At 43.4% G+C, this 261,811-nt stretch overlaps 1 protein-coding gene and 1 non-coding gene across 5 annotated transcripts; both read right to left on the bottom strand.

The window, feature by feature from the left end:
- Positions 1 to 34,064: 34,064 nt before the first annotated feature.
- On the bottom strand, positions 34,065 to 256,961 carry TTC21B (tetratricopeptide repeat domain 21B). 4 transcript variants are annotated; one of them, XR_004539464.1, is made up of 30 exons: positions 256,851 to 256,961; positions 253,450 to 253,579; positions 253,248 to 253,358; positions 249,014 to 249,183; positions 244,728 to 244,850; positions 232,565 to 232,722; positions 228,007 to 228,091; positions 207,899 to 207,997; positions 200,345 to 200,537; positions 189,654 to 189,751; positions 181,424 to 181,624; positions 180,751 to 180,880; positions 178,326 to 178,483; positions 163,792 to 164,016; positions 162,648 to 162,886; positions 162,161 to 162,233; positions 148,866 to 148,976; positions 147,201 to 147,339; positions 131,631 to 131,737; positions 119,319 to 119,507; positions 114,342 to 114,452; positions 109,967 to 110,048; positions 108,491 to 108,641; positions 95,520 to 95,681; positions 89,682 to 89,877; positions 86,234 to 86,458; positions 83,065 to 83,185; positions 80,825 to 80,892; positions 45,179 to 45,339; positions 34,065 to 34,320 (listed from the first exon to the last, which is right to left on the bottom strand). XR_004539464.1 is itself a non-coding variant. In XM_033944656.1 (29 exons), the coding sequence occupies exons 1-29, from the start codon at positions 256,875 to 256,877 to the stop codon at positions 45,262 to 45,264; spliced, it is 3,960 nt and encodes a 1,319-aa protein (XP_033800547.1). In that variant the 5' UTR covers positions 256,878 to 256,961; the 3' UTR covers positions 44,819 to 45,261. The 4 variants fall into 4 exon arrangements, 1 of the variants encoding a protein (XP_033800547.1); XR_004539465.1 differs by having other exon boundaries at positions 34,065 to 34,315; XR_004539466.1 differs by lacking the exon at positions 207,899 to 207,997.
- Positions 187,547 to 187,652, bottom strand: LOC117361686. The gene has a single exon (XR_004539721.1). It is a non-coding gene; the product is annotated as a U6 spliceosomal RNA (small nuclear RNA).
- Positions 256,962 to 261,811: the final 4,850 nt, after the last annotated feature.

Raw genomic sequence — 261,811 nt, 5'->3', positions numbered from 1 at the left:
ACAGAGCTTTGTAGGGGACGGGAATATTAGTTCCCATGGGGATAGGGAAAAATTTGTCCCCATGTCATTCTCTACTTTAGAACTCCTAGAGCAAATATTAACAGAGGATGTTGCTTTATCAGTAACTATAAAATTTTGCCAGAGTAAAAAATTAAACAAAAACCAACCAACCGGAATGGCCTGCCATAAGCAGCAAGGAACCTGAAGTAAACAACCTGGGGGGAAAACCTTACCTTACCATACCAACAAGGACAAGCATGGACCTGAGGTCTGAGATGAGCATATCCTTACATTGACCTTCTTTGAAGTTGCTTCTAATTCAGGTACTCCCCCATCAGGGGGGGACCATCAAACCGATGGCACCCCCACAATCACCATCAAACAAAGCTGCAGGCTCTAACGCACAATCCAAAGCTTCCTGAAAACCATTGAGCAACAAGTCCAGGCTGGCATCTGACAAATGGACACCATCCTGCCCATAATGTCCCTGGCAAGTGATGTCCACCCAAGTTTGCTGAATTTGGGCACCACACCCCGGACATCAACCATTTGGCAATTTGTAGATTGACCTTACTAATAGTCCTAGTCCAACGCCAGTCAGCCACACAAAAAGAGCAGGGGATAAAGTTAGACCACAGAAGTACAGAGGATGGGAATCACTCCAACACAATGGCCATATCATCCTTGATGACACTGATAAACTGCTTGCTGGAGAAGGAGTTCACATCATAACCCCTACAGTGAATTATAAAGACAAGTCGCTTGTGCTGTCACTTGAAATTCTAAAGTAAGGGGACCAGGTCTTGCTAATGCATTCCTAAGTCGCTCCACCATGACACTTGCACTTCACAAGAAGACAGTCCAAGGTACAAACCACAAGGATGATTTGCTACCGAACAACTCACTCAGTGAATAAAAGAATGCCCAATGATCCAGGCCCCAACAGAAGATGTAGTGCCTGCAAGGAAAGAAAGAAAGAGGAAGCCAACTATCCACACACCAAACTAACAACCAATAACAGCATAAAAAAAGATTTTAAAATGTACTTTTTAAATGCCCCTGACTTCCATCTACCCAGGCGCCAGTGGCGTACCTAGCATATGTCACACCCAGGGCGCATCATTTTTTGGCACCCCCCCTCACATCTGTACAAAAAGCATGATTTTTAGTAACAAGCCACATGTCACACATGAGTACCTAGGAAAAGGCAGTATCTTACATATTGCAGTGAGCAGTACATCCACACACCCATTGTAAAACTAAACAAGCCAGACCATTACAGATCAATCCTACACCGTTAATCCTAACAGAAAACCATGTCTTTCAAACACACAGAACACACCTTCGCCAAGTATGGAATATGTCATCACAAACTAACCCCACCCCCTTTTACAAAACTGTAGTGTGGATTTTAGCCACTGTGGTAACAGCTCTGACGCTCATAGAATTCTGAGCATCAGAGCTGCTACCACCACGGCTGGCGCTAAAAAACGCTCCACAGTTTTGTAAAAGGGGGGATAAAATAGAAATACACAGACAAAGATTAAATTGAACCAGCAAGAAGCTGGACTCTGCATACAATGCAACACCACAGAAACAGTGACACGTCTCCTAAAGCAATAAATAAATAGAAAATTTTTGTTCTACCTTTGTCTTCTCTGGTTTCTGCTTTCCTCATCTTCTTGTTACTGTCTTCCTTCCATCCACTGTCTGCCATCTCTCTGCCCCTCCCTATATGGCATCTTGTTTCCTTCTATGCCCCTTCCAGAAACTGTATGCCTCCCCCTTCCATCTCTCCTTTCAACCCCATTAGTCTGGCATCTCTCTCCTCTCCTTCCTTCTCTTCTGCAATCCCTTTCTTCCCTCATTTTCCTTTTCAATTTATTTTCTGCATCCATCTAGATTACGTTCTTACTATCCTCTCATCAATTTCCTTTTTTACTGTCTACCTACAGCTCACCACCTCTTTTCCTCACCCCCTCCAGTATTTCCCTAACTCAATCCCTTTCCCCCATCATCTGCCCTCTTCTCTCTCCCCAATTCCATCATCTGCCCCTTCTCCCTACTTCCATCACCTGCCCTCTTCTCTCTCCCCTTTCTCCCCCCTTCTCTCAATCTCTCCATCCACCACAGGCCCATCTTTCTCCCTTCCTCACCTTTATGATTTTGGCAACAAGATCTGCAACCCCCCCCCCCCTCCGCGCGATGACACTTAAGATCGGCAACGGGCCTCCTTCTACCCCTGGCATCAACAGAACTTCAGATCAGCAATGCGGTGCTCAGTCAAAAGCGGAAACAGGAAGCTGAGTCAGAGAGAAGCTTTTGACATGAGCACTAGAGAATGACACGGGGAAAAAATCTGTCCCTGTCACTGCATCATACAAGCCTCAGTACTGCAATATTTAGCTTATTCCTTCCTTATAAATCAAGGTTCTGGCTGCTGAGATGTTTAGCTGGCAGGGCTTTGTTTATAAATTTTTATCAACACAACTAATATACTGTACTACTTTATCCTGAAGCAAAAAAAAAAAAAAAAAAAAAGAAATAAAATATTTTTTCTACTTTTGTTGCCTGGTTTCTGCTTTCCTCATGTTCTCATTCAATTCCTTCCATCCACTGTCTCTCTTCTCTCTGCGTCTTCCATTTGCTCTGTTACTGTGCCTCTCCCTTTCTCCCCACTTCCAAATTGGTCTGGCACCCATCTTCTTCCCTCCGCTCCCCCCATAGTCTGGCATCTCTGTCTTCTTCCCTGCCAGTGTCTTCTCCACACTCTCTCTTCCCCATTTCCTTTCAGCGTCCTTCTCCACCCCTCTGTCTTCCCCATGTGCTTTCAGCATCCTTCTCCCCCCTCTGTCTTCCCTATGTGCTTACAGCGTCCTTCTCCCCCCTCTGTTTTGCCCATTTCCCTTAAGCGTCTTTTCCTCTCCACTCCACCTTTCCTTCCTTTCTCCCTCCCTGCCCCTTACCTTCGTGGCATTTCCCCCTCCCCCCGACAACAGGCCTGGTCTGACAAACCTCCCTGCCCTGTGGCCGCAAGTCTAAATTACCTTCTTACAGCAGCCGGAGCGTTGTAGTTGCATATGGCTGCCATAAAGGTCGTCTCTGATGCAACTTCCGGTTGCGTCAGAGATGACCTTTACAGCAGCCACACACAGCTTCAATGCTCCAGCTGCTGTAAGAAGGTAAGGGGGCAGGAAGGGAGAAAGGGACCTGTTTCAACACCATTCATCACTGAATTTTCCAGACCTGGCCGGCTGTGCACCCCCCTAAGGCTGCACCTGGGGCGGACCTACACCCCCCCCCCCTTGGTACACCACTGGCAGGCGCAATATGGCCTCATGACTTAGGCCTCAGCACTGGTAGCCATCAACTCAGGTTCAAGTCCTAGTTACTTGATAAGTTAACGATCCAAAAAGAAATCAGTCAAATAAATGCTAGTCCGACGAGGTCCTCCAGCATCATCCCCATAGTAGTTGTCAACATATCCAGCTACCTAGTTGCAGTTTGCCCTCTTCACCTAGTTCCTTTGATCTTCCCAAACTTGATGTCCTCCTCCAGTGATCTCTCTTCTAACAGTGTGACCAAAATAAGATAGTCATAACTTCATTATGTGGGTTTTGGTTGACATATCCAGTCTGATCTCTTCCAAAATCGATTTGTTAGTTCTCCCAGTGGTCTTCGGCATGCATAGAATCCTTCTCCAGTACCAGAGTTCAAATGGGTCAATCCTCTTGTCTGTCTTGCTTATGTAATGTCCAGCTTTCACATCTGTAATTGACCGAGAAAATGAGTGCATAGACCAGTCTGATCTTCGTTTTAACTGCTATATCCTTGCCTTTAAATACCTTATCAAGAACCTTCATGAGGCGGTTCACGTGATGACGCTGAGCTAAGCGGCGTCTCCTTGCTACAGCTCCGCTCCCCTCAGGCCTAAATTTTGCTTTATTCGCTTTTATATTGCCTACCCCCACTCCCTTCTTACACCTGGATGGAGCGTAACACTTCGGGAGTGCATCGAGACCACCGGCGCTCTGATCCGTGCGGATTTGGGTGAGTTATGCCCATAAAGACCCCGCGACCTGCCAGGGCTCAGAAAACACAAGGGGCACCCAAGATGGCATCTGCACCTTCCTCCCCGCTGAAAGTTTTCCTGCAGGAAGATGCGGTTCAGGAGCTAACAAAGAACATTTCAGCAGCTATTGACGAGTGCTTTACCAAGCTCCAGGCCACGGTCGATGACATCTGCGATAGTCTGGAGCAACAGGGTCAGCGCTTACAGATGGCCAAGACCCGAATCACCACGCAGGAGGACCATTTCAATGTCATGGAGACCCAGCTCTGAGCAGTGGAGGCACGCTGCTCCACCTTGCATGCCCGCCTCAAGGATCAGGAAAACCGAGGCCGCCGTAATAACATCAGGCTGGTGGGGCTTGCAGAGACCCTCCGCGAGGAGGAGTTGTGGGGCCTGGTGGAGCAGTGGCTCCCGGAGGCCGTGGGTTTCTCGCCTCCGGGAACGAAGATTTTGGTGGAGCATGTACACCGTCTGGGACCATGCAGAGGCAGAGATGGCCAACCTCGCCCTGTCATCGCCCGGCTCCTCAACTTCGCCGACAAGGCTCAGCTGATCGTGCTTTATCGAAAGAAGGGTCAACTGGAGCATGAGGGACATAAACTCCTTTTGTTCAATGATTATTCAGCGGAGGTCGCTGCGAAACAGCGTGCCTTGGCGCCCTACTGCTCCGAGCTGCGCAATCAGGGCCTCCTGTTTGTGGTCGTTCCCGGCTAGGGTGCGCATTATGGAGACTGGTGGCCCGAAGATGTGTGACACTCCAGATGACCTGAAGGCCTATGTCTGCACCCTGGCTCGCGGGTGCCGGCCCCCTAGTAGCTCTCTGGCTCGCCGGGCTCTGGGGCCCTTGGGCTTCGCTGTCCTGGACTATATCTGTGACTGAGCTGGAGGATTGGGGGCTCACCATGCTGGCTGCTGTTTCCGCTGGCGCACCGAGTCGTCCTCCCCAGACCTCTGTGAATGGGCAGTTTGGACCTGTGCTTGCTTTCCCTGCTGCCCGAAGGTTCGCTGCCCTCCATGGGGGGTGCCCTGTTTACTTGGCTGCTTCAAACGTACCTCTGGCCTTTTTGACTGTCTCTCAGTTTTGCTTTCTTGTTTTATTTTTGTTTCTCACTTACTGCAGTTTTTATTGCCTGGCTGGGGCTCCTCTCTCATGTTGAATTGGGAGACCCTGGGATTCTTGGTTGTTTGGATATTGAATTTCTATGCCTGTTCTCACAGACTTTGTTCTTACCATACGATGGCTCTGTCTGCATGGCGAGGAGATTGCCGAGAGGGTGGGGGTGGGAATAGGTCACTCTCTTTGCAGGTGGGGGGTTGGGAGCTGGGGCTCTTTAGTTTCTTTTTAGGTGGTGGTGGTGGGGGGACTGTGGGGGTTGGTTCTGGGGTTAGGGGGTGGCTGGGGTGGCAGGAGGTGGGGGTTACTGACTGTACTTCTGGTATGTATGAGGGGATGTATGGTTGCTGAGTGGTGTGTTGGGGGTCTCCTTCTGAGTGATTGGGGTGCTTGGGCATGTCCTTGGGGGTCCAGCTGGGAGCCCCTTGGGGACGCTGTGACAGTATGGGGGTCTTTGGATTCTAGTTGTACATTCCTCCAATAGTTATGGCTGATCTTACTTGTCTTACTCTGAATGTGGCTGATATCAACTCTCCTGTGAAACAGATTAAGGTCCTATCCTTCCTGAAAAAAGAGAAGGTTTAGGTAGCCTTCCTACAGGAGACTCATCTCACTGCCAGCGAGCATCAGAAACTGGCACGGGACTGGGTGGGTGAGGTAGCTGCTTCCTCCTATAATTCCAGGCAGAGGGGGGTAGCCATTCTTATTCATAAGGAGGTAGCTACGGTCATGCACAAAGTAGTACGAGATCCGAAGGGCCGCTTTGCTATCTGGGCGGGCACACTCTTTGACAAACCTGTGGTGCTGTGTAACCTTTATGCACCCAATGCTTATTCTCATTCCTTTTTCTCTACCCTCTTAGCTCACTTGATAGCGTTACCGAACTATGAGCTCTTTGTGTGGGGCGATTTCAATATCATCAGTGATCCTTCGATTGCTTGTAAGCCCCCCAGGATAATTCAGAGGGACAACAAATGCAGGGGAGTTAATTTTTTGCTGGGAGAACTGGATCTCCAGGATATGTGTGGGGTTTACCACCCTGGCGAGCTGGATTTCACCTTCTTTTCTGGGGTGCACCACAGTCATTCTCGTCTGGACTATCTCTTGGTCCCCTCTCGCTCCATTGGGCGGGTGGTGCACACCCACATCCTGGATGTTCCTTTTAGTGATCACGCTGCTGTCTGGTGCTTCAACCCCTCCTTGTATCTGGACGAAGCTTTTCATACTTACCTCATTGAGGAATGGACCTTGTATAAGCAGACCAACTAGGGGGATGAAGTATCCGATACGGTGTTTTGGGAGGCGGCAAAGGCTTACCTTCGGGGAAGTATCATAGCCTATACAGTCCGCAAACGCAAACAGCACAATGCCGAGCTTACATCGCTAGCAAAACGGTTGAGGGAAAGTAAATCTTATCATTTACAGCATAGTTCGGAGGAGGCCCGCCAGTCCTATCTTAGCCTGCGCAAGCGAATCAATTCTCTCCTCACTGAGAGAGCTCTCACTCACATTGATGTCTACAAGTTTAAGATGTACAAATGGGGAAACCGGGCAGGGAAACTCTTAGCGAACTTAGTCCGACCTTCTCGGCGAGCCGCGTGGGTGTCCCATATTCGGGAGAGCCCCACTATGTTGCACACAGAGGATAAAGCTATTCAGACCCATTTGTGAGTTTTTACAGTGAGCTGTATGGCCCGGGCACCTATGATACCGTGGCTCGGGATCACTTTTTTCGGGATCTGGATCTTCCTTAACTTACTGAGTCTCACAGGGACTTGCTGAATGCCCCCATCTCCTGCATGGAGGTTTCCACTGCTATCGGTAATTTGAAACTCACTAAAGCCGTGGGACCTGACGGTATGGGGCCTGAGTTTTACAAGATCCTCCGAACTCCACGTTGGGCCTGTGTTGAGTGCTATGTACGCAGATATGCAGGCCGCCAACCAGTTGCTCCCTGAGCAGAACCATGCCCATGTAGTAGTGCTCCCTAAACCGGGTAAGGACCCTGAGCTGGTGGGCTCTTATCAGCCTATTTCATTACTTAATCAGGACATGAAGTTTCTCACGGCTATTTTAGCTCAAAGGCTGGCGCAGGTGGTACCGTCTCTTATCCACCCCAATCAGGTGGGGTTTGTCCCTGGCCGCTTTTCCTCTGCTAATATTCTTAAGGCGCTGGTGAAATTGAGTGAGGGTGGAGGGCGAGCAGGTGATGATCTGTTGGCCAGTCTGGATGCCAAGAAGGCTTTTGACAGGGTTGTGTGGCCTTATCTTTTTTGGATCTTACAGCAGTTCGGCATTATCGGTTCGTTTCATGATTGGGTAGTTTGACTGTATACTGCCCTGACTGCTCAGCTGCTTATTAATCAGCGTCGTACAGACTCTTTCCCGTTGCGGAGGGGGACGTGACAGGGCTGCCCTCTATCCCCCCCTGTTGTTTATTCTTTCGCTCGAGCCCTTGGCAGCTAAGATTCGGGCCTCCCCCAATATTACAGGTATTCGTATTGGGGGGAGGAAAGCAAGATTACTATGTTTGCGGATGACATGTTGTTGTTTATAGGAAATGCCCGGGTGTCTCTCCCTTCTATTACCCATCTTATAGCCCTGTACGGGTCCTTTTCGGGCCTATGCATTAATTTTAGTAAATCTGAGGCGATGCCTGTGTCCTCGCCTTGTGCTTCCCGCTCTTCGCCTAATTTTCCCTTTCGCTGGGCTGCGGAGGAAATTAAATATTTAGGGATCTTTCTCAGTGCAGATTGGACCCGGGTGTTTCAGCGAAATATCGTGACTAAGCTTGCACAACTCTGCGACACCTTTATTCGCTGGGGGGACCTTCCTTTGTCCCTCTCGGGGTGGGTTGCTCTGGTCAAAATGGTCCTGCTCCCCAAGATCCTGTACCCCTTGCAGATAATCCCGATCTGGCTCAAGGGGGTGGATGAACGGGCCTTTTATCGGCTCCATTTGGCACCAACACCGGGCACGAATCGGGTACTGGCGCCTCACTCAGAGCCGATCTCGGGGAGGTTTGGCGCTGCCGGACCTCAGGTTATACAACGTGGCCGCCTTGATGCGTTGGTTCATGAGCTCTCCACCTCTGGTTCTCGGTTTGCCCCACCAGGTCTTTTTGACTCGTGGGTGGCCCCTTATCGTGCCTTGGCGTGTTTAGATCTCCCTTGGTGGAGGAGACCCAGAGTGGGCTGTAATTCGGTGTGGCTGGACCCGTTGCGGAGGGCCCTTCTCTGGTGGAGGCAGCAGATTGGGGGAGGGCTGAATAACTGGGCCCTCCAGTACATCTGTGGTAACCCTGCGTTCCCCCTGGGGGTTGGGGGAGCTCGCAGCATGGAGGTGCGCTTTGGTACTGGTCTCTGTCTAGGTCATGTTCCCACATCCTCCTCCGGAGCCGAAGCTTTCCCCTTGTATGCAGACCTCTGACGTCTCTGGTCCCTACCTACTAAGCCTTTCTTTGCTTATCTCCAGTTCCGCCATTATTTTGAGGTATACTGTAGAAGAAATCCCTCGGGCTCCAGCTTTTTACGGGTGGATCAACTCTTTCTTTCCCTCCCTGCTTCCCTGAACTCATTGTCTACATCAGTGATTCCCAACCCTGTCCTGGAGAACCACCAGGCCAATTGGGTTTTCAGACTAGCCCTAATGAATATGTATGAGAGAAATTTGCATATAATGGAAATGACAGGCATGCAAATCTGCTTCATGCATGCTCCTGGCCTTGGGATGTGAGGGGGAGGTGCTGGATCAGGGTTTGGGGCCGGAACATTGGCGCTTCCTCTACATCGCCCTGTTGGTGGCTAAATGGGGAGTGCTCTGGATGTGGATGGATGAGCTTGCTCCTGAGGTGCTGGGGTGGAAGTGGTCCCTTGCGGAAGTAGCTCGCTGGGAACTTTGTAGAGCTCGGGGTGGGGGAGGGGTGTCTCCCTCTCAATGATTATACAGGTCTCTCTGGGAGGCGGCACTGTTGAAGTTTAGCTCTTTATAATACTCTTCTTTTTCACTCTCGTTCACTTGGTTGGGGGGAGGTGGAGTGGGTTTCTGGGGGGTGGTGGTTTGAGTGGGGGAGTGTGTGTGTGGCTAGTTGTATGGCTGGGTCACTTGGAGAGCTATTCCTCTCCTATGCTAAAAAGTGGAACTTATTGAACGGTCTGTTTCATCTTTGCCCAATTATCTTGGTCTGATGTTAGTTTGCTCTGGGGACTTGTATATGAGGGGGACGTTGTGGGCTTTGGCCCCCCTCCTTAGCATGCAAGGGTTTTTCCTTTGTTCTTGTGTCTCCAATTGTTACCAGTGTATTGATTGATTGCCTGTACTGTCTGTTCAATAAAAATATTTTAAAAGAAAAAAAAAGAACCTTCATGAAATAGTGACCAAATGCTATTCTGCAGAGCATTTCTTTACTGCTAGTTGCTTCCTTGTTTACCAAAGAGCCCCAAAGATTAAAATGCTTTACAACTTCTTTCTATTGACTAAAAGTTCAAAATCTTCATCATTTTCCATATTCATAATCTTTCTTTTGTTTATATTCATTCAGTGCCTGGGGAAGAGACGCACTTCCGCGCCCCCTTCTTCCCAAACCCCCAGACTCTGCAAATACATCGCTAGGAACTCATTAGTATTTAAATTTGCTCTCCTAGCGATGCACAAAAGGGAATCCCCCTTATTTCCAGTCACTAATTACTGGAAGGAATGCAAGGAGGACCACTTAGCAGCACTACAAATCTCATCCAGAGACTCAACCCAGGAGGAGACAACCCCTCTGGTTAAATGAGCCCACACCCCGAGGGGGGGCTTCTTTCCTGCCTCTACCTAAGCCGCAGAAATGGGCACATAAATCCATCTCAAAGTGGTAGCCTTAGAGGCAGGCCTGCCTTTGTGTGCAGGGCCCTCCAGGACAAACAGACAAAACTTGTTGGCAACCTTCAAATACCGCAGCAAAAGCCTGCACACATCCAGGGACTGCAACACCTGGTCCTAGGCCTTTGAACCGTAAGGAACAAACTCCAGAAGCCGGACTTCCTGACTCACATTCAAGACCGAAACCACATTCGGAAGAAAGGAAGGAACCGTACGCAATAGCGTCCAGTTCCTTCCTTTCTGCAATAGCACTATGGCATCTGTATGCAATATCGTCACGTATTACTAGATGTAGATTTAAGTCTCATAGAACTATCAGGTGACAAAAGATTGTGGCGTAGTGAGAGATCACTACACCACAATCTGCAATAGCACCATGGCAAATCCTTCCTTTCTGCAATAGCACCGGGGCATTTGTAATATGCAGGAAAGGATCCCGACAAGAACAAGCCTAGAGCTCTGAAACTCTCCGAGCTGAAGGGACAGCCACAAGGAATACCGTTTTGATATGAGATCCATCAAGGATGCCTGCTCCAGGGGCTCTTAAGGTAGGCAAGCCAGGGATCAGAGAACCAAATTCAGAGTCCACATCAGACAAGGAAGGCACAAAGGAGGCCTCAGACTAACTGCACCCTAAAGAAAACGAACCATGTCCAGATGAACCATCAAGGAGCCCCTCAAGGCGAGAGGGCCCAGGCAGGACAGACCTGCTATCTGAACTTGTAGCGAAGCCACTGCAAGGCCCCTTTTCAGGCCATCCTGCAGAAACTCCAGCACCCAAGGAACCAAGAGGGAAGGATCCTCCCATCGGCTGGTGCACCATGTTTGGTAATATCAAAAGAAGAGAAAAAACCTCCCTCACAAACATGTAATGTCACCCAAACAAACAGAGAAAGTCAATATATTAATAGTGTAATCACAATGAATAAAAGAACCTTGGTTTTGAGAACCTAATTCATTATTTATTTTTACATTATTTAAATCTTTTTTTTAAGTTAACAATTTAATTCATTATGCGCAAAAATATCAAGAGAAAACATCACTAAAATTTTAAAACATACATCCACATATTCATAGTGCTCCAAAAGGCACTTAACTTTATATTGGAATAGGGCAAATACCCCCCCCCCCCCACAAGAAGTCCTTGTAAGGATCAGCTGTGTAGTCCTTCAATCAGTCTGTTAATCCGATCCTTATGGGCCAATTCAGTACTTTGATTGATTGCAGTACTTAGATTGATTGATTGGTCCATCTCATTTAATCCAATCTTTAAAGTCTAATCCTTAGTTCTATCTTCTATAGTGTCTTTCTGGTCCAATCTTTAAAGTCAAGTCCTTAATCAAATCTTTAAAGTACAGTCCGACGGTAGCTCATCCATTTCACAATAACTGCTTCATCAGGGACATGCTGTAAAAATCATGATATATGTAGAAATATCATTTATTTCTTGGAAAACATGGCATTACCATGTAGGTCAGGCTCCTACATGCTGGATTGTTTCCAAAAGGCACCACCAAGCTTTTGCTTAAGCTGCTACCATGGACTTTCGATTGCTGGAAAGCTATGTAGCAATCACTGCAGAAGAATAGCAATCCAGGTCCTGCAGAGCAATCAGACCTTGTGGGAGGAGATGAGGGTGACAAGGCAAACTCAGCCCTTGACCCTGTCAAAGCCAAACCAGGTTGGCATACCAATGTTGCCTCGGCCAATCGGGGGCCACCTGGATCACCAGTCCCCCGTGCTCTGCTGACCCAGATGCCCTATCATAGGCCAGAGAGGGAAGGCATAAAGAAGACCTTTTTGGGGCCAGGGCTGCACTAGAGCATCTAGGCCGTCGCTCCCAGCCTCCCGACTGTAAAATTGATCGGCCTTCTAGTTCACTACAGTTGCCAGCCCAGACGCTGCAGCAAGTGCACCACCTGATGTACCGCATGGATCTCCTCAGCCAAAGAGGGAGCCCTGATCAGCCAGTGGTCCAGATACGGATGGACCAGGACACCCAGAGAGCAGAGATGCGCTGCCACCATTACCATCACCTTGGTGAAAGTCCTGGGTGCCATTGCCAATCTGAAGGGAAAAGCCACAAACTGAAAGAGCTGCTACAGGATGTGAAACCGTAGAAACTTCCTGTGCACTGTAAAGATGGGGATATGGAAATACACCTCCATGAGTTCCAGGGAGGCCAGAAACTCCCCTGGCACCACTGAAGCATTGACAGAATGCACCATCTCCAAGTGGAAGCGGGGCACCTTCAGAGCCACATTGACCGCTTTGAGATCCAGGAACGATCTCCAATCTCTCGAACTTTTCTTTGGAATTATGAAGAATATAAGTTTCAAGTTTATTAAATTTTTACTATACCGACCATCAACGAGTATCTAGCCGGTTTACAAGTTAAAAATAGTACAATAAATAATATAATTGAAAAGGAAAAAAAGAAAAGGGGATTGTGGACATTTAAACTTTAACTAGACATACTGGAAAGTGAAGGCAGGGAATAATAAGATAGAAGGGGAAAAAAATACATTATTCAAAAAAAAAAAAAAAAATTGGAAAAGGGAAGGATGAAACATAAGGAATGGGATCGCTTCTTAAAAGCGGTTGAGGTATTGAAGAATAAGTTATATTTGGGAACAGGAGAACGCGTCTTGGAATAAGAAAGTTTTTAATTTAGCCTTAAATAGAGTATCTCCTTGGGCCCAAGTCATCCTTTGGCATGGGCTCAATCACTGCAAGATCTAAAAGTCTGCGGACCGTGGCCTGCACCCAAAGCACATTCTCAGGGCAGCCTGCGGAATCCAGAAAAATACTTGGAGAGAGAAGAGAGAAACTCTAATTTGAGCCCATGGCAGAGTATCTCAAACCCTTCTTCAGGTATGTGAAAGGGAAACAACCAGCCAGAGAGGAAGTGGGACCGCTGGACGACGGAGTGATAAAGGAGGAAAAAGATAAAGGAGTGATAAAGGAGTGATAAAGGAGGAAAAAGAGATAGCTGACAGGTTAAACAAATTCTTCTCGTCAGTCTTCACCAAAGAGGACACATCCAACATCCCAGAGCCCGAGGAGATTATAACCGGAGCCCATGATGAAAGGCTGGTACAGCTAGAGGTAAGCAAAGAGGATGTCCTCAGGCAGATAGACAGAGTGACAAATCACCGGGCCCAGACGGTATCCACCCAAGGATACTAAAAGAACTGAGAAACGAAATAGCAGAAATACTTTGCCAAATATGTAACCTCTCCGTAAAAACTGGGGAGATCCCTGAGGACTGGAAAATAGCAAATGTCACGCCCATCTTTAAGAAGGGATCAAGGGGTGACCCGGGAAACTACAGACCTGTGAGCTTGACCTCAGTTCCGGGAAAGATGATGGAAGCACTGGTTAAAGACACAATCTGCGAACACATAGAAAACAATGGACAGCTGAAGGCGAGCCAGCATGGCTTCTGCAGGGGAAGGTCGTGCCTCACGAACTTGCTGTACTTCTTTGAGGGAATAAACAGCCAGATGGATAAGGGGGAATCCATAGACATCATTTACCTTGATTTCCAAAAAGCCTTTGACAAGGTACCTCACGAATGGCTACTTAAAAATCTGTGGAACCACGGGGTGCAAGGGGATATCTACAGATGGATCAAACACTGGTTGGCAGGCAGGAAACAGAGGGTTGGAGTAAAGGGCCAATACTCAGCATGGCAACAGGTCACGAGCGGAGTTCCACAGGGGTCGGTGCTGGGACCTCTCCTGTTCAGGATATTTATTAACGACCTGGAGACGGGGACGAAATGTGAGGTTATCAAATTTGCTGATGACACCAAACTCTGCAGCAGGGTTAGAAGCACGGAAGACTGTGAAGACCTGCAAAGGGACCTAACGAGACTGGAAGAATGGGCAAAAAAGTGGCAAATGAGTTTTAACGTAGAGAAATGCAAGGTCATGCATATAGGGAAAAAGAACCCGAGGATCAGCTACAAAATGGGGGGAATAATGCTAGGGGTGAGCAACCTTGAAAGAGACCTGGGGATGATGGTGGACACAACATTGAAACCTTCGGCGCAGTGTGCGACAGCCTCAAAGAAAGCAAATAGAATGCTAGGCATCATCAAAAAGGGTATCACCACCAGGACGAAGGAAGTCATCATGCCGCTGTATCGCGCAATGGTGCGTCCGCACCTGGAGTACTGTGTCCAGTACTGGTCGCCGTACCTCAAGAAGGACATGGCGGTACTTGAGGGGGTCCAGAGAAGAGCGACTAAACTGATAAGGGGTATGGAAAATTTTGCATACGCTGACAGGTTGAAAATGCTGGGGCTGTTCTCCCTGGAGAAGAGGAGACTTAGAGGGGACATGATAGAAACCTTCAAAATCCTAAAGGGCATTGAGAAGGTGAATAAGGACAGATTTTTCAAACTGTGGGGGCCCACAACCACTAGGGGTCACTCGGAGAAATTGAAAGGGGACAGGTTTAGAACAAATGCTAGGAAGTTCTTTTTTACCCAGAGGGTGGTGGACACATGGAACGCGCTTCCAGAGGATGTGATAGGCCAGAGCACTTTACAGGGGTTTAAGGAAGGTTTGGATAGGTTCCTAGAGGATAAGGGGATTGAGGGGTACAGATAGAACTAGAGGTAGGTCATAGAAGAGGTCAGAAACCACTTCACAGGTCATAGACCTGATGGGCCACCGCGGGAGTGGACCGCTGGGCGAGATGGACCTCTGGTCTGACCCAGTGGAGGCAACTTCTTATGTTCTTATGTTCTTAAGACCCAGCGGACAGATGTGATGGCCTCCCATTCTGCCTGGAGGGCTGACAGCCGCCACCCCCCCTCCTCCCCGGAAGCATGGGAGAGGGGCCGGAGGCCTGGCGTCAGAATTGTGTCTTAGGGGAAGCTGCTGGACGTCCATTTTAGGACTGCTGATGGCCAGACACCTTGAATCATGGCCTGGAAGATGAAGGGTACCTCAGTCCTGAGGAGGGAAGACCGGAGTACTGGTGAAGACATCGAAACGGATGAAAATTAGAATGTCCCAAACTCCTGGAAGGGTGAGACCTGTTCCTGGGCAAAGCCTTGGGTTTGCGAGCTTGCACACTTGCCGTAAGGTCATCCAGATCCTGGCTGAACAGAAGCTGCCCCTTAAAGGACAACTTGCTCAAGGCAGCCTTAGAGGAAGAGTCACCTGACCTTTGCCTGATCCACAGCATCCTCCGGTCGGACACAGAAGTGCCCAGTTGGTGAAAATATGTCATATAATGCATCAGCTAATATATAACTTCCACAAGTGATAAAGAACCAGTGTAATAGTGAGCTTAACTATGCATACGTCAATGCTCAGGTATCCAGGGATTTTCAGACAGCCACCCGAGTAGCATAACTTATGGTGGTAAAATCCTCATTAATTCCAACCTAGCATTTATGACATTTTAACAAATTTTTCTTTTCTTTTTACTTATTTCATCTATGTAATGTACTCTATGTATGTATATGAAGCCAACTTAGCTTTTTTATATATGATTTCTGTCCCCTTAGCCGACGCGATTCGCTATCACTTCTTCAGGACGGGGAAATCTTGATTCATAATGCTTACATGCTTCAACATAGTCTCTGAATATAATGTATCAGCCATATAATCCACCCCAGAGATGAAATAATCCAAATCATGCAGCACCACAGTGTCAGGGTCACGGTGTAGGTTGGAGTGGCACGCCTGAGCAATGAAGGACGAGGCTGTCGCCACCTTGACACTGGCTGCAGCCAAATCAAACAGGTGTTTAAGGATGAAATCCACACGCCTGACCTGAATATCTTTCAGAACCACCCCTCCATCAGTAGGGAAGGAAGTATGCTTGGTGACCTGAACCACAGCTGAATCCACCTTTGGAGAAGCAAAGTGCCTGATAAAACTGACCACTATGTGGAAAGCCTCGCCATGGCCCAAGCGCATTTCAAAGGACCTTCTGGGTTATTCCAAATCTCCAACAGGATACTAACCACCTCTGGGCTATCAGGAAGGAGGCATTTTGTGGCCTCTGATCACTCATGAGAGAACATTCCATCCGGACTGGCTGATCTGATTGCAGCTTTAATTCCTACAGGGATTCCGTAATGGAGTCCTCAAGACGAGAGGGTTTGAAAAACCTGCACACTGTGGGATCATCAGCAAGGTCCCAGGACCCACACAAATGATCACAGAGCTCCGCCAGATTCGCCACATCTGCAGATGCTGCAGAAACTCCCTGCGAAAGCAGAGAGATCGAGAGTGTGTCTGAATCAAACACAGGCATCACCCTTATACGTTCTGGGGTCCCCACTGGGGAACAAACCGAAAGACCTGGGTTCAGCAGAGGCATAGTCCCCACGGACGGCCCAGATGCCAGTGGAGTGACAACAGGCATGGACTTCTTAACCAAGAATGCCTGATAGAGCTTATTTACAAAATCCAGGAGAAAAGGGTCTCCCGCGTTGACAGCCACCCTGTGCAACTCAGACTTGGAGTGCTTGGAAGACTTATGAAGCTTTTTGCCAAAACCATGGTTGCGTTTCGTGGATAAGCTGCCAGTGCTCTCCCCAGGGCCCCCGGACATTAGCTTCATGGGAATTAGGGCATAAGGCACAAACAGAGCCCCCTTGGAGGGGAAAGACACTGCATCCATGCAAATTTTGCCCCCCTTGCGGACCGCAGTGTGCATGGATCATGACTGCGCATCCAACAGCCATCCACCACAAACGAGGCATGAATCCATTCCATCCTGACCTGGGGAGGCCATCTGTGAAGTTTGGAGCAAAAACAAAACTCCTCACTATGAAAAATATAGGTTAATTCAAATCATGGAAAAATCCAAGATGGCCACCGCGGGTGCTGATTTTGCATTAAAATAGCCCGGGAAAGGAACAGGAATCCGTAAAAAAAAAACAGCAATTTTGGATTTTAGAGGTGGAGAGGGGGAGGAAATGCAGGGAAACCACCCCAAAAAACCCTTTTTAAGACCCCTCCAAAATTGCCAAAACAGGCTGTCACTCTGTTACTCATTGTTCTATGTGCTATATGAGAGAAGCTGCAGGCAGTGCTGGAAACAGCATATAGAGAGATCTAAAGCCTCAAGAAACTGGAAAGCAGGATTTCAAGTCTTCTGACTGTCCCACCGGCCCGACCATCACTGCTGGTGACTTCCGCCACCCTTAGATACGTTGTTCAGATGCCTGGCGGAGGCATGCAATCTGACTATGATCCCAGTCACACCTCCACGGAACCACTCAGCCTGCACTACATCCACTAGCAAATGAACTTGGGGTTAACTAGCTCAAAATCCTGGAGCCCCAATCTGTCTTGCAGGCTGATCAGGGGGCTTACTGCAGAGCAGGGAATCTGCCTCCCCCATAACAGACATTCTCCAACAGTCTGCGATCTCCAGCTGCAACGATGTCCGCACAGGGAACCTCCACAGCATGAGGGCAAAACCACGAAAGAAAATACTGAAAACTACCAAAAGAAACATGAGCAGAAAGAAATCCACTCCTACAGGCTGGCTTGTAGGAAGATAAGACTGGTGTCCAAGGGGCATGCTCCAGGGTATGCTATCAGAGGGAGGAGTTAAGACTTCAATCATCTGAAGCTTCCTACAGTGCCTGGTGGCAAGTGATTCATAACCCACTGGTCCTAGAATAAAGGGGGATTGTACAAGAATTGGTTTTAATTTAGATTTATGCATGTAATTTTAGGCACAGGTGAAACTGGCAAAGGATAGCAGGATCTATGACAGCTTCAGCTTTTATGGATATTTTTAAAGAGCAGCATACAGGTCTGAATAATCGCCTAAGGGTTAGTGCAGGGAACTGGGAACCAACTTCCACTTCAGGTCTTATTTGTTTATGTATTTATTTTTGAAAATTGTGAGCACTCTAGGGACAGAAAAATACCTACTCTACCTGAATATATAAAATATCTGCAAGCCTGAAGGTATTTAAGTGGTGTACATTCATGTACAATAGGTATTTTTTTTTTGTTCCTAGAGGGCTCACAATTTTAATCACAAACAGATGAAGTAGGATTTGAGCCCAGGTCCCCTGATTCTCAGTCCACTGTACTACCAATTAGACTACTCCTCTGTTCTGTATGGATATCTGTATGTTCATTTTATAAGAAGGATGGGTGGCAGCATAGGAGCATCCATGTCTCTTGTTTTCCTTGTTAATAATTTGAATGTTCCAGTTTGTAAAATGAAAGTTCACGTAGGATGTTTTCAGTGGGTCTATGACAGTGGTCTCAAACTCGCGGTCCGGGGTCCACATGCGGCCTGCCAGGTACTATTTTGAGGCCCTTGGTATGTTTATCATAATCATAAAAGTTTCTTGATCATATGTCTCTTTAGCTATAAATTACAATATTATTATTAAGACTTAGCCAAAAGGAAAGATTTATAAACTATAAAGAGTTTTACCTCATGCAAAATTGTCATTTCTTTAATAAGTCATAAGAACATAAGAAATGGCTTCGCCGGATCAGACCCTAGGTCCATCCAGTCCGGCGACCCGCACCCGTGGAGGCCAAGCCAGGTGTTCCCTGTTGAGAAACCTTGTTTACTTGTATCCCTCAATGTGATTTGCGAGAAGGTGTGCATCCAACTTGCCCTTGAATCCCGGAATGGTGGTCTCCATCACGACCTCCTCCGGGAGCGCGTTCCAAGCGTCCACCACTCGTTGTGCGAAGCAGAATTTCCTGATATTTGTCCTGGGCCTGGTGCCCCTCAGCTTCAATCCATGACCTCTTGTCCGAGTCACATTGGACAATGTGAATAACAATGTTTCTTGCTCTATTTTGTCGAATCCTTCTCTTCAGTCTTCTCTTCTCGAGGGTGAACAATCCCAGTTTTCCGAGGCGTTCTTTGTAGCTCAAGTTCTTGATACCTGTAACTAGCTTCGTGGCTCGTCTTTGCACCCTCTCCAGCAGGGTTATATCCATCTTTAGGTAGGGAGACCAGTGTTGGACACAGTATTCCAAGTGTGGTCTGACCATTGCTCTGTAAAGCGGCATTATGATGTCCTCCGATCTACTCGTGATCCCCTTCTTTATCATGCCCAACATCCTGTTTGCTTTCTTTGCTGCCGCTGCACATTGTGCTGATGGCTTCAGGGTCCTGTCTCTCAGTACCCCCAGGTCCCTTTCTTGTTCGCTCTTGCCCAATGTTACACCTAACATTTTATATTCATGTTCCTTTTTTTTCTTACCCAGGTGCATCACTTTGCATTTGTCTATGTTGAACTTCATCTGCCATTTTTCTGCCCATTTTTCTAGCTGGTTCAAATCTCTCTGGAGTTCTTCTCTGTCCTTTTGTGACCCAACTACCCTACAAAGTTTTGTGTCGTCTGCAAACTTGATTAAATTATTTGTTGTTTCTTCTTCCAGGTCGTTTATGAAGATATTGAACAAGATGGGCCCAAGGACCGAACCCTGGGGTACACCACTCGTCACCTTTTCCCAGTCCGAGAACTTCCCATTTATGCCCACCCTCTGCAATCTGTTTTCCAGCCATTTGTCTATCCATCTTAGTATATCTCCTTCTATTCCATGGCTTTGTAGTTTCTTCAGAAGCCTTGCGTGTGGAACCTTGTCGAACGCTTTCTGGAAGTCCAAGTATATTATATCCACTGGTTCACCGTTATCGATTTGTTTGTTCACCTCCTCAAAAAATTGAAGTAAGTTTGTCAAACATGGTCCAGGGGATTTGTCACTTCTTAGTTTGTCGATCTGATAGTATATCATGTCCAAATCCACATTCACTGTGGTTAGGCTATCCTCTATTTCTCCTTTGAATGCTCTCCCTGTTTCTGGCATTGATGCAGTGTCCTCCTTAGTAAAGACAGACACAAAGAATGAGTTTAGCCTATCCGCAATCTGTTTGTTATCCTTGATGCACCCTTTTCTTCCTTGGTCGTCGAGAGGGCCCACCGCCTCCTTAGCTGGTTTTTTCCCTTTTATGTATCTAAAAAAGGGCTTGAAGTTTCTGGCTTCTTGCGCTATCTTTTCCTCATATGCTTTTTTAGCGTCTCTTACCGCCTTGTGACACTTCTTCTGGTCGACCTTGTGACTGTTCCAGGCCTCCGTTGTGTGTTCGCGTTTCCATTTTTTAAACGAGTTCCTCTTATCCCTTACTGCATCCTTCACCTCTTTAGTTAGCCAAGCTGGTTCTCCTTTATTTTTATTTTTCCTTCCTTTGGATATTAACTATTTTTTTCTGAGGCCCTCCAAGTACCTATAAATCCAAAATGTGGCCCTGCAAAGGGTTTGAGTTTGAGACCACTGGTCCATGACAATTGGTAGGATCTTCCTACCAAATGTCATCCTATCAATTGTTGTACCCAATTGTCCTTGTTACCAATTGCATAGGCCCCAACACCTCCATCACCCCTCTGCCATCCCCATACCCCCCCCCCCCGTACCTTTTGCTGAAACATCAGCAGGAGGGATACCCACTCCCTCCTACTGATAGGGCTGCCTCTTCACAATGGTAGTGAGTGACATCAGAGGGAAGGCTAAGCCAATAAGGGCCTTAGGTCTCTCCCAGTGCATCCTATTGTGAAGAGGCGGCCCTATCATTAGCAGGGAGTGGGCATCCTCCCTGACAATGTATCAGCGAAAAGTATTGGGGGGGGGGGTGTAGGGATGGCAGAGTGGTTTCAGAGGGTATGTGGGGTGTTGGGAAGAGGGTGTGGGGATGTCATTGGGGTGTGCAGATGTCAGAGAGGTGTCAGGGGTATGTGGGGTATCTGGAGTTGTGTGTGGATGTCAGAGGAGTGTGTGTATGTGGAGGGGGGGAAAGGGGGAATGTCAGGGCCTAAGCAATTGGTGGTGAGAATTTGGTAGGAAGATCCTACCAAATGTCGTATTCTACCAATTGTCGTATACTTCCAATTTCTTCTTACCAATTGTCGGGATCCCTTTTCCAGTACATGAATGTCTATCTCACATGTATTTTAGAACAGTCTGTATCCTATTCTAAAATACATGGATGCCTATTTGTGATGTTCTGAGTTGGGTGTCCTTTCATAAATGCTGCTCTAAATGTTCACTAATACAGCACACCAACAGCCCAGTATAAAATAATTGTTTTACTATTTTTTTTATATATGCTATTTCATTCGTCAGCACTTATGAAGCCTTTTATGTAGAATCTTCAGCAGGTTCTTCTTCCTTATAAACGTATTTCATGTCAGGATAGTATGAGCCATTTTCTTCACCGGATCTTTTTTTACATTAATTGTGCAACTACATCACCTATAATTGTATGTGAATTTAGATTATATAAACAAGACTTATCTTATAGAAAAATCCCGGGAGCGCCACCACCAACATGCCATGTTTCAACTTTTCTTCAAGGGCAAGGCTTCCTGCATGAGATGAACGGAGAGTTCTCATGTTGCGCTCCAGCAATTATCATTTAGAACTGGTCGGTTGAATATTAGCCAATATTGACCAGTGCACATTGCTCTAAATGTTCAGGGAGCTGCCGTACTGGTGTTGCTGATTATTTGGAATTTTGCAGTTAGACATAACAGAGGTAGATGCTGGGTGTAATTAGGTAGAGACCTAAACTTTACTATCTGGAATTATAGAAATAAAAGGAGGAAAACATACCTGTTTAGCGAAAAAAAAATCTAGTAGTCAGTTACACTCTGGGAGATATCCTTAATAATGTGTACAGAACACCTGTGGCAGATGGGATGGACCAGATTACCATTTTCAGTTGTTTTCTACTATGGTACTACATACATATTAAATATTTGTCCTTCTTTGATTTATGGAGAATCTTCTCTACGGGTTTGTGATGAACTAAAAAAATATACTGCTAGGTCAGTAAGAAGATTTCCTAATAGGTTGACTGGAAGATTGACTATTTTTATAATAAAAACAAGCAGTTCTACAGTAGAATGCTTCCTTAATAAAGTTATGATTGACATAATGTGAAAAAAAAAGATAAATGAATGAGAAGTAGCAACATCTTCAGCTTAACATAGAATAGCAACAAAGAAAAGGATTGCAGAAAAAAGACTAACTCATCTATCCTAACATTTCATTTTCCCATCCATTTTGTCAAGGATATATCCCAGCTGTCTATAGGCTATTATTCATTTTTAAAGGCTCGTCTCCTTCTTTCATTGTACCTCTGTACCTCACTCTTTGGGGTAACTGAACATATAAGACTTCCTAGGGCCCCTTTCCCATTTATAAACAGAAGGTCCCACAATAATATAAATCACCAACACCAGCATGGTTGAACTTCTAATCTCTTTGGTTGTCTTGCAGAATGTGTCTAGGTCAATATTAATGTCATTTAAACTTCTCTAAGAATAAGTGGACTACATGTTTTTCCTTCAACAAAAATGCTGCTTACTCTATGGAAAAGATCCCAGGCCTACTCAAGGGAGAATATATATACGCCTGACTTGTGCTGCTACAGCAACTAATTAGTATATCTCTCATTCAAGTTTCAGTATAATTATGAAGCCACTTAGCTTTACTCCTGAAACTCCACCACATCTGAAAATTGGTAAATGGTTTGCTAAACAACAATATAGAAACATAGAAATAGACGGCAGATAAGGGCCACGGCCCATCCAGCCTGCCCACCTCAAAGACCCTCCCCTACCTTTCTTTGTGAATAGATCCCACGTGTCTGTCCCATTTGGCCTTAAAATCAGGCATGCTGCTGGCCTCAATAACCTGAAGTGGAAGACTATTCCAGCGATCAACCACCCTTTCAGTGAAAAACAATTTCCTCGTGTCCCCATGCAGTTTTCCGCCCCTAATTTTCCATGGATGCCCCCTTGTTGCCGCTGGACCCTTGAAGCAGAAGATATCTTCTTCCATCTCGATGCGGCCCGTGAGATGTTTGAATGTCTCTATCATGTCACCCCTCTCTCTGCGCTCCTCGAGTGAGTATAGCTGTAATTTATCCACCCTTTCTTCGTACGGGAGATCCTTGAGTCCCGAGACCATCCGGGTGGCCATTCTCTGGACCGATTCCAGTCTCAGCACATCCTTACGATAATGCGGCCTCCAGAATTGCACACAGTATTCCATGTGGGGCCTCACCATTGACCTATACAATGGCATAATGACTTCCGGCTTACGGCTGACGAAACCCCTCCGTATGCAACCTATGATTTGTCTTGCCTTGGATGAAGCTTGCTCCACTTGATTGGCAGCTTTCATGTCCTCACTGACGATCACCCCTAAGTCTCGTTCAGCTACCGTTTTTGTTAGGATCTCTCCATTAAGGGTGTATATCTTACATGGGTTATGGCCGCCCAGGTGCATAACTTTGCATTTTTTGGCATTGAAGCTGAGTTGCCACTCCCTAGACCAGCGCTCCAGGAGGAGCAGGTCGTGAATCATGTTGTCTGGCATTGAATCTTCGTCCGTTGGGTTGATGCCCACAACATTGCCTAGTTTGGCGTCATCGGCAAATAATGTCATTTTACCTCGCAGTCCTTCTGCTAAGTCACTTATAAAGATGTTGAATAGGATCGGGCCCAGGACCGAGCCCTGTGGCACCCCACTGATCACCTCCGTCATTTCTGAGGGAGTGCCGTTCACCACCACCCTCTGAAGTCTACCTCCAAGCCAGTTCCCAACCCATTTCGTCAATGTATCGCCCAATCCCATAGAACTCATCTTGCTTAGTAACCTGCGGTGTGGTACGCTATCGAATGCTTTGCTGAAGTCCAGGTACACTATGTCCAGGGACTCCCCTACATCCAGCTTCCCCGTCACCCAGTCAAAGAAGCTGATTAGGTTGGATTGGCATGATCTCCCCTTAGTAAATCCGTGTTGACGGGGGTCCCGTAGATTCTCCTCATCTAGGATTGTATCCAATTGATGTTTGATAAGAGTTTCCATTAGTTTGCTCACTATTGATGTGAGACTCACCGGTCTGTAGTTTGCCGTCTCTATCTTGGAGCCTTTCTTGTGGAGTGGAATAACGTTAGCCGTCTTCCAGTCCAACGGGACGCTGCCTGTACTGAGGGAGAGGTTGAAGAGTGCGGACAGTGGCTCCGCCAAGACCTCACTCAACTCCTTAAGCACCCTGGGGTGTAGGTTGTCAGGTCCCATCGCCTTGTTAACCTTGAGTTTTGTCAGCTCACCGTAGACACCGCTGGGATTAAACTTGAAGTTACTAAACGGATCAATTGAGGCAACCCTTGTCTGTAGCTGAGGGCCAAGCCCCGGTGCTTCTCTGGTAAATACTGAGCAGAAGTAGTCATTAAGCAGTTGTGCTTTTTCTGAATCTTTTTCCACGTAGCCTCCGGCTGGTTTCTTAAGACGTACAATCCCTCCTGAGTTTTTACTTCTGTCACTTATATATCTGAAGAATGATTTATCTCCCTTCTTGATGTTCTTAGTTAGAGATTTTTCCATGTGGAATTTAGCCTCTCTGACAGCTGTTTTGACGGCCTTTGACTTTGTCAGGTAGTCTGCTCTAAAGTCCTGTGTTCCCGATCGTTTGTAAGATATGAATGCTTTTTTCTTCTCCTTGATGAGGTCAGAGATCTCCGCAGTGAACCACTGTGGCTTATTGTTCCTCCGCCGTTTACTTATTAATTTAACATAGCGGTTTGTCGCTTCTTGTATTGTGGCTTTCAAAGTTGTCCACATCTCTTCCACGCTATCGGTTTCTGCCTGGCTATGTAGCGCCTGGTGGACAAAGGAACCCATGTCTTGGAAATTCGTGTCCCTGAAATTGAGGACCTTGGTCAGTGTGGTAGTTTTAGTGAAACCTTTCTTAAGATTGAACCATATCATGTTGTGGTCACTGGAGGCCAAAGTGTCGCCCACCGAGACCTCTGTGACACTTTCTCCATTGGTAAGTAAGAGGTCCAGAAATGCTTGATCCCTTGTTGGGTCCAACACCAGTTGCCTGAGCCCAGCTCCCTTCATAGAGTTTAATAACCTCCTGCTGCTGCCGGAAACAGCGGTGAGTGTATCCCAATCCACATCAGGTATGTTGAAGTCACCTAATAATACTGTGTCCCCATATACAGAAAACTGGAGGCCTTTGAAATTAACACAGTTCATCATTCACACGTTTACTGAAAGGGAGTACAGTTTATATGATTATTCACAAAATAGCAAGACAGAATTTTAGAAAGATATAATTCCTTGATTGAAAATATTAACAGAGATTAATCATACCATTAACACTATCAATTGTACAGCTGGTATTTCATATTTCTAAAGTATAGATCCATATAATACATAGGAAGCATAAAACACTTGCTATAAAACTGTATGCATTAACTGAAAGTGAAAATCTAATACAATTTATAAATAACATTATCCTTTTATAAAAGTTACTTGCCTTGATTGTTCTCTAACTCAGCAATACCAAAGTTAGTATTTTGTGACAGCATGCAGTAGACCCTCTGTTAACCGGAACTCAATTAACCAGAACTCTCAAGAAACCAGCAAAAAACATTGAAGAAATACTTTAAATGAAAATAAAATAAATTTCTGGCGGAAATTTAAGTGTAAACGTGGCACTCCACACCTGAGTAGTTCCGACGCTTTGCCTACCATATGTCTGGTAGTTTGTCAGGAACAGTTTATGGTATGGCACAGTGTGGGGTATAGTATTAGTTAGGCCTATTTTTAATAGCAACTCTCAAGCAACCAGAAGCTACATTTATCCAGCATCTATCCCCATGGGTACTGGTTAACTGAGAGTCTACTGCATTTATATCCTCCCCCAGCAGACTCTGTTAAATAAGATTTGGATTTAGCTCACCCTTTTCAGTAGTAGTTCAAAATGAGTTACATTCAGATACAGTAGTTATTTTGCTATCCTTGAGACTTAAAATCTAAGTTTTTATCTGATACAATGGAGAGCTAAATGACTTGCCCAGGATCACAAGGAATATCAGTGAGATTTGAACCCTGAATTCCCCAGTTCTCAATCCATTGCTCTCCACTTCCTATATGGGAAGGAGTGGTGGTTTCTAAGCTCAAAGTGAATTGCAATCAGATGCATATGCTATTTCCCTCTCCAAGTGGATTTATAATCTAGATTGCACCTGAAGCAATTAAAGGGTAAAGTGATGTGCCCAAGGTCACAAGGAGCATCAATGTGAGAGTAGGATTTGAAACCTAGTTTCTCTGGTTCATACCCTGCTGCTCTAACCATTAGGCTACACTTCCTCATAAAGATCACAATAGGTAAAAACAAAAGTTAAAAATTGTATAGAAGACTTGCAGTACAATTTCAGAGATAGATTCTAGTATCTGAACAGAGATAGCAAAACATGATACCAACAGAACCAGTCACAAGTACAGTATCTTGGTAGGGGCACATGCCTGGTGCACTGGAAGTCAGAAAAATGACTCTACTTAGAAAACACTCAGAAACATGATGGCAGATAAAGGCCAAATGGGCCATCCAGTCTGCCAATCCACAGTAGCCATTATTTCTTCCTCTCTCTAAGAGATCCCACGTGCCTGTCCCAGGCTTTCTTGCATTCAGACATAGTCTCTGTCTCCACCACCTCTTCTGGGAGACTGTTCCATGCATCTACCACTCTTTCTGTAAAAAAGTATTTCCTTAGATTACTCCTGAGTCTATCACCTCTTAACTTCAACCTATGCTCTCTCATTCCAGAGGTTTCTTTCAAATGAGACTCAACTAATACGCATTTACATCACGTAGGTATTTAAACATCTTTATCATATCTCCCCTCTCCCGCCTTTCTTCCAAAGTATATAGATTGAGATCTTTAAGTCTATCCCCATATGCCTTATGACAAAGACCATGCACTATTTTAGTAACCTTCCTAGGTAGGGAAGATATATAGGTGCATACAATGTGCCTATTTTATAAAGGCAATGCATCAAGGCACATATAAACTTCAGGAAGGTGTGTACAATAATGATCTTGATACCATAAAATAAAAATGTTCCATCCCTTTTTCTTTTTTTTTAAATAATGGACATCAGTGGTGTCACTTAAAGGTACAACACACCTTGACTTGCTGACCAAGGTATAAGAACATAACAATAGCCTTAAGGTCAGACCAATGGTCCATCAAGCCAAGTAGCCTGTTCTCACGGTGGGCAATCCAGGTCACTAGTACCTGGCCAAAACCCAAAGAGAAGCAACATTACATACTACTGATCCAGGGCAAGCAGTGGCTTCCCCTATGTCTTTCTCAATAACAGACTATGAACTTTTTTCCTCCAGGAAATTGTTCAACCCTTCTTAAAACCAGCGACGCTTTCAGCTCTTACCACAACCTCTGGCAACACATTCCAGAGCTTAACTATTCTCTAAGTGAAAAATATTTCCTCCTATTGGTTTTAAATGTATTTCCCTGCAACATCATTGAGTGTCCCCTAGCCTTTATAATTTTTGACGGAGTGAAAAATTGATCCACTTGTACCCATTCTACTCCACTCAGGATTTTGTAGACTTCAATCATATCTCCCCTCAACCGTTTCTTTTCTAAGATGAAGAACTAAACTAAACCTTAAGTTTGTATACCGCATCATCTCCACAGAAGTAGAGCTCGGCACGGTTTACAAGAATTGATATAGAAAGGAACTACAATGAAAAGTAGATGGACTTAGTAAAGAGAAGTTTAGAGAGTATATCAAAGAGGGAGGGGTCATTACATTTTAGAGAAAAGCCAAGTTTTCAAATGTTTTTGGAAAAGTTGGAGGGAGGACAGGCTCCGAAGCGGGGCAGTAAAGCTGTTTCAGAGTTCGGTGATCCTGAAGAAGAGGGAAGTCCCTAATTTTCCTGCATGGGATATGCCTTTTATAGAGGGGAAGGATAGTTTGAATTTTTGAGTGGATCTGGTGGTGTTGGGATTAGAGGAGTTCCAAGATAGTGGAAAAAGGGGAGGCAGGATGCCTTGTAGAGACTTGAAGGTTAGGCAGGCGCATTTGTAGTGAACCCTAAGGATTACTGGGAGCCAGTGAAGCTTAGACAGAAGCGGGGAGACGTGGTCAAATTTGCTTTTTGCGAAGATTAGTTTAGCCGCGGTGTTCTGAATCCGCTGGAGTCTATGAAGGCTTTTCTTTGCTAGGCTTAAGTAGATGGAGTTACAGTAATCCAGTCTGGAAAGAATGATGGATTGTACAAGGACAACAAAGTGTTGATGATGGAAGCAGGATCTCACTTCCATCCCCTTTATCATCTTGGTCGCTCTTCTTTGAACCTTTTCTAGTGCCACTATATCTTTCTTGAGATAAGGAGACCAGAACTGAACACAATATTCCAGGTGAGATTGCACCATGGAGTGATACAGATACATTATAACATTCTTATTGTTGTTAACCATCACTTTTCTAATAATTCCTAGCATCCTGTTTGCTTTTTTAGCCATTGCCGTACATTGGGTGGAAGGTTTCCTCATATTGTCTACAATGATACTCAGATCCTTTTCTTGGGCGCTAACCCCCAAGTTGGACCCTAGCATCCGGTAACTGTGATTTGGGTTATTCTTCCCAATGTGCATCATTTTGCATTTGTCTACATTAAATTTCAACTGCCACTTGGACGCCCAGTCTTCCAATTTCCTTAGGTCTACCTGCAATTCTTCACAATCTGCATGCGTTTAAAAACATCTGGATATTTAATTGCCTCACTCATCGTTCCAATTTCCAGATCATTTACAAATAAGTTAAATAGCACTCCACTGTGTACTCTCATGTAACAGAGAAAAATTACCATTTACCCCTACCCTCTATTTTCTGATAACTAATTCCTAATCCACAACTGAACTTTGCAACCTATCCCATGACTCTTTAATTTTCTCAGGAACCTCTCATGAGGAACTTTGTAAAAAGCTTTCTGAAAATCTAGATACAATACATCAACCAGCTTACCTTTATCCACATGTTTATTCACACCTTCATAGAAATCAAGCAAATTGGCGAGACAAGATCTCTCTCAGCTGACCCATGCTGGCTCTGTCTCATTAAATCATGTTTGTCTACGTGTTCCACAATTTTATTTTTTATAATTGTTTCCACCATTTTGCCCGGCACTGAAGTCAGGCTTACCAATCTGTAATTTCCTGGATCTCCCCTGGAACCCTTCTTAAAAATCGGTTTAACATTGGCTACCCTCCAATCTTCAGGTATAGACAATTTTAACGACAGGTTACAGATCACTAACAGCAGGACAGCAATTTCTTGTTTGAGTTTTTTTTGTACCCCCACTCTCTGTTTCCTATCCGCCAGCCAGTTTTTAATCCACATGAGTATATCACCCTCGATTCCATGGTTCGCAATTTTTCGAAGTAGACATTCATGCTGGACCTTGTCGAACGCCTTCTGAAAATCTAGATATATGATGTCGACTGGGTCACCCTTGTCTATCAGCCTATTTATTCCTTCGAAGTAAGTTTGTCAAGCAAGATCTTTCTTTGCTAAAGCCGTGCTGGCTGGTCCTCATCAGTTTGTGTCCGTCAAGATGATCAATGATGTGGTCCTTTATCAGTGCCTCTACCATCTTTCCTGGTACCGAAGTCAGACTCACTGGTCTGTAGTTTCCCAGATCTCCCTTCGAACCTTTCTTGAAGATCGGTGTAACATTCGCCACTTTCCAGTCTTCTGGAATCTTTCCTGATTTGATCGACAGATTGGCTTTTAGTTGAAGCAGTTCAACTATAACCCCTTTCAGTTCCTTGATTACCCTTGGATGGATGCCATCTGGTCCCGGGGATTTATCGTTTTTAAGCCTATCAATCTGTCTGCTTACCTCTTCTAGACTGTCAATTTCCCCTCTTCATTTCCTGTGTTTAGCCTGTTGGCTTCTGGTATATTGGATATATCCTCTTTGGTATATACAGATGCAAAAAATATGTTCAGTTTGTTGGCAATGGCTTTGTCCTCTAGTACTCCATTTATTCCATTGACATCTAGCAGCCCCACTGAACATAAGAACATAAGAAGTTGCCTCCACTGAGTCAGACCAGAGGTCCATCCTGCCCAGCGGTCCGCTCCCGCGGCGGCCCATCAGGTCCGCGACCTGTGAAGTGGTTACTGACCACTTCTATAACCTACCTCAAGTTCTATCTGTACCCCTCTATCCTCTTATCCTCCAGGAACCTATCCAAACCTTCCTTGAACCCCTGTACAGAGTTCTGGCTTATCACCTCCTCCGGAAGCTTGTTCCATGTGTCCACCACCCTCTGGGTAAAAAAGAACTTCCTAGCATTTGTTCTAAACCTGTCCCCTTTAAATTTCTCCGAGTGACCCTTAGTGCTTGTGGCTCCCCACAGTTTGAAGAATCTGTTCTTATTCACTTTCTCTATGCCCTTTTCACTGCTTCCTTAGTGGGTTGTTTCCCCTTAATATATCGAAAGAATGGCTTAAAGGTTTTTGCCTCTTTGGCTATTTTTTCTTCGTAGTCTCTTTTGTCCCCTCATTACTGCCTTATGGCACTTGCTTTGATGTTGTTTGTGCTTTTTCCAGTTTTCATCCATTTTTGTCCTTTTCCATTCCTTAAACGAAGTGTTCTTTTCTCTGATCGCTTCCTTCACTGCTACAGTGAGCCATGCTGGCTCCTTGTTCTTCTTCCTCTTGGAACCCTTGTTCTAGCGTATTTACAGTGCTTATCCCCTTCCTAACCTTCTTCCTCACCATGACTCTCATCCCATCGTAGTTCCCTTTTTGGAAGTTCAGTGCCGTGGCCGTCGTTCTGGATCGATTTTTTGTTCCAGTGTCTAGGTTGAAGTAGATCATGTTGTGATCACTGTTTCCCAGCGTCCCTTTTACTTCTATACCTTGTGACGGTTCTCGTAGCAAATTGCACCAAAACACCAAAAGGGTAGCTAGAAATAGTACCTCAGTATTTAATCTCTCTAGGAAATCTGTTAAGTCCAAACTATCTGCAGATAAAATCTGCTGGTTAGGACTCCGTTTCCTTTTCTTCTCATGCAAATAGTACATTTTTGAGAGAGGTGGATAAGAGATCTCTGGAACCTTCAAAATCTTTGATACATATATTCTAAACATATCCTGAGCATTAACTGAAAATGCTTTAAGGAAATTTATAATCCTGCGATTACACCTTCTGACAGCATTCTCCAACATCTCCTGTTTTAAATGTAAACACCCATTGTCTTTCACCCATGTCAAAGCTTGAGCCTCCAATGAATTCAACCTGGTCTCATAATCCGAAGATCTACGGTACTTTCCAAAGTTGAAAGTCTATTTTTAATACCTAAGTTTTCTGAGAGAACCAGTGTATAGTGAGAGGAGAGTGTTTGTATCTGATTACTCAAGTTGCATAATAGAAATAGCATCCCAGATAGACTCAAAATTAAAGACCTTTGGTCTTCGCAGTGGGGTAAACTTCCATTCTGGCACCCTCTGTGGAGATTTGAGTACCTGAACCTCTAGTTGATGGAAAATCTTTCACAGGTTCCATTCCATGTTGTTGCTTCAATTCCTCAGCCAACAATTCTGCGGACTCACTCTTCTAACACAGATGCAGACTCCTCTCTGGCCCCCCAGTGCTGGTACATGGGTGGAACACATCGCTTCAGTATGACTTCCAAAATAGGCCCTGTCGATCGTGGTTGTGTCATTGGACTCCATTCCTTCGGGGATAAGATGACACCTTCAAGGAAGGATGTGCATACCTCTAACATGCTTCCCCCCCTGCCAAAGCTCCCTCCGGTTTCTGCGCACCAGAACTGTGCTCAAGGAAGGTGTCCATCGGACCCGTGCACGAGGAAACATTTATAGAATTGTCTGGGAAAGCCCAAATCTTTGATTTCATCTTCACCATCGTAACAAGAAAAGGAAATCTTGATGGCATCTCTCTGAGCTCTTCAGGTAGCCATCTTAGGTAAGCTCCTCTTCCAGACAGAAAGAATATTAATAAAATTAAGGTACTAAAAAAAACCCTTTTTCTTTTTAAGATGTTACCAAAACAGAAGGAATAAAGGTAATACCTTTTGTATTGGACTAACTTACGCTAGCTTTTACAAAGCTGTGGTAGAGTTTTCTACTGTGAGCCAGTGAGGTAAATGATCCAATGGTTATAGAATTCCTTTGAGTGTTGGAGCATTTAGCTTGCCAGCCTGAGGTAGAAACCTTTAGCATGGCTATGTAAAAGCAGCCCTTAGTGCATTGTTCAATTAGCTTAAGATGTTACCAAAATACTTTCTTGAAGTCTCTTGAAAATGCTACAGAAATTGTGATTTGTTCCAGATTTCAAGCATTAGTGTGAGATATATTAAAATTTGATATTTTTTCTCCTTAAAAAGAATGAATATATGAATAGATCAACTATTTGTTGTTCAAAATTTGCAAGTCCTCAATTTATGGGCTGTCTTGTAAATTATTTTATGGGATTTTGAGTTTTCATCTTGTAGGATGAATTTAAAAGAAGATTTTGATAATGATGCCATTAGTTAATGTCTTCTTGTGTTTGTCTTGTAGAAACATGTTTAGCATTTCTTAAATATGCATGCATGTTCCGGGGAAGATGGCCGAATCACTGATCAGGGAAGATATCAATGAGCATATAGGAAAACATAATCTGATGAGATCAAGCCAGCATGGTTTCTGTAAAGGCCGATCATGCCAGATGAATCTACTGCATTTCTTTGAGGGGATAAGTAAACAATTGGACCAAGGTGACCCCGTAGACATCGTATATCTAGATTTCCAAAAAGCCTTTGACAAGGTGCCTCATGAACGCCTACTGAAGAAACTGTGGAGTCACGGGGTGGAAGGGGACGTGCACAGATAGATCAAAAATTGGCTGGCGGGCAGGAAGCAGAGGGTAGGAGTAAAGGGGCACTACTCTGACTGGATAGGGGTCACAAGTGGTGTTCCGCAAGGGTCAGTGCTGGGACTACTGCTGTTCAATATATTTATTAATGATCTAGAAACGGGGACGAAGTGCGAAGTTATCAAATTCGCGGATGACACAAAACTCTCCAGCAGGGTCAGAACTGTTGAGGAATGCATAGAACTGCAGAGCGACCTGAACAAACTGAGTGAGTGGGCAAAAAAATGGCAGATGAGCTTCAATGTGGATAAATGTAAGGTCTTGCACATAGGGAAGGGGAACTCCATGTACAGCTATACGATGGGAGGGAGGGTACTCGGGGAAGGCAGCCAAGAAAAAGATCTGGGGGTATTGGTGGATAACACAATGAAGCCGGCGGCGCAATGTGCAGCGGCCTCAAAAAAAGCGAGCAGAATGTTGGGCATTATCAAAAAAGGTATCACTACCAGAACGAAGGAAGTTATCCTGTCACTGTATTGAGCAATGGTGCGCCCACATCTGGAATACTGCGTCCAATACTGGTCGCCATACCTCAAGAAGGACATGGCAATACTCGAGAGGGTCCAGAGGAGAGCAACGAGGATGATAAAGGGTGAGGAGAACCTTTCATATGCCGAACGGTTAGACAGGCTGGGGCTCTTTACCCTGGAAAAGCGTAGACTGAGAGGGGACATGATAGAGACTTATAAAATCATGAAAGGCATAGAGAAGGTGGAGAGGGACAGATTCTTTAGACTAGCAGGGACAACTAAAACAAGAGGTCATTCAGAAAAACTGAGAGGAGACAGATTCATAACGAATGCAAGGAAGTTCTTCTTCACTCAACGGGTGGTAGACATCTGGAACGCGCTTCCCGGAGAGGTGATAAGACAGAGTACAATTCTGGGGTTCAAAAAGGGACTGGATGACTTCCTGGAAGCGAAGGGGATAACAGGGTATAGATAGAGGTTTACCTTACAGGACATTGAGCGAATAGGGTATGGACATTTTAGGTTAGGTAGGGAAAACTTTCAGGTCATAGACCTGGAGGGCTGCCGCGGGAGCGGACTGCCGGGCACGATGGACCCCTGGGACCCGGCAGAGGCAATGCTTATGTTCTTATGTAATTTTGTAAACCGCATAGTTATTATGTGGTATATAAAAATAAATTTTAAATAATTTTTTAAATAAATAATAAAATACCAAGTACTAAATTTGATTTTTCAAATATTTTATTCTTCAATGGCTAATATAGCATAAATATAAAATTATATCAACATATGTAAGTGTACATTTGTAGTCCTACCTGATCTAATTATTTATAAGGTTTCCATACATATATACAATAAAAAAATCTACATTTTCAGGACAGTTCTTTCAATAAAATGATTCTTAACATTCCAAATTCTAATGTCATAGTGTTGCAAAAAATATTAAATATTTCATGATTTCCATTATAGATTCCAAATGAGAACTGGAAACAGCATCTGCACTGGAAAAATCGACATTATAAATATCATATTAAAATACCTCATTACAAGAAAAATATCTCCTATAAAAAAGATGCAACTCAGATAGCAGAAATGAAATGGAACCTGTTTATTTTTAAAATACATCAGGTTAACTGTGTATTAGCCAAAATTAACATGTTGGAAGTGCAACGGCTGTGTAGTAACTGTTGGAACGGTGCTTAGCATGTCCCCTGCAGTTACTGCACAGAAAAGATTTTGTCTTATCATGCATTAAGTTCATTTGCAATTAGTGCAGATAAACTTAATGCTTCCTCTTGAGGTGCTAAGGGGGATAATTCTTTAAAGAGGGTACCAACATTTACCCTCTTCTTTACAAAGCTGCACTAGCATTTTTAGTACCGGGCACCATGATAAAATAGAATTCCTATGAGCGTCTGAGCTGTTATTGCTGTGGCCGGCAATAAATATGCTAGTGCGGCTTTGTAAAGGAGGGAGTAGTCATCAAGAACATGTGTAAATGACCACAATACTGGATTATATGTGCATATTGTCACAGGATGGACCCTATAACTGAGAAGGGTAATAGGAAAACACCTGTGCCAAGGGCTAGGCAAAGGCAAATGCAGACCCAAAATGAAAATACACTACCGACACCTCAGCCTAGAATCAGGACCAGTCAGGGAAGGTTTAATACGGAACAGCATAATACCCATTTGTTCTCACCTAGGTTATGGAATGGGGAACAAGGGGCAGGTGAAACCAACAGTGTGGGAATATTGTTCCTATTGTTTCCAGGCTGTGGCAAGAGTGCTGCACAGCCCCAGCAGTGAGCTTTTGAATATTGGTTATTTTTTTTCTTTTGCTGGATTATGGGTCCTATTGGGGAGGGACCACAACCAATGGTCGCTGTGGGAAGGGGTCCCTTTCTGCCCTGAGCTCCGCTGTCAGAAGAGTTCAGAGGCAAATCCAGCCTGACACTGCCAGTGAGAATTTTTGATTTTGAAAATGTTTGAAATGTTTTGAACCCAAAAACGGTAGTTCTAAGCTGCAAGAGTATCCTGGTGTAAGCAGCATTTACTGTTGTCCAGGGGAGCAGAACTACAGAGAAGACCGGGTAGGCACAGGGAGGCCATTTTGGAAGGTATTTTGGAAGCTGTGTGAGTTGAACACTGAGAAGCTATAAAAGCCTGTTTGTGAAGTGAACTTTTGGGCAAAAGTACTGTATTTTTGTTTGATGTCTGAAAAAGAAGAATTCCAGCAATACTCATTTTGAACTGTTGAAATATTGAGTCCCTAAAAAAATAAAAGTTGTTTAAGTTTTTTAACTATTCAGGTGTTTTCATCATTTGATCCACCACTCGTCAGCACCGTGTGCTCTGGGTTCTTTCGGCTACCTCCACTTTGGGCGTGGCCCGAACTAGTGATGCACGGTGACAATATGTGTGTACATAATGCATATACATTTCAATATTCTAGCTAAATGCAATTCTATAAAATGGTACCTAAATGCAATGGTGCATAGTTTGAAGGTGGGCGTAAAAGTGTAGATTCTATTTGCAGTATAGGTGCAGGCAGAGTTATATGTGTAAATGATAAAAAAACTGTAATTTACATGTTCTTTAAAAGCAATTTAAACAGCATTTATGAGTGGTCGCTGAAAAGTTCTCAGCCCAACCAACAAAGTTGGGGCAGTCTCCATCGAGTGCTATACACTTAGTCCAGTGATTTTTGACTTTTTTCATTCCATCGGAAAAATACGGAACGAAAAAAGTAGAAAATCACTGGACTAAGTATACAACCCTTGATGGAGACTCCCCCAACATAGTTCTTCAGTGGCCCCTTGAATATCAGCTCTATGACTGGTCCAAGCTGTCATGCCTAAATTATGGGCGCATATTTGTGCTGCTATGCTAGCATTCTGTAAAGGAAAGTGGGTGCCAAATTAACTTTGTAAAATAAGTTCCAGATAGGCATCTTCTTGGTACCTAAATAGGTGCTCCTTCATAGAACTGCCCTTTAATTGCATAAATGACAGTGTGCGCTAATTACAGTGTACTAACTGCAATGTGCAGTCCATGCCTAATCTCTGCTATACTCCATCCTGTTCCTTCCCATCCAGTAATGGATACTTTTAATAGACAATAGCTATTCGTACTGACGGGAAATAATAGTATGCATTAAATACTGTGCTAACTGCTTAGCGCAATTAAGCGAACATGTCCCTTAATCCTTATTCTGAGTCTGGTGATATACTCTACCCTTCTTTTATCAAGCTGTGCTAGAGGTTTTTAGCATGGGCTGGCGAGGTAAGTGCTCCAATGCTCATAGGAATTCTATGAGCATCAGAGCATTTACTACACATGCTTGTGCTCAGTGGCATACCAAGGGGGGGCGGTCCGCCCTGGGTGCACGCTTCAAGGGGGTGCACAGCAGGCCGGGTCTGGAAGCTCCCGCGCTGCTCAAAACGGCACTTCAGTGCGGCTGCCGTACATATTTCAAAGCAGAGTCGGCAGCCGCACTGAAGTGCAGCAAGGTCCCGCGATGACTACTGCTGCCTCTGCTCCAGAAGAGATAAGTGACGTCGGAAGGGGGGTGGACCGGCAGCCGCAGTCATCGTGAGACCTTGCCGCAACTCCCTGCATCTGACGGCCCAGCCCCCCTCCAACGTCACTTACCTCTTCCGGAGCAGAGGCAGCAGAAGTAGTCGTCGCGGGACCTTGCTGATTTGGATGGAAAGGAGCATAGCAGGGTGGTGGAAGGAGAAAAAGGGGGTCAGGGTAGCAAGGAAGGGTGGTGAAGGGAGAGAAAGAGGGTCAGAGTGGTAAGGAAGGGTGAGAAAGGGGGGCAGGGTGGTATGGAAACGTGGTGGAGGGAAAAAAAAGACAGATGCTGATGGAATTGCAGGGAAAGGGGAAAGAGACATAAGGGGGAAGGATACTTCATGGAATTGGGTTGCTGGGAGAGAAAGGGGGCAGATGCTGATGGAAGTGGGGGGAAGGGAGAGGAGAGAGTGAAATGCCAGATCATGGGGGTGTGGGAAATGGAAGGGGAGGAGAGGAGAGAGATGCCAGACCATTGGAGGAGGGAAGGGAAGAAGATGGATGCCAGAGCAATGGAGGTGAAGGGAGAGATAGAAGGAGGAGGCATAAAGTTTCTGGAAAGGGAATAGAAGGAGAAGATGCCATATAGAAGGGGCAGAGAGAGGATAGACAGTGGATGAAAGGAAGAGAGTGACAAGAAGATGAGGAAAGCAGAAACCAGAGAAGACAAGGTAGAAAAAAAATTATATATATATATATATATATATATATATATTTTTTTTTTTTTTGCTTTAGGGGAGATGCATCGCTGTTTCTGTGGTGTTGCATTATATGCAGAATCCAGCTTCTTGGTGCTTCAGTTTAACCTACCTTTGTCTATGTATTTTTATTCTATCTCCCCATTTATAAAACTATAGAGCATTTTTTAGTGTTGGCATCTGAGCTGTTACCACCATGGCTAAAAACTACACTACAGTTTTGTAAAAGGGGGAGGGGTTAGTTTGTGATTACATACTAGGCGAATGTGTTTTTCTGTGTGTTCGAAAAGACATGGTTTTCTGTTAGGATTGACTGTGTAGGATTGATCTGTACTAGTCTGGCTTGTTTAATTTTACAATGGGTATATTAAAGTGCAGCTCACTGCAATATGTAAGATGCTGCCTTTTCCTAGGTACACTCTTGTGTGACATGTGGATTGTTACTAAAAATCATGTTTTTCATACCGGGGGGTGGGGGGGTTATCGAAAAAAATGATGGGCCCCGGGTGTTACATATGCACGGTCACATATGCTAGGTACGCCACTGCTTGCGCTAAAAACCTCTAGTGCAGCTTGATAAAACGGGCCCATAGATAGCATCTCACTGTTCGTATTAGATTGTATGTTTTAAAGTTATTCATTTAAGCACACTAGAATATTTTAGATGCTTGATGTGCATACAAGACCAAAGTAATTGCTACCAAAACCAAGTGCAAGAATATTCTATATCACTCATTAAAAATCTTTAGCGGAAGAATTTTCATGTGGGAAAAATAGCAAAACCCCTCTTTCACAAAATTGTAGTGTGGTTTTTAGCACCAGTTACAGCTCCGATGCTCATCTAATTCTTATGAGTGTTGGAGCTGTTACTGCTACGGCCGGTGCTAAAAAGGGGGATGGGGTGAGTAAATTTGCCATTTTCATTTGAAAAAAGGCATTTATATAAATGGAAAAATGGATGAGACTGAATTTTTATTTCTTTAATGAAAAATTTCCCGTATATTTTATGGTAAAAAAATCTCCACCCTTGTAGACAATTTCAACAAATTTTCCCATGACCTGCCCTCTGATCCCCTTATCAGTGTATGGAGCTTACCCTCCCTTACCCCTAATTTTCTAAAGTGTCTGGCTAGGAGATGGCTGGGCTTAATATATTAGTCATTCCTTTTTTTCGTTTAAGACAAGATATATAGGGACCCTTTTACTAAGGTGCAACAAAAAGTGGCCTTAGTGCACCCGTATGCAGGTTTTTATCACACACTAAGGCCATTTTTGCCAAAGCAATAAAATGGCCAATTTTCTATTAGTTTGTATTAATGGCCATGCACTGATTTTGCATTTTGTATGTGGTAAGGGCTCACTCATTAATTCTGCACTAACCAATTAGAATGCAGCTGTGCTGACTGGAACCCCCATGTCCCATCTCATAAAAACTGAAAATTGTTTTAGCGCATGGATTAGTGCATGCAAAAATGGCACTTACCACAGGATATCTGAGCATGTCCTGCAGTTTACCATTTTAAGCTGTATTAGGCGTGCATTAGCACCTATGCAGCTTAGTAAAAGTACCCCATAAAAATTAATCTTATCTAACGAGGTCATATAGCCTCAGACATACTACCTATAATTTTTTTTCCAATGAACCCCCCTCTTTATTTATGAGCTTTTTCTAGCTGATCAGTTGCTCTCAGCATGCTGATTGTTCTTTAATCCTCTAGTGCTTTTTACTAGCTCCCCATTTAATCAGGTACTCCAGTACTACCAAATTATATTAAGCTCAACTTACTGCACTTCTTTGAGGGGATAAACAGCCAGATGGACAAAGGGGAATCCATAGACTTCCAAAAAGCCTTCGACAAGGTACCCCACAAGCGGCTGCTTAGGAAGCTGTGGAACCAAGGGGTGGAAGGGGATGTATACGGATGGCAGGAAGAAAGCAAAGGGTTGGAGTAAAAGGCCAATACTCGGCATAGAGAAGGTAGACAGGGACAGATTCTTCAGACTATGGGGAACTACAAGTACAAGGGGGCACTCGGAGAAACTGAAAGAGGACAAGTTTAGAACCAATGCCAGGAAGTTCTTCTATACTCAGAGGGTGGTGGACACATGGAACGCGCTCCTGGAGGTTGTGATAGGGCAGAGTATGCTACGGGGATTCAAAGAAGGATTGGATAAATTCCTGAAGGATAGGGGGATTGAGGGGTACAGATAAAAGTAGAGATAGGTTAGGAAGAGTATAGATAGAAGAAAAAGGGGGATTATAGGGCTAAGTCAAGGAACACCTGACAGGTCATAGACCTGATGGGCCGCCGCGGGTGCGGGCTGCTGGGCGCAATGGACCTCTGGTCTGACCCAGCGGAGGCAACTTCTTATGTTCAACCTTGGAGGGATCAGAGGGGGCTAAGACTAGTGCTCCTGCCTCCCTCCCCCTCACGTGCCCCACAGCATATGGTGCAAGGGCGCTGCTCCACCGACCATCCATCCTAAATTTGGCATGATATAGGGGCAAACCAGTCTGAGGAGTCCATTTCTATCAATTTTGAGTCAAATTGAGTTGTCTTTGAGGCAGATGGAAGTGGATTGAAAAATCCAAGATGGCTACCGCAATCATGATTTTGCAGCAAAAATGGCCGAGAGAAAAACAAAAGACAAAAAATGCAGAAAAGAATGTTTTGGAGGTGGGAAACTTAAATCCTGGCCCAGAAACCCCCCAAATGTTGATTTTCAGACCCCTTCCCCAATGTCTACCATTTCGTATTGTATTTTCCTTTTATGTATTCTTTCTATAAAAAATTGTAATACTGCCCCCTTATCCTATTGTTTTTATGGCCTGAGTTTGACTGTTTAGTCCATGTTTGTCCAATAATTTAGAACATGTATGTCTACAATGCTGACATGTTTGTCTTCCTGTAATTTTTAAATACTTTGTACAACGCTTTGTACTTTTGGATATGGGGCTCATAATCGAAAGAGAAAAACATCCAAAAACCGGCCTAAGTCGGCACTTGGACGAACATTTCCCAAAAATGTCCAAGCGCCGAAAATAAAAACGGGTTTTGGATGTATTTCTAAACGACCTAGGCCTTCATAGTGCAGCTCAATGTCCATCGCTTTACGGGGCATTTCGAGAGGCGTGTCGAGGGTGGGAGTTTGGCGGGACGTGGGCTGGCTTAGACTTAGTTGTACAGCATGTATAACCAAAAGTTATACAGCCCATGATCGACGGAACTTGGACGTTGTTACTTAGACCATGTAAGACATGGACCATGTAAACTCACCAGATAAGCACTGCAAACACAACACAGACCCCCACACACTACCCCAGTGATCACCAACCCCCCCACCCCCATAAAAATTTTATTCACAGCTTTAAATTTCAGCCTCCAGACCATCATCACCTGGCAGCCGGGCATAGGAAAGCCTAGTCGTCCAGCACAGAGGCAGCTTAAGTCGTCTTGGGGGTGGGTTAGGAACCCATAGAGAGGAGGACCCATGCCCATAAGCCCCTGTAAACACTGCATTGATACTTAAACATGTGCACTGCCCTATACACCCCCAAAACCCATTTTTACTGGCATATAAGTGGCTCCTGCAGCCATAAGGGCTATTAGGGTGGTAGATAAGTGGGTCTAGGGGATTCTGGAGGTGGTTTGGGGGGCTCACCATCACCTATAAGGGCGCTGTAGTGAGGAGAAGCCATGGCACTCTTTTTGTGAAGTTCACAGCAGTGCCCTGTAAGATACCCCACTATTTAGGTGGCATGTCTGGGTGTGCAGTCCATCACTTTGCAGACCCCTCCCACGTCCAACAGGGCTTGTTCTAGGTGTTTTGGACTTGGACGGAAAGTTGGACGGAAATGTGGTATAAAGATGGACGATTTAGTGGCTTAGACGATTGGCAGGACATATAATTAGACGATTTTCAAAAGTAAAAAAAAGTTGGACGTATCTTTCGAAAATGTGTCTTAGGCTCTTTTTAACTTTGGACGACTTGCGAGATGGACTTAAACGAACTTAGACGTCCCTTTCGATTATGTCCCTCCAAGCGTTTAATCAAATATTTTGAATAAACAATAAACAATTAGGTGCCTTGCCTGCATCAGCTTCATACAGCAGCTGGATTTGAGAAGATATTCTGCCTCAGACAAGCATTCAGATCTTCCAGAAACTTGTCTCTTCAGAGCCTGAAACCCTCGACCCCACTAACTATAGATGGCATCTTCAGGAGGGGGGCTGCAGCCAGCACCTGCAAATCGCTCAGGACCAATATGGGGGTGCTCTATGAGTTCCCCCCCAGCTATAGATCTATGATTACAGAATCTGTATCTTCTCTCATGCAGAGATGCTCCTCAGGAATACTGGGGGCTTCTTGGGCACCAGAAAATCTCCCAAAATCAGATTTAAAAAATCAGAAAATAAAAAACCAGAACAGAAAAAAGATACCTTCACAACCCACTTGCAGGAGGAAGAACTGATGGAAAAGGGCATTACCTAGTGACAGAAGGAGGTGGAGCTGAAGAATCTGTTTTATGCCTTTTGCAAGTTTCCCGCGATTAGGGGGATAAAACCTATAGTCCAGACTGCTGTACCCTTTGCACTGGAAATGGGCTTAGCTCATTCCAATGTGGGACTTTCACGTGCACTAACCAGATTTCTAGTGTGGCTGTAAATTTGACCTTTTTAAATTAATTCTTTTTCTGGCCATGCATGAATATCAGCAATAGTGCATGGCCACTGAAAAATTTTAATGTGGGAGCCCTTACTGTGTGTTATTCAGTTAGTTCATAGTAATGTTGGTGTACTAGCTGAATGACACACACCCTCCCAAAACATTTAAAAAATAAATACTGCCTGGTTGGTGCGCACAAATGACAAAATTAATGCAAATTGCTTTAATGTGTCCTGCATTAAGCGCACATTAATTCTAATGTGGCTTTGTATCAGGGCCCCTTAACCTCCAGAATTTCTCTTCTGTCTGCCCCGTGCTCCCTGTGGTGCCATCCAAACCAAGGCATGGTCTGTAATGTGTGAGCCCCTATCTCTATGGTCTCCTTTGTAAAATAGGTTTACAAAGAAATAAAATGTGTTAGGAAAGCAGGAGAAACAAAACTGAGAAGCTTGTGCATTTGGGAAGGGGCACACATTCTCAGAACTTTACACTAAGTTATGAGCTGTAGGACAACTTAGTGTACAGGCCCAGCACCATCAGATGGCATTACACATTTGTTTGCCCAACACAATCCTGCTTCTTGACAGAAAACTAATGCTGCATGAAAGATATCCTCCCTATGTTTTTCTGAATGTGAAAGTCATTTAAATTTTGCTTTGAGTGAAAATGCTCTATACTTCATTCCATTCTCTTGTGATACAGGAATTTCCAGTGCTTATCTCATGCCTTTTTGAATACCATCACCATCTTCATGCAACAACCCTAATATTACATGATTGGAGAACACAAGACTGAGGAGATTTGCTGATGAAGTCACCCACTTGTGTGATTGACTATCCCACTGTTTAACAGAAAAATAGGTTATGATTTTTGACTGACTACAGACATCTTTAGTATTAACTACATGCTTATCCATAATAATAAAACCCTTAGCGTGCTTCCGTGCTTCCATGCCTCCACATGCACAGTACAATACAACTCTCCCCTGCTCCTTCCTCACTCCATGTGCCAACTGATACACCGAGGCTCGCAGAGCTGCCTCAGTTGTTAGAACAGCTATACGAGGAGGGAGAGCAAGGGCTGCAGCACAGAAGCACAAGCCAGTGCGCGAGACTGCAGGGAGCCCATGGAGACAAATTTAGAGCCACCTCAGATGTTAGAACTGCTGCATGAGGAGGGAGAGCAAGGGCTGCATGCGCAGAAGCACAAGCCGGTGTGCGAGACTGCAGGGAGCCCGCAGAGACAAATTTAGAGACGCCTTAGCTGTTAGAACCACTGCATGAGGAGGGAGAGCAAGGGCTGCATGCACAAAAGCACAAGCTGGTGCGCGAGACTGCAGGGAGAAAGAAAGACAGACAGGGGGAGAGAGACAGAAAGAAAGATAGACAGACAGGGGGGCAGGGAGAGAGACAGAAAGACAGACAGGCAGGGGGCAGGGAGAGAGACAGAAAGAAAGACAGACAGACAGGAGGAGAGAGACAGAAAGAAAGAAAGACAGACAGACAGGGGAGCAGGGAGAGACACAGAAAGAAAGACAGACAGACGGGGGGCAGGGAGAGAGGCAGACAGGGGAGAGAAACAGAAAGAAAGAAAGACAGACCGGGGACAGACAGATAGGGAGGCAGGGAGAGAGCAGAAAGACAGACAGACAGACAGGGGGCCAGGGAGAGAGACAGAAAGAAAGAAAGAAAGACAGACAGGGGGCAGGGAGAGAGACAGAAAAAAGAAAGACAGACAGGGGGGCAGGGAGAGAGACAGACAGGGGAGAGAAACAGAAAGAAAGAAAAACAGACGGGGAGAGAGACAAAAAGAAAGACAGACCGGGGACAGACAGGGGGGCAGGGAGAGAGCAGAAAGACAGACAGACAGGGGGCCAGGGAGAGAGACAGACAGGGGAGAGAAACAGAAAGAAAGACAGACAGGGAGAGAGAGACAGAAAGAAAGAAAGACAGACAGGGGACAGACAGACAGGGGGCAGGGAGAGAGCAGAAAGAAAGAAAGACAGACAGGCAGGGGGCAGGGAGAGAGCAGAAAGAAAGAAAGACAGACAGGCAGGGGGCAGGGAGAGAGCAGAAAGAAAGAAAGACAGACAGGCAGGGGGCAGGGAGAGAGACAGAAAAAAGAAAGAGACAGGGGGCAGGGAGAGAGACAGACAGGGGAGAGAAACAGAATGAAAGAAAATCAGACAGGGGGAGAGAGACAGAAAGACAGACAGGGGGCAGGGAGAGAGACAGAAAGACAGACAGACAGGGGCAGGGAGAGAGACAGAAAGAAAGACAGACAGACAGGGGGCAGGGAGAGAGACAGAAAGACAGATGGGGCAGGGAGAGAGACAGAAAGAAAGACAGACAGATAGGGGGCAGGGAGAGAGACAGAAAGAAAGAATGGGGCAGGGAGAGAGAGAGAAAGAAACCCAGAAACAAAGAAAGGGGGCAGGGAGAGAGAAATAAAGACAGACAGAATGAAAGGGACCAGGGAGAGAGAACGACAGGCAGAAAGGGAGGCAGGGAGAGAGAAAGACAGACAGAAAGAAAGGGGGACAGGGAGAGAAAAAGAAAGACAGACAGAAAGAAAGAAATGCCTCAGAGCCCCCATTGTGCTAAAAGTCTACACATCTATTCTAGCAACCGTTAATGTAACAGGCTAAAAATCTAGTTTTTAAATAAACATGTATAAAAGTTCAGCATGTCTTTTATGTAAAATTTTCAGTTTCTATATTTGGTTAAAAAAGTGAGATACTGTCCTATAAAACCACTGATCTACACCAGGTCTATATCATACAACCTCAAGTAAGCATGAGAAAAAACATATAAAAGCCCGTTCTTTCTCCATACCCTCCCCAAATAATCAGCAGTAAGGATCAATTATGTGCCCCTATATAATAAAAAATCCAAATGCCACATATATCTTACTTGGAATATTTCCAAGATGAATTTGAAAAAAAATTATAGATATCAACAATGTGTTTGTTTTCAATGAAACATGGAAACGGGGCTCAAGTTCTTAAAGCTGCTCGGGATTTATCCAGGATATCTTTTCTTATCTTAGGATAATTTGGGTGTGCTTCCAAGACCTATTAGAAGAGAAAAGAAAAACCCAGTTAACAAGTATGAAAACAGTAAAAACACAACTAGAGCAATTCTATAACATGGCTCCTTGATAAAGGTTATAAACCAAAATATTCCCACTTCACCTAACAAGTTAATGAAAGTTCAATTCTATTAGCAGGAATTGGCCTCAGTAATGGAGCCTACGCGTAGTCGAAATCAATGACTGGGGTATTCAGCGTAGTTATACTTGCTCCTTAGTCTCCAATCATTGGCCTCAATCCTGTTAAGTTATTTTATTCAAAAAGATTAAATCTACTATAAATTTCTTATTTTAATGTTTTCGTTTTTTCTTTTTTCAATTTTATAACTTCTTAGCATTAAAATATTCTATTAAATTCAGTCTACCCCTTTCATTCTAATCCTTTCACTACACTCTCATTCTATTCCTTTCACTACATTGTTCTATATTTCTCATGAAACTGCCTGCTTTCCATTATATCTAATGATACTTATTTTAAACTTAGGCAACATTCATTATTCCAATTATTCTCAATTGAGACCGCTTTCAAATAAACATTGAACAGCAACAACTTGTTTCCCGAATTATCTGGTCCTGATGCAGTGGGTTTGAGTTTGTGCCCACGAAACGCTGGCCACGTTGGCTGTTTTGAAAAACAAGTGCTGTCTTAAGATAAGTAGGCTTTTGGAATAATGAATGTTGCCTAAGTTTAAAATAAGTATCATTAGATATAATGGAAAGCAGGCAGTTTCATGAGAAATATAGAACAATGTAGTGAAAGGAATAGAATGAGAGTGTAGTGAAAGGATTAGAATGAAAGGGGTAGACTGAATTTAATAGAATATTTTAATGCTAAGAAGTTATAAAATTGAAAAAAGAAAAAACGAAAACATTAAAATAAGAAATTTATAGTAGATTTAATCTTTTTGAATAAAATAACTTAACAGGATTGAGGCCAATGATTGGAGACTAAGGAGCAAGTATAACTACGCTGAATACCCCAGTCATTGATTTCGACTACGCGTAGGCTCCATTACTGAGGCCAATTCCTGCTAATAGAATTGAACTTTCATTAACTTGTTAGGTGAAGTGGGAATATTTTGGTTTATAATATTTGGTTAAGTTTTTCCACTGGGGAATAGTTGTATTTAGTGTGTTTCCTTGATAAAGGTGCCACAAATGGAGCATGTTTAGTATCAATTCTATAAGCTGAGCTGTTACATATTATTAGTATGAAGGCTAACTGGCATGCGAGTTACAGTTCTTTTTTCTTTCTCGCAGGTCAACCGACGATTATAATCCAAATGGTCCTGTAACATCTACATTAAGTCAATTTAAACTATTCCTTTCCTTGACAAGAGACCTTGTTTTGCCAATTGTAATCCAAATGGTCCTGTAACATATATATTAAATCAATTTAAACTATTCCGTTCCTTGACTAGAAAGAATGCCAAAGCAATACACTGTTATTAAGCTAAGTGCCGGTTTTCTTTTTCTCTTTTTTTTGAGAACTTTAGCTTTTAGATTAATATACTCACAATTTGTACTCAGTGGGTTATATGAACTTTTTTTCACTTGAATTGCTGTTTTTTTGGTCTGAGAACTTTTTCTCCTATTGAAGTTTTTTCTTCTTGGGTCTTTTTCTGGCTAAGGGCCAATGAGAATAGCTTTAACTCAGAAAAGGGAGATTTCTCCCCCAGCTTGAGTTAAGATCCTTTTGGATTTTGAGGCCCCTTTATTAAATTTATATGAACCATTTATAAGTTTAGTATAGCCACTGTCTACAAATTTAAATTGGACATATATTTTTCTTTTAGTATTCTATAACCCACATATATATAATAATAATAATAATAATAATTTTATTTTTATATACCGCAGTACCACAAACAGTTCAGAGCGGTTTACAGAGTAAGAGACTGTATATTTACAGCGAAGATACAATGCGAACTGTACATTTTTAGTAAAGGTATTTATACAGCAAAGAAACAGTGTAGATTTACCATGCAGGAGACTGTATATGTGGCATCTAACTTCAGGGACTAGCTTATAGAATTATCTATAATATTTAAGAGGTGTGGTCAAGTAGTTTGAACTGTGATTATGGAGAACATCTAAAATGGCAATTAAGATAATTTACATACATTAATGGTTACACAAAAACAACACAAGTTTAATATAAACAAACTGTTAACGTGAATGTGTTAGTATTAATACAGAATTAACTGTTAATATTAATACAGAATTAACGTGTGTTCATATATTAAAATTGAGTTGCATTGCATATAAATACATGCAAAACAGTGTATCGTATTACAATAGGATTTCCACATAACATATTAGGACAGGATATTTGCGTTAAACCTCCAGTAATTCAAAATCTTTACTATACCAATCACCTGTAAGGAATAGCTAAGCTTGATCTCCAGAAGAACTTCTTTAAGGGGGTTGGAAGGTAACCAGAACTTGAAAGCACTCTCTTTTTTTGCTGTATAAGAGAAGAGTTCCAGAGGGGACAGAGTATGTGTGTGTGTGTGTGTGGGGGGGGGGGGGGGAGAAGGGGTCAGTTTGAATGTAAGATTGAAAAAACAGAGATTAGGACTTCCTTTTCCAGGGTGCTTACTGTGTGATAAATCATAAAATATATATTGAGTCCCTTGGTATGTAATATAACACAAGAGAAATGGAGAAAAAATAGCTACTAATTCAATATGGGCAAAGACATGTTAAGCTGAAAGACCAACAAGCAAACCACATCTTGTGAAATGAATGATATGGGAACAATTATCTAATCAATCATTATGTCATTCTTTAGTGAAGAATAAAAACCTCACTAATGTAGCTCCCAGATTATATTTCAATCTTATGGAGCTATTATCATCACTGGTCAGAAAAAAATCCATTCTCAAAATCCCCAGTACATTTTTCTGCTGTATATAAATATTAATATTTTCCAAAAATGAGCAATTGTCCATAGTTAATCACTTCAAAATTATCTCAAACAAAATGCATCAAAAATTCACATGAAAACTGCAATGCAAAAGTCCAAAATTTATGATATTATATAAGCAAATACTTAGCTTGGCTGCAGAGAGTCTCATTCTTCACCATGTTGATGCTACAACTGCAAATCCAGACGCTATTCCAGCTCTCATTAAATCTTATTTCCTTTCTGAATCTCATCATTTCATAATCCCGACAGAAGTACCACTGTTTTGCTTGAAAATTCAAGCATCAGGGGAATGGAGTGATTCATTACAATGCTTCACGCGTCTCTTAAAAAATCATGGCTTTTTTTAGAGACATATGATACATGGTGAATGAAGTCAAGTCCATTCCCCTGATGCATAAGAACATAATAGCCTTACTGGGTCAGACCAATGGTCCATCAAGTCGAGTAGCCTGTTCTCACGGTGGCCAATCCAGGTCACTAGTACCTGGCCAAAATCCAAGGCGTAGCAATATTCCATGCTACTGATCCAGGGCAAGCAGTGGCTTCCCTCATGTCTTTCTCAATAAGACTATGGACTTTTCCTCCAGGAACTTTTCCAAACCTTTCTTAATACCAGCTACGCTATCCGCTCTTACCACATCCTCTGGCAATGCGTTCCAGAGCTTAATTATTCTCTTGGTGAAAAAAAAAATTCCTCCTATTGGTTTTAAAAATATTTCCCTGTAAGTGTTCCCTAGTCTTTGTAATTTTTGATGAAGTGAAAAATCAATCCACTTGTAACCTATTCTACTCCACTCAGGATTTTATAGACATCAATCATATCTCCCCTCAGCTGTCTCTTTTCCAAGCTGAAGAGCCCTAACCGTTTCAGTCTTTCCTCATACAAGAGGAGTTCCATCCCCTTTATCATCTTGGTCGCTCTTCTTTGAACTGTTTCTAATGCCACTATATCTTTCTTGAGATAAGGAGACCAGAATTGAACGCAATCCTCCAGATGAGGTCGCACTATGGAGCAATACAGGGGTATTATAACATTCTTAGTCTTGTTAACCATCCCTTTTTTAATAATTCCTAGCATCCTGTTTGCTTTTTTGGCCACCGCCGCACATTAGGCGGAAGGTTTCATCATATTGTCTATGATGATACCCAGATCCTTTTCTTGGGCACTAATCCCCAAGGTGGACCCTAGCATCCGCTAACTGTGATTCAGGTTAATCTTCCCAATGTTCATCACTTTGCATTTGTCCATATTAAATTTCATCTGCCATTTGAATGCCCAGTCTTCCAATTTCCTAAGGTCCGCTTGCAATTTTTCACAATCCGTATACATTTTAACAACTTTGAACAGTTTAGTGTCATCTACAGATTTAATCACCTCGTTCGTCGTTCCAATTTCCAGATCATTTATAAATAATTTAATTACACCGGTCCTAGCACAGACCCCTGCAGCACTCCACTGTTTACTCTCCTCCATTGAGAAAAATGACCATTTACCCCTACCCTCTGTTTTCTATCCGATAACCAATTCCTAATCCACAACTGAACTTTACCACCTATCCCATGACACTTTATTTTAGGAGCTTTATCTTAGGACACTTTATCATGAGGAACTTTATGAAAAGCTTTCTAAAAATCTAGATATACAATATCCACATGTTTATTCACACCTTCAAAGATATCAAGCAAATTTGTGAGGCAAGATCTCCCTTAGCTGAACCCATGCTGACTCCGTCTCATTAAATCATGTTTGTCTACAAGTTCCACAATTTTATTTTTTATAATTGTTTCTACCATTTTGCCCGGCACTGAAGTGAAACTTACCATTCTGTAATTTCCCGGATCTCCCCTGGAAGCCTTTTTAAAAATCAGCGTAACATTGGCCACCCTCCAATCTTCAGGTACTACAGACAATTTTAGCAACAGGTTACAGATCACTAACAGCAGGTCAGCAATTTCATGTTTGAGTTCTTTTAGTACCCTGGGATATATACCATTCGGTCCTGGTGATTTATCACTTTTTAACCTGTTGATTTGGCTTAGTACATCTTCCAGATTCACCGAGATTTCTTTCAGTTCTTCCGCATCATCACCCTTGAAAACCATTTCCGGTTCAGGTAGATCTCTTACATTAGGGGTGCCCAATACGTCGATCGCTCAGGCAACCCCACTCGATCGCGGAGCCATGCGGTTTCCCTTCCCTTTTTTTCCCCTCCTGACCGGCGTCCAATTAATCTGCCTCTTGAAGAACGCTGGCCAGAGTGCAGGCAGGGCGGGGTTAGAAGGTCGGCAGAGGATGGAGCTTAGCGCACTACAGAAGACAGAAGCGCCTCTTGTGGTAAGAGCCGAGGACTTCGTGCTGCCCGATTTGAATTGGCCTCCCAATTCAGTGATTGACCCTTGCCCCTAAAGCAGGATCGGCAGTGCTGCCTCTTGCTGGCTGGTCAGTCAGGAAGTGCTGTGGTGTCCGGCTTTCTCCTGCGCATCCCTTTACCTAATTTTAACATGGAGCAGCCTGCAGAGAGGATTGTCTTCCCTCTGCCTTGATCCTGCCTCTGACTCAGAGGAGGGGTGGGACCGCGGCAGAAGGAAGACAACTCCTGAGGCCTATGGCAACCTGCAAAGATCGCTAAAGTACTGGCGATCCTCTCTGCAGGCTACTCCCTGCTGGAATTAGGTAAATGGATGTGAGGGAGGTCAGGGAGGAACACGCAGGCCTTCCGGGAGGGGGGATGGGGGGTAGTCCTTTGGGGCAGGGACAGGCCTTCAGGGGTGGTGGTACAGGCCTTTGGGGGGGACAGGCTGACCTTCAGGGGTGGGGTGCAGCACTTCAGAGGGGACAGGCAGGCTTTCAGGGGTGGGGTGAAGGCCTTCAAGGGGGACAGGCAGGCCTACAGGGATGGGGTGCAGGCCTTTAGGGGGACAGTGCAGACCTTCAAGGGGGGACAGGCCTTCCAGGGAGGAGGGCTCTGGTGTAGAAGGGAGGGAGGGAGGGGGGTTCAAAGAGATGTGCATATGCCAGACTTTGGGGGAAAGAAATAATGGGTCTAAAAACAGAGGAGTGGGAGAGAGATGGTGGACAATGGGATTTAGGGAGGGAAGTAACAGAAAGGGAGAGAAATTGGACACAAGGGATGGTGTGGAGGGGGATAAAGATACTGGATAGGAGGGTAGTTGGGAAAAGAAAGGGAGAGATGGTGGACTCTGGGGTGGTGGGGAAGGAGGGAGAGATGCCGGATGAAAGGGTAGTTGAGAAAAGGTGGGTCTATGGATGGAGATGAAAAAAAGGAAAGATGCCAGACTTCCAGGGGAGGGAAGGGAAACGGAAGGGGAGGACAGAGATAGAAGATGGATGGTAAGCACGGAGAAAGGAGATCCTGGCAAGCAAGTTATCAGAAGACAACCAGAGCCTGGGACCAACAAGATTTGAATAATGACCAGACAACAAAGGTAGGAAAAATGATTTTGTTTTCAATTTTGTGATCAAAATGTGGCCGTTTTGAGAATTTATATCAGCTGTCTATATTTTGCACTATGGTCCCCCTTTTATTAAACCACAATAGAGGTTTTTAGTGCAGGGAGCCTATGAACATCGAGAGCAGCGCAGGGCATTCAGCACAGCTCCCTGCACTAAAAACCGCTATCGCGGTTTAGGAAAAAGGGAGGGGGTATATTTGTCTATTTTTGTATAGTTGTTACTGAAGTGACATTGCATAAAATCATCTGCCTTGATCTCGTTGAAAAAACCCCCCAGAATATAAATGATAATTAACATTTTTCTCTGCGTACAGTGTGCTTTGTGTTTTTAAAAATTTTATTGTTGGTAGATCATTTTGACTTGGTCATTTTAAAAGTAGCTCGCAAGCCTAATAAGTGTCTTACATCTTCTTCCGTAAAGACCGAAGCAAAGAATTCATTCAGTCTTTCTGCTATGGCCTTATCCTCCCTGAACGTCCCTTTTGCTCCTTGATCATCCAAATGTCCCACAGATTCCCTCAAAGGTTTTCTGCTTCTGGCGTACCTAAAAAAATTGTTATGAGTTTTTGCCTCTTTTGCAAATTTCTCTTCATATTCATTCTTAGCTGTCTTTATCAATGCTTGCCAGTGCTTGTGTTCCTTCTTATTTACTTCATTCGGATCCTTTTTCCTTTCTTTTTAGCTCTAATAGCTTCTTTCAATTCACCTTTTAACCACGCTGGCTCTCGTTTCATATTCTTTCCACCTTTGCTGATACGTGGAATATATCTGGTCTGGGCTTCCATGATGGTATTTTTAAATAACATGCACGCCTGCTTTACAGTTCTAACCTTTGCAACTGATTCTTTTGACTTCTTTTTAACCATTTCCCTCATTTTTATCATAGTTGCACTTTTGAAAATTAAATGCCCCTACAGTAGATTTCTTTTGCAATGTTACTCCTGGTATCAGCTCAAATTTCATCACATTATGATCACTGTTTCCCAGTGGCCCCAACACAGTTAACTCCTGTACTATGTCTTGCATGGTTCATAGTCAATTGCGCGCAAGGCGCTGTTGTCTTGCGCGCATTTGACCTGCACCGTCTTGCATTCCACTAAGTACCATATCTAAAATAGCACCCCCTCTTGTCGGTTCCTGGGCCAGTTGCTCCAAGAAGCAGCTATTTATGACATATAGGAATTTTACCTCCCTAGCACTCCTCGATGTAACATTTAAGCATTATATCACAAATTAAGAAGCATATATCTTCAATCAAATATACAAGGCAAAAAAATATATGCAAGACGCTTTAATTCAGGCAAACTAGATTCTGAAGACCCTTATGCACAGATAGAGGAGCACCAATAAAAATATTGAAGAAGGAACCTCAGTTAAAGGGCTTCATGGGTCCTCAAAAAAACCCCTCCAATAATAGTGCTACAACTCCAAAAATGATTTTAATTCAACTCAGTCTCAATCTGTTGATCAGGTTTGCAATAAGTCCACTCATAGCAGACAGAAATCATTCAAACAAATGCGCTATCAGTATACACACATACAAGCTAGAAGGAGAGTAACAGCAAGCAGCTACGACACTGGAGTTTGAGTGCAAAGCTAAGTACCTCTTCCTTTTGAAACAAGCAGTGCTAAAGCTTGTATGTGTGTATACTGACAGCACATTATGCGCGCCAGATTAAAACAGTTACTGTAAGCGCTCCGAGGGTGGGGGGGGGGGTGAGGGGGAACCCCGCCACAAAACTTAGAAGTGTTTGTGCTCCCGTTGGGGAGGTATGTGGAGGATGAGAAGGGAGGGGAGAGAGAGAGAGTGAGAGTCCTGTACAGGTGAAGAGCCTCCCCTGAGAAATCCCCTAACATATTAGGCCAATAAACACAACTAAAGGCCTAAGATGGCTGAGAATGCTCTGACTAAAACTGTCAAGCCTTTGCATAATCTATGCTTGCTGAAATCAGCAAGCCAAGCGAAAAATGAGCGAGTGAAATGAAACTTATTCTTTTACATGGCAACTGGTGTCACATCTGCAGTAATGCCAGGGAAGTGGATCTAAGAAGGATGAGAACATGTCTTAACCAAGAAAGCAATTGTTATCCAGGGACAGCAGGCAGCTATTCTCACTAGTGGGTGATGTCATCCGACAGAGCCCCGATACGGACGTCTCGCAAGCATGTCTTGCTTGAAGAAACTCAGAAGTTTCGAGATGCCCGCACCGCGCATGCGCCAGTGCCTTCCCGCCCGATGGTCCGGGTGTGTCTCCTCAGTTCAGGTAGCTAGCAGAGAAGCCAACCCAGGGGAGGTGGGTGGGACGTGAGAATAGCTGCCTGCTGTCCCTGGATAACAATTGTTACGGTAAGTAACATTGCTTTATCCCAGGACAAGCAGGCAGGTATTCTCACTAGTGGGTGACCTCCAAGCTAACCTCAATGGGATGGTGGGAGAGTTGGCAACTTAGGAGAATAAATTTTGTAACACTGTTTGGTCAAACTGTCCATCCCTTCTGGATAAAGTATCCAGACAATAATGAGAGGTGAATGTATGAACCGAGGACCAAGTGGCAGCCTTACAAATCTCCTCAATCGGTGTCGATCTGAGGAAGGCTACCGAGGCTGCCATTGCTCTGACCTTATGGGCTGTGACCTTACAGGGAAGGGGTAATCCAGCCTGGGCATAGCAGAAAGAGATACAAGCCGCCATCCAGTTGGAGATGGTGCGCTTCGATACAGGTCGTCCCAACTTGCTTGGATCAAAGGAGACGAAAAGTTGAGGAGCAGTTCTGTGTGGTTTGGTGCGATCCAGGTAGAAAGCCAAAGCACGTTTACAGTCTAGAGTATGAAGAGCTGATTCTCCAGGATGAGAATGAGGCTTTGGAAAAAACACTGGAAGTACAATAGATTGGTTGAGATGAAATTCAGAAACCACTTTAGGTAGGAATTTCGGATGAGTGCGGAGAACCACCTTGTCATGATGGAATACAGTGAAAGGTGGGTCCGCCACCAAGGCCTGAAGCTCACTGACCCTGCGAGCAGATGTGAGGGCCACCAGAAAAACTACTTTCCAAGTGAGAAACTTTAGTGGAGCCTGTCTCAGAGGCTCAAACGGAGGTTTCATAAGCTGCGAAAGGACAACATTGAGATCCCAAACCACTGGAGGCGGTTTGAGAGGAGGATTGACATGAAAAAGTCCTTTCATAAATCTGGAAACCACAGGATGAGAGGAGAGAGGTTTCCCTTGTAGAGGCTGATGGAAAGCCGCAACAGCACTCAGGTGGACTCGTATAGATGTCGACTTGAGACCAGACTGAGACAGGTGTAGAAGATAGTCCAATACAGAGGATAGAGAGGCTCGTTGAGGCTCCTTAGAATTGGAAACACACCAAGAAGAAAATCTAGTCCACTTCTGGGAGTAGCATTGACGAGTAGCAGGCTTCCTGGAAGTCTCCAAGACATCCCTCACTGCCTGGGAAAACTGGTGAAGGGTTATGTTGAGAGGAACCAAGCTGTCAGGTGGAGAAACTGCAGGTTGGGATGAAGCAGTGAACCTTGATGTTGAGTAAGTAGTGAAGGAAACACTGGAAGAAGGAAAGGCTCCCTGCTGCTGAGTTGAAGTAGAAGGGAGAACCAAGGTTGTCTGGGCCACCGAGGCGCAATCAGAATCATGGTGGCATGATTGCATTAACTGAAGACGAAGCTGGGACAGCGAAGCCACCACTTCCTCAAACTCAAACCGAGCCTGGGACTCGATGTATGGTGTGAATTTCCGAAGCACAGGCAGAAAAAATTCCAAGTAGGCGGCAAAATGGAAATTGTAATTCAGGACTCGGGACGTCATCATCGAATTCTGATAGATGCGTCGACCAAACATATCCATGGTTCTGCCCTCGCATCCCGGAGGCACTGAAGCATAGACCTGGCCAGGATGAGACCGCTTGAGCGAGGATTCGACCAGGAGGGACTGGTGAGAAAGCTGAGGGCCCTCGAAGCCCTTATGATGCACCGTGCGGTACCGAGCATCCAATTTCTCAGGGACCGCAGGGATAGAGTAAGGAGACTCAAAGCACCTCATGAAGGTCTGGTCGAGGAGCTTGTGCAGAGGGAGGCGCAAGGACTCGGCTAGAGGACGAGGCAAGTGCATGGTGTCGAGATACTCCTTAGAGTATCGAGTCCCAGCATCGAGAGTAATGTCCATGTCATCCGCCATTTGCCTGAGAAATGAGGAAAAAGACAGTTGGTCCGCCGTCACCGGTTTACGAGAAGGGCTAGAAGAAGCCGAGGCTTCGGGCTCCATAGAGGCCTGTGAGCAACAAGGTGAGTAGAAAACCTCGGGGTCCTCGAACTCCGGGCCCGGAGGAGGAGACCCAGCCGAAGCAGCATACCCCAACCGAGGCAATTTCTTCTGAGGCGAGACAGTCGAGTGTCGAGAGGAATGCCTCGAAGAGTGTCTGGATCGATGCCCCTCACGATGCCTGGAAGGGGATCGAGTCCGTCTGTGAGCAACCGGGTCAGATGCCTCCAAGGAGCAAATCAGACTCGAGGCCGTCGATCGGAGAGCCGGTGCCTCCCCCGACGCCACCCATGCTTGATAGGGGGTTCGGAAGAACTCGTCCTGCTTTCTGCTATGCCCAGGACTGGGAGGCCTCGAAGGTGGACGCCACACAGTGTCATGGGGCGGGGTAACAGGTTCCAATGGAGGCAAATCACTAAGTGAAGCTTTCCTCGAGGGGACAGGTTCCAAGGGAGGCATATCACTAAGGGAAGCCTTCCTCGAGGGAATCGGTTCCAAAGGAGGCATAGCACCAACCGAGGACCACCTCGAGGACCCGGACACCGCTCGTCGCTCCTCCTCGCCGAGCAACGAGGTCGTGCGGCGTGGCGGAGGAGGAGGGGGCGGACCGCCACTCGGAACCAGAACTGGGAGCTCACCCTGGATCGAGGCAATCAGCCGGGGCCCCATGGTGGTCATGAGTTCCACAAACTGAGCCTCCAGGATGGACCGCAACGAAGCCGATATGGAGGGATCCGCACCAAAGGGGGGCCCTTCCGCACGGTCTCCGCGCTCTTTCGGTGCCGCGTGCTTCTGCTTGCCAGCCTTCGGCACCTTAAGCACCACCGGTGGAACTGTAGGGGCCGATACCTGCTCCGAGGAGACGGAGGAAGGCACCGGCGTCGAAGTCGAGGCCGAAACCGGCGTGAACGATGCTGGTTTCAGAAGGCCCGAAGCAGCCGGGGAGGTAGAGGGCTTCGCCGATGAAGTCGAAGCACCAGTCGATGTCGATGTCGAAGCTGACGGATCCAACGAGGCTTCCATCTTGAACATGGACTCTCACAGCAGACAGCGGCGCTTAAACGCTCTCGCTGTCAACGTGGAGCAAGGCCTGCACGATTTCGGGAAGTGATCCGGTCCCAGACACTGTAAGCAGTGTCGATGAGGGTCCATGAGCGAAATCGCGCGCTGGCACTTGCTACACTTTTTAAAACTGGTGATCGGCCGGGACATAGGCCAGAAAAGCTCCGCCGCAAGGTCGACCCGGTGTCGGAAGACAAAATTTTTTTTTTTTTTTTTGAAAAAAGAAATCAAAGAAATAAACAAATGCACAGGAGAGCCAAAAGAACTCAACCCGCGGCAAAAAAGAAGGCAAAAAAGAGATTCAATGGGCGCAAAATTGAAGATTGACTTCTCAGCTCTGCGGAAGAAAAAGAACTGAGGAGACACGCCCGGACCATCGGGAAGGAAGGCACTGGCGCATGCGCGGTGCGGGCATCTCAAAACTTCTGAGTTTCTTCAAGCAAGACATGCTTGCGAGACATCCGTATCGGGGGTTTGTCGGATGACATCATCCACTAGTGAGAATACCTGCCTGCTTGTCCTGGGATAATATAAAAATACATTATTTTGCAAGAATATCCTGTGATGGGCAGGCTTTTACTGGCCGATGGCTTGAAATTGCTGACATGATAAATTAAAACGGCATATGCAGGAAAAGATAGATTTTCTGATAAACAGGACATGCGTATGGTATGACACAGATATTATGAACCAATTAATAAACTGATAAATGTAATGACGTTTGTAAGTGACCATTAAAAACTAACAATATGATATGTGCCAACGTGGCCTCAAGCTGTCAAGAATTGTATAAGAGACAGCCTTTGGGATTATGAAACAGGGCAGACATCCAGGTATACTCAAGCACTTGAGGCATACTATCTGTCAGCACAAAAAACAGGGGAAACAATTTCACAAAATACAAAGGAACAAATCTAAGTGGAAATGTCCAATCAGAAAGGTGCACAAAAAAGTGTCTTTCTAGTGATATACAAAGCATCATTAGGAAGAACTGGCACATATTACAATCTCATGGTTGCTTTGAAAAAATTGAACCAGTAATAGCATTCTCTAGGAATAGAAATCTGAGAGATGTTTTAGTACCATCTGCTTTTCCAGAATTTAGTACCATCTATTAGCAACGTTCCAGTGGGACATATACCCTGCGGACACTGTTCTGTATGTAAGCACAGTATGACTGTTGTGAATTATGAACATCCGGTCACTGGAACCAAAATTCATTTACAGGAATATAGTGATTGTCAGACATCACAAGTCATCTATGCTATTATTTGCCCCTGTAAAAAATGGTATATTGGTAAAACAAAACGCATGATCAAAACTAGACTGATTGAACATAGGAGTTGCATCAGCAGAAATGTGCAGTCAGCGCCGATTGTTGAACATTGGTATGGTAAAGGACATTGTATTGAGGATTTAAAGTTTTTTGTCCTAAGGGTTGTTAAGACTAAATGGAGGGGAGGCAATCCTGATATTTTACTTATAAGAGAGGAACAGCGGTATATTCATAATTACAACACCATTAGTCCACGTGGTCTAAATAATGATTTAGATCTGAGATCTTGTATGTGAGTTTGAGCTTTTATTCTCCCATTGCTTATATGCCTTACGATAGTAGTTTCTTAATATATATATTTTTTTCATATATAAGTTTTAAAACATGTTTTGATAATATTCTTAATGTAAATATGAAGCTTAATATTATATTTTGAAATGTTTTGTTTTAAGCCCAAGTAGTCTTTTATAAATGTGGAGCATTTTTTTATATTTGCATTGGTTCTTACATAGTACGATCTTCTTCTCTTTTTAACTTTTTACTTTTTTGCTTTGGGATCTTTATACAATTCTTATTTTTTATCATTTATTCTTTTGTTTACATGGTGGTTTCCGATTTGGTACGTTTCAGCCCTCATTTTAGTTTTTGATGATGTCATCACGTTTTAGCGCGTTTCCTCTTTTTATGCCCTGCATTTTGCGACTTTGTTTTTCATTAGCTTTTCATTTGCTGCAAGACTGCGGTATGACGGCGATTTGGTAAGTTTTTCGATTTTTTCTGTAACTGCTTTTTATTTTTGGTGCTCCTCCATATATCACATCCTTATTTCTCATGGTGTTTTATGCCCCCCTTTTTTCGTGAGCTTTCCATCTCTCTCTTTTTTTCGGTAGCTTCTCCATGGCTTTTTCTGAGCTTACCAAGGTGTTTTTTCTTTGTATTCAGTTTATTTGCTTTTCGCTATTTTTTCCTTTGTGTTCAGTTTATTTGCTTTTCGCTATTCTTTTACTTTTCGCCACTTTTTTGGTGTATATTTGATTCATTTTCCTTTTTCTTTATGCCTTTATGTTTCATCTAGATAGAAATGGCATTTCAAGTGGTTCACATAACTGTTTATATACCCAAAGACCTCCAAGGTATTGTAGTTGTCCTTTCTTGTCCTGATACATCATATGGGTTTTGTTCATACACATTTTTTATGTTGTCCTTTTATTAATTGTAGTTATTAACATTGCCCTTTGGACAGTATATACAGTATATTGCTTAAACGTTTTTAGGGATTACTATATTTATTTATATTCATTTTTATATATATTTTTATATCTATATATTTACTGTGGTGCTTTATTGGTTTTCATTGTAGGTTTAATCTAGAAATGTTTTTGATTATCATCATTGCTTATTGCGATTTACATAACTTAAATAGTTGGCTTCTTTTATGTATTTTATTAATAACGGTTCATTGAATAATTATTACATTTACTGGTTATATATATATTTTATATTTTTTTGAACTCATTAGACCAGTGATTCCCAACCCTGTCCTGGAGGAACACCAGGCCAATCGGGTTTTCAGGCTAGCCCTAATGAATATGCATGAGAGAGATTTGCATATGATGGAAGTGATAGGCATGCAAATTTGCTTCATGCATATTCATTAGGGCTAGCCTGAAAACCCGATTGGCCTGGTGTTCCTCCAGGACAGGGTTGGGAACCACTGCATTAGACTATATGAGCCTTTGTACTTATGTATTTTTAAGCTCTTGGTTCATTATTGGAGAGGTTTCTTGAGCGATAACATCTTTCATTGAGCAGTTTTATTGCTTTTAACAATGATTGATAATTTATGTGTATTATAAAAACTTCTTTATATATAGGTTGGTTTTAACATATTTTTGATTCTTTTATGTGCTTTGCTGTTTTTTTATAAATATTTATATAATTCTATTTTTATTATTGTGCTTTGGTTTTAATATTATCATATTTCTATGTATGACTGTATGTTCATTGTTCTATTTATGTCTTTATATATATGACTTATAGACTCCTGATGCAGGCCGTGAGGCCGAAACATGTACATGTCGGGTCGTTGAGTTACTTTGGATGAATAAAGATTTTGGATCAATCAGATGAGTTGAAAGATACTATCTGTCAGCTCCATATGCTGTAAAGATTTGTTCTTGTAACCTGTTATTGATTGTTAATAAAATAAATATATATTAATTATAACAGCATATTGAGTTTCCATGAAGCCAAGTATTGAAAGGCCGTAAACAGGCGACTTTTCAGTGGTAACATTCCCAACTGTGAAATGGGGAATTACGCTAGCCTTAGGCTTCATGGACAGTGGGTTGAAGGCCTATGTCTGCTTTTCAGATAGCTTCCCCATTTATTCGGGATTCTTTAAGGCTTATTTGCTTAAGACTTTACTTAACTAGGGGTAATAACTTGCGCTTGCGTTTGTTAACTGCTTTTATTCTGCTTTTCTTTTTTTTTTACAGATATCTTTTACTAACAGTTTTTCTCCCTTTTAAACTTCTTGATTTCCTTACAGAGTAAGCTTGCTGTAAGTAGTGAGCCAGGGCTGATAATTAAGCTTTGACTTAAGGTGCCCTGTGCTGGAGTTCTGGGCTGGTAATTAAGCTATGACTTAAGGTGCCCTGTTGGATTTCTGGGATGTTAATTTAGCTGTGACTAAAGGTGCCCTGAACTAAGGCTCAGGGATGAGAATTTAGCTTTGACTAAAGGGGCCCTCAGCCAACTGTGAACCATTTTCTTGACATACAACCAGCTTTGACTGGTGGATAAGCTGTTTCTGTGGTCTCAAGCCACGCCTGATCTATTGCTACAAAGGTACCTGTTCTTCTGTGATCACATTGCATCATTTTGTAAGTATTCTTTCTTTCTTATGTTGTTAGTAAAGGCATTATTAGTTTTATTTTTAGACTCATTATTTTGTTAATCGTAGAGTTTGTAGTTGGATATATTGCTTATTTCTCACATGTTGTCTGCTCCCGCAGTCTCCCGCCCAGCCTCATTTCCTATGCTACATGATTGCATTGATACCACTGTACTGGACCCACCCCCTTATTCTCATGCTTCTCCACTTTTGCTGCTAGCATTTTAGTCCTCCCGTTTGTACCCCTCTCTGCCACTGTCAACTGCCCCTTTGCTCTCCCACCAGCGCATACTCCTAACCCTAACCCTGTCTCTCTACCTCCCGTTGCACGCCAAGTGCAATGGCAGGCAGTTCGCACTCTTACAACACATACTGGTCGTTACTCTCCTGTCACATGGGCCACTATCTCTCAGGCATTAGATGATATCTGTGAAACCATTCAACAGCAATACACCCCTTCCCCACCTTCCCTCACTTTACAGGAAACTGTGGTTAGGCAGTGTTCCTGTCTCGGGAACCCACATCTTGAACAGGAATGCCCGCTATGTCTGATTTCTCCCGCTACTCTTGCTGACATTAGGAATTCCCTGTCTTATACTTCTCCCGCTGCCAGTGCTAGCCTTGATTATTTGTCCTGTGCCCCTAGCCCTAGCCTTTCTTTCTCTTGCCTGTTCCCTCCTGATTCTATCTGCCTCCCATCCCTTTTTCCTACTTCTTCTACTCTTGCGTTTCAAACTTCGGTTTTGCCTGCCCACCCCAGGCCTGCCCAGGGCCCACCCAAGATCTTGCACATGGATATTTTGCTCTTACTCACAAGAAACTGCTTCTCCGCCTATACCAATTCCTTTTGGCCCTTCTGCTCAGATGACTGCATTTGGTGGGTTAATAAAACCGAGGGAACTTTTCAATTTTCCTCCTTAATTTTTAACATGTCCCTCCCCGGTTGCTTGCCATGCTTTGTTGATCCTGTGCCTTCCCCTGTCTTTCCAGCACCTATCCCTTTGCCTCCAAGCCAGCATTGCTATTCTCGGTTTTCCCTTCCTGCTATTTTTCCTCCTCCCTTCCCTCACGTTCCGTAGGTCTTTTGTTAAACTGTTACTTAGACAATCCTATTTTACTGTTCCTCATTCTGTCCCCATATTTACTGCCATTGTTGAACAGAAAGTATATACTTCTTCTCTGCATTGTGCTACGTAGCCCCTAATGATGTCACAATACTGCTTGATTATGACGTTGCTTTCACTGACATACCATCTTACCTTACCCAGCTTTCTTTATTTACGCATGATATGTTGTTTTCCTGGATTTTATTAGTGTAAGTGGTATTATTATGTGTAGCCACTATTTTGTATGGGTTTTGGCCTATTAGTTCTGTTTTTATGGGTTTATATCTTCGCTACTGACAAGAGGGGTCTTCTAGCCTTGGCACAGCTCTGAGTCTGTGTTTTACTGTTATATTTTCAGCTTGTCACGCTGCCTGATGGCTTCCTTTGTTCTTCCGTTTATGCTGTTTGCTTTACATTTTAGCTGTTGCCTTGTGTACTGGCCTGTGTAATGTACGGCACTTTATGGGAAAGCGAAAGCATTGCTCTCGTGATTTTTGTTTCCTGTTCTTTTGTGGTCACAAACCAGTAAAAAAAAAAAAATACAGTAACATATTGGGGGGTGAGGGGGATGAGATTGGATGAGACTGAAAGAGGAAGTATATTTTAACTGCGTTTCAATGTTACCATAAGCTTTCATTAAAAAAAATTATTTATCTCATATAAGTTTGCTGGGTTATAAAAGATTGTTTTTTGAGAAAGAGAGAGAAAAAAATTACAGAAAAGATTTGGATCACTGTTGTTTTTATATATAAAGACAAAGTATTGGAAAGAAGGAATAAGAGACAAATACCGGAAGTCAATAGAAAGTGTTACATTAGATTGGCAATGAAGGGAATATATAAGCAGATTATTGAAGTTCATAGAAGGATTTGTGTACGTAGATAGGAAGGATTCGTGACAATGTTTGCATAGTAATATATATGCCATGATTATGTCTAACCAAATAACTGACAGGCATTAAGTATGATAACTGGCAATGTAAAAATATAACGCACCCTTTGTCTTTCTAGGTCTGGGATTTTTAATATGGGTGTTTCCCATCACCTCACTTTTTCCCATTACTAACGATTATTTGTTTTCTAGAGTTAGGAAAAATTGCAGACTTTCTACAGTGCACTTTAAGAGAATATCTATTGATTTTTATGAGTACTCTAAAAATAATAAAAATTATACAAGAGGGGCGCTACCTTAATACTTGCTAGCAATTAATGTCTATCTGTTTTCCAGCACATGAGTTATTATGTATGAGTTGTATTATGTCATATGTCAATTTCAGTGTTTTTGGAAATACGAGTGGATTTCCATTTATGAGCGCTCACTATAATTATCAATATAAAGAAAGAAAATTTATTTTTTCACTACTCACCACAACGATTTCAAACCTTATTCTTTGTCTGTGATCAAAGTTTAAGAAATGAGTTATGCTTCCTCTTCTTTTTTTTTCGTAACACAAATATACATAGCTACTTCCTGGTTGATGTGTCTGTGTTTAGGGACGCTGGGAAATGTAGTGCTCTATTTCTTTAACTTGAAATTATAAGCAGCTATTTTCTTTTTGTTTTTTTTCATTATTCGTATCTCTATAATAACTGGAACCTATTCCACGGGGTTCTCATGATCCATTTCTATCCCAAATAGTAATATTAATTAACTAGTTTTTAAGCCCGTTACATTAACGGGTGCTAGAATAGATGTGTCTGTCTTTCTTTCTGTCTCTCTCCTTGGCTGCTGTCTGTCTTTCTTTCTTTCTCTCTCTCTCTTCTTGGCCACTGCCTGTCTGTCTGTCTTTTTTTCTTTCTGTCTCTCTCTCCTTGGCCACTGTCTTTCTTTCTTTCTGTCTCTATTCTTGGTCGCCTTCTGTCTTTCTTTCTCTATCTCTCCTTGGCCACTGTCTGTCTGTTTTTCTTTCTTTCTGTCTCTCTCTCTCACTCTCATTGGCCACTGTCTGTCTGTCTTTCTTTCTCTCTCTCCTTGGCAGCTTTCTGTCTTTCTTTCTATCTGTCTCTCTCTCTGTCACTGCCTAACTTTTCCATCTTAGCATCAATATGTGTGTCATTCTGTGTATATTTAGTCGGCACCTCTTGCTTTACACTACCCAAACTGTGGTCTTCTTCCCGGTTCTGCAAAATCGCCATTCACTGGGGCAGAAACATCTGCACAGGGCTCCTTCCTCTCTGTCTCATTCGTAGCTTCCTCTCCTGTTAGCTTCTCAATGTTCTTCTCAGCTTTGTCCTTCTCAGTCATGCTGTTTTTGTTTGTTTTCTGAAGTGGCCCCCTCAGCACGGGCTTTGTTTTCCTTCTGATTTGGTTTCCTTGCTGACTCGGACTACTGCTTCTTCACGTCATCACCAGTGTTGCTGTCACTATCACTGTCCTGCCCTTTTTCCATCTGTTCTCCAGAACTGCCACACGTGCCATAAACTGCCACAGGCTCCACCACTGTACACATCGCAGAAGCAGTATTGAGAGAAAAGCGCTGCACCGCTCTACCGCTGGCTTCAGCGTCTGCTATCCACTGCGGCCAACCCTAGCGGAAACAGGAAGTAGTCAGAGAGGGCGGGCCGCAGTGGACATATTTTTACATCATATGCCACTGTAGCTATAATTCCTTTAGGTTGTCAGATATACTTCAGATATACTTATTTGATTTGAAGCACATAAATTTTAATTTCTGTTTTTTTTTTCCCCATATTAAGTGATATACCTATTTTGTTAGTGATATTACTCAGGCATAGCTGGAAACAAACTAAATTATATATATATATATATAAATATATTTCATATATTTATTTCTTGTTGATTGTGGTTCGCTTCAGTAAGACAACTGCCATATCAGATGACGCTGTTTGTTACATGAGAATCTTTTGAATGAAATGTTTCTGATATTACAGTTGCAATTCTACTATTAGTGACTTATTTGCACACCTATGGACTGATGCTAGTTACTAAAGATATTTGAGATATCATCGCTGAGGATTTTCCACCCGTATGGAAGGACTTTGTTACCAGAGAAGGAATATGATGAGTGCCTAGAAACCCTAAAGACTTACCAGCAAAGGCTTATTGACTGTTGCTACTAATGACCGGATGATCTTTATGGCCTTGAATTTCTACAGCATCATTTTTGCCTCCCCACAATCATGGACTTGTTGAATTGCACTTTAAATTTTTAATGGACTTATACAGTATTAGTATATATTTGTAACTACTTCTAACAACAGGCCTATTACTAGATTCATGTGCTCGATTGCGACTTTTATGCATTTTCATCCTGTTTTGACTCTCTTAATTGCCCCTTAATTATTTTCAATTGGATTCTCTCCATCTCCTTTCTTGCTGCTAAAGCTGAGGTGAAGTGCAGTGAAGAAGTAACGATGCCAGCTGAAGGTTGTTGACCTAAGAAGTGCACTACAGACTATGATAACGAGATCTGATGTGGTTACCTGGATTTCCACCTTGGCCTAGGAGCATAACCTGATAACGTTTGGACCCAACCGAGTCTGCACTGATCCCAGCTATTTTGGAAGGGCATGGAAATAATCTAACTTGTTAATTTATCCTTTTATCCCTTTTTGATATAGTACACTCATAACAGGATGAAGCCATAAAAGCAAGATATCTTTAAATGTTTAATCTAATATAATAAAATGCTAGGCCGCGCATGCGCACTCAAAAGTCGTGTTCCCTGATCCGTCGCGAAAACACAACTGCGCATGCGCGCCCCTGGCTCTCACTGTGCACTATGCTCAAGCTGCCGCCACGGCTCCTCTCTCGAACTGCAGCAGGATCGAGAGAGGAGCTGCGGCGGGGGCTTTCAGGACAGAATATGATTACGTTTCTTTAGGCAGCCCCGGTTGTTTACTTGGATTCAATATCAGCATTAGGGTTCACCGGCCGCCAGCCGTGAGAGCCGGGTGAGGAAGGCCGCCGCAGCCTCGCAGCTAGGTAGGGAGACAACAATCGCGCTTATGCTCAAGCCGCCGCCACGACTCCTCTCTCTAACCGCACCAGGATCGAGAGAGGAGCTGCGGCAGGGGCTTGAGCATAAGCGCCATTGTTGCCCCCCTACCTAGCCGCGAGGCTGCGGCGGCCTTCCTCACCCGGCTCTCACGGCTGGCGGCCGGCGAACCCTAATGCTGACATTGAATCCAAGTAAACAACCGGGGCTGCCTAAAGAAACAAAGTTTCACGGTGCTTGGCCCGCCAAACAATTCCTGCCGTTGCCAAAATTTGCCCCACCGTTCCTTCCCTTCCTCCATCAGGTACAGTTCAGCTCCGCTTATGTTAAAAGGAGCTGCTTTGAAATTGGAGCCCTGCCGCCATCGTAACACGTTCCCTCTGCCGAGGTCCCATATGTCAGAGAAGGGGCGGGACCAAGGCAGAGGGGAAAGTGCTACAGCAGTGGCAGGCCTCTGATTTCGACGCGGCTCCTTTTAACATTGGTGGATTCACTGCACCTGATGGAGGGAGGGAAGGAAAGGTGGTTGTGTGCTGTTGAGCCCCTCTTTGCCCTCAGACCCTCTCCTAACTGCTCCCTCCTGTCTCAGACCACTGGGGGGAGGTGCCTGTCTTCAGCTGCAGGGATGGAGGGAGGGAAGAAGAAAGAAGGGGCCCTGGCAAGCGAGTTATCAAAAGCCAACCATAGCCTGGGACCCCTACATGGTATTAATAATGACCAGACAACAAAAGGTAAGAAAAATAATTTTATTTTCTGTTTTGTGATTACAATATGTCAGATTTGAAATGTGTCTTGAGGGAGGCTGCTGCGGCGGCTTTGGACAGAGGGGCACCATTTTCGTGGGAACCGGCCTTCGGAGAGGCATGGGACGCGGGGATGGATGTGGGAGGGGCTGCCGCTGCGAAGGGATTTGGTGGGGGAGCCAGCCAGACTGCAAGTGTGGGGACGTTGTAAGCGCGGATTGGTCAAGGAGCCGCCACTGCTGAGGCTTTGAAATTGCTCTCCCACCGTCACTCCCTCCCGCCCCGGCTCTGCCTCTGCCCAGGTTCAAAAGCAGGAGAGGGGGTCATCTAGCACCCGTTAATCTAACGGGCTTAAACACTAGTCATATATATTTTCCACCTATGGCATATGTTTTTGCGAGATTTCTTTATTGTAATAATTATTTGATTTCTCCTGATTTCTGAGTCATACTGTAACGATTGTCCTTGTAGTTTAACTTGGGTTGGGTTAGTCATTTGTCCTTTTAATACTTTATCAAGCTCAATTTCAAGTCTTTGGGCCCTATGCCTGTACTCCGTGATCAACACCAGCATGACCTTCGACAACACCTTGACCTTGCAGTTTCGAACCCTTCTCAGGGTTCGAAGAGAGGGATGAGAAGGGAGGGGAGAGAGAGAGAGTGTCCTGTACAGGTGACAGGTGAAGAGCCTCCCCTGAGAAATCCCCTAACAAATTAGGCCAATAAACACAACTAAAGGCCTAAAATGGCTGAGAATGCTCTGACTAAAACTGTCAAGCCTTTGCACAATCTATGCTTGCTGAAATCAGCAAGCCAAGCGAAAAATGAGCGAGTGAAATGAAACTTATTCTTTTACATGGCAACTGGTGTCACATCTGCAGTAATGCCAGGGAAGTGGATCTAAGAAGGATGAGAACATGTCTTAACCAAGAATATAAAAATACATTATTTTGTAAGAATATCCTGTGATGGGCAGGCTTTTATTGGCCGATGGCTTGAAATTGCTGACATGATAAATTAAAACGGCATATGCGGGAAAAGATAGATTTTCTGGTAAACAGGACATGCGTATGGTATGACACAGATATTATGAACCAATTAATAAACTGATAAATGTAATGACGTTTGTAAGTGACCAATAAAAATTAACAATATGATATATGCCAACGTGGCCTCAAGCTGTCAAGAATTGTATAAGAGACAGCCTTTGGGATTATGAAAACAGGACAGACATCCAGGTATACTCAAGTGCTTGAGGCATACTATCTGTTAGCTCCATATGCTGTAAAGATTTGTTCTTGTAACCTGTTATTGATTGTTAATAAAATAAATATATATTAATTATAACAGCATGTTGAGTTTCCATGAAGCCAGGTATTGAAAGGCCGTAAACAGGCGACTTTTCAAGGGGGAACCCCCCATTACAGAGGAAACTGCCCCAAAACGAGGTAAAACAGCAGTTTCCTCTGTAATGGGGGTTCACCCCTTCTATCCCCCAAAGGGAGCGTGAACACTTCTAAGTTAATGGGAGGGTTCCTCCCCGGGAGCGCTTACTGTAACTGTTTTAATCTGGAGCGCAAAAGTCCTATGTGTCATTGCCAGCACACGTTTGTCCTGCACGTTTTAGTTAGTGTACCTTTTTGTTCATACTCTTCTGTAAGAACAAAAAAAAAAGGAATCAACAAGGTGTTTTAAAATTAACCATCCTAGAAACACACCCCCTTCTAATAGTCCCACAAGCTTACTTTCACTCTCTAGCTTCACAGTGTAGTAACACTGCCTCAACATGACGTCAGATAAAAAAACAGATGCTGTCAGGTGGTACACTAATCACTGCTGTGCAAAATTTAAAAAAAATGCTTATATTATATTATATTTATTTTCTCCTTAAGTTTTAGCATAGAATTATAGCATCATAAAATCAGGAACTTATTTTTGCCAGGCTCAACAGAGCCGCCCATTTCAGTTCCTTAAAGCTTCATCAGGAGCTAGTTCCCACTTACTCAATATTCAATACATTTTTGCTCAAATACTCTTCTGTAAGAACAAAAAAAAAAAAAAGGAATCAACAAGGTGTTTTAAAATTAACCATCCTAGAAACACACCCCCTTCTAATAGTCCCACAAGCTTACTTTCACTCTCTAGCTTCACAGTGTAGTAACACTGCCTCAACATGACGTCAGATAAAAAAACAGATGCTGTCAGGTGGTACACTAATCACTGCTGTGCAAAATTTAAAGAAAATGCTTTTCAATGAATGCAGACATTTAACCCTTTAGGTTCAAGACTTTGTTGTCTATGAAACCAATGTTGCTCCAATTGAAACATTTAGTCCGATCCACGCCCCCTCTAAAGTCTGCAACTACATGATCACTAATGAAACAGAATGAAATGTACATGCAGCATGTGAAACATAATATAAACAGGAATGATATTCATTGATGCTAACCTTGAAAGGCCTGATGGTTTTACCTACATACAACTTTAGACAAGGGCACTATATTTGTGTTTTATGGTTTTACTATTGAGATATTTGCTATGATATTTAATGAAAAAAAATTTTTTAACTTTTGTTCTTAATCTTTCCTTTTCTATTTTTAATGGAGTTCTTTTCTTGATGAATATGAATGTGTATTGTAAACCTCTTAGATCCTTTTAGGCTGTTATGCGGTATATAAAGTTCTTAATAAACATAAACATTAATGAATTCAGACAATTTAACAGAGTGCATGTTTTACAATGACTGCATTTAACTGATTTCTAAAACATTTTTGTGAGATGTGTGAATCGATAACAGAACTGAAGCCCTGATGACTGGTGGTAGTGCTCAGAAATTTCAAACCTGAGCTAACTCAGCGTCTTTGTGTGTATGCTACCTTGTGTTCAATACAGGCAAATGTATTTCTCACTCAGAAAAAGGAAATGAAAACAAGTATCATAATGGTAAAAAAAAAAAATAAGTTAAGTGAAAGTAGTGTGCTGTAATGTATCAAATCATCATAACCATAAATAAGTCCAACAATAACGGAATGAGCCACAAGAATTATTAGAAATATATGACACCATAATAACCTGAGCATCTCAAGCGACAGCTTAAGTGCTTTTATAAGCTTGGGCAAGTACTTTGTTTACTAAAGGCTTTCAGAAGAGCATAGCTAACACAAACCAGCCATATTAGGTGGCTACATTCCTTACTTGCAATATCCTAATGTAACTTTAGATTTATATATCTATTTATATTTTAAAATGCTAATCCTAACTAAAATCCCTCATTATTTAAAGTAGCATGTATGGAGCTCTTTAAATACAACATAAATTCATAAGAACATTCAGAGTTGGGAATAGAGGAAGGAGGCTTACCCTCCTTCAAACTGTACATTCTTCATGGCCTTTTATACAAAGGGAATCCTCTCTTCACCACCCTTAATTTACACTATGCTGTACACTTATTAAACAATTCACATACTTTTGCCCTTTTTTTCTAAACATATCAAAAATGTTGCTAATTCAATTAGTCATAGAGCAGGGTTTCTAACCTAGGGAATGAAATATGAGAACTCATGTCACCACTACCCAGATGGAATTGCTATAAATTTACTATGAAAATATGTCCCTTGGATTAAATGGATAATCACCATGCGGTTGTTTATGATATGTATTAATAGTGTTTTATTTCAAAATTAAAATCTGATGGCCCTGATATTCGGCTGCACTTACCACGGCTCACCAGGGCCGTTAATACTGGTAGAAATATTTCAAGGAGATTGGAAACGTGTCCTGGTTCAACCAAAATATCCGCCCTGTGGCACCTCTTTTTCTTTATTTAGCTGAAGCTTGTCTACTCATGGAGATACTCAACTTGACTCTAAGTAGAGTCACAGCCACTTCTTCCAGTCTAAATAATTCAGGATCCCAAAAAAAAAGTTCATTCATAAAATGCCTCTAAACAAAAATAGGAAGGTCATATGTGCTGTTGCTAGGTCTTGCAGGTAACTCCATTCCAGACCAAATTTGACCCATTTGCTAGGGTACCTATTGTTTCCCTCAACTTATTCCCATCAGTAAATAGTGTTGTCTTGCCTGGACTGTCTTCTCCCAAGCTAAAGCCCAGGACTGCTGAACTACTAGATGGCTGGCTCTGACCCTCAGCCTAGATTTGGACCTGTTGTTCTCCAATAGCATCACTGTCACTACTTCACCTGCTCCAGACAGGGCCAGTCTTAGGCTGGGGTAACGGGGACCACAGAATTAGCATAAACTCAATCTGAAAATCCCTCCCCCCATATGGTCTGGTATTTATCTCCCTCCTCCTCATGTAGCCTGGCATTTATTTCCCCTCCCTCACATGCCCGTGGTCTAATATCTTCCCCTTTTCTCACTGCTATCCTTCCAACGTGGTTCATAGACATAATCGCGGAAGACAAAGGTGTGCGCCGACAACTGAGCGCAAGACGGAGGCGCGTGCCGAAGAAAATTACTGTTTTTAGGGGCTCCAATGGGGGGTTTTGTTGGGGAGCCCCCCCACTTTACTTAATACAGATCGCGGCGGCGTTGTGGGGGGTTTGGGGGGTTGTAACCCCCCACATTTTACTGGAAACTTAACTTTTTCCCTAAAAACAGGGAAAAAGTGAAGTTTTCAGTAAAATGTGGGGGGTTACAACCCCCCAAAACCCCCCAACGTGGGCGCGATCTGTATTAAGTAAAGTGGGGGTTCCCCCCCCAAGCCCCCCGTTGGAGCCCCTAAAAACAGTAATTTTCTTCGACGTGCGCCTTCGCGCTGCGCTCAATTGTCTGCGCGCGCCTTTGTCCCGGCGCGCTTTTGACCTGACACCTTATTGCCACAAAAAGACTGCCTCATTGCCTGCTGGCTGTGGAAGTAGCCTGCACTTCCTGTTCCCATGTAGGCTGACCAATAATGAGGGAAAGCTTCTGGGGCTAGCAGGCAATAAGGCTATATTTTTACAACAATGCTGAAAGGACAGCAGTGCCTAGGAGCAGGGATAAAAGGGGAAGAAACCAAACTTGGGCAGGTGGAGGGGAGACAGATGTCAGGCTGCAAGGGGAAAGGGAGAGAGCTGAATGGATGTTATATGGGGGGGAGGGCTGGATGAATGGTGACTATGATAATATGAGAATGGTAAAAAAAAACTTAAGAGGAGCAGCTGCAAAGGTCAAACATTTACATTATTAGGTGTGGATGTTATTCAAAAAGGCCATCCTGGAAGCCCATATATATTCCATGTATTATAAAGGAGGAAGGCAGGCCTAGTGACAGATGGTATGGTTAACAAGTGAGGTGAAGAAAGCTATCGGAGCTAAAAGAAAATTCTTCAGAAAGTAGAAGAAGGGTCCAACTGAAGATAATAGGAATCAGCATGGCAAGTCAAATGTAAAGCACCGATAAGGAAAGCAAAGCGAGACCTTGAAAAGAAGATTGCACGGAGGCAAAAACACAGAGTACAAAGTTTTTTAGGTATATTAGAAGCAAAAAGCTGGTAAAATAATCACTTGGACTACTAGATGACTAAGGGGTAAAAGGAGTACTCAGGGAAGATACGGCAATAATGGAGAGATTAAATGAGTTCTTTGTTTCGGTCTTCACCAATGAAGATAAGGGGGAGACACCAGTGTCAGAAATGGTATACAATGCTAATGAGTCTGAAAATTGAAACAAATCTCTGTGAAACTGGAAGATGTAATAGGACAATTTGATAAACTGAAGAGCAGCAAACTGCCTGGATCTGATGGTATACATACCAGAGTACTGACAGATTGGAAAAATTAACTTGCAGAGCTATTGTTAGTAATTAATCTTTAAAATCTATTTATTTATTTAGCCCATCCTCCCAAAGGAGGCCAGAGCGGGTTACAAGAGTACATTCATAATATAGGTCAGGACATGACAGACATGACAAGTGATAATAGTCTTGATAGATATAGCATAGTATGATACCTGAAGACTGGAGGGTGACCAATGTAATACTAGTTTTTAAAAAGGGCTCTAGAGGTGATCCAGGAAACTATAGACTGGTGAATTTGACATTGATGCCAGGCAAAGTGGTAGAGACTATTATAAAATAGGTAAGCATTGAATAATGCAACAAAACCAACATGAATTCAGTCATGACAATTCTTGCCTCACTAATCTACTGCATTTCCTCAAAGAAATGAATAAACATGTGGATAAAGGTAAGCTGGTCGATATTGAGTGTCTTGATTTTCAAAAGGCATTTAACAAAATACCTCATGAAAGATTCCTAATGAAAGTAGAAAGTCATGAGATAGGAGGTAAAGCACAGTTACTTACTGTAACAGGTGTTATCCAGGGACAGCAGGCAGCTATTCTCAACATGTGGGTGACGTCATCCACGGAGCCCAGATGTGAACAGCTTCGCAAGCAGACTTGCTTGAAGAACTTTAGAAAGTTCACGACTGCCACACCGCGCATGTGCGAGTGCCTTCCTGCCCGACGCAGGGCGCGCATCTCCTCAGTTCAGATAGCTAGCAGAGAAGCCAATCAGGGGAGGTGGGTGGGTTGTGAGAATGGCTGCCTGTTGTCCCTGGATAACACCTGTTATGGTAAGTAACTGTGCTTTAGCCAGGACAAGCAGGCAGCCTATTCTCAACATGTGGGTGACCTCCAAGATAAATAGAATGGGATGGTGGGAGTGCTGGCAATTCAGGAGAATAAATTTTGTAACACTGCCTGGCTGAAATGGCCATCCCGTCTGGAAAAAACATCCAGACAATAATGAGAAGTGAAGGTATGAACCGAGGACGAAGTGGTAGCTTTATAGATTTCCTCAATAGGAGTAGATCTAAGGAAAGCTACTGATGCTGCCATGGCTCTGACTTTATGGGCTGTGACTCGACTCTGTAGATGCAGACCAGCCTGAGCATAGCAGAAAGAGATGCAAGCAGCTAACTAGTTGGAGATGGTGCACTTGGAAACCAGATATCCCAACTTGTTTGGATCAAAGGAGACAAAAAGTTGAGGTGCAGATCTGTGTGGCTTAGTTCTTTGCAAGTAGAAAGCCAAAGCACGCTTACAGTCCAGAATATGAAGAGCTGTTTCTCCAGGATGAGAATGAGGCTTTGGAAAAAAACATTGGAAGTACAATGGATTGATTGAGATGAAATTATGAAACCACTTTAGGTAAGAATTTAGGACGAGTAAGGAGAACCACCTTGTCATGATGGAATACTGTGAAAGGTGGGTCTGCAACCAAAGCTTGTAGCTTGCTGATCCTGCGAGCAGATGTAAGAGCAAGAGAAAAATCACTTTCCAAGTGAGATATTTAAGATGAGCCAAAGCCATTGGTTCAAAAGGAGGCTTCATCAATTGAGAAAGAACAACATTGAGATCCCAAACCACTGGAGGAGGTTTGAGAGGTGGTTTGACATTGAAAAGACCTTTCATAAATCTGGAAACCACAGGATGAGTAGAAAGGGATTTCCCTTCGACAGGCTGATGAAAAGCAGCAATTGCACTGGGATGGACTCAAATGGATGTGGATTTGAGGCCTGATTGAGACAAATGGAACAGGTAATCCAAAACTGAAGACAAGGAGGTAGATTGAGGCTCCTTGTGATGAATGGTGCACCAAGCAGAAAATCTAGTCCATTTCTGATTGTAGCATTGTCTAGTGGTAGGCTTCCTAGAAGCCTCTTAAATGTCCTGTACAGATTGAGAAAACTGTAGAGTGGCAGTTAGGTTGAGAGGTACCAAGCTGTCAGGTGTAGAGACTGCAGATTGGGATGAAGTAGAGACCCCTGACTCTGTGGAAGCAGAGAGGGAACAACTGGTAGAAGTAGTGGCTCCCTGCTGCTGAGGTGAAGTAGAAGGGAGAACCAAGGTTGCCTGGGCCACCAAGGAGCTATTAGAATCATGGTGGCATGTTCCTGTTTGAGTTTGACAAGTGTCCTGAGAATGAGAGGGAATGGAGGGAATGCATAGAGAAACTGATTCGTCCATTCCAGGAGAAAAGCATCTGCCTCCAGTTGGTGAGGAGAGTATATCCTGGAGCAAAACTGAGGCAGTTTGTTGTTGTGGAGAGACGAGAAGAGATCTATCTGAGGAGTCCCCCACTGAGAAAAAATGTGATGAAGAGGCGAGGAATAGAGTGTCCATTTGTGAGGTTGTAAAAGACGACTCAATTTGTCCACCAGACAGTTTTTCTCTCCTTGAATGTAGACAGCTTTCAGGAAGGTGTTGTGAATGATTGCCCAATGCTAAACTTTCAGAGCTTCCTGACAAAGAGGGAGATATCTTGTTCCTCCCTGCTTGTTGACATAGTATATGGCGACTTGACTGTCTGTCTGGTCGTGAAGAAGATGCTGAAAAGTTTTGAGAGCATTGAAGATCGCTCTGAGTTCCAACAGATTGATATGACACTGACGATCTGTGCTGGACCAAAGGCCTTGAGTACGGAGACCATCGAGATGAGCCCCCCACAAGCATAGGTCGAAGAATCTGTCGTGAGGACCTTCTGATGAGGGGGCGTTTGAAACAGTAAACCTCTGGAGAGATTGGAAGAGAGCATCCACCAGTGGAGAGACTGTCTCAATGAAGGAGTCACTCTGATGTGTTGAGAGAGTGGGTGGAAAGCCTGAGCCCACTGAAATGCCAGGGTCCACTGAGGAAGTCTGAGGTGAAGTTTGGCAAAAGGAGTCACATAAACAGTAGAAGCCAGTTGACCTAGAAGAACCATCATGTGTCTTGCTGAAAACAAAGGCAGGAAGACACTTTGCAGCAGAGCTGAAGAAGAGCATCTTGACGTTGAATAGGAAGGAATGTGCTGAGTGGAACAGTTTCCAGGACAGCTCTGATGAACTGTCGAGTTTGAGAGGGCTGTAGCTGGGATTTTGGAAAGTTGATTTCGAACCCTAAACTTTGTAAGAACCACATAATCCGTTGGGTCGCTATAATAACCCCCTGAGATTTTGAATCTTTAATGAGCCAGTCGTCCAGGTATGGGAACACCTGTAGGCCATGGTTCTGCAGAGCTGCTGCTACTACAACTAGGCACTTGGTGAATACTCTTAGAGATGAAGCCAGGCCGAAGGGTAGCACTCAGTATTGGAAATGTAGATTTCCCACCCAAAATCTGAGGAACTGTCAAGAGGCTGGATGAATGGGAATGTGAGTGTAACCCTCTTTGAGATCTAGAGAACATAACCAATCATTCTTATCTAGAAGGGGATAAAGAGATGCCAGAGACAACATGCAAAATTTTTCTTTGACAAGAAATTTGTTGAGTGCTCTGAGGTCCAATATAGGACACAGATCGCCCATCTTCTGTGGAACTAGGAAGTAACGGGAGTAAAACCCCCTGCTCTGCTGTTCTAAAGGAACTTCCTCGATGGCATGGAGACGAAGCAGAGCTTGAGTTCCTGAAGAAGAAGGGTGGTCTGTGATGAATTGGAAGGATACTCTCTTGGAGGAAGATCTGGTGAAATCTGGAGGAAATGAAGAGTAACCTTCCCTGATGAATGAGAGTACCCATAGGTCTGATGAAATGATCTCCCATCGTTGGTAAAAATAATGGAGACGACCCCCAATGGGAAGGGGAGAGAACAGAGGCAGAATGATTGAGGGTATGTTCAGTATCAGATGGTCAAAAAGGCTCAGAGGCCTTAGGCGCGGCAGGAGTCTGAGGTTTTTGCTGCCTTTGCTGTTGCTGTTGTAATTGTATCTTAGGAGGCGCTTGTGTATAAGGAGCTGCTCTCTGAGGAAAACGCCTCTGGTAAGATGGAAGAGGCCTGAAGCCCTTAAGAGGTGAAAGGCTTAGGCTTAGGTTGAATGATGGAAGCAAATGATTTTTCATATTCAGACAATCGTTTAGTAGCTGCCTCAATCGAGTCATCAAACAATTCATTGCCCTGACAAGGGATGTTGGCCAGATGATCTTGAAGACTGGGATCCATGTCTACAATGCGGAGCCAGGCAAGCCGGCACATTGCCACTAAGAAGGTTGTGACCCTCAAGGAAAGTTCAAATGCATCAGAGTGGAAGTCAGATGCTGGAACTCTGGAAGTCGATGTTGAGGAATATACCTGAAAAAATCAGGCAGGGCATCAACCAAATGCTTGAAATAAGAAGTAAAAACAAAATGGTAATTCAAAACTCTAGTTGCAATAAAAGAATTTTGATACAAGCGACGACCAAATTTGTCCATGGTTATACCCTCTCTTCCAGGAGTGACAGTGGCATAAACTTTGGCAGGATTTGTCCTTTTCAGAGAAGACTCCACAAGAAGGGACTGATGGGTTAACTGGAATTTCTCAAAGCCTTTGCAGTGGACCATACTAGCAGGAATGGAATAAGGTGTTTCAAGATTGCGCCTGAGAAAGAAGTCTATTAATGGGTAATTTGAGAGACTCCGCAGGATGAGACATACCCATTTCCTCTAAATACTCTGTAGAGTACTTGGAATCAGAGTGGAACGTAGAAAAAGACACCTGAATCGAGGAAGGACAGCTTCAAGGGGAAGAAGGTGACCTCGAGGCGCCTTGCAAAGCAGAGAACAAAGGTGAAACCTCTCTGGAGTACTGATACCTGAGGCTGACTATGCAGGAACAGATGACTCACTGAGAGAATGGATAGAATCCCTCGCAGGAGAAGAACCATAGTAGTAAGGCTCTGCAGGTAGTGTCCTCGACTTCGGAGTTGGAGGCCTTGAAGAGTCTCTAGGCCTGGAGGAGCGAGGCCTGTCTCGAGAAGAGAACCTAGGCCTCAATGGGTACCTTGACTGATGTGGAGAACTGTGCCTCAAACCAGGCAGGTCCCGCTGAGAATAACGTCGAGGAGTCCTCGCCCTATGCCTCGAAAAGGGCATCGCCTTATGTGAGGAAGGAGGACTGGAGGCTGGAGATCAAGATTGAGACACCAAAAAGGACTGAGCTCCTTGTGTCGAGGTATCTCGAGGCACTGGCAAGGACTCGGCTCCCTGTACAGAGTGCTTAGGCTCCAGACGAGACACTCGCAAAGACTGGATTCCTTGCATTGAGTGTATAGTATCTTCTTGAGGCACTCCCAAGAACTCAACTTCTTGTATAGAGTGCATAGGCTCCAGACGAGACACTTGCAAAGACTCAACTCCTTGCACAGAATGTATAGGTTCAGCTCGAGGCACTGCCAAGGACTCGACTCCTTGTGATACTGCTGAGTGCTCAGGCTGGGCTACAGGAAGCAGAGTCGAGGCAGGAGTATGTTTAGCAAGCATATTACCAAACTCCTGAGGCATAATGGTCTGGATCATAGCCTGCAAATGTGAAACCGAGACTTGATCTGGTACATTTGGTGTGGCTATAGTCTCCGAGGAAGAGGAGGAAGAATGATGCTTCGATTTGGAGACATGCTTCTTGGCCAGCTTCAGAACCACTGCTGGAACAGATTGCTGTGCTACCTGACCTGAGGAAGACAGCGAGGAAAGCGGTTCCTCAGGAGAAGACTTAGCAGATTTGCTCAAGGATGAGAACTTCCCAAACGAGGAAGGTTTGATTAAGGTCGAGGTCGCGGTAGAAGTGGGAGCCCCGTAGAAGACTTGACCGGAGTTGAGGTCGAGACTGGGGTTAGTGGATCCATACCGCCAAAGATTTTCTCCACCTGAAATCTACATTTAATGTTGAGGTTGAAGGGTAGCACAGTGGGCACACGACTGTTGAACCTGTAACCGGCCGGGACATAGACTGAAAAATAGCTGCAGCAAAATTGAAGCCCGCAGGATGAGGCCGCGAGGCAGGCCCCACCATGACATGAAGAAAATAAAGAAAATTAAAAACAAATTTTTTTAAAAAAGTAAAATAAAAATGCGCATATAACACATTGACTCTGTCTTAAAAAGAACATAAGCCGCAGTGAGAGAAGGCACAAAGTAGACTGAGTCTAGCGCAGAATGTCGAAATAGGACTTCTCGGGTCCGCGGAAAACTGAGGAGATGTGCACCCTACGTCGGGCGGGAAGGCATTCGCGTATGCGCGATGTGGCAGTCACAAACTTTCTAAAGTTCTTCAAGCAAGTCTGCTGCAAAGTTGTCCGCATCCGGGCTCTGTGGATGACATCACCCACATGTTGAGAACAGGCTGCCTGCTTGTCCTGGGATAATGTCCTATTATGGATTAAGAACTAGTTAAACGATAGAAAACAGGGCTAAATGTTCAATATTCTTAGTGGAAAAGGGTAAATAGCTGGGTTCACAATCTATATAGGGACTTTGAGAGAAAATTATTATTCAAACCACAATGTACTCTCTCAATTTTGTTCTGTCTTTTATTCCTATTTAAACTATTTGTTAAATCCTTGAGCAGTTTATAATGCGGGCGAAAGCATTGCCCCTTTAACACTCAAATCCTGGGCAGACAAGTTCAAACTGTGCGGAGTGCAATTATATCAATAGGAGGAAAAACATCAGATCCCTGTTTATCGCCAGTCACAAACTTTGCCAGCAAACCTGAAAGGGAAAATCTTCATTGAAAAAACTTCCAACCTCCTATCAATATTTTTCATTTATTAAGCTTATCCTTTAAATACTCTTAAATATATATTACTGTTTAGCACAATTACTTAGCTTTTTGTTTATGCTCTTAAACATTCAGGGCCGAATTCTGTACAGAATGCCCGGTCTCAGAAGCCGACAGGTGTCCTATACAGAATCGCGCCTACAGTGAACTCGATTCTGTAATCGACGTCCATGTTACAGATGCTGGTTAGATAATTAGGTTCATTGTAGGCGCGGCCACTGAATTTATCACAGCAAGGGATCTTCCTGCCATGAAAAGTTTAGTGGCCTTGCCTACGGCCACCAGTCCCACTCCCCCCCACCCCCCGCCGAATGAACACAGCAGGAGGGATGCCCAATCCCTCCTGCCTGAAACACCCCCACCCACCCCGAACATGGCAGGAAAAATGCTCAATCCCTCCTGCCCAAAGCACCCCCCACCCGCACCTGAATATCGCCGGCAGGAGGGTGCCCAATGAAAAGACTGTTACCTCTTGGAGGTGGTAAAATTGTACATTGTCAGTGTAAATATTTAGAATTAAAAGATATATGCATATACATATATGCTAATATGGCATCTAAGTGCTATTCTGTAAATATGTGACTTTCATGTCTAAGGTGCATTTGTAAAGGGTGCATACACATGGGTGGATTATGGGCAGGACACAAGTGGGGCTCCCATTTACATGAGTTATACAGACTTCTGCTGTATTTAGGTGCTTAAACTTATGCCACCTCTATGGTGTTAAGTGCAAACGCCTAAATGTTAGGCATGCCAATACTGAGTTACGTTAATATTTTTCTATAAAGGAACCTAGGTGTCTATGTTGCCTTTATAAAAAAGAAGCCTCTCTGGATGCTTCATGTAGGTACCCTGTTATGAAAATACTCCCATTCTGCCTGTCACTCAGAGCTCTTGCTTTCTCACTGCCTATCTCTCTTCTACAGTTCATGAGTTCTCCATCACAGCTCTTGCGTTCTTACTGCCTCTTTCATAGCTTTATTCTCTTATTGCATGTCTCTTAAACTACTAGGGTTGCCTGGCAGTTTCTCTCTGCTTACTTTTCTTCCTGCTATATGGAGAACTAAAGGTTGCTTTTAAAAGAAGCAAAGAGATAGGACCATTTTTTCTGCACCAAATATTCACTATAAGATTCTGTTATATTAGATATGACAGAATAAAAACATAAGCTGTTCCAATCAAAATTTAATCTAAACATTAATATATCTACAAAATATTTACCTTGTGGCATACATCAATAGCATCTACATATCTTTTTGCTTTCAGGTAGTTAAATGATAATTTGTAACCTGTAACAGGGAGCAAAAGTTTAGAAAAGAATTATAGAACCACATGGAGAAAAATATCTGCAAGTTTCTTACATGTATAAAAACAGTTTGATAGTACTGTTTAGTTCTAAATAGTATTATAAACAAATTGAATGAATAGATAGGGATGGTATGCTGAACCATAGGGTTATCCATCTGTGCTCGTGAGCATACTGAAGAAGATGTTAATCACAGATTTTCAACTCCTTCTCCTTCTCCACAGTCTCTGCTGCCCCCTTTAGTTTGTACCAAAGCTGGCGACAGCCCTATAGAAGAAGTCAGGAGAAGGAGGGATTACAGGGAACTCCCTAAAACCAAGGGGTCCTTTTATCAAGCTGCGGTAGGGGTTTAACGCGCGTAATACCACGCGTTAAACCGCCTGCTGCGTTAGCTGCTAACGCCTGCATTGAGCAGGTGTTAGCTTTTTAGCTGGCTGCGGGGGTTAGCGCATGATGAAATGTCCGACGCGCTAACCCTGCTAGCGCGGCTTGATAAAAGGACCCCCAAGTGTCTACTCAGATGATTTTAAAACAATCATTGCATAAATAGTACAAGTGTAGTTAAAACATTAATAAGCTTCTGAGAAGAACAATGAATCCAGGAAAATACAAACTAAGCAAGAAACAGACAGCCTGAACATTTATGAAACTCAACCATTCCCCCCTTGTAATTCTATCTATAGTTTCTTCCTAATCTCATAGACTGACAAGTGAAATCTTAGCTATGGAGCTGACCATGAAGCTTGAGTCAGAGAGCAGGTGCATCAAATAAACTGCCAGGGGTGGGGTGGGGGGTTCAGCATACCATCTCTATCTAGTAGAAAAGATATTATCAAGGTAAGAACCTAATCTCTTTTTCCAATGCAATAGGGATGGTATGCTGAACCATAGAGGTGTAAGCAATTCCCAAACTCTAGAGCGGGATAGGTGAGCCTATCATAGTACTGGGGACCCGCAAGCGGCATTTCCTTGTGCTGCTATATCCATCCTGTAGAATTTGGTGAAGGTATGGACCAGTTTGATGATCTACAAATCTCCTTGGGTGGAATTGCCCATGCTTCCGCCCAAGAGGAAGCCACTACTCTTGTTGAATGCATCTTCAATGAGATAGGCAGCAGTTTGCCGCAACCAATGTATGCCTTGGAAGCGGGTCTGCCTTGTCTCACCTGATTGGTTAACACGAAAAGATGATCTGAAAGATGAAACTGATTAGGGCACTTCCAGGTAATGCAATAGGACTCTTGTGATGACCAAAACCTATAAGGCCTTGTCCTTCTTCTTGGACCCTTTGAGATAAAATGCTGGCACTCTAACTTCTTGGTTGACATGAAACGCCGAAAAGACCTTTGGTAAGGAGGAGGGAACTGTACACAAGGAAACTCCAGCTTCCATGATCCTGAGGAACAGCTCTCTGCTTAACAGTGCCTGCAATTCTGAGACTCTCCTGGCAGATGTAATTGCCACTAAGAAGACTGTTTTGACCGATAGATCAATAAGAGAAGATTCCTGTAAGGGATCATACGGAGCCCTGCTGAGTCTTTCTAATACTATATAAAGATTCCAAGATGGAAACAGGTCTCAAATCGGCGGCTGTAGTCAGGTTCTTGAAGGGTGCCCTGAGACTATGTTTTTGTTCTTTTCAGGTGCGATGAAGTTGAATGTCAGATGACCCCATCGTCTCACAATGGTCTGGAATGCATTCAGGGATAACGACCATCTCTTAGGTCTAATGTCTATCTGCTGAGATAATCCACTTGAATACTGTCCACTCCGGCTATGTGCACCGCAGAGATTGCCTGCAAAACAAATAAATAAACGAAGCAGATCAGAGAGACACCTTCAAGCTCACCTGTAGAAGGAAAAGCTGAAAGGGGCAGCAGAGACTATGGTGAAGGAGTTGAAAAGCTGTGAATGACATCTTCTGAGGTATGCTCGCAAGCACAGATGGATAATCTTATGGTTCAGTATACCATCCCTACTGCACTGGAATACAGTATTTGTCATACACTTATATATTGCACCAGCTATTACTAACATTCCACTGAAGCAATCTGTATCAGACATACTCTTGAAACATGTTTTGAAAGTTTATATTGTCATTGAAAAATACAATTTAGCCAATTATATAAAGTTCTTCCTGTAAGGATAAACATACCTATTGTTGGATTTGTTTGATTTCCATATTTCCAAGCCATCTCATAATTCATTGCTGCATCCTTATAAGATTGTTCCTTTTCCATTATATATCCTAAATATTCATATGCTTTGCAACATGACTGTAACAAGATATAATTAATAAGACATGATTTCTAAATAATAAATTTTAATTATATATCAACATATTTATCTATATTTGGATTTATCTATGATGTTTAGGGGTAGGGGGTTAATAGCAAAAGCCAGCCATACAACTCAATAAAGAATTTAGTAGAATAAAATCAATTTTTAAACTTAGTAAGTTTACAAAAACATTTCAGAAATCTCACTCACAGAGTAGTCATGGGAAGAGGTATGTCTTTCTTTGGTGAGTTTATGAACTTTACTTTCCACACTAAGTCATTTCCTGCTATACTGGAACATACCAAATTTGTAAACCTGTGATGTTTGCATTTTGAGGGAAGAAAGATTCACTTACATATGTGGGTAATTAGGGCTGGATTAATGCTATACTGAGCCCTAGGCAAACATACATTTGGGTTTCCTACTATGGATCCCCATTGACTTATTTTCTCACCCTCTCTTCAAGCCACATTCACTTTTCCTGCTTTCTTCTCTCTTCTAGATCTTTAATTCATGACTTTCCCCATACATTCCACCTCCCCAGAATAGCAGGTAAAAGAGAAGAGCCTAGTTGTAGGTATGGCAGCAGTAATAGTTTGTAAGTGGGGACTAGGCAAACATAAGCTTTGAATGGAGTGATTTAATGATTAGAGATGGAGAGCTACCAAGTTACCTAGTTCCAGGAAATAGATTTTAGGTCAATCTTGGATTTCTGACAACCTATTCTGGTGCATCAAGGGACCTGCAACACCAATTTTAATGGTTAGAATCAGAGACTATAAATAATGGGAAGTAATTTCTAAACCAAGACTGGTCAAAAAGATCCCCTCCTGGAACTTGGTAATTTGGCAGCCCTGGAGCAGCAGGCTGAATACCAGGATAGCTGGGCAGGTCACTTTTACCCTTTATTTCCCAAATTATTAATGTCAAGAGTAGATGTTCTAAAAAGTAGAATTTATATGCAATATATCTAAACTAAACTAAACCTTAAGTTTATATACCGCATCCTCTCCACGGAAGTGGAGCTCGGCACGGTTTACAAGAACTTAAAATATAAGAAGAGAAAGGAAAAGGTTTACATGAGCTTATATATAGAATGGAAGAGTAAGGGGGAAAATAGAATTACATGTTAGAGAAGAGCCAAGTTTTCAGTTGCTTGCGGAATAGTTGGAGAGAGCCCAGGTTCCGCAACGGGATAGTAAGGTTGTTCCAGAGACCAGTGATTTTGAAGAGAAGAGATTTTCCCAGTTTACCTGCATAGAGAATACCGCGTATATCTGAGGTATTAATTTTCAAAAGTTTATATATGAAAAAATATTCACAGTGTTGTTAGAACCAAGAAACATGGTGGCAGATAAAGGCCAAATGACCCATCTAGTCTGCCCATCCGCAGTAACCATTATCTCTTTCTCTTTCCGAGAGATCCCACACGTGCCTATCCCAGGCCCTTTTGAATTCAGACACGGTCTCTGTCTCCACCACCTCTTCTGGGAGACTGTTCCATGCATCCACCACCCTTTCTGTAAAAAGGTATTTCCTTAGATTACTCCGGAGCCTATCACCTCTTAACTTCATCCTATGCCCTCTCATTGCAGTTTCCTTTCAAATTAAAGAGACTCAACTCATGAGCATTTACATTAAGTAGGTATTTAAACATCTCTATCATATCTCCCACCTTTCCTCCAAAGTATACAGATTGAGATCTTTAATTCTGTCCCCATATGACTTATGATGAATACCACACACCACTTTAGTAGCCTTCCTCTAGACCTTTTTGAAGGTGCAGCCTCCAGAATTATACACAATATTCTAAATGAGGTCTTACCAAAGTCTTATAAGGGGCATCAATACCTCCTTTTTCCTACTAGACACACCTCTGCTTATGCAACCTAGCATCCTTCTAGCTTTCGCCGTCACCTTTTCAACCTGTTTGGCCACCTTAAGTTCATCACATACAATCACACCCAAGTCCTGCTCGTCCATCGTGCACATAAGGTCTTCACTCCCTAATCTGTACCGTTCCCTCAGGTTTTTGCAGCCGAAATGCACGACCTTGCATTTCTTAGCATTAAATTTTAGCTGCCAAATTTCAGACCATTCTTCAAGCTTCGCCAGGTCTTTCTTCATGTTATTCATACCATCCGGCATTTCTACTCTATTGCAGATTTTTGTATCATCCTCAAAAAGGCAAATCTTACCCGGCAACCCTTCAGCAATATCGTTTATAAAAATGTTAAAAAGGACAGGCCCAAGAACAAAACCTTAAGGCACACCACTGGTAACATTCCTTTCCTCAGAGCGATCTCCACTGATCACTACCCTCTGTCGCCTTCCACTCAACCAGTTCTTGACCCAGCCCATCACTTTGGGACCCATCCTGAGGGCACTCAGTTTATTTATTAGACGTCTGAGTGGAACACTGTCAAAGGCTTTGCTAAAATCTAAATACACCACATCTAGTGTTGTAAGTCAATAAAGCCTTTAAACTTCTACTCCAGTCTACATTTGGTGGCCTACTCTTTATTCTGCTAATAATTACAGTACCTACATTGTAACTTTCATAGAGCTCAGATTCTGTAAAGTGATTACACCTAAAATTCAGTTCCTAAATTCTTTGCATGTCTAAGCTTTCTACTCTCCTTTGACCTTCTCACATAGAATGTACTAGTTCTTCCACTTCTTTCCTCACGCACTGACAAGGCTTACATACTCCTGGAAGCCAGCAAGAGGAACAAAGAGGAAAAGATAACTGACTCCATTCTCCTGGAAGCCAGCAAGAGGAACAAAGAGGAAAAGATAACTGACTCCATATTTAAAGTGTACCCTCAATAAGATGCACTCTACGCTATATAGCCAAAGAATCTGTGGATTCCTATGCATGAGAACAATAAAATCATTGCTTTTTAATGAGCTTGATACTTTTTTTTTGGGGGGGGGGGAGGCAAACCCATGATAAAACTGTTTTTGTACTGGTTCTATTTCAGAGGTCCCTCAATGTAGTCTGTAATTTGACATAATAAAGAAATTTATTTGAATTTGGTTACCTTGTTATGACGAAGGCAACGTTTCAACAGTTCACCTGCTAAATCATATTTTCCTGATTGAATGAAAATGTCAGCAAGAAGCAACCAACTCTTCTCAAACTCCTCTGCATCAATGGCATTCCAGTTCATTTTTGAAATGCGCTTTAATTGATTCCTGGCACGTGGAGTTTGTTTTAAGATCATATATGCTGTTGCCATTCCCAAAAGTGCAGGAATATGATCCTTCTGTAATAAAAAATTATCCAAATTTTGGGTTAAGTATTCCAAATACATTTGGAATAATGTGTAAAGAGCTAAATGTATTAAAGTTTTTCTCCCATTCAAAAAAGATAGAAAATGCACATAAGCGCATGTGTTGTATGCCTGTTTTATAAAGGCAACAGATGTACAGCACTCATAAAACACCCTACTGAAGGGCCCACACAAAATTACACCTGCTCAGAGACAAGTATAAAATGTGTGCATATACTGTATGCGCTGAGAGGAAGTAGCACATATGCATGTGTATTTTACAAAATACAAACAATAAAAACAAAAAACACGAAACTGCGATTTTTCTCAGCACTTTGGTTGTTCCATAGCTATTTTGGTTATCTGCTCAAAGACACGTACACTGTTTTTAGTCCACATTTTTATCTGAGTACCCTATATCATCCGGACCCCTGAGAAAGGCGTGTTCGCCGACACACAGACCGTGCAGGGTCCAGTTGGACAATCACATGTGTACTATATATTTGGACTTATATTTGTAATTTTATGGTTTTATTGCAAAGAGTGAATAATAAATCATCTTTCAGAACATCCAGTTTTTTGTTTTTATCGTTTGGATTGTTCTCACTGTGGAATATTGGGTCTTCTCTTTGTTTTGTTGTTTTACAAAATACATGCATGCATACTGACCCCCTCCCAATTTTTCATTCCTTGAAATGTTTTCATGTTTATGCAGTTATTTTAGAAGCAAAAAACAAAAGGAATTGACCCCAAAATATCCACAAAGAAGAAAATCCTGAGAAAACCAAAAAAACTCTGTGGAGTGACGATGTTCCCAAATGGACTTTATTTGAAAGTATCAAAGTCTTCTTCAGGGGTCCCTGGGGGTCCTATAAAGGTGAGTACGTGGGAAACAATTGTGTGGTGAACCGGAAGTGAGACTCTTTTTGTCGAAACGCGGACCGTGTTGGGTCCTGTATCCCTAGCGGACTAGGTCCTTTAAGGTTCTTATGTGGATGATTTTAGTGTACCTTTGGAACTTTGATACTTTCAAATAAAGTCCATTTGGGAACATCGTCACTCCACAGAGTTTTTTTGGTTTTCTCGTTATTTTAGAAGCTCTATTTGCAATGTATTCATGCAGATACTGACATTTACATGTACTGTATATGATACAGACATTTAAATACATGAAAGGTATTAATATAGAAACAAATTATTTCCAAAGAAGGCAAAATTATAAAACTAGAGGACATGAATTTAGGTTGTGGGGTTATAAGACTGAGGAGTAATGTCAGAAAATTCTTTTTCATAGAGAGGGTGGTTGATGCCTGGAATGCCTTTCCAAGGGAGATGGTGGAGACAAAAACGGTGACAGAATTCAAATAGATGTGGAATGAACAAAAAGGATCTCTAATTAGAAAATGAATTGCTCAAAAGGAGACTTCATAAAAGTAGACAGTACCATACTGAGATGCCAGGCAACAGGCGGAAGCTTGATATGTGGATCAGTGTGGTAAAGTCCTTTCATGAATCTAGATACAAGGGATGAACAGACAGAGATTTATTGTCCAAGGGAGCATGAAATGTACTGATGACACTAAGATGTATTCAAACAAGTTTGGATTTTAGGCCAGAATTGGAGAGATGGAGAAGGTAGTCCAGAATGGATGGGAGTGAACATATGACAGGTTCTAGAAAATGTAGTACACATCAGGCCGAAAATCTTGTCCATTTGAAGCAATCTCTGAGTGGAAGGTTTTCTGAATGCTTATCCTTAGATAGCTCTGGCTGTTGGCACTGTGTTAGTTTAAATCAGACAGCAGCTATATTCTGTTTCTTGTGAATGGAAACACAAGCTCCTGTTGTTCTGCAGGGAATGTAAAGGTGCTAGTGCTGGGAATGGGAAAGGGGAGGTTGGGGGCCAACAAGAAGGTACGTGGGAGAAGGAAGCTGGGGCTCGGAGACGAGCCTAATGTAGGGGCTGGGAGCCGACATGAGGCTGGAGATGGCAGATGACAGAAATGGCAGGAGGGGTGTAATGCTAGGGCTGGGAGAAAGAAGCTCAGAGATAACACAGAAACTGCAGAATAAGGGTTGAAGAAAGGATCTAACAACAAGGGGGTACGTGGTAGACATGATCTGGGGATGGGAGAAGTTTGGGAGCTGATGCAGGGAAGTGGAATGTGGGAGAAGCAAGGGCATACAGTATGGGATGACATTTTCATACTTTGTGCAGCTAAAGAATCTCTGGAAGACACTCTGCACCTCATAAAAGCTGTCGTTGAAAGCTTGAATACCCGGACCCATAACAACTACCTTAAAATCAACAAACATAAGACCAGGGTGCTCTGGTTTGGCGACCACAGTCTGCTACCTTGTAAGGTGCTAGTGCTACCAACAGGAGAGATGCTTGAGAAATTAATTCCACAGGTGCTAGGAGTTAGACTAGATTCCTTTCTAACCTTCAAAGGCAAGATCGCTTCTCTGGCATGTTGAAATTTGCGGGATATAAATTGTATTGTATTGTAAAGTTGAAGATTGAGGAACAGAAGGATGGATGAAGGAGTAGAGGGGTGGGGCTGGTGGCAGAATTTGCACACATCCCCACACACAAAAATGGCATTCTGCTATCTGCTACCCCTGTTCTCAACTTAGAAGTATAGTAAATGACGGCAGATAAAGAACCGAATGGTCCATCCAGTCTGCCCAACCCTACATGCTCCATAAACATTTTCTTAAGATATTTCTGGGCCAGTGACCCAGAGCCCTGCCTGGTAGCGTGGACATTCTAATATGAAGATGTGGACTTCCTTAAGGATAAACCAACAGAAGACTGCTGAGCAAATCTAGAGAACAGGGTAACATCCTCAAATGAAGAGAACTAAAATAGTATTCTCTTTTCATGAGGGTTGCCTAATCCAGAATTATGGGTTCCCCAGAGAGAGGTCAGCCACAGTCACAAGAAGAAAAGTATACCACAGTGTAATTTCCTAAGAGAGCGCAAGCTTCTCAGTGCAGATCAAAAGAAAATGCTACTGACAGTTGAACTTAACTGATAGTAAGTGGTGGTTGCTTGGACATCTGGATTCAAAACTTTAGAATTCCCAACTCAGGTGGCTTTTTAAAGCAGCATGTAACCATGCCACATGAAAAATATCTACCTTTAGAGATAATATTTTCCATGAAAGAAAATTTTTAAAAATAGAGAGAAGGCCAGAAAGAAAATAGTACCAACCTCTGCAGATGCTACTTCCGTAAATGTATTTAAGGCTCGCTCAACATTTGATTTCTGCTTTGTTGCCATTAAGCAATAATTTTCCATAATACGTAGTTGTATGTGACCTTGCACTGTTTGAGGTTTGAGTTCCTTAAGAAGTTTCTCCGCTGTTCTTACAGCTAGCTGCACAGATTCTTGCTTTTCTGTGGAATTGCTATGTATAAGAAAAATAATTTATGTAAATGCATACTAAAGATAATTTTTAAAACAAACCTACCAATAAAAAAATTAACAGCTACATTAATGTCAAGTCAGTATGATACTTGTTATGAGGGAGTGCTGAAAAGTTCTCAGCCCAACCAAGAAAAGAATGATGTATGTTGAACTTAAGGGTGACATATTCACCCCTAAATTCAACACACTTGGCACATCGTATCTGAAATTTCTGTAACCCTTCCAAAAAATACTCTGATGTCTGGTCACTGAAATATTGCTCTACTATAGCAATCACCTCCGAATCACTCTAAAATTGTTGCCCTTTCAAACTCTTTTTAAGGTCTGGAAACAGAAAATAGTCAGATGGATCAAGATCTGATGAGTAGGGTGGATGGTCTATGCACTGAAATCCCAACTGCTTCAAAACATCCATCGTTTTGCCAGCCTTGTGAGCAGGTGCATTGTCAAGCAAAAAGAGAACTCCTTTTCACAGCTTCCCTCTCCTTTTTTCTTTCAATGCCTCCTTTTTTATTATTAAATTATTTTATTGAATATAAGGAAATACAATAAAAAGCAGCAAGTTATGGTAGTATTCTGCATTAACTGTTTGGCCCTTTGGAAGATAGTCAGTCATTACAACACCTCCCTGATTCCAAAACACTGTGGTCATGACCTTTCCTGCTGACACTTGGGTCTTGAATTTCCTTGGCCTTTGAGAATCTGAATGCCGCCATTGACGGTTGTTTTGTGGTGTAACCATGTTTCATCAACAGTAACTAATCATTCACAAACATCAATCCAAAATATGCAGAAACCAATGCAATGACCTTTTCATGTGCTGGGGTAAAACTATGGAATGCCCTTGTTAGGCAAATTCAGAAATGCAGTGATAGGGGCTCATTTAGAAAACTGTTACAAACACAATTATTTGTTGATGCATTTTTCTGAGTACTGATTGTTGTTAAAATTAATGCTGTCTGTTTCTACCTGTCCAGATTTGTTTTAACATTTTATGTATGCAATAATTTTGTAAACCGTTTTGATATAAAATGGTATAGACATTTTTAAATTAAATAAATACATTTAAGTAATATAAAACATCAAATACATATCAGAGCCATTACAAAACAGCAGCACAGTTGTAAACATATATTTGAATATTTTACTATTTGCTTGATACAGTATTATCATCTAAGTAAATAACTATTGTATATTAAGATTTTTTAAAATGAATATTAAGTATAGTAACAACAGAATCACCATCACAAGGGGTGATATAATTTTAAGATTTCGTGAAAACGTATATAACAATTTCTATTGCCATAATGGCAAATACTGTCTTGAGGAAGACAAAAGCTCAAGATGAGAAGAGAGGAGGGAAGAGGACATTCTCTTTCTGAGAGGAGAAGAGTAGAAGACATATCTTTGGGTAAGTATACATTGTTTAGCTCTAAGCCTTGATAGGTTTGGGGAGAAAACTCCAATTGTAGATTCCCTTCTAAAGAGCTTTGGGGAGAAAAGCTCAATTGTAGGTTCCTTTCTAAAGACAGTTTAGATCTTAAAAGAACAAACTTTACTTAGTTAGTCTACATAGGATAATAGCTTTTTATATTCTACAATTTTGTAAGCTTGAACCTTCTGATAGAGATAGTTTCTGGCAGGCAGGGACTGGCTTATTCTCCATTAAAAAATTAAAAGAAAAGCACATTATATTTGATATACGTTCCGCTTATTGAAGCCTAAGCGGTTTTCATACAAATTTTACAAAAATATCTATAAAAAATATATACTGTATACATACATATAAAATAGGGGAGATGCACAAGGTTTGTTAAAATCAATGGGCAGACATACTTGACACAAAAGGAAAAAAAACGTTTAGAGGATACATCATAAAATAAAAGGAAAGGGGAAAGGAGCAGACCAGGAGGGTGGGTAACAAGAGATTGAAAAAGAAAATAGTAGAAGGAGAAGAAAAGAAGAGAGATGAAGAAAGGAGAGAAGAGATCAAATTTTTAAGAATAGGATTCGAGTGAAAGTGTCATTATATAGGTACTAAAAGCATCTTTGAAAAGGAAAGTTTTAAGGCCTGATTTAAACTTTGAGAGACAACATTCTTGTCTGAGGTTGATGGGAAGAGAGTTCCAGAAACAAAAGGAAACAACTGTGGAACCGCTTATCTTCATGCAAACTTTATTCAGAAACTCTTGATATACAAGTTGCAGTTCATAAAACCAAAACGATCATACTCAGTAGATAAGTTGTGGTATAGACCCGTGTTTCAGTCGAGAGTGACCTTCTTCCGGGGTCCAGTGCACTATGAGCCACAAAAGGGGTGTAACATGGTCATATTTCTTGGCTTTATAAATTATCTTAACTGCCGTATTTTGAATGGTTTAGATCCTATGGATCTCCTTTTGCGCAAAGCCTTAGTAAAGTGAGGAAATTTGTGGGGAAGACTTATTTGTTTACTGCATTTTATAATGTATTTTTGTTCTTGAAATTGTGGATGTAAATGTTTTGTACATCGCTTATATTTAAGCGATTCATACATTTTTAAAATAAAGAAATAAATGCAAAATTACTAGTGAATGAATAAGGATATTAAGAGATTTGGTGTCCAAAAGTAAGGATAGTGACCGGATCATTTTGAGTTTAAAGATGCACTATTACATAATCCATTTCTTCCATAATCAAGTGGGGACAGGAGTCCTCTAACTCCACAGGACTGTGCCTCAACCAAGTGTGACAGGCCTGTGCCACAAAGGAGGTAGCTGCTGTTGCTTTAATACCCAAAGCTAGTGCTTCAAACTCTCTTTTGAGGACCACGTCCACTTTGTGATTCTGAGCAACCTTCAGCATCACCCCTCCCTCCGTAGCTACCATGGAATCCACCTTCGGCTGAGAAAACAGCTGTTGGAATTCAAGAGCCATAGGATAAAGCTTGGACATAGCTTTTGCCACCTTTAGGGAGCCTTCTGGGGATTCCCACTGGTCAGTGACTAATGAGGTAATGTCCAGAAAGAAGGCAGCCTGTGCATTTGTGCCGCTCATAACGGAATAATGGTAGGTAGAATGCTGTTGATGGTTCAACTTCAACTCACAGCGTGTCCGAAATAATATGGGAAACTGTTGCAGACTTAAAAAGATGGCGCACTGAGGGATTGTCACTCTGATCGACTGCAGCCACAGCCTCCTGACCTCCAGCCCCGGACAGGAACCCTAAATATATCTAAGGAAGCAAGGGATCCTTGAGAAAATAAAGGCATGGAAAGGGACTTCTAGTCCTCCCAGTGCTGCTCCAAGTGGTCACTGATGCTTGGAGCAGGCTTGTTCCAAGGCGGGGAAGCTTTCATGGAAAAGAACTCTCTCTGTTCCTGTGCTGGGCACACTGACAGAGTGTTCCCTGAGCCCATCAAATAGGCTCTCCACAAGAGACTGGCAAAGTCTGAAAAACCCTGAACAAGCAGCCCCAAGGACCCCTCAGGGCCCCTGACTTGGGTTGTTGAACCTCTACCGCTTCCCACGCACTTGTGTTTTTTACCCTTGTTACATGTGATTCCTGACTTGTGGTTTGAGGGGGAGTTCATATTTCCTAAAAGAGATTTTGATATCAGGTTATGTGCCCACTTGTGTTCGGGACTCATAGAATCTCTTTTGGGAAATACGAACACTGTCTGAAATCACAAGTCAGGAATCTTGGGAGCTATATTCAACAATTAAACTCTTAATCCCTCAATTCCAAGCACCCTTCAGGAACTGTTTCTATCATTTGTGAATACATATACATTGAGAATACATATACTTTTACAACCCTCATACATATTGAGGCAGTGTTGTCTAGGCATCCTGTGGCGACATTTGCACGCAGGACAAATGTGTGCTGCCGCTTCTGCCACTTTGAGGCCTTGCTGTTTGCGCTATGAGTAGGTGTGTGGGTGGGGAATCCCCCCAGTAAACTTACAATTCCACGAGCTCCCGTTGGGGGGGAATCCCCCCAGTACACGCAGGAGTTTTCAGGGTAGTGGGGGGTTCCCCCCAATGGGAACGCGAGGAGTTGTAAGTTTTACACACCTTCTCACAGCACAAACGGGAGGGCCAGAAAGGCAGCGCACATCTGTCCTGCATGCAAATGTTGCAAGGGATTGTTGGCGCGCTTTTGACCGGTCACCATGAGGTTAGGTCAAGGAAAACAAAAATACACACAATTATGGATTTTCAAAGCTGCACATGATACTTTTCCCAGAAAATATGCACACAGAAAATGCAAGAAGATATCTACTATATTTTTCGCTCTATAAGACAAACTTTTTTCCCTCCAAAAGTGGGTGGAAATCACTGTGTGTTATGCTACAGTAAGGTAACAGTGAAACCGCAGCCAATGGCAGAGAGAGGAAGTGAGCTTGTGGCCAAGTACCTGTGACATGGGGCAGCACTCATAAAAACAGACAAGATTAACCCTTCCCTGGCGAGTTACATATAACCAGGGTTTTTCAACGCGCGCACAGACCGCTTGTTGGGGGTGCGCGGGATGACCGCCACCCCCCCACCGCTACTGTTCCCCGCCTGCCACCACTACTCTACCCCACCTGCTGCCGCAGCTGTTCCCTGCCTGCCGCCACCACTGCTCGTCAACCACTTGCTCACCATCGCAACTCCAGGCAGGGAAGGGTCGGCAGCATGCAATTGGACCCACCCAATTGCAATTGGACCTTTCCCAGACTTCAATTCTGATGTCGGAGAGAAGGTCCGGGCCAGCCAATATTATTATGGGGGTGGAGTCAGGGGTGGAGTTTGGGCGGGTTTGGGGCAGAGTTTGGCCCGGGGTACTCGGTTGGTATTTGTTAGGCTTAAGGGGTACTTGGCTTGAAAAGGTTGGGAAACACTGACATATACTCTCAAGGCAAGGGCAAGGAATCGCGCGCCTCCTTTCTGGCGTAAGGGTGTGAAGGATATCAATTATTTCCCCAGGGAACTCGAGCCTCTTCCTGAACTGGCAACACTAAGACGGTGTGAACACGGCTCAAGGTGCATGCTCAATTGAGATGCAAGGGACGGGCCTATACGTTGCGCACGGCTCAGCCTCCTACCACCCCGCACCATTCTGTGGCTGCTGTGCTGTGGAACCCGCTTTCAGAGGAGACAGGGTAACACTGGTTGCTGAGATCCCCAGTGGCTTCAGTACTCCAGGCGGTGGTGGGTTTGGCAACCTCTTTCTCGTCTTCCCGGTGCCCTTGCGCCATGCTGTGTGCTTGGAATTTCTTGAAGTAGCACCGAAGGAAGCTGTTGTTCTTGGGCGCCGCTGGCGGAGCTTCCTATGTTGTCGCAGGTTAAATTGACATCTACCAAAAGCTGTGAAAACTGTTGTTGTTTTAAAAAATCTCATTTAACTGAAAGAGCGTAGAATTAAGTTATGGACTTTTAATGTTAGTAAAGGGGGCTGGGTTCAGAGGCACAATTTGGTTCAGAATATTTTTTTCTTGGTTTTTCCTCCTCTAAATCTAGGGTGCATCTTATGGTCAGGTGTGTCATATAAAGCAAAAAATACAGTATGTATTTTTTTTCATGGTAATTAATTAAAGCAAAATTACACGAGTTGTTCCGCTCTGTATAAAGAAAAATGAAAGTATGATTACTTACTTTATATCCCCATCCAAATTTTCAAAAACCTCACCACCTACAGTTTCATTATCTGGATTCAAGCAAATTTCTATCATGTTATAGATTGCATTTTGTCCCCAGTCACTGTCTTTTCTGGCTTTATTAAAATGTCGAAGTGCATCATTAGGTTCTCCAGTAAACCTTAAAAAATAAAAACAATTTTATGTTGTATAAATGATGTTAATATTTGAATCATTTCATGTAAATGGACATCTTGCAACATACAACATATATTTTGTTTCCCATTCTAGGGAAACTGTTTTCTCTAATAATTAGAGTGTTCAATTTACAATACACTTAACTTCTTTCTCCTAAAACTGAACAGCAACCATTGCCATAGCATCCTATGTAGAACACTAATAAATAAACTAATCAATTTTCAAAGCCATTCCTCAGGTAAAAAATTTTGATCAATGGGGATAATTTTATAACAGGTTGTTAAGAGGGTATGAAAACACAGAATTTTCAACGTGACACAAAGAGTGGGAATGACCACACAGGTGCTCCAGAATGACAAGCGAGTCCTTCATTGTAGATGTACCACGAAAGTCAAACTTTTTCATGACACATAATTGCAGCTACTTCATAAAGACACATAGGTATCTATGTGTCTTTACAAAATACTAGGGGTAAACCAGCAGAAATCATAGCTAGACTGAAGCTGTGACAATTACATCAGTTTAGGAGTCATACAGTCTGTATGACTTTTATCAAGAACATACATACTTTGTGACTCTGCTCCACCTCACACATAAAAGGAGAAATTAGATTTTACCTGCTAATTTACTCTCCTTTAGTCCCTCCAGACCAGCACAGATGGCCGACCAGCAGATGGAGATTGAGAACCATTAAACTCCGAGTTTTGGCTATAGGCCTACTATGCAATCCCTCAGTAATCCAGTAATTGAATAGCAAAGCAGACAACACTATTACCCAACTAACAAACCAGACTTCCCTTTCAGGTGCTTAATCAACAACTGTTGAACAATAATGCAGTACAAGGCTAATCATGCAATGCTATGCGCTGCTGCTCTGCAAGGACAGCGCTGGCATTATCAACTAAGCCTGCTCCATATCAGTGGCTCTGGTCATTTGATTCTATTCTCCCTTAGTGGTCATGCTGGCTTTTTATTTTTAAATGAGATATCTTCCTGAAAAAAAACACTAGGTGGGTCCTATGCTGGTCTTAGGGACTAAAATAAAGTAAATTAGTAAGTAATATCTAATTTCTCCTTTCATAGCATCCCTCTAGAATGGCACAGATGGGAAGTAGCAAAGCAGTGACCATCAAGGGTGGGCCTCTTGAAAACACCTGTGCTCCAAACACCAAATGCCTGAGCTACTATTCTAAAGCTGGTCAGATTCAGGGCTGGTCTTATTGATCTCAATTACCTCAGTCTGAAGAAAACTTTTTTGACCAGTGAGACAATCTGCTCTCCCTTAGTTAGGCTCAAGTCAAAGATAATGCCTGAAACCTTTGATGTTTTTTTCTATCCTTAGTTTCTCGCCTGTGGACAGTATTAATTCTGAATGCGGCAGTGAGTTGTAGTCCCCAAACCAAAGCACATCATCTTCTGCTTGTTTAGTTTGAGGAAGTTTCTTTTTGACCATGCACTTAGACCCTCAACTAGTTTTGATATGTGCTGCATGTCAGCGAAGGAGTCTTTGGCAACGCAAAGGAGAAAAATGTCATCTGCATAGCAAATAGTGTGAACTTATGAGATGGAGAACCACTTACCCAAGTGCTCATATATACATTAAATAAGGATGGTGAGAGTGGCGAGCCTTGTGCCACCCCACAGAAGACATTCCATATTTCGGACTTCCTACAATCCTTTCTTACTTCATATATTCTCTTGCCTAGGAATTCTGTGAACCATTTCAATACTATCCCATGCACACCTAGTTCTTCCAATTTTAGAAGTAACAGTGAGATTAGGTCCAGACCCAAGGCCTTGGGTATGGGGGTCAGTGAGATGGCTGATAATGTTGTTGTCAAACACATGTTGACAAGGTCTGTCAGCCATAGCAGAAAATCTTGAGCCCTAAAGCACAAGATGCCTGCCACCTGCACCTTGAAGGAACCTACCACCAGGCTCTTCTCAAGACCATCCTGAAGAAAAGCCAGGACCACTGACATCGGAGATGTGAAGGGCTCCACATTCTGTTTAGCATACTAGTGCTGAAACATCTTCCAAACTTTGGAATAGGCCGCAATCATTGTTGGTTTCTTAGACCTTAGGAGGGTAATTGTGACCACCTCCAAAAAGCCCTTCTGTGCTAAGGCAGTGTGCTCAAGAGCCATGCCGTAAGCCCAATGCATTCTGGATCCTCCAGGGCAACTGGTTCCTGTGAGAGGAGATATGGGTGAAGTGGCAGTTTGAGATACTGGTCTCTTTGCAGCCGAACCAGATCCCTGTACCATGGCCGATGCAGCCCTTCTGGAGCAAACAGGATTACTAACCCTGTGTTTGTTGTTACTCTTTGAATGATCCTGCCTTTCATGGGCCATTGGGGAAACACATACAACTGCGCTGTTCTTAGCCAGAGTTGTATAAGAGCATCCATGCCTGAGCTTCCAGGCTTGAATTTTCGGCTGAAGAAGCGAGAAATGTTTTTGCTTGCTGCTAATGCCATTAGATCGAACATCGGGCATTCAAATCTACATACAATGTGTCAAAGGCTTTCAGGGACAGTGACCATTCCTCTAGGTCCAAGGTTTGGAAGCTGAGATAATCGGTTTGTACATTGTCCACTCCTGCTACATGTGCTGTTGATAGAGCTTGTAGGTAGACTTCTGCCCAGTGAAACATCAACTAGGCCTCCAGTCTTAACAGAGCACTCTTGGTGCCTCCCTGCTTATTGATATAAGCCACAGCTATGGCATTATCTGAGAAGACCCTGACAGCCTTGACTTTTGGGATATTCTCCAAATTCTGCAGTGCTAGGCAAACAGCTCATAATTCCAATTGATTAATGGACCACATCCTCTGAGAGGGTGACCATCACCCTTGAACTAGATGACCCTCGCATTGATCCCCCAGCCTTAAAGATTGGCATCCATGGTCAGGATCACCCAAGAGGATATACTGAGAGGCAAGCCTTTTGCCAAGGATTCTGGCTGGAGCTATCAAAGCAAACTGTGATGCACTCTCTCTGTCCAGGTCAGCAGCATCTGGAACGAATCTGTCTGCGTGACCAATGTGACAACAGCATGACCTGAAGAGGACGTAACTGAGCTTTTGCTCAAGGAACAACCTGTAGATAGTGTCACGCCATAGAAGCTGGCATTGCTAGGATCTACAAAATATGACATCTTAGCTTAGTTTGCATGGTTCTGTAAGAAAAACATGGCCTTTTGCTGTATTGAAGCTGATCCCCAAGTACTCCAGGGATTGTGTTGCACCATGTGGCTCTTGCGAAAGCTGATGATCCAATCTAGCTCCTGCAGGAGTTGGATAACCTGTGCCACAGCTTTCTCACTCTCGACCTTGGACAGAGCTCTGATCAGCCAATCATTTAAGTAGGGATGTATCTGTATCTCTGCCTTGCGCAGGTGCACTCCTGCAATGACCATCACTTTGGTAAAGGTGCATGGAGCAGTTGCCAGACTGAATGGGAGCACTGAGAATTGGTAATGTCCGCTCAGCACATGGAATCTCAGGAACTTTCTGTGATCCAGAAATATGGAGATGTGCAAGTAAGCCTCCATCAGATCCAGAGGGGCTAGGAATTCCCCCGGAGCCACTGAAGCTATGACCGAACAAACAGTCTTCATTCTGAATCAGGGTACTTTCAGTGCTGCATTCACTGACTTCAGATCTAGGATTGGTCTCCAATTGTCTGAATCTTTCTTGAGCACAATAAAGCACAGTTACTTACCGTAACAGGTGTTATCCAGGGACAGCAGGCAGATATTCTTAACGTATTGGTGACGTCACCGACGGAGCCCCGGTACGGACACTTTTAACTAGAAAGTTCTAGTTGACCGCACCGCGCATGCGCGGCTGCCTTCCCGCTCGACGGAGGAGAGCGTGGTCCCCAGTTAAGATAAGCCAGCTAAGAAGCCAACCCGGGGAGGAGGGCGGGTCCTAAGAATATCTGCCTGCTGTCCCTGGATAACACCTGTTACGGTAAGTAACTGTGCTTTATCCCAGGACAAGCAGGCAGCATATTCTTAACGTATGGGTGACCTCCAAGCTAACAGAGGGGGAGGAGGGATGGTTGGCCATTAGGAAAATAAATTTTGTAACACAGATTGGCCGAAGAGTCCATCCCGTCTGGAGAAGGCATCCAGACAGTAGTGAGTAGTGAACGTGTGAACTGAGGACCAAGTGGCAGCCTTGCAGATTTCCTCAATGGGCGTGGAACGGAGGAAAGCCACGGAAGCAGCCATAGCTCTGACTCTGTGGGCCGTGACAGCACCTTCCAGTGAGAGACCGGCCCAAGCATAACAGAAGGCAATGCAGGCAGCAAGCCAGTTAGAAAGCGTCCGTTTAGAGACAGGGCGACCTAAACGGTTAGGGTCGAAAGATAGAAAGAGCTGAGGGGATGAGCGGTGAGCCCTGGTGCGATCAAGATAGTAAGCAAGGGCACGCTTACAGTCCAGCGTATGCAGCGCCTGTTCCCCAGGATGAGAGTGGGGTTTGGGAAAAAAGACAGGCAAAACAATGGACTGGTTGAGGTGAAAGTCCGAGACCACCTTGGGAAGGAACTTAGGATGGGTGCGCAGAACCACCTTGTCATGGTGAAAAACAGTGAAAGGTGGGTCGGCAACCAGTGCATGCAGCTCACTAACCCTCCTGGCAGAGGCGATTCCATGTCAGAAATTTGAGTGAAGTAGTGGCAAGAGGCTCAAACGGAGGTTTCATGAGGGTTGACAAAACCACATTCAGGTCCCAGACGACTGGATGAGGCTTCAGAGGTGGTTTGACATTGAAGAGGCCTCTCATGAACCGGGAAACCAGGGGATGAGCCGTAAGAGGTTTTCCGAGGATAGGCTCATGGAACGCAGTGATGGCACTGAGGTGGACTCTGATGGAGGTAGACTTGAGGCCAGCGTCGGACAGAGAGAGCAAATAGTCCAGTACAGTTTCCACCGCCAATGAGGTGGGATCGTGGTGATGCAGTAGACACCAAGAGGAGAACCTGGTCCACTTCTGATGGTAACATTGGAGGGTGGCCGGTTTCCTGGAGGCATCCAAAATGCGACGGACAGGCTGAGACAGATTCTGTGGAGAGGTCAGCCCGAGAGAAACCAAGCTGTCAGGTGGAGCGAGGACAGATTGGGATGTAGTAGAGACTGATGCTGCTGCGTAAGTAAAGTAGGAAACACAAGAAGAGGAATGGGCTCCCTGGAGCTGAGCTGGAGCAGGAGAGAGAACCAGTGTTGGCGAGGCCACCGAGGAGCGATGAGAATCATGGTGGCATTGTCTCTGCGGAGTTTGAACAACGTCCGCAACATCAGAGGAAGTGGAGGGAAGGCATAGAGAAACCGACCCGTCCAGTTGAGCAGGAATGCATCCGGGGCCAGATGATGAGGAGAGTAGAGTCTGGAACAGAAAAGGGGCAGTTGATGGTTGTGAGGAGCTGCAAAGAGGTCCACCTGAGGAGTGCCCCACCGATCGAAGATGGAGTGGAGTGTGGTCGGATCCAGAGTCCACTCGTGAGGTTGAAGGATGCGGCTTGAGATTGTCGGCCAGGGAGTTCTGTTCGCCCTGGATGTAGACAGCCTTGAGGAAGAGATTGCGGGCCGTGGCCCAGGTCCAGATGCGGATGGCCTCCTGACAGAGGAGGGGAGAACTGGTGCCGCCTTGCTTGTTTATGTAATACATGGCGACTTGGTTGTCTGTGCACAGGAGAAGAACCTGAGGGTAGAGAAGGTGTTGGAAAGCTTTGAGTGCATAGAACATGGCCCTGAGTTCCAGGAAGTTGATATGATGTTGACGTTCCTGAGGGGTCCAGAGACCCTGTGTGCGAAGTTCTCCCAGGTGGGCTCCCCATGCGTAGGGGGAGGTATCCGTGGTGATGACCATGGAGTGAGGGGGTAGATGAAAAAGCAGACCCCTGGAAAGATTGGAGGAGTTCAACCACCATTGAAGAGATCGCTGAAGAGACAATGTCACACAGATGGGATGAGAAAGAAGGTCCGTGGTCTGAGACCATTGGTTGGCTAGAGCCCACTGAGGTGTTCTGAGGTGGAGTCGTGCCAGAGGGAGCACATGGACCGTGGAAGCCATGTGGCCCAGGAGGACCATCATCTGCCGAGCAGGGATGGAGTGATGAAGGAGCACCTGGCGGCAAAGATGGAGCAGGGTCTGTTGACGGTCAGAGGGGAGAAACGCCCTCATCAGAGTGGTGTCGAGAACTGCTCCAATGAACTGAAGTCGCTGTGTGGGAAGCAGATGCGACTTGGGGTAGTTGATCTCGAACCCCAGAAGATGGAGGAAAGAGATGGTGTGTTGAGTGGCTTGTAGCACAAGCGGAGACGTAGGTGCATTTCATCAACCAATCGTCCAAGTAGGGGGAACACCTGGAGGTTGTGAGACCTGAGGAAGGCCGCCACCACAATAAGGCACTTGGTGAACACCCTGGGCGATGATGCGAGGCCAAAGGGTAGCACTTTGTACTGGTAGTGATGGTGCTGTATCTGAAACCGGAGGTAGCGACGTGAAGTCTGATTGATTGGAATGTGAGTGTAGGCCTCCTTGAGGTCTAGGAAACATAGCCAGTCGTGTTGAGAGAGAAGAGGGTAAAGCGTGGCCAGGGAGAGCATTCTGAACTTCTCCTTGACCAGACACTTGTTGAGGTCCCTGAGATCGAGGATGGGACGTAGGTCTCCTGTCTTCTTGGGTACCAGGAAGTAGTGGGAATAGAATCCCTGACCCCTTTGGTCTTGGGGAACTTCTTCGATGGCATTGAGAAGAAGGAGGGATTGAACCTCCTTGAGAAGGAGGAGGGTTTGAGAGGAGTGAGAAGCAGACTCTACGAGAGGATTGTCTGGTGGAAGAGTCTGGAAGTTGAGAGAGTAGACGTGGCGAATGATAGTAAGGACCCACTGGTCTGACGTGATGACCTCCCAACGGCTGAGAAAAAGTTGCAGGCGTCCTCCGATAGGTTGAGGAAGAGGTAACGCTGGTGAGAGACTGGCTATGCCCTGGAGAAAGGAGTCAAAAGGGCTGAGAAGGTTTTGACTGAGGGAGAGGCTTGGCAGGTTGATGAGATTGGGAGCGAGCCTGAGTTTGCTGTTGCTGACGAGGTCGGCGAGGTTGTTGCGGAGGTGGATGAAGAGGTCTGGCTGAGAATCTGCGTTGGTATGAAGACTGCTGTCTATAGGGGCGAGCAGGCGGAGTCTTCTTCTTTGGTTTGATGAGAGTATCCCACCTGGTCTCGTGAGCAGAGAGTTTCTGGGTGGTGGAGTCTAGGGACTCTCCGAAAAGTTCATCACCAAGACAAGGTGCGTTAGCCAGGCGGTCTTGGTGGTTAACATCGAGGTCGGAAACTCTCAGCCAGGCCAGACGTCTCATGGCAACCGCCATGGCCGAAGCTCGAGAGGTGAGCTCGAAAGAATCATAAATAGAGCGCACCATGAATTTGTGGAGTTGGAGCAGACTGGAAATGTGTTGTTGGAACAGAGGGACCTTACGTTCAGGAAGATACTTTTGTAATGAAGAGAGTTGTTGAACCAGATGCTTCATGTAGAAGGAGAAGTGAAAGGTGTAATTATTGGCTCTGTTTGCAAGCATTGAATTTTGATAAAGGCGCTTGCCAAATTTATCCATCGTTTTGCCCTCTCTGCCAGGAGGGGTAGAAGCATAAATACTGGATCCCTGGGTTTTCTTCAAGGTGGATTCGACAAGAAGAGATTCATGAGGTAGTTGGGGTTTGTCAAACCCTGGGATAGGGATGACCCTGTAGAGACTATCCAGTTTTCTAGGGGCCCCCGGTATCGAGAGAGGGTTCTCCCAATTCTTGTAGAAAGTTTCCCGTAAGATGTCGTGGACGGGTAACTTTAGGAATTCTTTGGGGGGTTGCTCGAAGTCTAGGGCATCTAAGAAAGCCTGTGACTTCTTAGAGTCAGATTCTAATGGGATAGAGAGAGCCGCTGACATTTCCCGAAGAAATTTGGTGAACGAGGATTGTTCAGGCTTGGAACCTGTATCGATTGTGGAGGGCTCCTCGTCGGTTGAAGAAGCCTCATCGTCGGTACCGGGTTGGGATTCTTCCCAGAGGTCCGGGTCCTTGACGTCGGTGTGTATAGGACGGGACGGTGGTGTGGATGGTTCTGCGTGGTGAGTCTTAGAGAGAGATTTGCCAGAACGCATGGAGATGGTACCGGGGGAAGAGGAGCAGTGCCGGTCTCGGTCGGCTTGGCGACGGTCCCGATGTCGGAGAGGATCGGCATCAGAGTGCAGTTGCACGAGAGGGTTGATGGGTTCTGCCGCGAGCACCGGCATGGACGTGTTTAATGGTACCGATGGAGTCGACTCCGGTGGTATGGTGCGAGGCTCGGGCCGGTCCGGTACCGGAAGGAGCGGGGCCAATATTGTTGGCAACAGGTGCTGTAGTTGTTGCTATAGCTGCTCCTGTAATTGAGTTTGGAGTATGGCCGCAATGCGGTCGTCCAGAGGAGGCACCGGTACCGCTTTTTTCTTTTTCGGTACCACAGGTGCTGCTCTATGCCCCGGCGATGAGGAGGCCGATGACGAGGCACTTACCGAAATCGGGGCGGAGCGTTTACGGGGTCGGCTGGATGCCGGGAGGACCGGTGTCGCCGCCGTGGCAGGAGGGCGCTCAAGGGAAGTGGAAGGCTTCTTAGCCGGCTTACCTGACGCCATCGACCCCGAGGAAGGATCAGGCGGTGTGGAGGTAGTCGGTGCCGACTTTAGCGGCGCCGTCGATGGTGTGGCAGACTCCATGGCAGATCCGGTGCCAAAAAGGATGTTCTGCTGGATCTGCCTATTCTTTAACGTACGTTTTTTAAGAGTAGCACAGCGGGTGCAGGTGAATGGAAACACGGCCTCCGCAAAATCAAACCCGGAGGCCTGTATGATGGCAACAGGCCCCGCCGGGGCCGGCCAGAAAAATAAAGTAAAAGACAAATTACAGAATTTTTTCTTTTTAGACGAAAAAGAAACCCGAAGGGAAAAAAGCAAAAAAGGAAGAAAATTACGCGAGCGGGAAGGCAAAGTAGAAAATTTCAACAGCCGTTGAAAGCACATGCGTCTTCTTCGCTCCGCGGAAATGAAGAAACTGGGGACCACGCTCTCCTCCGTCGAGCGGGAAGGTACCCGCGCATGCGCGGTGCGGTCAACTAGAACTTTCTAGTTAAAAGTGTCCGTACCGGGGCTCCGTCGGTGACGTCACCCATACGTTAAGAATATGCTGCCTGCTTGTCCTGGGATAAAGTATATACAGCATCTACCTAAACCAGATTCTTCAGCTGGTACAAGTTTTATTACTTGAATATCCAATAGCCATTGAACCATTGCTTTGACCCTGATCACTTTCTCTGGTTGTCTGGCTGGGAGTTCACAAATAAGTTCAGTAGAGGACTACAAAATTCAAGCTTGTAACCTCTCGAATGATGTCCAGCACCCAATGGTCCGAGCAAATCCTTTCCCAGGCCTCTCAGTAAGCCAACATCTCCCCCCTCCCCTATCCGCGGAGGTTCAGTTACTGTCCTAGCATCATTGGGATTTCTTAAAGGCTGCTATGGACACAAACCAGAGGACTGAGCTCTCCCGGAGCCTCCAAATCTTTGCCGAGAGCCTTGAAATGATCTCTCTGTAGAAGATTGATGAAACCGTCAAGAGACAAGAAAATTATGATTTGACCCCATGGGAACACGGTATATTGTCTGGCAAAGACATAGAGCGGTCATGAGATCATCAAACCCCTTTCCAAATAGCATTTGGCCCCTAAAAGGTAGCCTGTCCAAAGTGGTTTTGGAAGCCGAATCTCCTGCCCCTTGCCTGATTCTACAGGCAAAGACAGAATAAGCAGAAACTTTGCTCATGGCCCTGAAAACGTCATATAGAGCAGTGTTTCTCAACTCGGTACAGGAGTACCCCTTTGCCAATCAGGTTTTCAGGATATCCACAATGAGTATGCAAGAAATACATTTGCATATAATGGAAGCAGTGTATGCAAATCAAGTTTATTCATATTCACTTTGGATATCCTGAAAACCTAATTGGCAAGAGGGTACTCCAGGACAGAGTTGAGAAACGCCAATATAGAGCAGTGGTTCTTAAACCTGTCCTGAGGGACCCCCAGCCAGCTGGGTTTTTAAGATATCCCTAATGAATAAGCATGAGTGAAATTTGTCTATAAAGTAGGCATGCAAATTTCTCTCATGCATATTCATTAGGGATATCTTGAAAACCCGAATGGCTGGATGTCCCTCAGGACAGGTTTAAGAACCACTGATATAGAACATCTGCAGCATAATCCACCCCTTAAATTTGCAATTGTGGATATGCGTCATTCTCTGCCACCACAACCCGATGCAAGATAGTATGGCAGGTGCGTGCAACACAGGAAGCCAAGGCCTCAAATTGCCTTTTGAGGACATCTACCCTGCGGTCTTGTGCATCTTTAAAATCACTCCACCTTCAATATGCAGAGAAATGTGCTTTCTAACTTGGGCTACAAATCCACTTTAGGTGGAACAAAACAGCTGTTGAAAATCGGGAGTTATCAGGTATAATTTGGCCATAGTTCTGGCAACTTTAAGGTACTCCCAATGCTCCATCAGCATCTTCGTAATGTCAGGATATGAAGTAAAAATGCGGTCTAAGCCTCAGAATGCTCATGACAGAACTCAGAGCATCAGAGGTCTGTGGGAATTCAAGTTTTAACTCCCACAAAGATCCTGTATAGACCTCCAGCAAGACTGCCGTCTTAAAAAGGTGGCACACCATCGGGTCCTCTCATTGGTCCAAGACTGCCACAGACTCTCTGCTGGTGGCCCCTGCATGAAAGAGTATGAACTTTCAATGGAGGAATGGTGCTCTGTGAGGATAAAACCTCCTGCGCAACCACCAGCGAGACCCCAGCCAGTGCAGGTTGCACCCGATAATTCAGGTAGGCTTCAAACATTAGACTCATAAAATCAGGGGTAAAGCCCTGAACAGGATGCTTAGATGATCCCTGTAGGGATTCTTCCTGTCTTCTCATGGGCCTAGTGACTTCTGCGAATCTGCGCTTTGCTGAAGACGTTGAGTATCTATTTGAAGGCTCTAAAGGGGATTTTTGACTCAAAAAATGATCCACCTGTGACTCCATCAGCTCAAAGGGATCAGAGGGGGTTAACCCCATGGCACACGGATGCTCCTCAGCCAGTCATCCAGTGCCTATCTGGCATGTATCGGGGTAAAACAGCCTGAGGAGTCAATCAGGAAATCCAAGATGTTGCAGCATTATAGTGCCAAAAATCAGCCCGAGAGCTATATTAAAATACAAAATTGTGAAATGGTTTTTGGGAGGTAGGGGACCTAAATACTAGTAAAATCCAAAAACTGCAGATAGAGAAATAAAACTTCAATCCACATACCACAACTTTTCAGAATGTCCCCTTTTGAAAGAAGAATGTATATAATATCACATTACCTAAAAATATATAATGAAAAAGGGAGTAAAAGCCTCAGATCTCCGACTGTCGCAAAATTTTTATGCTACAGACAAGAAAGGGACAGTTTACCTCATCAGCTGAAAAACCTCCTTTTCCCTTCCAAAAGAACAATTTACAATTTTTTTTTACTTATAATTTAAATATGCTTCAAAAACTTGTTTCAATATTATTTCCATCAAATCATTTACAACATAATCTGTTAATCCACAAACTCATTAACTTATCTGTAATTCAGCCCAAGATGATGGCCAGTCAGTGTTTCACGTAAAGCTGCAAAAGGGCAAACCAGACCAAACACATTTTTTTAAACCACATTTGTTTCAGCACAGACTTTCTAAATACTAGCCCCATAAACCTTTAAAATTGAAATTTGAGACTCCCCCCCAATGTCTCCCATAGACAGCAACAGACTGTACTCACAGTTCTGTTGCAGTTCTTTTGGTACTGTGCCTGTTTCAGCTCTTAACAGCAGCTGGGAAATGGAGAAGACTTTACCTCAAACAAGCATGTAAAAACAATCCAAATGCTTGTTTCTTCAGGTTAACTTATTAGTAAATGCCAGATAATAAACACTTGCAACTATTATCTTCTAGATTCACAACCGGTGTTCATTGTGTGCTCAGAGATCTTTACAATTGAGACCATGAATGTGGGTTTGACCCACCATCAAATGTCTCTTTGAACAATCATTGCACTTGCACTGGTAACATAAAAGAATGGTTATTTGTGGCTGGACTCAGTCACTGCAAAGGAAGGTAGAGGCAATATCTGCAGAGGACGATCTCCTGGAGAGAACAGTACAGAACCTAACCACTTAATTCCAATTCTATTTAAGAGGGACACCACTTTTCTAAATTAAAAAAATGTATTCTGTGCCTAATATTCCTATAAAAGGCACTGCATAAAATAGGAAGATAATTTAACCTATAATTAACATGCTTAGGTCAGTTTTCCAAAACCACATACATATTCAGCATCGATGTGCTTTTTATATTTTTTATGTCAGATGACTATCTAGTGCTAAATAACTTGAAATGTCTGCATTAGATGTTTCAAATTTTCCCTCAATCTCCTGCTTAATATTGGGCTGCTTATGATGCTACATTATGCTCATTAAGCATTTCACAATAATCTGAAGGCATCTGGAAAAGGAAATCATCACAAATTGAATTTTTAATTTAATTCACCTAACAAATGCCTACTGTACATGAACGTAACTCCCTTTGCACTATCAATGCAAAGGTATAAACCACATCTAAACATAAACAAAACTTTTATTTACTTTACTGAATTTTGTGATTCTTATATTACCTACCAGAGATATAATCCCTTGCAATAGTGAAATCCAGGGTCAAGTTTTGCTCTGGAAGAATGTTTCTCAGCCAATTCAAGAAATCTTGGTACTTCTTCAAGCTTACCAGCTCTTCTTAGTAGATCAATTAAGCGTGACAATGTGGCATAGTTATCTAAGAAAACATTTTATGTTTAAAATACTTTATTTTCAATGAACACAAGTTCAAACTGGATATTTATTGTGTCCTATGATCAATGGCATCTTTAACTAAGCAATTTTTCTTACATCAGGAAATGAATGAAATTAATATAAGACCTGAGGCTTTAGATTCTAGGAATTCACATCAAAACTTGCTCTTAAATAGCTCATGACACCACCTCTTTCCTCTTCAACCGTTTTCATTTTTTGTTAGGAAAAGAACACTAGATCTAATAATGTCCCTGCTTACTCTAATTTTTCTCCAAACCTTATCAACTTTCATTCTGTGCAGGTGGTCTCCGTGGTCCCTGGAGCTGAAAAGAACTCTCTCTCTTCCAACCCTGTCTCTCTTGATATGAACTCTAATGTTGAAAAAGGCAACATTATACTTATGGATCAACAACATTATGCTTATGGATCTTCATTATAGATGTATGAAGTAAGCATGTTTTATAGTCTATCACTGGAGGAACAGAAATGACAATTATCAGATATTAAGTAATAAAGCCTTTTATTTGTTAGAGGGACTTATGACCTGTTGGCTAGAGATAGCTACATTCTACCCTTTTAATGCATGGAAGCCAAGAATCAATATAAAATTGTGATCATCATTATGTCAATTTCAGACGGACAGTTTGTGTTTAAAAACCTGTCATCTAATTTTTCCCAAGAAATGCAGAATACAGTTCATCAGCTGTGAGATCAAGAAGAGATATCTATAGAAACTAGCAACTGAAGTGATAAAAAATGCTTTGAATTTAATTACTATTATACCCTTTTGTGAGATGCATGGTATCTTTGGTACAGGCTCTGCTCACATAAATACTTTTAAGGACATCTATATTTCTGGGCTCTTAAAACTACAAGCTATCAGAATTTACCAGGCCTGGTCTGCCAATCTATGTTCAGTTGGGTTCCATTGAAATCAAGCGTACTGCAGCAGGATTGTTCGGCAACCCTAGAATACCCCTGGGACAGGAGTGAATTCTTGTAAGTTGTAAACAGTTAGTGTGATTAATCTAGTTGTAGGGAACTAAACAGGAGTTATGTCTGCCATTAAAGGATTGTTTAAGAATGGGCTATATGCACAACCATTTTCCCTTCTGTTCATAGAAAAATAAATAAACTGAATTCAATGTCAATAAACTAATTCTACAAATTGTGATAAATGAAATATATTCATTTTTGCTACATAAAAGTCTCAAACATCACAGCAACAATACATGTAAAAATACAAGATATCAAGTACTTTCAACTAATCATGTTTTGCACATGATGGATATAAAAATCATTGAGTACCTGGCTTGCGTTCCAGAAGTTGTTGAAAATGAAAAACAGCCTGCTCATAATCTTGCTTTCTAAACATAAGATCAGCCATCATCTATAAAAATTATCAGAAGGGTAATGATTAGGTTATGAAATAATTTTAAAACACAGATACTATATAATAAATATAGCACAGTTACTTACCGTAACAGGTGTTATCAAGGGACAGCAGGCAGATATTCTCATGTATGTGTGATGTCACTGACGGAGCCCCGGTACGGACCACTTTAAAAGTGCACCGCCACTTTAAGTCTTTAGAAAGTTCACGATAGCCTGCACCGCACATGCGCGAGTGCCTTCCCGCCTGACGTAGGCGTGCGGTCCTTCAGTTAAGATAAGCCAGCTAAGAAGTCAACCCGGGGAGGAGGGTGGGTTGTGAGAATATCTGCCTGCTGTCCCTGGATACCACCTGTTACGGTAAGTAACTGTGCTTTATCCAAGGACAAGAAGGCAGCATATTCTCACTGATGGGTGACCTCAGTGCTAACAAGAATGGGATGGTGGGAGTGTTGGTCTTTAGGAGAATAAATTTTGTAATACAGATTGGCCGAAGTACCCATCCCATCTGGAGAAAGACTCCATAAAATAGTGAGAAGTGAATGTATGAACTGAGGACCAGATGGCAGCTTTACAGATTTCCTCAATGGGAGTAGATCTAAGGAAAGCAACAGAAGTTGCCATAGTTCTAATTTTGTGGGCTGTGACATGACTCTCCAGTGCCAGTCCAGTCTGAACATAACAGAACAAGATACAGGCAGCCAGCCAGTTGGAAATCGTTCTCTTGGAAACAGGATGCCCCAACTTGTTTGGATCAAATGAGACGAAGAGTTGGGGAGAAGTACGATGAGACTTTGTCCTGTCGATGTAATAGGCCAAAGCAAAGCTGTTTCTCCAGCGTGAGAATGAGGCTTAGGAAAAAAACTGACAGGTGAAACTTAGGATGCATGCGTAGAACCACTTTATTATGATGAAAAACTGTGAAGGGTGGATCTGCCACCAATGCTTGTAACTCACTGACCCTTCTGGCAGAGGTGAGAGCAATAAGGAAGACAACTTTCCAGGTGAGAAACTTGAGATGAGCTGTGGCCATTGGTTCAAATGGTGGCTTCATCAAACTGGAAAGAACCACATTAAGGTCCCAGACGACAGACGGAGGCTTGAGAGGTGGTTTAACATTGAAAATTCCTTTCATGAATCTGGAGACCACAGGATGAGCAGTGAGAAGCTTTCCCTCAACTGGTACGTGAAAAGCTGTAACAGACATGGATTTGAGTCCAGAGTCAGACAGATGAAGAAGATAATCCAACATCAAATCTACTGATAATGAAGTTGGATGATGATGATGAAGAAGACACCAGGAAGAAAACCTAGTTCACTTTTGTTGGTAACATTGCTGGGTGACTGGTTTCCTGGAGGCATCAAGAATTTGTCGAACAGGCTGAGAGAGGTGTAAGTCAGATGGATTCAGCCCGAGAGAAATCAAGCTGTCAGGTGCAATGATTGCAGGTTGGGATGTAGGAGTGATTCCTGATGCTGAGTAAGCAGAGTAGGAAAAACTGGAAGAGGTATGGGCTCCCTGGAGCTGAGCTGAAATAAAAGGGAGAACCAATGTTGCCTGGGCATTGAGGTGGAGGAAGAAATCTTTTTTCTTACTGGTCCCACAGTGACAAGAGGACATCCGCTAAAGCTCAGAGGGGGAAGATTTCATGGTGACACCAGGAAATACTTCTTCACCGACAGGGTAATTGATCGATGGAATGGTCTTCCAAGTCAGGTAGTCGAGGCCAGCAGCACGCTTGATTTCAAGGGACGATGGGACAGACAGGTGGGGTCGCTCCAGAGGAATGCTTAATAGATGAGAGGGAGAGAGGGTTCTTGGGTGGGCAGACTTGTTGGGCCGTTGGCCCTTTCCTGCCGTCATACTCTATGTTTCTATGGGCCACCGAGGAGCAATGAGGATCATGGTGGCCGCCTCTCGTTTGAGTTTGAACTGAGTCCTCAACATGAGAGGAACCGGAGGGAATACATAGAGAAACAGACCCATCCAATCCAGGAGAAAGGCATCGGCTTCCAAACGGGGAGGAGAATAAAGTCTGGAGCAAAACTGGGACAACTTGTGATTGTGGGGATCCGCAAACAAGTCCACTTGTGGAGTGCCCCATTGAACAAAGATGGACTGGAGAGCTGTAGAGTTGAGAATCCATTTGTGAGGTTGAAGAATTCCGCTGAGGTTGTCTGCTAGGGAATTCTTCTCTCCTTGAATGTAGACAGCCTTTAAGAAAAGGCTGCGAGTCGTCGCCCAAGTCCAGATTTTCTGGACCTCCTGACATAACAGGAGACAGCCCGTGCCTCCTTGCTTGTTTATGTAGTACATTGCTACTTGATTGTCTGTGTGAAGGAGGAGGACTTGAGGGCAGAGAAGATGATGGAAGGCCTTGAGGTCATAATACATTGCTCTGAGCTCCAGGAAATTGATGTGAAATTTCCGCTCTCTGGCGGTCCAGAGACCCTGGGTCTGAAGATGTGTGCTCAGACTGGACTGGCACCGGGAGAGACAGTATCGATGTGGGCACAATTTGGGTCGGCACCAGCATTTGGAAATTCTTACCCAGTTCCTCCCTAAGAAAATTGTCAATTTTTTGCTTAAGGGTAAGCAACGGTACCGCTGGCTTTTTCGCCGATACCTTTGGTGTGGCTCTATGCTCTGGTGATGAGGAAGCCCATGATGAGGCACTCACCGATATCGGAGCGGAGTGCTTTTTTGGCTTGTTCAAGGTCGGCAGGACTTGGCTCACTGCTACTTCGAACTGAGGCCCAGATGGAGTGGGGGAAGACTGCAACACCAAAGTTGTTTCTGTCGGTGTCGACTTGGATGGCGCTGTTGACATCGGTAATGATGTCAAGTCACCTTCCATTGTGACGCCGAAGAGAAGTCGCTGTTGAATGAGGCGGTTCTTCAAAGTTCTTTTTTGTAGAGAAGAACAGCGGGAATAAGTCTCCGGATGGTGCTCAGGCTGGAGACACCAGCGATGTGCGTCAGTCATGGAACTGGGCAAGCACAATGTCCACAATTAAAAACCCGTCTGCAGGCGGAAAATTGAAGGAAAAATGGCCCCGGCAAGATCAAAATCGGAGGCCAAGGTGGATGAACAGGCCCCGCCGGGCCAAACCCGCAAGAGGGAAAAAATGAAAATGTTTTTTTTTTTACACATGGCAAAAGAAATAAAGAAAAAATGACTGAAGCAGTCAAAGAAATCAAGAGCGGGAAGGCAACGAGAAAAAAATTTAAACGGCCGTTGAAAACGCATCTTCTTAGCTCCGCGGAAACTAAGAAACTGAGGGACCGCGCGCCTTTGTCGGGTGGGAAGGCACTCGCGCATGCGTGGTGCGGGCTATCGTGAACTTTCTAAAGACTTAAAGTGGCGAAGCACTTTTAAAGTGGTCCGTACCGGGGCTCCGTTGGTGACATCTCCCATCAGTGAGAATATGCTGCCTGCTTGTCCTGGGATAAAATACAGATACTGTACTATATAATAAATAAAAAAGGACCTTCCAGCACTAAAGCAGAATCATCTTGCATATATTTTCAATTTGTCCAAGATGACTTACCAGAAGTTTTAATGTTGGGAGATACATTTTACTTAAAGATGATATGAACATCTGCTGTATTTCTACATTTAAGTGCACCTCTGTTATGAGCTTTAAGCATTATCCTAGCTTTTCTTGTAAAATTAGGGACATTTTATAATACAAGAGCTAACATTTGTGCACCCATTACATGCATAAATGTTTAAAATAGTGGCTTTTCCAGGTGTGTGTGTGAACACATACATGTATAAATGCCAAATTCTGTAAATACCCATTTAATTTACACATGAATATTTGTAATGATGGCATACACATGGGTGGAGCTTGGGCCAGTAAGTTACATGTTTGTCTGCAGACTTAGTTACTAACAAATTCAGCAGCTCTATGGCTGGCATAAGTGCTCTCACCTAAATTTTATGCATGTTTACACTAGTATTCTAAAAAGGTAAGTAGGTGTTTGCCTTTCTTTACAGAACAGATTCCTACCACATGTCCTCTAGGTCCCTAATTATTCATAATAACTAGCAGCAAAGGTAATGAAGACGGGTGGTGAGGCAAACAGTAATGTAGCAACCAAAGCAAATCCTCACTCATCAAGGGTAAATCTTCCAAAATTTTCACCGATAAATTTCTTCTCTTTCATAAATCCACACAGACAACTGTAGTAGTAGTAATTCTTAGTCATAGACTAACTAAAAATACGCTACTTGATTTTGCTCAGGCAGTTCATCTGATTCCCTAGAAAGACATGCTCACTGACCATTGTTGCTGCTTCATTGTCTTGGTCATTCTTTAATAACAATGTGCATTGATGCTGGCACGCATCTGTGTCATCCTGTCCAAGATATAGCTGTGCAAGCTCCAGCATTACCTATGATTGAAGAATTAATAGACAAGACATTGGGTATTAAAATCTATGAGACTAATGCTGGGTTTTCATAGCATGTAAAGCCAAAATTTTCAGTCAACTCTAAACTCTGTGAATCACTAGGCAATTCCCTGTCTCTGGAGAGCTCACAATCTAATTTTTATTTATTTATTTTATTTATTTTAAAACTTCTTTCCCACATAAAACCTAGGCGGATTACAAAATAAAACACACATAATAAAATCAGCAAAAAACATCCAGACTGCTTGTCACAAAAATTCCATATCACATATTCAACAGAAAAATGCCTGTGCAAACAAGGAAAAAATAGGTTCTTATCTTGCTAATCTTTTTTCTTGTAACCAGAACTGGTAGTCTTGACCATCGGGTTTTAACCCCAACTAGTTGCGAGGGTTGTAGAAAGCCCACTGATTGTTTTCATGTTCCACCTCGGGATGAGCTCCTCCTCCTCAGTCAGTATCAAAGCTTTTAGCGAGTCCTAGAGTGCAAACAGAAGATAGAGGGGTGCGGGGAAACTCCCAGAAACTACATAAGTCTGTTCTTCTCTAAATACAAACATTAAAAAACAATGCTTTTAAAACCAGTACTAAACGAAACAAAGAAGGTGGTAATAAAAGGAACCACCTACCTGTAACTCTTAAGAGTGAATTCTTTATTCATTTCTGACCCTACCGGGCAGGCGATAGAAACAAGATATCTGAGTAAGCAAGCATGTCTGAAATAGAAAGCAGGCTAGTATATATTAGACATGGCGGGCATCAAGACTACCAGTCCAGGTTACAAGAAAGAAGATTAGCAAGGTAAGAACCTAATCTTTCCTTCTTGTGCAACAGGACTGGTAGTCTTGACCATTAGGATGTATCAGAGCAATCTCCGGTTCCTAGGGTGGGACAGATGAGCCTGCTGCCAGCAAGGAGGACCCAAAAGCAATGTCCAGCCCAACTGCCATATCTACTCTGTAAAACTTAGTGGAGATTGGACAAAGTGGCCATCCTGCAAATCTCTGCAGGTGAGACTGATTTAGACTCTGCCCAAGATGAGGTGATGCTGAGAATGGAGTGCACCTTCACTGACACTGGAGACTGCTTTCCACTTCCAACGTAGGCGGAAGATATGGCCATCCTGATCCACCTGGATATGGTTACTTTAGACGCTGGCCTCCCCCGACGTGCTGCATTCTTAAGCAAGAAGAAGTGATCAGATAGCTGGAACTCATTGGTCACCACCCAGTAGCGAATCAAAATTTGCACAGATCTAGAACTTTCAACACTATCTGTTTTCTCAGTAGCTGTGAAAGCTGGGAGCTGCACCTCATAGTTCATATAAAAACTGGACATAACTTTTGGTAGGAAGGAAGGGACTGTACGAATTGATATGCTAGCTTCTGAGATGTGAGGAAAGTGTTCACTGCAGGACAGAGCCTGCAGCTCCGACACCCTTCTTGCTGACATCACAGCCAAAGAAAACTGTCGGATCAATCGGGGACGTCTCCTCCAAAGATTCATATGGGGCCATCGCAAGTGCCCGCATGACCAGATTAAGGTTACAAGATGGAAAAAGTTGTTGCACTGGAGGGTAAAGACGCAAGGCTCCCTTCAGAAATCTGGATGCATCTAGAATAGATGCTAAAGTTTGCTTGTTGAACTCTGAAACAGGAAAATCCAGCTATCTGAACTTTGAGATCCAACCCCCAGGCCCTTCTTCAGATCTTCCTGCAGAAAGTCAAGTACCATCGAAACAGGTATGGTCACTGGGTCCGAGCAATTTTGCTCACACAAGGACCTGAAACACTTCCAGGCCTTTGTGTAGACTGCTAATGTGGACTGCTTCTTAGCCCTCAGGAGTGTGGCAATAACCTCAGGTGAATAGCCTTTAACCTCTAAGGCTTCAGCCTCAAGAGCCATGCCATAAGACCAAAGCACTCCAGGGCGATGGGACCCTTTGAGAAAAGATTTGGATGACAAGGAAGCCTGAGAGCCACGTCCCTCTGCAGATGTACTAAGTTTGCATACCACAGCCGCTTCAGCCAATCTGGAATTACCAGGATCACTTGACCTGGGTCCGTTCTAACCCACCGAAGTATCCTGCCTATCACTGGCCGTGTGTGTGTGTGTGTGTGTGTGTGTGTGTAGGGGGGGGGGGATGACACAGACAGGTACTCCTCCGCAGGCCAAGCCTGGACTAGAGTATCCAGTCCAGCACTTCCGGGCTCATACCTTCGGCTGAAGAAATGAGCCACCTATTTTTGGATACTGAGGCCATGAGGTTGAACATCAGACACCCCAAGTGCCTGACTATGCCATCAAAGACCCTTCAAGAGAGAGATTACTCCCTGGGATCCAAAGTCTGCCGACATAGGAAGTCCACCTGTACATTCTCCACCCTGGCTATGTGAGCCGTCAAGATGGCCTAGAGATGGGCTTCTGTCTATCAGAAAAGCGGGTAAGCTTCCAAGCTAAGTGATGCACTCCTAGTGCCTCCTTGCCTGTTGATGTAGGCTACTGCAGTCACATTGTCTGAGAAGACTCGGACTGCCCTTCCTTCTAGGATGCTGCCGAGAGCTCGCAGAGCTAACTGTATCACTCTAACCGTATCCAAGCAATTGATCAACCACTTCCTCTGATGTGGACCATCGCCCTTATAGTGGGCATCCATCAAAATGAGCTCCCCAGAAGAATAGGCTGGCATCCTTTGTCAGGACTGTCCACTGGGAGATGCATAGCAGCATTCCTGTGTTCAAGGACTGTCTCTCTAGCCACCAGTCCAGGCTGCTCCATGCCTTGTCTGAACACAACTAAGGAGACCACCTTAAGAGGAGTGACTCCTGAAGAGGGTGCAAGCATGCTCTTGCCCAGGGAACAACATCTATTGTGGTTGCCATGGATCCCTGTAGTTGAAGATACTGCCAAGCTGTGAGGGCCTGCAGGCTGTGAATTTCCCAAATTTGCCTTAAGAGCTTCATTTTGCATGCTTCCAGGAGAAAGACCCTGTTCTGTGCCATCTCTAAATGGATTCCCAGGTATTCCAGAGACTGAATCCTTAAGTTGACTATCTATCCCAACTTCTTTAGGAGCTGGACCACTTGCTCAACTGCTGTAATTCTTTCGTCCCTCGAAGGTGCTCTTATGAGCCAATCATCCAAGTAAGGATGCATCTGAATTCCAGCCTTGAAGAGGTGCTCATCCAAAACAACCATCACCATCTACCTGTATGTGGCTGCACATTGCTGGAGATGCCAAGTGTGCTTTCACCGGTTCCTGCCAGAATTTCTGGCCCCCCAAATTCTTCAACTGAGCACTTAAGCCACCAGAAGCAGAAGGGGAGGAGAAGCCCGAAGCTCCCGCCCCCCACCCTCATGCGCCAAGCGGCACATGGAACAATGACCTCCTTCATATAGGCATCTGTTGTAGATCTGACATGCATCCGAAGTATCTCCACCTGAGGAGTCCATTCGCTGTATTTTTTGCTCCATAAGACGCATTTTTTCCACCCAAAAGTGGGTAGAAATCTCAGTGTGTCTTATGAAGCGAAGATGCAAAATTTGTATCCCTCGTACAGCTGCAAAACAAACCCCCGCACACCAGAATGGCCAATCAGGGACTTCCTGAGGTACTCACTACGGAAGTCCCTGATTGGCTGAGGCGCCTTAGGCCCTTCCCAAGGGAGGAGCCCGAGGCGCATGAGCCAATCAGGGCCTTAGGCCCCACGCATCACATGATGCACTGGGGTGGGGCCTAAGGCCTCAGACACGTCATGGGAGGCATTGGAGCATGAGGGATTGAGCACCCCTCCTATTCCATTAAAGGTATGGGGAGGGGGGTGGGGTGCGGAAAGGAGGGGGCATTCGGTGGGTGGCAGGAGGGAGTTGGTATGCCTCCTGCTGTTTGTTTTTTGGTTGGTGGGTGGTTGGGGAGACATTTGTGCAGGAGGGATTGCGCACCCCTCCTTCTCCGTTAAAGGTACAGAGAGGGGGGGTAGGGAGGGGACTGGGAATTGGGAGGAGGCATCTGGTGGGTAGCAGGAGGGAGTTGGCATCCCTCCTGCTGTTTGATTTTTGTTTGTGGGTGGGTGGGGAGACATTTGTGCAGGAGGGATTGAGCACCCCTCCTGTTCCGTTAAAGGTACGGGGAGGGGGTGGGTGGGGAGGGGACCGGGAATAGGGAGGGAGTAGGGGAGGGGACCGGGAATAGGGAGGGGGCATCCGGTGGGTGGCAGGAGGGAGTTGGCATCCCTCCTGTTGCTTGTTTTTTGGTTTGTGGGTGGGTGGGGATGGAGGCATTGGAGCAGGAAGGATTGAGCACCTTTCCTGCTTTGCAGAAAAGGACATGAGAGTCGGGGCAGAGAGCAGGAGATCGGGGCTGAGCAGGGTTTTTGCATAAGCGACTGGTCCTCACCAGTCCCTTGTTTTTGGATCAGCCAGTCAGTCAGTGTGTCAGGAAAAAATTAGTGAATCGCGTCCTTCCTGCTTTGCATGCCTTTGCATGCACGAATCAGAATCGGGTCGGAGGCGAAATCGGGTCGCAAAGGGCTCGCAAACCGATCTGTTTGCTTAGTGAATCTAGCCTTAGTTCCATCACTGCACTAATGCCCTAAATCCAGTTAGTAGGTGTTACCACAGAACAATGACTTTGACTGCCTCCCTCCAAAAGCTGTGAATACTATTTCTGCAACATTCTCCATCCCAACTGACCCAAGAAAATAGAAGATCTGGGTTGAGAATTGAGTCCAGGTCACTATACCTAGAACTGCTACCTCTATTACCATACTTTATTAGTGGTTTTATTATTTGCCTTCATGTGCCTCAGAGCATTTATGTGAGAAATACTAAATAAAATACTTATTTCCTACCTTGTTATCAGTTTCACAATAAACAAGTGCCTCTTTGTAAAATTGTATTGCTTTCTCATAGTCTTTGCGGTTTGTGAAATGCTTTGCAATCTCTGCACAAATTTCAGCAGCCAACTGCTTCTGTCCAGGAAGTGCATCAGGCTGTTCCATTTGAGCCCGCTTTAGTACTCTAGCTTGCAGGTCTCGAGCCTTGAATAAATTAAAGAGAATAAGGAGAAAGAAAGGATACAAAGGATAAATTTTAAAGAAAAACACATTTATCGCTAGTTTTTACTGCATTTGCAAATGTAATACAGTTTCACAGAATACAGCACCTTATTTTCAAATGCATGTTCATTATTATATGTTCATTTTATAAGCCACATCCTGATATATACTTATTTTTGTTGGATTAATCTGGTAAGTACTGTGTAGGAAAAACATACTTTAGAAAGAAATATCCAAAGTCATTTTGGCAGAAAAAAAGAGCATTTTATCCATGAAAATGAGCTCTCTGAATGTTACCCACTCTCAGTGTAGCTAAATAACATGCATAATTTTATCCATGCAATTTAGAGGTGCCCCTAAAGGTAAGGTTAGCTTGGAGGAAGCAAAAATGAATGTAATATTGACTTTTCAAAACGGTAGGGCCCTTTTACTAAAATGCAGTAGTTTGGCACTTACCACTGTTTTCAAACTTGTGCTGCAAATGTATATGTTACTGTAGATTATATTATATCATGAAAAATCAATAGCAAGAATCTTATTATTGGTGAGCAATCCAATTGTGACAAATAAGTTATGCAAAAAGAAAAACGTGGCTATCAAAAACACTATATAACGTTCTATCTCAAAGAGAAAAAAACCATCCACAAAAAATAAGCACTTATTTTAGAAGGTCTGTCAAGCATGGGTGGCCAATATTTCACAGTCTATTGCATAGCTTCTTGACAGGGGACCACCTGTTTCGCCACAGAACGGGCTACCTCAGGGGAAAATTCTTTCAATCTTCCATTTGCATTCTATCTTTAAACAGGAACCCCCACGAATTTTGAAAAACCGTGAATATGATTTTACGCCTGTCAAAAGGCAGGAGAGCTATGAGAGGGCAACTGGGGCGCCGGCGGATGCAGAAAATCACTCGCGGTATGCTCCGACCGCCTCTTCCTGTTACTAAAGTCAGGCTACACCAATCAGGAGCTGCTTTGTCAGCATGTCAAAGCAGCTCCTGATTGGTGTAGCCATGACTTTGGTACAAGGAAGTGGTGGTCGGAGCATACCGCGAATTACAGAGTCCACGATTTGCGAACTGCAAATTCGCGGGGGTTTATTGTATATGCAATGATAACCTCATACTTCACGCATTTTATATTATAGAGCTTCTGCCTCTTCTCTCCTCTTGGTTATTCCCTCTTATGTTCCTAGAGTTGTATTTCCTTTGACTTGTATCTCGCCTTGAACCTTTTCAGGTATAGAGCGACTCATAAATACTAGATTAGATTAGTTTTTTTCAGCACCTATGATGACAGTGGCTCGTTTTGCACTTTCCTAGTGCTGCTGAGCCAAAAGATTGAGGTTTATTTTTCTCCACTTGTCTTTGTGAATATAATTGTTTTTGTTTTATGTGACTGCATTTGAAAATCCTGGCAAAAACTTGAAACAGTGTGTATTTTTTGTACCTTTGACACTGTAAATACAGTGTAAATACATACTCTGAAGCTGGACTGCATTTAATGCACTGCAACCACATTACAAGCCTGAGTTGGTAAGAACATAAGAATAGCCATACTGGGTCACATCAATGGTCCATCTAGCCCAGTATTCTGCTTCTAACAGTGGCCAATTCAAGTCAAAAGTATCTGGCAGAAACTCAAATAGTAGCAAAGTTCCATGCTAGTACTGATCCCAGAGCAAGCAATGGCTTCCCCATGTCTGTCTCAACAGCAGACTATATATTTTTCCTCGAGGAAATTGTCCAAACCATTTTCAGTATCCACATCATCTAGCAATGTGTTCCTGAGCTTAACTATTCTGAGTGAAAAAATATTTCCTCTTATTGATTTTAAAAGTATTTCCCTGTAACTTCATTGAGTGTCCTCTAGTCTTTGTAATTTTTGATCGAGTAAAAAGTCAATCCACTTATACTCAATCTACACCACTCAGGATTCTGTAGACTTCAATCATATCTCCCCTCAGCCATCTCTTTTCCAAGCTAAAGAACCCTAACCTTTTTAGTCTTTCCTCATACAAGAGGAATGCCATCTCTTTTATTATCTTGGTCACTCTTCTTTCAACTGTTTCTAGTTCCGCTATTTCTTTTTTGAGATAAGTCAACCAGAACTAAACGCAATACTTGAAGTGAGGTCACACCATGAAACGATACAGAGGCATTATAACATTCTTAGTCTTGTTTATCATCCCTTTTCTAATAATTCCTAGCATCGTTTGCTTTTTTGGCTGCCACTGGACATTGGGCGGAAGGTTTCAGTGTATTGTCTATAATGACATCAAGATCTTTTTCTTGGGTGCTGACCCCCAAGGTGGACCCCACCATCTGTTAACTATGGTTTGGGTTATTCTTCCCAATGTACATCACTTTGCATTTGTACACATTAAATTTCATCTGATATTTGGATATCCAGTCTTCCAATTTCCTAGGGTCTGCCTACAAATTTTTCACAGTCTATATGTCTTTCAACAACTTTGAAGGTTTAGTGTGATCTGCAAATTTAATCACGTTACTCGTCATTCCAATTTCCAGATCATTTATAAATAAGTTAAGGGGAAACGATCTGTGAAGGAAGCAGTGGGGCAGTTAGATGATCATGGAATAAAGGAAGTACTAAAGGAGGACAAAGCCATCGCCGACAAACTGAACACATTTTTTGCATCTGTATTTACTGAAGAGGAAATGAAGACGGGAAACTGACAGGGTCGACGGTCAGTCTAGAAGAGGTATGCAGACAGATTGATAGGCTTAAAAACAATAAATCCCCGGGACCGGTAATCAAGGAACTGAAAGGGGTTATAGCTGAACTGCTTCAACTAATAGCCAATCTGTCGATCAAATCAGGAAAGATTCCGGAAGACTGGAAAGTGGTGAATGTTTACGTCGATCTTCAAGAAACGTTTGAGGGGAGATCTGGAAAACTACAGACCGGTGAGTCTGACCTCAGTACCGGAAAGATGGTAGAGGTGCTGATAAAGGATCGTATCATCGATCACCTTGATGGACACAAACTGATGAGGACCAGCCAGCAAGGCTTCAGCAAAGGAAGATCTTGCTTGACAAACTTACTGCACTTCTTCGAGGGAGTAAATAGACAGATAGACAAGGGTGACCCAGTTGACATCGTATATCTAGATTTTCAGAAGGCGTTCAACAAGGTCCCACATGAACGTCTACTTCGGAAAAATTGCGAGCCATGGAATCAAGGGTGATATACTCATGTGGATTAAAAACTGGTTGGCAGAGAGGAAACAGAGTGGGGGTAAATGGACAATACTCAGACTGGAAAAGCGTCACGAGTGGAGTACCGCAGGGTTCGGTGCTCAGGCCTGTGCTCTTTAACATATTTATAAATGACCTAGAAATTGGCACGACGAGTGAGGTGATTAAATTTGCGGACGATACAAAGTTATTCAGAGTAGTGAGGACACAGAAGGATTGCGAAGACCTACAACAAGACATAACCACACTCGAGAAATGGACCGCAAAATGGCAAATGAGGTTCAAAGTGGCTAAGTGCAAGGTGATGCATGTTGGTAACAAAAATCATATGCACGAATATAGGATGTCCGGTGCTATACTTGGAGAGAGCCCCCAGGAAAGAGACTTGGGAGTACTTGTAGACAAGTCAATGAAACCGTCTGCACAATATGCGGCAGTGGCAAAAAGGGCAAACAGAATGCTAAGAATGATTAAGAAGGTGATTACAAACAGATCTGAGAAGGTTATCATGCTGTTGTACTGGGCCTTGGTACACCCCCACCTGGAATACTGCATCCAACACTGGTCACCGTATATGAAAAATGACATAGTACTACTCGAAAGGGTTAAGAGAAGAGTGACTAAAATGGTTAAGGGACTGGGGGAGTTGCCATACAATGAGAGGCTAGAAAAACTGGGCCTCTTCTCCCTTGAAAAGAGGACACTGAGAGGGGACATGATCGAAACAGTCAAGATATTGAAGGGAATTGACTTATTAGAGAAAGAGGGATTGTTCACCCTCTCCAAAGTGAAGAGAACGAAAGGGCACTCGCTAAAATTAAAAGGGGATAGATTATGTACAAATGTAAGGAAGTTCTTCTTCACTCAGAGAGTGGTAGAAATCTGGAACGCTCTTCCAGAGACTGTTATAGGGGAAAGCACCCTTCAGGGATTCATGAAAAGGTTAGATAAGTTCCTGCTGGACCAGAACATACATAGGTAAGGCTAGACTCAAACAGGGCACTAGTCTTTGACCTAAGGGCCACCGTGTGAGCGGACTGCTGGGCACGATGGAGCACTGGTCTGACCCAGCAGCAGCAAATCTTATTTCTTATGTTAAATAGCACCGGTCCCAGTATAGATCCCTGCAGCACTCCACTATTTATCCTCCTCCATTGAGAAAAATGGCCATTTAACCCTACCCTCTGTTTTCTGTCCGATAAGCAATTCTTAATCCATATCCCATGACTCCTTAATTTTCTCAGAAACGTCTCATGGGGAACTTTGTTAAAAGCTTTCTGAAAATCTAGATATATTACATCAACCGGTTCACCTTTATCCACATGTTTATTCACACCTTCAAGAAGTCAAGCAAATTGGTGAGGACCTCCCTTGGCTGAAGAGATGATGTACAAAATGCCAAGTCTTTAATCAATAAGTAAATCGTTTGTATCCAAAGAAAATGGTCCATATATTACTGAAGTTCTGTTGGATTTTTTTGCTTGTGCTTGCCACACAACTAGCAACAGCATACTATTCTACTGGACTGCTTGAGGTGGTGGTAAGTTCAGCTGTGCTATCAGCACTCATGACAGCTAGTGCATGTGTTAGCTATCACAGCTGGTCACACCTCTGCCTGCCCATCATACCCTGGTTCTGCCCACTCTTGCATTAGACAGGAATTTAACAACTGCTATCCTTTTAGCACAGTAGGCAGTAGCGCATCTACCACATGGTAAGCCCCATGTTAAGCTGCTTAATTCAGTTCAGTAAAAGGGCCCCTATGTATTTTTGCCTTTTTACCAGTACAAATTACCTGCAGAAAAAGTAGGCTCAAATGTCTACTTGTTCTTTTTCCTTGGATAATAATGTAAGCATTATTACTCATGTAATTTCACTTTGATAATTGGTATATATCTTCTAGGTAAAACATACCCACAACTTTTGCACTGGCACAGGCAGTTTTGATTATTAGGACAGTACACTTGTAAAAGATTCTAAAAAGTCCAATCAACTGGAGATGATTCAAATGATTGGAATCATCATTTCTCAAGAAGCTTTCAAGAGCAATTATATTTTTAAATGACACAGCCTTTGCTATTTATAAAGATAACAAGTAATCCTTTAAATTATTTGCAGAAATAGAATAAAACTATGCCGGGGGGGTGGGGGGCAACGAGGGCCAGAATCCAGTCGGGTTTTTATGATTTCCCCAATGAATATGCATGAGATTCACTTGCATACAAAAGGAGGCAGTTCATGCAAATAGATCTCATGAATATTCATTGGGGACATCCTGAAATCCCGACTGGATTCTGGCCTTCGTTGCCCACCCCTACTCTACTCTGTTTGGAAGGGTGTGTGGTGTCCTATTCAAAGTATCCTCTGGATGAGTGAGAAACTGATATTGCTTGAAATTTTGAAGGAGTGAATCAACATTGGATTTCAGCTAAAACATTTTTATTTTTGTAATATTTTAATTTTTCCTAATGCAGACATTGGATGCTAAAATATGGCCATTTGAAGATTTCAGTTTGAATATATTCCCTGTTGAACTGGTTCATGCATGGCTCTTGGATTTAAGTATTTTCTTCTTAGATTTTAATCTTAAGTAAATCTTTAAGTAAATCTTTAAGTAAAATGAATGATTTTGTAAAGGTTTCTATAATTTTAAGACAAAGTAGCCTTTTTAGTTATTTTGTACTCTGGAATTCTAGGCCAAGTTAAAGCACAAGCTCTTTGTAACAGGGTTGATATAAGAATATCTGCCACCCTAAATGGGTTCAGAATTTGGTATTTCCCTCCAACCTCTGATTCGCACTACCACTTCCCATGCAGTCATCTGCATACTTCATAATCATTTGAAATATCATCTAATCTGAATGAGCAGGTCGAGGCAGTGTACAAAACCAATAAAATCATCATATCAGAAAAGAACACCACTTAAAACAAGACAAAGGCAAACACACAAAACAAAATAAATTTTAACCATAAATCTGTGTTCTAGGCAGCTGATTGCTGAGGTCTGTTGACTAAAAGCCTGGATAAAAAAAATGTGTCAAACAAAACTTAAAATATTTTTTAAATGACATCTTACCACTTATCCAGGAACAATACTTTTTAGGTAAGCCAATATGTAACAATATTCATATTCACCACAGTGGCCTTGTTCCTTCAGCATTTAAGAGAATGCTATTATTACTGCCAGTACCATACACTGACAGTAATAAAGGCAATGATGCTATGCTATTTTGGAGGACATGGGAAACAAAGTATTTGAAATGTAAAATTTGTAAAATAGTAAATTTTTTAAAATCTGTAATAAGAAAACCTCATTAATGTGTTTCTAAAATTTTGTGTATTTAAAGAGGCTGAAAACCTATAAAAGGGCATAATCAAAACATATGTCTAAGTTCAATTTGGGCATATGTCACTAAACGCCTAAAGTCGGCAGTGGGAAAATGCCCATCTTCAAAAATATGTCCAAAATATTTTTTTTTTAAAATTGTCTATCTGGACGTCCAGGCTATTGTTTGTCCAGACCACCAGGACATCTATCTTTATACAATATTTTCGACCAAAATTTCATCCAAGTCCCAAACGCCCAGAACAAGACCATTTGGACATGGGAGGGGCCAATCTTGCAATGGACTGGCCACCCAGACATGGTAACAGAGCAGTGGGGCATCTTAGAGGGCACTGCTGTGAACTCCACAAAAAGGGTGGCTGATAAACATTTCACCAGAACTCCCTTATAGGTTATGGTGAGCCCCCCCCCAAAAATCCACTATACCCACCTGTCTACAACCCCAATAGCCCTTATTGCTGCAGGTGGCACCTATATGGCAGCAGAGTAGGGTTGGGGGAGGGTTAGTGGGCATACATGTACATGTTCCACCATAAATGTAGTGGTTAGAGTGTCTTATGGGCCTGGGTCCTCCTCTCTATGGTTCACTAGCCCACCCCCCAGGCTATTTAAGATACCTGTGTGCAGCTCTACTAGGTTTTCCTAAACCAAGTGCTAATGTTCTGGAGACAGATAAGTACTTTTTTATTCTGATCTTTGTGGGTGTATGAGGGGATCAGTGAACACTGAGGGAGTATGTAGGGGTCTTTACTTTGTCTCTTCAGTGGTTATCTGGTCACTTCGGATACCTTTTTGGCACTTATACCTGCTTTTATATCGTCTAACTCAGAACGTCTAAGTTTTGTCCAGGAAGTCTAGTAAAACATTCAATTATTTCTGCAGGATGACTAAGTCTAAGTTGGCCCCCATCCTGCCTTAACCACTCCTCCAGACAGGGCTGTGGAGTCGGAGTCGGAGTGGAGGAGTCGGAGGAAATTTTGGTTACCTGGAGTCGGAGTCAGAAGTACAAAAAACTGAGGAGTCGGAGTCGGAACATTTATCTACCGACTCCACAGCCCGCCTCCACACCCCTTTTAGCTCTGGGGGCACAGCGGGATTCAGAGGAATAAAAAGTCCTGCGACATGTCCAGAAAATCATTGGCATTTGGACGACCTGTCTTTTAGGTCGTCCACTTGGGCAGGTTTTTAGATGTGTTTAAGTTTTGATTATGAGCCCCATAATGTATACAGCGCTGCATACATCTAGTAGTGCTATAGAAATAGTATAATAATTTTTTTTTAATGATATATTTTTATTAAATTTTTCAAAATTAAACAACTGAAAAGTAGCCAAGTCACAAAAGAGCACACCATATAGCTAATCACAGAAAAAAACTCCCAAGTGAAGTGACCACCTTCTAATCCCCTCCAAACCAACCCCCCTACCCCCATCCCCCCTAAACCATTGAACAACAAAAGCAAAAGAAAGGACTCTCAGGTACAAACAAGTAAAAAAAAAACAAAAACAAACAAAAAAAAAAAAACCCCAACCTAACCCACTTAAGATTGATTGTTTTCAAGTTAGGTAGGATCCCAAACCTTATGATAAAAAGGCATAGTATGACGACGAGTAGCCATCAACTTGGACATCAACTGTAGATAGTCCAAGCGGATACAAATGTGTCTCATAGCTGGCAAATACTTCTTCTTCCAATAAGCAGCAAGCTCAATGCAGGCTGCGGAAAACAAAAATATTGCAAATCTGTGTTCTGGTTTCGTAAAACCCGGAACAGGTTCAACAAACAACAGGCCATCAAAAGTGGGCAATGTTTACACAATATAGTAACCAAAAGCTTACCAACCTCCTGCCAATATAGCACCACCAAAGGACACCACCACCACACATGATGAAAATCATCCCTCTGCCCACAGCCACGCCAACAAAGCGCAGAACCAGACTTATAAATCTGGTACAATTTAACGGGAGTACAGTACCAATGATAATAGATTTTATAGCTATTTTCTATGAAAGCAGAGGACATGGAAGTAGTAAACAAACACTTGTACAGATATTGCCAAGATCTCAGAGGCAGGGACTCCCCGAAATCGATCTCCCACGAACGCTTATAGGGATCATCTAGGGGGAACCGCACTAACAGGCGGAAGAACAAATGGCTAAAAATGTAAAAAAGGGAGACAAAAATTTTTTCAGATATATTAGTGAAAGGAGGAAGATGAAAATTGGAATTGCTAGGCTAAAAGATGCTGGGAACCGATATGTGGAGAGTGATGAGGAAAAAGCAAATGTGCTAAACAAATACTTCTGTTCTGTGTTCACAGAAGAAAATCCTGGAGAAGGACCGAGATTATCTGGCAAAGTTACACGAGAAAATGGAGTAGATTCTGCGTCGTTCACAGAGGAGAGTGTTTATGAGCAACTTGAAAAACTGAAGGTGGACAAAGCGATGGGACCTTACGGGATCCATCCCAGGATACTAAGGGAGCTCAGAGAGGTTCTGGCGAGTCCTATTAAAGACTTGTTCAATAAATCTCTGGAAACGGGAGTGATTCCTAGAGATTGGAGGAGAGCGGATGTGGTCCCTATTCATAAAAGTGGTCACAGGGATGAAGCAGGAAACTACAGGCCGGTGAACCTCACTTCAGTTGTTGGAAAAATAGTTGCTGAAAGAAAGGATAGTGTACTTCCTTGAATCTAATGGGTTACAGGATCCGAGGCAACATGGCTTTACAAAAGGTAAATCGTGCCAAACGAACCTGAATTGAATTTTTTGATTGGGTGACCAGAGAGCTGGATCGAGGACATATGCTAGATGTAATTTACTTAGATTTCAGCTGTTGAACAAACTTGAAGGACTGAAGTTAGGACCCAAAGTGGTGAACTGGGTTAGAAACTGGCTGTTGGACAGACACCAGAGGGTGGTGGTTAATGGAAGTCGCTCGAAGGAAGGAAAGGTGACTAGTGGAGTCGCTCACGGTTCGGTGCTGGGGCCAATCCTGTTCAATATGTTTGTGAGTGACATTGCTGAAGGGTTAGAAGGAAAAGTGTGCCTTTTTGCAGATGATACCAAGATTTGTAACAGAGTAGACACCGAAGAGGGAGTGGAAAATATAAAAAGGATCTGCAAAAGTTAGAGGAATGGTCTAATGCCTGGCAACTAAAATTCAATGCAAAGAAATGCAGAATAATGCATTTGGGGATTAATAATCGGAAGGAACCGTATATGCTGGGAGGAGAGAAGCTGATATGCACGGACGGGGAGAGGGACCTTGGGGTGATAGTGTCCGAAGATCTAAAGGCGAAAAAACAGTGTGACAAGGCAGTGGCTGCTGCCAGAAGGAGGCTGGTCTGTATAAAAAGAGGCGTAGCCAGTAGAAGGAAGAAGGTGTTGATGCCCCTATACAGGTCATTGGTAAGGCCCCACTTGGAGTATTCAGTTTTGGAGACCGTATCTGGCGAAGGACGTAAGAAGACTTGAAGCGGTCCAGAGGAGGGCGACGAAAATGATAGGAGGCTTGCGCCAGAAGACATATGAGGAGAGACTGGAAGCCCTGAATATGTATACCCTAGAGGAAAGGAGAGACAGGGGAGATATGATTCAGACGTTCAAATACTTGAAGGGTATTAACGTAGAACATAATCTTTTCAAGAGAAAGGAAAATGGTAAAACCAGAGGACATAATTTGAGGTTGAGGGGTGGTAGATTCAAAGGCAATGTTAGGAAATTCTACTTTATGGAGAGGGTGGTGGATGTCTGGAATGCGCTCCCAAGAGAGATGGTGGAGAGTAAAACTGTGACTGAGTTCAAAGAAGCATGGGATGAACACAGAGGATCTAGAATCAGAAAATAATATTAAAAATTGAACTAAGGCCAGTACTGGGCAGACTTGCACTGTCTGTGTCTGTATATGGCCATTTGGTGGAGGATGGGCTGGGGAGGGCTTCAATGGCTGGGAGAGTGTAGATGGGCTGGAGTAGGTTTTAACGGAGATTTCGGCAGTAGGAACCCAAGCACAGTACCGGGTAGAGCTTTGGATTCTTGCTCAGAAATAGCTAAGAAGAAAAAAATTAAAAAATTTAAATTGAATCAAGTTAAGCAGACTGGATGGACCATTCGGGTCTTTATCTGCCGTCATCTACTATGTTACTATGTAACAGGGCCTGGTATAAGCAAGAGATTCCTCCCCGCCCTGTGCCATTGCGAAGAGCCCTTTTCAACTTGGTCTCACTCAAACACAAATCCCAAAAAGCATGTTTAAGAAGAAAGGAGCGCAGTTGTGTATAGAAAAAAAGAGTCAACAGCCAAAATCCCAAACTCCTCTTCTAAATGATCAAAAGAACACATATGAGTCTCCAACCACATCTGCCCCAGAGTATGAAGGCCCGCATGAGTCCAAAGCTTGCAAAAAGGTTCCGCTCTACCTGGGGAAAACCCTGGAGTCAAGCATATAGGAGTCTGACGAAAATACAGCCATTCTGGGAACAATTGTCGCCGAACCTGATACCAAGTCCGTAAAGTGCTATGCAAATATGGGTTAGGAGCAGAAATACAGCCCCGTAAAATACCTATGGGGGCCCAAGGCAATTTCCATAAGGAAATAGAAGGTTAACAATACTGAACAATGCGAATTCAAGGGCAATCCAAGTAAGAACACCAGGCAGCAATTTCCTGCAACCGTGTGGCCTGATAATACCCCCAAAAATATGGGACCCCCATCTCACCGGATAATTTAGACTGATAAAAAACTGTCCGCCGCACCCTCGGAGGACGTTTATTCCAAATAAAGGCAAAAACCTTTCGATTAAGGCGACGGAAAAAAGAATCTGGCAAACAAATCGGGAGAGCCATAAACAAATATAACAACCGTGGCAAAAGCATCATCTTGACCACTGCTATCCGACCTATCCAGCTCAAAGTAAGCCCCTCCCATCCATCCATATCTTTAAAAAGAGTATTTAAAAGCTCTGGAAAGTTAGCTGCAAACAACTGAGAGGTATGAACCGTAAGCCTCACTTCCCAGAAATTTGAGTGAAGAAGTAACCCAACGATAAGGAAAATCTCGGTGGAGCACCGAAACCATGTCTGAAGGAACATTAATATTAAGAATCTCAGACTTAAACATGTTGATTGTAAAACCTGACATCTGACCATACAGTTGGAGACAATGGGACACCTCCCGTAAAGATACCTCAGGACTCTGCAAAAACAGCAGAACATCGTCCGCATAAAGTAACAATTTGTATTCACGAGGGCCCATAGATATACCATGGATGCTACCATGAGCACGGATAGCACAGGCGAGTGGTTCCATAGATAGAGCAAATAAAGGGGATAAGGCACATCCCTGACGAGTCCCCCTATGTAATTCCAACGGCGCAGTATAATAATTTTATATGTAGGAAATAGGGAATAACACAAAAATTATTGTGTAGGTTGAAGGAATTTTATTGGATGTTCCAAACATGGTGCCGTCTTTTGAAATGCTACGAAAAATATGCCACGAGACTGAAACCAACAAATTTTACATCTTTACTTACCCGTTGCAATGAAACTATAGCATCATCTGTCCTTTCCATTTTACTGTAAATTTTTGCCAGAAGTACTTGGTAGCATCCATCGTCAATCAGAGCAGTTAGTTCATTTACTACAAAAGAAAGTAACAACATATTTAAGATGAGAAAGCACATACTGTATATGTGATGGGGAGAACAATAAGAAACCACTTATTTTCAAAGGTGAACACCATACAGAAAATCTCAATGGCACATAGAGCAGATGAAGAGAATATACCAGGAAGTATGCAAGAAGATTTTAAAAAGTAATATCCATGATTAATATGCCTCCTTTAACCAGGTCCCATCCACTTTGAGCCTATTCAAAGTGATGGATATGAAAATAAAATACAATACACTACATTAAACCAAAGTAACAAACATTAAAATATCTTCTGCACCACCCATTCAGAACAGAGAGTAGCAACCAGAAGTTCAGAATGTTTATACACATGCCCCTAAAAACCTAAATCACACCGTCTACTTTAAAAGAAGAATCAGGTTCTTTCTGTATTTCAAATCTCAAGGTAGTCCAGTTTACTTTGAATTTCCACAGGCCTTCTGCCTTGAATGAGGCAAGAGCCTCATACATGTGCAATGAAGTCAAAATATGCCTGTCAGTTCCTGGACAGAAAGAATCCCCTCTCTAAAATGGTGGAAACTATGAAAGGACCTTGCATGCAAGAGCCCATATCTTTTTCCTTCCATAAAGGAGTCTGGGAAGCAGGAGAGTTTGTGGTGATCTATCTGCCATTGTACAGCATGTGATGAGACCTCTCAGCCACTTCAAAAGATACAGTTCAACACAAGCTGGTTAGGCTTGAACTAGTGGTCCCTAGAAATAAAGGGAAATGAGAGCACAGAAAAAGGAGGTCTGGAACAAATGAAAAGAACACTCCAGAGACAGATATGCTAATGGTACCAAGAAAAGAGATAGCCAGTGTTCCCTCTAAGCGGGCGGGTGTTGTGAGCAAACTTTTTTCACCGTGAGCCAAAAATATCGGGCGCCAGCAAGTTATGAGCCAACTCGCCCGATTCTCCTCTCGCCGCCCTGCCATCTGCCGTACGCCTCTTCCGATCGTGCGCTGTGACGAGAAACGTGTGCGCTGCGATGTAATATTTTGTGCGCCAGCGCACGCCAGCGCAGCTTAGCGGGAACACTGGTTCAAATGGTTTTATTTATTTCCCCAAATTAATTTTTGTTATACGCATTGAAAATATTTGATATTGCGTTTAAATCAAAATCTCAATAAACTTGAAACGAGTGCCCGTGAGATTGTGGGAGGGTTAAATACTCAAAACTTAGAAGTTTTTGCTACGCCAGCTTTCTGGTATCTTTACATACAGTGGCGTACCTAGCATATGTAACATCCGGGGCCCATCATTTTTTGGCACCCCCCCCCATCTGTAAGAAAAACATGATTTTTAGTAACAAACCACACGTCACACATGAGTACCTAGGAAAAGGCAGCATCTTACATATTGCAGTGAGCAGTACATCAATACACCCATTGTAAAACTAAACAAGCCAGACCAGCACAGATCAATCCTACACCGTCAATCCTAACAGAAAACCATGTCTTTCGAACACACAGAACACAGAAAACACCTTCGCCTAGTAAGGAATATGTAATCACAAACTAACCCCTCCCTCTTTTACAAAACTGTAGTGTGGATTTTAGCTACGGAGGTAACAGCTCTGATGCTCATAAAATTCTGAGCATCAGAGCTGCTACCACCAAGGCTGGTGCTAAAAACGCTTCACAGTTTTGTAAAAGGGGGGATAAAATAAAAATACATAGACAAAGGTTAAATTGAACCAGCAAGAAGCTGGACTCTGCATACAATGCTTCACAGAAACAGTGACACATGTCTCCTAAAGCAATAAATAAATAGAAATTTTTTTCTACCTTTGTCTTCTGTGGTTTCTCCTTTCCTCATCTTCTTGTAACTCTCTTCCTTCCATTCACTGTCTGCCGTCTCTCTTCCCCTATATGGCATCTTCTCTCCTTCTATGCCCCTTCCAGAAACTGTATGCCTCCCCCTTCCATCTCTCCTTTCACCCCATTGGTCTGGCATCTCTCTCCTCGCCTTCCCTCTCCCACACCTCTCCTCATAGTCTGGTATCTCCCCTTCCCTGATTCTCTGGCATCTCTCTCCTTTCCTTTTCTTCCATCTTTCGCTCCCCCTCCATGCTCTCACATCTCCCCCTTCCTTTTCCCTTAGACTGGCATACCTTCCTCCTATGCTCCAAGCCCTGGCATCTCCTTTAATTCCCTCCCTCATCTTCCTCCTCCCTCCAGCTGGGTACCGCAACACTCTTCCCTGCAGCTCTGCACTTCCCCACAATTGCCATGCTTCGGTTCCTCTTCTTCCTTCCTTCCTCCCCCCCCCCCCGCGGGACCCTGCGGCACCATCAACTCTTACTCCCTCTAATGTCGGCCCTGCAGCTCCAGACTTCCTCGCACCTTCTCCCCTCCCCCTTTGGATCGCTATTATTTTAAATGTTATAGCCGCGGAGCTGTATCCATCAGTGGAGATGTCTAACCTCGGCCTGCCCCGGAACTCTTACTGCAGCAGCCGCCCGTCTAGGCAGGAACAGGAAGTCACTGTTGCAGTAAGAGTTCCGGGGCAGGCCGAGGTTAGACATCTCCACTGATGGATACAGCTCCGCGGCTATAACATTTAAAATAATAGCGATCCAAAGGGGGAGGGGAGAAGGTGCGAGGAAGTCTGGAGCTGCAGGGCCGACATTAGAGGGAGTAAGAGTTGATGGTGCCGCAGGGTCCCGCGGGGGGGGGGGGGGGGGGAGGAAGGAAGGAAGAAGAGGAACCGAAGCATGGCAATTGTGGGGAAGTGCAATCCCCCCAATGCGTCCCCTTACCTTACCTCCCCTTACCTTTGCGACGCGTGTGTGCGCTGTGAAGAGAAACTTTGCGCTGCGATGTAATATTTTGTGCGCGAGCGCAGGCCAGCGCACCTTAGCGGGAACACTGGAGATAGCTACCTTATCATCTGCTGAATTAACTCTATACTAGGCCCTAGACAAATATTTGTAGACCTCCCCTGAGTAGGGTTACTATTTCTTACTCCTCATCTTTCTGAATATCCCAGGGCTCTATTCTGTCACCTCTTCTATTTAACATTTTCCATTCTCCTCTACTTACTATTTGTCAATCGTTGGGCTTTACTTCTTTTCTTATGCCGATGACATTCAACTTCCCGTTTGACCCCGAAAATGATGAAGAAATTAAAACAATTAATACCAAACTGGACACAATAAAAAATTGGCTTAGCCTTAATAAACTGTCATTAAATATACAGAAAACTCAAACTATGTTTTTTACTTGGAGAAAAGACATTACTCCAATTTCTCCATTTGTACTCGATAACACCCCAATTGAATCAGTATCTATGCTAAAAATTTTAGGCGTAATTATTGACACTAATTTATCTTTTCATAATCACATTAGTCATATTGTTAAATCTTGTTTCTATAAACTTCGTTTGATACGATCCATCTCATCATTTTTAGAACCTAAATCCATCAATATACTTATCCATTCTATGATCATTTCTAAACTAGATTACTGCAATTCTCTGTTATTCAATGTACCGCAAAAAGAAAAAAAGAGACTTCAGATAATCCAAAACACTGCAATAAAACTCATTCATAAAGCAAAAAAATATGACCACGTTACACCGCTATTGATCAAGTCCCATTGGCTGCCTATTAATCATCGAATTACTTTTAAAATAGCATTTTTGGTATTCAAAGTACTATCATTTAACGAACCACAGTTCATATCTAGAATGATCACTCCATATCATTCACCTCGATCTCTCCGATCGTCATCTCAAGATCTACTATCGGTTCCGTCTTTAAAAATTGTGGGCACAAGGAGAAATGAAATGTTTTCTGTTATAGCTCCTCAAACCTGGAACGCTCTGCCACTCTTTATCAGAAAAGAAAAGGATCTCATCTCTTTTAAAAAACTTTTAAAAACATTTTTATTTAATGATGCTTTTATTAATTAAACGATCAAGCCAATGTACACTTTTACAAAATAATTTTTTTTTCCTACTTTCTTCCCCCTTCCTTGTGTTTTTCTCCCTTTATGTTTTTCTGACTGAGATAATTGTAACTTTTTTTCCCTTTTATATCATGTTTGTCACTAAGCTACATGTATAAAGAAACCTTATAAATATTTTGACTTTTTACTTGTGTCTTAATAATATGTGTTTTCTAAAATGCTGTTTTAAAATTGTCTGTTTCCCCATAAGTTGTTTTTAAAATTGTTCATAGCTTAGAATGTTTTATATAGGCGATTTATCAAATAATAAACTTGAACTTGAACCATATTTTTCTCTGGGAAACCCCGGACACATGGCCCCACCCCTTCCGCCTCCAGCCCCACCCCTGACCAGTTCTGCCTCAAGCTCCGCCTAGTTCCACTCCCAGCCCCGCCCCCACAAAGCCTCCTCTTTTCTTCCAGACGAGCTCCAGCCACGTCTGGAGGGCCTGAAGCATGCGCGGATGTGTGTGAAGTCATCTGCGCATGCTCAGAGGCCCTCCATATGCGGTCGGAGCTCATTGGGGCTTTCCAAAAGCCAGACAATTGCCGGGTTTTGGAAAGTCCATCTGGGAGCCCCGACAGTCCTCTCAAAAAAAGACATGTCCGGGTTTTCCCAGACGTCTGGTAATCCTACTCCTGAGTCATATTGTCTTTCCCTGCTCCCACACCCAATCTTTATTTATGTCCTCCCTCTACAGAACAAGCAGGGAAAAGTGCAGAACTTAGGTGTGGGAAAAGCAGAGGTAACAGTTTGTGAGTGAGTGAGGGGAGTGTCAAGGATTTCTGGTCATTGTAAGCATGACAACGAAGAACCAGTTGAAGGGTAAGGGAATGGAGACTCTGACCCAGTGAAATACATGGAGGTCAAAGCAAGGCAGACACTTGCAAATGGGGATAAGAAAAGCAGGAGAGGAAACAGAGCAATGTAGTTTGAGTATATGCACACCTATGATTGCAAGATATGAAGAATGGGATGAACTTGTGATGACAAAAAGGGCAAGAAGGTGGAAAATGTAGACAACAGGAAAAAGCATATAGAAATAACAGAAACATGTCTATCCAGTGATCTTTTGTAGGCGAGAATCAGGTGATGGCAAGAGAGAAAATACAGTAGACTTTGTTAACCAGAACTCAAGCAACCAGCACAAAAAAAAAATCAAAGAAATACTGTAATACTTTAAATAAAAATGAAAATAAAATCAATTTCTGGCAGAAATTTAAGTGTAAACTTGGCACACCACACCTGAGTACGCCCACGCTTTGCCTACCACATGTTCAGTAGTTTGTTTGGAATAGTTTATGGTATGGCATAGCATGGGGTATAGTATTAGTTAGGCCTATATTTAATAGTAACTCTCAAACAACCAGAAACTACATTTAACTGGCATATCTGGCATCAATCCCCATGGGTGCCAGTTAACTGAGCATCTACTATAATTGATAAAAATACTTTGTGTGGTTAGAAGCTGACAAGAAACAAGATTTGCCTGTAACCATGTGATAAGAAAAAAGAAACCTGAGCTTGGAAATAAAAATAAGTCATAGCTGTTTGCTGTTGGGAACAGGAAGTAGCAATGGTATGAGAGGAAACCACAAGATTAGCCTTGTAATCGTGGAAACATGAATATGCTAATTGAGTAGACTGCCTTGTAAGAATAGTATAGAAATCAGCTTCCTGGTACAAATACTTTAAGATTTTCTTTTTCCTCCAGTAAAAACATTTATTATTGGAAATATCCTTCTCAGTCTTTGTACTTTCTTCCTCTATTGCTTGCTTGCTTGCAATATGTTGGTACAGGCATGAGGAGTCTCTTCCCAGGAGAGGAAACCACCCTCATTCCTGATGGATCTAGTTCAGTCTCCCATAAAAGGATCGTAGCAGCCCGGTCTCGTTAGGAGTAGACAAGCACAAGGTTTGAATGGAGTCTTAATAGAGCTGGAGATCTGCCAATTTATCCAGTTCTAGGAGGTAGATTTTAGGCTAGTCCTGGATTTCTGACATTCATATCCTGCTGTATTATGGGATCTATAGAGCTGTTCAATGGGATTACACATACCATACTGAATTGGAATGTAAGTTCAAAAACTGGACTGGCCAAAAAGTCTCCCTCGTGGAACTGGGTAATTTGGCAGCTCCAGAGCAATGAGCTGAGAAGCAGGGATGTTGAGAAAGTCATTTTTGTCCTCTATTTCTTTTGGTACAACCAGAGTTGCCAAGGGTAGACTGCCCTAAAGAATGAAATTTATGAGCAATGGAGTAATTCTATAACATAGGCACTAACATTTATGTGCCGATTATACATGTAAGTAAAGGTTGATTTGCAAGTTGGAGAAGGTGTGGCATTCTTTGTAGGACGATAATGAATAAATGACAGCTGATGAAGTTATGACTTGTTGGGAGACTACTTAGTGCATTAGATCAGATTGCCTTAGAACATTCTGTTATGATAAGGGGTAACAAATGGTTTAAGCCTTGGTTCACTGAACATCTTAGGAAGTTAAGATGCCAGTTAAGCAGTTTGGAGAGATGCTGGTGTAAAAGTTTGTCTCAATCTGATTTTGATACTATCATTGCAATTGGCAAGATTATAAGAAATTTTAAGCAGATTACTATATCTATGTTTTGTCTATGTATGATTTATTATTTATGTTCTCTTGTGAATTTCCAAGAATTCTGGATTATGCGGTAGAGAAATAAATAAGTTAATGATTACAAAGGAGCATGGAATGTACTACAGAAAACAGATAATGGGGGCTCTTAATTGTCCATGGGAGCTGTTTTCTCTAGAATGTTCCTTAGTACAAGCACAACTGGTCTCAACAAATAGTGTTGGGTTTACGGCTGATGAGATTGCTGATTTTTTGGAAACAATGTTATTCGTCTTATATCTCAATTTGAAGGTAGTGCGGAAATAAATGGTGCTAGTATATCTGCAATAGGGGATTTGGAATCATTTCAGGAAGTTGATGAGAGAAAGGTTCAAGAGTGTTTGAATGTATGCCAGCCTACAGGGTGAGTGGCAGATATATGTAGTCCACTGATACTGAAGGCTATGCCAACTACAGTACTTCCACTTCTGACAAGAGTAGTCAGTAAATCATTGCAGGACAGGGTGGTTCCAGACAAGTTGAAATTGAGTACTGTGAAACCTAATAAAAGATTGCTTTAGGAAATACAGTGATAACAAATTTTCGCCCTGTATCATCATTGTCTGCTGTATCTAAGGTGTTGGAACATATTCTATCAGCTGGAAGAATACTTAAGAGGAAATTTTGTGTTTAGAGCCATTCCAATATGGGTTTTGTAAGGCCCACAGTACTGAATCCCTGTTAGCAGCACTATTGGATGAGCTCTATCATGGGCTGGATAAACAGACAGCTTATCTGATCATTTTTTTTCAATATATCAGCAGCATGACACAATAGATCATCATGTGTTGCTATATAGATTGAAGGAATGTGGTATTAGGGGCACTGTTTGGAATGGTTTCAGGCACAGCTTACTGATCGTAGGTTTCAGGTTCATATCAAAGGACAAATCTCAACTGCACGTTCTATGCTGGCAGGGATACCACAAGAGTCAGCATTATCAGGTGCACTGTTTCATGTTTATTTAATGGGTGTGTAAAGTTTTACAGTCTTTTGGGGTTTCATATTCTATATATGCTGATGATATAACAAGTTTTGTTGCCTGTGATTGGGACTGTTTCTGAGACCTTGATACAGTTAAAACAAATGTTTGATGGGTTTTATGCTTTGATTTTTGAGAATCATTTGACATTAAATGTAAAAAAGGCAGAAATTCTATATGTGGGTTTTAAAAAATTGAATTTAAACATTATTATACAAATAACAATAAAGAAATGAATTTACAGAGAAAAAAATAAGGAACATAATTTTACACCAAATTGGTCACTATATTCTCTAGCCTGCGAATTTCGGGGGAGTACTGTATTGTTCTTTCCCTGCTCTATCCAGGCTTTTTGATCTGGAACTCAAGTCATCTGGAAACTAACCCCCCAGGGGAACTAGAGGTGCCCTATCATGTGCCACATGACATGTGGAACACTGACAATCCTCAGGCTGCCATCCAATGTAAATCTGGCATGAATCCAAAGTATCCTGGCCTAAGCAGTCCATCCCACCTGATTCTGAGCTAAACTGAAGTGTTTTGAGGCAGATAGAGGCTTTTATATCCAAATTGGGAAATCCAAGATGGCTGCCACGAAAGCGTTTTTAGCACCAAAAACAGCCTGTGGGAGCGATTTTAGGGGCAGGGGACCCTGGATCTAGCCCCCAAACTCCCCAAAAACTCACTTTTACAGACCCCCCTTGATTTCAGTTAAAGGCTGTCGGCTTTATACTCACTGTGCCTGCAGTTGCTGGGAGCTGTTTGTACTAAAGCTGCATTTCGCTTACTGGGAGAACTTCTGCCTCAAAGAAGCCTGGAAACTGGACTGCCTGTTTCTTTGGCTGCCTCTTAGGTCCTAAAACCAGTCTGAAATCTCAACCCCCACCGGACTTTATGAAATGAGTCACGGGGGGAGGAATACAATTGGTCCCAATCCTGGAGAAAACCACCAAGGAGCCACTCAGCCTGCATTCAAGCCCTCTGCAGACAGAACCGGGGGTGAGCCTTGCTCCCAAGGGAATGGTGCCTGAGCTCCTGAATGGTTAGTGCAGGCCAGCCAACTAGAAAGTTAAAAATTTGACACAATTACTTAAAAAGAGCTTGAAAGAGTCATGACTTGCAATATTTTAGAAGCTATATGTGAAATGAACTGTACATGTGTGGTTTACATATATCTACAAACTGCCACTATTTATACATGAAGTTGGCCTAGGATGCATGTATTAAAAGGGGGGAATACCAAAAAACGGAAGCGACACTACTTGTTTTAAAGCAAAGGTGATTCAAAACTGCAACTCATATACATATCTCTTTAAGTGCTCAGAGAATTAGTTGTCAGACTGCAGAATCAGTCCGCATGATGGAGCGTCTGAAGTAATTACCTCTAATTATTGCATGTGAGATATGGTGTACAAATTCATATTTAAAGAAATCAATGTGTAAATTCAAAATGTGAAAACTTATCTGAAAAAAGCTGTGTGGGGCTCAGAAACAGATAAGTTTTCACATTTGTGATTTGTTTGAATATGAATTTGTACACCATGTCTCATGTGCAATGATTAGAGGTGATTACTTCAGACGCTCCATCATGCGGACTTGTTCTGCAGTCTGACAATTAATTCTCTGAGCACTTAAAGAGCTATGCATATGAATTGCAGTTTTGAATCACCTTTGCTTTAAAACAAGTAGTGTCACTTCCATTTTTTGTTTTTTGGTATTCCCTCCTTTTGGAAGTGAGTTGTTGTAAGTTTTGTTTCCCCGATTCCTTTGTATTAAAAAGGAGTGCATTTTGGGCATGCCAAAAAATGTTGTGTGTAGTTTGCTATGGGAATATACATATATTTCAAAATATTCTCCTTCCAGTTTTTGTACCTTCTCTTAGGCATGCCTAAGTTTTTTTCATCCTAGAAATTTAAGATCTCAAGGAAAGTCCTGCCACCATCTGAAACTAAACATGTCCAAGATTGAGCTGGCTCCTCTTTCCTTCTAAACCCTCTGCTCTGCTCCTCTTCCTCCATTCTCCATCTCTGTAAGTAATACAGTTATCATTCCTGTCTCCTCTGCTCATAACCTTGGAGTTGTCTTTGACTCTGTCCTCTCATTTTCTAAGCAAATCCACCAGACTGCTAAAGCCTTATGCTCCTAAATTTGCCCCTTCCTCTCTGAGCACACTAACCGGACCTTTGTCCACACCCTCATAACTTCATACTTAGACTACTGCAATTCACTTTTAACAGGTCTTCCACTGAACCACCTCTCCCCCATGCAATCTGTGCAAAACTCTGCTGCACAACTTATCTTCTGCCAACCTCTCTATATTCATGTTATCCCTCTCCTCAAATAACTTCACTAGCTCCCTATCTATATTCATGAACAGTTCAAACTCCTATTACTATCCTCCAAGTGTGTTCATTCTGCAGCCCCTCAGTATCTCTCTTCTTGTCTCTCCTTATGCTCCTCTCCGAGAACTCCATTCCTCAGATAAGTTGCTTTTATCTGTACTCTTCTCCTGTCAATTCCAGATTTCATTCCTTTCAAATCACAGTCTGGAATAAACTACCCGAGTCCGTGCGTCATACCCCTTCCCTCACCTTGTTCAAAAGTAAGTTGAAAACCCATCTTTTTTGAGATAGCATTCAACTTATAACCCTAATCCCCACTGACCTCTGTTCACCACCATAGCCAGCAGTCTAACAATCCCTGCTAACTGTAACCCCATACCCTGACATCCTGTTTGTCTGTCTTGATTGATTAGATTGTGAGTGAGCAGGGACTGTCTCCTTCGTGATTATGTACAGCGCTGCATACCTCTGGTAGCAATCTAGAAATAATAATAGCAGCAGTAGTAGTTATAATAGATGTTTCTTGATTCTGCCAGGTTCAAGTAGAGGAGAATCACTCACAAATGTTTTTTATAGCTGGTCCAACAACATGGAACAATTTTCCTCTAGAGTTATGACAAATAAACTCACTCTCATTTTTTAAGAAGCAATTGAAAATGCCCTTATTTCAAGAGGCATATTATTAGAAAGTCAATTAGTCTATGTTGCTTATTAAATAAGCTGTGCTTGCCTATATCACTTGCCAATTTTGTTATGGCAGATGATTTTAATTTCATAATTTAATTTTTAGTTATTTCTGTTTATTTATAGCTGTATTTGTTGTTGTGTTGCAAATTCTGTGTATAGTTCTTTTTGAGACTCACTTAGATTGTATGGATAGTGCGGGATATAAATTTGATAGATAAATAAATAATCTCTGCTATTTACAATCCACTATTTTATCTACCCTAGAATACTGTAACATTATCTACCTGGGGTCAACCAAGAAAACACTGTCTAGACTGCGTTTGGTCCAAAATGCAGCAGTACACTTGATTTTTGGCTTGAGAAAGTTTGATCATGTGAGTCCTTTCTACTTGCAGCTCCACTGGCTTCCTTATGAAGCCAGAGTCATCTTTAAATTTGGTTGCATTTGTTTTAAAGCACTCTTTGCTTTATTACCACTATCTTCTCAATTGAAATTATACATGTCAAGTAACAAAACAAGCAATTCTGGTATGTTTATGTACCCTACCCCAAAAGCTTGCCATTTCAAGAGTTTTTTTGGAAAAGACACTTGCTTTTCAAGCTGGAAAAATAAATTCTTGGATGAGCTCCTTGATTGCTCATTCACAATCTTATTATGTATTTAGAAAGTCAATGAAAACTTACCTGTTTGAAAGATTTATACAATAATTTTATTGTTGCATTCTCTGATTTTGTACTTTCACTGAAATGTAACAGTTCTCTTGATGTGAACTGCCCAGAACTATTGGTTGGGATGTATACAAAAAATAAAATAATTATTATTTCTTATTCAGTGTTCTCCATAGTGCCTTTTAGCCGGGCGCTCCGCCTGGCTAATTTAGGTGAGCGCCCGGCTGTCTTCCTCCAATGAGTAAGCAACATTTTGAGTAAGCAATATTAAAAAAAAAAAAGTTTCATGTCAGCATTTTCTCATGCTACGTCCCCTTCCCTCAGGGCTTTTCTCCAGCTTACTCAGTGCATGTCATATTATCGCTGTGTGTGCACACGCGTAAAGAATTGTTATTGGTGGTGGTGGTTTGTCAACGTTCCCTTGCCACGGTTACAGTGGAGCCCGGTGCAGACATCCCATGCAACCTAGCAACAGAACTGTGTTTGCAGAGTTCCGGAATACACGTATAGGACCCTTCTCTGGTAGCGGCAGCCTGAGCTATCTCCATGCTGATTTAGTGGGGAAAGGAGGTGAGCAGGGGGCCGAGCGCTCGTGTGACCTGTTAGTTGTGTGACTCTCCATTGCCGCCTTTCTATCTTCTTACTACATTTCACTTATCTTGCCAGCTACTTAATGAGGTCAGGGATTATTCTAAAACTAGTGTTTAAGTCCATTACATTAATGGGTGCTAGAATAGATGTCTGTCTATCTGTCTTTCTTTCTTTCTTTCTGTCTCTTTCCCTGTCCCTTTCTTCCTTTCTTTCTGTCTCTTTCCTGCCCCATCTATTTTTTCTTTCTTTCTTTCTCCCTGCCCCTGTCTATCTTTTTTTCTTTGTCTCCCTGCCTCTATCTTTTTTTATTGTCTTTCTTTCTTTTTCTCTCTCTCCCTGCCCATCTCTTTCTTCCTTTCTTTCTCTCTCTCCCTCCCGCTGTCTTTCTTTCTGTCTCTCTCCCTGTCCCAGTCTATCTTTCTTTCTTTCTGTCTCCCTGCCCCGTCTATCTTTCTTTCTGTCTCTCTCCCTCCCGCTGTCTTTCTTTTTACCTTTCTGTCTCCCTCCCTGCCCAGACCCTCACTGAAGCCGCCTTCCATCTGTGCCAACTAAGGGATCCCTTGCCCTTTCCTCAATCCAGCTGTGGCCAGCTGCCCGCACATACCTGCCAAGCTACACAACGGGCAAATGCATCCCGTCTCCCCTCAATACCCCGTTCTATCACCCTTGGTGCTGGATCGCCGCCTGATGCTGCTCCGCAGGAAGCTCGCAAACTGCTGGGCCATGGCGAGCCGAACCAAGCCCCAGCGCACACTTGCACACTCCTCCATGCTTTCACTTTCTCCTTTAGCCCTCGCTCACCGAGGTGGTGGTGGCCCACCCCATCCGTGTAATCTCTCTCTACCTGCCTATCTAGCTGGGGTCCGCTCACATTCCTGCTGTCTTCTAACTCATTCTCTGGACCCTCTTCTGCTCTTCCTGGCCCTGCTCTTCCCAGACTGCTGCCTCATCTTCAGCGCTGCCAGGAGCCCCCGAGGGATCACTGCAGAGCCACGATTAAACTTCCTGTCTGCCCTGGGATCGCAACACCCCTCTCATGCTTCCACCCGGGGCGGTCTGGCCTCTCCCCCCCTTGGTAGGCCCAGTCGTCATTGGATCCGGTCTTGTAGCGTCGCCAAGGGAGAGCAATGATGAAACCGCCGCAGGCAGAGTTCTACTGTACTGCGCATGTGGCGGCATGGTAGCACGGAACACAGAGATTGAAGTGCACATACGCGCTAAAGGTTTTATTATAGCGGATTCTCTGCCAGCAGTTTGGAGGGAGTTTTTAACATAGTGAATGATTCTCTGGTAGAGACACGACTTTTAAAATGCCCAGGACCATGATTTTTTTTTTCCTCTAGGATAAATAACAGTTATGTTGTCTTGGCAATAACCAAGAGTGAGTAGTCTGATGTAAACGGCTATTTGTCCCTTTTGGGGTGGGGAAGGTGGTTTCTCTGCCTGGCTGTTGTTATCTAACTGGCCTTTGGTAGGTTACAATAACCCATATAAGCTTATGATTAGCTGTACTCTTGACAGTTCAGCTATGAGTTTTGTGCTTGGTGCTGAAAGGAGGGGGAGGATGAATGAAAAGCTAATAATATTTTTGTACATCTGCTGAAACTTGTTTTAAAGCGAGAGTCCTTTAGATTTTTTTTCTCTTGAGTATTTGACCTGGCTTCCTTTGAGAACAAAAATGGGTAATTTTTGAAAGATGGCGTCTATCATTAATGTTGAATGCATGCCTTTTATGCTAAGCTTGCAAATTACAAATGTTGTAAGTATACCGTTTTAAGATACCGCATTCTTTGCTGTAGTTATGGAACTTTACTGGAGAATGGTTTGCTATTAACTTTTCTTCCTTTTTAATATTAACTTTACAATTCTCTCCCTCCCCTCTTCCCCCCATCAGTTTTTCTGCCTGAATCTTTTTCAAGTGATTAATTTCTGAAACCTTGGGAGGCATATTGGTAATTCTCATACTTAACAAAAATGTAGAGTGTTTTCTTCTTTTTTTTTGGGGGGGGGGAGGAGGAAAAGACCATGATTATCCATATAGAGCTACATATTAACTGATTTGCATTTTGTAATAATAGTGCACAATTAATTTTCCCTATCACCAAATTTCCCCGCCCGGATAATTTTTTGTGCCACCCGGCTGGAAAACAATTCTGGGGAGAACACTGTTATTCATAGGTGGAATTAGGAAAAAGCAGTTGGAGGTTGATTATGAGAATTGGGAGAGGGACCTTATGGAAGCTGTGTTACCTAAAATATTTGTAGCAGCCAATATCCAGGGAAATTGCCACGTTTGTACCACTGGTAACTGACCTCTCTGAGGATGCATCACATGTTTCCAGCTCCATCTCTGTTTTGTTGGAGGCGATGTGATGAGTATGGTACTATGAGGCATTTGTGGTGGTCCTGTAAAAAAGCCCAGGCTTTCTGACAGTCAGTTCAGGCCTGCGTGTAGAGATGGTGGAGTAGGGAGATCTTAAGATTCATGCCAGCAATATTTTTGTTTTATAGACAAACTGGAGTTTACCTTAATCCAAACACAATTCTTTATGTATGCTTTTAGTGCAGCCAAGATTGCATTGGTGGCAGACCAAAAGAGTATGGAACCTCCATCGGTCTTTACCCGGATCATGAAATTGAGATACTGTATATTTGGGAAATGGAGAAGTTGAGAGCACAGCAAAGAGGTCATTTAGCAAATAGGAAAGAATTTGGTAACCCTTTATTACTTTCTGTGTTTAACAATAAGGGGGAGGCTTATTGGTTCCTACTTGAGCACCTTTTTCAGAATTACTAACCTAAATGTGTCTGGACACAGGCTTTAATTTTATTTTTTTTTTTTACTGTATGTTTGTTGAATAGATGGAGTTGGATGGGGGGGTGATTAATAATGGGTACTAACTGGATAACTGTGTGGAATATGTCGAGTTGTTTAGATATTGGTAGCCTGAATTATGGGATGGAGGGATAGTCTCATGTTGTCCTAAAAACAGACGTGTATTATAGGATTTGGTTTACTTTCACTAGATCATTTGCTTCTGGGGAAGGGGGGTAGGCTCCCTGTTGTAAATTTTGCTCCTATTTACTTCTCCTGTGTCAATAAAGAAACCTCTACAAATAAAACAAAAGAACCCTTTCAAAAGCTTGAATAAAGCTGGAAACCTATTTTGCGCAGGCTCCTTTGGATGGCATCACCCACATATGAGGGTCCTCAGAAAATGCTGTTACTTGCCTGTTGCAGGTGTTCTCCGAGGAGAACAGGATACAAATATCCTCATATACATAAGTATATTTATATTCTGTATGCTCTTAGAGAACTCCAAGAAATCACCTTCAACAAGAACATATTACTTGGCTTAACTATGTCTAGGAAAATCTACCATCTTAAAAAAACAACTATATAATTTGTTTTTCTAGTAACATAGTAAAAGACAGCAGATAAAGACCTGAACTGCCCATTAGTTATACTCATCAAAAGTACATGATTAAATTAACTCATCTCTTCTTTGATATTTCTGGGTCATAGACTGCAAGTCTTTACCATATAGTCATTTCATACCAGGATCGTGATCTAATGCCTGCCGAAGTACTTTCTCAGCTTTTTCATACTGCTTCAGCTTCAGTAACAGCTCTGCTAGATCATAGCGAAGAAAATTCTGTTGTCCACTTTTAATAGCAGCTTCATAGTAACTGATTGCCTAAAAAACAGCTGTAATTAGTAGAATGTACCAGCTGATTTTCTAAAGAAAGTCTCAATAATAGTTCAAGTTCAGACGTCTGTTCTGTAAAAAGACATCACCCTTGACCTATCCTATTAAATTTCAAAACAAAAGAGCTATCAACGAGTCACTTGGAACACTTGGGGCCAGTTGTAGTTGGAACACGGGGCCTGTTGTAGTTCAACCTTCAAAGTATTCTGGCATTTTTAGCTTTGTGTTTAGCAATACAAAATACAAAGCTACAAACTAAATTTTGTCAATCAAGTCACAAGTATCTGTTTTCTGAGCTTCTTCAGGTTCTATCTGTGGATATCCTTGGAAGTGTGCTTTCTATTCTGACTACTAACAGTACCCAGGGTTCTTGACTATTTTCTGCCTAGGTACTAGGCAGGCTTAATCTCACATATAAAAAGCAGTAAGTTTTTGCAGCAAAAAATGCATGGTAATTATTGGGGACATGCTCAGAGTGTCCTCTGCAGCTCCCATGCTGAAACGTCTTTTATTACACATCAAGGCTGTTCACATTTAGAAGGAAATTCTGGTAAGGGCTGCCTAAAATTAGACATCGGCAGGCAACTAACTTAATTATTTTAATCAGCTTTAAGTGGCGCACTAATTGAACGTGCCATTAAAATCCAATTAAAAAACAAACCTAGGAATCGCTAGGTGCTTCCTGGGACCAGCGGCTAACAACCAGATGCCTACCAGCACTTAGTGATGCCACATGCCTAAACAGGTATGTTTAGGGGCGAAACTGGCCTTAGGCATTACTAAGCACCACTAGCAGCAATTCTACAATGAACTTAGACACTGGAAATATAGGCCTTTAAAACCCTGGCCAATAATACTAGCACCTATGTTCATCATTAGGCATCGGTATTCGCGATTCTCTAAGTGGCACCTGAATGTGATTGACACATGACAGACACCATTTTTTCTAGGCGCCACTTATAGTATCAGCCCCTTAGTGCAGATGCACTTACCACTTCCTCTTGCGGAGACAGTAAGTGCACTCATGCTAACTGCACAAGTGAAAATGCATGGTAAGTATCAAATGTTAACTACAGTATATAGTCCATGCAAACGCTCAGTCCATAACCTGCCTAGTTTCTGCACTCTAATAATACAGCATGCAATTAAGAAAAAAAATTAGTGCACACTGTCCTGCCACTGTCATAACTGTCACCATACTCATTTGGTAACAGCAAATGCTAATTCATGTGTTAACTGCTTATCACATTTTAGTGCACATACCCATTATTTATTTATTTAGGTATTTATATACTGCCTATCAAAGTTATCTAGGCGGTTTACATCTTACGCTTCAAATTTCCAGATTATCTGGCTGCTAGCCTTCAGCTCAGCTTAGCTCTGTTTCTTGTTTAAGTATCTTGTCTAAAATATAGTCTGTGGGTAAAACAAGCAACAATAAGAGAGATCAACCATGCATGTCCTAGAACATAAGATTACATATGTTTAGATAAAATTATTTTCATCATAAATACCTTTGAGTAGCTGTGAGTTTTGATCAAAGCTTTTCCAATTTTAATTGCCAAAATGCTCTCTCGAGGATTCTTCTTTAAAGCTTGTTCATAAACTTCAATGGCTTTTTCTGGCTAGAAAGTAAATGTAGAAAAATTACTAATGAATATGAAAAACTGCAGCATCAGTGGCTAGATTTCTTTACCGTATTTCCCCACATATAGGCCGCCCCCATGTATAGGCCGCAAAAAAATGCCTATACGAGTTTAAAAATTGGTAGATAAGTTGCTCCATTTTAGTAGCCACGGCTTATCTACCAGTAATTGGGCGGCCTATACAGCATTTTAAAATCATCCCCCCGCCCTCCCTCCCTCCCCTAACCTCCCTCATTGGCGGCAACTGCCTCAAATCGCACTGACAGCGTTGCAGAGCAGGAGCGATCTTTGCATCTGCAGGCCGGCCCCACCCTGCTTCCTGTATGGCTTTGCTATCAGTTCTGAGGAAGCAGCGCGGGGCCGGCCTGCAGACGCAAAGATCGCTCCTGCTCTGCAATGCTGGTGGCGCGATTCGAGGAGGCCACCGCCAGCAAGGGAGGTAAGGGAGGGTGGGGGGATGATTTTAAAATGCCGTATAGGCCACCCCAGATATGCAAGCCACACCCACTGGGCTGGCTTGCAAAACCCATATATAGGTCACGGCCTATATATGGGGAAATATGGTATATACAAGCCAATAAAATTTTATAGTGATGCAAATGATAAATTAAATTAATATAGATTATTACACAAATAAGATGACCTACTGATCATTATGGGGGGCTTAAATGCAAAAGTAGGAAGTATATTTTGTCACAAGTCCAGCACTAATATTAGCCTTGTGCCAGTCAAAACACCTAAACACACGCACTTAAAGACTACCAGAGCTGATCAGTGCAGTATTGAAGCCTCTGTGTCAGAACTGAACTCTTACCCTGAATCAGAGTTAAGAGCAAGGGACTGAACAGGGTTCTATGCCAACTAAGAATAGAATGCATGATAAACAGCAATTGAATCCATGTAAAAAAAACACCTAAGAAACAGGGACTGGCCCCTTTAAGCTTTAACTTAATGAAATTGCTGGCAAAGAAGGAGAAGAGCTCAGGAGAGCTGAGTTTCAGCCCTCCCCCATGCAGAGTTGGGCGTGGCTCATGCACACATAGGCAAGCTCAAGACTGGGAGTTTCACTTAAAGAGAGAGAGCAGGCAGAGGTAACAGACTGAAAGCTTCTGAAGCATAACAGCTAGTGGACATTGATATGGTAGAGTCTGAGGAATCTTTGCTACTAGAACAAGGGGATTTACCTGAACCAATGGAAGTTATGGACATTTCTGAGCAGCCTGAAAGGGAAGCCATGGAAGTGAGTTGATTTTTGGTTTAAAAGTTTTTCCTTTCTGCTGTGCTGGGGAAGTACAGAGCATATGTGTGACTTTTTGAGCTTCAGTAAATGTCCATAAGCTGTAAAAACTTTGTATGCTATTGAGGCAAACTAGGAAGGTGTGCCTCAGGAAGTCTGAGGGTTGATTTTGAAATTTTTTCCTTTTTGAGGTTTATTTTTCTGTGTGCTGTGGCAGTTGAAGCACGGCCTGCAAATTTGTCAGGCTGGAAGAGTGGAAATCCTGAATCAAGGCAATCAAGAGACTGTTTGTTTGTTGGAGGTGGTGAAAACAAAAACAATGATGGAACTCAAAAAGGCTTCTACATAGTAAGATAATGGAATCAAAATAAAGAGTACTTCTGCTCACAGAAAAACTTAAAATGATTACTATATTTAAAAAAACCAGAGGGGAGTAACATGCACAGAGTAGCACTTAGAACACTACACAATAAAGGGTGTAACCTGTAAGGGGCAACAGCTACAACCTTAAACAAAGGCATAGAGAAACCCTGGAGAGCTGCCACAGTGGTAAAGAGCAACAACTTCTGTTAGCAAGCATCCAACCTATGCAATCAAAACAAAAAAAAGCCCTGGAGAACTACTGCAGTGGGAAAAAGCAGCAGCATCTATTGGCAGGGGCTGGGCATTGGCAAAGTTATCATTTGTCTGCAGTTCAAACTCCTCTTATTGACTTACTGCAGCTCCTCAGTATATCTCTTCTCTTATCTCTCTCTACACTCTGCCCCAAGAACTCTGTTGATCAGGCAAGTCTCTTGATGGTACCCTTCTCCTCTAAGTCCCTATCCCTTCTACCTTGCTGTGCTGTATGCTTGGAACAACCTGCCTGACTTGGTACATCAGGCACCATCTCTGGTGATATTCAAACCTAGGATGAAAGCCCACTTTTTTTTTAAACTGCGTTTAGGTCCTAACCCAACCAACTTGTAAAGCACCCATTTCTGCTGGTCATTCCCTCCATAGTCCCCCACCCTATCCGCCTCATCATTTCCCTTCTAATTCCCTACCTTAGCATCATATATAGAGTCACCCTTTTGTTCTGTTGTCTTGTCATAATTAGATTATAAGCTCTATGGGACAGGGACTATCTCTTGCGTATTTAATGTACAGCACTGCATGAGTCTGGTAGTGCTATAGAAATAACAAATTGTTGTTGTTGTTATACCATCGTTCTATAAAATACCTTTTTTTTACCATTATGATCAGACTAATAAGCTTACCGTATATGTAATGTAATGTAATTTATTTCTTATATACCGCTACATCCGTTAGGTTCTAAGCGGTTTACAGAAAATATACATTAAGATTAGAAATAAGAAAGGTACTTGAAAAATTCCCTTACTGTCCCGAAGGCTCACAATCTAACTAAAGTACCTGGAGGGTAATAGAGAAGTGAAAAGTAGAGTTAGAGGAAAAATAAAAATAAAATAAACATTTTAATAAGACAGCATTGATCTAAATACTTTGGAAGGTAGAAGAGAGGAGAGAAAGGAATAGAAGCAGAAGGGGGAGCCGTTGAACCGGAGAATTCTGGAGAAATTTAAATGATAGAAATAGAACAAAACAAAGACAAAAGGCAAAATAATAGATACGATTAAAGATAAATCATAAGCTGGAAAGAAAAATAAAATAAAACTTTGTCTTCAATCCACGGTTTCAGCGTCAGTGATGAAGTGGAGCAAGTAAGTTTAGGAGGAGCGATTGACGTTTCCAGAAAGGGCTTCTTCAGGGAAGAGACTTGGCAGACAGTCCCAGGATGCCTATGTCTCCTCCCCTGCGATGTTCTCCCATCCATGCATTCCCTCCCAGACACACTGCCCGTGCCCCAGCCGCTCCAAGGAGGCTGCCCCAGATGAGGCCCACGGTGAATGCAGGATTCTCTTCTCTGCGGGAAAGCCGCCCGGAGCCGACAGTCGATCTTCTTAGCGGATTGCATGGGGGGAAGAGTTCACACTCTTGGTAGGATCGGGTCTGTGTGCTCTCGGTGGTTGTGGCTGGTCTCGTTGCTGCTTAGGTGTAAAAGCAGTTGATCTCCACTGCTGCTGATATTTAAAAGCAGGCAGATTGATCTCTCCAATGGACTGCAGGGGGAGGAGTTCACATTCCTGGCAGGATCGGGTCTGTGGGCTCTTGGTGGTTGCGGTAGGTCTCGCTGCTGCTTGTATGTAAAAGCAGTTGTTTTTCTACTGCTGCTGATATTTAAAGCAGGTAGATTGATCTCTTATATACTCAAATACTGTATAAATCAATCCAAATATAAGTCGTGACCCCCTTCCCCCCCAAAAGGAGGAAAAAAAAAAAAAAAAAAAAAATGGTTGGCTCGAATATAAGTCGGGCGGCTTAATATTCAAGTGCCCTGCCCTGTCAGGCTCTGCACCTAGCCCCCTTCACTCCCTCCTCTGTCAGGCACTGCACCTAGCCCCCTTCCTTCCCTCCCTCCCCTGTCAAGCTCTGTACCCATCACCTTTCCTTCCCTCCATCCCGTCAGGCTCTGCATCCAGCACTTTTCCTTCCTTCCCCTGTCAGACTCTGCACCCTCCCTCCCAGGATCTTCCCCCTGTCCCCCTCCCTACCCTATCCTCATACCTCTGCCAATCCCTGGTGGAGGTGCAGTGGGCAGGAGCAAGTTTTCTGAACTCCTGCCCTGCTGCTAACCAGATGTGCAGATCCAGTTTCTTCGGTTGAGCGGCATGAAAAGAAGCACGATTTGGCACTGCTGCTTGGCACTGAGTAGATTCTTTATTGGCTCCCGCAAATTCTTGTGAGAATTCGCGGGAGCCAGTAAGGAAGCCACTCAGCGCTGAGCAGCAGCATCAAATCACGCTCCTGCTCATGCTGCTAGGCGGCCGACGAAACTCAATCTGCAGCAGTCAATTAGCAGCGGGGCAGGAGTTTGGAAAGCTTGCTCTTGCCTGCTGCACCTCCACCAGGGATCGGCAGAGGTACGAGGACAGGGCAGGGAGGGGGCAGAGCCTTGTGGCAGCAGCCTGCAAAATTCTGGAAGGGGGTGTTGGCTAGAATATAAATCAGGACCCCCATTTTTGGGCCAATTTTTTGGCCCAAAAATCCCGGTTTATATTCAAGTATATACAGTATTCATTTTAAGTACTGTTTTATGCTAAGATCTGACTCACAGCTATTTTCATAATATCATTCGCCATGTCTTAACTATATATGGACAGATTAAGCACAGTTACTTACTGTAACAGGTGTTATCCAGGGACAACAGGCAAATATTCTCTACATGTGGGTGACGTCATCTACGGAGCCCCGAGCGGACAGTCTCGCAAGCAAACTTGCTTGAAGATTTTCAAGCTTGTGAGTGTCCCGCGCATGCGCGTGTGCTTTCCCACCCGAGTCAGGGCATGCGTCTCCACAGCGTGGCCTCAGTTCAGAGAGCTAGCAAAGAAGCTAACCCAGGGAGGTGGGTGGGTTGTGAGAATATGTGCCTGCTGTCCCTGGATAACACCTGTTACGGTAAGTAACTGTGTTTTATCCCAGGACAAGCAGGCAGCATATTCTCTACATGTGGGTGACCTCCAAGCTAACCAAAAAGGGACGGTGGGAGAGTTGGCAATTTAGGAGAACAGATTACGCAAAACTGACTGGCCAAACTGGCCATCCCGCCTGGAAAAGGTATCCAGACAGTAGTGAGAGGTGAAGGTATGAACCAAGGACCAAGTGGCAGCCTTGAAGATATCCTCAACAGGCGTTGATCTGAGGAAAGCTACAGATGCTGCCATCGCTCTGACTTTATGCCCTGTGACCTGACCCTGCAGAGGGAGACTAGCCTGAGCATAGCAGAAAGAGATACAAGCAGCCAACCAGTTGGATAAGGTTCGCTTAGACATGGGACGCCCCAACCGATTCGTATCAAAATAAATGAAGAGTTGAGGAGCAGTCCGATCAGCCTGAAAACGTTGCAAGTAGAAAGCCAACGCATGCTTACAGTCCAAAGTGCGAAGCGCCACTTCTCCAGGGTGAGAATGAGGCTTAGGAAAAAATATTGGAAAAACAAAGGATTGGTTGAGATGGAAATCTGAAACCACCTTAGGCAAGAATTTAGGATGAGTACGAAGGACCACTTTATCATGATGAAAACGGTGAAAGGTGAATCCACAACCAAAGCTGACCCTGCGAGCAGACATGAGAGCAATAAGAAACACTACTTTCCAAGTTAGATACTTCAAATGAGCCCAGTCGATTGGCTCAAAGGGAGGCTTCATTAACTGAGCAAGGACAACATTGAGATCCCAAACCACCGGAGGAGATTTGAGTGAAGGATGAACAATGAAAAGACCCTTCATAAATTGGGAAACCACCAGATGCACATAGAGCGGTTTCCCATCAAGCGGCTGATGAAAAGCTGCAATGGCACTGAGGTGGACTCGAATAGATGTTGATTTGAGACCAGACCGAGTCAAGTGCAACAGATAGTCCAGTACAGAAGACAAGGAGGCAGAATACGGCTCCAGGTGCAGCGTAGCACACCAAGAGGAAAATCTGGTCCACTTCTGAGAATAACACTGCCTAGTGGAGCTTTTCCTAGAAGCTTCGAGAACATCCTGAACTGATTGAGAGAACTGGAACGAGGCAGTCAAATGACGAGGTACCAAGTTATCAAGTGCAGAGGCTGCAGGTTGGGATGAAGAAGAGAGCCTTGACTCTGAGAAAGCAGAGAAGGAAAAACTGGTAGAAGCAGAGACTCCCTGGCACTGAGTCGAAGCAGTAGGGAGAACCAGGGTTGTCTGGGCCACCGAGGAGCTTTCAGAATCATGGTGGCGTGGACGGACTTGAGCGCAACGAGAGTCTTCAGAATCAGAGGGAACAGAGGGAACGCATAGAGAAACAGGCCCATCCAGTCCAGAAGGAAAGCATCCGCCTCGAGTCGGTGAGGAGAATAAATCCTGGAGCAGAAATGAGGCAACTTGTGGTTGAGGGGGGATGCAAACAGATCCATTTGCAGGGTCCCCCACCGAGCAAACACCTGATGCAGAGTTGACGAATTGAGGGACCATTTGTGAGGTTGTAGAAGGCAACTCAGTTTGTCCGCCAAGCAATTCTGCTGGCCCTGAATGTAAACCGCTCTGAGAAATATGTTGTGACAGATCGCCCAATCCCAAATCCTCAGAGCTTCCCGGCAATGAGACAGGGAACACGTACCTCCCTGCTTCTTGACATAATACATGGCCACTTGGTTATCTGTCCGAACGAGAACATGGTCGCAAAGCAGATGATGGAAAGCCTTGAGAGCGTTGAAAATGGCATGAAACTCCAACAGATCGATGTGACAGCACCTCTCCTTGCTGGACCAAGGGAAGGGCCCTGGGTCTGGAGGCCGTCGAGATGAGCCCCCCCCCCCTAAGCGTAGGCAGACGAGTCTGTCATCAGGATCTTCTGCGGGGGGGGGGTCACGTGAAACAGAAAACCTCTAGAAAGAGTGGAAAAGAGCAACCACAAGATACTTCGTGAACACTCTCGGGGAAGACGCGAGTCCGAAGGGGAGAACACGATACTGAAGATGGAGATTCCCCACCCAAAATCTCAAGAACTGGCAATGAATTGGAATGTGAGTGTAGGTCTCTTTGAGATCCAGGGAGCATAACCAGTCCCCCTCGTCCATTAGGGGGTACAAAGTTGGAAGAGAGAGCATGCGTAACTTTTCCTTCACCAGACTTATGTTGAGAGCCCTTAGATCCAGAATGGGACACAAGTCCCCGGTCTTCTTGGGGACCAGAAAAAACCGGGAATAAAACCCCGAGTTCTGCTGGCACACAGGGACCTCCTCGACAGCCCGGAGGCAGAGGAGAGCCTGTGCCTCCCGAAGCAGAAGGGGAAGTTGCAAACCGTTAGAAGGAAACTCCTGTAGGGTCCGAACTAGAGGCACATGCCAGAAGTGAAGGAAGTACCCCTCCCGAATTATGGTGAGAACCCAGGAGTCGGATGTAATCAACTCCCATTTGTGATAAAAATGACGGAGCCGACCCACAATGAGGAGGGGGGAAGGCTGATGGACGAAAGGCACTGGTGTGCTCTGACAGGAATTGTCAAAAAGACGGCACCGGCTTGGCCGCCGCAGGCGTCTGAGGTTTAGAGGGACGCTGCTGCGGTCACCGAGGAGGTGGATGGGAGGTAGCCGGGGTGGACTTCTGCGGGTAGCGCCGCAGAGGAAGCTTATACGGCTTAGCAGGGGGTGCTCGCTCCTTAGGCCACACCAGGGAGGCGAAGGACTGCTCGTGTTCCAAAAGGCGCTTCGTAGCCACCTTGATCGAGTCATCAAAGAGCTCGTTCCCCACACAAGGAAGATTCACCAAATGATCCTGCAAATTGGGGTCCATGTCCATGATGCACAGCCAGGCCAAGCGATGCATCGCCACCGCAAGGCCATGACCCTAGATGACAGCTCAAAGGCGTCATATGTGGCCTGGAGCACATAGAGACGGATCTGGGACTGCACCTCCAGAAGTTGACGGAACTCCGGCTGACGGTGAGTGGGCAAGTCAGTAAGAAAAGACTGCAGGACTTTCAGACAGTGCTTGAGAAAGGAGGTGAAATTAAAGTAGTAATTAAGGACACGGTTCACCATCATTGAGTTCTGATAGAGACGGCGTCCGAATTTGTCCATCGTCCGTCCTTCCCTGCACGGAGGGACAGCTGCGCAGACCCTGGAAGGATTAGTTTCTTCAACAAAGATTCCATAACCAGGGACTGATGGGAAAGCTGCGCCTTCTCAAAGCCCTTACATGGGACCGTGCGATATTGAGATTCCATCTTGGAAGGAATGGCAGGAATGGCATAAGGTGTCTCTAAATTTCGGAAGAACATCTGCCTTAATACCTGATTCAGGGGAAGACGCAAAGACTCCCTAGGGGGATGGGGGAGCTCCAACTCATCCAAATATTCCTGGGTATACCGGGAATCAGACTGGAGATCCAGCTAAAGAGCCTTCCCCATGTCACAGACAAATCTCGTGAAGGAGGAGATCCGAGAAGAAGAAAGGACCTCGCGCGTCGAGCCGCCGAAAAGGAAGGGGATGCTTCCCTAGAATACAGAGCAGGCATGTCTGAGTCCCAAAAGAAGGACAATGAGGAAGTCCTGCTCCAATGCCCCGGGGGGGGGGGGGGGGGTCGAAGAGCGCCTATGCTGCATCATACTGGGAGAAGACCTCGGGGTTCAAGGAACTGGAGAAGAAATAAACCTTCCAGATGGCTTCGAGGGAGGGGTCCTCGACCTCGACATGCCGCGCTTCGGAGAAACAGACATTGAGGGCAGCCTTCGAGAACGAGACTGGTGTCTCGGCCGCACCAGTGCCTCGATGGGCCTCGAAGTGCGCGGAGCAGGAGACCTACCCCATCGAGGCGAGTCCCTCGGCACCTTAGAGGACGGGTACCTCGAGGACGAGGCAGACTTCGCCAGGTGCTTCGAACGAGACTCACGTGTCAGGGATCCCAGCCTTGAAGCAGCAGGGGAAGATTCACTGGAAGACAGCCGGCGAGACCTATCCCAAGGGGCCTCGGGTGGACGCTCAAGCTGGCCTGCCGAGAGCAGGGTCGAGGCAGGTGTAAGCTGGCTCAAGACTGAGGAGAGTTGAGTCTTCAGAATGGCCTTCAACATGTCCTCGAACATCGACACAAAGACCATTGGATCTGGTCGGACAGGTGCAGCAGTGTGCTCCAATGAGGGCGACCTTGAGGAAGAGTATTCCCGTTGTGTGGAGGCACGCTTGGAGGAAGGTCCACCGCACCCACCTGAGACCCCAGGGAAGGCTTCTTCGGTAGCACACCTGCGGGAGGAAACGGAGACTTACCCAAAGCCAAGGGTCTTGTCGGGGCAGCCACCAAGGCCTTGGTGGATGAGGGCGACTTCAACGAGGTTGAGGCCTTCGAGGCCGGGGTCGAAGTCGAGGCCACGCCGACCGAAGAGTCCATGGCCCCAAAAAGATCTAGGATCTTTGCCCGCCTTCTACGAAGTGCCCGCGGCTGGAGAGTAGCACAACGCAGGCAGGATTCAGTCCGGTGATCATCCCCCCAGACACTCAATGCACCAACGATGAGGGTCGGTAATAGAAATAACCCGACCACACCTAGTGCACTTTTTAAACCCAGTAACAAGCCAGGACATAAGGTCAAAAACATCGCCGCGGCCCAGTCGGACCTGGAGCCTCCGGGTCAACGACGAACGAGAGAAAAGTTGAAGATTTTTTTTTTTTAGAAGAAATGCACCGTACAGCGACTCATCCGATTAAAACAAAAAAAGGTGCTAGAGGCACTTAGCGATCACGCAGAGCAGAGGAACAGGGCTACTGGCTCCGCGGAAAACTAAGAACTGAGGCCACGCTGTGAAGACGCACGCCCTGACTCGGGCGGGAAGGCACACGCACGGGACACTCACAAGCTTGAAGATCTTCAAGTAAGTTTGCTTGCGAGGCTGTCCGCTCGAGGATCCCTAGATGGCGTCACCACATGTAAAGAATATGCTGCCTGCTTGTCCTGGGATAAATCTTGTTTTCTTGTTCTAGACTTGATACCTTTAACCACTTTTAATGACCCAATAAGGATAGAAGGATAGAGGAAATAAGGATAGAAGGATAGAGCACTTAAACACATTGATTAAATTCACAAAAAAAATCTTATTTAAATATAAAATTTGCAATACAGTACTTGAAACTGTGTTGAATTTACACACACCTTATTTTTCTGAAATACATCCAACTTGGAAGTTAAGACACTGGTGACTAGCACTTCATGAAGGCTCAATACAAAGCTTTGGCTATTTGGAGGGATTAAGAAAGATATTACTCAAAGCACTTCCAGAGTAACAGTATAAAGAAAAATCCTACATCACTTCTACAGTAGATTCCATTCCTTTTATGGGAACTACAAAAAGAAAAAAACATAAGTATTTTTCTGATAAAGGCTAATGCAGTGGGGAAAGGCAAATTTCAGGCTCCTTACAACTTTTCAAGTGTTCTACACATAAGCAATGTTGGGCACTAATGAGATTAACTTTACAACTGATTTTATTTTTAGGAACTACTGCTTCCTTCCAAAGCATAAACCCCCCCAAAAAAACCAAAATTAAAAGTAGCAAAACTGGTAAAGCTGGGATAGCTATTTCTTTATGGACCCAGAAGTTCTCTCCTGCTTTTACTTCTTCCAACTTTAGAGCCAAACTGAAATCTGTCATTATGAGCCTTCATTCACACAACATAGAGATTTTTTTCTCCGTATTTTATATATTTACTCCCTCAACCCCCCCCCCCACCACACAAACACATACATGCATTTTTTAAAATGTGTCATTATAGTGACAATCCAGGACTGGAGGAGAAATAGTCTGACACCTTTCAGAAATTAACCATGAGACTCTAATTGGCTACAAAGTGAAGTTGCTTACCTGTAACAAGGGTTCTCCACAGATAACAGAGGAATGCAGGCATACTCTATGGTGGTGCTTGTGTGCCAGTGCTCTCTTTCTATCTCAGAGAAGTCTAAATTTGACCTCTTTGAGCACCTGCTGGGGTTCCTGTGCTACCTCAGTTGCCCCTCCTTCCTCAGTCCATATCCAAAGATGTAATTAGAAGTTACACATTTTTTTGAAGTGATGAAGGCAGGGTGAGAGTGGCTGCACTCTCCTGTTGTCTACAAATAAGCAACTTTTCTTTCTCTTCAGGCATACTCCATGGTAAGTCCCAGGGAGAGAGCCACGTACATTTTGATTACTGGGGTGCTGCATCGAGTGGAGGAAATATAGTATGCATACTGTTGAGCAACCAAATGGGAAAAAGAATGCACAATTATGCTTGGTTGAACAATGCATCTTGGGCTAGTCCAGGCAAGTAATGCCTATTAGAAGTGTGTGCTGAAGCATATGTAGCTTCTTTGTAAATGTCTGCAATGGAAGCAGGTTTGAGGCTTATGACAGTGTTAGGCTAAAGTTGGTGTGCAGCTATGCACCCAGGTACATTTAGCCATGTAGGTGTATAGCAGATAGTACTGTCTGATGTCCAATTAGGCAGTGTTCAGTTGGAAGAAGGTCTATGGGCAGAAAGTATCAGCAGTAGTAAGGGCTTTAACAATAAGCAAGACACACTACTACTATTACTATTTATCATTTCTGTAGTGCTGAAAGGCATATGCAGCGCTGAACATTTAACATACAATAGACAGTCCCTGCTCAGAAGAGCTTACAACCTAATTTGGACAGACAGTACATTTAAGGATTGGGGAGAATCTGGTAGAGGAAATGATACAATGGATATGGGTATCTGACAGCAGTTAGTGGGAGCTAAGAGTTGAAAGCAGTTTTTAAAAAGTGGGTTTTTAGCTTGGATTTGAATACTACGTGAGACGGAGCATGACGTATTGATTTAGGCAGCCTGATATCAGCCTCCATGTTTAAAAAAACATAAGAGCCAATTTCTTCTGTACTTTCCAATCTTTCTTGAAAATTATGTAAAATGAATGATATGAAGGCAATTTGGCCCAGATTCTATAAACAGTGCCTAGCAGCACCTACATTATCCTATATAATAAAGAGCTAGCCGCGCATGCGCACTCCTATTTGCGTGTTCTGTGCGATCGCGTCAGAGGGAACATGCTACTGAGGCGAACAGCGGCCTGTGAGGTTCGCTACAGCTGGCCGCGAACCTCAGCAGGCTGTTTTAAATAGGAATGGCAGCGGTGACTGGAGGGAGGGGAAGAAGAAAAAGAAGGGCCATGGAGCAGGCAGGAAAGGGGGCTGTTCTGGTGGGAGGGTTGTGCTGAGTGCAGATAGCGGAGAGTTGGGCCAACCTCTCCTTCCTCACCGACGCCAAAGAAGTTGCAGGTCCCGCTCCCTGTCACGCTCTGAGCACTCACGATTGGCTGAAGGGTGTCGTGCCAGTGCTGCAGGTACAGGGGGATGCTTTTGTTGGAGAGGTGTGCTGGGGGGTAGACAGCTTTGCTCGGGGGGGAGAAGGGGGAAGACACAAGGGGGTCAGGGAGAGGGAAAGGGGGCTGCTTTGGGGGAAGGGGTATGCTGGAAGCAGACAGCTTAGCTCGGGGGGGGGGGGGGGCGGGGGAATGACACAAGGACACAGACACAAAGAATGACACACAGGGGGCCATTGAGACAGACAGAAAGGAAGACATTCAGGCAGCGTCCAAGGAGAGACAACCAGTGTCCAAGGAGAGAAAAACAAATAAACATAGACAGACAGACAGCGGCCAAGGGGAGAGAGAGAGAGAAAGAAAGAAAGAAAGAAAGACAGACACACACATCTATTCTAGCACCCGTTAATGTAACGGGCTTAAAGACTAGTAATAATAATAATAACTTTATTTTTCTATACCGCCATAGTCAGACGACTTCTAGGCGGTTCACATCGAAAGAAGGCTGGACATTCAGCGAATTACAAATGCATGAGGGGAATGTTACAGAAAAAAAGATTGTAGGGGAGGGAATGTAAGAAGGGTTGAAAGGGGGAGGGAAAGTGAGAGGGGTAGGAATTGCCTGAAGATTGCTTCGGGTTTGTAGAGGGAAAAAGCGTAGTGAGCGCGGTTTGGTCTGTTTAGGTGATGAATTTGTCAAAGAGTGGTTTTGACAGATTTTAGGCACCACTCAGCACGGTTGTCAATCAACCACTAGGTGCCATTTATAGAATCACATCTAATGACACCTAAGCGGATTTAAGTGTCACTAGGCGTCCTAAACAAAGGAGCTCCATTAGGCCAGCTTTTTACTCGCCTAATTTGGAAGCATCTATGTCAAATGCCTGATGCCTAATTCAACCACACCTATTCTCCGCCCTGTGACAATAGACAACATCAACACTAGTCAGAAACAACTCAAATGACTGATTTAGCAATTTCTAATTCTTAAGTTGCATAACCTTAAAAAAGCTTACCTCTCGGATATTCATGTAAGCATCACCAAGAAGAAGGTAAGTATGGGAGTTGGGTAACACTTCTACCAGCTCTCTAGAAATCAGGAAAAGAATAGAAGAAATGGTTGTATAAAGAAATGATTCTAGCTAATAAACCCCCTCTTTTACTAACACATAGCGCAGGTTTTAGTGCCAGCAGCAGCGGTAACTGCTCCGACACTCATCGGAATTCTATGAGCGTCAGAGCAGTTATTGCCACTGTCAGCGCTAAAACCCGCACTACGCTTTAGTAAAGGAGGGGGGAAAATGTGTTCTAAACTTCCAATAATGCTAGATCATCTGTACAGATTTTTTCAAAGTAAAAACATTTGGTCCAAATTTTTAAACAGCAATTTTGCCAAAACAAACAAAATTTAGAAATAAAATGACAAAATACTGTAATAACTGATGATCCTAAAAATACAATAAGAAAAACAAATTCAACAATTGTAACAGAAGAATGTTTTACCTATAACAACCAGCATAGAGTTTCTTCTCTTTTCTGTGTTGAAGATAAATATCTGCCATTTTTGCCTTGGCTTGAACAAAATAGGACTGCTCTGGTGTAATATTTTTCAGCATGTTTAAGGCCTGATCAGTATTACCCTGTGCCAGAGCTAGGTCTGCATTAGCTATCATAATTCGTAATTCTTCAGGTGTACCAGAAAACTCATTTATGGCGTCTTGTAATACTTTGGTTGCTTCATGCTATAAAAAAAATTTATATGGTATAAAATAAGGAATACAAGTTTCAAGTTTATTAAAAAAAAATTTATACTGCTTAATCAAATTTCTAGGTGGTGTACAATGCAAAAAATTCAATAAAAAATTAAAATTAGAAGTACTAAACAAGACCAGGGTAGGTTAATAAAACACATAACAAAACATATGAACTTACTTCACACAAATGGGAAAAAAGGGCTAGAACTACAATCTTTGAAGAAAAGAGCATAGTAAAAGAGGAAAAAACAATAGGTGAGGGTAAAAAGTGGTAAAGTTTAGTTTTGGTCCTTAAAAGGACAACAAACCTAAAAAATAGAATTACATTTCATCACTCTAAATTGACATAGTAGAGTGAATTAATGGATGAATATACTAACACGTAAGGAGAGTAAAGTCATTTCCCATACGTAAAGCTGTGCTTTGTCCTAAAAAAATGGCTTTTATAAAGTTACCTGTCCTACACGAGGGTAAGCCTATATGTGCATACTCTGTATGCATGTAACCTAGGACCGAGGAATAGTTAACAAGCATTTACTTTTGAAAATTCAAATGTATGAATGCATTTTAAGATTCAGAACAGCAGAAAACAAAGTAGACCTTAGGTAGCAGAACATGGCCATGCTGGACTGTTAATGATGTTCATCCGATTCACAGCTAAATAAAACTTTTGATATCTTCATTTGTAAGGTCTACTTTGTTTCCTACTATACTGGCTTTAATCCAGTAAGACCTTGTGCTCTACACAGCAAATATAAATATTTGGCACAGTGCAAACAATGAAAACCATGTGGGTACTTTTCACTGAAATCAGCAGATAAAACATTACCTCTAAATAAGGAAGCCTTTCAATCCATCTATAAATTCTATTAGTCAAATATATTGTATCATACCTGTTGTCCATTCATACAATGTGCATCAACGAGTTCCAAAAAAACAGATACACGATCACTTGCACTAATTTCAATTTTCTTCCCTTTAGATTTTGAGGACGTGCCAGTTCGTTTCATTCCAGGCAAGCTCATGGCCATCTGTAAGGTCTTAATAGCTTCTGATACTTCTCCCATTCTCTTCTGGGTCTGGGCTCTAATTAAGTGATATAAAGGATGTTCTCGTACCTGAAAGAGTAGTATGTTACTAAATATAATCTCAATATTCAAGTTCTAATATATACATTGCTTTTCACATACATGAAGCAATATACCTGGCCTGTTTTTCACTAGGTGAGCTCAAAAAAAGAATATTTAAAATAAGGATTATTAGAACAGCACACGAATAAAAGGTAAAGATTTAGGCTCCCATTACCAACCAGGTGAGGCCTGTGTACAATAGATGCCTGCATACCACAAATGCCTTGGTCAGTCTGAGCTGTCAGAATGACATACAATCCAGTACTTCCTGCCCACCAGCAGTCAAGGACAAAACTGGTACAGGAGAGCCCATGCAGGACAGGACAACACAACACTAACACGTTGATCCCTTGAGAACCCCAAACAACCCTGCAACTTAAGCCGCATTGTGGTATAAATTATTATCTGGATACTTGAATAAAAAACCAAAATGTGGTCTTAGAGACATTTGGAGCATTGAGATTTAGTATCAAATTTCTGCATCTCAATGGCCACGAATTTGGTCTTGGAGGATGAGATGTAGAGTGTCAGCATCTATGAGGCAAACTTGGTTCTTTTTATTGCATAGAGCGTTTTGGACCCCTGTTCGTTTACAAAAATTAGATAGCTCTAAGTCCAATAAATGCTGGCACTGTAATCTGGAACCAGGGACACTAGATCATCTACTTTATTATTGTCCCTGTATTAAGTTATTTTGGAATTCAATTTAGACTCAAGTAAATTCTTTATTGGAAAACATGTTGCGCTTTCCTATGATACTGTTTTATCTGGAATGACTATGAGGAAATAGAGTCAAATTTAGGCACATAACAACAAACTTTTATTAATTATGACAGGGGTGGCCAATTCAACATATTACCAATAATTGGAAAAATTACAATAATCTTAATTACACATTCTGGTGGAATTCGTTATTCCATATTTTTAAGATGGAAAGAGCAATAGCGTTACAAAAAGGGAACTATAATAATTTTGTAAAGATATGGGGGCCATTGGAAAAGTATTGTAATGAATAGACATAAACTCTTTTCTTTTCCTTTTCTTACTCTTTTTTAGATTATTTAGCACACTCAAGTGGGGTGGGTGGATTTGGAGTGAAATTTAAAAAGTTATGTTATGATAAATTGCATAATATAGTATAATGTATGCTTGTTGGGAAATTGATGAAGGGTGGGTGGGTGGGGAATTTTATATTATTAGATTTTATGTATTAGAGATTACAGTGCTATATTGGAATTATTTATGATATATTTTTGTGAATTAGCTATTTGATTTAAAAATGAATAAAGATATTAAAAAAACAAAAACAAAAAACCCCTGCAACTTAAGAACTGCAGACAACGACCTCTGGTATCCCCCAGTGATGAGCTAGAAGGCCTCTACACTCAGAGACCACTCCCCAAAGTTCAGATCCTGATGGCTGAGGAAATCTGTCTGCATGTTGTCCATGCCAGCAATGTGCATCACCTAGAAGCTGTTTAGTCTAGATGCACAGCCAGATCTCCAGAGCTACTGACATGATCTTGGTCCTGCCCTGCTTGTTGAAATAAGCCACTGCTGTCACATTGTATGAAAACACTTGCACTGCCGATCACCCTGGCCACCAAATAAAAATGGTTGATGGATCAGGTGGCCTCCTCTGCCAACCATGTGCCCTGCAGGTGCAGAACAGACAATAGATAATTCAGCCCTAGAAACTTGCATGGGCGATGACTGCTGTCCAATCCAGAATCTTATAGCGAGTTTCCACTGAGGAGATGGCTCAAATGTTCCACCAGGGCAAGTCCTAGAGCAGCGGTCTCAAACTCATGGCCCCCCCGGATGCTATTTTGTGGACTGCGGTCTTGTACCCAATCTCACACTCTGGTGAGGAGTAGTGGCTCGTGGCCAGTAGGGGATGATGTTTATGGGACGGTAATGGAATGGATATCAGAACATGATAGTGCAGCATTTTTGTGGAGTATTTCTACAAAAGTGCCTGTTTTTCGTATGATTCTGGGTAATTCTAGTTAGATACAAGCATATGTGTTAGTTAAGGCCACGCCCAATAGAAGCGTATGAAAAAAGGTGAATAAAAATCTGAATATAAATGAAGCCAAGGCCAGAAAAACACACTACAGATTAATATAAGGGAAAGTATAATAATATTTTTTATGTACTTTGCTGTTGGGCCAGATCATGAAGGAAACCAGAGGATACATGGAATCCATCTTGGTTCTCTGTCTTTTCTATATCTTCTCAGTCTTTGGAATCCATTTTGTTTTCCCAGTCTTTGTTCTCAGTATCATGGTGTTAATTGATACCACATGTGCCTTAGGCTGGCTAGAAGAAGTATCCTAAACTGAGATATAACATTTATGAAATAGGAGTTATGAATGAATCAAGTTATGAATGTATGGAATGCTTGGCCAAGCAAATATGACTGAAGTATGTGATTGTGTGACTGTATGGAACAAAATAATGTTGAAAAAACATATGATATATCTTTGCAACTTAAAGAAATCCTAAAATAACATCTGGAAGTAATTAAGTCAGAGACTCCTGCTCTAACATAGGATGGCTTCTGTGTGAAGCTATTAGCTCAGGGGGAGACAGCCCCTCCTTTTCTCTGATTGCCCCTGCACTTTCTCCTTTCCTCTAAGGCTGAGAACTTTTCAGCATCTTTTTAACAAATAATGTTCTTAATATACTTTTGTGAAAATTATGATTTATATTCAGAAATGAATATAAGTAAATATATGTACTTTTCTGAAACTTTGTCTAACTTTTAAACACCTCCTTTGTTGATTTTTATTGGTTGAGAAACTGATGATGTCATAATGAGCCAAAGGTATATAATGAGAGTGTCGTGAGATCTTAAGGGAGCTCGTTATCAGAAGGCCAGCATTTGGCAATTATAACGATCTCCCACTAATGTAACGGCTAATGCAATTATGCTGTATTCTTTTGGTGTGCCATGATTGGAGAAAAAAACCCAATAAAATTACTGGTAACTTTACATTAGTGAAATTTTGCATTTTTTATTATTTTTTCCACCTTGAGCTTCAAGAAGGCGTCAATGTCCCTTGCTCACTGGGCAGGAAGAGAGGCGCTGGTGTCAGCTGACTTGCAAATTCCTGCTACTGTCGCATATGCTGGAACTCCTGCCTTTGCGTATCTGCTGGATACGCGAAGGCAGGAGTCCCAGCATATGCAATGGCTGCAGGAAGTTGCAAGTCAGCTGACACCAACGCCGGAGCCTCTCTTCTTGCCCAGTGTGCGAGATCGCATAGAAGACTGCGGCTGCAAAATACAAGTACTGCTGGACAAGGAAGGAAGGGAGAAGGGGTACTGCTGGACAAGGGGAGCAGGGAAGGGAGAAAGGGTACTGCTGGACAGGGGAAGCAGGGAAGAGAGAAGGGATATTGCTGGACAAAGGGGAGGTAAAAGGAAGGGAGAAGAGTTGCTGCTGGATCTAGCAGAAAGGGAGGGAAAGAAAAGGTGCTACACACTGGAGGGGAGGGTGAGAGGGTGCATGGGGAGAGAGCATGTTGGGTTGGGGGGTGGGAAGGAGGGATGCCACTGGGGGGGGAGGTGGGAAGGAGGGATGCTACTGAGGGAAGAGGCAAGGACAGAGAGAGAAAGCGTGCAAGAGCCAGAAAGTATTGGACTCATGGAGAGGGTGAGATGAATGGGGAGGACAGAAAGGAGGGAAGGATAAATGTTACACTGGGGAAGGGGGAAAGGACAGAGTGTGAAAAGTTGGACTCATGGAGGGGGAGAGAGAGAGAGAGAGGAGATGTTTGGTTGAGGGAAGGAGGACCAGAGGAGAAGCATGCAGGAGGAAGAGAGAAAAAAAGGTTGGACTGGTGGAAAGGAGGGAGAAATGTTGAACTGGGAGGGGGGTCAGAAAGGAACAAGGGAAGGAAGATGGACTGCAGGGGGCAGAAAGGAGGAAGGGAAAGAGAAATATTACACTGGGGGGAAGGAAAGAGATGTCAGATCATGGAAACAAGGAGGGAAGGAGAGAGAGAGAGGAAGGGAAGACATGGAAACATAGATTTTGAGAATAAAGCAGAAAAATTGAATGTTAAGTTAATGTCAAAGATGGATGCAAGGCAGAAAGTGAAGACGGAGAGAAAAACAGTCAGTGGACAAGAAGGCCCTGGAAACATAGTTAAAAGCACAGAAAAATAAAGTCACCAGACAACAAATGTAGGGAAAATGATTTTATTTTCAATATAGTGATTGAAATGTGTCAGTTCTGCGAAAGGAAAGATGTTAAACTTTAACTGTGAGGGCCACAGAAAAAATAGGGTACTTGGAGGGCCGCAGAAAATTGTTAATGTCTTATTAATGAAATGACAATTCTGCTTGAGGTTAAACTCTTTATAATTAAAGGAAAGATTTATAAACTATAAAGAGTTTTACCTCATGTAAGATTGTCATTTCTTTAATAAGACATTAACTATTTTTTCTGCGGTCCTCCAAGTACCTACAAATCCAAAATGTGGCCCTGCAAAGGGTTTGAGTTTGAGACCACTGTTCTAGAGCAAAGCTGGAAGTGGGAGTCAGATCTTGAACTGCTGGGGACTCCAGTGTGGACACATGTTAGTTCTGACCCATGATACCACTGAGTGTGGCTGCCATCCTATACTCTGAGAAACAGCTAAGTGCAAAACATACTCTTCTGCACCTGCAGCTTGACCACCCTCTCCCAGGTCAGACAGATACAGTCCTGACTAGTCAGAAAGTGTATGCCCAGGCTCCAGGTCCTGAGAGGGCAGAAGGTGACTGTTCTTAAAGTTGATGATCCAGCCAAAGCGCTGGAGAACCTGGACCATCCAGGAAGTCACTGCTCATGAATCCACCCAAATGAGCTAATCATCCAGGTAAGGCTATACCCACACACCCTTTCCTTCTGATGGTAGGCAGCCACCACAACAACCATAACTTTGGAAAAGATTCAAGGCATGATGGCCAACAAAGGGGTAAACCCTGAACTGAAAATGTTTGCCCAACATGCAGGGAGCTGTTCCTAGGCTAAAAAGGAGTGCACAGAACTGATAATGCTGCTCCCAAACTGCAAAGCATAGATACCAACTATGCTCAGGATGGATGAGGATATGGAAGTAGGTCTCTGCTAAACCCAAGGAGGTCAGGACATATGCAATCACTGACTGGTGGGTCTCCATGCCAAAATGAGGAACCCAAGGAAGTATTGACCCCCTAAAGGTCCAAAATAGAATGGAAAGAGCCCCCCTTCCTGGAGACTATGAAATAGACATAATAATATGCCCAATTCCATTTTGCAGAATGCACCTCCTCTACAGCGCCCAGAACAAGGTGGTTTAGGGGGTCCTAGATCGCCTGATGCTTCAGGAGCTCTGCATGGAGAAACCATAAAGATATCCGAAACCAAGGAGGCCCAAAAGTCACACTGATTATCAATTCATGATTAAACCAACAATGAATGTTATATAAAACACTTGATAATTGTCTTTTTGGTATTTCTGGTATATAGACTGTAGAGGTCCACCCAGCACTGTCCTTAGGTTCCAACTACTGGAGTTGCTGTCAAAACCTACTCCAGCTTATCCAAATGACCATCCACCCCAACCTGTGCCAGAAAAGTCCTTTAACCTTCACTGGGTTCCTTTGTGTGTGTGTGTGTGTGTGTGTGTGTGAAGGGGGGGGGGGGGGGAGGCTGGAAGATCTGGTAAGCTCTCTGCCATTCCTGGCTTGCTTGAGACCTGAAAGGACTCATCCTTCTGGCCTTGGGTACCTGGAACCTTAGAAGACTTCCTCAAACAGAAACAGTCCAGGTCTCACAAGTGATTCCTTCCCCCAAAGGACCTGTCCTAGATAACCCCCGAGACTTATCCATGGAAATTCAGAGGGTGAGACTCTTTGACAAGAGTCTCCAGATCCTCGCTGAAAAGCAAATGGCTTCAAAAAGGCAGCCTACAGAGTTAACCTTGGATCAGCATCTGTTGCCCTATGCTGCAACCCGAGATGCTGCCAGGCCACCACAGCTGTTGCCATTGAAGCAGCTGTGGACCAAATCATAAAGAAAGCCTGTCGAGGAGGCTGCCCAGACACCAGCCTAGCTGCCTCTGGTGAGGGAGGAGCTACTGCACCTACTAGGGCTCAAACCACATAGCCTCCAAAAATCACAGCATGTACCTCAGGGGCAACAGAAGAGAATCCTTGCTTTAAAATGCACTCTAGTTTACGATCCTGCAAGTCCTTAAAGGGAGTACCACCATCTTTTTGGTCACCACTGTGACCAATGTATTCACCCTCGGAAGTGAGAAAAACTTGTCCAGCCCCTCCTGCGAAAGGGGGTAGAGTTCCCCATAGCCCGACTCCACTCCTTAAGGATCATCTCAGAAAGGGCACAATGGAGGGAAAATGAGTTAGCTATACAAAAATAGCTTACCAGAATAGGATGCCTCCCCCTACGGTCTCTGTAGAGGCACGCCATAATAAAGGACCTTCAACACTTGGTCAAGAAGCAACACCAATTCCTCCTTTCAGAACAAATGGATCACCAAAGAGGTACTCTTGTCCTCGGATGCCAACTCCCTTGATGCCAGGAAGTAAGAGTGCATCAGAGACCCAGAGGACCCTGCATAAAGAAAGCAAAAGAATGCCCCCCAAATCTTCATTTAATATCCGAGATCACTTAAAAGAAATGGGGGAAAGGAGAAGACAATGTCCAGCCCTCCTACCCGAGCCCATGAAGTCAGGCATTCTTTAAGCTGAAAAGTCCATCCTAAGCCCCTTAGAAATGTCTACCACAAACATGAGCCCTGAGTCCCAGCTGGGGCTTCTCCATACACTGGATCCCAAAAATAGGTAGACTTTCTACTTCAGAGGTAGTAGTGGGAGCCGTACAGCCTGAGTCCAACATGGTGGTAGCTCCCACCAAAAACTGCTCATCTGTGGAGTGAGAGGTGGCTGCCAGAGAAAGCTCCGTGGCCAACCTCATGCTACAATTAGGGCACAAAGTGCCAGCTGCTGCCACAAACATGCATTGGCTGCCATAGGAGCCATAGAATCCAGCGAGTATATAGATGTGTCCTCATCTGGCATCAACTTTGTAGTCTGGGAGACATATTACCCCCACCCCCTCACGAATACTAGCAGCAAAGCTGACCCATGCAGCAGCCTCTTTCAAAATACCTTGCCGGAACCCAGCAATTTCTTTCTTAGTAAGTCCCCCCCCCCAAACAAAACTTTAAAAACTGCTTCAAGCAGACAGTCAAGCAGGAGTCTGTTGTTTTGGGGTTGATTTTTTTCCTTTAATATTATTTTTTTCCTCCTGCCTGTTCCCAGCAAGGCTCAGAGAGGAAATCCTAAGAAGAGGGGAGTGGGAGCACTAGACCCCAGTTAGCAGAGACCTCTAAGGGCCTGTGTCAGTTGCTCAAAGAACCAGAAAGGAAGGAAGCCTCTGAGCAAAAGGGGGCATACCAGAACCCAGGCTCAACCTGGGACTGGCTCATAGACCGCTGGGAGATCCTATGGCCAAAGGACTCAAACAGTCAGGCCCCGGTTGCGGCTTGGGTCTGTGGGAATCTGGCCTAGAAAGAAAAAGCATAAAGAACAGTTGCTCTAGTCCAAGCTGCACCATCTGCTAGAAAGTAGAGAAAAATACTGGCTAGTTCCACACTGCACCTGCTATTATACTGGTTATGTCACCAGAATGTGTTTGTCTTTTTCTCTATCTGCTGGACTGGTCTAGATGAATGATAAAGAATGTTTTGTTTTAAATCAACTTTTTGATCAAAACTACACTAGGCTGGCATAAAAGGGTAGATGTCAGTCACCTGCAGAAGACCACCAGAACAACAATATGCTATCCTATATTAAGCAGAATCATTGAAAGATGATGAGGTGCCCAAATAAAAAAATGATACTATCATAAAAGCCGAGTTTCCATATTGAAAAAGCCAATACACATGTTCCCACATGGCATTCAAATAACATACAATCAGTCTTTCAAAATCAATATACCTTCTTCAAAAATTGTGCCCCATATTACAGCATGTATATGGCTCTGAAATAACATCTATACTTGAATTGATCTATGGTAAAAGGGCATTTTCCTCCATGCTAATTTGTTTTTTGTAGTTTTTCTAAACAGCAATAGATATGCTTTTTTTGCTTTCACAAGAAGGCAGAAAGCAAAGAGTTCCAGAACCAAAAGCCCAATTACTGAAAATACAAGCTCTGAAGCTCTTCTAGAATGCTAAAATAAATGCTAACTCAACTACAATAAAAACTACTGCTGTTTAGTAAGGTCTTATAATAAAATATATATACAAAGAAGGTGAACAGCATGTAAATCAAACAATACTTACATTTGTTTAATACCTCAGATGAACAAAACAACTAATCTTGCAGACACAATTTCAGAAGAGACCTATAAACATTGACTTCAAACATTTATTCATGGATTCACACAAAACATTTAGGCCTAGATTCATTTAACTGCCCAATCCTGTGGCAGGCCGACTGATTCACAAATGGGAGCGATGCAAATGAGGACAATCGGAGGCACGCCCCCCCCCCCCCATTGCACGGATCGCTGGAGAGCGATCCTTGAGCATACGCAGATCATCTTCTTTGCCTGTACATGGTCTCTGCGCATGCTCATCGCAAAGGAAGGGCTGGAAACTTTTTTTTTTAAAGTTGGAAACTTTCGCAAGCCCGTAGTTTTAACCCACAGGTTAAAAGTGGGGCTGCAATGTGGGTTAAAACCATGGAGTCGGGGCAGAGAGCAGGAGAAGCAGAATCGGGGCAGGAGAAGCAGAATCGGGGCAGAGAGCAGGAGAAGCAGAATCCTGGCAGAGAGCAGGATTTTTGTACAAGTGACTGGTCCTCAGCAGTCGCTTGTTTTTTGATTGGGCAGCCCAATCGGTGTTCCTTAAATTGTTTTGTGAATCCCCGCCTTCCTACTTTTGCATGCCCTTCCCTCATTTGCATGCGCGGATCGGGAGGAAGGTTAGTGAATTGGGTCAGGGTCACAAAGGGGTTGCTAAATGGTCGGGACTTGATTGGTGGGCATAGTGAATCTAGCCCTTATTTCTTTTATCATTGTTAAGGTGTTTGCAACCTTTATGACTAAAGTCATTTTGTGTTTTTGATATTAAAATGTCAAACTCCTTTTTCCATAGAAATTCATTGGGCCATTTTGTTTGATGGGCATATTTCTCTGGAACCTTTGGTCCAATTTGGATCATTTTAAAATTTTATGCATCTTTTTACCAGTTTTTCCCACGTACAAAGTTTTATTCTATTCAGTTAAATTTTCAGAATTATTCTGCTAGTCAACAAACAGAAATTTTCAATTTCTTTTGTATAATTCTTTCAATTACCAATTGGTTGAAAAGAGTAAAATGTGAGGTGGCCCCATGCAGCACAAAAGTGATGCATATGTATCGGTGCCGGTTTTGGAATTGGAATGTGAAAGATAGTCACCAGAAATGTAAGCTAGGGTTTTCCAGGTCATTTCCAGCGCCTACCTTTGCATGAATCGTGCCTGCATAGGCGGTTTAGCCCACCTAATGCCACTTCCGCTCACCCATTGTCTGATCCACAGCATGCTTTGGGCGGAGATGGAATAAGCGGAGACTCTCACCATGACTCTAATTACATCATAAAGTGCTTCAGCTACATAGTCCACTCCTGCCAGCATAAGCAAGGTAATGGCTTAGTTAGCTACTGTCATGTCCAGGGTTTGCAGCCATGAATGCAGGTACATGCTACAAAAGAAGCAGCTGATGCCACCTTAAGTCCTAGGGCCAGGGCCTTAAACTGCCTCCCGAGGACCATATCCATTCTGTGGTCCTCTTTATCCTTCAGCACAATTCCTTCCTCACTGGGTAAGGATGTGCGTTTAGTCACCTCTATCACAAGAGAGTCTATCTCTGGCATGACAAGCATTTGCTGGAATTCTTAATCCATAGGATACAGCCTAGTCATGGCTTTTGTCCCTTTGAGGGAGCCCTCCAAGATCCCCCAAAACTCTGTAACCAGGAGTTTCATGTCTGGGTACCACAAAAAGGATGTGGGTTGAGATTGTACACCGATCAAAAGAGAACACTGAAATGACTGGGGCTGAGGCGGATCAATCTTGAGCTCACAAAAAGACTCAGAAATAATGTCTGCAAGGCCAAAGACTTGAACAGTTGCCATATGGAGGGTTCTCCTGGGTCCGCAGCTGGGACTACATCCTGATCTTCAACATAGGCAGTAAAGGGATCAAGACTGAACTTTTGTTCCCTGAATCCCTGTCCGACTGACAATCAGAATCAGGGAGGAGCTCCACTCTCATAAAGGATTCTTAGAGGCATGCACTAAGGATCATTCTTCAGCGGACCTAAATTGCGCCTTTTGTCCGTGTGCATAAGCCTTCCAGAGCAGATTAATGAACTTTGGGGTAAAGGCTTTAGTAGGCTACTCTCCTTCTCCTTCAGAAGGGAGGAGACACCTTTTCTTTGGCTGTGGAGTCTCTGCACCAGTTTGGTGTGCCATGCCACTGTTCTGGGACTCCTGGGGAAATTTTCGTTCTCCTAACAGGCTCAAAAGCCATGTGCCATGCCCCAGAGGCCATGTGGGAGTTGAAGTTCCTACCTCCCCACTTTGCTTGACGCGGCACGTAGCTCTTCCATCGCCCATCATTTGCAAACAAGGCATGATAGAGGGTATTAGAGTCAGAGGACTCCATCTCTGGCACTTTGGAAGTATGAGGTGTTTTGGAGAAGTTTGAGAACTTAGAAAAAAAATAGGGAAAATCCAAGATGGCTGCTGCTGGTGAACTTCAGTGCTAAAAAAAATAGCTTAAAATCACCTAAGGGCCAATCCAAAATCTCAAAATCCTAGGATTTTAAGGGAGGGGGACCAAAACCCTAGCTGTAGAAACAGTTAAAAACAGCTTTTGAAGACACCCCCCCCACCCCCAATTTTTCCCACAGGCTGTCACAGCCTTACTTACAGACCATGTGCTGGGAAAATGGTGCTGCTGTTTTGCTGTCTGCTTCAGCTCCTCTCAGATATAGCTGTTCTAGGAGAAGTCCTCTGTTTCCAGTCACTCAACCACTTTGCTGGAATCTTTGGGCTGCCAGTCAAAACTCCACGAACCGACTCCCCCCCAGACCTCTCACAAAAAAGGGGAGGAGATGAAACGCAGCCAGCACACTGAGCGCCCCGAAGGAATGCTATAAGTGCCTAAACAGCCTGTGCTCCAGCCTCTGACCAAATCAAAGGGATGAGCAAACACCAGAGGAATGGACCCTGGGCTCCACTAACATTTCAGCAGGCTGGCTGAAACAGATCCCTGAAGGATACACCTGCCAGCTGCAAATTTAAAATCTGTTCCTCTGCACGCAGGCAGAGTAGACCCTTATCAAAAGGGATCTCTGATTTCACAAAAAAGACCAAGACTAGAGCAAAAATAACGCAAAACTATTACAAAATAAAAAAAAGAAATAAACCAAGCAGATCAGTAGACACTTGCCCGCAGAAAGAGAAACTGAAAGGGGCAGCAAACTCCTGAGAGAAGGAAGAGGTTTCAAAAGCTGTGATTGACATCTTTCTGAAGTCTGGCAGGGACATGAGTATGCTCACAAGAATTGACAAGAGTACCCTAAGGTTCAGCATACCAATCCTATTACACTGGAATAATGGTTTATAGACCTTTCTTCCAGGAAATTGCTAAAACCTTTCTTTAAACCAAGCCATACTATCCATGTTTACCATATAATATAGAAGTTAATGTCAGAGCTTAATTGTACATTGAATAAATAATATTTTCTAATATGTATTTTAAATATGCTACTTAACTTCACTTTGTGCCATGTACTCATCTTTGTACTTTTTTTAACATGTAACAAACTGATTTACAATTATCTGTCTCGTACACACGACTCTATTATATCTCCCACTCAGTCATCTGTTCTTCAAGCTGAAGAGCTTTAACATTTTTTTAAGTCTCTTCTCACAGGGGAGTCACTCCATCATCCTTATCATTTAAGTTAACCTCTGTATCTTTTATCTAAAGACCTTAAGACCCAAAGTGTCCCATCTGATAAATACACCCCATTCCCCCCCAGGAAATCAGGGCTCCCCCCCCTAGGAGTCACTAACATAGAAATCACCTCCTCTCTCCCCCATTTATGCTGCATGCACCCCAAAAAATTCACCAAGTAGCGAACAAATGGGTTTGACACACCCCACAATCTCTCCCAATGGGTATAAGATGCCCACATCCAACCCCCTAAGGGCTGCCCTGCTACAAAAAATTGTTCCATTTGATCCCCCAAATTCTCCCTCAAGTTAGTTCAGTCCAAAATAAACTGCAATTGCACTGCCTGGTAATACCATAGCAAGTTGTGACCAGCGCAGCAGAACCTGACAGCGCAACCATGCCCAGCACTATGGAGCAGGACCTACTTTTACTAGAACAATGGTCCAGTACTTGGCAAGTAAATTTTAATGCCAAAAAATGTAAGAGAATGCATCTTGGTAGCAGAAATCCATGCAGAACATACACTCTGAATGGTGAAAAACTAACCAGAACTGTAGCAGAATGGGACTTGGGAGTAATCATCCGGGAAGATATGAAAGCTGTGAATCAGGTGGAGAAAGCTACAGCAAAAGCTAGACAAATGCTGGGCTGCATCAGAAGGAGCTTTATCAGTCGAAAGCCTGAAGTTATACTGCCGTTGTACAAATCAATGGTAAGACCTCATCTGGAGTACTGTGTTCAGTTTTGGAGGCCACATTATCAAAAGGATGTAAAGAGAATGGAGTCGATTCAGCGAATGGCCACTAGGATGATCTCAAGACTAAAAAATCTCCCATATGAAGAACGTTTGAGCAGGCTGCGCTTATATTCTCTCGAAGAGTGCAGAGAAAGGGGGGACGTGATAGAAACATTCAAATACATCACGGGCTGCATTGATGTGGAGGAAGAAATCTTTTGACTTACGGGTCCCACGGCGACTAGAGGGCATCTGCAAAAACTCAGGGGGGGGAAGATTTCATGGGGACACCAGGAAATATTTCTTCACCAAAAGGGTAATTGATCGATGGAATGGTCTTCCACGTCAGGTAGTCGAGGCCAGTACCACGCTCGACTTCAAGGGACGATGGGACAGACAGGTGGGGTCGCTCCAGAGGAATGCTTAAAAGATGGATTCTCGAAGGAGGGAGGGTTCTTGAGTGGGCAGACTTGTGGGGCCGTTGGCCCTTTTCTGCTGTCATACTCTATGTTTCTATGTTAGGGACTGCCCACTCTCCCTGTTCCCTAGGTGCCCATAAAATCATCTTTGCCAACCTAGGAGCTTTCCTCCCCACCATGAACTTGGAAAGTTCTCCCTGCAGACTTTGCAACAGTTTCCATGGTACCAGAATAAGGGGTGTCTGGAATAAAAATAAAAGGCGGGGAAGTATATTCATTTTTAAAACCGCAATTCTTCCCCACCAAGATAACCACAACCCCTTCCATTTTTGTAAATCCAGACGGACTTGGCGGATGACACGAGCATAATTATACTTAAAAAGTTGAGCCAAATTTCGGGAAAGATTAATACCCAAATATCTAACCACAAAGCTCACAATAAGAAAATGGAAAGTCACACCTATTCGGCGCTCCTCCTCAGAAGACAAAGTCAAACCCATAAATTCAGACTTATCCCTGTTGACCACAAAACCTGCCAAATCTCCATATAACCGAAAGATATCCAGAAGTATGGGAAGAACTACCTCAGGATCCCTAATATATAATAAAATATCATCAGCAAATAAGGTTATCCTATGTTCATAGTCCCCTGTAGGTCCGTATGCGCTCTAATATGGGCAGGCAAGGATTCATTGGAAATAGCAAATAATAATGGGGAAAGAGGGCACACCTGTCTAGTCCCTCCCCCATTGGGATAAACCCCGTATATGAACCATTGTATCTTTTCTAATTCTACTACATCTATGCAACTACAGCTGCATTCCTTTTCTGTGCACTCCTCTGAACCTATCAGAGAACCTAGCAAGCAGCCTAGTGTACCCTTCTGCCATATCAAGCCTAACTTTCAAATCTCAGCCACCACTGGGAGACTATTTTAATTTCATGTCCTCTGCTGTATTCACAAAGGTGGACATATTAGGCAGCCTCAGTCCTTTCATCCGGCTAGGGCTTCTAAAGTTTTGTTGCAAGGCTTTCAAATTTAAATCCATAGAGATTATCTAAACACTACTCAGAGAGGAAAAGAAAGTTCTCATAAATAATATATGTGAACTTTATCAGACAAACTTACCTCAAAACTGTAGCTCAGGCAAAGCTCAAGAGACTGAGAACAGAGTTTGAAATTATTTTGGGTTAAATACACTTGTGCCATCAGGAGATGAGCATCTGCATAAGAGGGATTCTGATCAAGGCAATGTTGTAGACTGCTCTGGGATGCTTCAGTATCCCCTAATGAATATAAGCAATATACCAAACACAAGAAAAAGAATAAAATAGAATATACAAAGAAATTAATTTTACAATGCACATTAAGCATACTCTCTTTTCTCTAGAAAGCCTAAAGAAAAAAGTATTAAAGTGGTTCTTCATTGCAAGATTTATTTCTACCTTTTTCAACCTAGTCTATAACTCAGCACCCACCCACACAAGCCTCGAATAGTTATGATTTTATACTGAACTTAAGAAATATTTATATTATGCAATTACAGTCTAATCTGGTGGCAACTCACCTTAAAATAATTCAATAGAAACTACTGGCTTAAACAAAATATCTACACTCAAATGCTGACAATTGATAACACAAAAAATAAATATTCATGTGCTGGAATGAGAAGCTGTAAATGACCAGTGACCAAACTTGAGTTTTTTTGGGCAAGAAAGGTGGGTGGCCATCTATGGGGCAAAACCCTTTGTGGAAGAAAAATTATAGACATGTCAGCTAGTAATGGATAAAAAGTCAAGCAGCATACAGATTAGAGAATGACATGCGGAAAAAATTTATCACTGTTCCCGCCCCGTCCCCGCCCCTGCCCTGTCCCCACGAGCTCAGTCCCTGTCCCCGCAAGCTTGGTCCCCTTCCCTGCCCTGCAAATTGTCAGATCCCACCCACACAAGCCTCGAATAGTTATGATTTTATACTGAACTTAAGAACATATGAATTGCCACTGCTGGGTCAGACCAGTGGTCCATCGTGCCCAGCAATCTGCTCCCGCGGCGGGCCCTATGTCAAAGACCAGTGCCCTAACTGAGACCAGCCCTACCTGCTTACGCTCCGGTTCAGCAGGAACTTGTCTAACTTTGTCTTGAATCCCTGGAGGGTGTTTTCCCCTCTAACAACCTCCGAAAGTGCGTTCCAGTTTTCCACCACTCTCTGGGTGAAGAAGAACTTCCTTACGTTTGTACGGAATCTATCCCCTTTTAACTTTAGAGTGCCCTCTCAATCTCCCTACCTTGGAGAAGGTGAACAACCTGTCTTTATCTCCTAAGTCTATTCCCTTCAGTATCTTGAATGTTCCTTTCATGCCCCCTCTCAGTCTCCTCTTTTCAAGGGAGAAGAGGCCTAGTTTCTCTAGTGTCTCGCTGTATGGCAATTCCTCCAGCCCCTTTACCATTTTAGTCGCTCTTCTCTGGACCCTTTCGAGTAGTACGTGTCCTTCTTCATATACGGTGACTAGTGCTGGACACAGTGTTCCAGGTAAGGGCGTATCATGGCCCGGTACAGAGGCATGATAACCTTCTCCGATCTGTTCGTGATCCCCTTCAGAATCATTCCTAGCATTCTGTTCGCCTTTTTCGCCTTAGGAGGGGCCTGAGGTGCCTGAGCCAATCAGGGATTTGCTTAGGCTCATCCCTAAGGAAGACCCTGATTCGCTCAGATGCCTCAGGCCCCTCTCAAGGGAGGAGCCTGAGGTGCCTGAGCCAGACAGGGCCTTAGGCCCCTCCCTGTGCATCACATGATGTACCAGGGAGGGGCCTAAGGCCCGCATTGCTGACGGCAGCCAGTGGAGGAGCAGGAGGGACTGAGTACCTCTCCTGCTCCTGACTTAAAGGTACAGAAGGGGGGGGCAGGGCAGATGATGGGTGGAGCGATGGCAGTTGGGAGTGAGCATTCCTCCTGCCATACTTAGGTTCTTCGGCGCGAGAGGGGGGGTGAACATCAGAGAAAGCGTATGGTGGCAAGAGGCAGTGGGCATCCCTCCTGTCAAATTCGTGCCGGGGGGGGAGCGTCTGATGGCAGGAGGGAGTGGGCATCCCTCCTACCATATTCGCGCCGGGGGGCGTCACGTAGCCCGAGGGAGTGGCATCCCGGAGGCCTTTTTTTTCTTTTTATTGGACATATATTTTGCATGTATAATATACGCAAAATATCTGTCATTAAAAAAAAAAGAAACCTGGCAGAAGCCCTGACAGCATTTCAGGAGGCTGCTTCTCCTGTCACTACTGTTAGGGCTCTGCGCAGGTCTCAATCGCTCACTGAGCAATTGAGTCGGTGGGTTTGCGTGCAAATCATTTGCATGCAAACTTAATAGGAAATCAATCGCTGTTGGAAAATCGGCCAACAGCAACTGAGTCGCTATTGTTAGTGAATCTAGCCCTAAATAAGCTTGCCTATCTTGGGTGTTAAAAATGCCTAGTTACAACGCTGTGTTAATCCCCTCAATAACAGTTCAGTACTGCTATTAAAGGCATTTTTTATGTAGTTATCTATGGCTTACCTGCTAAATATTTCACCTTTGCAATCAAATAAACAGCTAGCACAAGACCTGGTACAGTTTTCACCACAGTCTCTAATACCGAGGCACAGTGCCTTAGTAGAGGAGAAACAGGCTGACCCGGGGGAGGAGGCTAGAAATAGAACCACAGGCCTTGTCAAAAATTGCACAAAGTTTAATGACACAATCTTACACCAATCTACAGACTTTCTAAACTAAATCAAGGTTTTGGTTTCACATTACTCAGTTTTGGTTTATTTTTACCCATTATGAATACTATATTCTTCTTTGTTCTTGTCACGCTGCTCTCCTGTCTTATGCATTGCTGCTCCTTGAAAGTATGACTTATTTCTGCTCTAATATGGAATCACTTGCTTTTGGTTATACATCGACTCCTCCTTCATAAGCAACTTAAAAAAACAAACACCTCTACCTCATCTTTTCATCCAGAGCTGGCTAGTAGTTTTCTGCCTATTTACTCTCTTTTCTTCAAAAGTAAAATGAATGTTATGATATTTATCTCTTGTATTTTTATATTGCCCATATTTATTATACTACTACTAATTAGAATCCTGGTTTTAAGTCGCTTTGCTAAAGATAAACAAAACATGCTGGAAATTTTACTATTTGATCTAACAATTTAATACAATTTCAGAAGAAAAAATTATTTACTCACATGTGTTGGACAGAAATTAAGATATTCTTTAATAACATCTAATAAGAAATCAGGATTCAGTCTCTCAAAGTACTCTACACCAAGAGGCAAGCCTTGCAGAGAAGAGAAATGGGTATCCAGAACATCATTTAACAAATGAATAACCTCTTCTTGCTTTTTGTTTCTCTTCATAGCCAATACTGCACGTAAATAAGAAAGTTCCTGTAAAAAAAAAAAGACAGGCCTGTAAGTTTACTCTTTGTTCTATGTTGTTGTTTAATTAGTTTCTTTACACATCTTAAAAACTATTTCTTATGTTTAAACATTTTTATTAAGATCACAACATACAATTCAGCAACAAGGATCAAAACCATTCACACAACACAAATCTTCTCTTAATTATATACAAATATAAGTTTCATGACAGAGTGATCTCTAGGTTATGTAAAAAAATGATTTACCCCCACCTTTGTAATCTGACCAACTAACTACTAAACAGTATACCCAAAACCTGAATCAATCTCAGTATCAAGAATACAAAACAATATCAACAAAAAATAAACAGCCAGAGGAGTGGAATCTAATCTACCTCCAGCCTAGCACAAATCAACCCAAAATGATGAACTCCCATCCCCATCCCCTCCCATCTCATCAAAGTAGTCAAAATATACTTCCCATCCCCCTCCCACAATAAAGGTTACATTCCCCAATTAGACCTAGTTTACTACAGCATGCATAACACAAAGACACCCCCCAAAAAAGACTCCTCAATCAAAATGAGAACGTCAAGACTCCTAGCTTTATGAAACAGTGAGTGTAACATCAAAACTATTTCTTCTTCATACTTACAAGGGGCTATTTAAAACACAACTTGGTGTTAAGAACTAAATTGTGATTCCTAATAAATGGGCTGTCCTAGCATGTCTATTATGAAGAGGGTTAAATATAAGATGTTAAAACTGTTTCCTTACATATGTACCAATTGTCTACTGTATTAAATGACCACATGTAACTGACAAAATTCTACTTTACGGAGAGGGTGGTGGATGCCTGGAATGCGCTCCCAAGACAGGTGGTGGAGAGGAAAACGGTGACTGAGTTCAAAGAAGCGTGGGATGAACACAGAGGATCTAGAATCAGAAAATAATATTAAATATTGAACTAAGGCCAGTACTGGGCAGACTTCCACGGTCTGTGTCTGTATATGGCCGTTTGGGGGAGGATGGGCTGGGGAGGGCTTCAATGGCTGGGAGGGTTTAGATGGACTGGAGTGGGTTTTAACAGAGATTTCGTCAGTTGGAACCCAAGCACAGAACCGGGTAGAGTTTTGGATTCTTGCCCAGAAATAGCTAAGAAGACAAAAATTTAAATTGAATCAGGTTGGGCAGACTGGATGGACCATTTGGGTCTTTATCTTCCGTCATCTACTATGTTACTATGTTATGACCATGAAAGAGTTGTTCACCTAAAAGGAATTTTTTCCATAAACAGATGCAAATTCTTGAGGGAGTTTGTTGTTGGGTTGTTTTTATTTGTTAAGTCTCAACATATCTAATCTAATCTAGTCTTCGATTTATATACCGGGTCATATCCCAGCGGAGCTCGACTCAGTTTACAAGTAATTAAAGACCAGCAAAAAAAGCAAACAAGAGCATAAGAGAAAATAAGTGTTGTAGAGCAATCAATTCGTTGAATCTTTAGGTAAACTGTTCAAGTATTGTGTAAATAATAAAGTTTTTAGGACTTTACGAAATTGTTGTAACTGACCTATCAATCTGACAGAGTCAGGAAGCCCACTCCACATTTCTACCAATTTATAAGCAAAAGATTGACTGAGTTTCCTGGCCAATTTAATTCCTCTGAAGAAAGGGAACAATAGTTTATATCTCTGTGTATTCCTCGAATGGCAAGATCTAAGGGTATTCCAGTATAAAGAGACCAAAGGACCAACTATTCCATAGAGAAGCTTAAAAATGACCCAGGCGCATTTAAACCGGATCCTAAAATGGATTGGGAGCCAATGAAGCTTTCTCAACAGAGGGGAGACATGATGGTACTTTCTCTTCCCAAAGATGAGTTTAGATGTCGTATTCTGTATTAACTGAAGTCTTCTCAAACTACCCTGTTTGATACCTAGATATACAGAATTACAATAATTCAACTGGGCAAGTACAATAGACTGTACCAGCACTGAAAAACGATCTTGATGAAATAACGATCTAACTTTCCTTAACATACATAAACTAAAAAAACACTTTTTTTATCAAAGAGTTTATCTGTTCATGAAATGTGAGTGATGAGTATAGGACAATACCCAACACTATGGAAAAACAATCTATCTGTAACGAAATACCTGTTTTCAGTGTGACAGAGACAGGGAGATTTTACAATTTTGGCCCAACCCAAAGTAATTTAGTTTTGACAGCGTTCAGTTTCATTTGAATGGAGTGTGCCCACATTTGAAGATTAGAAATGCAACAGTCTATACTTGAGACTAAGTTGTTAAGATTGGGATCAATTTCCAGTACAATGAAGATATCGTTTGTGTAGGTAAATATAGTCTCTACAGGTGTGAGACAAAAGTTTTTCAATGAGGTCATATAAATATTAAACAGTATCAGCAACAAGGGGGGACCCTGTGGTATGCCACAGCTCGGCTTCCATGAAGAGGTTGTCACACCCTCCAAATATACCTCATAAGATTGTAATGATAAGAATTTACTAAACCAGTTCAGAAATGCTTGATTTAAACCAATATCTGATAACATCTGGATCAAGACATCATGATGGACAACATCGAACGCGGCCAATAAATCAAATTGCAAGAGTACTAAACCAAACAAACAAGGTGGTAACAAAAAGGAACCACCTACCTGTGTGCCATCTGCACCAATAGTTCTGCAGCTCTTATGAGTGAAGTCTTCTTCATTTCTGACCCTACCAGGTAGGTGATAGAAACAAGAAATCTGACCAAGAAGGCATGTCTGAAGTAGAAAGCAGGCTAGTATATATCAGACAGGGCAGGTGTCAAGACTATCAGTCCCATTTATAAGAACGAAGATTAGCCAAGGCATGAACCTAATCTTTCCTTCTTCTTCAAACGGACTGGTAGTCTTCAACATTGGGATGTATCAGAGCAGTCCCCAGATACTAGGGTGGGACAGATGAGCCTGTTTCCAGCACAGAAGACCCAAAAGCGGTGTCTAGCCTGGCTGATACATCCACCCTGTAAAACTTAGTGAACGTGTGGAGATTGGACCAAGAAGAGCCCTGCAAATCTCTGCAGGTGAGACTGCTCTAGATTCTGCCCAAGATGACGCAACGCTGCAAGTGGAGTGTGTCTTCACTGCCAATTGGAGACTGCTTTCTGCTTCCAATATAGATGGAAGAAATAACCTTACTGATCTACCTGGATATGGCTGCTTTCAATGCCAGTCTCCCCAATGTGCCAAACTCATAAGCACAAAGAGGTGATCAGACAGCCGGAACTCATTGGTCACATCCAAGTAACGAATCAAAATTTGTCACACATTCAAGACTTTCAAAACATTATCCATTTTCTTCACTCCCGTTGGTGTGAAGGCTGAGTCACACCTCCTGGTTCACATGAAAACTGGACACGACGTTTGTTAGGAAGGGACTGTTCAAATCAAGACACTACCCTCTGAGAAGCGAAGAAAGGGTTCCCTGCAGGACAGCATTTGCAGCTCTGATATTCTTCTTGCTGACATCACAGCCACTAAGAAAACTGTCTTAACCATCAGCTCTATCAGGCATGCCGCCACCAAAGGCACATTAGGGACCTTCGCAAGTGACCAAAGGACCAGATTAAGGTTCCAAAATGGAAAAGGTTGTCGCACTGGAGGGCGAAGATATAAGGCTCTCTTCAAAAATCTAGAAACATCTGGATGGGATGCCAAAGATCACTTGCTGGCCTGTGCTCTGAAGCAGGAAAGTCCGGCTATCTGTACCTTGAAAAAGTCAACTGCTAGGCCCTTTTTCAGACCGTCCTGCAGGATATTGAGGACTCTGAAACTGGTGCGGTCACCAGATTCAAGCATTGTCACTCGCACTAGTTCCTGAAACACTTCCAGGCTTTTGCGTAGGCCACCAATGTGGATTGTTTCTTAGACCTCAGGAGCAAAGCAATGAATTCAGGTGAACTGCCTTTATTGCCCTAAGGTTTCATGCTCATGAGCCAAGCTGTAAGACCAAAGCACTCCGAATCCTCTAGGGTGACTGGACCCTGTGAGTGAAGATTTAGATAAGGAAGCCCGAGAGCCTCTGTCCCTCTGCAGAAGTACTAAGTCTGCGTATCACAGCTGCCTCAGCCAATCTGGAGCCACAAGGACCACTCGACCTGGGTATGTTCTGACTCGCCAAAGTATTCTGCCTATCACTGGCTTTGGGGAGGGGGGAAACACATACAGGAATTCCTCCACAGGGCCAGGCTTGAACTAGAGCATCCAGCCCAGAACTTCCGGACTTGTACCTTCGGTTGAAGAAATAAGTCACCTTTTTGTTGAATGTTGAAGTCATGAGGTTGAACATTGGATGCCCCCAGTGCCTAACTCTGCTGTTGAAGGCACTCTGAGAGAGAGAGAGAAATCATTCCCTGGGATCTAAAGTCTGCCAACTTAGGAAGTCCGCCTGCACATTCTCAAACCTGGCTTCGTGAGACGCCGAGATGGCTAATAGATGGACTTCTACCTATCAAAAGAGAAGGCGAGCTTCCAAGCTCAGAGGTGCACTCCTGATACCTTCTTGCCTGTTTACATAGGCTACTGCATTTGCATTATCTGAGAAGACTCAAACTGCCCTTCCTTCTAGAGCAGGGGTGTCAAAGTCGGTCCTTGAGGGCCGCAATCCAGTCGGGTTTTCAGGATTTCCCCAATAAATATGCATGAGATCTATTTGCATGTACTGCTTTCATTATATGCTAATAGATCTCATGCATATTCATTGGGGAAATCCTGAAAACCGGATGGATTGTGGTCCTCGAGGACCGACTTTGACACCTGTGTTCTAGAGTTAACTGAATCGCTCTCAGCTCCAAACAACTGATCGACCACTTTCCCTGAGATGGAGATCATCACCCTCGCAGTGGATGTCCCTCACAATGCGCTCCCCAGTCGAATATACTGGAATCCATTGTTAGAACTGGCCATTGGGAGATGCATAGCGGCATTCCTCTGTTCAAGAACTGTGGCTCCAGCCACCCTGCTCCTTACCCAACCACCAGAGGAGCGACTTCTGCAGCAGGTGCAAGTGTGCTTTTGCCCAGGGAGCCACATCTTTTATAGGCCACCATGAAACCCAGCAGTTGAAGATATTGCCAAGCTGAGGGGGCCAATAGGCCACAAATTTCCTGAATTTACTTCATTTTGCATGCTTTCAGAAGACCCTGTTCTGTGTCATCTCAACATGGATTCCCAAGTATTCCAGGGATTGAGTCGGGATCAATTGACTCTTTCTGAAGATGACTACCCAGCCTGCCGTAGGAGCTGGACCACTTGTTCTACTGTTAAAGTTCTCTCTTCCCCTTAGGGTGCTCTTATGAGTCAATCATCCAGGCAAGGATTCACCTGAATTCCCATCTTGCAGAGGTGCGTTGCTACAACCACCCATCACCTTGGTAAAGGTTCGTGGTACTGTTGAGAGGTCAAAGAGAAGAGCAGAGAATTGGAAATTCTTGTTCAGAATACGGAACCTCAAGAACTTTCTGTGAGCTGGAAAGATGGGAATATGCAAATATGCCTCTATTAGATGGGGTGTCCTAATTTTTTCACATGACTGTAGATGTCTTTGCAAAGATGATCATGTTAGATGTGTACTGTTTGCATTTAGATATTATGTTTCTGATGTATTTGTCTAATTCGTTTGATATATAATTCAAATTTATTTTTGTGATTTCATATTTATGGATGGTCATTCAAGTTTTGAAAATGTTTTTCCATTGCAATTATAATTGATCAATTTTATATATTATAAAATTTTAATGATATTTTATTAATGTTTTTTCATTATCAATATGTCTAAGTGTTTTAAGTTTATTTATGTTACTTTAATCTCAGTCTCCTGAAGCAGGCCAATTAGGCCGAAATATGTACTTATCGAGTCTTGACTGAAGCAATAAAGTAATTGAGCACCTTGGGTCGCCTTCACTGTTGCTTTGTCATCCTTGCACTGGGGCCATGCTAATCTTCTCTGTATTGTTCAATTTTATCGTACATGCTGCTGAAGCAAGCACCCCCTATTTCTATCTTTTGTAATCATCTATTCTCCACTGCCTCAGCTTTATCCTTTATTCTTTGCAATAGCTCCAGCCTTATGGAATCTTCACCATCTAATTTATTATGTATGGAATCATCATAATCTCGCTTTTGAACTCTTTTGAAAACTTATCTTTTTGATTGTGCTTTCTGTTAACTTTATACCTAGTAAAGAATGCATTTTTGCAGTGATTGACCATGAAAGGTTTTATGTTTTCTGTATGAAAGTAGTGTACTATCCTATTTTAATGGTGTTCTTTTTTTATTTTTGTTTTATTTGGATATATTTTATTATAAATCGCCTTGAATTGTGCTGCAACTAAGGCGGTATATCAAGTTTAATAAATGATGAACGATCCTTGTCTCTCCTTCCTTTCCATTATATCTTTCACCCTCTACCCATCTCCTACTGCCTCTCCTTCATTATCATTTTAAACTTATTTCCAACCCCATTCATCCCCTTCAGACCCGTCTCCTTTCTCAGCATCCCCATCCTTTTTCAATACATCTTATCAACTTTCCAGACCTTCAGGTTACTCACTTCCATGCTGCAATCTCTTCCTATAGGTCATCCTTTCTTTTACCCTCATTTCACATCCTCACTCATGCTCTCATTCCCCCAATCATACTTCATATCCCCTCCTAATTCCCATCAGTCTCACTATTACTTAACACCTACCCTCCAAATTTCCATTCGGTCTCTCTCATACATAATTCCCTGCTCTGCCTAACAACACTCTTTCACCCAATCAGCAAGTTCCAGTTCTAAATCCCATCTACAGTCTGCGCCATTCAACTATTACTTATCATTTCTATAGTGCTACTAGATGTACGGAGTGGTGGTTGAGAGGAAAGAGGAGTTGCAGTCTGCCTGCCTGCCCACCATCAACACAGCAAAAGGTAGATAATTTTGGGGGGAGGAGGGGACAATGCCCCCCCCCCCATAGTAAGCTCAAAACTCTACTGTTTAAGGGCAACCAATATAAATGGCCTAACAGAGGGAACAGATTGCTTCTCCTCGGGGCTTTCAAAAGAAACCTTGCCAACACATTTTGTGTAACCTGTAATCGTCTAAGTTCCAAGTTCCTTATTCAGGAGACCAGCATATAACACATTACAGAAGTCAAAGATGCAACCCATCACTTGTTGTACTACTGAGTGAAAAGCAGCCCCCTACAAATATGGGCGCAATTTGTGTACTGAATTTAATATAAAATAGAATTGCCGTAAAACTTGGGAAATCTGTGCATGACCCATCCTAACCTCGAACACAACACCAAACACCTTAACCAAATCCACTTTCTGCAGAATATCTCCATCTACCCCCAATCTGAAGACTAAGGATGAACAGGCAACACCTCCAAAGCACAAAACCTTTCTTCTGCTATAACTATTCTGGTATACCTATTTGACTTCTCTTTTTTAAAAACTTCAGTCCATTATAGATTCTGTTCCCATTTATTTATATATCTCTTTTCCTTTTTAAAAAAATTACCCCTACACAGATACTCAGGCAGTGTGTTGTAGCAGCACTAGGAAATCTCATCATCCAAGGGCTGGAGCAATTTTGCTTTCAGTGTAATCCTTCAACACTGTTCCTTATGGTTAGCCCAGGCTACTTCATTTGAAAAAGGCAGAACCAAGTATGCTATGCTTTATTGCACAGTTCTGCTGTATGAATAACTCTGTTCCCTTTTCTAACATAGAAAATATTAATAAGATCATACAATGCACAAGGAATTAAACTTTCAATCTATATAGTGTTAGGATATCCCCCAATGGAAGAATTCAAAGACGCTTGGCAGGAAACAATGTTTTCTTGAATAATATAAATTTGTGTGAAAATTAAAGTACAAAAAAGTGTAAACAGTGTAAAAGCAAATTCCATGCAGTATTCAAATTCATGAATGCCGTAAATATGAATTTAAAAAGTACAAATATTGCCAAACACCTATCTATTAAAAAAAAAACACATGTACCCCAGATTTTCCAATAGACTGCTGAATTTCAGTTAGGAACTCCAACTGCTGATCGGCATCTTGCAATTGTCCTTCTATTAATTGGCATCTGATAATGCCTACAATAGAGTAAAATGTTGCATGAAATATTAATATTAATTTGGCCAAGAAATACAATTTATTTAAACAAATTACTCCTGCTAATAATACAATGCTAACTTGATAACATTTACACCTGAAATTTCAACAACAGTCCAAGAGCAGCAAAACAAATAACAAAAAATGACAGACCTAGTTAGTTATTAAAAACAAAATTAGGGTATTTTGTTTGGTTTACAACCTTTGTGCTCATAGAAACCAGTTCCCAGCTGGGAATGAGAGACAGAGGAAGAGTTCATTAATAACAAGACATCAGCAATAATAAGACAAGAGGAAGAAATTTAATCGGTTGGCACCATCTGCTGCCTTCACATAGTAACTCACATATCTCTGATCTTTTTAAAATTATATTTTTGTTTGTATTTATTAGTACATGGTGTATCACCTTATATTAGTCCATAAAGAAGAGATGATGTGCTCTGCGTCCTCTAGTTTGCCCAATAAGAAAGGGATAACTGTTGAAAAGATATATTATGATAGAACAGCAGTTTTCAACCCAGTTCTCAGAATATACATAACCTGTTTAATGTGGAGTTTTCTGACCAATGCTTATTGATTTTTTTTTTTACCAATGTTGAAGCAGTTCTGAGGTTGTTGTTTTATTCTCCACATTTTTAAGGAAAACTTTCCTTTGGATCTAAGCTTAACTTGCGAAATAAATTCATTTATCATAGCAGTATCTGTGTGATTAAATAACTGAAATCTCCCATTATTAGGAGCCATGATGGCGTTTACCTGAGTGGTCATTTTCAGCTGTGCTCCACACTCATCTGAGCAAAATATCTCTGCTTGAATTTCTTTTCTATCTTTTGACCTTGAAATGGCTCCAAAGAGGTTTGGAGTTATTTCTCCAAGCCTCCAACCAGGCCTGACCTGAAACAACAGCTGATTTTGGTGTTTGCATTTAATTCCCCGGTTTTGGAGCAAGCAGCAACATCCGGGCTGCTGAAGTAGCCCAGCAACTGCTCAAGGCTTTTTTAAGCCCGGTTGCTCAAAGGAAAAGGGATTGGGACTTGTATACTGCCTTTTTGTAGTCTCCACCTAGTTTCAGATTAGTACTGGCACAGGGCACCTTGCCGAACACCAAAGAGCAGATTGAGGCAGTGCCACTCAGAGTGGAAGTCCGAGAAGCGATTAGGTCTCGTACTTTGTTGCTGGTAGCAGGGTCAAATTCATCTGGAACAGAAAGAGATGGGAAGGAGCTAATGGTTATAGCTTCTTTTGTTAAACCTAAGACAGTAGGATTGGGGACCGATTCAACAGAATTAGTCTCTAGCCCTGGGTCATCTGGCCTTAGTCTAGCTTCACCTTTTCAGTGTACTAGGCCTTCAGTGGTGACACTGGATTTAGTCTGAGCAGCTCTTGTACGTTTGGAATCTTCAGTGGTGAAATGTTCTATTGAAGTAAGTATATTTTAAATTAAATTGGACTCAAATGTTTTTCAGTAGGAAATCGGTTCTCTAACTCAGAGGGTATTGACTCTGGAACAACATGTAGAACAACAGATCAATTTGATAAGCTACATGGCTCAGAATGGCTGGAATCTATTGAAAATAGGATTAGACTTTTGAATTTAAGATTTGTTAATTTTCCCAGAGTACTATATGAAAACCCTAGAGATACTCAAAAGAAATACTTTATAAATGTTTTGAATACCCCAGTAGAGGCATTACCACCTATAGCCAAATGTTATTATTTGACAATGAAGACACAGCAGGGAGAAGATCAACTTGTAGAAGCTTTTGAAGCTGGGTTAGATATTACTACTATTTTAGAGAACCCAATAGAAGAAGTAACAAATAGAGCTATCCTGCTGGTTTCATATGTTTTTGAACAAGATAAAGACAGAATTCTTAAATTGTTCTTTAGAAATCGTTTGACTTTATTTTTGGGACAGAAAGTATGGATTTTTCTTGATTTATGTAAATCTACTCAAGACAGAAAAAAAAAAAAGTTTCTTGTGTCATCCCAAGAGGCTAGGGGCTCCTTTTACAAAGCCGCGCTAGGGCCTTAACACGCAGAATAGCACAAACTAAATTGTCGCACGTGCTAGCCGCTACCGCCTCCTCTTGAGCAGGTGGTAGATTTCTGGCTAGTGCGCGCTAATCTGGTGCGTGCGATAAAACTGATAGCATAGCTTTGTAAAAGGAGCCCTAGGTCTCTTAGTATGTAAGTTGTGGTTCAAATTCCTTTTAAATGTGTGGTAATTTATCAATCCCCAAAATATGTCTTTTTGAACCATTACAATTTTCTAGCTTTCTTGAAAGAAAAAATGGTGCCAATGTACTAGAGAACCTCACAACCCAGCTGAATTATCTGAAGATGTTTAATTGTATTTGAAGTTAGGACAGTTATAATGGATATAGTCAAACCTTGGATAGCGAGTAACGTGGTTTACGAGTGTTTGCAAGACGAACAAAACATTTTCTTAAATGGTAACTCGATAAACGAGCATTGTCTTGCAGTACAAGCACATATACGTGTGCCACGTCAAATACGCACAATATATGTGCGCCACATCACTGATCGCGTCTTAACGTAATACATGCACCCGCAGTTCAAGCACACAAATCTCACGCTGAGAGTGGCTAACCATAATAAAAGCATCACGCCCAATTCACCTGCAGTTTAATGACTGTTCGAAACGAGTGAGATCTTGCAATACAAGTACATACAGTACTGTATTTTCTATTAAAGTTTTTGGGATGTGGAACGAATTATCCGAGTTTCCATTATTTCCTATGAGGAAATTCACTTTGATATATAAGCGCTTTGGATTACGAGCATGCTTCTGGAACGAATTATGCTCGCAAACCAAGGTATCACTGTATTTAGAAAGGGGAAAGTTCAGGCAGGGGGAAATACTCACATGGATTAAAAACTGACTGGAGCATAGGAAACAGAGAGTGGGGGGTAAATGGACAATACTCGGACTGGAAGAGTGTCACCAGAGGGGTGCTTGGACCCGTGCTCTTCAACATCTTTATAAACGATCTGGACAATGGTACGATACGTGAGGTGATTAAATTTGTGAACAATACGAAGTTATTCAGAGTAGTAAAGACACAGGAGGATTGCGAAGATCTGTAACATGACATAATCAAGCTCAAGAATTGGGCATCGACATGGCAAATGAGGTTCAACGTAGATAAGTGTAAAGTGATGCATGTCGGTAACAAAAATCTTATGCATGAATACAGGATGTCCGGGGTGGTACTTGGAGAGAGCTCCCAGGAAAGAGACTTGGAAGTTCTAATCGACAGGTTGATGAAGCTGTCCGCGCAATGCAGCAGTGGCGGCAAAAAGGATGAACAGAATGCTAGGAATGATGAAGAAGAGGATCACGAACAGATCGGAGAAGGTTATCATGCCGCTGTACCGAGCCATGGTGCACCCTCACCTAGAGAACTGCGTCCACCACTGGTCGCTATACATGAAGGAGAACATGGTCCTATTCAAAAGGGTCCAGAGAAGAGCGACTAAAATGGTTAAGGGGCTGGAGGAGTTGCCGTACAGCGAGAGATTAGAGAAACTGGGCCTCTTCTCCCTTGAAAAGAGGAGACTGAGAGGGGACATGATAGAAACATTCAAGATACTGAAGGGAATAGACTTAGTAGATAAAGACAGGTTGTCCAAGGTAGGAAGAACAAGAGGGCACTCTAAAGTTAAAAGGAGATAGATTCCGTACAAACGTAAGGAAGTTCTTCTTCACCAAGAAAGTGGTGGAAAACTGGAACACTCTTCCGGAGTCTGTTATAGGGGAAAACACCCTCCAGGGATTCAAGACAAGGATGGACAAGTTTGTGCTGAACTGGAACATCCGCAAGTAGGGTTGATCTCAGTTAGGGCTCTGGTCTTTGACCTGGGGGCCGCCGTGGGAGCGGACTGCTGGGCACGATGGACCACTGGTCTGACCCAGCAGTGGCAATTCTTATGTTCTTATCCAGCAGAAAATCCAGGACCCAAGAAATCGATGGAAGAAAAGGATCCATCTGTTTCAGGGAGTACCAAGCCTGGTAACACCTCCTAGCCTTCGAATAGGCAACCACTGTGGACTTCTGTTTGCTGTGAAGCAACATAGCAATCACTGCCAAAGAATAACCAAGGCCGCGCGCAGAAGAGCCATGCCATAAGACCAAAGAGTCCGGATCCTGCATCGCAATCGGACCCTGTGTGAGGAGGCGAGAATGACAAGGTAACAAGAGCCCGCAATCCTGCTGGAGTCGAACCAAGTCGGCGTACCACAGCTGCCTCGGCCAATCAGGTGCCTTTTTGTTGGCCACAGTCATCATGAGATCAAACATGGGACACCCTCACTGATCTGCTATGCACTCGAATGTTCTTTCAGAGAGTAACCACTCTCCGGGGTCCAAAGTCTGACGACTGAGGAAAATCTGGTTGAATGTTGTCCACTCCTGCCACGTACATGGCAGATAGTGCCACAACATGCCTCTCTGCCTACCAAAAGAGCAGTTGAGTCTCCATACTCAGAGAAGGACTCTTCATGCCCCCATGACGATTGACGTAAGCCACCACCGATGCATTGCCCAAGAACACCTGGACGGCTTGATGACGGAGGCAACCCTCAAAGTGGAGAAGGGCCAGCCAAATCATCCACAGTTCCAGGCGACTGATTGACCATTTGTGCTCTGATGGCGCTCACCGGCACTGAACTGGGACAGTCATGCACACTGCTTCCCATCCTTTTAGACTTGCATCCATCGAGAGGATCACCCAATCCAAGATCTGGAGTAGAAGGCCCCTGGATAGCAAGAGAGGATGCAACCACCATGCTAGACTGTTGCGCGCCACTTCCGACCAGGGCAGGGGTGCATGTAACAGGTCCCAATGTGGATTCCAGCGCAAAAACAGAGCCTCCTGCAGTAGATGGGCTCTGGCCCATGGAACCACATCAATCATTGTCACCATGGTCCCCAGAATCTAGAGATATTGTTACGCTATCAGAATCGGAGGTGCCAGAAGGTCTCTGTTAACATGTTGTAGCTTCTCCTGAAGGGACACGGGTAGAAACACTGTGTTTTGACCCGTGTAAAATCGATCTCCCAGGTACTCCATATCCTGGGTGGGCTCGAGGTGACTCTTCCTGAAATTGATCACCCAGCCCAGACATTGCAGCAATTGTACCATCTGTCTTGACAGCCTGACATCCTTTGGAAAGCGAGGTTGCTCTGATCAACCAGTCATCCAGATACGGGTGAACCAGGACACCCAGGGTGCGAAGATGGGCCACCACCACCATCACTTTGGTGAAGGTCCGGGATGCCATCGCCAATCCAAAGGGCAGTGCCGCAAACTGGAAATGGAACATATACTTCCGGTGGTCCAGGAAAATGGGAATGTGGAGATACACATCTGTTAGATCCAGGGAGGCTAGAAACTCCCCCGGCGCCACCGTCTCGATCATTGAGTGCACCATCTCCATGTGGAAACGAGGAACCTTCAGGGTTGCATTGACCGCCTTGAAGTCCAGAACTGGTCTCCAATTGTCAGATCCTTTCTTTGGAACGATGAAGTATATCGAGTATCTCCCAGAACCTAAGTCTCACTCTGGCATGGATTCAATTGCCGCAATATCCAAAAGTCTGCGGACTGTGGCCTGCACCCTAACCACTTTCACGGGGCAGCCCACAGGTCAGAGAAACTCCAATTTGTAGCTTTCTTTGAGAACCTCTAGAACCCAGTTGGAGATGATGGCCTCCCATTACACTAGAAAAGCTGACAGCTGCCCTGATACACTGAGAGGGAGATATCGGTCTGGCGTCAGAACTGTTTCTTAGCAGAAACCACTGGCCAATTTGCCACGGACTGCTGATGGTGGGGCCTGCTGAAGCGTGGTCTGGCAGATGAAGAGGACTGTTGTCCTGGGGCAGGACCTGAGTACGAATGAGAACGGTGGAAGGGACAAAAATTAGAATGCCCAGAACTCCTAGAAGGGCAGGACCTCCTCCCAGGCAATGCCTTGGGTTTATGATCCTGGCCATAAGGTCATCCAGACCCTGGCTGAACAGGAGCTGACCCTTAAATGGCAACCGGCTCAACATAGCCTTAGAAGATGAATCCCCAGACCACTGCCGGATCCAGAGCATTCTGCGAGCCAAAACAGAATAGGCGCCAAGCTTGGCAAAAACTTTCAAGATGCTGTACAAGGCATCAGCCATTTAATACACTCCAGAGATGAGAAAATTTAAATCACGAAGCACCACAGCTAGCATCATGTCACAGCTTAGAATGGCACACCTGAGCTATGAAGGAAGAGGCTGTCGCTGCCTTAACACCAGCTGCAGCCAAATCAAACAGATGCTTAAGGATGAAATCCATGCGTCGGTCCAGGACATCTTTCAGGACCTCCCCTCCCCCCATTGCTGGAGAGAGATGTGCGCTAGGTGACCTGCGCCACCAAAGAATTCACCTTCAGGGAAACAAAGTGCTTGTTAAATTCATCCGCCATAGGATAAAGCCACACCATGGCCTGAGCACATTGCAAGGGACCCCCTGAAGTAGAGAATGACACGGGGAAAAAAATTTGTCCCCATCCCCGCAACCACCGTCCCTGTCACTGCCCAGTCCCCTCGATCACTGTCCACAACCAGTCCCCATCCCCGCAACCACTGTCCCCGCTCCATCCCCATCCCCGCAACCACTGTCCCCCACAGCAGCTAAACAAGCCTCAGTACTGCAATATTAACTTATTCCTTCCTTATAAATCAAAGTACTAGCTGCTGAACTAGAGAAAGAGATGTTCAGCTGGCAGGGCTTTGTTTATAAATTTTTATCACCACAACTAATATACTACTTTATCCTAAACTTAAAGCAAAAAAAAAAAAAGGAAATAAACAGAAATTTTTTTTTCTATCTTTGTTATCTGGTTTCTGCTTTCCTCATCTTCTAATTCAATTCCTTCCATCCACTGTCTGTATTCTCTCAATGTCTTCCATTTGCTCTGTTACTGTGCCTCTCCCTTCACCCCCCCCCCCCCAAAAAAAAATGGTCTGGCACCCATCTTCTTCCCTCCGCTCCCCCCAAAGTCTGGCATCTCTGTCTTCTTCCCTTCCAGTGTCTTCTCCCCACTCTCTGTTCCCCATATCCCTTCAGCATCTTCTCCCCACTTTGTCTTCCCCATATCCCTTCAGCATCTTCTCCCCACTCTGTCTTCCCCATTTCCCTTCAGCGTCTTCTCCCCACTCTGTCTTCCCCATTTCCCTTCAGTATCTTCTCCCCCACTCTGTCTTCCTCAATCCCCATTTCCCTTCAGCGGCTTCTCCCCACTCTGTCTTATCCTTCAGCGTCTTCCTCCCACCACCACCACCCTTCCCTCTCGCCACCTCACCGCCCTTCAGCACCCGTTGTGCAGCCCGAGAATCACCCTCCCCCCCCATACCTTCCCTGCGTGTTAGTAAAGTAACTTGCTGAACCGGCTGAGCCTGCCTGCAGTCTCGTGTGTGTGGGTGGAAGCTTCTCCTCTGATGCAAGTTACTTTACTAACATGCCGCGAAGGTAAGGGGGAGGGAGGGAGATAGTTTTGGTAGGTAGGAAAGAGGGAGGGGGCCGCATACGATCGGTGACCATGCACATTCTCTCCCTTAACTGTGGGGACAAGGCCATTCACCACTCCACAGGGCAGTGGATGCCTTGTTCCCGTGCCCACAGTGAGAACTCTCCCCCCCCACCGTTTCAGCGGGTTACACACGGCTAGCTGTGGGTAACAGCCACCGTGTCAATCTCTACTCTGGAGTTCCCAGATGTCTGTAAGAATCCGAACAATGTCAGAATGTTCAGGAAAAGCGGCAGATTGTGGCCTCTGATCACTTATGAGAGAACATACTGCAGTGACCAGCTGTTCCGACTGCAGCTTCAATTCCATAAGGTGCACAGGTTTAAACAATCTGTGTACTGTGGGGTCCTCCCCCAAATCACTGGCTCCACGTGGGTCTATATCTTGGAGATCTACTATATTTGCCCCATCCATGGCCACCACAGTGCTGCCCTGTGAAAGTAGAGGAATTGAAAGAGTGTCTGGTTCAAGGGGTCCCTGGAACCAGTACAGATACTGGTGGAAGAGAAACAGGCAGAGACTTTTTAACTAAGTATGCCCGATAAAGTATATTCACAAATTCTGTGGGAAAACCATTCTCTGTGGTGGGAGCCAACTTCTGTGCTTCAGATTTGGAATGCTTGGAAGATTTATGAGGTTTATCGCCTGAGCCGTACCTGCGTTTCACCAAAACACTGCCAGCGCACTCCCAATGGCCCCCTGACACCAATTTTGTGGGAGTCGGGGCAGAAGGTGCTTGAAGATCCTCCTTGGTGGTTGAAGGCACCTTATTCACAGAAATATGTGCTGACAGGAATACTGCAGCTAGTACTCACTATGACATGTGCTGAATGAGAGAAATTGCAGGCAGAGCTGAAACAGCTCATAAAGAGATCCTGGATTTCAAGTCTTCTGACTATCCCACCGGCCTGACCACCATGGCCAGAGACCTCAACCACCTGTTGGCACGTTGCACAAATGCCTGGTGGAGGAACGCAGTCTTGTTCCAATCCCAATCACATCTCCACAGAACCACTCAGCCTATGCTCCACCCAACTAGTGATCAAACCTGGGTTCCAAGGGAATGGTCCCCGAGCCCTGATCTGATGTGCAGGCTATCCAGGGGGCTTACTGCCGAGCAGGGAACCCCCCAGAAGCAGATGTTCTTCAACAGTCTGCGATCTCCCGCAGTCAAGGATATCCCCGCAGGGAACCTCCAAAGCATGAGGACGAAAATCGCGAATGAAAAATACTGAAAGATCACAAAATAAAACATGAGCAGAAAAATAAGCTCCTACAGCCTAGCCTGTAGGAAGAAAGACTGCTGAACACAGGAGAATGCTCAGTGATGAGGCATGAGAAGGAGGGAGTAAAAGCCTCTGGCTAGGGGGAAATAACTCACTGGTCCTGGAATAAAGTGGGATTCTACAGGAAAATCTGTTTTACTCTTTTGGGATCTTCTTACCTGGATTGGCCACTGTTGGAAACAGGATCCTGGGCTTGATGGATCTTTGGTGTGTCTTAGTACGGTATGGCTTATAGCATATAAGGGGAGAGTGTGGTGCAGTGGTTAAAGCTACAGCCTCAGCACCCTGGGGCTGTGGGTTCAAACATACGCTGCTCCTTGTGACCCTGGGCAAGTAACTTAATCCCCCCCATTGCCCCAGGTACATTAGATAGAGTGTGAGCCCGCCGGGACAGACAGGGAAAACTGCTTGAGTACCTGAAATGCATGTAAACCGTTCTGAGCTCTCCTGGGAGAATGGTATAGAAAATTGAATAAATAAATATAAAGGGGCATTTTCAATATGATGTCCAAATCTGAGTTTGGAAATTTTACATTAGACACACAAAAAATCCAGTACCAAACATGCCCATTTTCAAAACTGCAAAACATCTATCTTGTTTTTTTTGAAAATGGCCATTTTTTAGATGTACATCTATCTTTTTGAACCTTAAAAAAATTTCCAAAAGAAATATGCATAAAAGAAGTCATTGAAATGTAAGGGAGGGGGGGAGGATCAGCATTTTTAGTAGACTGACCATACAGACATAACCAGCAGAGCAATAAAACACCTTAGGAGGCATTGCAGTGACATTCACATAAAAGGCCCCAGGTACATATCTTACCATAACTCCCTTATAAGGTGAGCCCTCCAAAACCCATCACATACCTATTGTACCCAACTGTATACTAATAGCCTTTATGTCTGCAGGTGTCACCTATATGATGGTAAAGTGGGTTCTTGTTGGGTTTTGGTAGGCTCACAGCTTCCATCACAACTGCAGTAGTTAGAATGGGATATGGACCAGGGTCCCCTTCTCTGCATCTCACTGCACTGATCATCAGGCTACTCCAGAGAAGTGCTTGCTGTTCTAACAGTTTATCTGCAGATGGCATATAGTCAGGTATGTACTGTTTCATTTCCATCTTTGGGAGAGTGGGGGGGTCAATGGACACTGGGGGAGTGTGGGGAGCTCATGCTTACATCCCTCCAGCGGTCATCTGGTCAGTTTAGGCACCTTTTTGGCACTTATTCGTTGTTAAAACAGGTCTAGCCCAAACATCCAAATTGTATCCTGGCCATAGTCTAAAACATTCAATTATGGCAGAAAAACATTCAAGTCATAAAAGTCTGTACTAATCTCACCCAAACCATATCTTTAATGCGTCCCCTTGAGATTTAGATGAACTGTAGATGAATAGCATAGAAATCTATCTAGAAAATAGGTTTCAAAAATAGAGAATTGGAAGAGTTTGGTGAGAAAAATGTCCATCTGCCCATTTATGCCACTTTTTGGATATTTTTCTTTTTTGAAAATTAGCCCCATAGTTCATCAAAATAACTATTATATTTACTTATCTTTGAAGAAATACATACAGCTAATATTATATCTATCTATAATCATACTCTCTCTGTTAGAAACATATATACAGCATGCACACACGCCCAGACACAAATTTATACTTATTATTTTTGCCATGAAACCCTATGCATACCAGTTAGTGCAGGAACACTTGTTTCATCAAGTGTCATTGCTGCCTTGTACCACTTCAAAGCATCCTTTACTTTTCCTTGTAAAATCATCTGGTAACCAAGTTCTGTAGCAATGTCTGCATTATGATTAGCCAAACCATAAGCTCGTTCAACTAAAGTCTGTGTTTGCTGAAGGATGAGCTGATTTCTTTCACACTAAAAAAGAGACGTGTGTTAGAAAAATAGCATTTACAAATTATATATATATACCGTATTTTCACGCATATAACGCGCGCGTTATACACGATTTTACAAACCGTGCATAACCATGCACGTTATACGCATGAGCGCGTTGTACAAATTTTTTTTTACATAGTTCCCCCCCCCCGACGTCCGATTCATCACCCCGAAGGACTGCTGGCACCCCCACCCCGAAGGACCGCTCACACCCCCACAGCCTCCCACCCCCTCCCCCATGGAGAAATTGCCTACCGTTGTTTACGGATGCCAGTGAGCCCAGCTGCTTCCTCTGCCGGCGGTCCTGCCCCTTCTCTGAGCCCTGCGCTTTGCTGCTTCCTCTTCCGGCGGTCCCGCCCTTTCTCTGACATCAGAGAAAGGGCAGGACCGCCGTAAGAGGAAGTAGCGTAGCGCAGGGCTCAGAGAAGAGGCGGGACTGCCGGCAGAGGAAGCAGCTGGGCTCATTGGCATCCGGAAACAACGGTAGGCAGCTTCTCCATGCGGGAAGGGGAGGGGGGGAGGCTGTGGGGGTGCGAGCGGTCCTTCGGGTGGGGGTGCGAACGGTCCTTTGGAAAGGAGAGTCGGGGCGGGCAAAAGGAGAGTCGGGGCGGCGAACGGAAAGTCAGGGCGGCGAACGGAGAGTCGGGGCGGCGAGAGGAGAGTCGGGGCGGCATGCGTGGTATACGTGTGTGCGCGCTATATTAAAAATTTTTTGCATAAATTTCTGTTCCCCGCGCGCTATACCCGTGTGCGCGTTTTACACGGGTGCACGGTATATGGGTGAAAATACGGTACTCTGTTTCCCTGAAAATAAGACCTATCTCGAAAATAAGCCCTAGCATGATTTTTAAAAATGCTTCTAATATAAGCCCTACTCCAAAAATAAAATCGACCTCCCAAGTTCCCCTCCCCCAATGTCCCTGAGACTCTCCTACTCCATCCCTGACACTAGTGCTGCCCGATTTGCCAAAAAAATATCGGTCTCGTCAATTCACTGACCCCCATCCCGGTTAGACCTTGACATACCTCCACTCTGAGGCCTCCTAAAGCAGCAGCAGCGCTCTGAACGGGCAGAGGGAAAGCCCCAGTGGGGAAGGCCGCAAAGCAGCCTGTTCAGAGCACTGCTGTTTTTGGAGGCCTAAGAGCGGAGTTGTCAGTCTCATGATGGGAGGGTCAGTGAGGTTCTGTTACATAGGGGGATGGGAGGGAGGGAGGGATAGAAAGATGCAGCACAAGGGGATGGGTGAGAGGGGAGGAAAGATTCTGTACATGGGGGGGGGGGAAACAGAAAGAAAAGAGGAAGAATTGGAATGGAGGAGAGGAAGGAAAAGATGATTGTTGTACATGAAAAAAAATAAGACATCCCCCCATAATAAGCCCTAATGCGTTTTTTGGACCCAAAATTAATTACATTACATTAGGAATTTCTATTACGCCATTACCTTGTGGTTCAATATGACACTGTCTTATTTTCGGGGAAACACTGTATATATATATTTATATAAGTACACATATCAGGGTTGTGCATTCATTTGAAATGATATGGGAACTGTCAACATTTGCTATCTCATATTAGGAAAAAAAACCTTCATAATTTCAAGTTTTTTTCATGTGCTGGAAAGAGTGCGCACTCTTTCCGATAGTGCTCCCAAAACAAACAAAGCAAAAATTCTCATAAATGGCAGAGAAAGCTAACAAAATGAAAATTTAGGGCCTGTACACCCCTAGTGTGTGTTAATGCATTATATACTGTACAGTCAAACCTCGGTTTGTGAGTAATATGGTTTGCGAGTGTTTTGCAAGATGAGCAAAACATTCCCGCAAATCGTGCTTCACAAACCGAGCACTGACTCGATTAGCGAGCCCCCCCTTCCCCCGCGATCTGGCTTCCCCACCCCCTGCTCGGAGAGAGCGAGAACTAGAAGGCCTTGAGCATGCGCAGATGCTCAAAGCCCAGCCCAAGCAAGAGGGAGGATCTTCGGGCACCGGCATGTCCTGTACTTTGGTGCTGGTGCCAATCGGGGTAAGAGCTTGTGTTTAGGTGGGTGGGTGAGTGGGGGATGCCAGATCATGGCAGCGGGGGGGGGTGGGGGGCGGATCGCGGGGGGTGTGAAGCAGCGCCAGTGGCCTCGGGGGTGGGGGGGGGTAAGGTGGAGCAGCACCAGTGGGGGGACAACAAATCAAGCGAGTTTTCCTTACTTCCTATGGAGAAACTCGCTTTGATATACGAGTAAATTGGTTTATGAGCATGCTTCTGGAACGAATTATGCTCGTAAACCAAGGTTCCACTGTATTTCCCTGATGCCATCAGTTCAGTTCTCGTGAGACTCACAAGTCCCGTGAGAACTGACGGCAAAGGCAGACAGGAAGCAGCACAGGGCCGGGATGGAAATTGAAAAGATCTCTCCTGCCCTGCACCGTTGGCCGCGATTCAGGGCGACAACAATTCAGGCCCTCCAGTGATGGAGATAAGGTGGTGGGGGGGATGATTTTTAAAAACTGTTTAGGCCGCCCCAGTTACTAGTAGATAAGCCATGGCTAATACAATGGGGAGGCTTATCTACCAGTTTTAAAACTTGTATAGGCATTTTTTGCAGCCTATACAAGGGGATGGCCTATATGTGGGGAAATACGGTACTGTATATACACACAGATATATATATATAAACACCAAATATTTATTTCAGGTACACATAAATGAAAACTCTGACAAATAAATTAAGAACATAAGAATAGCCTTACTGGGTCAGACCAATAGTCCATCAAGCCCAGCAACCAATTCTCATGGTAGCCAATCCAGGTCACTAGTACCTGGCCAAAATCCAAGGAGTAGCAATATTCTATACTACCAATAAAGGGCAAGCAGTGGTTTTCCCCATATTTTTCTCAATAACAGACTATGGACTTTTCCTCCAGGAACTTGTCCAAACCTTTGTTAAAACCAGTTACACTATCTTGAAAATATTTTTTTTAAAATTAACTTATATTTCATGGTTGCCAAATAGGATTATACAATGTTTTCTGTGAGATTATTATGCTGTAGTAAACTACTATCTCCACTAGATGGAACTAGAGTCTCTAAGATATCAATCAACAGAATACATAAGAGCAGGGGTGCCCACACTTTTTGGATTTGCGAGCTACTTTTAAAATGACCAAGTCAAAATGATCTACCAACAATAAAATTTTAAAAAACACAAAGCACACTGTACGCAGAGAAAATGTTAATTATCATTTATATTCTGGGGGTTTTCAAAGAGGTCAAGGCAGATGACTTTATGCAATGTCACCTCAGTAACAACTATACAAAAATAGACAAATATACTCCTTCCCTTTTTACTAAACCGCGATAGCGTTTTTTAGTGCAGGGAGTTGCGTTGAATGCCCTGCGCTGCTCTTGATGCTCATAGGCTCCCTGCGCTAAAAATCGCTATTGCGGTTTAGTAAAAGGGGGGCCATAGTGCAAAATATAGACAGCAGATATAAATTCTCAAAATGGACACATTTTGATCACTAAATTGAAAATAAAATCATTTTTCCTACCTTTGTTGTCTGGTGATTTTATGAGTCTCTGGTTGCACTTTCTTCTTCTGACTGTGCATCCAATATTTCTTCCCTTCTTTCAGCCTCCTGTATGCTTCCGCTCCTCCAGACCTCATTTCCTCCTCCAACTTTTTCTTCCTCTCTCCCTGCCCCCTTCTTTCTTTCTGTCCGTCTTTTTTTTCTGTCTCCCTGCCCCCCTTTCTTTCTTTCTCCCTGCCCTCCCCCAAGCCACAGCCATTGGGGAACAGGCCACCGCCACCGCCACAATCAGGGAACAGGCCGCCACCGCGTTCTGAGCTCTCCCTGCTTCCACGCCATAAAGAGGACACAGAAGCGCCGGGATCAGCCTTCCCCACCTGACGTCAATTCTAACGTCGGAGAGGAAGTTCCAGGCCAGCCAGGCAGCCAGAATAGACGTCGGGTGAGGTAGAACGCAAAGGCAATGCGAGTCTATCACGGAGCCCGGGATGAGCTCCACAATTGACCTTTTGGGCATCCCCGAGCCGCCAACATCAAACTCCTCACTGACATGCGGTGGCTCTGGGAGACCGTTGAGACAGAGTAAACGAAACATGCTGTGTTTAATGAGCTAAATGAATGTGACACAAATAAGATAAGTGATACTTTTAAAACTTTAATATTTAACCACATCTATAAGTTGAGAGTAAAATGTTTTTTAATAAAAGTTTTAAATAATTTAAAGCATTCAAATAATTTAAAAGTGAACCGATGAAGATCTGGAACGTAAAGCTTGCCGCTATGAAAGTCTATTGAGCAGTGGAGTAGTGGTGCTGAGGCCCTGAAGATCTTAATTTGTATTGCTGATATAGGTTACTAGTGCTGAAAACTGAGACTATTTATCATTTGGAGACATAACAGTATGATTTAATCTCACTAGGACACATAAAAATGGATAACCACAGGAGGAAGGGTGGTGTCTCATAGAAAGGTTGGTAAGGACTTTCATTGGGTGGTTGAAGAATGAATGTGGTTGATGGATGGAGATAGTTCTATCTGACTGATTGCAATTATATCCACTTCTCATATGTGTATCAGTGTTAGTTGAATATTGATTATTTGTTCATAGATAAGGAACTTTTATCATGGGTATGGGGTTCAACTATTGAATCAATTCCATGGTTAGATCATGCACCAGTGTGGGCCATGTTGGCAGATATCGATGTGATCCAAGACATTAAATATTAGAGACTCAACAATAAACTACTGGGGAGAATACCTGGCTTTGAAAACGGGGGAAGGGAGGCTTATCCTGAGGCTGTTGCTATGGCCACTCATCGTAGGAAGCAGCAGAGGGAGGTGATGAATGGGATGACATGGGGAACAATTAGAAATCAATTTCTAGAGTTTTATAGGCAGTTATACACACCTGAGGAGGCAAGAGATCAATGCTTATTTGAACTCCATTATCCTGGATAAAACTGAGGACCTTGATGCTATTCGGTGGCGTAGGCCCATCTCGGGGATTGCGGCCCAGAAGGCTATCCGCATTCTGAAGCCAGGTAAATCCCTGGCCTTAGATGGTTTTTCCATTAAATTTTATAAATAATATGAAGAGCTTTTGGTGGAACCTTTTTTACACCTGTTAAATTCACTGGGTGAGGGTGGCCACTTGCCATATTCCATTAGATTGGCAGGGTACACACTCTTTCCTAAGGAGGGGAAGGATCCCTCTTTATGGGGCTCATATTGGCTGATTTCTCTCTTAGGGGTTGATATGAAAATATTTATCAGGATTTTGATGGGTAGACTAATGAACTGGGTACCTCGATCCAGACCAATCTGGGTTTATATAAGGGCAGCAAGTAGGTTAATTTAATAGAGAGGGCTGGCCAGCAGTGTAAACAAATGGATCTTCTCTCCACTGACACAAAGAAGGCCTTTGGCCGGGTTTCCTGGTCATTCATGTTTCACCACTCGGTACCTGGATCAGAGTGCTCTACAATTTGCCTTTGGCCTGCCTTAAGATCAATGGTAGCTATCTAATAACTTCAGTGAATAGATATTGAACCATTCATGGAAGAAAGCATTTATAAACAAAAATCTGAAGTGGACAAAACTATAGGGCTGGATGAGATATATACCAGGTTACTGAGGAAGCTCAGAGAAATCCTAGTGGGATCTCTTAAGGATTTATTTAATAAAGTTTTAGAAATGGAAGAAGCTCCACAGAATTGGAGACGAGAGGATATGGTTCCGCTTCACAAAAGTGGTGATAGAGAAGAAGTGGGAAATTACAGGCTGGAAAGCCTTGCATTAGTGGTAGGAAAAGAGATAACTTTCTAGAATCCAATGGGTTTCAGGATTCAAGATAACATGGCTTTATGTAAAGAAAATCCTGCCAAACAAATCTGACTATTGATTTCTTTGACTGGGTGACCAAAGCACTAAATAAAGGACATGCACTAGATGTAATCTATTTGGATTTCAGCAAAGCCTTTGATATGGTCCCTTAAAGAAGACTCATGAATAAGCTGAGAGGGCTGAACTTAGGTCCCAAAGTGGTGAACTGGACTGGAAACTGGTTGATCAACAGGTGACAGAAGGTGATGGTTAAACTGACTGCCAACAACATGGATGCAGTCGCAGAAACGGATGATAATGTGAAACTGAAACCCTATAAATACTGTGATGCTGAATCGCAGAAAGACTTCAATTATAAAGGAAGGGAAGAATAGGTGAACTGAAAAGGATAGTAAAACTTAAGCATCACTGGCAGAAACAAGGTCAAAAACTCCTGGAAATCACAAACTGATGCACTGTGGACAACTAACAGCTGAGGTACCACTTGTTCTGAGAAGCTGCATTGCAAATGATAGTGAGAAGTGGAAGCACAGCTGCTCCTATCGGGAGAAAGCAAAGTGGTGTCAGAAAGAAGAATTGCCAATTCTGTGAAGGAAGGCGTAGTTGATTTTGCAAGGCTAAAGAATTGAAGAAAGCTAAAATGAGTGCAGTTAAGCACGTCTAACTCTGTATGGGCCCCAAAGTGACAGACTGGGTCAGGAACTGATTGAGTGGAAGGCGACAGAAGGTAGTGGTCAATGGAGATTGCTCTGAGAAAGGGATGTTATCCATGGTGTGCCTCAAGGTTCAGTTCTTGGGCTACTTCTTTTTAACATTTTTGTAAGCGATATTGCTGAAGGGCTAACTGGTAAGATTTGTTTCTTTGTGGATGACACCAAAATCTGCAATAGACACCCCTGATGGTGTAAATAACACGAGGAAGGACCTAGTGAAGCTTGAAGAATGGTCTCAAATTTGGAAGCTAAGATTTAATGCTCAACTGAATCTCAGTTACCAACCTGGAATAGGAGTCACTTTATCTAATCAGAAGGTGCATGGTTAGCCTATCATCTATCTAATGGAGATGGAGACAGAGGCAGAGAAATACTGAGTGATCCAGGGATGCACAGTACCCTTAATGGGTGAATAACAAAGAACTACTTTGTTTCTCTGGCTCTATCTGCTGGCCAAAGGATATAACATACACATTCTGGACTGATCTGTGGATCATTAAGAAAGCCCTATCATTCACATTTTATTCTTCTCTTTTACAACTGGTACTATTCTTTTGATTTGGCACTGAGTTCTAGTCACCAGACAAGAAGAATAAATTAAAGGGAAAACTTTCATGAGATTTTCCTCACCTTTTCTATTTTATAGATTATATATTATCGAACAACTTTTTATTGTTGCCCATACATTTTTGACCTTTTAACCCGTTCTGAGCTCTTTGAGGACAACGGGATAGAAAATAAATAAAATAAATAAATACTCACCATTCTGCTAAATACTAATGCCATTTTGTAGAACAGATAAGCATTCTGCGGCTCAAACTGGCTTAAAGCATTAATCAAGTCTCCCAGTTTTGTTGCAGCCTAAAGAGGACACAGATCTTAATAATTATACTTTATTTCTAAAAGTAAGATAAAGTTTACATAAATAAATTTTATGCCTACAATCAAGTTCAAGAGCATTTCTCTCATCATTAGTGTCTTGTAAGAATAAAGGAGAAGGAGAAGGCAAATTCTATAAAGTGATGCATAAATATAGGTGTGGCAAAGAAGTACGCTTAACACCACTTCTATAATGGTGCTAAAGTGTGCCTAACTTAGCTGTGACAACTTACTCCAGGCCAATGACAGGCAAAAACTGGCTTAAATAAAAGTGCCTTCCAATGTGCACATCCGATACTATTCTATAAGGTGCACACATTACTAGGCAGAATACCCATGACATGCCACTGGTACATCCCATTTGCTGTTATGCACTAAGGGCTAGATTCACTAAAGCTCACCTTGTTGGGCGATCCATGGGTGAGTCTGGCCGGGTAATCTATTCACTATGAGTCCTCATGCAAATTAAGTTGATCAGAGGCACACCCCACACCGACCACATGGATCGCTGCAGAGCGATCCAGATGCATGTGCAGACCTTACAAGCGAGGTCAAAACAAAGGGGAAGGGGGTTAACAGCATCTGACACAAGGCCCTGCTGCTCTAGCTCTCTCTGCCATGCTTTCCGTCTCCTTCTTGTCTCTGCTCTAATGGCCAGCGCTACTGGAGGAGGGGGAGGTAGCTCCATAATATTTGGGTTCCTTTTCTGTACAAGGCAGTTCCTGTTTCCCTTGTGACATACACAATCTACTTGTAATTTAGCCAGAACACGCTGCAGCCAGATGGAACAGAACACGCTTTTAACCCATGGGTTAAAAACACGGGTTAAAACCATGGGCTTGCACTGCAGGAACAAGAGCAGCAGACAGCAGGAGAGTCGGGGCGGCAGAGAGTAGGAGAGTTGGGGAAGCAGAGAGCAGGACATTCGGAAAGGACGTGAGTGACTGGTCCTCAGCAGTCGTTTCTTTTTTGATCGACCAGCCCAATTGATGTTCCTTCTTCTCTTTAGTGAATCACTGCCTTCCTACTTTGCATGCCATTTCCCCTCATTTGCATCGTGTTTACCTGCCCCCTCAGTGAATTGCCTGGGGTGGAGGGAGAAAGAGAAGGGGACAGATGATGGAAGAGGGGAGAACTTGTGCCATCAGCATCAGGAGGGATTGAATGGGCTGGAGTGGGTGAGGAGGTGAGGGCCCTTCATGTCCTCACTGCTGCTGCTTTCCCACATGCGCCTGACGCTGACTGCACAAGTTCTCCCCACTTCCATCATCTGCCCTGCCCCCTTCTGTCTCCCTTCTCCCCACTTCCATCATCTGCCCTGCTCTGCCCCCTTCTCTCTCTCTTCCTTCTCCCCACTTACATCATCTGCGCGACTGCCCCTTTCTCTCTCTCCCTCCACCCAATGGCCCATCTCACCTTTCATTCCGATTTTTTTTTTTTTTTTTCAAACGACGATGCCCCACCCTAGCATCGATCGGCAAATGCCTCCCCCCCCTGACGGACTGAATGGCAACACTGGCCCCCCCATCGACGGAAAGTAAGATCAACAAGCAACGTGGGTAAGATCGGTAATGGCAACTGTAATTTTGCAATGGTGCTCAGCACAAAGCTTCCCCTCTGACATAGCTTCCTGTTTCTGCCTGGGCACATCAGAGGGAAGCTTTGGGCAAGCAGCACCACTTGCAAAATTACAGCTGCCATTGCTGATCTTACCCACATTGCTTGCTGATTTTACTTTCCGTTGATAGGGGGGAATCCGTGTTGCCGATCAGTCCGTCAATGGGGGGGGAGGGGTACATTGCTGATCGATGCGGGGGGGGGGGCGGCGCTGTTTGAAAAAAAAAAAAAAAAAATCGGAATGAAAGGTGAGTGGTGAGATGGGCCTGGGGTGGAGGGAGAGAGAGAAGGGGCAGTCGGGCAGATGATACCCTCCTTCATCAGGCCCCCCCCGACCATTTTGGACCCTAGGCACGTGCCTACTAGGCCTACCCTTTAATCCGGCCCTGCTGATCAGGGGTAAGCCAGGGTGCAGCACAGGACTTGTGCAGGTGCTGGCAATACTCAGCCAGGGCCTGCATAAGCTTAGTGCGGGGGTCGGCAACCCACGGCTCCAGAGCCGCATGCGGCTCTTTTCCACCTTTGCTGCGGCTCCGGTAGTGTGTCACGCAGGCATGCAGCTTACAAGTCCGGCGTCGCGGCGGGAAATAGCCATGCTGAGCAGTGAGCTCAGCACATACACAGATGAAAGCCTTGCTTGCTGATTGGTCCGGCGGCACGGCGGACATCTGTGTAGTGACATCTGTGTACACGACATCTGTGTAGTGCTGAGCTCACTGCTCAGCATGGCTATTTCCCGCCGCGACGCTGGACTTGTAAGGTGCACGCCTGAAAAAGAAATCATCCTGGCCGGGGTCGGTGTCACTCTCCGGAGATCTACAGCCTTCCTATCTCCCTCTCCCTTCTACCTGCTTCCGGCCGCATCCCCTGCTCCGCGGCTCTCTTCGGCAACTCAGCAGCAGCGATCGACACAAGCTTCTGACGTCGGGGCCTACTCTCTGCGAGTCCTGCTTGTTTCAACTTCCTTTTTCCACAAAGGCAGGACTCGTAGAGGGAAGGCCTCGATGTCAGCAGCTTGTCTTGATCACCGCTGCTGACGAGTTGCTGAAGAGAGCCGCGGAGCAGGGGGGTGTTGCCAGGTGCAGGTAGAAGGGAGAGGGCCAGATGCAGGACTCGTGGGTGAGGGAGCAGAAGAGAGAGAGAAAGAGAGAGGGGAGGGAAACAAAAGGAAATATTTCATACTGGGCTGGGCCGGAGTGGAGGGAGGGTGGAAAGATTCTAGCTACAGGGTGCAGTAACAAAGGAAAAGGGGGGGAAAGCTGAAAATGGAGATAGTGACACAAAGAAGAGAAAGGGTAAGCAGGACCTACTGAATAAGGATAGAGATACAGAGGGGACATGAAGGAGGTGAAATAGAGACTTAGAAGTAATGCTGAAAAAGGGGGGGGGGATAAAGACATTGAAAGGGCAAATGGTGAACATGGGGTGAAGACAAGGATAGAGACAAATGAAGATTCTGAAAAAGTGGTGAGATAGGGATATAGGTGAGATGGACACAAAGAAGGGTGATGCTGGAAAATAGGTGGAATGGTAATTCTGACAGACACAGAAGGGAAATGCTGGATCAAGGAGAGATGGAGCTCAGGCTGGATGGAATGAGGAGAAATGCCTTGTTGGCCCGGAACTTCCTCTCCTACGTCAGAATTGACGTCAGGGAGCGGAATGCTGGTCAGCGCGATGCTTCTGCAGGGAAAGCTTGGGACGGCGGTGGCTTGGGGGCTATTCCCCAATGGCGGTGGCAGCAAACCGAGTGGCTTGGGGGAGGGCACGGAGAAAGAAAGAAAGGGGGCAGACAGAGACAGAAATAAGGGGGAACAGGGAGACAGAAAGAAAAAGTTGAGGGAGAGAATGAGGTCTGGAGGAGAGGAAACATACAGGAGGCTGAAAGAAAGGAAGAAAGATTGGATGCACAGTCAGAAGAAGAAAGTGCAACCAGAGACTCATGAAATCACCAAATAGCAAAGGTAGGAAAAATGATTTTATTTTCAATTTAGTGATCCTGTATATAGCATTAAGATAAGAAACAATATATGCAGTGTTAGATTTGTTTTATAATGGTTTTGCGGCTCCAAGTTTTTTTTTCTTTTCGAAAACGGGTCCAAGTGGCTCTTTATGTCTTAAAGGTTGCAGACCCCTGGCTTAGTGAGAGAATCTAACACAGCTCAAAAGGTGAATATTGGGTTGGAATCTGCATAAATTTATTTTACAAAATTTGAGACCCCCAGCCCTTGACATAACCCCCTATTCTCCATTCAGCTCATGGCCATAAGCCACTCTACCCTCCCTCCAATCCAGGGGTAGGCAACTCCGGTCCTCAAGGGCCGGAATCCAGTCGGGTTTTCAGGATTTCCCCAATGAATATACATGAGATCTATTTGCATGCACTGCTTTTAATGCATATTCATTGGGGAAATCCTAAAAACCCAACTGGATTCCGGCCCTCAAGGACCGGAGTTGCCCACCCCTGCCCTAACCCCTCAGAGTAAGTTACATTACATTACTGATTTCTATTCCGCCTCAACCTTGCAGTTCTGGGCAGATTACAAAAGAGACAACTGGACATTTCCAGGATAATTACAGAGAGAATTCTGGTCATTTCCAAGAGAAGTTACAAGAATAATGGAGCTGTATATTTCAAGAGCTACAAGATGCTGTACAAATAGGAAATAGTGCAGATCCAGTATATATACCGTTAGGGAAGCAGTTGACATGCTTGAGGCTAAAGAGAAGGGAACTGGTGAAGGGGGGAAGAGGGGGGAGTTGCGTTGAGGGGGGTCCGGTTGGGGTTAAGCCATCTGTATAAATTTTTTGAATAGGTGGGTTTTGATTTCTTTTCGAAAATATTTGTAGTCGTTTGTTGTTATCAGCAGGTTGGAGATAGTGTGGTCCAGTTTCGCTGCATGCGTCGCCAGCAGACTGTCAAATATCTTCTTGCGCTGGGTGCCTTTGAATGGGGGGTAGGTAAAAGGGGTCTTAGTTCTTCTTTGCCTAGTGGTGGCGTTTTGGTACAGGCGGTTGTTTAGGTAATTGGGGGCTGTGCCATTTATTGCTTTGAATAATAGACAGTATAGTTTGAATTGAATTCGTGCTTGCATTGGCAACCAGTGTGAGTCCAGGTAGGCTGCGGTGATGTGGTCAAATTTTCTCAGTGAGTAGATTAATCCGAGTACAGTGTTTTGGATTGTCTGTAGTTGTTTTATCATTGTTGCAGGGCAAGGCAGATAGAGTATGTTGCAGTAGTCCAATAGACCTAGTACTAGGGATTGGACTAATCTAATCTAATCTAATCTAAATCTTGGGTTTATATACCGCATCATCTCCGCAGATGGAGCTCGACACGGTTTACATGGTTAGGGAAGGAACGGAACTCCAGTGGAATTATATAAGTATGAGAGAAGAGAGGTTGGTGTGAGAGTGCCAGGAGCGGGACGGGGTTACGTTCTGGAGAAGAGCCAGGTCTTCAGATGCTTACGGAATGGTAGAAGGGGGCTCAAATTGCGGAGAGGGGAAGGGAGACTGTTCCAGAGCTGAGTGATTCTGAAAGGGAGGGAAGAGCCAAGTTTACCAACAAGGGAGATGCCTTTTAAGGAGGGGTAGGATAGTTTTAATTTTTGAGTGGATCTAGTGGAGGTTGGATTTGAGGAATTCCAGGATAGAGGGATAAAAGGAGGAAGACTACTAGCCTATATTGCTCTTTGTCGAATAGTTTTCTGATTTTTCTTAAATTGCGCATGGTTAGAAATGCTTTCTGGGTGGTCTTGTTGATTTGGGCTTGCATTGTGCAGCATCTGTCTATTGTTACTCCTAGGAGTTTTAGGGTAGGTTGTATAGGGTATTTGGAGGCGTTTATTTCTAGTTCTGTGATGGAGGGATTCTTATCCTTTTCAAGCAGTAGAAATTTTGTTTTGTCAGTGTTCAGCTTCAATTTGTGATCTGCCATCCATTTTTCTACTGCTTGAAAGGTTTTTTCCAATTTTTCTGTAGAAGTTGGGTCAGGAGCATCAAAGGGTAGGAGTATGGTGATGTCATCAGCGTAGCTGAATGAAGTTACATTCAGATTGTCTAGGGTAGACCCAAGGGAGGATAAGAAGAGGTTGAAGAGAGTAGGTGAGAGAGGTGATCCTTGAGGAACTCCACAGGGGTTGGACCATGGTTCTAATTTAAGATTGTTTGACTTTACTCTATAAGATCTGTATTTAAGGAATCCTTCGAACCAATTGTATACCCTGCCTGAGATCCCTATGGCTTCTAGTGTCTGCAGTAGGATGGTGTGGTCGACCAGATCGAATGCTGCAGATAGATCAAGTTGAATTATCAGCATCCTTCTGCCTTTGCTAAGGTGCTGTCAGGCTGGGTCTAGTAGGGTTACTAGTAAAGTCTCCGTGCTGTGGTTGTATCTGAATCCCGATTGAGAGGGGTGGAGTAGATTGTGGTCTTCCAGGTAATTTGTGAGGAATTGTGCAACTAGTCCTTCTATAAGTTTGACGTATATTGGTATTGAGGCGATGGGTCTATAGTTAGCGGGGATATCTATAAGGCCTTTGTGGTCCTTCACAATTGGAGTGATTATGATTTCTCCTAGGTGCTGCGAGAATTGACCTTCAGTGAGTGTAATTTGGATCCATTGCATGAGGCTGGCCCTAAATTTGGGGGTGGCGTTGGTTATTAGATATGAGGGACAATAGTTCAGGTCGCATGAAGCATGACTGTATTTTCTGTAGAGTCGATTCATGTCTGTCCAGTTTACCGCAGGGAATTCGGTCCAGGTCCTGTCTGCAGCAATGGCTTCTCCTATTGGGGGATTTCTTGTTATCTCGTCGAGGAGGATGTGTGTGTTATTGAAGATAGTCCTGATTGTTGTAATCTTGTTTTTGAAGTGGTTTGCGAGTTGAGTGGCTGTTGGAGGATGCTTTCCTTGTGCTGCTAGGTAAGGTTTGGTGTTGGTGAGGTTTTTACTAGATTGAAAAGTTTTTTTGAGTCTATGGACTCCATGCCTACCAGCTTGGAGTAGTAATCTTTTCTTTGAGTTTGGTCTTGTATTGTTTGATTAGACTTCTCCATGCTATTTTGGATTGTTCTTGGTTCTTTTTTTTCCAGTTTCTTTCCATTTGTCTGCAGTGCCTTTTGAGTTGGAGCAGTTCAGCGTCGAACCATTTGTCTGATTGTCTGCAGATTTTGTGTTTTGATTTTATTGGAGCTAGCTCATTTAGGATTGTTTTGCTTAATGTTTGCCATTGTGGTATGAATTCTTTGGGGTCTATGGAGTCGATTGTGGGATCTGCTTTGTCCCAGAAAGTGGTTGGTTCGATTAAGTCAGGTAAGAACATAAGAACAAAGAATTGCCGCTGCTGGGAGCAGACTAGTGGTCCATCGTGCCCAGCAGCCCGCTCCCACGGCGGCTCCTATGTCAAACACCAGTGCCCTAATTGAGTCTAGCCTTACCTGTGTACATTCTGGTTCAGCAGGAACTTGTCTAACTTTGTCTTGAATCCCTGGAGGTGTTTTCCCCTATAACAGTCTCCGGAAGAGCGTTCCAGTTTTCTACCACTCTCTGGGTGAAGAAGAACTTCCTTACGTTTGTACGGAATCTATCCTCTTTTAACTTTAGGGAGTGCCCTCTCGTTCTCTCTACCTTGGAGAGGGTGAACAACCTATCTTTATCTACTAAGTCTAGTCCCTTCATTATCTTGAATGTTTCGACCATGTCCCCTCTCAGTCTCCTCTTTTCAAGGGAAAAGAGGCCCAGTTTCTATAATCTCTCACTGTACAGCAACTCCTCCAACCCCTTAACCATTTAATCGCTCTTCTCTGGACCCTTTTGAGTAGTACAGTAGGAAAAAGGAGGTAATGATGCTCCTGTATAAGACTGGTGAGACCTCATTTAGAATATTGTGTACAATTCTGGAGGCCACACCTTCAAAAAGATATAAAAAGGATGGAGTCAGTCCAGAGGAAGGCCACTAAAATGATGCGTGGTCTTCATGATAAGGCGTATGGGAACAGACTTAAAGATCTAAGTCGGTATACTTTGGAAGAAAGGCGGGAGCTCGATATGAGAGAGACATTTAAATCCCTACATGGCGTAAATGCACACGAGTCGAGTCTCTTTCATTTGAAAGGAAACTCTGGAATGAGAAGGCATAGGATGAAGTTAAGAGGTGATAGGCTCAGGAGTAATCTAAGGAAATACTTTTTTACAGAAAGGGTGGCAGATGTGTGGAACAGTGTCCTGGAAGAAGTGGTGGAGACTGAGACTGTGTCTGAATTCAAGAAAGACGCGGATTCTCTTAAAGAAGGTTAAGCCTGAACCATCATTTAAGCCTGAACCATTATTTGCAAGAAATCTTTCCAGCCTGAACCTTGCAAGAAGAGAAAGAACACATCTGTGCTGTTTCTGCCTAATGCATTCTGGGGATGTACCAGAATGGTATTCTAGTCAAGGACATCCATCTATGCCTTCATGCTTAGACTGTGTGATTCTTGGGGGAGTTATACTCCTATGCTGTGCTTATCTCTCGAACGGCGCCTGTGTCTCCTAGCCTGTATGAGACTTTATACAGAAAGGCTATTCATCTAAGTTCTGTTTCTGGATTGGTCCGAGGAAGTCATCTGACGTGATCCAAGTGAAAAGGATAATATAATTAGTCTGTGCCGGGATGGAAGTGAACTGACATCTCATCACAGCTGTTCTGCACACATCTTTTTCATAATAATTAAGACCTGAACAGTTACCTCGTGTGATTCTCTGCCGGAGAGAGAGAGTGAATCGGACCTTAAACAGACCTGAATTCCATCACTTAGGAAACTTTTGCTGCCAATAAATTACAGCTTTACCAGTGGCTGACGAACACTTGTTCCTGTAACCAAAGGATTTTCTATATCTGCTAAGCTGAGGAGACGTTTTCCATTTCACCTAATTTTGTGCTGAGGCCTAATTAAATGGTGAGATAAGGAACTTATTATCTTTAAGCTGGGGTTAGATAAGTGCATCCGATTGTGATATAGGATAAGGCTTGTAAAGCTACTCTCGGTGATAATCTGTAATAGATTGCTGCTAATCAGGGATTATTATTATTATAAGGAATTGTGTAGTGTGTGTAAGAAGTAATTTTACTTTAGTATAATCTTTCCAATTTCCTGTAATCTGCTGAATGGCAACCCCTGTTAATATTAATAAAAGTTTATTATTATTCGCTGAAATTTGGCTTTTAAATCTCATTGATATACCAAATAATACAGTATCATATGAAAGTCCAACATGATTTTCTAATAAAGAATTAATTTGGGGCCAAATTAACTTCCAAAAGGTATTTATATAGGGGCAGAAAAATTATACTAAACTAAATTATACTTTTTGGTGGAATTCAGTATGCCATATTTATAAAATGGAAAGGGTGCTTGCTATACAACAAGGTAATTATAATAAGTTTAAAAAGATTTGGGGGCCATTGATTATTTATTCTAATGATCAGACATCTTAAACACCTCAGTATTGGAAAAGATAGAGGGAGGGTGGGAGTATGAATGATAAGAATTGATAATTGTTAATTATTAGTATATGGGAGGGAGGGGTGGGATTCTTTTATATTTATGTATTGGAAGATTACAAATAAGATTGTCAAGTGATTAATTAATATATTTCTGATGGATTATTGTACACTTGTAATTTTTGAAAACGAATAAAGATTTATTAAAAAAAAAAGAAGTAATTTTACTTAGTTATCTAGAAGTGTGTTGTGATAATTATGTATTGAGTTTCATATATGTAATCAGATATTTTGTGAACAATATTTAGATATTTCTGCTGGCTTGTGAATTATATTTTTCTATTTTCATAATAAAAGTATTTCTCATTAGCCTGGGTCTTGTGTTGTGTAAATAGGCAAGAAAGCTGAACCTGGATGAGATTATGGTCTTCCCTAAAAAAAACTAACAGGCACGTATTTGTTTATGTAACTGATTAGTAAACTGTAAATCTTTCTACAGTACTATGTCCTTCATGTACGGTAACCAGTGCTGGACGCAGTATTCCAGGTGGGGGCGTACCATGACCCAGTACAGCGGCATGATAACGTTCTCCGATCTGTTTGTGATCCTCTTCTTAATCAATCCTAGCATTCTGTTTGCCCTTTTTTGCTGCTGCCACGCATTGCGCGGATGGCTTCATTGACTTGTCTACCAGTACTCCCAAGTCTCTTTCCTGGGGGGGTCTCTCCGAGTATTGCACCGGACATCCTGTATTCGTGTAGGTCCCCCCTCAGTGATCCAGTGAATGTTGCTGGGGATAGGAGCAGAGCCCCCTCGCTCTTGCCCTCACAGCTGCCGAGTCAAAATGGTTGCTGTAACCTCTTGCGGCAGCTTGCAGTTCATGGTGCAATACCATTAGCTGTGACAAGAGGCTGCAACAGCCATTTCTTCTACCTCACCATAAACCACAATGGCCATCATTTGGCTTGCTTTCAACCTTTATTAATGTGTGGAATACATTTTATCTGGGTTTTCAAAATGTCTTTTAAAATAATATCCAATCTTCATATACTTTTTCAACAACTCAAAGTTTTTATCTAAATTTCCACATTTTATCATAGTCTCCCATTTTAAAATTAAGCACTTATTATATTGTTATAAATGTCACACACCAGCTTTTTGATCTTGAGTGTGGCCTGGATGGACTTTGGTCACTGTGTACCCTCAGGTCGAGGGGCAGAGACGACTTAAAATGATGAATAATTATTGACTGTTTGCTTTCTTTGCACATTAGCACATTTAGCACTTTGGTTTAGTGCACTTGTTATAATTTCAAAAAGTCGGGTCGTCCAAGAAGAAGAGAGAAGGAGGGGCATGAGGAACTTCCCCAGATACAGCATACATTTCTGTTCTGCTCTGTAACTCATGACAAAAGAACAGTAATTAACATGAACTCGTAACTTTAGAGTATCCAGGAATCAACCTGCTATGTGCAACTAGCACTATTGTATAAAAACCCCAAGGTTCAAGAAAAATAGTGTTAGTCATACTCCTGTTGTTTTGTTTTCTTTTTTTTACCATACTCATCCAAATGTCAGAAGTTCTTTTTTTTTTTTTTTTTTGTTCAATGATTTTTATTGAATATTTCAAGAAATATACAGAAAGCAGTGTAAACACACAAAATCTGACTGAGAACCAGTGACATAAAATAAGACCATGTCTATAGTCAGTAACATATAACCGGATTAATAAAAAGAATTCAAGATATGTGCAACTGCTAGTAGAAGATATATGAAAAGCAGAAAAGCGAAGAGAGTGAAAAAGAGAAAGGGAGATAGAGGGAGGGACAAAGAGAGAGCAAGAGATAGATAAGTAGAAAGAGAGGCAGAAGTGTCTATGGAGTAGAATGAACATATGAATCTAAAAATGACCAAGGTGATTTTTTCCCCACCATGTTCGTGGAGAGTCGAGAGATCATATTTTTCTCATATGCATAAGATTCAAATTTGTGATACATGCTCAGAGAATTCCACCAAAAGGTGTAGTCGAGTAGTGAGGGTGATTTCCAGTTTTTAAGAATATGCATAAGGGCTGTTACAAACATGGCATCAATGAGTTTAGGCGGACAGTTTGTGTGTGCAAAACAAGGATGCTGAGAACGAAGAATTACAATGTCCAAGGAAATCTCTCCTGAACATTTAGTTATAGATTTTATAGTGTCCCAAATATGAATCCAGAAGGAGTGAACCATAGAACATTGAAAGAGCATATGGTCAAGAGTCCCAGACTTTGTTAAACAGTTCCAGCAAGTAGAATCTTGTTTTAGCTTCGCTTTCCACATGCGAAATGGAGTCCATACTGCATTCCACATAACGAAGAACATTGATTGCGAGACTCTGGAAGATAGAAGAGGACGATTCGTGGAAGACCAGAAAAGTTCCCAATCTATGTCAGTTAACGCAGTCTGTAGACACGAGTCCCAATGGTTCATTAACTGAGGTGAAAAGGTGAAAAAATGGTCCCTTAGAATACCATAGAAAAGAGATATCGCTCTACCCTTTATTAAGGCCAGAGTAGACCAGTGACGAACAGTGTGAATAGAAGTCATAAAGTCATGACGCATATGTATTTTAGACAGTATTCCGGTAAGCATAAGCCATTGGGGATATATAGAGGGTGGAAGTGAATATGCAGAACAAAAAATGTCAAAAGGAATAAATGAAGTAGAGGAGCCCAGTTGATGAGCAAACTCGACTCCCGCCCGCTGCCACCTCTTCCATGAGAGGGATCTGCCTTTATTTTGAATTTTAGAGTTATTCCAAAGAGACATGAATGGGCTTTCACTAATAGAAATCTCAGCCGTTGCATCCAGAAGATGAAAAGCGTGCTGCGTTGCACTCAGCAGAGAATACTTTCTCAAGTGTCTAGGTACTGACACCGTGAGGAAGCAGGAGGTGTGCAATGGTGCACATAAAAAGCGTTCCATTTCGAACCATGTTGGTTGATCCTGAGGATTAGAATCAACTATCCAATGAGCTCCATATTTAGCTAGAGATGCTATATAGTAGTGATAAAAATCTGGTAGATTTAATCCACCATTAATTTTAGAAGCCTTCAGTTTGGCGAGAGCGATCCGGGGTTTTTTCTTGTTCCAGATAAATTCAGAGATTTTCATATTAAGCCAGCGAAAGAATGTTTTCTGACATAAGAGAGGAAGCATGGAGAGGGTATAATTAATTTGTGGGGCTAGAGTCATTTTAATGGAAGCTATTCTACCCCACCATGACAAATAAAGTGGTGACCAACGAGTTGTAGTGTTTGAGACTAATGATTTGAGTTTGGAAATGTTAAGGTCCTGGGCATGTGTTGGATCTTTATGAATTAGGACCCCCAAATATTTCACAGCTTTCTGTGACCATGAAAAAGGAAATTGAGCTAGATCCAAGGAGGAAATATGGTCATTGAGAGGAAAGATCTCTGATTTCTCCCAATTAACTGAATATCCAGATATTTGAGAGTATTGAGAGATAATGTCAATAAGATGGGGCAAAGAAACAAGAGGATCTCTAAGGAATAGAAGAACATCATCGGCATAGGCTGCTAATTTAATGTCCCGATTGGACGTGGGGATACCTTTAATTAGGGGACATTGTCGGATAGCTGATAAGAGAGGTTCCAACGCTAAGTCGAATAATAATGGTGATAGGGGACAGCCCTGACGAGTGCCTCTATGAAGGGGGAATTTGTTTGAAAGAGAATTATTAATCAAAATACGGGCTGTGGGTTGTCTATACAGTGTTTCTATCCAATCTGTGAAGAAGGGACCAAAATTGTACCATTTCAGTACTCGGAATAGGAATGGCCATTCCACACGGTCGAAGGCTTTTTCAGCATCTATGGCCAGACCAATCACAGGATCTGACAGTGTTTTGGCGTGGGCATTGATGTGGTGAAATAAGCGTAAATTATCTCCAATGTATCTTTGTTTTATGAAACCTGTTTGATCTTTATGTATAAGGGATGGGATAACTGTGGTGAGTCTCAATGCTAGTAATTTTGCCATAATTTTATAATCCAGATTAAGGAGAGAGATTGGACGAAAATTTTTAACCAAGGTAGCATCTCGGTCTGGTTTAGGAATAACTACAATAGTGGCCTCAGCAAAATTGAATTGTTTATCCGGAGTGGAGTGAAGAAAATCATAATACGTGAGGAGTTGAGGCGCCAAGAGAGTTCGGAAATTTTTGAAAAACTCATTAGTGAAGCCATCTGGACCTGGGGCTTTCCCAGTGGGTAAAGAGGATATAGCAGTTTCAATTTCAGATGTGGTGATGGGAGCGTCTAGTTTTGCTTTAATGGTTTCTGATATAGTTGGGTGGGTTAAGGAGGTAAGAAAAGAATCCATGTCTGATTCAGGGGTAGAAAGTTCAGATTGGTATAAAGCAGTATAAAATTTTTCAAATTGGGAGGAAATCAGAGATCTGGTTGTAGCTAATCGTCCTGATGAGTCTTGAATAGCTGAGATGTGCAAACGTTTTGATTTAGTTTTAAGATATCTAGCTAAAGGGCGACCCATAAGGTTGTCTCCCATATAATGACCAGAAGAGGAGATAAAAATGTCACGCCGGGCTGTATGGGAGACCATAGTATTATATTCATATTTAAGATTTTGAATGCGTTGGAATATGGAGGGATCATGCAAATGAGTTGACATATGTTGTAATTCTAAGTTTTTAATAGAAGTTTCTAATTCTTTTTCTTTTTGTATGGATTGTTTCTTTTTCCAGGAGGCGAGTTTAATCAGTTCGCCTCTAAGAGAAACTTTATAAGCTTCCCAAACAATAGCGGGGCAGATTTCTGAATCCTTAGTGTTAATTTCAAAAAATTCCGTGGTGAAGGATTTGATTTTGTCCACTATTGCATCATCTAAAAGCAAGGCATTATTAAGTCGCCAAGAGGGAGATTCTTTGCGTGGGGCGGAGATGGTTAAGTGTAAGGAAATGGCAGCATGGTCTGTAAGAGATATTGGATGTATGATAGTGTTTGCTACTTCTTGAATAAGCGATGGGGAAAGAAGAAAGAAATCGATTCTTGAATAAGTGTTATGTGGTGGTGAAAAGTGAGAGTACTCTCTACCTTTCGGGTGTAATAAGCGCCACGGATCTACTAGGGAGAAGGCTTCCATTAAAGCATGTAAAGCTGAAAAAGATCTGGACTTTGAAGGTTTACAGGAGGATGACCGATCTATATAGATATCTTGAATTTGGTTGAAGTCACCTCCTAATATCAGAGAGCAAGACCCATATTCAACTAACGCCAGCTGAAGATCTTTAAAAAAATCTGGGTGGTCTAAAACAGGAGCGTAAATATTAAGGAGTACAAAATCTACTGAGTGCAACGCAGCGTGTACCAGACACCATCTACCATCAGAGTCTGTTTTAACAGAGTGAATAACTGGAGATAATTTGTCACTGAGAAGTATTGATGTCCCATTTTTCTTCCTCTGAGTTGCGGAGGAATACAAATGAGTGGAATATCCCTTCAATTTAAATTTTGAGGCGGCAGCAGGCGGGAGGTGGGTCTCCTGTAAATAAATCACATCAGGATGTTTATTGAATACATAATTAGCTATCTTTTTCCTCTTAATGGGGTGATTCAAACCGTTCACATTAAAAGAAAAAACATGTAAATCAGCCATATTTTGTTATAAGCAGTATCAAGACATAGTAAATATCACCTTTTTGGGGAAAGGATAAATAATATAACCATAATATCAGGTAGACACTCCTGCCAGAGAGAGTAAGTAAAGAGAGAATAAGAGAGAGAGTAAGAACAAGTAAACTAGCAATGAAAGCATGAAGCAAGGTCAGAAAAGAGAAAGACCATACTATCATGCATGAGATGAAACATTTTAAGGGTGCTCCTGTGAGCACGGGGAGAAAACACATACGGAACAACTTGCAAAGCTCCACACCCACTCAATTTTGAAAAACCTGAGAGTAGTGTGCTTATCCACATGAACAATAATTAACAGTGAATTGCACAATTAAACATATGCGATTTATAACATTAGAGACAGAAGTAAACAAATAAATCCGCAGCCCAACATGTTAGTTCATTTTCAAGGATTCCAGAAATGTTGCCAGGTCCTCAGGATCAGTATAGGAGGTAGTGCGGTTATTGTAAGTCACTTTCATCCTAGCAGGATACATCAGACCATATTTAGCTCCAATGTCTTTAAGCTCCTGCCGATGGGAAAGAAATGCTTTTCTCTTCAAAGCTGTGGTTTTTGCAAGATCAGGCACAATGAAAAACTTCCTACCTTGATGCAAGAGCTGAGATTTAGATTTTGCTGCTGTGAGAATTTGCAGTGCATGCTGAAATCTGAGCAACTTAGCCACTATGGGTCTGGGAGAAGTGGCATGTGGAGAGAGGTGAGATGGCACGCGGTGAGCACGCTCTATTTCTAGAGGAGGTGAAAAGGCAAGCCCCAAGGCAGCAGGCAGGAAGGTAGAGAGAAAGGAAGCCATATCAGAGCCCTCCGAAGATTCAGGTAGCCCAATAATTCTGATATTAGATCTTCTACTGCGATTAGAGAGATCTTCATAGTCTCTCTGCAAGGTAGTAATCAGTTTATCATGGTTAGCTACCGTTTCTTGCAGGGATGAAATGGCAGTCGATTTTTCTTCCAGTGCATCCAATCTGTGACGGGCATCCACAAATTGTGAGTTGATTGCTTCTATTTCACTCCTTAGCAGCTTAGTTTCTTCAACCTGCTCCTGTATTATGCCCCTGATCGATCTTACTTCTTTCAGGAGCAGGTCTAGTGAGGCCTCGTCGGGTTTTGGCGCCATTTTCTCCGGCGTGCAGGGATCGGGTTTCAGCCGTTTCCCTCCGAGGGGCGCGGGTGAAGCGGTGTCGTTTTTTGCCGGTTTCGGAGGCGACATAGGGGATCCTGGCAACAAGATCGCGGCGAAAATCACAAAATTTCGCGAAATTACACGAAAAAAAGCACTTTTAAATCCTTGTTTGAGTGCGGGTGAGGAGGAGCAGCTAAGCCATACGTGTTAGCCCCGCGGTAGTCAGGCCACGCAGAAGTTCTTTGACAGAGCCCAGCAATGTCCAAGGCAGTAAACAGGCGTATCATAATTCTGCATAGGGTAGGCTGTATAGAATCCTATGTCTTAGAAAGAAGATTACAGAAATAAAAACCTAATCTTCCATTCTGTTGCAAAATCCTGTACCGAAGCTGACGTACCAAAGCAGTGCCAGATGTCTAGGGAAGGACAGATGAGCCTGCCTGCAATATCGAGGCCCCAAAAGTGGCATCATCTCGGGCCACTACATCCACTCTGTAGAACCTTGTAAAGGTATGGAAAGTAGACCAAGAAGCAGCTCTGCAGATTCTATGGCATGAATGTCAAAGAGTCATTGTACCGTCACTTGGACCCTGGCCATCCTGTGGGAGGAGTCAAGGAAGAGATCTGAAGGAGGGCGAGAAAACTCGATCTTGTGACCCTCTAAAATAATGTCCAAGACTCAGCAGTCTGATGAGATCTGTTCCCATTCTTTCCAGAAAGCTGACAGTCTCCGCCAATGTGAGGAGGTGTGGCAGTTAACATGGTGTCATTGTGGCTGTGCTGCCATGCAACCCCAAAGGTTGCTGGCATCTGTAGTTGCCAAATCTCTATCTGGACCCTTGGAAGGTTCTCTGGAAAGAGACACCGGAGAATTGGCAGGATCTTCAAGAGGAACTAAAAGTGAACCTGCCGCCCAATGTGGAATGTCAAATTCTGCTATTTGGAAGAGATTTGTGACAGCGATCTGCCATGTTGACCACAAGGTCGGCCAAGCCTTTGACAAAAAGCATCTGCCATTTAAAGGGTAATCTGCTTAGAGTAGCCTTGGAGGCTAAACCGCACACCCACTGCCTAATCCAGAGCATCTGGTGGGAATAAACGGCATAAATCAATACTTTGTTCATAACTCTAATGATGTTATAAAGAGCATCTATCACATAATCCATTCCTTCCATAATCAAATGGGGACAGACGTCCTCCGGCTCAGCAGGACTGTGCCACAACCTGGTATGACAGGCCCGTGCCACAAAGGAGGTAGCTGCTGTCACTTTGCTACCCAAAGCTAGCACTTCAAACTGTCTTTTAAGGACCATGTCCACCATGCAATCCTGTGGTCTTTCAGCATCACCTCTCCCTCACTAGGAAAGGAAGTACACTTGGTCACTTGAGCTACCATGGAAATCTACCTGCGAAACAAGCTGTTGGAATTCTGGAGCCATAGGATAAAGCCTGGACATACTTTTGCCACCTTTAGGAAGCCTTCTGGAGATTCCCATTGATCAGTGACTAATGAGGTGATGTCCAGATGTGCTGGAAAAAAGGTAGTCTGCATTTGTACTGCTCATAATGGAACATTGGGAGGTGGAAGGCTGTTGAGGATCCAACTTTAACTCACAGAGTGTGTCCCAAATGACATGTGAAAATGTTGCAGACTTGAAAAGGCGGTGCACTGAGGGGTCATCACCCTGATCAATAGCAGTCACAGCTTCCTGACCACCAGCCTTGGATAGGGACCCTAAATAATCCAAGGATGCAGCTGATCCTTGAGATAATAAAGGCATGGAAAAGGACTTCCAATACTGCTCTGAGTGGTCAGTGACATTTGGAGCCGGCTTGATTCAAGGTGAGGAAGCCTGCTTGGGATGTAACTCTCTCTGTTCCGGTACTGGCACACTCACAGGCAGTGCAGTGCTCCCTAGGTCCATCAAATAGGCTATCCACAAGAGACTGACAAAAGTCTGAAAAACCCTGAATAGGCAGCCCTAAGGACCCCTGAAGGACTCCTTACTGGGGTTGCTGGACCTTTGCTGCCCCCACATGCTTGTGTTTCACGCCCTTGTTACGTGTGGCTTCTGAGCAGGATCTCTTCCCTGTTGGCCAGGCTTTTTGAAGTTCGCCTGCCTTGAAGGACTCTAAGGAGTATGAGCCCGAAGTTCCTGCCCATTCCTCCCACACCCTGTGGCATGTGGAACATGGTCACTCTTCTGCCAACAAAACTGCACAAAAAGGGCATGAAAAGGGGGCAGAAGGGCCTGAAAAATCCACTATAGGTGGTCCCTGGTCAAAACAAGGGGTTTTGAGGCAGATGGAAGCTTTTGAAAAAAAAGACCGATAAAAATTCAAGATGGCCACCACCAGTAAAACTGTACCAAAAACACCTCATGGGAGCTTTCCTGAAACACAAAAAACTCAGGAAAACACTCAAATCTACCTTTTTCTGACCCCTCTCCCCCTGATTTTCTCCATAGGGAATAATGGGAGTACTCACTGTGACCTCTCTGGTGCCTGTTTATTAGCTTGTAGCAGCCTGTCTGCAGGGAAAGGATTTCTGCCTCAGAATCTGCTGGAAATGAATCCACCACTGGAAGTCTGGCTGTGGGTTGGGAGGACTCTGACTGAGGATTCCAACCCCAAAATTCTACTTGGAGCGTCGGGAGGGGGGGGGGAGATGATATGCAGCCGGCTTCTTGATACCCAAAGGGTTGTTACATAGGGGCCCACAGCCTACATTCAAGGCTCTGATAAATCAGTAGGCAACCAAGCTCCCAGGGGAACTGACCCAAAGCTTTCGATGGATCACAAGCAGGCTGGCTCCACAGGTACTCTAAGAGATTGGCCTACAAGCAGTAGCCCGCCCTCGCGGGTCTGCATCCTTTCCCCTGTACAGTAATCCCAAGAAAGGGACCTCTGGACACCAAAGCCACAAAGAAAAAGAACCGACCCACAGAAATACCCGAAAATAATAAAAAGAAGCAGAGCAAATCAGGACACACCTTCTCAGAGGGAGTTGAAAGATTTGAGGACAGGGGAGGAGTTGAAAGATATGGGTGACATTCTTCAGCAAAGTTGCTACTAAAGGAGGACAACAGCTTCAGTATCAAATCCTATGTCTTTGCGAACAGAATAATCCTAATATGCTGAAATACTGTATGAGATGAAACCACTAACAGCAAATCCTGAATTAATTTTGTGTTTTATGTTGGCTTATACCATTCCAATCTTTCCCACAAATAAGCCAAATCCAGCCCTTTCCACATCTTAAACATTATACAGTCTTTAATAAAACTACAGTATAATCTCGTTATAATGGACTTCAAGGGAACTGGAAAAACAGTCCATTATATCCAGAGTTGCATTTTTTTTTTAAACTTTATTTAGGTCAACTTGAAACAACGTACAATCAATGACCAACAGTCACTGCACAAGCATATTAGCAATATCTTTTTTGTTTCGATTAAAAGAATGATTTCATGTTTTAAATCTGTTATAGAACGATGCTTCGTAGCAGACTTCTCAGCCATTTTGATACTGTATCACTGCATGCCACGCGCCTGGCAGAGCCTGCATGTCCGTTATAGCTGAACAAAACTATAGCTAAAAGCGGACTAAATTGTTTGTCCATTATATGCGAAAGTCTGTTATATGCAAGTCCGCTATATCCAGTGATTTTCTCCATGTTCATAAAGGCACATGGCTGGGCCCAGCAGACCTCGTCCGCTATAGACGATATTCTGTTATAAGCGAGTCCATTATAATGAGATTATACTGTAAGTATATATCATGATGCATAAAGCAAGAGCTGGTCTAAAAGATGATTTATGCAATTTTTCTGAGATACACAGCAATCTGTGTCATGTTCTTTTAACAGATACTCAATTACTTTTATTAGCAAAAAACAGCTATTAATCAAGGCCATTCAATTTTTTGTCTTAGATGAATGCAGCCCTAAACACAAAACCAAGATTGAAAATATTAAATATAAATAACAAAAATGAATTTTAGGTATATCACTGAATACTAAGAAATAATATTAAAAGAAAACCATACCTCATGTATATTTCCCTCCCTACATAGATAATGAAGGGTCAACATTTGCAAAGCTTCTATATTATGACTATCTTTCTGTAGCAACCTGTGTATGAAGATACAGTAAAATACAATTAGACATGCAATACACTAAGGTATTATCATTCAAGTATGCATTAATATAATCATTTGATTATTTGGATTCTTGGCCTTCTTCTTCTACTTGGAAGTACACTAAACCCCTAAAAAAGTTCACCCAACTTTTGTTTTAAATCCCAAATAAGCCTTTGAATGCCATTAACAAGCATACTCTATCCAACAGGTTAACAGATTATATCTCCCTTGCTTATGTCCAAGCAGGTTAATAAGGCAAAAAGTGGCAGAAACTGCAACTACATTGCACCTAGATTATTGAAGTAAACACAAAAATTAGTAGATTTTATAATGTACCTATGTATTTTGCAACTCCATACACACTTTGTCCAGACTCCATCCCTGTAAATGCCTACCAACAAACTATGCACCATTATGTCAAAGCACATACTTTTACACTGGTCAGAATTATATAACAGGCAATTTAAATGCGTATGTGGCCACAAACACACACACAGGTGACATAGGGCTCATTTTCAAAGCACATGGACATCTCAAAATGGCAGGAAAAAAGTATGTGAGAACAAAACTAAATTGTTATGGCTTGGGTCTAAGCTGGATAATATTCTATCTTTTGTTTCTCGGCCATCAGAGACATCCTTACAAATTGAGTACTCCTCTAGAATCTTAGGGGTTATTATTGACTCATCACTCATTTAGCAAGCATATTACCGTATTTTCACGCATATAATGCACGCGTTCTACACAATTTTACAAACCGTGCATAACCTTGCGCGTTGTACAAATTTTTTTTTACATAGTTCCCCCCCCGACGTCTGATTCACCCCCCCCCCGCAGGACTGCTCGCACCCCCACCCCGAAGGACCGCTTGCACGCACCTGCACCCCGAAGAACCGCTCGCACGCACTCCCACCCGCATCCCCACCCTGAAGGACCGCTCGCACCCCCACAGCCTCCCGACCTCCCCCATCATGTAGAAGCTCCTACCGGTGTCCTGCTGCTTCCTCTTGGCGGTCCCGGCCCTTCTGTGAGCCCTGCGCCTGCGCTGCTTCCTCTTCCGGCGGTCCCGCCCTTTCTCTGACAGCGCAGACGCAGGGCTCACAGAAGGGCCTGGACCGCCAAGAGGAAGCAGCAGGACACCGGTAGGAGCTTCTACATGATGGGGGGGGGGGTCAGGAGGCTGTGGGGGTGCGAGCGGGCCTTCAGGGTGGGGGTGCGGGTGGGAGTGCGTGCGAGCGGTCCTTCGGGGTGGGGGTGCGGGTGCCTGCGAGCAGTCCTTCGGAGTGGGGGTGCGAGCAGTCCTGCGGGGGGATGGGTGAATTGGACGTCGGGGGGGGGGCATCAGGCTTTCAGGGTGGGGACAGGACTTCAAGGGGGAGAGGAGAGTTGGGGCGGGCGAAAGGAGAGTCGGGGCAGCATGCGCGGTATACAAAATTTTTTTTACATATATTTCGGTTTCCCGCGCGCTATACCCGTGTGCACGTTTTATACGGGTGCGCGTTATATACGTGAAAATACGGTAATTCCCTAATTTTTTTTTAAAAAAGTGCTTTTCTTAGCCTCCACATGCTTAGAAAAGTCAGGTCCTGCTTTCAACAGCAGCATTTTTCTATTCTCTCTCGTAATTCTATTTACCTTAGCCTAACCAAGAACAGCTTGCATAGATTTCAACTGATCCAAAATACTGCAGCTAGGCTGATTTTTAGCAAAGGAAAATTTGAACATGTGCCGCCTCTCCTCGCTAAACTACAATGGATTCCAATATTCCCCAGAATACATTTTAAATGTGCTTGTCTCACCTTTAAAATCTTATTCAGCACTTGTCCTCTACTAATTCCTCTGTCTAGGAGCTCCCAAAAATATGGACTGGTTAGAACTATGCAAAAACTTCAATTATCTTTATCTCTGAAAGGCATAGTTTTTACTGGTAAACTGGGGAAGTCTCTTTTCTTTAAACTAACTGAACTATGGAATAATATCCCTGTGTACCTGAGATAACTAGGCTCTCTTCAAATCTTCCGCAAACATTTAAAAACTTGGTTATTCACCAAATTGTAAATTTTTCCTCTTTACTGTCTCTTCCCTAAAATTTCATACTGTAAACCGAGTTGATCTTTATTCTTATAAAGATGACATGGTCTATAAATTCAAGCTTTAGTTTAATTTAGTTTGTGTGGCGTAGTGGTTACAGCTACAGCCTTAGCACCCTAAGGTTGTGGGTTCAAACTCCATGATGCTCCTTGTGACCCTAGACAAGTCACTTAATCCTCCACTGCCCCAGGTACATTAGATAGACTGTGAGCCCACTGGGATAGAGAGGGAAAACACTTGAGTACTTGATTTTGTAAACTGTTCTGAGTTCCTTTGGGAGGATGGGCTAAATAATGGAATGAATGAATGAAAAAAAATGTCCAAATTATGATTCTGGAACAGCAGTCTAAGAATGTCCCAAACTGCAGTTCATCTTAATAGCAAAGGGGCATGTTGTGGATAGGACTAGGAGGGCCCCACATTAGGACCCCCCAGCAGTGATAGTAGCAACATTCCATGCTACCAATCCAGGGCAACAATAGCTTCGCCCATATCTTTCTCAATAGCAAACTACTACTACTACTACTATTTATCATTTCTATAGCACTGAAAGATGTAAGCAGCACTGTACATTTAACATACAACAGACATACCCTGCTCAGAAGAACTAACAATCTAATTTGACAGGACATCTCTGGGTTGGGGAGATTATGGTAGAGGCAATGATACAGTGGGTATAGGTATCTGACAAGACTATGAACTTTTCCTCCAGAAACCTATCTAAACCTTTCTTAAATCTAGCTATGCTAAGAACTGTAACTACCTCCTCTTGCAACGAGTTCTAGAGCTTAACTATTCTTTGTGTAAAAAAATATTTCTCCTATTTTGTTTTAAAAGTATTTGCATGCCATTTCATTGAGTGTCCCCTATTTTTTGTATTTTTGGAAGGGGTGAAAAAATCAATTCACTCTTACCAATTCTACACCACACAGAATTTTGAAGACTTCAATCATATCCCCCCTTAACCGTCTCTTTTCCAAGCGGAAGAACCCCAACTCCTTTAGTCTTTCCTCATACAAGAGAAGTTCCATCCCCTTTATCATTTTGGTCACTATTCTTTGAACCTTTTCTAATTCCACTATATCTGTTTTGAGATTCGCCGACCAAAACTGTGCGCAATACTCAAGGTGAGGACACACCATGTACTGATACAGAGGCAATATAATATTCTTGTTTACCATTCCTTTCCTAATAATTCCTAGCATTCTGTTGTTGGTTTGTTTGTATTTTGCCACAGCTACACACTGGGATGAAGATTTCAGCGTAGTGCTACAATGACGCCCAGATATTTTTCTTGGGTGCTGATTCCTTAGGTGGACCCTAGCATCAGGGAACTATAATTTGGATTATTCTTCCAAATGTGCATCACTTTGCATTTGTCCACATTAAATTTCATCTGCCTTTGGATGCCCACATATCATATATATTATATGTGTACTTTGGAATGTCACCGCCACTCAACCCAAACTATGTCCCTGGGAATGTCTAAACACAGATTTCATGCACATACATTTTATGAATGAATGCAGTCTTGCAATTTTATAAAAAAGTTCTTTTCTGCATGTAAAAAGCTTTACATGAAGAAAAAAACTTGACAAAATATGTCCTTGAATGTGCATGAGATACATTAACATTCACAGGATATTGTCTAAGCAATCTCTCTTATACATATTTGTTTTGAGTTATTCTGAAAATCAAGAAATGGCTAAAGCATATTCTAGGATCAGATTCAGGAACATTAATTAATCTCAACAGAATCAAATTGATGGAATTACCATGATATCTCTGCACTTCTTTTCTTTTTCAGTCTTCATCACACAAACTTCCTGGTAGTAGATTATAATACACAGGACACATGAACTTACCCAGCTATATATATTTTCTCAACAGACTTATCAAATGCAGTGGGGTAGTGAAGGGTGGGGGGGGGGCAGTCCGCCCTGGGCAGTCCGCCCTTGGTGGAGGTGTCAGCATCCATCCTCCTCTCCACTCCCTCCTCCTTCCCTGCCCCCCTACTACTGCGCAAGTGCATGCCATTTATCTTCCCCTGTACCTTTTTAACATTCGCAGTGTGAGAAGCATCCCAAACCTGCTGCTCGCACCAGCATCGGCTCTTCTTCTGACATCACTTCCTGGACACACACCTAGAAAATGACGTTAGAGGAAGAGCCAACGCTTGCGCCATGAACATTAAAGAGGTAAGGGGGGTGCATGCATGGCATGAGGAGGCGGAGAAGGAGCGGATGGGGGTGGGGGTGGGTGGAAAAGAGGGATGGGGAGGGGTGCCACCGCCCCTGGTGCTTCTCACCCTCACTACACCACTGATCAAATGAGAACAAAACAAGCACCAATAGATTCATAAACTGTACTGTACCTCTGAGCTGTCTCCATCGTCTGTTCCCAGTCTTGTAAAGCTAGCTGTAATTTCATTTTCTTTATAAAAGCAGGTATGAAATTTGGATAGTTGGCTATAATCTGGTTCACAGTTTCCAAAGCTCCAGAGTAATTCTGACGCATTTCAAAATACTGTGCCTAATGAATATAAAAGTCACTTTAAAATACTGTTGTTCTAGAAGGGTTTAAATAGCTAAGTGGTAGAAGTTTAGTTTGTTATAAAAAAAATGTCTTACCGTAGTGACACGAAGCAGACTATTGAATCTATAGTGCTTGTTGCCATTGCTGTTTGTTTGATATAACACATGCTCACTCTGTGGGAATTTGATGGGTGGGGGGATTTTGAAAGGAAAGGTGGGGACAGGAATCTAGATGGAAGTTTCAAGTTGAACATTTTTATGTCAAGTCTTACTATATCTTATCTTGAGCTCAATAAAAATTATTTGTACATAAAAAGTGTTTATGTCAGCCAATGAGCTAGTAATAGAAACTCAATGAACAGGTAATATTTGAGAGGAATAATTAACAGAAAGTTGGGTTTTGTTTAAATTTTATCCCTTAGTTTTATGTTCTATAGCACTTTTCTTCTATATGCAATGAGTAATTTGCTAGAGAACCTGTTCCTATTGTTAGGTGTCCTCTATTCCACATTCACAGATAACATTGCTCCTGTACAGTATTTCCACACTTACTAAAGAATAGCATGCATATACTCCTTGGAATAACAAAGGATAAATTAGGTTCTTACCTGTTAATTTTCTTTCTGTTAGCCTGTAGACCGGTAAACTTCCTTTACGGATGGGTATTATACCTCACTGCTGCCAGCAGGTGGAGACAGATCAAACTTGCATATCAATATAGCTTCCCCCCTACTAAACCAGTCAGCCGAATAGCCAAACTAGGAAAATTCTTAACTGAAAACAGTAAAAGGCACTCCGAACGGGAGTGTAAAAACAACAAACATCTGTAAACAACTGTTGGAACATGTGTAGAACTTTATCCTGAAAATAAACATCCCCACAGCTGTTGTTAATTTTCCCCGGCCCTAGAAAAATACTAGAACCCGCAGAAAAAACAAAATCTCCACGCGAGCAAAAACCTGCAATCACCGCCTAAAGACAGATAGGGTGGGGAACTATATCGGTCTACAGGCTAACAGAAAGAAAATTAGCAGGTAAGAACCTAATTTCTCCTTCTGTATTGCCTGATAGACATGTATAGTGCCTTTATGGATGGGACGTACCAAATCAGTGCCCATCAAGGGTGGGACCTCCGAAGAGCCGACACCAGAACATGTTCACCGAATACCACGTTCCGACGCATTTGAACATCCACAGGATTTGTTGCTAAGAGACATTCTTCTAACAATACTAGACTGGCTTTTCATATGTTAAATTTAACAAAAGCCATGAATGATCCGGCTTTCTCTGTCTCTTTGGATGCGGAGAAAGCCTTTGATCGAATTGAATGGACTTTCATGTATCAGGCATTAGATTGGTTTGGTATAGGTTCAGGATTTATACAAATGATTCAGACGTTGTATAGCTCCCCTGCTGCAAGATTATACATTAATAATAATTTATCAGAGTGTTTTAATTTGCAGAGGGGGGTTAGACAAGGCTGTCCCTTTTCTCCTTTGCTTTTTGATATTGTTTTAGAACCCTTGTTATTAGCCATTCAACAAGCAAAGGGGATACAAGGTATTCCTCGTACAGATTGGGAATATAAAATCTCTGCTTATGCAGATGATATACTGCTTTATTTGAGGAATCCAAAAACTACCATTCCATGCTTGCTTGAGTAGATAGAGAAATTTGGAAAATTTTCAGGATATAAGATAAATTGGAGCAAGTCAGAAATTCTTCCACTTAATGTGCATTGTACTAAACGCTTATTTGATTCATTCTCATTTGTATGGAAAGAAGATGGATTAAAATATTTAGGTATCAGAATAAAAAACACACTAGAAGATACAATGGAAGAAAATGAAAATTTTTTATTAAAAAAAGTAACAAATGTGTTTGAAATGGAATCCTTTACATCTTTCTTGGTGGGAGAGAGTCCAAACTATTAAAATGATGATATTGCCTGTGGTTTGTTATCAAATGAGTATGTACCAGTTTTTTTTCAAAGGTCCTTTTATAAAAAGTTAAATGGTATTCTTACAAAATTTGTTTGGCTGGGTAAAATGCCTAGAATTGCCTTAGTATCTTTACAAAAATCAATTGCAGAGGGTGAGGTAAATTTTCCAAACTTTTATAGGTATCATCAAGCCTATATTTTACGCCAGGGTATGTATTGGGTCCTCCCAGAGCTCATGGAAAATATCCCAGATTGGCTGTATTTGGAATGGCGACTCATGTTTCCTATAAACTTATCTCATCTTCTTAGTATTAAAATGCCTAGGAAATATAAAGAGAACAGAATATTGATGGATACGTGGAAAACTTTGCGTTATGTTAGCAATTTAAGTCCAAACCCAATACACAAATCAACAAATCAATCTTTATGGCTAAACTCCAAGATTCAAGTTGGCGGTTTTAAAATCGTATGGAAGCATTGGATTATTGCAGGTATATGGACTCTAGGTGATGTTATTTTAAATGGTAAACTGCTTGATTTTTCACAGCTGCAACATAAATATGGTCTAAACAAACCACAAAGCTTTAAATCATTGCAGCTGAAGCAGGCTATTCAGGAGGGGTTCCCTGAATGGAAAAATCTTAACAATCAGTATAGTCTGGAATTCTTATGCTTACAAGCGGATTTCTTGGGACACGAGGCCACACAGTGGTATAAATTGATATCTGGATTTATGAATAAAAAACCAAAGACTGGTCTTAGAGACATTTGGAGCATTGAGATTAAGCATCAAATTTCTGCATCTCAATGGCCACAAATTTGGAGAATGAGAGTACAATGTCTGCATCTATGAGACAAACTTGGTTCTTTTTGTTACATAGAGCATTTTGGACCCCAGTTAGATTACAAAAGTTGGATAGCTCTAAGTCTAATAGATGCTGGCATTGTAATCTGGAAGCAGGGACTTTAGATCATTTATTATACTTTTGTCCCTGTATCATGGCCTTTTGGAAATCAATTTGGTCACAAATTAATTGTTTATTAGAAAACCATGTAGCTCTATCATATGATACAATCCTATTTGGGACGTCAATGAGAATAAAAAGTCAAATTTCATCAAATAATAAACTTTTATTAATAATGACAGGAGTCACCATTCAACATATCACCAGAAATTGGAAAAATTACACAAGACTTAATTACACCTTCTGGAGGAATTCATTGTGCCATATTTACAAAATGGAAATAACAACTGCCATACAAAAAGGGAATTATAATAATTTTAAGAATATTTGGGGGCCATTGACAACTTATTGTAATGATTAGACGCCTTTTTACATTGAAAGTATAATTATAATTATGGGAGGGGTGGTATATAGTTATAATATAGATTTAATCAATATCTATGAATATAGCACATGTATGTTATTTTTTGATTATAATATCTGTGAAAAGGGTGGGTGGGGAGGAAGATAATTTAAGTATTTAAGATGACAATACGAAGAATTTCAAGTGATGTGTATGATTCAATTGATGTAATATTGTGTACTTGATGGAGGATGAAAAAATGAATAAAGAATTGGAAAAAAAAAAAGAACATCCACACGGTAGTGCCTGACAAAGGAATGCAGAGAAGACCAAACTGCAGCCTTGCAAATATCCATTGGAGGCACTAGAGAAGACTCAGCCCAAGAAGCCTGCCTGACCCCCTAGTGGAATGAACCTTGAGAAATTATGGAACAGGCTTCTTCTTCAGAAGATAAGCGGAAGCATTAGTCTCCTTGATCCCGCACACAATAGTAGCCTTAGAAGTGTCATCTCCCTTATGAGGACCCGCTAGAAGGACAAAGAGATGATCTGATTTCCTGATCTCCTGGGACCTCTGCACATAAGAGTGATGAACATTATATTACATTACATTAGTGATTTCTATTCCGCCATTACCTTGCGGTTCAAGGCGGATTACAAAAGAGCTGTCAGGAGGTTACAAGAGTTGTAACATTACATAAGAATTGTCGTAAGCATTTCATAAGAATTGTCGAAAACTTAAGGGTTTACCTAAGAATTGTTGAGAACTTAAGAATTACATAAGAATTGTCGAGAACTTAAGGAGCACCATGTTGGGTAATTAGAAACATTTTAAATTGGATATGGGTAGAGTGTGCGGTGGGTGGAGTTATGGAAGGAACTATCATGTTAAACAGGTTTTATGTGTTTTTTGAAGAGTAGGGTTTTACTTTATTTTTTTGAAGGTTTTATAGTCTGTGGTCGTAGATAGCAGATTGGTGATTTGTCTGTATAGTTTAGTTGCTTTGGTGGCCATCGGGTTGTCATAAAGTTTTCCTCTTTTGACATTTTTGGATGGTGGGTGTGTGAATAGTGAGTGGGTTCTCCTGTGAGTGGGTTCTCCTGTGCCTGGTTGAGGTGAATTGGGTTAGTCGGTTGTTCCAGTAGGTTGGGCTTTCTCCATTAATAGCTTTGTATAGTAGGCAGTTTGAAATTTCATGCTTCCCTGGCTAGCCTCTCTTTATACTCTCTTTTGGCTTTTCCAACCACTCGGTGACATTCTTTTTGATACTTCCTGTGCTCTTTCCAGTTCCCCTCAGTTTTGTCCTTTTTCCATTTCCTGAATGCATTTTTCTTATTGCCTATCGCTTCCTTCACTATTTTAGTTATCCACGCTGGGTCTTTTGTTTGACTCTTATTGCACCCCTTTCTGAATCTGGGGATATACAGATTTTGCTCCTCGCTTACTGTGTCCTTGAAAAAAGACCAGGCATGTTCTACTGTTTGCCATTTTTTGGAAGTGTTCCTAAGTTTCTTCCTTACCATTTCCCTCATTGCTTCGTAGTTTCCTTTCCTGAAGTTAAAAGTTGTCGCTATGGTTCTCTTTCTTTTCGGTATTCCTACCTCAACCTTGAACTTGATCATATTATGATCGCTGTTTCCCAATGGTCCCACTACTTCTACTTCCTTTGCAGGTCCCCTTGACCCATTTAGGATTAGATCCAGAGTGGCATTTCCTCTCGTCGGTTCTCTAACAAGCTGCTCCATGAAGCAATCTTGTGTAGCCTCCAGGAATTCTGTCTCCCTAGCGTATCTTGAGCTTCCAAGACTCCAGTCTATCCCGGAGTAGTTGAAGTCTCCCATAATAACCGTGTTACCACTTTTGCATTCTCGCTTCATCTCAGCTTCCATTTCTTTATCGATATCTCCAGTTTGCCCGGATGGACGATAGTATAGGTCCATCTTTATTTCAGGCCCTTTCCTTCCCGGTATTTTAACCCATAGCGATTCCAGCTTGTTGGTCGTCTCTGCTGTGTCCATTCTTGTCGATTGTATGCTTTTTTTTATGTATAGGGCTATTCCACCACCTTTCTGTCCTGACCTATCCTGGCGATAGAGCTTGTACCCCGGCAGTGCTGTATTCCATTTGCTTTCCTCATTCCACCATGTTTCAGAGACTCCAATGATGTCTATGTCCTCTGCATTGGCCATGGCTTCTAATTCCCCCATTTTGTTTTTTAGGCTTCTTGCATTAGTATATATGCAATTTAGATCCTGGTATTTTGTTGTCTTCATTTCCTTTCCCTGTGCTGCGGTCTTTTGCTACAATCTTTCTATCCTCCTCTTCTGGGTTAGTCGACTCCTGTAATTTGTCCCTTGTTTCCCCTTAGTATCTTAACGGGATACCTTCTTCAGAATCGTCGATGCTTGGTCGACTGTCAGCTTTCCCCTTCCTCTTAGTTTAAAGCCTGTTCTATTCCTCTCTTGACATTGTTTGCTAGAAGTCTAGTTCCCGCCGCGCTCAGGTGCAGTCCATCTCTCTTGTAGAGCTTTCTCTTGCCCCAGAATGTTGTTCAGTTCCTCACAAAGTGGAATCCTTCTTCCTCACACCATTTCCTCATCCATGCATTTATTGATTGTAGTTCCTCCTGCCTTTTCACATCTGCCCTTGGTACTGGTAGGATCTCTGAGAATGCTATCTTCTGGGTCCTCATCTTCAGCTTCCTTCCCAGAATCTTGAATTGTTCTATCAGTGTGCTTCTTCTGTAGTCTCTCCTGCTGACATCATTTGTCCCGATGTGGATCATTACTATGGTCTCTTCCGTCTCCGCTCCTTCCAGGATCCTTCCAATTTTGTCCATGATATCCTTGGTTCTCGTTCCTGGGAGGCAGGTCACCAGTCGATCCTCTCTCCCTCCTGCTATGTGGCTGTCCACATGCCTCAGGATCGAGTCTCCCACTAGGATCGCTGACTCTCCCTTCTTCAATTTTCGCTTCAGTCTCAGGTCAGTGTCATCAGTGTGCTTCACTCTTTCTTCTTCTGGGCATCAACTAGCCAATTTCTCCCTCTTGTGTGGTACTCCCCTGTGGGTGTCTTCCTTGAGGTTATCTGCTTGTTGTTCTCCCTTCCATGTTGGTGTAACTTCATCTTCCATCTGAAGTTCGTTCTCTTCCACCCTCCTCCTATATGCTTCCTCAATGAATTTCTCGAGTTCCCTGACTTCCTCCTTGATGTGTCTCTCACTCATGAAGTCTTCCGCTGTCCTGATTGGGTCCTCTGTGGTGTGAAGTCCTTCTAGCTCCTGGTATCTTGTCCTCTAGTCACTTGACTTCCTTCTTCAAGCTTTTCAGCTCCTGACACCGACCGCATACATATGACTGCCACCCCGAGGGGAAGTAGTCATACATATGACAGTCTGTGCAGAACACTGGAAAGCTCATCTTCTGGTTTCCCTCTGCTTCCATTGTCGTTCCTACTTTAAGATAACAGTTAAGATTATGTGTTCCTTCTGTGCCTGCTTCCTTTTGCGTCTGCTTCTTGCCTTGCTGCCTTCTTCTTGTGTGTGCTGCCTTCGCTCTACCTTACTTTACTTTTGCTTGTGTGTTTGTTCCTTCTGTGCCTGCTTCTTTCTGCGCCTGCTCTTACTCTCTTTCTCCCCTCTGTTTCTCTCTCTCTCTGTTCCTTCCTCGCTTGTTTCTTCCTACTGCTGGCTCCTGCTTGTGCTTCCGAGCCTTAGGTTGGCCGTTGGTTCCTCCCCTTTTAAGGGGGAACTCGGGTGATAACTCCTCCGATGCGGTGGGGGTGGGCAGAGCTTACTCTCGCCGCTGCCCCTCGATCTCTCCCTGCTCTTACTCTCTTTCTCCCCTCTGTTTCTCTCTCTCTGCTCCTTCCTCGCTTGCTTCTTCCTACTGCTGGCTCCTGCTCGTGCTTCCGAGGACCGACAGACATCCAACTAGTGCAGCTGACTTTGCTCAGAAGAGCCCTCCTGACTACCCAACACCAGGAGAACTACAGATTGATTGACATGAAAAGGAGAAACTACTTTGGGCAGAAAGGAAGGAACAGGCCTTAAGACAACCCGCTCCCTAGAAAACTCCAAGAAGAGAGACCTACAAGAGAAAGCCTGCAGCTCAGAAACACATCTAGATGAAGTAATGGCCACCAAGAAGACCGCTGTAAGAGTAAGGTCCTTCAAAGAGCAGTCGCCCAGCGGTTCAAAAGGAGGGCGCACTAGAACTGACAGAACCAAATTGAGAACCCAAGATGGAACAGAGGGCTGCACGGGAGGCCTGAGCAACTTGGCCGTCTGCAAGAAGCAAATCACATCAGGAATGGCAGTCAAATGCTGACCTTTCACTAACCCCCGAAAGGCTGTGAAGGCCACAAGTTGAACCCCGAGAGAAGACCAAGCCAGTCCCCTATCCAGACCATCCTGCAAGAACTCTAAGATGTTAGGCAAGGAAGCGCGAAAAGAGACCACTCCATGCGCATCACACCATGGAGCGCGCAAAGTGAAAAGGGGTTTCCAGCACCTGTCACTGTGCGAGCATGATGTCCCGAATATCCTGATGCATAGGAAAAAAGCAGGAAGCAGAGGGAATCCCATGAAGCAAGGGGTCCACTGTATGCGGGGGCTCCGACACAGGGTCCTCAAAGTGCAAAACCGAGGAAACCTGAAGGATTAACTCATGAAGCTCTTCCCGCCAAAAAATGCGTACCACAGACGCATCTTCGCCGGCTGGGGGGTGCTCGAACCCCTCGCCTGCGGAATACAGCCCCCCAAAAGGATCCTGGAATTCTCCCCAAGGGTCCAGGTCCTCATCAATCACCTCGTGCTCCTCTGGGAAAAAACCTCATCCCATTAGATCCAAGGGCGTTTGGATGAGAGAGCAGTAGAGGGGGTCAAAACCATCGCTGTGTGGGGCCGAACTGGGGAAGACATTGAGTGACCCCCCCCCACCTGAGACCCCCGGAGTGGACACTGAACCTCCTACCGCCAGCACATAAGCTTTACAAAGTGCTAACATAAATTCAGGGGGAAAGACCCCCTGTGGCCCCAAGGGATTCCCTGCCCCAGCAGGGGACCCTGACATACCTTGCCCCTGTATTTCCAGAACAGAGGGAAGGTCACCTGAGGTAACTGAAATGAAGGAGGAGGTTCCCACAGAAATTGGCCCTGAAACCGCCAAAATCGGAGCTCATGCTGCCTGTCACATCTGAAAAGCCTGGGACTTTCCTGATGCAGAGGCCAAGGAACCGACCAACGCAAAAAAGGGAATCCCCAGCCGAACCGGGTTTCCCCACAATCTGATGCCAAACTGTGAGGCACATGCGGCGGGGTGCCCTAGCCGCCAGCATCCGCTGCCGACGAAGCTTCCTCACTGTTCCGGCCTACACAATGCATGCACAGGCCGGCCACGAGTACCTCGCACCTAGAGCACAATGAGCACTTTTGTCCTTTAAAAGAGCTCATTGTGCTGAAAACCGCCCTAGCTGTAAAGAAAGTGCCGGTTAGGTGCAAAAAACAAAGAAAAAAGGCAGTTTTAAAGGGAAATGAGCCCTTTAGACTGGCACACCTCAGGATTTTTTTGTTATTTCTTTTTACTTAGTCAGAACTGACTCCACGGCTCTCAAAGCTGGAGGGCTGACCAACCAGGGAGCCAGGCCGTCTGCTGAGGCCCTCTACAAAAATATGAGGAGGTGGAGAAAGGTGGGGGGAGGGACCCAGCACGAGACCCGCCGGGTTTAACACCTCCGAGGTCGGACGGATCCCCAAACAGAACCCGCCCAAGCTCTATCCGGCACAAAAAGGGGAACCAGGAGTCCACAAAGTTCCAACAGTGCTAGGAGGGGATCTGAAAAGCCTTACCATCTGCTACCAGAGACTGAGGAAAACTGAAGTAGCATTTGGGGATGTTCTACTGATATACAAGTTTTGATCTCAGTCTCCACCTGCTGGTAGCAGTAAGGCATATTACCCATCCGTAAAGGAACTATATCAGTCTATCAAGCGATACAGAAGCTATTATTATTATTATTTGCTAAAGGCTTGAAGCTCAAGCAATGTCTATTATGCTTGCAAGTATTTGGAAAAGTACACATAAGTTTATGCACAGCCATCGACTACCACCACCAGCAAGAGAGAAAGAGTGGGGCAGAGTCCAATCCATGTTTTCCTGGACCCTGTGTCCACTCAGAAACAGCCTGAACACTCTTGCAGTACAGACCTGAGCCTGTTTCCTCACAGGCTCTGATAAGACAAAACCCTTTCTCAGCTCAAGGATAAACAGTTTTTCTTAAGCAAGGTTCAAGGGTTGGTCCTAGCCAGACCCACACAATCCTCAGTATAACTAGGTTGGTTTACCTTAGCCAGCCATGTCTCGCCCTGTCAGCTCTTCTAACAGTCCTTGCCAGATTTCTTGATTTACCAGGGCTCTCACAGTCTCAAAAGAATTCCTCTGCTTCGCCGGGCTCTTCTCAACCCACAGCTAGGGAAGGGTTCTCTAGTGGAAGTCTCTTTCTTGGGACATCCTCGAATGATTCCATTCTGGGGCAGAAGTACTCCTTGCCTGAGCCTTGCCCCTACTACTATTAATTATTTTTATAGAACTACCAGATGCACGCAGCGCTGCACAGAGTCACAAAGAAAAAGAAAACAGTCCCTGCTCAAAAGAGCTTACAATCTAAACCGCCAAGACAGACAACTAGGATGTCATGGATACAGTTAAAGGGAATGGTTAACCAGCTGGCTGGCTAAGCCCCTCTGACTCAGCAAGGCTACGAGGGCTGTTCAAAAGGTATCAGGCTATTATTCATAAATACTCGTATTCAGACACAACAATCTTATACTAATCTCCTTCAATGTAGTCCCCTTGGGCTGCCACACACTTCTTCCAACGGTTCTGCCACTGTCGGAAGCAGCACTGGAATGCCTCTTTTGAGATTGCTCACAACTGGTCTGTCACATCCTGCATGATGTCTTCTCTTGACTGAAATCTGGTCCATTTCAGGGGCATTTTCAGCTTGGGGAAAAACCAGGAGTCACATGGAGCCATGTCAGGAGAGTAGGGAGCCTGAGGAATCACAAGTGTGTTGTGTTTGGCCAGGAAACTCCGTATCAAATATGAAGAATGGGCAGGTGTGTTATCGTGATGGAGCCACCAATTGCCCGCTGCCCACAGGTCTGGCCGTTTGCGTCTCATAGCGTTATGAAGACAACGCAGAACCTCTTGGTAGTACTCCTTGGTGATGGTTGTGCTGTGTGGTGCGTACTTATGATGAACCATGCCACTGAAGTCAAAGAAGATGGTCAGCATGACTTTGACATTGCTGTGGACCTGCCTTGCTTTTTTTGGCCTCAGGGATATTGAATGCTTCTATTGTGATGACATCAACTTGGTTTCTGGGTCGTACCCATAAACCCAGGACTCATCGTCAGTGATCACTGTGCTGAGGAAGTTGGGATCACTGTTCACAGTCGCCAGTATGCCCTGTGTGATCTCTAAACGGAGTTTCTTCTGCTTGATCGTTACCAGTTTTGGCACGAACTTCACTGAAATTCTCCTGAAGCCCAAATCCTCAGTCAAAATGGAATGAACAGATCCAACCTGATGCTCACCTTGTCTGCAAGTTCTCTGATCATGATTCAACGATCCTGCATCAACAGGGTCCTCACTTGGTCAATAACAATCTCATTTCTGGATGTTGAGAGCCTACCAGAATGCGCTTCACTCTCCACTGATGTGCAGCCATCTCTGAAGCGGTTGTACCACTCCTTTATCTATGTGGTGCCCATTGCTTCGTTCCCAAAGACCTGTTGAATCTTGCGGATTACTTCCATTTGGGAATCACCAAGCTTTACATAAAATTTAATGCAGTAGCATTGTTAAACTTTTTCTGTCATTTTGTCAAAAATGAAAATCGGACAGCGCTCACTTACATTTCTTCACTCATCAGCGGTTTGCCGGTGACTGACAGCTTTTGTAGGCGGGAAAAAAATTCAAGCAAGTGCATTAGGGTCGCCTATATATGTGCACCAAACCACGCCTCCCTAGCTTTATTTGTTTACGCAAGAAAAAATTACTTTTTGAACATCCCTCGTATAATCCCTTCTTTAATGGATCTCAGCACCAAGCTGAAATGCTCAGGGCATTCTGAGACAGGTAGTTTATCTCGATTTGTCCGATGCCTCCTACTGCCCAGAACTTGATGTAACTTCCTGTTTCCAGGTCAGGAAGAGCCTGCGGCAGTGTGCGGCATGAGCCTGCAGCAGTGTGCACATGCTGATGCTGACACTGCAGTCTCTTTCTAAAGATGGAGAAGTGGCAGATCCTGCATGGGAGCAGCAGGTTAGGTATTCATGATTAATATTTTTGATCTGCACTAAAGATTTAGCACATTAATTGGCTTATTAATGTGCTAAATCTGCAGCCCTACTTATAATTAGAATTGCACTCACTAAACCTATCTACATTTTTGTATTTCCCACCATGCTTGCACAGGGAAATGTGAGCGGAAAGCTCGGTGCTTAACACTGGCTTTTAGGTAGTGCTAAAGTTACTCTTTCAAAATTGACCTCTGAAATCTCCCATCAAATTATAAGACAAAAACATTCTTAAAAATTGATGAAGAACGGTATAAGAGGTCCCAGATTTGGACAAATAGGATAGTGAAATAAATTGGAGATTATTCTGTCTTTAAAAAAAGAAATAATATTGCAATGTAACAGCAGCAATTCAATATTATGGCTCTGTATTTTAATCTGTAAAATTACCTTTCCCAACATAGCAAAAATATCCTTGCCATCTTGTATTCCATCATCAAAGTACTTTACAGCCTTTTTAGCATAAGCTTCTTTCCCACAGGTCAAATCAAGCCAGGCTTTCAAAATCAATCCCTGCAAAGTCAAATATTCTAATTAAATGTCAGACAATAAATTTAGTAAATTCTAAAATGATTTTCAAGTTAAACAGCTTTTTATAATCTATTAAAATGAATATGAAGAAAATGAAATGCTCTGACATCTTTCTTATTTAAACTATAACACATTAACCCCCTCCTTTACAAAGCCGCGTTAGCATTTTTAGCGTCGGAAGGGGCGGTAACCACTCAGACGCTCATAGGAATTCTATGAGTGTTGTAGCTGTTACTGTGGTGGCCTGTGCTAAAAATACTAGTGCGGCTTTTGTAAAGGAGGGGGGTAAAAATGGTATATAGAAAGTAAAATCACAAGCAACACAAATTAAAGGCAAAGATCTGCCAAAAAAAAATAGTAACAAACCAAAATGTTTTGATCTTTGAACGGGCTTATTTTAAACTTTAGCACTTAAATTTACTGCACGCCCCATCTTCTTGGGTGCCAGTGGAATGTAGAAATAGAATTCTTTTATGACCTCTGTATTATTTATGGAGGACTATTTTATGGTTTGGGGGGACAGAACCCAAATAGCAATGATCTTCTTCCACTAGCAGACAATATGGATGGATAATGTGGAATTTAAGTGTTGGAAGAACTTGGGTATTTATTGCAGGAGGATGGGACCACCTCATCTTTTGCTGACCTGCAGCAGAGATTTGCTATCGGGCCAGTAGATGGGGATATGCATATTTACAAATATATCATTATATTTCTACTCGAGACTTTCAAAACTTATCTTCTTGATAGGGTGCCAAGTTTTGGAACTTCTTGCAGGGGGACATATTGGGAAGAGCTTCTATCTTTTGGTTGCACAAAGAATTGAACAACATCCAAATATCCTGAAGGTATGACTCTTTGAGGATAACCTGGACTTAAGATATGGGGCATCCCTTCGAGAGTACCCAGTTTAAAACATTAACCAAAGGCATTCCAGAGACTCTGAATAGCATTGAGTTATAGAAGTGTCAGTTTCATATCATTCACAGAGCATATTTTTCTCAGAAGCAAGCCTTTCATGCGGGTTGTGCCGGCACACTATGCTGTTTGAAATGAGATTCATGATAACATATTTTTTCATGCTTTATGGAGTTACAGGTGGATTAGGGCCTTTTGGGTGGCTGTGGTCAATTACTATAACAGATATTAGGATCTCTTCTACAGCTGAAAGGAGTTGGAATTCCTTTTAATGTGCCTTGCTTCTAGCTTCTATAGAGGGTTCAGGATATGGACAAGTTCCTGCTAAACTGGAACGTATGCAGGTGAGGCTGGACTGATTTAGAGCACTGGTCTTTGACCTGGAGGCCACCGCATGAGTGGTCTGGTGGGCACGATGGACCACTGGTCTGACCCAGCAGCGGCAATTTTTATGTTCTTATGTAAGACATAGTAGGGAAAAATGTGTGCTTAACCATTGGCTCTGTGAACAAACAAACTCCTTCCTTTTGGTACTGGAGGAATAAGTTACACGCTTTAATGGTCCGGAAGTCATACGAAGTACAGAATCATTCTATGAAGCAAAAAGTTATTTTTTCCATTTGCGAGACTTATCTTCAATCTGTCTCTCCTATAGAACGTAACCCTGAATAGTACTGAATAAGTTTTGGACTGTTAACATGAAGGCTTTATGAGAGATTATAGGGCTCTTGGGGAAGAGAGGGAAGGTCATTGGGGTGGGGCCCATTTTAGGAAGCTAGGGGAAGGTGGTGTATGGTCATTAAGAATCCAGACTCTGCTACTGCCATCTGCTGTTTCTCTGTACAGTTGATGGCATGGGTTTGTTGGAGGGGGGGGGGTCTTTGCAGCCCTTGAATATTTGTTTACTGTATTTGTAAATGTTTTATTATATTTTTTTAGAATAAAAAAGAAATGACAAATTCAAATATGACACACAACAAAAGAGAAAAGAAGACCCAATAATCCACAGTAGAATCAATCCAACGATAAAAACAAAAAATTGTGGATGCTGATGTTCTGAGAATGATTTATTATATGCTCTTTAACAATAAAACCATAAAAGTACAAATGTAATAGTCCAACCAGACCCTATATGGTCCGTATTTCAGCGAACACGCCTTCCTCAGCGGTCCAATTGATATCAAATACACAGATAAAGAAATGGACTAAAAACAGTGTACTTGTCTTTAAGCATATAGTCGGAAATGACTGGAGACAAGCAAAATGACACGAAAATTCCACAGTTTTTTGTTTTTATCGTTAAATTCAAATATGAATAATCCAGGATTCTACTGTGTTAAAAAATCCTTCTGAAATAAACACTGATTTCATGAAGCTTCTTTTATTATTTGTTACATTAAAGCACAATGCCCATTATTCATATTCACCTGAATCTTACTTTTTGTACAGGTTGATGGTGAGACCTCATCTGGAGTACTGTGTTCAGTTTTGGAGGCAACATTATCAAAAGGATGTAAAGAGAATGGAGTCGGTTCAGCGTATAGCCACTAAGATGGTCTCAGGACTTAAGGATCTCCCATATGAAGAACGTCTAAGCAGGCTGCAGTTATATTCTCTCGAAGAACGCAGAGAAAGGGGTGACATGATAGAGACATTCAAATATCTTATGGGCCGTATTGAGGTGGAGGAAGATATCTTCTTCCTTACGGGTCCCAAGGCAACCAGAGGGCATCCACTCAAACTCAAGGGTGGGAGATTTCATGGTAACATCAGGAAATACTTCTTCACCGAAAGAGTGGTTGATCGATGGAATGGTCTTCCACGTCAGGTAGTTGAGGTCAGTAACGCACTCGACTTCAAGAGACGATGGGATAAACATGTAGGTTTGCTCAGGGGAAATGCTTAAAAAAGAGGGTTCTTGTTGAGGAAGGGTTTTTGGAGTGGGTTCGCTCCGGGAAATTCTCAGAGGGAGGGTTCTTGTTGAGGGAGGGTTCTTCAAGTGGGCAGACTTGTTGGGCCGACGGCCCTTTTCTGCCGTCATACTCTATGTTTCTATGTATCCCAATGGCGGCAGCTTCAATGGGAGGGAGAGGCAGGCAGGTATTCCTGGCGAGAGGCAGGGAGAGATCCCTGGTGGCAGCCAGGCCGCGAACCTCCAACAGGCAGCCCGTGTACCGCACGATGAGAAACACTGGTATAGATCATGACTCCTGATGCAGGCTTTTGAATGCCGAAATGGTCCTATGTTGAGTCGTATCCTCTTGCTGGACACTGAGAGCTCTTTATGGCCCACTTTTACAAAGCTGCAGTAGCGAGACCCAATGCGGCAAATGCAAAGCAGCCCACAGGAATCGGCTGTGTCACATTTATCACACAGGAATCGCTACTGCGTCTTTGTAAAAGGGGTCCTATATTGATTATTCAATAAAATTGGTGTTTGAACTCCTAATGAATGTCTACTGGCCTCCTTTTTGGAAAACCATTTATCTAGCACTACTCATTATAATAATTTATATAAAACAGGAAATCTAAACACAAAACTTAAAATATGGCAGTAGGGGGATCTGCACACAGGTTCCATGAAAGCAGTGACCTTTTAACCCCACCAACACATGAGAGCAGTTTACAAAAGAAATCTGCCCAGGTAAATGTGCTGTCTAAAAATTACCTAACTCTGTACATACATTTTCAGCATAAGTTTTCTTGGAGCAGGAATAGGGCAGGACTTGTGAAAGCACACACGGTTATGTTCTTCCAAAACTTCACATTTTGCTTAAGACGAAAAAAGTGGGCACAAGTGTTTGCATGAACGTTTTCCTTCTATTTTCAAAGCAAAAGTACAAGTATAGTTTTGAAATAAAAACATGTAACATTCACAGGTAAAAAGTACCCTAAGACTGTGCAACAATGCAAGCAGGGTGTTTAGTGTATGCTTTGCTTTGCAAGCACCAATAAACAGAATTAAATAAAATTGCCCTCTAGATGACACTACAACCATATATGGAGAGAGAACAAAGTTATCTTGGAGCTTCCCTAACTTCAAATCTTAGAGAAAATCAATTTTCATTTCAATGTTATTTGCATCATTTGAAAGCACACAGCACTATGTTTTAGTGTTATGCAGTATATTAATGTCAGCATTTCTACTTGGGCATTTTGAGAGTCAGTGGAGGATCTCTCAGTTGAAGACTAGGAAAATATTCAAATTCCACAATAAGCACTGTTACCTCTTTACTGCTGCCATTAGAAATTTTGATCATTCTGTCAATATATTCACGAGCTTTATCATGGCGCCCAAGATGCCAGAGAAACAAACCAGCAAAGTACAAAGCCTTTTGTCCTGCTGACCGACGGCTCTCCTTCATTTTAACATCAAATTCCTGAATAGCTTCACGATCTGTAAATTTTAAAACAAGTATTTGGTAATGAAAGCAAAATCTTATGGAGTGTTTATCAACAGCAAATTAAATGCACAGAATAACATTTTATTCATAGTTGTTTAAAACATTTTGCAACAGGAGGATGAGGAGGCTTTATTTTGGGCCAGAGAGGAGGAAAGTACAAAAGTTACACAGGGAACGGTCAGGGGAAGAAGGGTATAATAGAATGAGAGTGGGAGCAGAATACACAGCAAGTACATTGCTTTTCTGACATGTAGGTTAAGGGGCAAAACTACTGCTGGATATCACAGCAGCCATTTTGAATGAGAAAGACATCATGGGCTAGAGCAGTGGTCCCAAACTCAAACCCTTTGCAGGGCCACATTTTGGATTTGTAGGGCCTCAAAAAAAATAGTTAATGTATTATTAAATAAATTACAATTTTGCATGAGGTAAAACTCTTTATAGTTTATAAATCTTTCCTTTTGGCTAAGTTGTAATAACAATATTATAATTTATAGCTAGAGACATATGATCAAGAAACTGATTTATTTTACTTTTGTGATTATGATAAACATACCGAGGGCCTCAAAATAGTACCTGGTGGGTCGCATGTGGCCCTCAGGCTGCGAGTCTGAGACCACTGGGCTAGAGTGTGTGAAGATCTCAATATAGTAAGCGGGGAGGTGAGGGCAGTGGAAGCTCTTTTGGTTTAGTGGGGGGAAGCTACAGAGAAACTGAGATTTAGTTTTGGATCCATATTTTTGGCAAAAAAATCTCCGTTTATACAAGGACGAATCAAAAATTAACCAAATAGAGCTAGCGAAATGCAACATATATATTTGTACATTGCCTGTTGGATAGTTTGTCCATGTACAATGCAGCACTCAGCCTTTAGTCGTGCGACAGCCACAAGGTCAGAAACATGGATACTTCATTACAAGTTTGCACCAACAGAAAATAATGCAGTAGTGTGCTTTCTTTGGGCAGAGGGAGTGCAACCTGTGGAAATTCACTGTTGGATATTGACTCAGTATGGACACAGATCCATGAGTCAACAAAAGGTTTATGAATGAATAAAAGTTTAAAGTGGGAAGAATAAGTGTAATTGATGAAGGTCGATCTGGTCACCCATCAACATCATGCACACAAGAGCACATTGACAGGGCGAATGCCTTGATTAGAGAGGACCGACAATTAACGGTGTATCAACTGAATGCAGATTTGAATATCAGCTATGGATCTGCATTTGCCATAATGCATGATGGCTTGGGATACAAGAAAGTCTGCACACAACATGTTCCCAAACAGCTTACTGACCTGCAAAAGCAACTGCAAAAACTCCAAAAACAGTGATTTTAGGATTTTTCAAGAGGGGAAACATTCATAAACACTGAAAACCCCACTTTTCCAAATTCCCCTAATTTCTCTCACAGGCTGTCAGCAGATCTATGCCGTAGCCTGCTTTCAGCTCTCTCACAGTAGCTGGATGAGAAAATTCACTGCCACAATGCTGATCTTTGGGCTGCCAGTCAGACTCTTATGCCTGACCAGACCTCCACCCCTGTGGGCCTACAGATACGCACTGGGACGGGCGGAGGTGCAAAGACACAGCCGGCATCCTGCAAGACACCACTGAGCCAATTAAGGGCGTCTAACAGCCTGCGCTTGATCCCTGCTTAACAGTAGGTGAGACCACATCAAGGATGGCCCTGAGCTCCAGAGAAAACTATCCCTGTGGGATCAGCCTGTCAGCTACAGCCCGAAGTTTGTGAATTCTCAAGCAGGCAGAGCTTCAAAATTGCTCCAAGTACCAAATTACCCAAAAAAAAGGACAAAATTATATCGAATTAAAAATAATAAAATGGGGAGAGCAGAACAAACAATCCTGCAGGCACACAAGCAGAAGGAAATAACTGTAGATTGAGCTAGAAAATCCAGTGAAAAACAGAAGAGGCAGAGTAAAAAATCCAGAGTGGATTCCTTCTGCAGCTACACGTGGTTATGGGGAAATAACCCATCTGTCTAGAACAGGGGTGCCCAACGCGTCGATCGCGATCGACCAGTAGCTCAGGAAGGCAACTCGAGTCGATCGCACTCGTGTTGCCGTCCTGATCTACCGGCCGATCAGCCTTCCTCTCCAGTGTTCTCCCTAGGGCCTTTTAGCTGGGCGGTCCGCCCAGCTGTCATCTGCCGCTGCTGAACATTAAAACCCCCCCCCAAAAAAAACCGGCTTGGAAATTTCAGCCCCTAGCGAACTTATGCTCCAGGCTCTAACATGTGCGTGCAGGCTTCTCTTCTCTTCCCTCCGAAACCGGAAGTTATGTCCGGGGAGGGGGGGGGAGAAGGGAAGCCTGCACGCACATGTTGAGAGCCCTGAAGCAAGCGTTCGCTACGGGCTAATGCGGGAGACAGGTTAGTGAAGCATTTGTTCTTCTTCCTGCCGGGTCCTGCCTACTTTCTGTTTCCGCGAAGGCAGGACCCGGCAGCATTTCCCCCAATAGGTTGATCACGATCTTGGGCTGATCAGCCTTCCTCTTCCCGACGGCAGAATTGACGTCAGGGAGAGGAATGCTGGTTGGCCGAAGCAGGGAGAGCTTGGGGCCTGTTATTGGTGGTGTTTGGGTCCTGGTCCCCGATGGCAATGGCAGTGGCAGTGGCTTGGGGAGGGCAGGGAGAAAGAAAGAAAAAGGGCAGGCAGGGATACAGAAGGAAAGAAGAGAAACAGAAAAAAAAGAAAGGGAGGCAGAGAGAAAGAAAGGGCAGGGAAGAGGAAGGAAAAGTTGGGGGGAAGGAATGAGGTCTGGAGGAGAAGAAGCATACAGGCTAAAAGAAGGGAAGAAAGATTGTATGCACAGTCAGAAGAAGAAAGTGCAACCAGAGACTCATGAAATCACCAGACAAGGTAGGAAAAATGATTTTATTTTAAATTTAGTGATCAAAATGTGTCTGAATTTATATCTGCTGTCTATATTTTACACTAAGGTCCCTTTTTACTAAACCGCAATAGAGGTTTTTAGCGCAGGGAGCCTATGAGTGTCGAGAGCAGCGCTGGGCATTCAGCGCAGCTCCCTGCGCTAAAAACTGCTATCGTGGTTTAGTAAAAAGAGAGGGGGTATATTTGTCTATTTTTGTATGGTTGTTACTGAGGTGATAGTGCTTAGAGTCATCTGCTTTGACCTCTTTGAAAAACCCTGGAATAGGAATGATGATTAACATTTTCTATGCATACAGTGTGCTTTGTGGGTTTTTTTTATTTTATTGTTGGTAGATCATTTTGACTTGGTCATTTTAAAAGTAGCTCGCAAGCCCAAAAAGTGTGGGCACCCCTGGTCTAGAATGTGTCACCTATTGCACTGGAAACAGTTTTGTCTCAGATTTTGTAACCCATTTGATTCCAGGTAATTTACTATTCTTTCTTTAAGTGGAGCTTCCATAATCTTTCCAATCTCCGAAGTGAGACTTACTGGCCTGTAGTTTCTGACTTCTCTCTTACCACTTTTGTGAAGAGGGACTACATTAGCTCTTCAAATTTAAATCCTGCTAAGCAAACTGCTTTCACCACATTCTCCAGCACCAAATTCCAGAGTTTAATGGCAGGTTGAGTGAAGAAATATTTTCTCTGGTTTGTTTTAAATTTACTACTTATGGTAGTAGCTTCATCGCATGCCCCAGTGTCCAACTCAATGCACTATTTAAAGAATAGTACTTATTATTTTCAGCATCCAAATTTGGGGACCATTTATAGAATCTAGTCCCTATTGTATATATATTTTTCACCTAGTTAATTTAACAAAATATTACTTAGGTTTATTATACTTTTCCATTATTCACAAATTATTGACTAGACAAGTTTAAATCTTTTGTTAGTTACTTTAAAGGCTCCTTTTACAAAGGTGCGTTAGAGCCTTAACACGCGGAATAGCACGCTAGCCGCTACCGCCTCCTCTTGAGCAGGCGGTAGTTTTTCTAGTAGCATGTGCTAATTCGGTGCGTGCGCTAAAAACGCTAGCACACCTTTGTAAAAGGAGCCCTAAGTGGCTGTTCAATGCTTCAAACATTAGCAGTTTAACTGTTTTACCTGGACTGGAACTCTTTTTATGAGCATATATCAATGCCATCAAAGAGCAAAGTGAAACATCTTGATTGTCTTTAATAAACTCAAACTCCCGAATGGCTTCTTGAACTTGATCTGAAGGGGAAGAAACATGAACATGATTTTTTTTTCACTAAAAGAATCAGATGCTGGAAGTTTGATTTCATTGTGAGCTGAAGTACAATACCTTGCATTAACATTCCATAGGCACGGAAAAATAATGAAACTGGATCATTGCCATACTTCTTAAGACACTCGTTGGCAGCACTTTGGACATGATAAAAATATCTTTCTTGACAATAGTAATTGATTAAAGCCTGAAAGAAAACATGATGATGATAATTTATAACCAATTAATTCAATATAGTTTATAGTTTATTAAAATTTGATTAAACACTTAACATAGAATTTCAAAGCATTGTACAATAAAATCTAAAAATAAAAACCAAATACCGTACAGGACAGACTGACTTGGGGGGAGAGAAAAGGGTATAACAAAAAGGATAGAAGGGAAAAATTACAATTACAAAAGGGTAGGATGGGGAAATATTTTAATTTTTAAAATAATAATGAATTTAAAAGGCATGGGATAAATCAGTCTTAAGCATCTTTAAAAAGAAAGCATTTTAGACTACTCTTAAATTTATCCAGACTTTGTTCTGCTCTTAAGTATAAGGGAAGTGAGTTCCAAATTGAAGGTGCCATTACTGAAAACATATATGCACAGCGAGTGCCAATTATTTTTAGTGAAGGGACATTAAGAGTGTGTTGAGATGTAGACCTTAGGATTCTGGGGGGATCATATGGGATGAGAATTCTATCTATAAATGCTGGAGCGTTGGTCTGTTGGGTCTTAAAAGTAAGAAGGGCAATTTTATAGATGATCTGATGATGAATGGGCAACCAGTGAGCATTTTTCAACAAGGGAGTAACATGATCATATTTTTTCAAGTTTGTGATAATTTTTATTGCCGTATTTTGAATTGGAGTCATCTGATATCCTTCTGGTATAGTCCTTTATAGTGAATTACATTAATCGATTTTGGATATTATAAGGGAATGAATTAGGATATTGAGGGAATTGGAGTCAAGAAGAGGGACTAAAGATCTTATCATCCTTAACTTATAAAAAGTTTTTAACTAGAGCACTAATTTGTGGATGATAAGGGAGATTGTTATCGATGAGTACACCTAAGATTTTTACTGTTGAAGTACATTAAAGTGGGATTTGATCGATAGAAATTGGCAAAACTAACTGCAGACCTTCCTTCCAAGGAAAAAGAACGGTACTAGTTTTTGTGATGCTTAACGAGAGCATGTTTGAGATTAGCCAATCATGAACTTTAACTAATTTAAGGTTAATGGAAGAGATATCGTTAGAATCAGAAGGGTCAATAGGATGAAGAAGTTGGATGTCATCAGCGTATGCGCAGACTGAAAACCCGATGGATTGGCTAAGTGTTAACAGTGGAGCCTGATAAATATTGAAGAGCAGAGGAGATGATATGGAGCCTTGAGGGATTCCATATTTAGTGTGAAAAGGTTTAGAAACAGAACCACTGAAATGAACAGTAAACGATCTGTCAGAGAAATATGATTTGAACCATTCAAGAACCTGGTTAGAGATTCCGATAGAAGCTAATCTCTGAAGTAAAAGCTGATGATCAATAGTATCAAATGCTGCTGCAAGATCCAAAGAAATGAGAAGTACAGATTTATGTTGGTCTAAAAAGTAGTGGATAATTGTGGTCAGTCCTAAGAGGGAATATGTGTTTGCAACAATGCTATCACTGAAAATCTAAGCATTCATCAAAGCTAACAAAAATATAGCACATATCTCTATGGGATTAATGATCAATTGATTGGTAACATTTCATTTTAGTTCAGTTGTTCACAGAGAGGCCCTTTTACTAAGCTGCAATAAGCAGCTAACTTGAGGTTTTCAGTGCAGTAGACAATAACAATGCCAGTCATTGGGAGGATAGCAGTGCCAGTCATTGGAGAGGGGGAGAATAGCAGTGCTGGACATCAGGGGTGGAGTGGAAAATAACAGCATTGGTCATTGAGTGGGAAAGGGAAGAAAAAAGCACCATCATAAAAGAGACTCCAATATAAACTGAGGCTCCCATTTTTAGGCCATTTTTTGGGCTCAAAAATCTTGGTTTATATTCAAATATATACGGTTCTCCTTCCATCACCAGCTGATACAGATGTCCTCCTCCTTCGCAGAACTCCGCTTTAACCTGTTGTGACAGGCACATTCCACAAAGAAAGCTCATACTATTTGATCCCCAAAGCAAATTCTTCAAATTGTCTTTTACAAACCACATCCACCTTGTGATCCCGTGCATCCTTTAGCATTACTCCTCTCTCGCTAGGAAGGGAAGTACGCTTGGTTACTTGAGCCACCGTGGAATCCATCTTTGGCTGAGAAAACAGCTGCTGGACTTCCAAAGCCATAGGGCAGAGTCTGGCCATAGCCTCTGCCACTTTCAAGGGCATCTTCTGGGAATTACCATTGATCGGTGACCAGCAAGGTGATGTCCAGATGTGCAGGGGAAAAAGGAAGTCTGAGTGTTTGTGCCACTCATGACTGAGCACTGTGAGATGGATTGCTGTTGGGGTTCCAACTTCAACTCACTGAGCACATCCAAAATAACATATGGGATGGTAGCAGAATTGAACAGTCGCCACACCGAGGGGTTGTCCCCTTGGTTGAGAGCAACAATCACCTCCCTATTCCCGGTCCTGGCTAGGGACCTCGAGTCATTCAAGGGAGTAGCTAAGCTGTGAGACAGTAAAGACCTCAGTACTGATCTCCAGTCCAGCTTCAATTGGTCACTGACGCTTGGTGCCAGCTTTCTCCAGGGTGGAGATCCTCAGCCGAACATTGTCCTCCACTGAAGATCTTCAGGCTGCCATTCAGAATGGACATTGACCCCCCAGGGAACCGCACAATTTGACATGTGAAGATTAACATGCAGCTGTTTACTTGATACCCAAAGAGTTGTTATACAGGGGCCCCCACAGCCTGTGCACAAGTCTCTGATAAATCAGCAGGCTCCTAGAGGAACAGACTCTGATCCTTGATGGATCATGAAAACGGTGTTAAAATGTTGAACTATTTCCCCCATCTGAGACCACAAAGCAGGCTAGCTCTACAGGCGGCATTATTGCAGTTTTCATGTGGAATTAATATGCATGCTCGTTACTCTGAACATGACTAAAAAGAGTCGTTCTGTTACTTCTGAAGTTGGTGTAATATTGCCAAACGATCCGATTAGAGGGCCTTGTCGTGAGCACAAGAGGGGAAGGCAATATAAGCACAAATAAGTATTTGCATGAGCAAGAAAACAGATAAGACAGCAGTAAGCAACCTTTAACTGTATTCACTATTGCAACCCTGTCATTTTTTATTTTATTAAAATGAGCATTTTAGATCGGCGCCACCAAATCAGAGCAAGAGCGTTGCTTGCTGGTTTGCTGGGCTCCCCCTCCTCGGCTCTCCTCCAAATCCACGAAGGACATGACCGAGCCGCGGAGTGCTAACTTCATGCACGAGGGACCCCAGCCGGGCCCTACTCTTACCAACGAAGCAGCATCTCCGCCCGCCATTCTCCCACAGCTTCCTTCCAAGATGGAACGGGCGGGTTCGGCCTCCGTACTCTGAGCGCCCAGCTATGGCGTCGTAGGCGGAGCCTCGGGCGCCAGGCAACGGTCGCGAAGAAGGCGTTATGCACTGTGGCAGCCAAGTGGCGCTATCTCACTAGACAGAGAAAACGAAAAGAGGGGCGATAGGGAATATTAGGTAAGGTTACAGGAGTAGGGTTGGATTTTTTTGCTCTTTTTTTTTTTTTTTTGGGGGGGGGAGATATTTGCTTGTAAACAAGATTAATCAGTTGGTGTTTCCATGTCAGAATAAATTTCGGCTCTCTTGGTGCTGTGACAGGCTTTATGTATTTATTAGATAGTGTACAAAATTAAGAAAGATAAGTAACAAAGATGAAATATAACAACACTATGCCTTTCAATTAATCAGAAATGGATTGGGAAATTACACAGCCTTCTGCTCAAATTTAGGGAGACTTCGGTCAGCTATTGTTTATGTTTATTAAAGATCATTATATACCGGTAATTTACTAAGCAGGATCAAAGCAGTTAACAAGAATCCAGGTAAAATCTTACCTTTCTTTGATTCCTCTGAAAGGATTTAAATCAGGGTTTCTCAAGCCAGATTTTTTTAGGATGATCACAAACAATATGGATAGTTCATACAATTGTAACTCATCCATATTCATTGTGGGTATCCTGAAATTCTGACAGGCTTGATGTGTCCTGAGGATTGGGTTGAGAACCCCTAGTATAAACAGCATAGGGATACATTTCAAAGAAATTACTCCTGGCAGAATTTTGCACCCCCAAAAAAATTCTGCACACAAAATAAGCAAATTCTACAAAATTCTGCAAGTTTATTTGTCAAAATTTAAACAATGTTTTTGTTAATTATTATCTATGGGATTCTTTTACTGAGGCGCGCTAGCCAATTTAGCGTGTGCTAAATATTAGCATGCGTTAAATGCTAATGCGCTCATTATATTCTATGGCCGTGTTAGCATTTAGCGCTAAATCGGCTAGCGCGCCTTAGTAAAAAACTCCCTATATTCCTTTTAAAACATTCAAAATAAACATCTATAATAATAAAACCCTTAGTAGCACATGCGCATTACAATAAACTCCGTGCCTGTGTGCCTCCGTGCCTCCGCATGCGCAGTATACCGCTGAGCAGAGAAACGTCTCAGTGCAGTGGCAGCAGTCCTAACCTGCCAACCCTCCATTCCTTACCCAAAGCAGCAGTGGCAGCGCTGTAAACAGGCTGCTCGTGGCAAACCCTGGCAGGGTGCATCACTCTGCTGCATCACTGTTGGGGCTGGCCGCGAACAGCCTGTTTACAGCGTTGCCACTGCTGCTTTGGGTAAGGAATGGGGGGGTTGGCGGGTCAGGACTGCTACCGCTGCTTGAGGCACAGATTGAGGGAGGAGGGGTTGGTAGGTCAGGACCGCTGCTGCCGCCTTGGGTAAGTAATGAGGGTCCAGGAGGCAAGACCCACGTGGAGGGAGGGAGGGCAGACCTTTGGGGGCAGTGGATCAGGTGTGTGTATAGGATCCATCAGGGTGAAGGGTTGGGGAGGGGAGATGGATGGATGTTAGACCCATAAGTGTGGAAGGGGAGGGTTGAGAAGTGGGGGAGAAAAGTAACCTAGACCATAAATGAGGGTGAGAAGGGAGGAACAGATACTGGGCCTACAAATAGGGGTGGGGGTGATAGGGAGAGGAAGAGATTGAGGTGGGGAGACAAAACTATTTTTATAGTAACTCTTAAGCAACCAAAAACTACAGTTATCCAGCATCTACCAATCCCCATGGATGCCGGATAACTGAGAGTCTACTGTATATAGGAATATTCAAGGGTTTTTTTACAGCTTTTGGGGCAAGCTGCTGCAAGCCTGCCCAAAGAATCAATTCAGTGGCCAGGGAGGAGGTAGGTGGGGGAGTCAGGAGCTGGAGAGAGTGGTCTGAGGATACCATTGGGGGGTGGGGTTTGAATTGGTACAGGCTCTGTTCTTGACATGCGGTTGGGTGAAGAGGATTAAAGTGGCAGATGTTGGAATGGGGAGGGGGACAGTAACAGTATCGTGGGAAGGGGCAGGGGAGAGACGACAGAGAAATTGGTCCTGGGGTGGGATACAAGAGAACGGGTAAAAAAGGAAGAGAAGCTGGATGGGGGTGGAATATAGGGACAGGAAGAATGGCCTTGGAGGCAATGGAAGGAAGGATAGATAGGAATGGAGCTGGGACTGAAAGGGTGATAAATGCAGTGGAGGATTGTTGAGGGCCAAAAGGGTACAGAGGACTAAGGAAATGGTGAAAGGTGAGGTGGTGGGACTGGGATCGGTGGGAGGCAGGGTCCAGGCATGGTAGAGGTGGGGCAAGGGTGGGGTCAGGGTCAGGGTATAGGTGGGGCTATTCTAGCACCTGTTACTGTAACAAATGTAATGGGCTAAAACACTAGTTCAAAATAAAATGCTTTTTCTTTACCTTTGTTGTCTGGAAGTTTTATTTTTCTAGTTTCTCTTTTCTGCTTTCCTGTCATTTACTAATTATCCTTCAAGTGGCTACTGTCCATTTGCCTTTTTTTCTGTCTCCTATCTATTCCCTCACTATATTTGCCTCTATATTGAACATTCCGTTTTAGCTCTTTTCTTCTTCTCTCCTTGTTCACTTTTCAGCTACCTATCAAATTTCCATCTTCCTTGTCATCAACAGCAGATGAATCCAGAGACTAGTGGGATTACGTCCATCAACCAGCTGGGGGAGATAGAGAGCACTGAATTAACCTCAGATATATCTTGGATGCACATCCTCTTAGCCAATCAGTATATTCTATCTCCAGCAGGTTGAGGATGGGTTTCTTACAGCTCCTGCATTATGCAGTGGATTTCAGCCAGGCTTGGCTGCAGCTACCAGCACCAGTTTCCTAGATCTGAAAAATGGCTGCTATCGTTCTGGTTCCTGGTTTCAGCTCCTGAGAATGGAAGGCTATTTGCTCCTGTTACTGTGGCTTCAGTAGAGCCTAGGGGTGTTGGCCATATTGAGCCAACTTTAGGGGCAATACCTGGGCCCATCCAGGTCCCTACCCCACCCTCCCAGCCAGTGGAAAGAAGAAGAAGAAGAAGAAGCTGATGTGGTCGGAGGGTCCTTTCCCATGAGAAACCATGGGTGCTGGCACAGTTCCCTGTATGTTGCAGCACTAACACCTCTCCCTTTGCCTTCCAGTAGTGCAGGAGCACGTGAGTACTTGGCTTAGGCCTCAGTAAAGAGACATGTTCCTGTGGCTTAGGCCTCAGTAGAGAGACATGTTCTTGTGGCTTAGGCCTTAGTAGAGAGAAATGTTTCTGTGGCTTTAGGCTTCAGGTGAGAAATTTTGGTGCCTTAGTTCTCAGTTAAAAAAAAAAAAAAAAAGATTCTGGTTGCTTAAGCCTATGATGCGACATGACCTTATGGCCTAGGCCTCGGTGGAGGTCAATTTCTGGGGCTGGCCTCAGTTGAGAGCCCGTCCTGTGGCTTTAGGCCTCAGAGGTAGGATCTTCCTGGGGTTTTAGGCCTCAGAAGTGGGATCTTCCTGTGGCTTAGACTGCAGATAAGTGAGTTTAATGTGGCTCAGGCCTCAGTGAAAAAAATTTCCTGGAGTTTAGGCCTAAGATGGGAATTGCTCCTGTGACTTGGTCCTCAGTTCAGCAATTTTCCTGTGGCTTAGGCCTCAGTTGAGTGATATTCCTGGGGGGCTCAGACCTCAGTGGAAGGAAGATTCCTGGGGCTCAGGCTTCAGGGCAAGACATATTCCTGGGGCTCAGGCCTCAGGGCAAGACATATTCCTGGGGCTCAGGCCTAAGGGCAAGACATATTCCTGAGGCTCAGGCCTCAGATGAGAGAGGCTCCTGTGACATGGACCTCAGTTGAGAAATTCTCCTGTGGCTCAGGCCGCAGTGGAAGGCCGATTTTTGTGGCTCAGGCATCGGTGGAGAAAGATTCCTGAGGAGTAGGCCTCAGTTGAGCTGCGGGATATGAGCTGTATGGTGCCTACCTTGGGGGGGGGGGCCATCACCTGGGCTCCCAGGTCCCCTTTTCTCCTCTCCCCCTGAAGGACTTGGATACTTCAGTTCCATAAGCTCACTAGGCATGGAGTTATAGGGGTCACTGTACATTTAAGGGAGACACTGATATGGGGAGTATTTTTACTGTTTTCCCACGTAGAGAAGCGGAAGCTGCTTCAGCTGTAGTAGCAGATGCCCACGGGCTGCAGCCAGGTCGGGCAGCAGTGGTCGGTCATTCGAGGCCCTTCCCTCCCGCCGCAGATCGGGGGGGTCACTGCAGTTGCAGCTGACGTCGCTGCCGCTGTCAGTATTTCTATTCTCGGAGTAGGGACACCACTTCCAGCAGTACTGCCTTTGCCACCGCTAACCAGCTTACTGCCACACAGGCGATGGGTTGGCCTTAGCTGGGGAGCCATTTCACTTGCAGCCTGGTGTACCATGTTTGGTCCCAGCCAAATGGCAGTTAAGCTATGGATAAGCTGATTGCGGGCTAGTTGATAGCTTTCACTATTGCTCTGAGTTATTCTTTCCACTCCTTCTGGGTTCATTCATGTGGAGGAATGGACTGGCGGTTGAATAAGCTACCTCAGTGTCTGAGGCTGTTACTGTTTCTTCTTGGGACACTGGGACAGGCACTTGTCACTTCATGGCCCGGGAACAGAGTAGTGTCTGGTTACAAGGGGATGCCTTGCCTCTCCTCTGGCACTATTCTTGAATGGGGTCAACAGTGTGGCCTCCTAGGGACTTAGTACTTGAAAGGGCTTCAGTCAGATGGTGAATCTTCATTTGTCACAAGTCCAGGCTGCCTGCCCTAGAACCTTCCGAGGGAAGTAAGTCTGGTTTACGACGAGGCTCATGGGATCAGTCGAGGACCATTGCCAGACATGTTGGTTGCATT

This window comes from Geotrypetes seraphini, chromosome 5 (genome assembly GCF_902459505.1).
Source record: "Geotrypetes seraphini chromosome 5, aGeoSer1.1, whole genome shotgun sequence".
Lineage (NCBI taxonomy): Eukaryota > Metazoa > Chordata > Amphibia > Gymnophiona > Dermophiidae > Geotrypetes > Geotrypetes seraphini.
Note: the sequence above shows the minus strand (reverse complement) of the source record. Positions and strands in the feature narration are given on the sequence as shown.

What these genes read in the sequence shown, in the direction of transcription:
- TTC21B (XM_033944656.1), bottom strand. Translation starts at nt 256,877, where the DNA reads ATGGCGGGCGGAGATGCTGCTTCGTTG. An exon ending in TGCAAGGGATTATATCTCTG is followed by an intron (nt 95,682 to 108,490) that starts GTAGGTAATATA and finishes TTATTTTTTAAG; the next exon opens with GTTTACTGGAGAACCTAATG. An exon ending in GTTGCCTTCGTCATAACAAG is followed by an intron (nt 83,186 to 86,233) that starts GTAACCAAATTC and finishes ATCTTGTTACAG; the next exon opens with TCATGTTGCAAAGCATATGA.